The sequence below is a fragment of the Bubalus kerabau genome, chromosome X (assembly GCF_029407905.1).
Source record: "Bubalus kerabau isolate K-KA32 ecotype Philippines breed swamp buffalo chromosome X, PCC_UOA_SB_1v2, whole genome shotgun sequence".
NCBI classification, from domain to species: domain Eukaryota; kingdom Metazoa; phylum Chordata; class Mammalia; order Artiodactyla; family Bovidae; genus Bubalus; species Bubalus kerabau.
The window spans coordinates 163,634,252-163,874,558 of record NC_073647.1 but is presented as its reverse complement, the minus strand read 5'-3'; the positions used below and the strand labels follow the sequence as shown (position 1 = coordinate 163,874,558).

The 240,307-nt window shown below is 47.4% G+C and overlaps 1 protein-coding gene and 2 long non-coding RNA genes across 7 annotated transcripts; 1 reads left to right on the top strand and 2 right to left on the bottom strand.

The window, feature by feature from the left end:
- Positions 1–31,301: 31,301 nt before the first annotated feature.
- LOC129639803 (uncharacterized) lies at positions 31,302–41,044 on the bottom strand. Of its 2 annotated transcripts, none has more exons than XR_008708612.1 (5): positions 40,881–41,044; positions 38,230–38,464; positions 31,848–31,897; positions 31,509–31,582; positions 31,302–31,414 (listed from the first exon to the last, which is right to left on the bottom strand). It is a non-coding gene; the product is annotated as an uncharacterized LOC129639803 (long non-coding RNA). The 2 variants fall into 2 exon arrangements; XR_008708611.1 differs by having other exon boundaries at positions 38,230–38,461.
- Positions 41,045–47,133: 6,089 nt separating this feature from the next.
- Positions 47,134–152,672, bottom strand: PRKX (protein kinase cAMP-dependent X-linked catalytic subunit). 4 transcript variants are annotated; one of them, XR_008708610.1, is made up of 10 exons: positions 152,021–152,665; positions 129,702–129,870; positions 117,797–118,060; positions 109,880–109,999; positions 104,592–104,687; positions 102,729–102,786; positions 100,784–100,861; positions 98,740–98,888; positions 96,605–97,739; positions 47,134–47,401 (listed from the first exon to the last, which is right to left on the bottom strand). XR_008708610.1 is itself a non-coding variant. In XM_055565040.1 (9 exons), exons 1-8 carry the CDS (start codon positions 152,151–152,153, stop codon positions 98,763–98,765), a joined length of 1,044 nt encoding a protein of 347 aa, XP_055421015.1. In that variant the 5' UTR covers positions 152,154–152,667; the 3' UTR covers positions 92,586–97,735; positions 98,740–98,762. The 4 variants fall into 4 exon arrangements, 3 of the variants coding, with proteins under 3 accessions (XP_055421015.1, XP_055421014.1, XP_055421017.1); XM_055565040.1 differs by lacking the exon at positions 47,134–47,401 and having other exon boundaries at positions 92,586–97,735; positions 152,021–152,667; XM_055565039.1 differs by lacking the exon at positions 47,134–47,401 and having other exon boundaries at positions 92,586–97,739.
- Positions 49,099–68,042, top strand: LOC129639804 (uncharacterized). The gene is made up of 3 exons (XR_008708613.1): positions 49,099–49,297; positions 65,293–65,776; positions 65,948–68,042. It is a non-coding gene; the product is annotated as an uncharacterized LOC129639804 (long non-coding RNA).
- Positions 152,673–240,307: the final 87,635 nt, after the last annotated feature.

Genomic DNA, 240,307 nt, shown 5'->3' with positions numbered 1-240,307 from the left:
GGTGGGCTACAGTCCACAGGGTCACAGAGAGTCAGACACGACTGAGGCGACTTAGCGCAGCACATAGCATGTAAAAACAATTATACCTTTTCCCAAAGTAGAATGAGAATGTATAATAATCTCTATTCCTATACGGTCAAGTACAGACTTAACGAACCACCCACTTCATGACGCCAAGTGGAAATCTTACACATGGGCTTATTTCAGAGTAAAACCTGGGTCGTGTTTCATGAGAAAAAGGGACGGTCAAAGGCCCAGGTATCTGGAGAAGGAAATGGCAACCCACTCCAGTATTCTTGCCTGGAGAAATCCCATAGATGGAGGAGGAGCCTGGTGGGCTCCGGTCCGTGGGGTCACAAAGAGTAGGATACAACTTAGCAACAACCACAAAATACCAGCTACATAGCTTCTTCCCTTTCAGATCAGCTTCTTCCCGAGTTTTTGGAGTCTTGTGTAACTTGGGACTCGTTCCCTATTCCCCTGTCAAAACCAGACCTTGAGGTTTCCTCTCTGTTTAGAACGCCTACATTGCTGTCTCTTGGGTTGAAAACCATTTCTTACATTGTCTTCACAAGAAAGCTAATTGGTGTTGGGGGAGGAGGGAGTAGGAACCGTGGTTTATAATGTGACCCACTCCGGCAGTCACGATTTTAGCTTTCTGTAAGGTTCTAGGTTGAGCTTTCAGCGCTTTGCAAGACGTGGCCAGAAGCCACGTTCGATCCCAATTCCAGATCTCCGTGTTGGGTTCGTGATACCCATTGGGTCCGTTCCTCACATAAATCCCAGTAACCCCGGCAGCAACTAGAAGCGAAATGAGTACCTCTGCTGTGAACATTTTAGGAAAAGAAATTCCAACAGTTTTGTAAGTAAAAGCAAGCTGCAGGTTTGAGTATGGATATCAGCTTTACGGTCCACTTGGATTCTTAAGTGGTCAGCTTAAGATTCTTGACTGGTCAGCCTCCACATTAAGGAAAGTTGGCATAGTTATTGCAGAATAAAAAGAAACCAACTCTTTAAAAAAAAAAAACAAAAAAAGACAAGGGCATCAAACCCGGGTCTCCTGCCTTGCAGGCAGATGCTTCATGGTCTGAGCCACCAGGGAAGCCCTAAATGCCCCCTGGCCATCTGTTTTACGTGTTGTGATGTGTATGTTTGCACGCGGCTCTCTGTCTAATTCATCTTGCCCTCCCCTTACCCCTCTGGGTCCGCAAGTCCGTTCCCTATGTCTGCGTCTCCATCGCTGCCCTGCCAATAGGTTCTGTCTTATAAACGAGCGAGTGCTGTGGAACGACAACGAGTCCCCAAGTCCCTCAAAGCCTGGGACGGGAGATGCTAGGTGAAGTCTCTCGATGGGACGATAACCACAGGAAGAGACGCACCCCTGAGCCAGGACGAGTGACCGAGACCTGCCGTCACCCCAACTTTTCCCTCCGTGCCTCTCTTTCTCGGGACCCCCGGGAGACTCAAGGACATGCTCTTGGGAGGGACGTGCAGAGGATGAAAAAACCCGCGAGCACGGTTTCTGCTTCCTTTGGCAAGCGTCAAGCACATTCTTCTCCGGCCCCCGGAACGATTACCAGAGGGGAGGGTTGCATTCTTTGACGGGAGACGAGAATTGAAAAAGTGCTGACTTCAGTGGGTCTGTACAAACCCAAACTCCCCACGGAGACGGGTGGGTTGAACTGAGGTTTTGTGCCAAATTCCTGGGTTGAAATCCTGATTCCCGCCCCCCCGCCCCCGGGACCTAAGGATGTGAGTGTATTTGGAGATGGGGGTCTTTAAATGGGGGGGGGGGGAGGGGATGAAGGTCAAATGAGGTCACAGGGGTGAGTCCTGACCCCGTAGGGCTGGGGTCCTTATAAGAGGTGAGGAAACAGACACATGTAGGAACGAGCATATTGAGGACTCAGGCAGCAGACGGCCGTCTACACGCCCAGGAGAGAGTCCAGCCCTGCCCACACCTGGCTCTCGGAGTCCATATAGACGCATAAATATTTGATACTTCTTTTTTAATTGGAGGATAAGGACTTTACAACGTTGTGTTATCTGCAGCTCGACAGCAACACGAATCAGCTATGACTGTACATACATCCCCTCGCTCTCGAGACTTCCTCCCACCACCCCCCCGCCACCCCTCTAGCTCCCTGGGCTGGGGAGCGGCTTCCCACTTGCCGTCTATTTTACACAGAGTCATGTGTATTCGTCAGGGCTAGTCTCTGAATTTGCCCCTGACTCCTCGTTTTTTAAAAAACATATATTTTATTGGAGTAGAGTTGCTTTACCACGCTGGGTTAGTGTCTGCCGTACAGCCAAGTGAATCAGCTCCACGAATACACAAATCGCCTCTCATTTGGATTTCCTTTCTACTGAGCTTAGCACAAGGTCACCACACAGCACTGGGTAGAGCTCCCTGAGCTGGACTGTCGGTTCTCATTACTCATCTATTTTATCCACAGCATCCACAGCGTGTGTGTCCATTCCAATCCCCCAATGTACCCCACCCACCCCGTCCCACCCCTGGGCTCCGTATGTCTGTTCTCTCCGTCTATAGAGTGTCTCTATTTCTACTTTGAAGACAGGTTCATCTGTACCGTATTCATCGACAACTCTCATTTTCCACTCTTTTCTGTTTGGTTTTGTGTGAAGTGGTACCTCACTGTGCTTTTTTATCTGCATTTCTCTAGCGACCACTGGAGAAGGCAATGGCACCCGACTCCAGTACTCTTGCCTGGAAAATCCCATGGATGCAGGACCCTGGTAGGCTGCAGTCCATGGGGTCTCAAAGAGTCGACATGACTGAGCGACTTCACTTTCACTTTTCACTTTCATGCATTGGAGAAGGAAATGGCAACCCACTCCAGTGTTCTTGCCTGGAGAATCCCAGGGACCGGGCAGCCTGGTGGGCTGCCGTCTATGGGGTCGCAGAGTCGGACACGACTGAAGCGACTTAGCAGCAGCAGCAGCCACTGCTGCTGAACAATCTTATCATGTGTTTGGGGGCTTCCCTGGTGGTTCAGACAGTAAAGCATCTGCCTGCAATGCGGTACACCCGGGTTCCACCCCTGGGTCGGGAAGATCCCCTGGAGGAGGAAATGGCACCCCACTCCAGGACTCCTGCCTGGAGAATCCCGTGGATGCAGGAGCCTGGTGGGCTACAGTCCATGGGGGTCACAAAGAGTGGGACACGACTGAGCGAGTTCACTTGCACAGATTCATCGCCATTCATATACCTTTGCACAAACATAAGTCGGACGTACAACCAAAATAGCTTATATATTACTAGTACTATTTAATATATATAATATGGGCTTCTCTTGTGGCTCAGCTGGTGAAGAATCTGCCTGCAATGCAGGAGACTCCGATTTGATCCCTGGGTCGGGAAGATCCCCTGGAGAAGGGAATGCCTACCACTCCAGTATTCTTGCCTGGAGAATCCCAACGGAGAGAGGAGCCTGGCGGGATACAGTCCAGGGGGTTGCAAAGAGTCGGACACGACTGAGCAACTAACACATACCTAGCATTAGTTTCATAGCCAGGAAATTATCATTAAGTTTTTGAAAACGTTCCTTCTTCTTTTTTTTTTTAATGAAAGCTGACTGAACTGAACTGAACTGAATGTGTGAGTAACTGACTCATTGGAAAAGACCCTGATGCTGAGGAAAGACTGAAGGCAGGAGTAGAAGGGGGGAACAGAGGATGAGATGGTTGGATGGCATCACCGACTCAATGGACACGCATTTGAGTAAGCTTCAGGAGTTGGTGATGGACAGGGAGGCCTGGTGTGTTGAGGTCCATGGGGTTGCAAAGAGTCAGACTCGACTGAGCGACTGAACTGAACTGAGCTTAACGTGCTCCCAGGGTGGAAAATGTAAGCTCTGGTTGGATGTCTCTCTCCCCAGGAATCCCTGGGTCTCATCAACCGCCCAGACATCTAAGCACAGTTGCCCCTTCCTTAGCTGTGCTACAGCTCATCGCCAAGAAGACAGCGCTCCCCGGGACGCAACAAGACCCGCCGATTTTGGCCGATGTACAAGCGGTCACCCTAGACCCTTCCTTCACCTGCCGAGAAATGACTTGACAGGAGACCTTCTAACAATAGATCCACTGCACTTACCACCGGCCAAGCATGACAAATGTTCCCAGTGTCAGTCTGGGAAACTTCTCTGACTGTGTTTCTTTTTTTTTTTTTAATCTTTCCAAGTTTTTTCTTTTTCCAGAGAAAATAAGTAAGTCTGGACTGCCAGCGAGACCCTCTTTGTGACTCCAACACGTTATCTTAAAAGAGGATGATTTTGCAAAAACAACATTTTCCTACAGGCTACGTTTCCCCTCCCCGCCCCCAGGCCGGTGATATTTGGAGATTCTACAAGGACATGTGAACGCCCCCAGGGAGGGGTTTTGGCTACAAAGGCGGTAGATAAGAGCGATAAAGGGTATAAGATCTCCTCCCAACTTTCTGCAGATACCACAGGCTTTAGACTTAGCAGAACTCTGCTTGCCTTTTCCAGACCCAGTTACGTCACCTCCCCTGGAAGAGCTGGGACACAGCTGTCTGCCCAGAGGCGCAGAGCAGAGTGCAAACCTCCAAGATGATAAATCTCCAAGCTTACTGTGTCTGATACCTGAGCTGTCTGCCCGCACCATCCGTCCCAGGCAAGGACTCATTCCTGCCTCCTGACTTTCAGGGGCTGTGTTTCCGTGGAGACGGGGCGGGGAGTGGGGGGGAGGCGAGACTTAAAAAAGGTGAGAGTCGCAAGTTCAGTTTTTGCTGTTGGCCTCGTTCAGTCGCTCAGTCGTGTCCGACTCTTGCGACCCCATGGACTGCAACCCACCAGGCTCTTCTGTCCATGGGATTCTCCAGGCAAGAACACTGGAGTGGGTTGCCGTTTCCTTCTGCAGGGGATCCTCCCAACCCAGGAACTGAACCTGGGTCTCCTGCACAGCAGGCCGATTCCTTACTGACTGACACAGCAGGGAAGCCCTGATGCAAAGCTTTGTAAGCAGTGGGACAGAGCTGCCCATTGAGGACTTCACAAACAGTCACAATGTAAGAGTTGAGAGCTAGGCTTCATTTGGCGGGCATTTTTAGGACTTTAAGCCTGGGAGGCAGCACCTCAAACGGCCCTGAGAGCACTAGTCCAAGGAGGCAAGGGGAGGAATCAGATGATATAGAAGTTTTGCAAGAAAGGACAGGTAGTCTGAACATCAAACGATTATTCTTAACTGAAGGAAGATCAGATATCTCAAGTTAGGGAATTGCAGTGCCTTTCTGTTTACAGGAAGATGTAAGGGTCTAGGCTCGCTGAAATCATTGCTTCGACCTTACCACAGCTGCCGAGGAGCCTCCAGGTGGCTCAGTGGTAGAGGGTCCGGCTTCCAGTGCAGGAGACACAAGAGACGCAGGTTCGGTCCCTGCGTCCGGAAGATCCGCTGGAGGAGGAAACGGCAACCCACTCCAGTGTTCTTGCCTGGAGAATCCCATGGACGAAGGAGCCTGGAGGGCTACAGTCCATGGGGGTTGCAAAAGAGTCAGACAGGACTGAGCACACAGCTACGTGGGGCCTGTATCCTGTGTCTTTGAATCCTGAGCTTCCTCAGGGCTCACTGGCTCACCATCCATGGTGGTTGCAAGAGCTAATGACTCAGTTCAGTTCAGTCGCTCAGTCGCGTCTGACTCTGTGCAACCCCATGGACTGTAGCACGCCAAGCCTCCCTGTCCATCACCAACTCCCGGAGTCTACCCAAACTCATGTCCATTGAGTCGGTGATGCCATCCAACCATCTCATCCTCTGTCATCCCCTTCTCCTCCAGCCCTCAATCTTTCCCAGCATCAGGGTCTTTTTCAATGAGTCAGTTCTTCGCATCAGGTGGCCAAAGCACTGGAGTTTCGGCCTCAGCATCAGTCCTTCCGATGAATATTCAGGACTGATCTCCTTTAGGATGGACTGGTTGGATCTCCTTGTAGTCGAAGAGACTCTCAAGAGTCTTCTCCAGCACCACAGTTCAAACGCATCCGTTCTGATGAGTCTGACAGCCTTTCTTTAGAGATACGGCAGGAAATATTCCATTTCGCACCATGGATCTCCTGGCCCTGAGTTTAACCACATATTACGTTTGGAAGGGCACAGAATCTGTTCCTTATGTTTCTCAGAGGTCACCGTGAGCTATAGGAGGATGGTGGATAGAAGCGATGAATTTGGGCTTCAACACTCTCTATATCTGTGTGTGTTTATGAGACAGTGTTCATTTTAGACGAGATTAACCAGCGTACACATGGGATATCCAATGTTATCTAATTGCGCTGAAGAGAAACCCGTTGGCAATACGAATCTCATAATATTTATAGGTGACACCCATTGCTGCGGATGTGTTTACTGCCTGAAGTTTCAGATACGATCTCTAGGCACTGAAGTAAGTTTTCGTTTATCTGTCAGACATTTATCCGGGTAAACATTTTTTTTTTTTTTTTCCTCTTGGAACTATGTGTGAAGGTGTGGAGTAGCTCAGGATTTATTTTAACATAAACCTTTCACAGTCTCCTTTCAAAGGTGTCTGTTCTCAACGTAAAAAACAAATGCTGGTGAGATGTGCTTCACAAACGAGGGACATTTTAATGAGCTCATTCTTTTCCTTGTTATCTGGAAAGGCGGCATCTGGGGAGTGGAAAAGCATGCAGGATTAATGGAGGTGAGAAGGAGACTGCTTTTTGAAAACGTTTTGTCTCGTATTGGGGTAGAGCTGATTAACAATGCTTTGATGGTTTCAGGTGGGCAGTCAGGGGTCTAAGTTGTCCATATGCACGTATCCATCCTCCCCCAAACTCCCCTCCCAGCCAGGCTGCCACGTGACACTGAGCAGAGGTCCCTGTGCTGTCCAGCAGGTCCTTGCTGGTTCTCCGTGTTACATACAGCAGTGTGTCCATGTCCACCCCAGACTCCCTGACTATCCCTTCCCCATCCTCCCCCAGCAACCACCAGTTCACTGTCTAAGTCTGTGAGTCTATTTCTGCTTCGTAAGTAAGTTACTTTGCATCATGTCATGTTAGATTCCATGTAGAAGGGATGTCACACCATATTTCTCCTTCAGAAGACACGGCAGTGTTTTCGAGGATACACAGAGACAGGTAAAGGCACATATGTTCAAGGACAGATACGCGGATCAAGTCATGCCGTGACATGCGCATGGCTGCACCACAGCAGTTCATGTACAGACGTGCATTCATTCCAAACATGCAGAAACACACGCGCGTCTACAGATGCACACAAAAGCGTGTACACACACACACATACAAATGCATGCAGAAACACACACATGCAACCAGACACACTAAGGTGAAACACAGCACCCAGGTCAGAACCAGATGGCGGATGTGGCAGAAGGGGCCCGTGGCTGGCACCGCCTGGGACAAAGAACCAGGAGACAAGCAGGCTGCAGGCTGCAAAGCAGAAGACAGGGCTTCCATCCCTGGGTCGGGAAGATCCCCTGGAGGAGGGAACGACAACCCACTCCAGTGTTCTTGCCTGCAGAATCCCACGGACAGAGGAGTCTGGTGGGCTACAGTCCACAGCGGGGTCGCAGAGAGTCGGACAAGACCGAGTGACTAACACTTCACTTTTTACTGCCTTGGCAGGGAGGCTTTGCAGAGACTCTGAGCGTCCCTGATGTTTGGGGCGGGTTTCTGCCCCGCCCCCAGGAGCAAGGGAACGCTCCCAAGAACATGTGTAGGCTGTGTTTTATCATTCTTCAGCGTTTGCTTTTGCCCAGAGGACCAGCGAATGTGTGGGTGCTGGGGTGGGTGACGTTCTGTAATGAATTCCACCTGCCTAGACCCGGGCAGGCTTTGACCCGCTGCTCTCGCGGGTGTGAGCGCTGTGCTGTGTTCACGGTGGGAGGGGACCCTCTAATAAGATGCTCCCGGAATTGACATTTGAAAGATTAATGGTGCAAGAGACAGCGCCACAGAGAGAAACGCAGGGGCACTTTTGTGGCTGCCACGATGTGCTGGATTTTTAGTCCTGGACGAACGTAACCCTACGTATAACGGACCTGCTGAGACTTTGCATGAGCTTCGTGTTTTCACATTGCAAATTTTAATGAGCATGGCTTCAGTATATAATGCATGCGTGGCTCCAAAGGAACTAACACAACACCACGAGACAGACCTAGAAAAGTATTTTCTACCTATATCTATCGTTCTAAGTACCTACTTATCATACCTACCTACCTACCTACCTATCAATTTATCTACCTACCAATAATATCTACCTACCTACCTACCTACTGATCACATCTATCTACCTACATACTTACCTACGTATCAATCTATCTATCTACCAATAATATCTATCTACCTACCTACCTACTGATCACATCTATTTACCTAGGTCTTACTTACCTATCTACCTACCTACCTGTCATATCTATCTATCTATCTATCTATCCTTCTATTTACCTACCTACCTATGACATCTATCTACCTATCATAGGTACCTACCTATCACACCTATCTATCTAAGTATCTATCTTTGTACCTACGTACCTATGACATCTATCTATGTATGTACATGGAACAACAGACTGGATCCAAATCAGGAAAGGAGTACGTCAAGGCTGTCTATTGTCACCCTGCTTGTTTAACTTATATGCAGAGTACATCATGAGAAATGCCAGTCTGGATGAAACACAAGCTGGAATCAAGACTGCCTTGAGAAATATCAGTAACCTCAGATATGCAGATGACACCACCCTTATGGCAGAAAGTGAAGAGGAAATAAAAAGCCTCTTGATGAAAGTGAAAGTGGAGAGTGAAAAACCTGGCTTAAAACTCTACATTCAGGAAACTAAGATCATGGCATCCGGTCCCATCACTTCATGGCAAATAGATGGGCAAACAATGGAAACAGTGACAGACTTCATTTTCTTGGGCTCAAAAATCACTGCAGGTGGTGACTGCAGCCATGAAATTAAAAGATGCTTACTCTTTGGAAGAAAAGCTATGACCAACCTAGACAGCATATTCAAAAGCAGAGACATTACTTTGACAACAAAGGTTCATCTAGTCAAAGCTATGGTTTTTTGAGTAGTCATGTATGGATGTGAGAGTTGAACTATAAAGAAAGCTGAGCGCCGAAGAATTGATGCTTTTGAACTGTGGTGTTGGAGAAGACTCTAGAGAGTCCCTTGGACTGCAAGGAGATACAACCAGTCCATTCTAAAGGAGATCAGTCCTGAACATTCATTGGAAGAACTGATGCTGAAGCTGAAACTCCAATACTTTGGTCACGTGATGCAAAGAGCTGACTCATTGGAAAAGACCCTGATGCTGGGAAAGATTGAAGGCGGGAGGAGAAGGGGTCGACAGAGGATGAGATGGCTGGATGGCATCACCATCTTGATGGACATGACTTTGAGCAAGCTCTGGGAATTGGTCATGGACAGGGAGGCCTGGTGTGCTGCAGTCCATGGGGTCACAAAGAGTCGGACACGACTGAGCAACTGAACTGAACTGAACTGAAGTATCCATCCTTCTACCTACCTACCTATGACATCTATCTATGTCTATCGTTCTATCTACCTACCTACCTATTGTATCTATCTTTCCATCTACCTACCTGCCTATCACATCTATCTATGGATCTACCTACCTACCTATGACATCTATCCATCTCTGTATCTTTCTATCTACCTACCTATGACATCTATCTGTCTATGTGTCTGTCTTTCTATCTGCTTACCTACCTATCACGTCTACGTATCTATGGATGGATGGATAGATTACATGGACAGAGAGAGAAGATAGGTAAATAGATCAGGGTAGGTAGATACATACTTAGATGATGGACGGATAATAGATAAATGATGTATAGATATCTATCATCTAAGTGTCTGCCTAGCTACCTCGATCTATTTACCGATCTGCTGTCTCTCTCCATATAATCTATCCATTCATCCATCCATTAATTTGTTTTTCATCCATTTGTCTATCTGTGCATTCATCCATATCTACGTATCTGTATATCTATCCATCCTTCACCTCTCTTTCTCCACCCGTTCATATACCCATGTATTCATCTACCTATTCATCCATCGATCCATCAATACCTATCTATCTATTATCATCTATCTGCTTATCATCTCCATTATCTTTCTGTTTCTCTATTTAGCTATTCTGACATGTATGTATAAACTATATCTGTCTCTATTTTATCTATCATCTACCTATATCTATCATCTATTGGACTCATCTCACATGCTAGTAAAGTAATGCTCAAAATTCTCCAAGCCAGGCTTCAGCAATATGTGAACTGTGAAATTCCTGATGTTCAAGCTGGTTTTAGAAAAGGCAGAGGAACCACAGATCAAATTGCCAACATCCGCTGGATCATGGAAAAAGCAAGAGAGTTCCAGACAAACATCTATTTCTGCTTTATTGACTATGCCAAAGCCTTTGACTGTGTGGATCACAATAAACTGTGGAAAATTCTGAAAGAGATGGGAATACCAGACCACTTGACCTGCCTCTCGAGAAATCTGTATGCAGGTCAGGAAGCAACAGTTAGAACTGGACATGGAACAACAGACTGGTTCCAAATAGGAAAAGGAGTATGTCAAGGCCGTATATTATCACCCTGCTTATTTAACTTCTATGCAGAGTACATCATGAGAAACGCTGGGCTGGAAGAAGCACAAGCTGGAATCAAGATTGCTGGGAGAAATATCAATAACCTCAGATATGCAGATGACACCATCCTTATGGCAGAAAGTGAAGAGGAACTCAAAAGCCTCTTGATGAAAGTCAAAGAGGAGAGTGAAAAAGTTGGCTTAAAGCTCAACATTCAGAAAATGAAGATCATGGCATCTGGTCCCATCACTTCATGGCAGATAGGTGGGGAAACAGTGGAAACAGTGTCAGACTTTATTTTTCTGGGCTCCAAAATCACTGCAGATGGTGACTGCAGCCATGAAATTAAAAGACGCTTACTCCTTGGAAGGAAAGTTATGACCAACCTAGATAGCATATTCAAAAGCAGAAACATTACTTTGACAACAAAGGTCCGTCTAGTCAAGGCTATGGTTTTTCCAGTGGTCATGTATGGATGTGAGAGTTGGACTGTGAAGAAGGCTGAGCGCCGAAGAATTGATGCTTTTGAACTGTGGTGTTGGAGAACACTCTTGAGAGTCCCTTGGACTGCAAGGAGATCCAACCAGTCCATTCTGAAGGAGATCAGCCCTGGGATTTCTCTGGAGGGAATGATGCTAAAGCTGAAACTCCAATACTTTGGCCACCTCATGCGAAGAGTTGACTCATTGGAAAAGACTCTGAACTAGGAGGGCTTGGGGGCAGGAGGAGAAGGGGACGACAGAGGATGAGATGGCTGGACGGCATCACTGACTCGATGGACGTGAGTCTGAGTGAACTCCAGGAGTTTGTGATGGACAGGGAGGCCTGGCATGCTGTGATTCATGGGGTTGCAAAGAGTCGGACACGACTGAGTGACTGAACTGAACTGATATACTTATTTGTCCATCATCTGTCTCAGATATCACCTTTTCATTACTTATCATCTATTGAGGATTTATCATATATCTGGGCTTCCCTGCTAGGTCAGTTGGTAAAGAATTTGCCTGCAATGCAGGAGACCCTAGTTTAATTCCTGGGTCCTGAAGATCTGCTGGAGAAGGGATAGGCTACCCACTGCAGTATTCTTGGGCTTCCCTGGTGGCTCAGCTGGTAAAGAATCCGCCTGCAAGGCGGGAGACTTGGGTTTGATCCCTGGGTTGGGAAGATCCCCCAGAGAAGGGAAAGGCTACCCACTCCAGTGTTCTTGCCTGGAGAATCCCATGGACAGAGGAGCCTGGCAGACTACGGTGTCACAGAGAGTCAGATACAAGTGAGTGACTGAGCACAGCACAGGAAGGGGACTGGACACGCAAACCCACGGCCTTGCTTTTCTGAAGAGGGACACCCAATGGCTGTGATGCCCCCAACTGGATCTGTCCTACGACTCTGAAACTGCAGTGACCGTTGAACAACCTCATATCCTCATGAACCATCTGGTCATTGGTATGCATCAAGCTGAAGACCCCCCTGGTGCCTCAGTGGTAAAGGATCCAATGCCGATGCAGATGTGGGTTCGATCCCTGAGTCGGGAAGATCTCCTGGAGGAGGAAATGGCAACCCACTCCAGTATTCTTGCCTGGAGAATTCCATGGGTAGACGAGGCTGGTAGGCTACAGCCCGTGGGGTCGCAAAAGATCAGACACGACTTAGTGACCATACAACAAATGCATCAAGCTGACTACAAAGCAACATATATGATGAGTACACGCCTCCCTGAATCTCCAGCTGCTTTTTGTATTACATTTGTCTGTGACACACACCTGGAGCACCATTCAGGACCAAGGAGTCAGGAAAAGAATGACCTTCCCTGCGTGTGCAGGAAACGACCGCTTCCCATGCAGGAGGTGGCAAGCCTGTGATTTACATCTTCAAGCTACCACCATCTTTGGAACAAACAACTATATTTAAACCAATGTATGCGGGGGGAAGAAAAACATGTTAAAATATACATCTAAGAGTTATGGAGAAACAATACCTGATTGTCACGACTTCTGGTTCATACCCACCTAATGCAATTCTCTGACAATTGCAGGAAGGAAACTCAGCTTTAGAATTTCCCTGGGAGCACAGGAGTGACTTTAGAATAAAACTGCTTTAAAGTCCTCTGACAGGAGTGAGTTAAGAACCATGCTTTTTACTCTCTAGGAAAATAACTTTTGATTCAGGATACAAAAAAAGAGTACCTAGTTTGACTTTTGCGAATCACCATCTGAGTGCTTTCCTAACAGAAAGACTTCCAAGAAAACCGTACTTTTCTAATGTGCATTTTCTTTCCCTACGGGAAACTTTTCTAGGAAGTTCCTCATTGGACACTTTAGAATCTTTGAGTTGACACCGAGCTGGTAGGGTTTGTCTGGGGACCCTTGGACTTCCCATAAAAAGGGGTCTCCAGGCTTTCATGAATAAAGCGTTTCTGCCAGACCTTAACTGTGAGTCTACCCCCAATTTTGTCTTCTTATGGCATCACCGACTCAATGGACATGAGTTTGGGTAAACTCTGGGAGTTGGTGATGGACAGGGAAGCCTGGCGTGCTGCAGTCCATGGGGTCGCACAGAGTCAGACACAACTGAGCGACTGAGCTGAACTGCACTGAACTGATGTGATTTGGGGCAACTTGAGTAACTTCTGAATGTGAGATCGTCACATGTCTTATTTTATAATTTCTCCCTGACCAATTGCATCCAGAAAGTTGTGATGCACTTGGCTGCAGTTGAAAGTCAAATCTTCCACCTTTAGTGAAGTGATGTGGAGTGCTCAGTCGTGTCTGAATCTTTGCGACCCCGTAGACTATACAGTCCATGGAATCCTCCAGGCCAGGATACTGGAGTGGGTAGCTGTTCCCTTCTCCAGGGGGTCTTCCCTACCCAGGGATCGAACCCAGGTCTCCCAGATTGCAGGTGGATTCTTTAGCTGAGCCACCAGGGAAGCACACTTCACCTCTAGAGTGTTCCCTACAGGTGGAATACTAACTTTCATCAGACTCCCTATTTTTGTTTCTTTTCTCTGATGGTGTTGATAACAAGCAGAGAACAGACCCTTACTCAAAAATCGTAATGTTGGCTTCCCTGGTGGCTCCAGTAGATAGATAGCAAGATACGGGTGCGATCCCTGGTCCAGGAAGATCCCACCTGCCTCGGAGCAACTGAGTCCAAGCCCCACAACTGTTCAGCCTCTGCTCTGGGGCCTGGGAGTGGCAACTTGGACCTACAGTCCAAGCTCCGCAGCAAGAGAGACCACCGCGATGAGAAGCCTGCACAGCGAAACCAGAGAAAGCCCCCCCAAACGTAGCAGTGAAGTCCCAGCACAAACAAATAAATTAACTAAAATATTAAAAAAAAATCATACCGTGTAAAGTCTGCATGGGCAGAACCAAGGGGCTATCTGATCTACCACCTGACTTGTCATGCTCCCTGCAGGACTCTGTGTGCAAGAAATGAACCACTACCTCACCTTAGGGCTGTCTCCCTTTCCGAAGCAGAACATATCCTACTCTCAACATGGCTCAAGCATCCACGGAATGTTCCCGTTTCCTACAGAAGTGCTGTGTGTGCTCAGTCCTGTCCGACTCTGCAACCCCACAGACTGCGTGGCCCGCCAGGCTCCTCTGTCCAGGGCGTCTCCCACGCAACAACACTGGAGTGGGTTGTCACTCCCTTCTCCAGAGGGTCTTCCCGACCCAGGGATTGAAGAAGCTGTGTCTCTTGACTCTCTCTGCATTGGCAGGTGGGTTACCACTAACGCCATCTGGGAAGCCCTTGAGATCCCATTTCCATTTTTACTCAACTGCTGCCCACAAAAAGTACGTTGACCTGTATGCACGAGGTGATCAAGCAGTATTTCTGCAATTGATGTGCTGAATAAGCCCTGTCTTATCTGATGAATGAATCCATTTCACATTCACCTGAGGAGCTGACATCATAAACAGAGTTCTCAGTTTCATTTTTTTTTCCATCTTTTTTTTTCCCCCAGCCCTCCAAACTCAATGGAACAGCTGCTCATCATGGGAAAAACTGAAGGTAGGAAGAGAAGGGGATGACAGAGGATGAGATGGTTGGATGGCATCAACGACTCAACACACGTGAGTTTGAGCCAACTCCAAGAGATGGTGAAGGGCAGGGAAGCCTGGTGTGTGCTGCAGTCCGTGGGGTCGCAAAGAGTCGGACACGACTCAGCGATGGAACCATGACAAGGAGAAAGTTAACTTTATTTTCTTTGGACAACTTCTCTCTCTTATTTTCTTGGTTGTCAGTGGCCAACTTATTCTGTTCTCTGAAATATTCACAACTCCTTTCCCCTGTGGGAGCGGTGAAGGGCATGCACAGCTACGTTCCCAGGGTCACTGTTTCTCCTGTTTCAGCATCTTTTTTTTCGGTTCACAAATACCGCTTAGCAGTAGTGACAAGTTCGGTTCAACATTCCAATCTGTTTTAATAATCCTTTCTGACTTTTCTCAAGTAAGCGAGAGATGCTTAAGTGCTTCCAGACCTGGGAATGTGCTCTGCTGGGAATATCCTAGGAGAAATGTGGAATATTCTTGGGTTTTTCCCTGAAATCCAGCTCATGGTCTCCGGTGGAGGCTGAGTATGCTTACTGGAAAAGAATATTAGTCACATTCGGCCAGAGCAGCTTGCTCCCGGAGCTATTTCATCGTCATCTTTGGCAAAAGATCAAGCGATGCGTGTCAAGGTGACATCTAACTAGCCACTGGCAAGATCCAACCTCTCTAGTTCTTTTTTTGGGGACGCCCCCATTTTCCTGCCTTAAAACTTTGTAAATCAAGTGACACATGTATATACCCATGGCTGATTCAGTCAGTGTATGGCAAAAAACACTACCGTATTGTAAAGGAATTAGCCTCCAATTAAAATAAATTAAAAAACAAAAAACTTTGTAAATCAATTGAATTTTGCTCTTCTTTTCTGCTCTGTTTCTTTTCCTCATTCTGTAACCTTGCCCCCTTTTTGGGGGAAAAGTTCTTTTTTTTTTTCTCTCTCCAGCTTTCATTAATTGGGCTTAGACATAATAATAAAATTAAACCACATCCATTTTCTGCCAAGTATACCAAACAAGATTTTCTTCTTTCACGGTTGTACTCAACTGCCTCAAAGTTACACACATAATGTACAATTAGAAAACCACTGTAGTTGAGCAGAAGATGAAAACGCTCCAGGCTCCTTCTTTCAGCTAAAAACAAAAAATAACTCTTACGTAAAATATCTGCTGGTAAATTAAGACCAGGTTTCGTATTATTTTGGTTGAGTCTAAGTCAGAGGCCGTAAGTCAAACTCTGAAAACTTATATCCCTTCTCCGAAATTTCTGCTGACCTCTAAAATTCCTCATCCTACGTCTAAAAAGTTGTAAGAGAGTATGCAGAAAATTGCAACGCATCCATTTTGATTCCCAGCACAGAATACTTGAACAAACTGAATTTAACAGGTCAGAAGTTCCTCGTGTATTTTTCTAGTCTCTGAAATTCCATTTCCATATCACTTTTCTTAGAGACGCAAGTCAATGATTTACATTTCCTTGTAAGAAACATCTACTCCAATTAGCATTCCTTTCTTTCTTTTCGTTGGTTACACACAGCATGTGGGATCTTAGTTCCCTGACGAGGGGCTGAATCCATGTTCAATGCGGTGGAAGCCCAGAGTCCAAACCACTGGACCACCAAGGAAGTCCACATTCACCCTAATTAGCAGGACTGAGTGCAGCCATGAAATTAAAAGACACCTGCTCCTTGGAAGAAAAGCCGTGACCAACCTAGACAGCATATTAAAAAGCACAGACATCATTTTGCCGACAAAGGTCCGTCTAGTCAAAGTTATGGTTTTTTTCCAGTAGCCATGTATGGATGCGAGAGTTGGACCACAAAGAAGGCTCAGCGCTGAAGAACTGATGCTTTTGAACTGTGGTGTTGCAGAAGACTCTTGAGAGTCCCTTGGACTGCAAGGCAATCAAACCACTCAGTCCTAAAGGAAATCAATCCTGAATATTCATTGGAAGGACTGATGTTGAAGCTGAAGCCCCAGTACTTTGGCCACCTGATGCAGAGCCAACTCATCAGAAAAGCCTCTGATGTTGGGAAAGACTGAAGGTGGGAGGAGAAGGGGACGACAGAGAATGAGAAGGTTGGATGGCATCACCGACTTAATGATCATGAGTTTGAGCAAGCTCCGGGAGTTGGTGATGGACAGGAAGGCCTGGCATGCTGCAGTCCACAGGGTCACAAAGAGTTGGACACAACTGAGCAACTTAACAGCAACACCAGGAAGGACAAGTCAAAACCAATGAGCTTGCGGAATCCCTTACACATTTGTATTTCTACAGATTGATGTAACTTTTTTTTTGGCGGGGCGGTGGGGCAGCGTGCAGGGGGGTGTCCAGTAAGGCAATTGTTTTTACAAGAGCAGCGAGACTACAGTATCTGAAATAAAAGTGTCAAATGCAGAAAAGTCAAGGTCTTGTCGACTGGATGAAAAATCTGCACCGGCTGTGACCGTCCTAAACAGAGGGATTGATTGGTGGGGGCAGGAAATCCAGAAATTGCTTTTAGGTTACTGCCTGTAGCGCTGTTAATGAACAAGTACATGTTCACTGATTTGTTCCAGACGTGTCCTCGAACGTACCCTATAGTTCCGTCTCCAGCCCCCCAGCTGAGTCAGAACTCCGGGATCTCTCTATTTGTCCATCTAAGGATGCTGACCCCATACCAACGCAAGATCTCGCTGTGCAAAGGAATTTCCAGGAGGGTACACATCGCATCCATTTCAAAAGGAATTGAAAAGAAGGGGAAAAATGAACCCAGAGAGATCCTGGGAGCACCCACCATCTGGTTTCGATGCGGGGCTGTGTGTTTATTTTCGGCATGGAACTTGTCATTTTCCAAGTGGCTGGCGGGTGAAAGATTTTCATTCAGGCGATCCTTTTTGTAACAGGCAACATTCCAGCTATTGTTCCCAAGACCACGTCCCAGGGTTCCATGAAGATACACTGATGGTAGGAAACCTCTGTCTCCCAAGTTTCTTCGGAGCCTTGCAAAAATCCTTCTGAATGGATCCCACATGTTCTAGGGTGGCTAAGGTATATCATTTGAAAAGACCCTAATGATGGGAAAGATCGCAGGTGGGAGGAGAAGGGGACGACAGAGGATGAGATGGTTAGATGGCATCACCAACTCAATGGGCATGAGTTTGGGTAAAATCCGGGAGTTGGTGATGGATAGGGAGGCCTGGCGTGCTGTGGTTCACGGGGTCGCAAAGAGTCGGACACGACTGAGTGACCGAACTGAACTGAACTGAAGGTATATCAGGCTCTGGCAGGAGGGCGAGTGGGCTTGGAAGAATCCCATTTCCCCCTCGCCAAGCCCAGAGCCTTCTCAGTATTGTCAAGTCCCTTAGATTCCATGCAGTGGTCAAAAAGTCAATTAACTCAAAATAAAGATGAGCTTTTTTCACTTGATAATTGTGAAGTTAGTTGCTCAGTCGCACCCGACTCTTTGCAACCCCGTGGACTGCAGCCCACCAGGCTCCTCTGTCCATGGGATTCTCCAGGCAAGAGTACTGGGGTGGGTTGCCGTTTCCTCCTGCAGGGGATCTTCCCAATCCAGGGATCAGACCTGGGCCTCCTACATCTCCTGCTTTGACAAGTGGGTTCTTCACTGCTGAGCCACCTGGAAAGCCCACAAAACCACATCAACTTGGCAAAACAGCAAGTGACCTCCGAGTTTAACAACAAGAGGGAACCAACACAGGATACAGTTCATGATATTTTAAAACTGCTGCGGATGGACATCTTCTAATCTGTGCAGCTTTTCATTTCCACACAAACTCTGTTGCTCAGAATCAGCTGCTTTTTTTTAACACTTTCAGGGACTTGTTTCAGGAGTAACCCATCTGAGTGAGCAAGGAGAACTGTAGTTTCTTGAAAATTCCCATTTTTTAAAGCCTCATCTCTGTGCTGATAACTATTTTCTGCACGGCCCACCCCACCACCCAGCCACCTGCCTGATCGAGTGTGGGGTCTGCTCCTGTGTTACCCACTCCAACTTGTCATAAACTCTAAACTCCGATGTTTAAAACATAAGACATCAAAACATGACTCAAGATCTCAGAATCTAAATTTCATAAACGTTTTGCCCGTCCTCCTGTTGTCAGGCAACTGGGGACCTGAGCCTCAAATCTAAGGCGCTAATAAAGAACTGATTTTCCTGCCAATGATGTGCTGTGCTGTGCTAAGTCACTTCAGTCATGCCCGACTCTTTGCAACCCCATGGACTGCAGCCCGCCAGGCTCCTCTGTCCATGGGATGCTCCAGGCAAGAATACTGGAGTGGGTTGCCATGCCCTCCTCCAGGGGATCGTCCCAACCCAGCGATCGACCTTCCCAACCTTCATGTCTAAAGTCTCTTGCATTGGCAAGCAGGCTCTTTACCACCTGGGAAGCCCTACCAATGATGGGACCTTAACATAAAACAAACAAACAAACAAAAAAACCCACAACGTTTCTGGTTCTTCATTTTCTCTTCTGAGTCAGACCATCTCCAAAGCTTCTTTCAAGTCTAGAGACACATGAGTACCATTCTAACAGTGAAGAGTAGGACATGGACTTCTCTGGTGGTTCAGTGGATAAGAACCTGCCTGCCAGTGCAGGGGACACAGGTTCAATCCCTGGTCCGGGAAGACGGCATGCCACTCATGCCTCGTGGCAACTAAGCCCATGTGCCACAACCACTGAAGTCTGAGCTGTAGAGCCCGTGATCCTCACCGAGAGGAGGCACTACAATGAGAAATCCATGCATCACAACTGGAGAGGAGCCCCCGCTTCCTGTCGCTAGAGAAAGCTCATGTGAACACCCAGCACATCCAAAAAACAATCAGTTACAGAAAACAATTATCTTTGGCCACCTGATGCAAAGAACCAACTCATTGGAAAAGACCCTGATGCTGGGAAAGATTGAAGGCAGGAGGAGAAGGGGGCGACAGAGGATGAGATGGTTGGATGGCATCACCGACTCGATGGACATGAGTTTGAGTAAACTCCAGGAGTTGGTGATGGACAGGGAGGTCTGGCGTGCTGCAGTCCACGGGGTCGCAAAGAGTCGGACACAACTCACACACACACACACACACACACACACACACACTATGCATAAAGTAAATAAGCTACAAGGAAAGTTCAACACAGGGAACATAGCCAATATTTTACAATAACTATAAATGGACTATAATCTATAAAAATTTTGAATCATACCAGAAACTCATGTAAGTTGTAATCAGTGATACCTCAATAAAAAAAAATTTCTGGGTTTTCAAGTAGCCGGAGTTATGTAACATTGGTGGATGATACAAAAGATCTCTTTCAGTCTTCCTTCTCAAGCCCACCCTTAGAAGTGACCAGAATCGCTCACGAGAAAAGTATAAGTTCCTTTCTCAGCTACGCCCTCGTTGTCCCTCTCTAGGGAAAACAGAAATAAATTGGACACAGGGAACAAATCAAGGGGTTGATCTTGGCATGTGATACAGTTGGGTCCCCAAAATTCTCTCCAGTGAGTGACCAGCGAACAAACAGACCCCGGTCCGTGAAGGAGTGGGTAACACGGGAGTAACCAAACTTTGACAGAGACTCAGAGATGTAGTTCCCTATTTCTTACGATCCATCCTCCCTTTTTTCTGCTCATTTACAATATGTTCATACTTTAGACAGACAGAAGACATCACCACTTAACCTAAAGATGCACTTATTCTAAAGAGGCACAACCTATACCATCCTCCGACTTAACAACACAGTTAAGCAGCAATTTTACTGCTTAAAGATTTCCCATGCAAATACACTTGAGTGTTTTGTTCCTGTAACACTGTCTAGCGAATACACAGAAGCGTTACTTAGCGGGGAGAAAAAAATATCGACGCAGCTGGGAAAAACCCAGAAACAATGGCTTGTGTAAAATCTCACAGAAGCCAGCTTTAAACGCTTCCCAGTACCCCATTAATACGGGTAGCAGGCGTCCCGAAGCCAGTTCAAGAAGAAATCTAAGAAATATGATCTGAAGATTGTAAAAAGCCTGAAAAGCTTGTTTCCCAGAAAGCAATGTGGAACTTAAAATGCTGTCTGTATTTCTAGTAGCAAATTTACTAAGACACCAACCCAAATATTTAGCTTTGTATGGTACAGCGTTTGCTATATAAATACCTGTCTGGAGCGGCAAGAGAAAAAAAAAAAAAAGAAGGTTAGTTTTTGGAGAAATGATAAGTAAAGGAATTCACTGTTCTTTGCATTTACCATTTATTCTCACGGACCAAAAAGTCTGCTGGCAAACGCAAAATTGGTATTACTGAAAATGAGATCCAGAGCAACTTATCTTGGCGGTCAGAGTTAATGTGGGTTGTGCAAACCATAATTTCAAATTTTCTGAAGCAATCATTCATCTGTACGTTTTTCTACGATGGAAATTATTAAATGCTACGAAAAGCGGCAAAGACAAAAAAAAAAACCACCCCAGTGTTTATCTAAATGGTGTAGTCATTCCTTACTTTTCCATAGGTCATCTGCTCCTGAAATCGTAAATTCACACCCTCGACCGACCTGAGAGATTTCTCCAGAATTCAAGGTCAACTGAATTATCAGACGGATCGAGGAAAGCAAACCTGATTTTTTGAATATAGACAGCACGTTTAAGTTCCTAAAAGTAGGACGTTTATTCTATTTCCAGCAAACACTGGCCCAGATACATAGCAGACACACACGATCTGGGTACTGCATTGATTCTGCATGCCCATCTATTGGAGTATTTAGAACCGCCGTGATGTTTTAATAGCAATGAAGACAATTATGCTCATAATTTGAAAACAGAGCCTGAGGATCAAAACATAAGATTTGGGGAAAGCTTCCAGCCATGATCCTTTAACCTCCAGGCAACAGCAAGAGCACTATGCTCTATCTGCGCTTCACGCCCAACACTGGTACATTGGACAATGTTAACCGATCCTTAAGGTTTCTTTTTCCATTAAAAAGAAAAAAACCTCTTTATTGAATATTGCTTCTGCTTTATGGTTTTGTTTTTTGGACCAGAGGCATGTGAGATCTCACCTCCCTGCCTCCAAGGATGAACCCTGCACCCCACCGCACCCCCACATTGGAAGGGAAAGTCCCAACCACTGAAGCGCCGATGGTAACTGATTCTGACCGATGGCATTTGAGAAGACGACCTGTCTCATGAAAAACAAAAATCTGCCAACAGAAAAAAATCGTAACAAAATAAAAAGAAGTTTCCTGAGAGCAAAACCGCAGCCACATTCTATGAAAGCCTTATGTATTCATTTTTTTTTCTGCCCTAATACAGACACTGTTATTTCAATAGTCTTGCCACTTCCCCCTTTACATCTGCCAAAGTGAAAATGAAGGCAGATGGTGGTTTCTGAGTTTATCCTTGACGAGGCATCATGTTGAGCAAGTCCTAGGCTCCTTGTCTCTTTAAAAATATGATTTCCTTACCCGTGTACATCATTAACGGGAGTGTAAGTTGGTACAGCCACCATGGAGAGTGGGATTGAGGTTCTTTAGAAACTAGACACAGACATACCATTTGACGCAGCAATTCCACGACTGGGCATACACCCCGAGAAAACCATAACCAGAAAACATAACATCACCCCGACGTTCATGTAGCACTTTTTATTACGACAGCCGAGGCATGGAAGTGACCTAGATGTCCACTGACAGACAAACGGATAAAGAAGATGCGGTGCACACACACAGCGGAATGCTACTCAGCCATGAAAAAGAGTGAAATCGTGCCATTCGCAGAGATGTGGATGGATCCAGACACCCATCATAAGAGAAGTAAAGGCAAGAATCATACGCTATCAGTAATATGCGAAATCCAAACAATTATACAAATGAATTTACAGAACAGAAATACGCTCACACGTGTAGAAAACAAACTTATGCTTACCAAAGGGGAAGGGGAGGGAGGGATAAATTTGGAGGTTAGGATTAGCAGATACACACTAGTATATATAAAACAAAAACTAGGGACCATATATATACAGAACTACATCCAGGATCCTATAATATCGGAAAGGACATAAACATACATATATATGTAATATGTAACCACCTATAATGGAAAAGAATCTAAGCAAGAATATACAAGTTTGTGTGTATATATATTCAGTTAATATACATTCTTACACACACATATATATACTTTTCAGATTTTTTCCATTATACGTTATTACATATTACATATATATGTGTGTATATATATACATTGTTATGTATATATATTCTTAGATATGTATTCTTTCACACACACACACACACATATATATACACACTTTTTCAGATTTCTTTCCATTACGGGTTATTACACATTCTACATATATATGTGCATGTATATATATATATATATATATTCAGTTGCATGTATATTCTTATATATTCTGTTACAATATACATACTTTTCAGATTTTTCCCAATATACGTTATTACATGTTACATTTATGTCTCTCTCTATATATTCAGTTACATACATATTCTTATACATATATGTATACTTTTCCAGATTCTTTTCCATTATAGATTATTACATATACATGTGTGTACACATATATATATAGTTACATCAGTTCAGTCAGTTCAGTCACTCAGTCATGTCTGACTCTTTGCGACCCCATGAATCGCAGCACGCCAGGCCTCCCTGTCCATCACCAACTCCCAGGGTTCACTCAGACTCACGTCCATCGAGTCAGTGATGCCATCCAGCCATCTCATCCTCTGTCGTCCCCTTCTCCTCCTGCCCTCAATCCCTCCCAGCATCAGAGTCTTTTCCAATGAGTCAACTCTTCGCATGAGGTGGCCAAAGTACTGGAGTTTCAGTTTTAGCGTCTTTCCTTCCAAAGAACAGCCAGGGCTGATCTCCTTTAGAATGGACTGGTTGGATCTCCTTACAGTCCAAGGGACTCTCAAGAGTCTTCTCCAACACCACAGTTCAAAAGCATCAATTCTTCGGCGCTCAGCCTTCTTCACAGTCCAACTCTCACATCCATAAATGACCACAGGAAAAACCATAGCCTTGACTAGACGGACCTTTGTTGGCAAAGTAATGTCTCTGCTTTTGAATATGCTATCTAGGTTGGTCATAACTTTCCTTCCAAGGAGTAAGCGTCTTTTAATTTCATGGCTGCAGTCACCATCTGCAGTGATTTTGGAGCCCAGAAAAATAAAGTCTGACACTGTTTCCACTGTTTCCCCATCTATTCCCCATGAAGTGATGGGACTGGATGCCATGATATTCGTTTTCTGAATGTTGACTACATATTACATATACGTGTGTATATATATGCTCTGCTGCTAAGTCACTTCAGTCGTGTCTGACTCTGTGCAACCCCATAGATGGCAGCCCACCAGGCTCCCCCGTCCCTGGGATTCTCCAGGCAACAACACTGGAGTGGGTTGCCATTTCCTTCTCCAATGCATGAAAGTGAAAAGTGAAAGTGAAGTCCCTCAGTCGTGTCCAACTCTTCATGACCCCATGGACTGCAGCCCACCAGGCTCCTCTGTCCATGGGATTTTCCACGCAAGAGTACCGGAGTGGGGTGCCATTGCCTTCTCCAATATATATACTCAATAACATATATAAAGGATATAACTATATATACTTTCTTTTACATGTATAAGAATATATATATATAGTGTATATATGTTATATACATAACTGAATATTGTACACTTCTCAGGTTCTTTTTCATTATAGGTAGTTACAAGATACTGGATGCAGTTCAGTTATCTGTTAGGTCCTTCTTGTTTATTTTATAAACAATAGTAGAGTTGATTTACAATGTTTCAAGTGCAGAGCTCAGTGCTTCAGTTACATATATATCCTTTTATATATATATTCAGCTACATATATGTTCTTTTATATATATTCAGTAACATATATTCTTATATATATAGATCCAGCTACATATATATTTTTATACATATTCAGCACATGTTTTTATATATTTTTAGTTACTTAATATATTATTTGACATCCAGCTACATATTCTTTTATATATATATATTCAGCTTCATATAAATCCTTATATATATATTCAGTTCAATTCAGTTCAGTTCAGTTGCTCAGTCATGTCCAACTCTTTGCGACCCCATGGACTGCAGCATGGCAGGCCTGCCTCTCCATCACCAACTCCCGGAGTCCACCCAAACTCATGTCCATTGAGTCAGTGATGCCATCCAACCGTCTCATCCTCTGTCGTCCCCTCCTCCTCCCACCTTCAATCTTTCCCAGCATCAGGGTCTTTTCCAATGAGTCAGCTCTTCACATCAGGTGGCCAAAGGATTGGAGTTTCAGCTTCAACATCAGTCCTTTCAATGAATATAAACTGAATATATATATTCAGCTCCCCTGTTACATATATTAACGTATTAACATATATTAACTTATATTAACATATATTAACTTATATTACATACATTAAGTTATGTAATCACTTTATCACTTTGCTGTACACTGGAAACATTATAAATGAATAAAAAATAAAAATTAAAAACAATCACCACCAACGTGATCTCTTCCTATAGAAGGTCGATGAATGTAAACTCTGAGATCCATCGTGGCCACTTCACAAAGAATGCCCCATTCCAACAGCCCTCCCCTCCATTTAAACTGAAAGCAAGACACGGTCTCTTCTGCTCTCGGTCGGGAAAGCATTCTTCGACTGTCCTCCCAGGAAGGATTACGGGAGGAACGCATCTTTAATTGCTACCCACCAAAATTAACTTGTCAGCGGAAGACGTGGAAGAGAAAGTTTCATTTGCTGAGGATGGTGTGTGGGCTCCAAAGAGCGATGATTTATCTCTGACGTCTGGCAGCGCGCTTGAGAAGGTCAACTCTCTTGTTTACGTGCTTTGGAATTTGTGTGATCGTACAGTTCACAGAACAGCTGCTGCAGGGCCACGGAGATGTCCTTTGGAGCTTTCTCATCACCACGGACATTGGCGTAGGAGGCCCTGAGGAAGAGGAAGGGGCTCATTCAGAAAAAGCCACTCTGGCCTTGTTCCAGCAATGAAAGCTCTGGACCACCTGTGACGCACGGGTGCTTCTCACACTTCTTATGATACCGCTTCTCCTGGGCAGCGGCAAAATGAGGCGTGTCTGAAAGCTTGTGAATTGTCTGAGCTTATGCTTCTTATGTTGTCGTTCAGTCGCCAAGTCGTGTCCAACTCTGCGAGACCCTGTGGACTGCAGCACGCCAGGCCTCCCTGTCCGTCACCAACTCCCGGAGTTTGCTCAAACCCATGTCCATCGAGTCAGTGATGCCATCCAGCCATCTCATCCTCTGTCGTCCCCTTCTCCTCCTGCCCCCAATCCCTCCCAGCATCAGGGTCTTTTCCAATGAGTCAACTCTTCGCATGAGGTGGCCAAAGTACTGGAGTTTCAGCTTCAGCATCAGTCCTTCCAATGAATACCCAGGACTGGTCTCCTTTAGGATGGACTGGTTGGATCTCCTTGCAGTCCAAGGGACTCTCGAGAGTCTTTTCCAACACCACAGTTCAAAAGCATCCATTCTTCAGTGCTCAGCCTTCTTTACAGTCCAACTCTCACATCCATACACGACTCCTGGAAAAACCAAAGGTTTGACTAGACGGACCTACTAGCATTTTCCCACAGGTTCTGTTGTTAAGTGGCTCAGGCGTGTCCGACTCTTTGCGACCCCATGGACTGCAGCACACTGGGCCTCCCTGTCCATCACCAACTGCCGGAGTTTCCCCAAACTCATGTCCATCGAGTCGGTGATGCCATCCAGCCATCTCATCCTCTGTCGTCCCCTTTCCCTCCCGCCTTCAATCTTTCCCAGCATCAGGGGCTTTTCTAATGAGTCTGCTCTTTGCTTCAGGTGGTCAAAGTCTTGGCGCTTCAGCATCGGCCCTTCTGATAAATATTCCGGGTTGATTACCTTTAGGAAATCAGAAATAAGATTGGTTACCGAACTTTTGTAGGTAGAGCGAATCCACCTAGTTAGCCTCAAGCCTCATATTCAAGAAAGATCGCAAATGGTGTGCATCAAGTTTTGTTTAAGATTTAACTCTGGTCTTTGGTTAAGATTTAACTCAGGGAATGTTCCCTGCCGAGTTTTGAGACTGCTAAATGACACAAGCAGACGTAAAAGGCTGGTTGCCTAATATGAGAGAAGAGACATCTGTGATGATTCATGGACTGACCTATCTTGTTACAGGATTCTTACAAGGATAACAGTTCATTAGCTCTAATTAGGTGCTTATCAGTCAGCCCTGTGCATCCTCAGAGTTTCCATACAAAGAGGCAGTCCCTGCTGCTTGCTGTGGAATTCTCGCTGATAAGATCCTGGGTGACTCCGCAGGGCATCAAGTCTGCTGTGGTTGGAAATATAAGTCATGGAAGCTGCTGTGTCATACACAGACACAGGGGTGCTCAGGCATACATTAGAACCTGCTGCGATACGTGTGGGTGCAGTCGATCCTAAAAGAAATCAGTCCTGAATATTCACGGGAAGGACTGAAGCTGAAGCTGAAACTCCAGTCCTTTGGCCACCTGAGGCGAAGAACTGAGTCCCTGGAAAAGACCCTGATGCTGGGAAAGACTGAAGGTGGGAGGAGAAGGGGACGACAGAGAATGAGATGGTTGGATGGCATCACCGACTCGATGGACAGGAGTTTGAGCAAACTCTGGGAGATGGTGATGGACAGGGAAGCATGGCAAGCTGCAGGGCTTCCATGGGGTTGCAAAGAGTCGGACACGACTTAGTGACTGAACAGAACTGATACAATGTTTGGGGCTTCCCAGGTGGCTCAGTGGGTAAAGAATCCCCCAGCAATGCTAGAGACACAGGCTGACGTGGGTTCGATCCCTGGGTCGGGAGGATCCCCTGGAAGAAGGCATGGCAACCCACTCCAGTATTCTTGTCTGGGGAATCCCATGGACAGAGGAGCCAGGAGGGGCTATACAGTCCACAGGTTCGCAAAGAGTTGGACACGACCAGAGCAACTGAGCATGCACATACTGCTTAAAGATTCTAGGCGCTGTGCCTCTCTCCTCTGAATAGACTGCGATGACTATTTCTGGCAGCCTCTGCAAAAACGTGTTATCTGGACTTTTTAAATCTGGGCTTTACATACAATTACACACTGTCCATAACTTTGGGGTTCCGTGTACTGTGTCTGAGATGCAGAGGGTGCTTAAAACAGCTGCTTGACCAAACCAAACGAGACGACAGTCCTTCACACACATTGAGCTCGTGGCACTGAATTCTGAAGCCAGCGGTTTCAGTTCTGGTCAAGAAGCGAGGAATTCTCTTTTGCCTGAGGCAATCACCTGTGTCATTTTAAAATTCAGCTGAGTTTCAATCTGCAGAGTTTGAATTTTTTTTTCTTGTTTTACTGCTTAATTGAAGAACAGTTTGATGTAGTGTGTTGTGTTAGTTTCGGGAGTACAGCAAAGGGATTCAGTTATACATATATATGCATATTCGCTCTCATATTATTTTCCATCATAGGGGATTACGCGGTATTGATTATGGTTCCCTGTGTTATGCCGTAGGTCTGGCTGTTTATTTCATTGATATATATATAGTAGTGTGTATCTGCTAATTCGAAACTCCTAATTTATTCCCCTCCTTTTCTCATTTGGTAGCCATACATTTGTTTTCTGTGTCTGTGAGTCTGCTTCTGTTTTCTAAGTTGTTTTGTATTATTATTTTTTTAATTCCACATATAAGTGATATCACAATGCTGTTTGTCTTTCTCAGTCTGACTCACTTCACTTAGCAACGATCATCTCTAGGTCCATCCAGGTTGCTACAAATGATGCTATTTCATTCTCTTTGACAGCTGAGAAGCAACCTGAGTGTCCATCGATATGTGAATGGATTAAAAAAAAGAAAGTGTAGTACGTTTATACGGTGGAATATTCTCAGCCGTAACAAAGGAATGAAATAAGCCTCTGCATTCTTTACCTGAACTGGGAATGTTACAGGAAGGGGGACTCCCCTTCCAGGGTCCGAGAGTGGGATCTCGCCTGACGCTCGGAGAAGAATTGTCCAAGGAGACACACGAGCTGCCCAAGCAGGAGACTTGATTGGGAAGGGGTGCCCGGATGGAGAGTCGTGGGGCAAGAAACCCAGGGGAACGGCTGTGCCTCATGGCTCGCAGTCCCAGGTTTTAGGGTGATGGGATTAGTTTCTGGATTTTGTCTGCCCAGTCATTCTGACTCGGGGTCCTTCCAGGTGGTACATGCATCGGTCAGCCAAGAAGGGTGCCAGAGAGAAGGATTCTGGGAAAGGCTAAGACACGTGGTGTCCCTTCTGACCTTTCCCGAACTCTCCCGATAGGGGTATGGCTTGTCGGTTCTGAGCTCCCTCCCAGGAGGACCTCCTGTCATAAATTAACTCACGCACATGGTTACTATGGTGCCCGGCCAGGGTGAGCGGTCTCAGCCAATGTACGTCCCTGACACGGGAACACAGATGTTTATGAACCTCACAGCCTGGAGGGCTGCCAACGACCAGTTCCTCCAAATGCCATGACTCTAATGGGGAGACGAGGAAAGGTGTTGCTTCCTCAGCAGTGAATGCAGAAGAACGCAGGGAAACTTCCTGGGGCCCTTTAGGAATTTTCTGTGGCATCAAGGGTGTCTGCATTCTGTACTGTCTAGACAACTAGCTGCATTCTCTCGTTTTTTTCAGATCCTTCACTTAATCCGTATTTGGATGTTGCCAATGCTGTTTCAGGAAGACATTAGAATATTATTAGAGTACACAGATTTTGCAGTTAAAATTATATCTTTTATTTGGCTCAGTGCTTAACACAGTATAAGATGCACGCATGCACACACACACACACACACACACAGACATTATGAAGGTTAATTGATGGGCCCACAAAGTGCCCCAGATATTTGGTAAAACATGATTCTACATGTGTCTGGTATAGAGTGTTTCTGAATGAGAGTCACATTTTTTTTTTAATTTTTCACATTGAAGTGTCGTTTATTTATAATGTGGGCATCCCTGGTGGCTCAGACGGTGCAGAATCTGCCTGCAATGCAGGAGAGCTGGGTTCTATCCCTGGAGCAGGACGAGGGATCCCTGGAGGACGGAATGACACTCCCTCCTCCAGGCATTCTTGCCTGGAGAACTCCACGGACAGATGAGCCTGGCGGGGCTACAGTCCACGGGGTCGCAAAGCGTCGGACACGACTGAACGACCGACACGTGTATTTTCACTGCACTAACATGGCTGATTCACATCGTTGTGTTAGCTCCTAGCGTAAGCAAAGTGCTTCAGTGACACATACATGCTTTTTCAGACTCTTTTCCACTCACAGGTTATTACAGACTATTGAATGTAGTTTCCTGTGGTCTACAGTTGGGCCCTGTGGGACGAGATGAACATGTGAACCAGGACACTGAGCAAAGCGGACTGCCCTCCCCAGGGCGGGAGGACCCGGTCCAATCAGTCCATGGCCTGCTCCCACAGTGCCGATGAGCGACACGCTGCCGTTGACCTGGGGACTGGGGCAAAGGGGGATGTGACACAAGACGCCAGGGAGGGACCTCTAGTGTGCCTACCGCAGGGTTTGACCCCTGGTTTGGGAAAATTCCACATGCCATGCACCAACCTAGCTTATGCATCACAGCGACTGAGCCCAGGCACCCAGAGCCGGTGTTCCACAACCAGAGAAGCCACCGCAATGTGAAACCCACGCGCGGCAACTGAGAGCTGCTCCCGCTCGCCACAACCAGAGTCCCCCAAACAGCAGCAAAGACCCTCTGCAACCAAAACCAAAGAAACAGAAATTATAAAAGCAAAATAAAATAAAATCCACGAGGGCGCGGCTTGTATCCTGAGCCAACTCGCTTTACTTCTGTACAACATTCCATTGTGCGATCATTTCACACTCTGTATATCCCGCTCTCCTGCCCACAAACACGCAGGTTGATTGCAGGTTTCAACGTCAGAGACACGACTCCTGAGAACGGCTAACACATGGACACACAGGCAAGGGATTCTGCAGAGTTTCTACCCACGAGCGCCACTTCTGGGTCACCTTTGGCTTTTCAAGAGGGCGCCCAACAGACTTCCAAAGCAACTGTACCAATGTATAATCCTGGAGGCAAGGGAAGCGTGCTCTCAGTGTTCGCACAGGCATTAACAGATGGTTTTTACCCACGGGCAGAGCGCTTCCCTGGTGGCTCGGAGGGTAAAGAATGCACCTGTAATGCAGATGACCTGGGTTTGATCCCTGGGTTGGGAAGACCCCCATGGAGAAGGCAGCAGCTGCAAATTCCTGTATATTCTCGCCTGGAGAATCCCCCTGGACAGAGGAGCCTGATGGGCTACAGTCCATGAGATCACAAAGAGTCACACACCAATGAGCAACTGACACTTTCATTTTCACAGCAGCTACTCACTGATACCATACTCAGCGATAGCAGACTTAGATGCTCATCTCAGCTTGAGGACACATCCCAGCTGCTCTTAGCATTTGATGTGTCTCGTGTGGTGACGTTCCAGCCAGGGGAAGGATGAACACCATGGAAACCTCCCACGGGTAGTAAGCATGCATGCGTTTTAGCTCTTTCAGCTGGATGGCGTTCAAGCAACAGACACAAAAACAGCAACAGCAAAGAAGTGACCAATGCACACCTGAGGACCTTGGGAGGCAGGTGTTGCAGATGGCAGAGGACCAGGTTGGCAAGGATGCTGGGCCTGTCACTCACCACTTGGAAGAAATCTACCCAAGCAGGAACACCTGGAATGGATGAGTAATTGAAACGAGAAGTCAGCTGCGGCAAGTTGACAACATTCTGGGGCGTCTTTGTCAAGGCAGTTCGCATCGCTCTCACCAAGACAGCCCCTGACTTCTTAAGCGGTTCCATCTCTTGGATTTCCCTGGTGGCTCAGCTGGTAAAGAATCTGCCTGCAATGCAGGAGACACAGGTTTAGTCTCTGGGTTGGGAAGATTCCCTGGAGGAGGAAATGACAACCCACTCCAGTATTCTGGCCTGGAGAATCCCATGCATTGAGGAGCCTGGTGGGCTACAGTCCACGGGGTGGCAGAGAGTCGAACATGACTGAGTGACTCATGCTTTCTTTTCCTGCACCTCCCAAGATAGCAAGCTGCGTCCCAAAGTGAGTTTCTCATTTACAAACACGATTGGTTCACTTTTTAACGGGTTACTCACCTACGTGATTCCTCTTTTGGGAAGCCTGATTCTTCTTGTCTTTTGCTCACCTAGAAGATGTAAAATAAATGTAAGAAAACAGGAGAATATCACATTGTTGGTGTTGTTTGGTCTCTAAGTTGTGTCCCACTCTTTGCGACCCCATGGGCTGCAGCCCGCCAGGCTCCTCTGTCCGTGGGATTCTCCAGGCAAGGAGTGGGTTGCCATGCCCTCCTCCAGGGGATCTTCTCGACCCAGGGATCGCACCGGGGTCTCCTGTATGGCAGGCAGATTCTTTACCGTCTGACTCACCAGGGTATGTGCATATAAATATATTGTAGAGTTCTATAGCTATCCTATATAGCTGGTGTAGGATCAGGCGTACATAAACATCTTCAGGAATTTGGGGCAATTTTACAGGATTTAGCTCTTTCATTCCTGGGGTTTTTAGAACTTCTAGAGAGTATCATGTCTGGGATAAACGGATTTGTGCTCTGACTATGAAGAACATTAGACTGGTGTACAGAATTTTCTGTGGGTATCCATGTGCCTTTTCTCTTGATGATGTTGTTGGTCAGTCACTCACTCGAGTCTGACTCTTTGTGACCTCACAGACTCCAGCACGCCAGGCCTCCCTGTCCATCACCAACTCTCAGAGTTTACTCAAACTCATATCCATTGAGTCACTAGGGCCATCCAACCATCTCATCCTCTGTCGTCCTCTTCTCCTTCCTTCAATCTTTCCCAGCATCAGGGTCTTTTCCAACGAGTCAGCTCCTCGCATCAGGTGTCCAAAGCATTGGAGCTTCAGCATCAGTTCTTCCAGTGAATATTCAGGACCGATCTCCTTTAGGATGGACTGGTTGGATCTCCTTGCAGTCCAAAGGACTCTCAAGAGTCTTCTCCAACGCCCCTGGGAGCTTCGATTATCCTCGGAGACCCCTGGCTGGTGAGAAGAGGCAGCTTCCTTTCTCCGTCCAATGGGCATCTGTGAAACAGCTTGACTTGTAATGAATGCAAAACCATCTCAGCGAGAGGGAAAAAAAATAGAACCTTAAAAAAAAAACAAAACGGATTTCAGTTCCGTGGATGCTCTGATCTCCTGACCGTCTGAGACCTGATGTCATAGACTGATCATCCCACTCAGCGTCTGAGGTTTCGACGTCTCCTTAAAAAGTCACAGATCTTGAACTCCCAGTTCACAGACCGCAGGTATTAAGGATGTTTGCGCAAGATGGGGCTGCCAGAGAACTGGCGCACGTGTGCAGTGGGCTTGGCTCGGATGTGGGGAAAACAGGCTGTCTAGACACGGCCCCCTCACATGCTGCAGAGGGCCAACCGGTGCTGAAATAGTCCGAGTCCCTTCATGGAGGTCACGGGAAGTGTGTCTGCCGTGGAACCGCATGGGTTCTGGGTGCTGTGCTGTGCTGGGTTCTGTCCAAGCAGCCTGGGACACGGAGCAGTAGCTTTCAGTCCTCTCTTGTCCAGGTAGGCAAGTGGGAAGGGGGCTCCTGCCTGCAGGAGGCAGATGGCGGGATGTCTGGGCCTCCATAATCATGGGGGCCAACTACTCACAAGAGATTCCGTCTCTCTCTGTAGACAGATGGTTGGATAGATAGATATGATGGATGGATGGATGGATGGATAGATAGAAATGATGGATGGATGGATGGATAGATAGATATGATGGATGGATGGATGGATAGATAGATAAAAAGACAGCTAGATAGATGATAGGTACTGCAAAGTTGACAAGTTGTGTCCGAGTCTTCGCAGCCCCATGTACTGCAGCATGCCAGACCTCCCTGTCCTTCACCAACTCCCGGAGCTTGCTCAAACTCAGGCCCATCGAGTCAGTGATGACATCCAACCATCTCATTCTCTGTTGTCCCCTTTTCCTCCCGCCCTCAATCTTTCCCAGCATCAGGGTCTTTTCCAATCAGTTGGGTCTTGCCATCAGATGGCCAAAGTATTGGAGTTTCATCTTCCGCATCAGTCCTTCCAATGAATATTCAGGACTGATTTCCTTTAGGATGGACTGGTTGGATCTCCTTGCAGTCCAAGGGACTCTCAAGAGTCTTCTCCAACACCACAGATGGCTGATTCACGTCAACGTATGGCAAAAACACTACAACATTGTAAAGTAAGTAGGCTCCAATTAAAATAAATAAATTAAAACAAAAAACAAACAAAAAATAAATAAATTGTTTTAAAAATTAATTAATTTTTTTTAAAAAGCATCTATTCTTCGGTGCTCAGCTTTCTTTACAGTCCAACTCTCACATTTGTACATGACTACTGGAAAAACTATAGCTTGACTATAGAGACCTTTGTCTGCAAAGTGACATCCCAGCTTTTTAATACTCTGTCTAGGCTTGTCATAGCTTTCCTTCCAAGGAATTCAAGCAGAAACCTTAAGAAACAAGTGGCTGCTCCTTGTCTATGGCGTTGGAATGACACCTTTTTCTGCAGAAGTCTCGTATGGAAGACTCCACACACGTCATCTCCTGATATTTTTCCACCTTTGGGGACACCTCGTCTGCAGCGCTCACGCCACCCGACAGACCCCAGCTGTTGCCATGAACAGGCGTGTCCGTAAATAAATCCCTTTTTTCTGTATTAGTAGTGTTAGTCGCTCAGTTGTGTTTGACTCTTTGCGACACCATGGACTGTAGCCCGCCTGGGTTCCTCCGTCCGTGGGATTCTCCAGGCAAGAACACTGGAGCGGGTTGTCATGCCCTCCTCCAGGGGATCTTCCCGAACCAGGGACTTCTTCCCTGTAAGGAGCATCACACAGCCGTGCTCTGCACAGCTTTCATGGGTCTGAGTCACCTCCTTTTAGAAACCTCGGGCCATCCCTCTTTCTCCCGCAAAGTGTCCAGGCCGCCGCATCCTCTCCCTGCCAAGCTCCCACAAACGGAGATAATCCTAATTGCTAAATGGATTACTGTAAATACCCATTTTGCAAGAACTTAAACCCCGATGGCCGCCCTGAAGCCCTGGGCGCCTTCCAGAGGGATGGCGCTGCGGGTGATTTAGGAGGAGCATTAAGGAGGTGATTGATGGGGAAACATCTCCAGGAGGTGATTGATGGGGAAACATCTCCAAGAAGGGAGCTGAGAGGATGCAGGCGGGATCGTGGAAGCGGCCGTGGCATCAGGAATGAGACAAATATGGAGAGCAAGGGTCATCAGGGTTCGTGGAAGCAGCCATGGCGTCAGGAAGGAGATAAACATGGAGAGCAAGGGTCCTCTCTAGGGATCGTGGGCGTCTCAGGTCCCAGAGACGAGATATGTAGATATTAGATGATAGGTAGGTATCTGTCTACCTGTCTACCTGACAGATAGGTATCTTATCACCTGAAAACACAGATGATAAGACAGATGATAGGTAGATGGGCTTGGCCTGGAAGCTCAGCGGGGTAAAGAACCCGCCTGCAATGCAGGAGACCACGGTTCAATTCCTGGTTTGGGAAGATTCCCTGGAGAAGGGACAGGCTATCCACTGCAGTATTCTTGAGCCTCCCTGGTGGCTCAGCTGGAAAACAATCTGCCTGCCATGCGGGCAACCTGGGTTCCATCCCTGGGGTTGGGAAGATCTCCCCCCGTCAGAGGAGGGCATGGCAACCCACTCCAGTACTCTGTCCTGCAGAATCCCCATGGACGGAGGAGCCTGGCAGGCTACAGTGCATGGGGTCGCAGAGAGTCAGACACGACTAAGCGGCCAAGCACACACATACACAAAGGGAGATACACAGAGACAGAGATTAGATTAGACAGACAGACAGACAGAGAAGATACATGGTAGGTAAGATGATAGACAGATATGATAGGCAGGTAGATAGACAGAGCCACAGACAGATAGATAACATAAATAACAGTTAAGATGATAGACAGGTATGATACATGGGTGAAGCAAAGTAAAAGCCGCTCAATTGTGTCCGATCTTTGCGACCCCACGGACTATACAGTCCATGGAGTTCTCCAGGCCAGAAGACTGGAGTGGGTAGCTTTTCCCTTCTCCAGGGGATCTTCCCAGCCCAGGGAATCACACCCAGGTCTCCCGCATCGGTAAAGAAACCCAGGCAGATTCTTTACCAGCTGAGCCACACGGGAAGCCGGATACACAGGCAGGTAGGTATTAATAGGTAGACAGACGCACAGAGTCGGACACGACTGAAGCGACTTAGCAGCAGCAGACAAATAGATAGACGGATAGACAGATGCTAGAGAAGATGACAGATGGATACTGGTAGGTGGAGGGTTAGGTAGATAAGATAGACGGTAGATAAGACATACCATAGACAGATGGATACAATAGGTAGGTAGACAGACAGAGAAGACAGACAGACAGACTGAGACCAAGGAAGAAGCAGCCACACACACCAGAGCTCACATCCCCTCTTGGTCTAAGCAGGTGGCATCTCCTGCTAATAAGACAAGATGGGTTCTCCTCCCAGCATCTCAACAATGACAACATCACCTCCTAGGTGAAGGCAGCCGTTGGTAGTCATTCCAGATACAAGAGGGAGGGACTGGGGAAAAAGAATCTTCAATTTCCTACAACTCCTGTAAGTAAGTGAAGGTCGCTCAATCATGTCCAACTATCTGTGACCCCAGGGACTGAAGCCCCGCCAGGCTCCTCTGTCCATGGGATTCTCCAGGCAAGCACACTGGAGTGGGTTGCCATGCCCTCCTCCAGGGGAATCTTCCTGATCCAGGGATGGAACCCACGTCTCCTGCATCGACAGGTGGCTTCTCTACTCCTGAGCCACCGGGGGCATCTTGCATATCAAAACTTAGAAACCTGATGCTTTAGAAATTCTCACTTTGCTGGCACACCCGCTTCGGAAGAAGTGATGACGCCCCCTTCCTCCCCGACCACAACCATAAATAGAAATGACCTCTAAGCCCTCGTCCCTCTGAGTGAGGGGACTCCACACCACCTCCTATTGAGTCTTCCCATTTGCTCCTAGAAGAAAATGTCTCCAGGCTGTTAATAATGGAATTCTCAGCTTTCCGCACTGAAAGGATGATCTGGAGCTCCAATGCATTTGGAAAATCATTCTCAAGGCTGATCTCACCCGTCATCGACATCTTTTGGCAGAGGCTGTGTGTGCTTCCGTGCCCGGTCTGCTCGGCAGACACACCAGACGGACGTGGAACGCTGTGCTCTCCACCCACGCGGAGGAGCGCTGACCTGAATCTAAAGGTTGAGTGTTTCCAGTTTCTGCTGGTGACTCGCCTTTGATCCCTCAACATTTTCAGAGCCTCCGGGTTCCCAGGCAAGAGCCTGGGCAGAGCGGGGAGTCTGGATGGACAAGAACTTCCTGGAGGGTCAGAATGCAGGAATCAAGGACCAGAAGTTTCGGGTGACATCACAGCTCTGTTCTCAGAGCACGTTTGGAAAGGCCTCTCCCTGTTCATGCTCACCTCCATTCTCGCTTCCCAAACCTGGTGTGCATCCAGACACAAAGGAGGCACTGATTCGAAACAATAACATGCTCCTCAATGTTCACGGCAGCAATGGGTACGATAGTGAAAATGAGGAAGTGAAAACCTAAGTGTCCATCAGCAGGTGAATGGATAAGGAAGATGCGGTACATATATACGCAGTGGAATATTACGCAGCCACGAAAAAGGATGGAAGAATGCCATTTGCGGCAACGTGGATCAACCTAGAGAAGATCATACTCCGTGAAGTCAGACAGAGAACGACAAATAGTCTACGTTACCACTTACATGCAGAATCTAAAAAGGAAATAAAACAAATGAACGAATATACCAACACAGAAAAAGACCCACAGATATTACCAAAGGGGAGAGGGAAGGGGGAGGGTCAAGATAGAAGGCGGGGATACAAGGTACAGACCGCTGTGTATAAAATAGATGAGCTGGAAGGATACATTGTACTTGGAATAACACGCTAAGGGATACACTGTCCAGCACAGGGAAATAGAGCCAACATTTTATAATACCTTAAATGGAGTATGCTGCTGCTGCTAAGCCGCTTCAGTCGTGTCCGACTCTGTGAGACCCCATAGACGGCAGCCCACCAGGCTCCCCCGTCCCTGGGATTCTCCAGGCAACAACACTGGAGTGGGTTGCCATTTCCTTCTCCAATGCATGAAAGTGAAAAGTGAAAGTGAAGTCGCTCAGTCGTGTCTGACTCAGAGCGACCCCATGGAGTGCAGCCTACCAGGCTCCTCCATCCATGGGATTTTCCAGGCAAGAGTCCTGGAGTGGGGTGCCATCGCCTTCTCCGAGCATAATCTGCAACAATTACGAATCACTATGTCGTTCACCTTAAAGCAAGATAAGATGGCAAACCAACTATACCTCAATAAAAAATTAAATCATAAATACAGAAAAGCCAACAAAAAAATAATAAATAAAATTCTAACCTTGAATAGCTGGGATTTTCAGGCAGGGCTGAGCCCTGCAGGGACTTCTTCTCCAACAAACATCACATCCCCAGATTCTAGAGACCAGGACCTGATGTTTTCGGACATGGACTCGGGCCACGAGAGAAGCAAGCTGTCACAATTCTGAAGGGTTACGCTTTTTTAATGATTACCAGTCCCATCACGGTTTAGCGAAGATGGGCACGTGGCTGGATCGTGCCCGTCTGTTTCTCTGCTGGAACGGAAACAAAGCTGCGTTAGAATGAAAACGAACCTCAGGAGTTTGCCCTTCTGAGTCTACAGGCGTCTCTGAGAGGTCCCAGGGGGGACAAAGGACGACCAGTTGCTGCTGTTTAGTCTCTTAGTCGTGTCCAACCCTTTGCAACCCCGTGGACTGTAGCCCGCCAGGCTCCTCTGTCCAAGGGGATTCTCCGAGCAAGAAGACTGGAGTGGGTTGCCATTTCCTCCTCCAGGGGATCTTCCTGACCCAGGGATGGAGTCCACCTCTCTTGCACCTCCTGCATTGGGAGGCGGGTTCTTTACCAACTGTAACTCAGCATGCGTGCCATAACTATAGAAGCCCACGCGCCCCAGAGCTCTTGTTCCACAAGAAGAGAAAGCCCCTCAATGAGAAACCCACGCACCCCAACTGGAGAGTCGCCCCCAATCACTGCAACGGGAGAAAAGCCCACGCAGAGCAAATGAACACACAGCATAGCAACAATAAACAAAGAAACGCAAACGAATGTTAACGCTCCAGGTGAAAAAAGAAAACCTTTAACAGCCATTGAAAGATGGCAACACCTTCAGGATAACCAGCTTCTCTCAAAGTAGCAAATAAACACTGCTACAAAAGAAGCTGGAGGAGGAAATGGCAACCCACTCCAGTATTCCTGCCTGGAAAATCCCCCGGACGGAAAAGCCTGGCGGGCTATAGTCCATGGGGTCGCAAAGAGTTGGACACAGCTTAACACACAGGCAAGCAAAAGTAAGAAAGATGAACAAACCCTACAAGATTCTGACAGGATTCCAAGGGAAACACTCTTTTTTTAAACTTCGCACATCTGGAGCTTCCAGAATCTGTCCATTGAGCATATTTTAAAAATAATGGACGCATCTGCAGCCTCTCCATATGAATTCAAGATGCCCTGACGAGGTGCTGGAGGCTTTACTCTCGTGACTTGAGAGAAGACGGTTCTATTGAAGAGGATGGAACGTCTGATAGAAAGAGTGTAAGATCTCATCTTATGAACTTTTTATGCGTCTTTTCATAGCTCCAGATAATCCTCCCCAAAGAGACGGGTCAATATCATTATCATTTTTTAATAACAGTTTCGCGTACAGCCTTGGGTCTCTCGTAAAACTCCTTTGGTGCGGGGGAGGGAAACTTTCCATCATTAATAAAAAGCATACGGTGAGGCTGAGATGACATCAATCTGATTCCTGCGGGGCGACAGGACTTTGGGAATTCTGTGCAGATAAAAAAACAAGGAAGGAAAGGAAAAAGAGGAGAAGCCATAGAGCTTAGTTAGCACAGAGGGGGAGAAAAGCCAGCAACGCTTGTAATCATTATCAAGGCCAATGAGAATGGGGACCATTCTCAGCGAGGCTGTCATGTTTAGGACCTCAGCATCACTCAAGTTGCACCACGCCCGTCTTAGACCATGAGCTGCCAGCAGGTCTTCCTAAGTCCTACGTCCAGCGTTGAGCGGCCGGTCGTCCCTCCCAGACCCCAGGGTCCTCCTTCTTTCCGGGCTCCGCATCCGCCGACTTCATGACTCACGTCTTGACCACAGACGTCTCCTGCCCTGCACGTCACCACTATGCCACCCACTCCTCGCCGGGCGGGGCGTCTCCCCGACACCCTGCTCTGCCCTTTTCTCCTCCTGCGCTTCCATCAACAGCGTTACAATAAATACCAGATGTCGGATGGGGCTGGACTTGACAAAAAAAAGAAAATCTAAAAGAACATTGTCACAAACAGGTCTGCCATCAAAAGCCACCTCGTGGAGGGCGGTTGGTTCCATTCTTCCCAGACTGACCCTCTGTCAAAGATGGTCTCACAGCATGAAGATGCTATGGGGAGAGGTCTCTTCATCTTTGGCTTATTCTTTTCTTTTTCTTTTTTTTTTAAATTGGAAAGTGAGAGTGAAAGTCGCTCAGGCATGTCTGACTCCTTGCAATCCCATGGACTATACAGCCCATGGAATTCTCCAGGCACGAATACTGGAGTGGGTAGCCTTTCCCTTCTCCAGGGGATCTTACAGACCCAGGGATCGAACACAGGTCTCCCGCATTGCAGGCGGATTCGTTACCAGCTGAGCCATCAGGGAAGCCCTTAATCGGAGGAGATCTACCATATGACCCAGCAATCCCACTCCTGGGCATATAAACCCTGAGAAAACCATAATTCAGAAAGACACACCCACCCCAATGTTCGAGGCAGCACAATTTATGAGTCAAGACACGGAAAACCCTAAGTGTCCATCGACAGAGGAATAGATGAAAAAGATGTGGTACGTTTATACAATGGAGTGTTACTCAGCCCCGAAAAGGAATGCAACTGAGTAATCTGTAGAGATGTGGATGGACCTAGAGTCTGTCATACAGAGTAAAGTAAGTCAGAAAGGGAAAGAAAGTCGTGTACTAACATGCATTTGTGGAATCTGGAAAAACAGTCCAGATGAACCTTCTTCTTCTCAGTCTTTTTAAAAGCGCTTGGTAGGGGAGTTCCGTGGCGATCCAGTGGTGAGGACTCTCAACGTTGACTGTGGTCGCCTGCGTTCAATCCCTGGTTGGGGGACTAAGATTCTGCGAGCCTTGGGGTAGGCAAAAAAAAAATTTTTTTTAAATAAAAGTTGTGATAAATAATTCAACACGTGAGATAATTATAGAGCGCTCATTACGTAGAGAACTGGCGAGCCAGAAATACAACTGAAAAAAGTGCTCCTCTGAAGAGGCTTTTGAAAGATATCCAGAAGATTATGTTATAAAACTGTAGCAAGAATCCAAGGACCGCCCCAGAGAGAAGAGACAGAATGGACGAGAAGCAGAAAAGAGAACATCTGCACCGTTAACAGCTGAAAATTCCCCCCAAATTGAAAGAATTATATTAAAGGTTAAATTAAACCAACCCAAGCAGGTCTAAGCATCCTTAAATCTGATCGCTCAGTCGTGTCCGTCTCTTTGCGACCCCATGGACCGCAGCGCTCCAGGCTTCCTCCCATGTCCTTCACTATCTCCCAGAAGTTGCTCAAACTCACGTCCCCTGACTCAGTGGTACATGTAATCAAACCCTAACTGGAGGTTATCGAGTGAATATCATGCTGGTAGAAAGACAGCGTCGTGAAAGGAAGGCCCCTTTCTCACAGTACGCTCTTGAGATGCTCAGAACCCGGAGGAGTACTGCGTTCCGAGGTATGGACCAGACATGGGATGTTCAGAGCCCGGGGCACCTCATGTAAAAAAGTGGCCATCATAGTCAAGAATTCCAAGTTGGGTTGTGGGCTGGCCCTGGTAGTGCCCCAGTGGTAAAGAATCTGCCTGCCAGCGCAATGGACGCAGGTTTGCTTCCTGGTCCAGGAAGACCCCACATGCTGTGGAGCAACGAAGCCCGTGTGCTCTGTAACAAAAGCCACTGCACGCAGAAGCCTGCACACCCCAACTAGAGAAGAGGCCCTGCACGCCGCAACTACAGAAAGCCCTTGAGCAGCAACAAACACCCAACACAGCCAAAAATAAAATATAAAATCTTAAGGAAAAGGAGTGAGTTTTTGACACCCTCCCCCTCTGCAAAAAAAACCCCCAATGGGTCCAGAAAGACACAGGAAGGACTTTCTGGTGACCAGGACGTTGCACCTTGATCTGACCTGATCCTTGGGACAGAAATGAATTTACAACAAACCCTCAGAAGGTGACAGAGTTTGCAACAAGCCCAACCATCGTCCAACGCAAGAGCAGAATGTCTGGCCATCGAAATCATTACAACATCCGACGGGTTGCCTTGGAGACAAGCAATTCTGGAAATTTTTACACACAGCTGGTCAATCCTCACTCTGGCCCTTGGAAACTAACCACAGAAAGCTTGGACCATGAGCGGGTAGCCGTACGGAGGAAAGTCTCAGCGACCGGGTAAGGGGAGCCAGGCTTGTCTGCTAAGTCATTCATGAAGCTTGGATCAGCCCAAGCACTGTCAGATTTGCAACGTCTTTTCAAGTATTTCCTTTGAATGAATGATAGCCTATGCACTATTTCATTGCTTGAAAGGAATGAGAAAATGCAAACATGTTTAGGTAGGCAAGGAAAAAAAAAACACATTTTGGAAAGATAAATCCCAAATCCGGCATTATATGAGTAATCCACTTGAAAGAGGGCCAGTCAAATGGGGAATTAGGGATATTCTGAGATCATCTGAGGATAAAGCATGCTTGGCTTTTAAGATGTTCAGTTTGTTTTGAAAGAAGAGGGTTTTGTCGAAAGCATCCAGATATTGGCAGTTGGTCTGAAATTACCGTGTGTGATTTTGTTTATAGATGATAAAAGCATCTACTTTCTCCACGTGTATTGTCAAGCAGCCTCTAGTTTCTGGAAACCTCAGATCTATAAAGGAAGATAACCTCATGTCTCTAAAGATCTATAAACAGGTGGGCTTTGTTCACCTCCAAAGTAAAAGAAAAAATTCCCTTAGCAACTTGAACCAGAAACTCAACTTGGACCAATCATGGCTGACATGTTCTGCTCCTTAAATGGTATTTCTTCTGGCTTGATACTGCTATCAACCAACTTGTTTGGGATCTTAACAGCCAACACTAAAGGAAATCAACCCTGAATACTCATTGGAAGCACTGAGGCTGAAGCTGAAGCTCCAATCCTTTGGCCACCTGATGCGAAGAGCTGACTCACTGGAAAAGACCCTGATGCCAGGAGAGATTGAAGGTGGGATTAGAAGGGGACGGCAGACGATGAGATGGTTGGATGGCATCACCGACTTGATGGACGTGAGTTTCAGCAAGCTCCGGGAGTTGGTGATATATGGGGAAGCCTGGGGTGCTGCAGTCCATGGGGTCGCAGAGAGTCAGACACGACTTAGTGACTGAACAACAACAAATCTCAGTTCTAGAAGGTTGGAGGCAGTGTTCCTGTTCTCGGTACGTACAACTGGGATGAATGTATCAAGGTTTTAAATGCTTTTTTTTTGGTTGCAAACATAAATTTTATGGTGCATCTATACTGAGATTACATTCACCAAACAGGGAGGATATCCAAGGTTAAAATGCCCCAAGCTTGCTAACTCGCTCCTCTCTCCTGGTGTCAAGAGAGCCACATCTTTGACCTACGACCCAAGCATCCCGCTCCTGAGCCTATATTCAGAGAAAACCATGATTCGAAAAGACACATACAGCCCAACCTTCATAGAAGCACTGTTTATAATAGTTAAGACATGGAAGCACCCTAGGTGTCCCTCAGGAGGTGAGAGGATAAAGCTGACGTGGAGGTTGTTGTTCAGTCGCTCAGTCGTGTCCGACTCTTTGCAACCCCATGGACTGCAGCACGCCAGGCTCCCGTGTCCTCCACTATCTCCCCGAGTTTGCTCAGATTCATGTCGTACATGTATACAATCTTTGGGCACTGCCCTGGTGGCTCAGAGGGTAAAGCGTCCGCCTGCAATGCGGGAGACTTGGGTTCAACCCCTGGGTGAGGAAGATTCCATGGAGAAGGGAAATAGCAACCCACTCCAGTACTCTTGCCTGGAAAATCCCTTTGATGGAGAAACAGTCCATGGGGTCACAAAGAGTCGGACACGACGGGGCATCTTCACTTTCATACAATGTTTGAAACTACCTGAAGAAAGAGCCTGTGAAATGGACTCCAGGAGTTACACTGGATTCTTTCCTCCCGTTATCTTTCCTCCCTTCAAACCATCTTGTCCTCTCATGTTTCCCAGCTTTTAGGGGGCCCCCATGCATCGCACAGAGTCGGACACGACTGAAGCGACTTAGCAGCAGCAGCAGCAGCGTGCATGGATTCTCTCATGACCTCTTCATCCACCTTCAAAAGCAGGAGCACAGATTCTTCCCATCTATGTCTCTCAATGCGTCTCAGCCTCGATCTCTCTCCATGTCTACCCCTGTTACTTCTGTCCTCCCATCTCCTTCTGATACTTGACGCTCCTGCGACCCTCCTACAAGAACCCTGGCCATGACATAGGGGGGCCCGCTGAGTAAGCCCACTGGCAGCTCCCCCTCTCAACACCCTTAACTGAGTCACATCTGCAATGCCCCTTTTGACACGTAAGGTAACATATTCACGAGTTCCAAGTATTCGCGTGTGAACATTTGGGGACGGGAGGCGGGGAAGGATTTATTCAGTTATTCGGCCAACCACAACCCCTCGAGGATTCTGAACAAAATGACAGGAGCAGAATAGGTTTTCAGCCAATATCCAATAGATATCGGTGGTTTTGGTGGCTGTTGGGGGTCTTTGCTGGTGGCTCAGATGATAAACAGTGTGCCTGCCAATCGGGCAGACCTGGGTTTGATCCCTGGGTCAGGAAGATCCCCTGGAGAAGGTAATGGCAACCCCCTCCAGTATTCCTGCCTGGAGAATCCAATGGACAGAGGAGCCTGGCGGGCTACAGTCCACGGGGTCACAAAGAGTCGGACACGACTTGGCGACTAACGCTTTCACACTTTCGCTTGGTGACTGTTAATGAGTGTTTTGGGCTTCCCAGGTGGGGCTAGTGCTTAAAGAATCCGCCTCCCGATGCAGGACACGTAAGAGACTTGGGTTTGATCGCTGGGTTGGGAAGATCCCCTGGAGGAGGGCATGGCAACCCACTCCAGTATTCTTTCCTGGAGAATCCCACGGACAGAGGAGCCTGGCGGGCTACAGTCCATGGGGTCGCAGAGGCGGACACGAGTGAAGGGAATCAGCACGCACAGGGCTTTGCTGATGCCTTTTAAAGCACCGTTACATTTCAGGGTATTGGTTTTGTCCTCTGCCTGACACTGGAACGTGTGGAAACACATTGAGTGGACGATGTTTCAACATGCCGAGTGTGTAAAGAGCTCCCCCCTGTCATGGGCTGAAGTCATGATTTAGCATAGCTGGTGAGCACACATTTCAAAAAGAAAAAAAGAAATCATTATGTACCCCGCAGGAGAATATCCGCTGGACAAATGCGTCGCATTTCACTTCAAAGAGCCAACTCAAAAATGGGGAAGATTTGTTTCTGACATAAACAGGTGCTGGGTTTAGTAGAAGGAGTTGAGAAAGCTTGGACGTAAGCCAAGTGTTAGGTTGACTGTTCCTGTTCAGTCTCTCAGTCGAGTCTGACTCTTTGCCACCCTGTGGACTGTAGCCCTCCAGGGGCGTCTTGTCCATGGGATTCTCCAGGCCAGAATACTGGAGCGGGTTGCCATTTCCTCCTCCAGGGATCGTCCCGACCCCGGGATCGAACCTGGGTCTCCCGGGTCTCCTGCATTCCAGGCAGGTCCTTTACCTGCTGAAATGTATAAGTAAATCAGGTTGCTGTACACCTGAAATGAACACAACATTGTACATCAACTGTATACTTCAGTAAAGTTTGCAAAAACGGCAAGACTTTTCTCCACTGTGAATTTTGACCAAATCACACCTTCTTAGGTGAACAAGATGGCAGATTCTAAGATGCTGAGAGAGAGACAGACGAGACAGACAGACAGCAGCCACTGGCTCTTCCTACTACATAAAGACGCATCACTAACCTCTAAGAGACTGGGTATGCCGTGAAGTCACCTACATCCTGGGATGGGCTGGTACCGACATCCTGGGACGGGCTTGTACCATCTCCCGCTGATGCCTAAGGGGACAGAAGCACCGATATCAGCTAACGAGGCCAACTTTCCACAAGCAGTAAGTGCGGACATCCTTACGAGAACAGGTCTGCAATATGGCAAAGACAGTGGGGCACACCAGGTCCCTGTGGACCACCCCAGAGACTTCAGGGGAAAGAGACTTCTCTCTGTGCTTTTCTTAGTCTTACAGCTTTCATTCGCCTGCGTTTAAATTACCAGTGCAGTTTCCATCGGACCGTCTGTATGTCCAATAAACATCAGTGCGATTTCCACCAGACCGTCTGTATGTCCAATAAACGTCAGTGCGATTTCCATCGGACCGTCTCAATCTCCGGTGGACGTGGCGTTCAGGTCTGAGCGCCCGATAAAGTAACGCGCGTTTATTGCAATTGATATTCTTAGAAGGAAAATTATGGAAGACAGATGCCAACGAAACACAAATTGAGCACATGCGTGCTGAGTCGAGAGTATCCCGTTTTTGTGGGTTTTCTTTTTTATTATTTTTGCAGTAATGTAGCAATGCTCTCACACGCTCTGGATGACTCTGTCCATCTGTCTGGTACTTGATGAGCTCGGGCAAGGCGTCTTAAGCCGCCCACCTTCAATCCTACGCACGAGTGAACTGGAAAGACGTGGGCGTTTATTCTACTGGCAAAACGCTGCTTTCCTCTCCTGCTGAGGTCCGTGAGTCCCGGCCAACACAAGCGCATCCCAGGTGAGAGAAGAACCAGCTGCCGCCAAACGCCTAGACCCTCCCCCGGGGCACGTGTGCAAACACGGACAGGCTGATTCCGAGGAGGGCTGTTTCAAAATGTCACTTCACGTAAAAAGAACATGTTTTGAAGGTGGCAAAATGCAGCGGACATGCAAAGAAAGTCCAGCCCCATCCGTGACCCGGAGAATGTGATGAAAAGGGAATGCTAGTCGGGAACAATCACAGAAAAAAAAAATAAAATAGGGAACCTACACCGTTTTTATTCAAGAGCGAGAGTTTGGAAATGGTCTGAAACGCTGGGACCACCGCCTAAAATTTTCCACTTTCCTCAGCCAGACTAGAAACTGCATTAAATATTCAAAGAAAAAAAAATTTTTTTTTTGCACCAAGAAAAATACTTGCATCAGTTCATCGTAGCATCTCATGAAGTACAGGCAGAATGGAAAAATCAGAAGCCAGCCATGGCTTCTCAGTTGATGCCCAAATGCAAAGAAAATGAGCCGGGGTTGCAGGTGAGACATTAAGATTTCCAGGCAGCGTCAAAACTTCTGGTCCTTATTTCAGCCGGAAGGAAGGGACTGGCTACCTGGTCGGGTCTTTCCTCCGCAACAGCACCAAGTCTCTGAAAAACATTATTCCAAGCATCACTTTATCGCCAAATAAGCTAAGAAGCCATAAAGCGGTCAAATTCCTGGGGCCACAGAGACCATGCTTGGAGACGTTGCCAGACTTGTCATAATAAAGTACTCCAGATGAGGGGGGCTGAAACAACAACTATTTATGTCTCCCAAACGAGTCCACCCTAAAGGAAATCAGTCCTGAATATTCACTGGAAGGACTGATGCTGAAGCTCCAACACTCTGGCCACTTGATGCAAAGAGCCGACTCATTGGAAAAGCCCGATGCTGGGAAAGATTGAAGGCAGGAGGAGAAGGGGATGACGGAGGATGAGATGGTTGGATGGCATCACCGACTCGATGGACAGGAGTTTGAGCAGGCTCCAGGAGCTGGTGATGGACAGGGAGGCCTGGCGTGCTGCAGTCCACGGGGTCGCAAAGAGTTGCACAAAGCTGAGCGACTCAACAGCAACAACAAATTTATTTCTTTGGTTGTGCTTGGACTCAGCTGAGGTATTCAGGATTTTCGATCTTAGCGGTGGCATGTAGGATCTAGTTTGCTGAACCAGGGATTAAACCGAGCCCCCTGCATTGGGAGCAGGGTCTTAGCTGCTGGACCACCAGCGAAGGCCTAATAAGGAAGTGACTCTTAAAGACGATTGGCTGACATCTGCTGAACGCATAAAAACACCTCTCAAATCCCCCCGCCCCGGGCAAAGACTCATCTGCCCTCTCGTGGACATGATTTGAGCAAAAAAAAAAAATAGACCCTTCAGGCCTTTGACACCAAATAGTTTTCAATTGCGAATGGGTTGTTTCCTGCATAAAGAGAGAACTCTGCTTGTGTTTCTCGTTAATTTATATAGTTGTTTTAATCAGGCACAAAACCACAACGGGCTCCGTCAGCAGATTCTTTGTATACAGATGACTGATACGCTGGAAGTTCAAATGACTCTCGAGTAAACTATTTCTTTCTTTCTGCGGGGAGATTAGGCAATGATGATTTTTTTTTTTCTTTTTCTTTCAATGTGCAACTTGGCCATGTTTAAACCTGCTGGGTGTACTTATCTTTGCAGAGTTTTGTAAGATCACACAGCAGCTACACAATCCATCAAAAACCACAGAATCAGGCCTGGAGTTTGTGCGGAAGTTTTTTAACAATGAGTAGAAGTACCCTGAGAGGTGCAAAGACCCCTGAAGGCAACGGACAGAGGAGGGGCAGGGTTTTCCGTATCTACATTCTTCTGCTTGGTTGCTGCTGTTGTTCAGTCTGTAAGTCGCGACCGACTCTCTGCGACCCCATGGACTGCAGCCCGCCAGGCCTCCCTGTCCATCACCGACTCCCGGAGCTTCCTCAATCTCATGTCCATCGAGTCACAGATGCCATCCAACCATCTCATGCTCTGTTGCCCCCTTCTCCTCCTGCCTTCAATCTTTCCCAGCATCAGGGTCTTTTCCAGTGAGTCAGTTCTTCACATCAGGTGGCCAAAGGATTGGAGCTTCAGCATCAGTCCTCCCAGTGAATAATCAGGGTTGATTTATTATTAGTAGTATTATTCCTGGTTCCACAAACATTTCTCGGAACTGAAAAAGTGTTTCGTAATACTTCACCGCTGAATGTGAGCCCACTTGGAGAGCCAGGGACTTTCCGAAGTGTTGGAAAGGAACATTTCGTATGCAAGAAGTAGGAGAAAGAAGGTGCTGCTCTGTTTCGTCCTTTCTGGTCGCAGTGAGTGACAGGGAAGAGACAAAATGTATCATATTCTAAATGGACTTCACTGTGTTCGCCTTGACCCAGCGGTCCTTGAAGGAGATGAAGGAACCTCCAGGGGACATTTGGCAATGGATGCAGCTTCCCGGGTGGCTCGATGTTAAAGAACCTGCCTGCCAACTCAGATCACGTAAGAGACTCAGGTTTGTGTGTGTGTGTGTGTGTGTGTGTTAAGTTGCTTCAGTCGTGTCCGACTCTTTGCAACCCCGTGGTCTGTAGCCCGCCAGGCTCCTCTGTCCCGGGGATTCTCCGGGCAGGAATACCAGAGTGGGTTGCCGTGCCCTCCTCCAGGTCACTATGTCTCTACCGTTTATCTAACCTAACTCATCTGTTTCATACTGTATATCACGACTTATCTATTCTATTTAGCCTTGTCTATGATGCTGGGAGGGGTGGGGGGCAGGAGGAGAAGGGGACGACAGAGCATGAGATGGCATCACCGACTCGATGGACGTGAGTCTGGGTGAACTCCAGGAGTTGGTGATGGACAGGGAGGCCTGGCATGCTGCGATTCATGGGGTCGCAAAGAGTCGGACACGACTGAGTGACTGAACTGAAGTGACTGATTTTTGTATCAGATAGGTGAGACACATAGATGAATGGATAGACAGACAATTTGTAAAATGTACAAGTACTTGAAATGCAACACCTTTGTGGGGGGGACGGGGCAGTGAGTAACGCAGTAATGGTCAAAACGGCTCTGGAAGGACTCAGCCAGGGATGGATCTGGCTCCCTCTGGATTCCCTCTTGTGCCCGGAGCTGCCAGGCACCAGCAGGGGTGGGGGCGTCTCCAGGGCAGCATCCCCTGCTCCCTCTGCCCACCGTGCCAGGCCCCCATTCTCCCACCCACCCCCCGGCCAGCCTGGTTTTGCAGAACCGGCCACCTTCCCTGGCCCTTCAACACATCTGGCTCCACTGTTCATCACGTCTTCTCTGCTGGTTATACGTCCATCCTTCCCGAACCGCTGCTTCCCAACCCTCAGAGAGCTCCCAGACGCTCACAGGTCTTCCTCCATCAGCGTCCCCACAGCTGGGGACCAACGCCGGCAGTGACGACCGCTCTGCGAACATCCAGGCAAATGCTGTTACTCCTCAGTTCTCCTCACAGCTGCTATTGAAGGAGTCCTAGACGAGGGCGCTGACTCTGCACCCCTGAGAGCCATTCCGCAGCACGCAGGGAGTGTGTTTCTAGGTCCAGAGAAGAGCTGAGAAGGATGCTGAAGGCAGCCTAGTCCTCAAAGTCCCTTGAGCATAAAGACAGTGAAAGTGAAGTCGCTCGGTCGTGTCCAACTCTTTGCGACCCCATGGACTGTAGCCCACCAGGTTCCTCTGTCCATGGAATTCTCCAGGCAAGAATCCTAGAGAGGGTTGCCATTCCCTTCTCCAAGGGATTTTTTCAATTCAGGGATCGAACACAGGTCTCCCGCGTTGCAGGCATATGCTTTACCATCTGAGCCACCAGGGAAGCCCCCTTGAGCATAAAATGCAATAGAAGACAAGTCCTACAATGTTTTTTCAACCAGACCTTCCACCACAGCGAATCCACGGCATCTGGTTCTATTTCAGGGCAAAGGAAGTGAAGATAGTTTGTTGCAATGCTTCCTGGCATACGTGTGCAAGTACTGGGCTGTTTTGGGGGAATTTTCTGCTATTTTTTTCCACTAGTCATGTACGGATGGGAGAGGTGGACCATAAAGAAGGCTGAGCGCTGAAGAATTGATGCTTTTGAACTGCGGGGCTGGAGAAGACTCTTGAGAGTCCCTTGGACAGCAAGAGATCAAACCAGTCCATCCTAAAGGAAATCAACATTGAATATTCATTGGAAGGACTGATGCTGAAGCTGAAACTCCAATCCTTTGGCCACCTGATGCGAAGAACTGACTCATTAGAAAAGACCCTGATGGTGGGAAAGATTGAGGGCAGGAAAAGAAGGGGATGACAGAGGATGAGACGGTTGGATGGCATCACCGACTCAGCGGACATGAATTTGAGCAAGCTCCAGGACATAGTGAAGGATAAGGAAGGCTGGTGTGCCGCACTCAATGGGATTGCAAAAACTTGGACAGGACTGAGCCACTGAACAACAAAAAAAGTGGAAGGGGGGGAAAATTGTGTGCCTTTCCCACTGACATATGGGCAAAGAACTGGATGTGAAATTCCTTTTCCTATCTCTGCTTTTCCTCACTTGGTTCAATTTCTACTTTCTCACTGGAAGAAACATGATTCAATTTTTCTGAAACATCACCACCAGACTGAGATCCTATAGCTCTTTTTAAGTGTCTCCTCATGCCAGGAGAAAAAATGTTTAAAATCATCGAGGTTATTTACATATTTTTGACATGTTTTCACGAGGTTACACAGGATTTCATAAAAAAAAATCAATGCTTCGTGTAACAGAATCATATGTAGATTGAAAAAAACAAACGTGTGTACGTTTCGTGCGATGCCAAGGAACCCAAATCTGACATTCTCCTGAAATAAAAGGGACTCGAGAAATTCTTTTCTCCAAGTTTACAAACCATTCAAACTTGATGAGTTTGCTGTTTTGATCATAATTTAAATTTCTTCCAGATTTGTACCCTTGGGGGGGGAAAAATATGGCTTCATGCTTTTAACTAAGAAAGATCAAAATAGTATATTAAATGCTCTCAGAAGACTTTTTTGTACATAGAAAAAATATTCAGTGAGTTAATACAAATCAGAAACAGGCTGATTCTCCCTGAGATTACAGAAGCATTTCAGCGTTAAGAAAAGGAAGGGTAAAAAAAAAAAGATCAATGAAAAAATATCAGCTACCCAAAGAGCAACACCTTCTCATCTTTCATGGAGAAGATCAATGAAAACATATCAACTATGCAAAGAGAGAGACCTCAAAAGCTTTCATTATGGTTCAGATGCCCAACTTCCAAACAAAAACCAAGGTGGCCATGTCTCTGCTCCCTACACAAGGTGGAATCATAATCATGCATACATGGAGGGGAGGACTGGCTAGGTAAGCACGTTCGATTAAGCCACAGAGTCATCTGATGACTTTATCCAAGTCAAGTGATAAACAAAATCTCATCTGAAACACATACATTCCTTCCCCACGGTCCAGCGTCCCCTAGTCTAAAGGAAATCCCTCCAGAAATTCAAGCGGACCTTGGTTCGACTGTTCAACGTGGCCACTTTGGAGAGACAAGACCTCCCATGAACGTACCAGCTTCCACCTGCCAACAGGTTTCCCAGGGCCATCAGGACGTCCCTTCAAGACCAATGGCGACTGCTCATCCATGTTCGAATTAATTATAAACAGTACGTTAGCTGCTCAGTCGTGTTTGCCTCTTTGCGAGCCCATGGACTGTAGTCCCCCAGGCTCCTCTGTCCAAAGGATTCCCCAGGCAAAAATACTGAGGTGGGTGATCATGCCCTCCTTCAGGGGAGCTCCCCCACCCAAGGATCAAACCCACGTCTCTTTACATCTCCTGCGTTGGCAGGTGGGTTCTTAATCACAGCGCCACCTGGGAAGTCCAACTATACTCCGATACAAATAATTTTAAAAATTCTTTGAAGCTCCATTCTAGATCAAATGTCCTCCAAAAAAAGGAGGCATGAAAAACCAAAGCAGGTGATTCTTACAGTTTTTTCCATTAAAACGTGGACGGCACGTGCTTATCACACTAACTCTATTGGACTCATGATGCTCGTCCGCACGAAGGCAACGTGGCTCCCCGGGGAGGATTCGATTTTGCTCAAGGTACAGACGACGAACGCAGAGTCAAGTCTAGACTTTAGTCTTCCTTTTCTTGACCCTGAGATTCATGACGCAACCAGTAAGGGAGGAAACTCTCACAATTAAGTCTAACACAAAAACCAGAGGGCTCTTGAAAAAGAAACGAGAAGGAATGCTGAGTGTTTTGTGAATTATGTGCATGCTCGGTTCTGTCTGATTCTTTGCGACCCCATGGACTGTAGCCCGCAAGGCTCTTCTGTCCATGGGACTGTCCAGGCAAGAATACTGGAGTGGGTTGCCATGCCCTCCTCCAGGGGATCTTCCCAACCCCAGATCAAATATGCGTCTCCTGCACTGGCAGGGGGATTCTTTACCATGAAGCCACTGGAAGGGAAGCCCTTTGTCTAATACAGAGAAGGGATCTCTTTACAGGAGGTTAGACAGGAGCTGTCTTGAAAGAGCCTCCATGTGGCAGAGGGGAGTTGAACCAACAGGACCACAGCGGCCGCCGTGCTGGGCTCATGGCTTATGCGGATGTGCGTTATGTTTAATGGATTTAAGCCATCTCTCTAAGTGGCTGAACCCATGTTCTTGGCGACAGACAGGCTCCCCCTCCGTGGCAGCCATCTGAGTGTTCATTTCTGCCGTGGAAGCGAGATTTAAAAATGGAAGCTCAAGCTGCTGCATCTGGGTACCATGTGTCTGGAAGAACGTAGAGACGGGCTCTGACCTGGATGGTGTCCACTGGTGGGACTCTGGGGCTGTCCTGTTACCCATGAACATATGCAGGGTTCACAATCCACTGGACAAACGAGGTCCTAGAAGCTGGCAGGTAATAGCTGGGTGTGGGGTATATATATTAAAACCATGCACAGTGGGAAATGGGAATTGTCCAAGATGGGTACATGGAGGAACGGCTGTTCACACTCAAGTGTTGAAAGCTGGGTTTCATTGGTAGACAAGACCCAGAGAATCAGCAGTATGAGAAAAACTCATGCTGTGAATGAAGCAAGGCATGACATAACGTTTACGGAGAAGCAAAACCATCTAATTCAGGTGTCCCAGAGTGCAGGGTACTGCAATCATATGCTGTTCATACGACGAATGGATCAAGAAGAATACACAGACACAGTGGAATGTTACTCAGCCATGAAAAAGGACAAGGTAATGCCATATGCAGAGACACGGACAGACCTGCAGATTTTCACACTGAGTGAAGTCAGTCAGGCAGAGAAGGAGAAATGCCGTATGACATCGCTTATACGCGGAATCTAAAAAAGAAATGAGACAGAGGAAGGTGTTAGTGAGGTAACAGAATGACATTTTTGGCTGACCAAAATAAAAATCGCCAGCCACGGACGTCAGTTTCTGCAAAAATCCACTAGTCAATGATGAGTTAATGTGCCAATGTCTTCTCCAGATGTTACCTTCTTGAAAGACGTGAGAAAGACAGGGTGGTTGTAAACTCATTCACACGTTCTATCCATTTGTTGCTGTTTAGTCTCTATGTTCGACTCTGTTGCAACCCCATGGACTATAGTTCACCAGGCTCCTGTGCTCTCCACTATCTCCAGAGTTTGCTCAAATTCATGTCCATTGAGTTGGTGATGCCATCCAACCATCTCATCCTCTGTTGTCCCCTTCTCCTCCTGCCCTCAATCTTTCCCAGCAGCAGGGTCTTTTCAGATGCGTCAGCTCTTCGCATCAGGTGGCCAAAGGACTGGAGTTTCAGCTTCAGCATCCGCCCTTCCAATGAACATCCAGGGCTGATTTCCTTGAGGATGGACGGGTTAGATCTCCTTACAGCCCAAGGGACTTGCAAGAGTCTTCTCCAGCCCCACGGTTGCAAAGCATCAATTCTTCAGTGCTCAGCCTTCTTTACATTCCAGCTCTCACATCTGTACCTGACTATGGTTTCTTCAGTCTCTACCATGATCGATATGGGGTTGATCAAATCCTAGTCCAATCAGCCTCCTGAAATATTTCAGGAGATGCTATCTGGCCAAGGCAGCTCTCTCGCTCTGCAGACAGGGTTCCACATTCTTCCAGAGGGGAGGATCATTTGTGGTTTCCTGGGCAATCTGGAGCCTCACAGGACGTCGGATGAAGACAGTTGTGGGTTTCACGCCCGGATGTTACAGCTGATGGGGAAACACAGATGGCGGGACTCATGCCGTTGTTAGGAAAATAAAGTCACTGCAAACAGCACAAAAGGAAATCCGTGCTGTTTGCAATCAGGGTGAGATGCTGGGTCCTTCTCCTTACATATGGCCACTGACCTTTCCCCAGAGTGGTTTATAACAAAGTCAGCACGATGCCTTTTTCAGGACTGACCACACCTAACGTTTGCTAACTGGTGACTGGCTCGGCGGTCTGCAGAGGAGACAGCTGTTTGCTGTTAAAGGCAGCGCCCGCGTTTTCGGGGTGTCATCATGCTCCCTCAGGCTCCATTCCTGCAGCTCTTTTCCTCAAGTTTAGGGGCCAGCATGCAGCTTTCATGTCCCAGCACACAAAGGTCTCCCCGCTGGACACGCACAAAAAATTACATCTATACGGGATCAATTTGGAGAAAAGGATACTCTTTCCAAAAAAAAAAAAAAAAGCCCTATTTTTAGTTTTCCTCTTTTTAGCAAACTGTTGAAGTAATCTCCTTCATTAGAGAAAGTAATAAAACCGACACTTTTTTATTACCATCAGCATCTTTCTACACAGAAGGATTTCATCAAAAACATGCTGCATTTTGTCAAATACAAGGGTGAGGTGGGATATATTCCTGTTTGTTTGGTCCGCTGCTTACAAGGAAATCTGCCTTTTTGAAGCCGAATTAAGAGAGAAATAATAATATTTTTATCTCTTTTTAAAAAGTTTTATTTATTATATATTTTTATTTTATATATTTAAATACACATATTAGAAAATAACGGAGAAGGCAATGGCAACCCACTCCAGTACTCTTGCCTGGAAAATCCCATGGATGGAGGAGCCTGGTAGGCTGCAGTCCATGGGGTGGCGAAGAGTCGGACACAGCTGAGAGACTTCACTTTCACTTTTCACTTTCCTGCATTGGAGAAGGAAATGGCAACCCACTCCAGTGTTCTTGCCTGGAGAATCCCAGGGACGGGGGAGCCTGGTGGGCTGCCGTCTATGGGGTCGCACAGAGTCGGAAGTGACTGAAGTGACTTAGTATTATAAAATAAAAGTTTTATTTAAAAGTATAGTTGATTTCCAATACTGAGTTCCTTTCAGGTATATAGCAAAGTGAATTAATAACATATAGATGTATAGATATATATATCACTAATTCACTAAAAACAAATATATATATACACACGCACATTCTCTTTTAGATTCTTTTCCACATACGTCATTACAGAGTATTGAGTAGAGTTCTCTGTGCTCTACAGTAGTAGGTCCTTATTAGTTATCTGCTTTATATACTGTAGTCTGTACGTGTGTGCTCACTCAGTTGCGTCCAACTCTTTGCAACCCCATGGACTGTAGCCCCGCCAGGCTCCTCTGCCCATGGGATTCTCCAGGCAAGAACACTGGAGTGGGTTGTCATTTCCTCCTCCAGGGGATCTTCCCGACCCAGGAATTGAACCCAGGTCTCCTTCACTGCAGGCGGATTCTTAACCGACCGAGTTACGAGGGAATCCCCATGCTATACAGTAGGTCTTTATCAAATACTTTATCAATCTATTGACATATTATTAATTAATTAATATATAGTGTGTATGTCAACGCCAGTCTCCCAATTTATCCCTCCCCGCTTCCCCTCTTTGGCAACCTTAAGCTTGATTTCTACATCTGTGGTTCTATTTCTGTTTTGTAGATAAGTTCAAAGGACAAATAGTTATCAAGCCTTGCCTCATCTTGGGCACAGTGTGGAATAAAGATAAGAATGGAAATTCACATAATTTACAATGTGTGTGTGTGTGTGTGTGTGTGTGCGTGTGCACGCTTAGTCGCTCAGGGGTGTCTGACTCTGCAGCCCCATAGACTGTAGCTCTCCAGGCTCCTCTGTCCATGAGATTCTCCAGGCAAGGATACTGGAGTGGGTTGCCATGCCCTCCTCCAGAGGATCTTCCTGACCCAGGGATCAAACACTCATGTCTTTCACCTTCTGCATTGGCAGGGGCATTCTTTACCAAGAGAGCCACTTGGGAAGCCCAATTTGTAATATATATAGGGAGACAAGCGCTTTCCTGGTGGCTCAGCTGGTGAAGAATCTGCCTGCAATGTGGGAGACCTGGGTTCGATCCCTGGGCTGGGAAGATCACCTGGAGAAGGGAACAGCTACCCATTCCAGTATTCTGGCCTAGAGAACTCCACGGGCGGTATAGTCCATGGGGTCGCAGAGTCAGACACGACTGAGCGACTTTCACTTTCATAGGGAGACATTCCTAGGAAAGTATCAATCGACTTCTAGGTAAAATTTTAATAAGCACGAGTTAGGGTATACAAGCCTAAAGATCCTCAAAGGATCAAAGTGGGCAGAATGCAACAGGCTTATCTCCAAAATGCCAAAGAATTTACAGGGTTCAGAACTTGGCAGATAAAACTGTACAGAAGGTGGTTTGGAGAGGCTGCAAAAAAGAACCAAGCATGGGGTGAACACACAGACACCCGAAGGCTACAACAGTGGTATCTTCTCTTGTTGTTACACTGGGTCTTTTTCCTTTGAGCAGGCTTTCTCTAGTTGTGGCAAGCGGGGGCTACCCTTGAGTTGTGATGCTCAGGTTTCCCTTTGCAATGGCTTCTCTGGTTGTGGAGCACGGACTCCAGGCACACGGGCTTCAGTAGTTTTTGGACACGGGCTCAGGAGTTGCAGCTTGTGGGCGCTAGGGCATGGGCTCAGCAGCTGTGGTACACGGGCTTAGCTGCTCTGCAGCATGTGGAATCTTCCTCGACCAGGGATCGAACCCGTGTTCCATGCACTGGCAGATGGATTCTTATCCGCTGGACCACCGAGGAAGTCCCTAGAATAGTGGTATGTACTTTCTGGGTGAAGATAGCCCTAACAAAGCTCCCTTTGCAACCAATTCTGTAAACAGAGGAAGAAAAACAAACAAAAAAACACTCCCCATCCAAAGGAGAAGGGGTTGCTGAAGGACTTCAGAAGGTGAGAAGAATCGGTTACTTCTGGAACCCATCTACTGGAAAAGCATGAGAAATGTTCTGAGAATGGGATGGAGCACATGTATGCAGGCTAAGTTGCTTCAGTTGTGTCCAACTCTGCGCGACCCCATAGACGGCAGCCCACCAGGCTCCCCTGTCCACAGGATTCTCTAGGCAAGAATACCGCAGTGGGTTGCCACATGAAAACCCAGACGCACGAAAATGAATGACCGCGGAGTGGCACACATCTCAGATCACATCCTACAGAAAATCACCTCTGAGAGGCAGAAGACAAACTCAGATGGAAGTGCAGAACCCAGAGGAAATGTTTAATGCAGTGAAAATGGCAAGAGACTTGCTGTTGTTTTGTTTGAATATAGAGAAGAGATTGAGCTTCTCCATTTAAGAGGAATCACTCAAGAAGACAAGCCTATTCAACCAAAAGACAGTCCAGGAAGCATAATCTAAGAAAACCTTCCTGAGTTGGCAGACATGAACCCACAGACGAATGATGTTCCTGAGTTGGCAGACATGAACCCACAGAAGAAAGACGTCCACTGAATTTCAAAAAGTGAAAAATAAGTAATCCATCAATTCTGCCCCACATCAGAGAGCTGTCCAGCCCCAAAGGTCAGTAGTACTGAGGCTGAGAAAGCTTTACTGAGCATGAAGCCAAGATTTTATCTATCTAATCTATCCATCCATCCGTCTCTATTATGTATCCATTCATGCATCATCTATACATCCATCCATCCATCCATGTAGATACATCCATCTATCCATCATCTATCTCTAATATCTATCTATGTAGCTATCTGTACTGCATCATCTATACATCCATCCATCCATCCAGGTAGATACATCCATCTATCCATCATCTATCTCTAATATCTATCTATGTAGCTATCTGTACCATCAATCAATCTATCAGCTATCAATATACCTAGCTGTACTATCATCTATCAATCTATCATTTCTATCCACCCACCCACCCATCATGTATCTAACCATCCATCCACCCATGTCTACTATCCATGCATCATCGATCTCTACTATCTATCATCTACCAATCTCTACCACGTATCCATCATCTGTCTGTACTATCAATCAATCTACCATCTATCAAGCTATTTAGCTGTACTACCTATCATCATGCTATCATTTCCATCAATCCATCCACCCATCATCTATCCATCCACCCATGTCTACTATCTAACGTCTACCTCCATTATCATCTATGAATCCATCTCTATCTACCATCTATCGACCTACCATTTCTATGAATCCATCCACCCATAATCTATCTACACATTCAGTTATCCCGACTATCTACGTATCCGTTCACCCATCGTCACCTATCATCTCACATCAATCTATCTATACGTCCACAATCAACCTATCCATCTATCTGTGTGTACAACCTGCCAATCCATCATCTATCTCAACTATTTATCCACCGTCTATCTCTACTACCAACATACCATCTATCAATCGGTCTGTCTCTACCCTCTATCACCGACCAACCTATCTATCTGCACTATCACCTATCAATCTACCACTTCTATCTATCAATCCAGCCACCCATCAACTATCTATCCATACATCTATCCACCCATTCAACCATCATCTGTCTATAATGTCTATCTACCCACCCATTCAACCAGCATCTATCGTGTCTCTTTACCCACCCATTCAACCATTGTCTGTCTATCATGTCTATCTGCCCACACATTCAACCATCATCTATCATGTCTATCTACCCACCCATTCAACCACTGTCTGTCTATCAAGTCTGTCTGCCCACACATTCAACCATCATCTATCATGTCTATCTACCCACCGATTCAACCAGCATCTGTTTATCATGTCTATCTATCCAGCCATTCAATCATCATCTGTCTATCATGTGTATCTGCCCACCCATTCAACCATCATCTATCATGTCTATCTACCCACCGATTCAACCAGCATCTGTCTATCACGTCTATCTATCCACCCATTCAACCAGCATCTGTCTATCATGTCTATCTACCCACCCATTCAACCACTGTCTAGCATGTCTCTCTATCCATCCATCCGTCTCTAACACCTACCTATTTCTACTATCAATCTATGTAATTTATCACCTATCCATTTGCCTGTCTCTACTACCTATCTATCTATATGTCATCCACCTAATATATCAATCTATCTATGTAGCTCTCTATCATCTATCCGTGTGTCTACCTCTCCTATCTGTCTATCTTTATATCTATCTATGTGTCTATAGCTCTGGTTCTCAACTGGAGATGGCCATGCCCCTCAGAGGATGTATGACAAGGCATGGAGACATTTTTTACTGTCAGAACTAGGGCAGGGGTTTCCCCTGATACCTCGTGGGAGGAGCTCAGAGATGCTGCTCCACACTCCACAACACACAGGACAGACCTTCCTCCCCCTAAAGAATTATCCAGCCCCTAAACATTAGAGGTTCCAAGGTAGAAACACCCTGAACTAGATGTCTCATGCTATCTTAACCCTTTTCTGCCTCCATTCTGCGCTGACCTGTCTAAATGCCAGTTATGCATATATTTTTGTGGTTGCACCACAACAAATTACAAAGTTGGACCACAGTCTCAAGAGTTGAAAGTGAAAGTGAAGTTGCTCAGTCGTGTCTGACTCTTTGCGACCCCGTGGACTGTAGCCCACCAGGCTCCTCTGTCCATGGGATTTTCCAGGCAAGAGTACCGGAGTGGGTTGCCATTTCCTTCTCCAGGGGATCTTCCCAACCCAGGGATTGAACCCTGGTCTCCTGCATTGTAGACAGACGCTTTACCGTCTGACCCACCAGGGAAGCCAATAGTTGAATGATCCTTTAAATTTTCCACCACTCAGAATGGAGATTTCTCAAAAAGCTAGGAATAAAACTACCATATGAGTCAGCAATCTCACTACTGGGCATATACCCTGAGGAAACCATTAACAAAGACATATATAATCCAATGAAAAAGACACTGGATTGAAAAAAGACACATACAATGCAATGTTCACGGCAGCACCATTTACAATAGCTACCACAGGGAAGCAACCTAGATGTCCATGGACAGATGAGTGGGTAAATAAGATGTGGTACATATATACAATGGAATATTACTCAGCCATGAAAAGGGACACGTTTGAGTCAGCTCTAATGAGAGGGATGAATGCAGAGCTTATTCTAAAAAAGTGAAGTAAGCGAGAAAGAGAAAAACAATTACCGTATATTAACACATATATATGGGATCGAGAAAGATGGTACTGATGAATCTATGTGCAGGGCAGCGATGCAGATGCAGACAGAGAGAACAGACTTATGGACGTGCTGGGGGAAGGAGAGGGTGGGATGAATAGAGACTAGCAGGGAAAGAAGGACACACAGCATCTGTAAAACAGCCAGCCAGTGGGAAATTCCTGTATGATTCTGGGGACTCAAATCAGGGCTCTGTGACAACCTAGAGGGGTGGGATGGGGTGGGAGGTGGAAGGGGGGTTCAAGAGGGAAAGGACATGTGGATATCTGTGGCTGATTCATGTGGATGGATGGCAGGAACCAACACGGTTTTGTAAGGCAATTAATTACGATTCAAGTAAAAAAAAGTAGATTTTTAAAACGGCCACCACCCGTGGCAAGATCATTCCCTTGTTGACTTGTCTTCAACCTTCACCTGATTCCTGCCGTCAGCCCGCACAGCCTACATTTCCCTCCCCCCGCCTTGCAGCCTGCTTGACACATGTCTTCCACGATGCCTGTGGCTTGTCAACCCCATCACACTGCTCTGCGAGGATGTGCTTCTCATTTATATAAATAGGATGGTGCTGTAAATCTCAGTGTTTGCTAAATGTCTCTCACTCAGCAAAATGCTTTTAGGACCTCATCACAGCGCCGAGCCTCCATCTGCGGGGCTCAACATCCATCTGTAGCATCCGTCTAACACGCTCTGCGAGGGTCATGGGGTGAGGACCGCCCTCAGGCAGCCTGGAATTCCCTAAGCCATGGACAGACCTGAGATGTGTCTGTTAAACATTCCCGAACACACCTCTGTTAAGAATTCCTCTGTGCTTTACACCTACACGGGGTACGGCTGAGTCATGAGACAGTCCACTCGGGGAAAAATCTAAAGTCTGGCCAGAACGCTCTTCAGGAGAGCGGCTGCGGCGCTGACTGTCAGTCTCAGTGTGGGGGTGTTCTCACCTTCTCAGGCCCTTGAGAACATCAGGTGTGTTTCCATCGTTCACATCTTGCAACATCAAGGCGAACAAAAATCTCTCTCGCTGTTGCTTTCCTCTCCAATTCTCTGCTCATTAACTCATCATTGAATAGGGCTTATTCTTTTGTGCAATGGAAACAGTGACAGACATTATTTTCTTGGGCTCCAAAACCACTGTGGATGGTGACTGAAGTCATGGAATTCAAACACACTTGCTCCTTGGAAGAAAAGCTATGACCAACCTAGACAGTGTATTAAAAAGCACAGATATTACTTGGCCGACAAAGGTTCGTCTACTCAAGGCTATGGTTTTTCCAGGAGTCACGTATGGATCTGAGAGTTGGACTATAAAGAAAGTGAAAGTGAAGTTGCTCAGTCGTGTCTGACTCTTTGCGACCCCAAGGACTGTAGCCTACCAGGCTTCTCTGTCCATAGAATTTTCCAGGCAAGAGTACTGGATCGGGTTGCCATTTCCTTCTCCAGGGGATCTTCCCGACCCAGGGATCGAACGTGGGTCTCCCGCATTGAGGGGAGACACTTTACCATCTGAGCCACCTGGGAAGCTGAGCGCCAAAGAATTGATGCTTCTGAACTGTGGTGTTGGAGAAGACTCTTGAGAATCCCTTGGACTGCAAGGAGATCCAACCAGTCCATCCTAAAGGACATCAGTCCTGAATGTTCATTGGAAGGACTGATGCTAAGGCTGAAGCTTCAATCCTTTGGCCACCTCATGCGAAGAGCTGACTGACTAAAAAACACCCTGATGGTGGCAGAGATCGAAGGCAGTAGGAGAAGAGGACAACAGAGGATGAGATGGTTGGATGGCATCACTGACTCGATGGACATGAGTTTGAACAAACTCCAGGAGATGGTGAAGGACCAGGAAGCCTGGCGTGCTGCACTCCGTGGGGTCACAGAGTTGGACACGACCAAGCGACTAAACAACAACAATTCCTATACTTCACCTGTTTCTTTGTTTTCTAATAGAGCTTCCAGTGTTCTTTCCCCATTAATTTGCAGGAGTCTCACGTGTCTTCTAGATAAGAATCTCTTTTTTTGTTTTTATTTTTTGAGCTCATTTATTTATTTTTTATGGTGGTGCCATGCAGCCTTTGGGATCTTAGTTTCCTGACCAGGGATTGAACCCACATCCCCTGCAGGGGAAGCACAGTGTCCAAACCACCAGACCTGAAGGGAATCCTCCTTTTATATATTTGGATATCACAAATAACAGGTACCAACCACCCTCTCAACCAGCCACTAAACTTTGCTTATGATGCGCTTCACAGAAAGCCTTCATTTTAATTCAGTTCAGTTCAGTTCAGTCACTCAGCCGTGTCCATCTCTCTGCGACCCCATGGACTGCAGCACGCCAGGCCTCCCTGTCCATCACCAACTCCCGGAGCTTGCTCAAACTCAGTCCATCACGTCAGTGATGCCATCCAACCATCTCATCCTCTGTCGTCCCCTTCTCCTCCTGCCCTCAATCTTTCCCAGCATCAGGGTCCTTCCCAATGAGTCAGTTCTTCACATCAGGTGGCCAGAGTATTGGAGTTTCAGCCTCAGCATCAGTTCCAGTGAAGATTCAGGACTGATCTCCTTTAGGGTGGACTGGTTGGATCTCCTTGCAGTCCAAGGGACTCTCAAGAGTCTTCTCCAGCACCACAGTTCAAAAGCATAGCTTCTTTTTAACATGCTGTCTAGGTTGGTCATACCTTTTCTTCCAAGGAGCAAGCGTCTTTTGATTTCATGGCTGCAGTCACCATCTGCAGTGATTTTGGAGCCCCAAAATATAAAGTCAGCCACTGTTTCCCCTGTTTCCCCATCTATTTGCCATGAAGTGATGGGACCGGATACCATGATCTTAGTTTTCTGAATGTTGAGGTGGATTAAGTGAAATGCCTCTATTTTTTTTCTTTACTCATAACCTCTTTTTTATGATTTTGTTTATAAAATCCCACCAAGGGACTTCCCTGGTGGTTCAGAAAGACTCCAAGCTCGCAATGCAGGGGGCCAGGGATTCAATCCCTGGTCAGCAAACTAGACCTCAAATGCTACAGTTAAAGGGTCCTGCACATTATAACTGACCCAGCTCAGTGAAATAAGCAAATATATTAAAAAAAAAAAAAAGGAAATATTCGCCTACTCCTAGGTTAGAGATTTTGCTCCTTCAATTTTTCAAAACAAATTTTTCTACCAAAGTACAGTCGATTTAAAATGCTGTGTTAATTTCAGCTACACAGCAAAGTGAGTAAGTTATATAAATATATACGTGTATTTTCACATTGTTTTCCACTCTAGGTGATTTAACAGATACTGAGTGCAGTCCCCTGGGCTATACAGTATATCCTTGTGGCTTATTTTATACATTTGTTGTTTATTCTTTTTTAGCTGCTAAGTCATAGCTGACTCTTTGCGACCCCATGGACTATAGCCTCGCCAGGCTCCTCTGTCCATGGAATTCTCCAGGAAGAATACTGGAGTGGGTTGCCATTTCCTTTTCCAGGGGACCTTCCCAACTCACGGACAGAACCCACGTCTCCTGAATTGGCAAGTGGACTCTTTTCCCACTGAACCACCAGGAAAGCCCATTTCATATATGCTCCTGTTGTTCAGCTGCTAAGTCGTGTCCGACTCTTCGAGACCACACACACTGCAGCACACCAGGCTTCCCTGTCCTTCGCTATCTCGTTGATTTTATACAAATTTTATATATAGTGGTGTGTTTATGTTAACCCCAAATTCCTAATTTATTCTTCTCCCCATTCCCCTTCGGTAACCCAAAGTCTGGTTCCTATGTCTGTGAGGCTGTTTCTGTTTCGTCAGTAAGTTCATCTGTGTCATATTTTAGAGCCTGTTGTGGGACTCAGGACCACGACAGCAAATAAAGTACGGGGACATCATAAATCCTAGAAAACCCGGTGTCCTCTGGTTCGGAAATAGCAGGAATGTAAGGAAATTAACCGAAAGGCAGACGGATCCCATTACTGCAGGCCCAAGCTTGCTGTCTGTTCATTTAAACCATGTTTTTGGTGTTTGAGGCATGAAATCCCTGTGTCTCCCCAGCAGGGGATCTCCAAGACAAGAGAAGGGAGTCACACAGTCCAGTGCGGTCCCCAAGAAGGCAGTTCAGCGCGTGCCTGTCTACAGAAAAGCATCACGGGCGATGGTCATCTGTAAGGAGTTTCCGTGAATACAGAGCCTGGCTCCGGATGCAAAATTCTGAATCCTTCGACCCATGAACGGAAGTTCTCTCAGCGGTGGCACTAACTGCCCCCTTGGCACGTTCACCGTCCGCTTCCTTACGTTCATCCCACGAAATTCTGGATGTTTGTGAATCAAGACCGTCATGTTAACTAGACCATGAACTGTGTATGAGTATGTGTGTGTTAATTGCTCAGTCATGTCCAGCTCTTTGCGACCGCATGGACTATAGTGTCCCATGGCTCCTCTGTCCATGGGATTCTCCAGGCAAGAACACTGCAGTGGGTTGCCATTTCCTCCTCCAGGGGATCTTCCCCACCCAGCAACAGAACCTGCGTCTCCTGCATTTGTAAGTGGATTTTTTTTTTTTTAACCACTGTGTCACATGGGAAGCCCCAGACCCTGAATACCTCTCACCAATATTTATCTCCTTTCCATTCCTTTTATTAAGAGCAGGAAGGTGGGCAGACAGACAATAGGAAGGTGCATACTATTGTTTGGCTTCTTCCCCGTTTCCTAGAATCTCAATGAAAACTTGATTGTCTCCAGAGTCCTGTGGATACACACAGTTTTCTCCGTTGCAGTGATGCTGACTGCAAAGCAAACCAGAACAGGTAACGTACAAAATTTAGCAACCAGTATCTGGTGCATTTCTACTACGTTTGCAACAACGTAACAGCTGGGTCATTAAGAAGGTTGAACACCAAAGAATTGATGGCTTTTCAGACTGAGGTGCTGGAGAAGACTCTTGAGAGTCCCTTGGACTGCAAGGAGATCCAAGCAGCCCCATCCTAAAGGAAATCGCTCCTGAATATTCATTGGAAGGACTGATGCTGAAGCTGAAGCTCCAATCCTTTGGCCACCTGAGGCGAAGAGCCAACTCTTTGGAAAAGACCCTGATGCTGGGAGAGACTGAAGGCAGGAAGAGGAGGGGACGACAGAGGATGAGATGGTTGGATGGCATCACCGACTCGATGGACACGGAGTCTGAGCAAAGTCTGGGAGACGGTGAAGGACAGGGCAGCCTGGCTTGCTGCACTCTGTGGGGTCACAAAGTATCAAGAGATGACCTGTGTGCTTCTGGGTTTGCAGAGACGGTGCAAGGTGCTGGGGGTTTCGAGACAAAATGCTAAAACCGTGTGACTCAACATAGACTTTTGCTTTCTAGGCCGCTGCTTCATGAAAATAGAACATCTCAGAAGATGGAAAGCCTTCGCATGCGTTCATTCAAAATGTTTTCCTTTGCCTGCAGAAACAACTCCCAGCTGTGTAAATATTAGATGGCCAGGACACGACTGTTTACTTATCATTAAGAGAGTCTTCAGGACACCAGGAAGAAGAATGTTGCGTTTATTTTTCAACATGAAGTAACACTTGAAAGCCGCTGAGATGGCAGGATGAGACGAGAGAGTCTACGTGGATAGGAACAGTTACAAAATTGGTACCATAGCCCAGATGGATCATCTGGTATTCACTGTATATGATGTTGAAACCACTTATGGTTTCTCCTGGGTAGGACTGTGTCGGGCTCAGCGAACAGCCGGCCCCAACAGGAACTGAAGCCCAGCGAATTTTATTTTATTTTTTTGCTCTCCAGCATTCAGAGTGTTGCCGACCGGGGTAAACGCCAACTGACAGAAGAGAAGGAGATTGTCAGCCAAGAACCGCGAGGGTATCTTGGGTGGACCGACGATGTCATTTCTATTTTAAAGGACTCTTTCTTTCCCTGCCAGTCCCCTCTCTCGCAATGAATGGGAGCCTTGTTCTCTCACTTGTGAAGGTTTAAGGCAATCCTACTGAGACTTCCTTCCGAGTAAAAGCATCTGGGGACGGAGACATGATTATGCATCTTGTCACAGACGATCAGCAGCAGCAGCGCCCTTTACCGACGGCGGCTGGTTTCCCGTCCACGGGGGCGAGTCCGTCCCCGATACTGCATGTAGGACACAGCGGCACTTATCAGCGGTGGTGACCACCAGTTAAATTTGAAGAGGAGATAAAACAGTGAACGATTTTTTTTTTAAGCACGTATGTGAATCGGGGACAAACTTAGGATTTAAAAATTCATTCAAAGAGATACGGAGTTTGAGATGGACATGGACACACTGCTGTGTTTAACATGGAGAACCAGCAAGGACCTGCTGACCAGCACAGGGGACTCTGCTCAATACTCTGTGATAACCTTATCGTTCCCAGGGGGAAGGATGGGGGAAGAGATAGTTACGGGGTTTGGGAAGGACATGGACACACTGCTGTGTTTAACATGGAGAACCAGCAAGGACCTGCTGACCAGCACAGGGAACTCTGCTCAATACTCTGTAATAACCTTATGGTTCCCAGGGGGAAGGATGGGGGAAGAGATAGTTAGGGGGTTTGGGAAGGACATGGACACACTGCTGTGTTTAACATGGAGAACCAGCAAGGACCTGCTGGACAGCACAGGGAACTCTGCTCAGCGTCATGTCGCAGCCTGGATGGGAGGGGACTTTGGGGGAGAAGGGATACATGTGTAGGTATGGCTGAGTCCCTTCCTGTCTACCTGAAAACATCACAACATTGATAATCAGCTATACTCCAATACAAAGTAAAAAGTTTAAAAATAAATCACTCACCATTTACCCCAACTTGAAACGTAAGCCAGTTTCTTGTATTTTTATTGAGCTCCCGTACTTCTATGAACTGAAAAAATACCTTTTCCTTTTTCTGTTAAGAAGCAGATTTGTTGTTCAGTCGCTCAGCCGTGTCCACCTGTTCATGACCCCATGGAGTCCGGCAGGCCAGGAGCCTCTGTCCTTCACCATCTCCTGGAGTTTGTTCAGATTCATGTCCATTGAGTCGGTGATGCTACAGAACCATCTCATCTTCTATCAGCCCGCTCTCCTCCTGCCTTCAGTCTTCCCCATCATCAGGGTCTTTTCCAGTGAGTCGGTTCTTCGCATCAGGTGGCCAAAGTATTAGAGTTTCAGCTTCAGCATCAGTCCTTCCAGTGAGTAGTTAGGGTTGATCTCCTTTAGGATTGACTAGTTTGATCTCCTTGCACTCTAAGGGACTCTGCTGCTGCTAAGTCGCTTCAGTCGTGTACAACTCAGTGCGACCCCATAGACAGAAGCCCACGAGGCTCCCCCGTCCTTGGGACTCTGAGCTAGATTCAAGTACACACGTGGTGGGCCAGTGCCTAAGACTCCACGCTCCCAATGCAGGGGACCTGGGTTCCATCCCTAGTCAGGGAACTAGATCCCACACGCACATGCGTTAACTATGAGTTCATAAACCTACCTGCCAATGCAGTAGACGTGAGATCGATCCCTGGGTTGGGAAGATCCCCTGGAGAAGGAAACGGCAACCCACTCCAGTATTTTTGCCTGGAGAATCCCATGGACAGAGGAGCCTAGTGGGCTACAGTCCATGGGGTCACCAAGAGTTGGACACGGCTGAGCATTCAACACAAGACATGCTGGACCTAAAGATCTCACGAGCCATAACTGGGACCCAGCACGGCCAGATAAATAAATGAATTACCTTAAAATTAAAAACAAACACACACACACACATCTGATGACAGCCCCCACTGCAGAGGTTCCTGGAGGAGGTGAGGCGGCGATGGAAGTATAAAGAACTTGGAAGCTGCCTTGTCCCCTTGAACCTGGTTGCCATGGCAACCCATTCACAGCAGAGGGATAAAATCCGACCAAGGCTGGTTTGACGGGCACAAGAGTAAACAGACTCACGTCAGTTGATCTGCATTCTCTTCTTGGACCCAAACACATTAAATCACTTTGTCTGCTTCTGTGTATGGATGTGAGAGTGGGACTATAAAGAAAGCTGAGCGTCGATTAATGGATGCTTTTGAACGGTGGTGCTGGAGAAGACTCTTGAGAATCCCTTGGACTGCAAGGAGATCCAACCAGTCCATCCTAAAGGAGATCAGTCCTGGGAGTGCACTGGAAGGACTGATGCTAAAGCTGAAACTCCAATACTTTGGCCACCTGATGTGAAGAGCTGACTCATTGGCAAAGACTCTGATGCTGGGAAAGATTGAAGGTGGGAGGAGAAGGGGACAACAGAGGCTGAGATGGTTGGATGGCATCACTGACTCGACAGACATGAGTTTGAGTAAACTCTGGGAGTTGGTGATGGACAGGGAGGTCTGGCGCGCTGCAGTCCATGGGGTCGCAGACCACAGGACACGACTGAGCCGCTGAAATAAACTGGATGGTGGTAGATCACATAAATGGAACAGAGATACTTCTAATAAGCCTCTCATTCTTAAACGGGGAAACCCTGCTTTGGGCCTTCCAGGGGCAAGCTTTCTAGAATTGGATCTGATGACAAAGAGCAGATTTTTCGAATAAAACAGGGGAGAAATGAGGCTTTGGTTCCCGTCTTATATTGTTATATAACGACATGGGCGAGATGCTGGGTACATGCGCCCAGCCACCACCAGCTAATCATCCAGTCCTGAGTGGAAGAAAAACGCCTCGAGCCTTTTCTGGATTCCCAAAAGCCCTGGAAAAACCAGCATGTTGCCAACATTTATAAATAATGATAGGATATACTGGTGATGTTGAAATTATTTACTTACATGCTGCCCCTAGCAGCCTAGGGCAGTTCCTTCAATTCCTGGTCATGGCTAATCCTTTTGAAATTAGCTACACAGACCTCTTGGGATCAGCCCTGTCCATGAACCCCACAAATAGTCCACTGTTGTTTTATTTTTCAATAACTGTGATTCTGGTCTCTCTGACTGATGTTTGGTCTTTATTCTTTTTGGGGGGGGTGCTGTGCTGGGTTTTTGATGTTGTGCATGACTCGCTCTAGTTGTAGAGAGCGGAGGCTACTCTCAAGTTTCAGGAGCTACTCTCTAGGTGCAGGGCAGGGACCCCTCCTTGCAGTGGCTTCTCTTGCTCCAGAGCAGGGGCTCTAGGCGTGCGGACTTCCACAGTTGCAGCACACGGGCTCAGAAGTCGTGCACAGTCTTACTTGCTCCACAGCATGTGGAATCTTCCTGGACGAGGGATCGAACCCAAGTTCCTTCCACTGGCAGGAGAATTCTTATCCACTGGACTGCGGGGGAAGTCCAGTCTTTGTTTTTTTGTATCCAGTGTTTTCCAGTGAATGGGGCAGAAGAGAACTGTGGTTAGGAAGGTTCTTTTGCCCAATGAAAGATGATAAATTCAAATCATGGAAAGCTTTGCATATTCCTTTGGCTGGTAACGGCTCTCTGATGGCTCAGTTGGTAAAGAATCTGCCTGCAATGCAGGTGATTCGATTCCTGGGTTGGGAAGATCCCCTGGAGAAGGGATAGGCTACCCACTCCAATATTTTGGGCTTCCCTGGTGGCTCAGCTGGTAAAGAATCCGCCTTACAGTGCGGTTTGGTCCCTGGGTTGGGAAGATCTCCTGGAGAAGGGAAAGGCTACCCACTCCACTACTCTGGCCTAGACAATTCTGTTCATGGGTTCAGACACGACTGAGCGGCTTTCGCTTTCACTTGGCTGGTAAATATCCTTTTGAAGTTGTCTTCATTGTCTACTGACTGTTAAATTGCTCAGCCGGGCTTGGCCAAAAAATAAAGGCTTTTCACCGACAACAGCCAAGACAATCTAAATGTCCGCTGACAGAGGAATGGATAAAGAAGACATGGTAGATGTATACATCAGAGTATGACTCGACCATTAAAAAGAATGAAATAATGCCATTTGCAGCAACATGGATGGATCTAGAGGTTGTCATGTTGAGTGACATAAGTCAGAGAAAGGAGAAATATCGTGAGGTATCCCTTATATGCAGAATGGAAAAAGAAATGATACAAATGAACTTATTTACAAAACAGAAACACAGTCACAGACTTACAGAAAGAAATTTTGGTTGCCAGAGGAAAAGTACGGGAGGAAGTGATAGTCAGGGAGTCTGGGCTGGACGTGGACACACTGCTGGATTTAACATGGAGAACCAGCAAGGACCTGCTGGACAGCACAGGGAACTCTGCTCAGTACTCTGTAATAACCTTATGGTCACCAGGAGGAAGGATGGGGGAAGGGATAGTCAGGGAGTTTGGGATGGACATGGACACACTGCTGTATTTAACATGGAGAACCAGCAAGGACCTGCTGTCCAGCACAGGGAACTCTGCTCAGTGTCACGTGGCAGCCTGGATGGGAGGGGAGTTTGGGGGAGGATGGGTACACGTGTATGGATGGCTGAGTCCCTTTGCTGTTCACCTCAAACCATCACAGCATTGTTAAACGACTATACCCCAATACAAAATAAAACTTAAAATAATAATAATAATAATAATAAAGGCTTTTCTATCCAGTTCCCCAATGACAGATACCGTGGAGCAATTACATACTGATATGTGTAAATTTCAGTCCCTTTCTCCAGGTAATAGTAACTCAGAAAGTGATCTCACATATTTTGGTTTTTTTACACCTAAACCGTGTGTGCGCTCATCTGCAAAAAAGGGTGGAATTCGGAATACACTCAAGCCCAAGCCCAGATCAATTTTTCACTCACATCTCAGAGAGCTGGCTCAACCACTGCGAGGAGAAAACCACATCTTCCAACCACATGAGTGAAGACTTGAGATGCAGTCAAACGTATTTCAGAAATATACGATGCCTTGGCGTTCCAGAATTTTCAGAAATAAATTAAACCATGCGACGTGTCTCACATGCCACAGAGACCACACTGTAACCTCTAAACAGATCCTACAACGGTCTGGGCAAGAGGCATTTATGAAATAATGAGCAGACTTGAGATGTGATGGCCCCATAAAAAAAATTAGAAATCGTAAAAACCTATAATAATAATTCTCTTTCGTGAGCCAAAACTCAGAATGGAATCACTCCCCACCCCCCGACAATTTGTAATAAGCGGGTTGCAAACCGTCTCTTCTTACGTGGAATCTGTCATTATTTGGACTGAAATTTTTAATAATAGTCATTTTCCTATTATTGTGATTGAAGAGGGGTCCGATGCCTATTTTTAAGCATTGTAATTTATCCTCTTTTTTTTAAAATTTCTTTGCGCATGCATGATTATAATGCCTAACACATGTGCGTCTCTCAATCTTCACCCCCCACCCACCCCCCAAGAAGATGACAGGGTTGTAAAAAAAAAAAAAAAAAAAAGTAGGTGTTCAACTCAACTCTGCTAACACTGAACAAAACAAGTCATCAAAGTAAACGCACAGGGTATTTTTAGAACGCACAAGGGGTTCCCAGCACGAGGCAGGGGCCACACGGCTGAGAAGGAAGTGATATCTTCCAGGAATAAGCTTTCAGTCCGAGACAAAGAGCCCTCAATCCAACTCCGAGAGAGAGACAGAGAGAGAGAGAGAGAGAGAGGGTGCCCGTCAGGGTCGTGGTGAGGGAGCCGCTGAAGGCGAGGGGGGTATTTCAACACAAAGGGAGGCTTCATGGGAAAACGCGAGAAACTGGAAAGCAACTGGACTTCAAGAAGGAATCTGGAAAGTGGCACAGACGGACCTACTTGTGGGGCAGCCGTGGAGATGCAGATGTAGAGAACAGGACCTTCTGGGGGAAGGACAGGGTGGGACGAATCCAGAGAGCAGCACGGAAACGTACACGGGACAGTGTGCAAAAGAGACAGCCAGTGGGCATTTGCTGTCTGCCTCCAACCAGGGGGCTCTGTGAGCACCCAGAGGGCTGGGATGGGGAGGGAGGTGGGAGCGGGGCTCAAGAGGGTGGGGAGCTGTGCCCACCCGCAGCTGATGCTTGCTGATGCAAGGCAGAAGGCGACACCATATTACAAAGCAATTATCCTCCGATTAAAAACAAAGACGCTCAAATTAAAAGGCAAGGAAGACGCTGTACCAAGAAAGGTTATCTACTCTTGGGAGATGACCAGGCAGCAGCAGAGCGGCACGCTGGAATCCTACGTGCCAAGAGAAACGAATCCGCCAGAGAAAAACAGACGTGAAAACAGGCCCTTCGAAAATGCTACCACGGGCGGTATAAATTCTGGCGGGCGTATTTTAATGTGGGGTTTGCTTTCCAAACTCAAGCCACAGAGGCATAAAAGGGAATAAGCCAAGCATTTCTGTTTACGATCGCCTTCAATTTTCCCCTAGCTCCATGTGTATCCTGCTACATCTTCCCTACGGATCTGGGTCTACAGACACATTCTGCTGTTTCATTTCTAGTCGATAACTCGTGTCTGACTCTTTTGCGACTCCATGTACTGATGCAGCCCAAACGGCTCCTCTGTCCATGGGATGCTCCAAGCAAGGAGAGTGGAGTGGGTTGCCATGCCCTCCTCCAGGGGATCTCCCCCCACCCCCGGGATGGAACCCACGTCTTCTGCACTGCAGGCAGATTCTCCACCACTGAGCCACTCAGTCATGTCCAACCATCTTTGTGACGGCATGAGCCTCCAGGCAAGAATACTGAAGAGCGTAGCCTATCCCTTCACCAGGGGATCTCCCTGACCCAGGGATTGAACCAGAGTCTCCTGCTTTGCAGGTGAATTCTTTACCAACTAAGCTATCAGGGAAGCCCGAGCCACCAGAGAAGCCCTCCAGCCCCCATGAAGATGCTGAAAAATGTGTAGTTTCCAAACACATATCACTGTCAGCCCCAAACACTGTAGTTATTATTCTGCAAGTTGCCTTTTGACGTACCAACATGTCTTAGAAATCTTCCCTCAAAATACAGGGCTTCCAGCAACTTTTTTTTTTTAAACTCTTGAAGTTTATACTCTATATTGGTTACACTCTGATTTATTTTCAAATCCCATCCTAATTGTATGATTATTTCTCAGGCCACTTTTTTCTTCTTTTGGTTGCTAGTCTATTTCCCAGTATGCTTGATACAAGAGAGTCAAAGAGCTCAAGCTCTACAGCAACTGCATTACAGAGAAATTTTTGCTGCCGTTGTTAAAAATAAGTCATGTACGCCCATGGCAAGACAACTCCAGCTGTATGGAACCCCTTCCTTATCATATGTTTTGCATACGTCAATTATTAAGAAAAGATAATTAACGGAAAGAGCAGATGGCTTTCCACCGATTTTAAAAGCCACATGAACAAAATTATATGCTACAGATGGGCAGTGCGGTTCATCTAAAAACGTACGTCACGGAGGAGGAAATGGCAACCCACTGCAGTACTCTTGCCTGGAGAATCCCACGGACAGAGGAGCCTGGCAGGCTGTACAGTCAGTCCATGGGTTCACAAGAGAGTTAAGACGTGACTGAGCACACACACAGCAGAAGACAGGATCACAGAACGTGGGACAGAACGTCAGACGACATGGAAACTGAGTAAGATACGGAAACTGAGTAACAGATATCCGTAAGAATGGACAAACGGGAAAGACAATTCAGGAACACAGGGACAAATAAAAAAGACCGCCCCAACCTCCAATTAAAATAAATAAATTTATATTAAAAAAAAAAGACCTCCCCAAAACAAACAAAAGAAAGGACATCAATGAGTTGGAGGACACTGTGCTGAATGAAATGAGTCACAGACAAATGAGAGTCCCTTGGACTGCAAGGAGATCCAGCCAGTCCATCCTAAAGGAAATTAGTCCTGAATGTTCACTGGACGGACTGATGCTGAAGCTGAAACTCCAATGCTTTGGCCACCTGATGGGAAGAGTTGACTCACTGGAAAAGACCCTGACGCTGGGAAAGATTGAAGGCGGGAGAAGAAGGGGGATGAGATGGTTGGATGGCATCACCGACTCAACGGACATGAGTTTGAGTAAAGTCCAGGAGTTGGTGATGGACAGGGAGGCCTGGCATGCTGTGGTCCATGGGGGGTTGTAAAGAGTCGGAAACAACTGAGCGACTGAACTGACTGACCATGTATGTGTGGAATCTAAGAAACACAAGACATTCATGAACAGAAGAGAAAAGAAGCAGACTCAGAGATACAGAGCAGAAACCAGCAGTGACCAGGGAGGAGAAGGAAGGGGCAGGGGCAACATAGCAGGAAGGGGCTCGGAGGCACAAGTTACGATGTGTAAACTGCATAAGCTACAAGGATATACATTGCATATCACAGGAAATACAGGTGAGACACGTGCCTCACAGGAAACGTAGCCAATCTTCTGAAATAACTGTAAGTGGAGCATAACCTTGAAAAGTTGTATAAAATGTAAAAATTAAAATAGAAAGCACTTGAGAGAAAAATAAAAAATGGTTTTAAATGCCCATCAAGGGAATTTCCTGGTAGTCCAGTGGTTAGGACTCTTGTGATTTTGCTGACAAGAGCCCAGCTTCGATCTCTGGTTGCGGAATTTAGACCAATTCTGGAACTGAAGATTGTTATTGGTCCTCAGTCGTGTGCGACTCTTTGCGACCCCATGGACTGCAGCACGCCAGGATTCCCTGTCCATCACTGTCTCCCAGAGCTTGCTCAAACTCGCGTCCGTCGAGTCGGTGATGCCATCCAACCATCTCATCCTCTGTCATCCCCTTCTCCTCCCACCTTCAACCTTTCCCAGCATCGGGGTCTTTTCCAATGAGTCCGTTCTCTGCATCAGGTGGCCAAAGTATTAGAGCTTCAGCCTCAGTCCTTCCAATGAATATTCAGGGTTGATTTCATTTAGCATGGACTGGTTAGAGCCCCTTGCAGTCCAATGGACGCTCAAGAATCTTCCCCAAGACCACCGTTCAAAGGCAACAAGTCATGATTAACTGTACCTGAAACAATCAAGACGACGCTGGTCCAACCACCCATGACCAATTTCAGGATGACTGTCAGAGCTGACTCTGCTGTTTCTCCAAGGAGCCCCCTACCTCCGCTGGTGGCCCCCCTGAAACTCCCCTTCAAAAGTTCTTGTCCACTGCTGGGCAGAGTGGGAGATGGCTTTTGGACTTGAGTCCATTTTCTCCCCTAGGTGGCCAGCATGCAAAATAAAGCAAAGTTTCCTTCCAATGAACACATAGCTCTTGAGTACTGCATTTTGATCAGTGAGCCTGACTTCAGTAACACCCCTGCAGTAGGATCCTGTATTCTCGGTTCTCAAGAGAACCCAGAATACTTACATAGCGGGGGGAGTATTTATGGCATTCCTTGTGCCTGGAAAGCCACTACATGGTTTCCTAAATGTGATCAGGATGCGGCAGATGGTGGGGACTGATGGAAAAATAAATGAGGAACGAAACTCGCGGAAGGCTTCCAGGAAACACTCTTGAGTTTGTTGAAAGCTTCGGAAACCAAACCAGAAGACCCAAGACCTTCCCTGTAAATTCAGGAGGCAGCTGCCTCCCACGGGCAGCTTTCAGGTCAACAGAACACAGAAGAGTCAACTCAAGAACAGGAATAGTCTCAATATAGAACAGAATACACTGTGAGCTCCATTGTTTGGAACAATTGGCAGGAACAACGATACCATGTCTGAAAACATCTGCTAGCCGACTTTCACACATTATAGAAATATTTTAGACCTACGTCTGCTCACGTGTATTCAAACGCTGCTCGTGGACTGTAAAAAGCTTAAAGTGCGTGCTAGTAATAAAAAATAATGATAAAATTAATACAAGTTTTATGTGGCATTAACAACCTAAAATAACAAGAAAGCCCCCTTCCATGGGATTATTTGCCAAGTTCAGAAGTTGAAGAAACAGGGAAAAGTGACTTTTAATGATTTCTGTAAAAATTTTTTGCCCCAACGGAGAAGGAAATGGCAACCCACTCCAGGATTCTTGCCTGTAGAATTCCATGGACAGAGGGGCCTGGTGGGCTACACTCCACGGGATGGCAAATAATTGAACATGGCCGAGGCAGTTGCAGTTTCATTCATTAAATTGGTTTTTACTATAGTGACTTTCTTTTATGAGTAACACACTATCTCATGCTGCTGCTAAGTCGCTTCAGTCGTGTCCAACTCTGTGTGACCCCATAGACGCAGACCACCAGGCTCCCCGGTCCCTGGGGTTCTCCAGGCAAGAACACCGGAGTGGGTTGCCATTTCCATCTCCAATGCAGGAAAGTGGGTTGCCATTTCCATCTCCAATGCAGGAAAGTGGGTTGCCATTTCCATCTCCAATGCAGGAAAGTGAAAAGTGAAAGTGAAGTCGCTCAGTTGTGCCCGACTGTTAGCGACCCCATTGACTGCAGCCCACCAGGCTCCTCTGTCCACGGGATTTTCCAGGCAAGAGTACTGGAGTGGGGTGCCATTGCCTTCTCCAATACTATACTGACTTTCTTTTATCAATTACAGACTATCTCATCAGATCAGATCAGATCAGTTGCTCAGTCGTGTCCGACTCTTTGTGACCGCATGAATCGCAGCACGCCAGGCCTCCCTGTCCATCACCAACTCCTGGAGTTCACTCAGACTCACGTCCATCGAGTCAGTGATGCCATCTAGCCATCTCATCCTCTGTCGTCCCCTTCTCCTCCTGCCCCCAATCCCTCCCAGCATCAGAGTCTTTTCCAATGAGTCAACTCTTCCCATGAGGTGGCCAAAGTACTGGTGTACCCTAAATTGGTCAATACACATTTTCTTTACCCTTAAGGGAAAAAAAAAGATATATACTTACATTCAACCATATGAAAACACGGTTTTCTGTGTGTGAAATGTAGGCTATCTTTAAACTGACAGCAACCTATAAATCTTATGTTGAATAAACTTAAATGTAATTAAAAAAAAAAAATTTGCTCCAAAACAGGACTCCATTTGAGCGAAGAGAAATGAACTCTCAGATGTGTTAAGGGTACAGACTACCAACAGACTCATGGAAGCAAATACAGAGACTTAAATACTTTGGGAAACTATAATGTGGAAGAAGTTGGTTCCTTACACAACAGGGAAAAGAGGCACTATTTAGTAAGTGGATTGGGAAAATCCATCCATTAAAAAAAAAAAATCCCTACCATACTTCACCTATCAATAAATGACAAAGGCTTTAGCATTTTGATGTAAAAATAAATAAAACCAGAAAGCATGTTGAGCATTAAATAATTTGGATGAAACCCCAAGCAACGCCTGAGTGTGAGAAAAGATAAATTTGATGAAGTTAAATTTTTTAGAATTATATATGTTGTTACATGCATGCAGAGATACATAGATACATAAATATTTTGAGAAAAAGTATGTATATATATGTCATTGTTCAGTCGCTCAGTCGTCTCTGACTCTTTGAGATCCCATCAACTGTAGCCCGCCAGGCTCCTCTCTCCATGGGATTCTCCAGGCAAGAATACTGCAGTGGGTTGCCATGCCCTCCTCCAGGGGATCTTCCCCACCCAGGGATCGAACCCGTGGCCCATGCATTGGAAGGTGGATTCTTTATCACTTAGTACCACCTGAAGACAGAGAAGGCAATGGCACCCCACTCCAGTACTCTTGCCTGGAAAATCCCATGGACGGAGGAGCCTGGTGGGCTGCCGTCCATGGGGTCGTGAAGAGTCGGACACGACTGAGCGACTTCACTTTCACTTTTCACTTTCCTGCATTGGAGAAGGAAATGGCAACCCACTCCAGTGTTCTTGCCTGAAGAACCCCAGGGATGGGGGAGTCTGGTGGGCTGCCGTCCACGGGGTCGTGAAGAGTCGGACACGACTGAAGCGACTTAGCAGCAGCAGCAGCACCTGAAGAAGTGAAGTGAAAGTCGCTCAGTCATGTCCGACTCTTTGCAGGACCATGGGCTATACAGCCCATGGAATTCTCCAGACCAGAATACGGAAGGGGGTGGCCTTTCCCTTCTCCAGGGGATCTTCCCAACTCACGGATCGAACCCAGGTCTCCCTGCATTGCAGGCGGATTCTTTACCAGCTGAGCCACCAAGGAAGCCCAAGAAGACTGGAATGGGTAGCCTATCCCTTCTCTAGAGGATCTTCCCGACCCAGGAATCAAACCAGGGTCTCCTGAATTGCAGGCGGATTCTTTATGAACTAAGCTATCAGGGAAGCCTCGTACCACCTACTATGTATAAAATAAATAATTAATGAGAACCCACTGTTTAGCACAGAGAACTTGACGCAATGCTCTGTGATGACCTAAATGGGAAGGGAATCCAAAAAAGAGAGGGAACATATGAATATGTACAGCTGACTTGCTCTGCCGCAGAGCAGACACTAACACCGTCATAAAGCCACTATATACTCCAGTAAAAATTAATTAAAAAAAAAAATGAAAAGAGAACCCTCCCAGGCACGCAGCACTCCAAGGTCTGTAGAGATCTTCAGTGAGAGCTGGAGACCTCTCTTGGAGGGGCTGGCTGCCCCTTGGCTGTCCCCAGCCGCCAAGAGCTGACAAAGACCTTCCACCACCATAAGGAAGGCAAATCCATCCAACCGGTATCCCAGAGCGGGTCGTAAAACATTAACAGCCGCACGCTACAGCCCTGGCAATTTTGACCCAACGGTTGTAAAAGAAGGGAAAAAAAAAAAAGAAAAAACAGAACTAACCCCCCCACCCAAAAAAAAAAGAAAAGAAAACCAACCCTGGACCAACCTTTGGTCAAAGTACAAATGTTGAGAGACTGTGAATACAGGCTGGAGAAAACCATGACTCCCCACAAAGACAGCACAGTCATAAACATGCTCTAAAATGTACAGATGACTGGTGCGTGTCACGGTGAAGAATGGGAACGAAGAGAAGAAAAGGATCACGTTTTTAATGCACAGATGTGCTGGAAAAGAGACCCACGGTTCGCCTTCTGCGTGCGTGCTAAGCTGCCAAAATCGTGTCTGACTCTTCAGCAGCTCCATGAACTGTAGCCCGCCAGGCTCCTCCATCCGTGGGATTCGCCAGGCAAGAAATACTGGAGGGGGTTGCCATGCCCTCCTCCAGGGGATGTTCCTGACGCAGGGATCGAACCCGCGTCTCCTGTACTGGCAGGCGGGTTCTTGACCACCAGCGACCCGGCAAGCCCGCAGCGTTCTTCGAGGCCCTCCCAACCATTCGGTTCCTGGTGAAACTGGAAACGCAGAGCTTGGACTTTATGTGGGAAGAGAAAAAGATTTGGAGTAGTCACGTAGAGCATTGCCACAAACACAAACCAAGGTCCATGCCTGCGTCCGGAACGGTTCTGCCAAATGTGCCAAAGCGGTCTCTGACCGTGACCACAGTGAGAGATCTGGAAAGCACGAACTACGGGTTCTCTGATAAAGGGGCCGACAGAAAGAAGAGATGGTTGGATGGCATCACCGACTCGACGGACATGAGTCTGAGCAAGCTCCAGGAGTTGGTGATGGACAGGGAAGCCTGGCGTGCTGCAGTCCATGGGGTCACAAAGAGTCAGACACGACTGAGCGACTGAACTAACAAGAGCCCCGATTCTCTTTAAAATGACATTCTGAAAAACAGCCTAAAAGTCTCACTATTAGGATAGCAGAGGCCCCCTTCCTCAGGGGTAGCAGGAAAAGACAAGAAATTCCAAGAAAAAAAAAAAGCCAAGGAGCTAAACATCTGGCCACTGGGAAATGCAGAGCTCTTGGGTATCAGGATGTACTCTGCAAGAATTAAATCCTACCCTCCTACCTTTCAGGCATCTGGGCCGAGATTCTCCACGTGGACAAAAATAAGCACAGTGGACAAGAAGTGCCAGAATTCAGAACTCATTGGGCCAAATTATTCTTTGTTCCTCCCTCACTTACTGGAATGACATCATTTAAACAGCGCTGCCTTTTCTGGATTTCTTCCCCACCCCCCCCCCCACACCTTCCTCTAAGACACTGGTGTTTAAACAGCCTGCACACAGACTCTGATTCATGAGGAAGAATGATTGTTCAGCCAGTGGCTTTCCAAGACACGGCCCCCCCGCCCCCCACCTCCACCCCAGGGGAACCGTAAACGCTGAATTTGCAGCCGGCTCAAAGCCAGACCTTTGTAACCCAGATACCAAAAGCTGGAGTCTGTTCTCCGCGATGTTCTTGAGAACTGAAAAAGGTTTCTGGGGAAATGTGAAACCCAGCCCCAGTGGCAGCTGCCAGGGTCAGCGGGTAGAGAGGAAAGGAGGAGGGGGAGAGAACGGGTCACTCATATAAGGTTTCAGTTCTGAGTACAATGGATCCTCAAGAGCTGCTGGGGAACACACCGGTCTATGTAACAGGGAAGAGGCCAATCTGATTCCATATTAAATCTGTTCTTTTTTAACTTCTGTGTTTCCTCTGCTTTCTCCGGCTGTCTCTGCACCATATGTAAAAGAATTCTGTCTCTAGCCTGAAATATACATAGTAGCACATCCTCAAGGCTCTTGACTTTCAGAGTGTAACAGTGTTCCACTCCTAAAGAGAGAAAAAGCTGCAGAACAGACCACAACATTTGTCCATTGGAGGTTTACAGGAACTCAGTTGGGGGGGGCGGGGCCTGACCCACTGGACAGCCACAAGAACAAAGGATTCCGGCACCAAGACTTTTGTAACAAGTAATCACACTCTCCCTTCCTCCTGCCTTTAAAACTGCTTTGCTGACACCATTCCAGGCGCTAGGGGGATTTTTTTGACCACAAGCTACTGGTCTCCTTGCTCGGCCCCGCAATAAAACCCTTCTCAGCTCCAAAGTCTGACATTTTTTAGTTTGTTTCGCCTCACTACTCGTCGGGCACACAAACATGTGTTCAGTAACATCTATATGTAACAACTGTCCATGCTAAAGGAAACCAAACCCTGAACACCCACTGGAAGGGCTGATGCTGAAGCTCCAATACTTTGGCCACCTGATGTGAAGACCCAACTCATTAGAAAACACCATGATTAACACTGGGAAAGACTGAGGGCAGGAGAAGCAGCGGGTAACAGAGGACGAGATGCTTGGAAGGCATCACCGACTCAGCGGACATGAGTTTGAGTAAGCGCCGGGAGATAGTGAAGGGCAGGGAAGCCTGGCGTGCCGCAGTCCATGGGGTCGCAGAGATGGTCACAACTTACCAGCTGAACAACAACAAAATAGATAACACTCAACACTTTATTGAGGGTAGATCTCATGTGATGTGTTCCTTACCGATTCTTTCCTTAAATCGTAGGAACGTTTCAGGTAATTTTAACTAGAAATAAGCAAAAATGAAAAACGAGGACATATTCAGACAGAGATAGAAAAATATTGTAAACACTATGTGGAGTCTAAAAAGAAATTATACAAATGAACTTATTTACAAAACAGGAACAGACTCACAGACTTAGAGAAGAACTTACGCTTATCCGGGGGAAGAGATAGTTAGGGAGTCTGGGATGGACATGGACACACTGCTCTATTTAACATGGAGAACCAGCAAGGACCTGCTGTCCAGCACAGGGAACTCTGCTCAATACTCTGTAATAACCTTATGGTTCCCAGGGGGAAGGATGGGAGAAGAGATAGTTAGGGAGTCTGGGATGGACATGGACACACGGCTGTATTTAACATGGAGAACCAGCAAGGACCTGCTGGACAGCACAGGGAACTCTGCTCAATACTCTGTAATCACCTTATGGTCACCAGGGCGAAGGATGGGGAAAGGGACAGTCAGGGAGTTTGGGATGGGCATGGACACACTGCTGTATTTAACATGGAGAACCAGCAAGGACCTGCTGGACAGCACATGGAACTCTGCTCAGTGTCAGGTGGCAGCCTGGATGGGAGGGGAGTTTGGGGGAGCATGGATACATGTGTATGTCTGGCTGAGTCCCTTTGCTGTTCACCTAAAACTATCATAATATACTTAATTGGCTACACCTCAATTCCAGTTGAGCTATTTCAAATCCTGGAAGATGATGCTGTGAAAGTGCTGCACTCAATATGCCAGCAAACTTGGAAAACTCAGCAGTGGCCACAGGACTGGAAAAGGGCACTTTTCATTCCAGTCCCAAAGAAAGGCAATGCCAAAGAATGCTCAAACTACCGCACAACTGCACTCATCTCACATGTTAGTAAAGTAATGCTCAAAATTCTCCAAGCCAGGCTTCAGCAATACATGAACCGTGAACTTCCAGATGTTCAAGCTGGTTTTATAAAAGGCAAAGGAACCAGAGATCAAATTGCCAACATCCGCTGGATCATCAGAAAAGCAAGAAAATTCCAGAAAATCATCTATGTCTGCTGTATTGACTATGCCAAAGCCTTTGACTGTGTGGAAAATTCTAAAAGAGATGGGAATACCAAACCACCTGAGCTGCCTCTTGATAAACCTGTATGCAGGTCAGGAAGCAACAGTTAGAACTGGACATGGAACAACAGACTGGTTCCAAATAGTGAAAGGAGGATGTCAAGGCTGTATATTGTCACCCTGCTTATTTAACTTATATGCAGAGTACATCATGAGAAATGCTGGACTGGAGGAAGCACAAGCTGGAATCAAGATTGCCGGGAGAAATATCAATAACCTCAGATATGCAGATGACACCACCCTTATGGCAGAAAGTGAAGAGGAACTCAAAAGCCTCTTGATTAAGTGAAAGAGGAGAGTGAAAATGTTGGCTTAAAGCTCAACATTCAGAAAACTAAGATCATGGCATCCGGTCCCATCACTTCATGGGAAACAGATGAGGAAACAGTGGAAACCGTGTCAGACTTTATTTTTTTGCGGCTCCAAAATCACTGCAGATGGTGATTGCAGCCATGAACTTAAAAGACGCTTACTATTTGGAAGGAAAGTTATGACCAACCTAGACAGCATATTAAAAAACAGAGACATTACTTTGTCAGCAAAGGTCCGTCTAGTCAGGGCTATGGTTTTTCCAGTGGTCACGTATGGATGTGAGAGTTGGACCATAAAGAAAGCTGAGAGGCAAAGAATTGATGCTTTTGAACTGTGGTGTTGGAGAAGACTCTTGAGAGTCCCTTGGACTGCAAGGAGATCCAACCAATCCATTCTGAAGGAGATCAGCCCTGGGATTTCTTTGGAAGGAATGATGCTACTAAAGCTGGAACTCCAGTACTTTGGCCACCTCATGCAAAGAGTTGACTCATTGGAAAAGCCTCTGATGCTGGGAGGGATTGCGGGCAGGAGGAAAAGGCGACGACAGAGGATGAGATGGCTGGATAGCATCACTGACTGGATGGACGTGAGTCTGAGTAAACTCCAGGAGTTGGTGATGGACAGGGAGGCCTGGCGTGCTGTGATTCATGGGGTCGTAAAGAGTCGGACACGACTGAGCGACTGAACTGAACTGAACGACAGAAAATAAGAAGCTTAATTTAAAAAGTTTAATCATATACACATTACTATACATAAAACAGGCAATCAGGGTCTACTGTACTTAATACTCTGTAATGACCTATATGGAAAAAGAATTTTAAAGAGTGGATATATGTTGAACAAAACATAAATCCTAAAGTGTGGGCGGATGGAAAAATTGTGGGTGGAACACAAAACCCTGTTTCTGTCCTTACCACGCTCAATGACCCTCTTATTTTCACATCAAAAGCAGTACCCATTAAAGCTTGAAGTGTTAGGGAAGGGTTAAAACCATCATTGAAAATTTAAAGGAACAGGGGCTATTAATTCCCTCCAACAGTCCCTACAACACTCCTCTTTTGGCTGTAAAAGAGTCAATTGATAAATGGAGACTTGTTCAAGATTTACGAATAAGTAGGGTCTAATCTTTATACTATATTGTCTGAAATTCCTGAACGAGCCAAATATTTTTCAGTCGTTGATTTGAAGCTTGCTTTCTAGAGTTGAACCTATACTAAAATACCCTGTACCTATGACTTTTAAGACAATTGAGAGGTTTCTTGGGCATTATAGGCTATTGCTTCAATCCCCATGGAAAAGGAATGTCAAAAAGCAAAATGGCTGTCTGGGGAGGCCTTACAAATAGCTGTGAAAAGAAGAGAAGTGAAAAGCAAAGAAGAAAAGATTTCCCATTTGAATGCAGAGTTCCAAAGAACAGCAAGAAGATAAGCCTTCCTCAGCGAACAATGCAAAGAAATAGAGGAAAACAACAGAATGGGAAAGACTAGAGATCTCTTCAAGAAAATCAGAGATACCAAGGGAACATTTCATGCAAAGATGGGCTCGATAAAGGACAGAAATGGTATGGACCTAACAGAAGCAGAAGATATTAAGAAGAGGTGGCAAGAATACACAGAAGAACTGTACAAAAAAGATCTTCACGACCCAGATAATCACAATGGTGTGATCACTGACCTAGAGCCAGACATCCTGGAATGTGAAGTCAAGAGGGCCTTAGAAAGCATCACTACGAACAAAGCTAGTGGAGGTGATAGAATTCCGGTTGAGCTATTTCAAATCCTGAAAGATGATGCTGTGAAAGTGCTGCACTCAATATACCAGTAAATTTGGAAAACTCAGCAGTGGCCACAGGACTGGAAAAGGTCAGGTTTCTTTCTTTTTTTAATTTTATTTTTTAACTTTACAACATTGTATTGGTTTTGCCATATATCAAAATGAATCCGCCACAGGTATACATGTGTTCCCCATCCTGAACCATCCTCCCTCCTCCCTCCCCATACCATCCCTCTGGGTCATCCCAGTGCACCAGCCCCAAGCATCCAGTATCGTGCATCGAACCTGGACTGGTGACTCGACTCGTTTCATATATGATATTATATGTATTTCAATGCCATTCTCCCAAATCATCCCACCCTCTCCCTCTCCCACAGAGTCCAAAAGACTGTTCTATACATCAGTGTCTCTTTTGCTGTCTCGTACACAGGGTTATTGTTACCATCTTCCTAAATTCCATATATATGCGTTAGTGTACTGTATTGGTGTTTTTCTTTCTGGCTTACTTCACTCTGTATAATAGGCTCCAGTTTCATCCACCTCATTAGAACTGATTCAAATGTATTCTTTTTAATGGCTGAGTAATACTCCATTGTGTATATGTACCACTGCTTTCTTATCCATTCATCTGCTGATGGACATCTAGGTTGCTTCCATGTCCTGGCTATTATAAACAGTGCTGCGATGAACATTGGGGTACACGTGTCTCTTTCCCTTCTGGTTTCCTCAGTGTGTATGCCCAGCAGTGGGATTGCTGGATCATAAGGCAGTTCTATTTCCAGTTTTTTAAGGAATCTCCACACTGTTCTCCATAGTGGCTGTACTAGTTTGCATTCCCACCAACAGTGGAAGAGGGTTCCCTTTTCTCCACACCCTCTCCAGCATTTATTGCTTGTAGACTTTTGGATCGCAGCCATTCTGACTGGCGTGAAATGGTACCTCGTAGTGGTTTTGATTTGCATTTCTCTGATAATGAGTGATGTTGAGCATCTTTTCATGTGTTTGTTAGCCATCTGTATGTCTTCTTTGGAGAAATGTCTATTTAGTTCTTTGGCCCATTTTTTGATTGGGTCATTTATTTTTCTGGAATTGAGCTGTAGGAGTTGCTTGTATATTTTTGAGATTAGTTGTTTGTCAGTTGCTTCATTTGCTATTATTTTCTCCCATTCTAAAGGCTGTCTTTTCACCTTGCTTATAGTTTCCTTTGTTGTGCAGAAGCTTTTAAGTTTAATTAGGTCCCATTTGTTTATTTTTGCTTTTATTTCCAATATTCTGGGAGGTGGGTCATAGAGGATCCTGCTGTGATGTATGTCAGACAGTGTTTTGCCTATGTTCTCCTCTAGGAGTTTTATAGTTTCTGGTCTTACGTTTAGATCTTTAATCCATTTTGAGTTTATTTTTGTGTATGGTGTTAGAAAGTGCTCTAGTTTCATTCTTTTACAAGTGGTTGACCAGTTTTCCCAGCACCACTTGTTAAAGAGATTGTCTTTAATCCATTGTATATTCTTGCCTCCTTTGTCAAAGATAAGGTGTCCATATGTGCGTGGATTTATCTCTGGGCTTCTATTTTGTTCCATTGATCTATATTTCTGTCTTTGTGCCAGTACCATACAGTCTTGATGACTGTGGCTTTGTAGTAGAGCCTGAAGTCAGGCAGGTTGATTTCTCCGGTTCCATTCTTCTTTCTCAGGATAGCTTTGGCTATTCGAGGTTTTTTGTATTTCCATACAAATTGTGAAATTATTTGTTCTAGCTCTGTGAAGAATACCGTTGGTAGCTTGATAGGGATTGCATTGAATCTATAAATTGCTTTGGGTAGTATACTCATTTTCACTATATTGATTCTTCCAATCCATGAACATGGTATATTTCTCCATCTATTAGTGTCCTCTTTGATTTCTTTCACCAGAAAAAGGTCAGTTTTCATTCCAATCCCAAACAGAAGCAATGCCGAAGAATGCTCAAACTACCGCACAATTGCACTCATCTCACACGCTAGCAAAGTAATGCTCAAAATTCTCCAAGCAAGCCTTCAGCAATACGTGAACAGTGAACTTCCAGTCGTTCAAGCTGGTTTTAGAAAAGGCAGAGGAACCAGAGACCAAATTGCCAACATCCGGTGGACCATCGAAAAAGCAAGAGTTCCAGAAAAACATCTATTTCTGCTTCATTGACTATGCCAAAGCCTTGGACTGTGTGGATCACAATAAACTGTGGAAAATTCTGAAACAGATGGGAATACCAGACCACCTGACCTGCCTCTTGAGAAATCTGTATGCAGGTCAGGAAGCAACAGTTAGAACTGGACATGGAACAACAGACTGGTTCCAAATAGGAAAAGGAGTACGTCAAGGCTGTATATTGTCACATATACAGCCTGCTTATTTAACTTCTATGCAGAGTACATCATGAGAAATGCTGGGCTGGTAGAAGCACAAGTTGGAATCAAGATTGCCGGGAGAAATATCAATAACCTCAGATATGCAGATGACACCACCCTTATGGCAGAAAGTGAAGAGGAACTAAAGAGCCTCTTGATGAAGGTGAAAAGAGAGTGAAAAAGCTGGCTTAAAGCTCAACATTCAGAAAACGAAGATCATGGCATCTGATCCCATCACTTCATGGGAAATAGATGGGTAAACAGTGGAAACCGTGTCAGACTTTATTTTTCTGGGCTCCAAAATCACTGCAGATGGTGACTGCAGCCATGAACTTAAAAGTCGCTTACTCCTTGGAAGGAAAGTTATGACCAACCTAGAAAGCATATTAAAAAGCAGAGACATTACTTTGTCAACAAAGGTCCAATCTAGTCAGGGCTATGGTTTTTACAGTGGTCATGTATGGATGTGAGAGTTGGACTATAAGGAAAGCTGAGTGCTGAAGAATTGATGCTTTTGAACTGTGGTGTTGGAGAAGACTCTTGAGAGTCCCTTGGACTGCAAGGAGATCCAACCAGTCCATCCTAAAGGAGATCAGTCCTGGGTGTTCATTGGAAGGACTGATGTTGAAGCTGCAACTCCACTACTTTGGCTACCTGATGCAAATAACTGACTCATCTGAAAAGACCCTGATGCTGGGAAAGATTGAGGGCAGGAGGAGAAGGGGACGACAGAGGATGAGATGGCTGGATGGCATCACCAACTCAATGGACATGGGTTTGGGTGGATGCCAGGAGTTGGTGATGGACGGGGAAGCCTGGCGTGCTGCGGTTCACGGGGTCACAAAGAGTCAGATACGACTGAGCAACTGAACTGAACTGAAAGTTCCTAAGTTTACTAATGGGCAAAATCTTACCATACTGACTTCTCAAGATGGAAGTGGGATCTTAAACTCTCAAGTTCAGAGCAACAATGCTCCACCTTTAAAGCTACTGTAACTCAAGGGGTGTCAAAACCTGTAGGAATAGAATATCATTTACACTGTTCCTGGAGACCCCAATCTTCAGGAAAAGCTAAAAAGGCTGATCACATGATGAAGAGGCGTCTGCGTAAGCTAACTCGGGAAACGCAAGAAAGTTGCTTTCAAGTTTCACCAGTGGTTTTAACGAGGGCTCAAATTGTTCCTAAGAAGGGACTGTCTCTATGACAGAACGCTTTCGTGAGCAGATATTGTCACAGATCCTGAAGCCTTAAAATTAACTATGTGACTCAGCTTTCAGCTTTTCAACTACCCCATCAATTGAAGGCTTCCCATGGTGGGTTTCTGCGCCTCAAGTAAAGGACTTTCCTCAGCTCCGTGATGACATCTAACAATCCTAAGATAGTGTACCTTAACTATGGATATAATGTAACTTTTAATTTTGATTATGTTTTAACTTGGCTTCATGAGTACTCTGCCTTACATCTGTAACTGTATAACGTGGTTTGTTTGTAACTGTTTGAAAGCTTTGATGTCACAAGTGGTTGTCCAGGCTCCTTCCAGTGGCACAACCTCCTTCAACTTATCATCTTGGGGTCCCTGGATCAGAGACCCTCAACATGAGGGTCAGGAGAATATGTTGCCTCAACAATTTAGGGATGATGCCCCTCAACAGCAGGAAGCAGTTATGGAATTAAAAACGACACCCCTTTCCCTTGGCAACATAATTCTCTTAAAAGAAAAGGGGGGATTGAGCGAGTCAGTTCCTAGGCAGATTGATGTCTGGGGTCCCCGAGGAGGAGAAAGGTGTCGGGGGTCCCCAAGAAGGAGATGGGTCTGCGGCTTTCAAAGAGGAGACAGGGGTCTGGAATTCTCAGGGAGGAGGAAAGGACAAACGCCTTTTTTTTCCCCACATTCCTTTGTCTTAGTCACATAAAACTAAGCTGGGAAGTAATGGTTACAAAACAAACAACTCAGTTGAATTCTGCACTAAGGATTATATAAACCAGTGCATCCTGCTTGAGGACAGTTTCTCCTTCCTGAAAACCTTCTGACTAATCCTGATATCTCAGAATGTGTATGATGGGAGTGGGTCTGGTAAGATCTTCCTATTGATAAGTTCCAATCCTCCCATCTTAAAAGGTAAAGTGTGGGAGTGGGTCTGGTAAAATTTTTTTACAACCTTGAGACATTCTTTTGCTTTATTGTAATAACCAATTAAAAAAGTGTATAACTCCCTTGCTAACAGTAACAGGGAGGGGGGGTGGGCAACTCTCCATCCCCCTTCTGATGTCTATGGCAGAAGCTTTCTCAGCCGCTTTCATCCTTTAATAAAATTCTGCTACACACACACACACAGGCAAAAAGAGTGGATACATGTATAACTGATACAGTTCCCTGGAACTACCGCAACATTGTAACTCAACTATCAGATCAGATCAGTCGCTCAGTGGCGTCCGACTCTTTGCGACCCCATGAATCGCAGCTCGCCAGGCCTCCCTGTCCATCACCAACTCCCGGAGTTCACTCAGACTCACACTATACTCCAATTAAAAAAAATTTTTTTTTAAGTTTCTCTGAACTTGTAGCTTCACCAGGTTCTAAAACAGCCTCTGGTCTGTATTTTTGGAAGGTAATTTGCGGTAATAAATGTGACCCGGGTTGACAGACCCAGGTTCAAGCAGCTCAGGGCTTTTTGCCTTAAGGCAAACCAAAGCGTCCAATTCTCCGTATCAGTACGGTGACTGGGGGTCTTCGGCATCCAATGCTGAATACCGAGAACCTACTTTTTTGTTTCTCCATGTAGTATTTTTATTACTGAGATGTCGTGTGGTACAATGGAATGAGTGCGGATCAAATGGGAGTTTGAATCTCAGCTCCAAGATCTATTAACTATGAGACTCTGCGTGACTAACTTAAGTCTTTCTCAGCCTCCATTTCACTACCTTTAAAGGAGACAGGGAGAGGAGAAAATAAGTATTTGTTAAATGTTAAATCATAGCGTCCGCCCAGGAGTGGAATTGCTGGATCTCATGGTAGTTCTTGATTCCCCTGGAGAAGGAAATGCCAACCCACTCCAGTGTTCTTGCCTGGAGACTCCCAGGGACGGGGGAAGCCAACCCACTCCAGTGTTCTTGCCTGGAGAATCCTGGGGACAGAGGAGCCCGGGGGCTACAGTCGGTGGGGTCACAGAGAGTCGGATGTGACTGCGCACATCAACGATACTTCTACTTTTTACGTTTGAGGCCCCTCCATGCCGTTTTGCACCCTGGCTGCACCACTCTGCATTCCCACCCACGGCGCACGAGGGTTCCCTTTCCTCCACACGGTCACCAACATTTGTCACCTCTCGTCTTGCTGATAAAAGCCATTCTGACGGGTGTGAGTTAATACCTCACTGTGGGTTTGAGTTCCATTTGGAAAAAGAGATCTGGAGCCGCGTGTTCATTGCAGCATGACTCACGACAGCCTAGAGACGGAAACAATCTCAGTGTCTGTACACAGATGCATGGATGAAGAAGACGCGGTAGATACATGCCATGGAATATTACTCGGCCATAAAAAGGAAATCCTGCCATTTTTCCACCATGGAAATGGACCTGGAGGGCATTATTAACTGAAATAAGTTAGACAGACAAACAAACACTGTATGATCTCATTTATATGTGGAATCTAAAAAGGCTAATTAAAAAAAAAAAGAGTGAAATGGTGGTTATCAAGGGAATGCCTCAGTCACGTCCGACTCTTTGTGACCCCACAGACTGTAGCCCCACCAGACTCCTCTGTCCATGGGTTTCTCCAGGCAAGAATACTACAGTGGGATGCCATTCCCTTCTCCAGGAGATCTTACCAACAGAGATAAAACCCATGTTTCCTGCATCCCAGGCAGATTCTTTATGGTCTGAGCCATCAGAGAAGCCCTGTGAAATCTGATACTCAGCTGCAACAATGTGATTCAAGTGTTATAAATCACACAAGGGTTTGACTTACAGTGAAAAAAGCAGGATTTTTTTTTTTAAACCAAACTGCAAAGGTGACTTGGAAAGTTGGGTATCAAGCCATGCTACGCGAGTGAGTGAGGAGAAGGAAATTTTAAAATATTTTTGTAATGACAAAGATGAAGGAACACTTTGAACAAGCTGCAAAGGTGACTTAGTAAAGACACCACAGGCCACCAGATGAGAGGCTGGCAAACCCGGCCCCCCAGCCTCCGTTTATAAATAAAACTTTATTTCCACACAGCCACACCCCTTCATTTTACACACTGCCTGAGGCTGGTTTTGCACACTGCACAGAGAATGCCAAAAATACTGGCCATCTGCAGAAGAAAATACAGTGCTGTATCATATACCTGCAACTTGTTTTAAAGGAGTAGAAGGTGAAAGACCTCAGCACAAGAAAAACATTTTGTAACTGTGTAAGGGGATGGATGCTACCAAGATGTACTAGAGTCTTTTTTCTTTCTTTGTTTTGCTTTATATACACATATAGAATGACTTATGTTGTAAACCTGAAACACAGATAATTTTGTGGTCACTTACATCTCAGCAAAACATAAAAATGTAAAAAGAAAGACTGCCACTCGGGGCTAGATGAAAGCACAGAAGCCATAGCTTTTCCCATGACCAAAGAAACGAACCAGAGTCAGACTTTTATCTTAAAAGATACAAAGTTTTATTAAACAAACCTAGAATCAATGGTATCATTCCATAAATTAGACAGCAGTAAAATCTTCCCAGGGTGTGTGTGTGTGTGTGTGTGTGTGTATACATACACAAATCACAGTGTCTTTCATTGTGCAAGGAATGGAGAGGTGTAGAAACAGGCTTTTTTATTTTTCTTTCTTTTTTAAACCACGAGAAGCTGAGACGATCAGGGCGGGGCTCCCAGTATGACTCGGGCAGGAAGGTGGCACACCAGCCCCGGATGCTTCATCCCTTGAGAAAGAAGGAATTTCCGACCGCCCTGCAGAGCCGGAGAAAGCATCTCAGGGAGCCAGGAAAGGCGGCTGGTGAGCAGAAACACTTCTGATCCCAGTTGCCAAAAAACACACGTGCTGTGAGTTTTATTTAAATAACACAGGAGTCCACCATGGAACAGCAAAGAGAATATCCACACAAAATGTCTCCAGACACAATAACTTAGAGGGAATGGTTCCAGAATATTTCCTTTTTGATTATCAAGGATTGTGTGTGGTGGTAACCACACGGGGTCAGCAGGAACAAGCTCGGTATGAAAACATGATGCTTGGTGGAAGCATCGGCCCACCACTCGACCTCCACCAAGACACAGACACACACACACACAGACTCAAATATATTATTTAAGACAATCGTACACGTGCTTTTTCTCTTTGTTCTTGGTGAGTCAGCAACGCCCTCGCTAGTGAAACTGATTAGTCAGAAACAGATAAGAAAGGGTACGGTATACAAGATGTTTCAGGAGGTATAGAACACACGCCAAGCAGATGGACAACCGGAAAAAAAAAGAACATGGGCACCTCACTTCAAATCTCCACTGGGAGCGATCAAGAGACTTGCACGATGCTGTCAATTTGTGATGCAAAAAATCAGAGGACTGGGGACAAAAAAAAAAATTTCCAGCACCTGAAGCTACAGCGAGGATTCTGTTGTTACGACGGGGAGTGAGTGCAGTCTGCAGGGTTCACCCCAGGTGGGGTGGGCCTCGGTGCCTGCAGAGCAGGGCATCGGGGTCCTGCATGAACAGGATGGAGCCAAATCTCAGGGCTAAAAGTGGTTTCCCATCGAGAGGCAATGTGGCTCGTAGGCAGAAACGGCAAACTCAAGTCGAATGACTCAACTGCGGGGCGCTGCCGGTGACTCGGATGGTGGCAGGTTGCTCCTCAAATGCAGATGCAGAGAAGGAAACCAAACGTCGCCCGAGATGGTGAAAAACAAGGTGATGCCAGACCTGCCCGAGGAGCAAGAATGGGAGGAGTTTTAAAGCATCGTGATGGTGTGACGTGCATGCCGGTTATCGGGGTTTTTTCCTTTGCATATTTTGATAAATCGACAGCAGAAATCATGGTTTTTGTTTTTGTTGTTCCCCATTGCTGGCCAATGATACAGGTCTGCTGAGCGGGATATCCCAACGGCCACGATCACGAACAATATGCCGTTATGACCGGCTAGCATTTTATCTCCTTGTCCAGGCTGGCTTTATTCTTCCCTGAGGAAAACAAGACCCACCCCGATCCACCTCTTGAAATCAATGCATTTCCTAAAGACTTTACAAGATATTTTTTTTGGGGGGGGGGGGTTGGAATAGGACCATTTTTAAAGTCTTTACTGAATTTGTGACATTGCTTCTGTTTCGTTTTTTTGGCTTTTTGACAGTAAGGCTTGTGGCATCTGAGCTCCCCCAACCAGGGGTTAGACTCACACCACCTCCCCGCCAACACTTGAAGCTGAAGTCTTAGCCACTAGGCCACCAGGGCGGGGGGCGGTGGGGGAGTCCCAAGACTTTTTAGAGTATTGTCACTTAAGGAGATATTGCAGACTTGTCAAACGGCAGCAAACAAAAAACAGATCTCTCCTTTTCCGGTTCGGAATGTTGTCACGGCGGCCGTGAACTGTCTTCTAAACCTTGCACACCCTGATTCCTTTTGATCCGAGACTCGAACACCACAGAATGCCTCCAGGGAGTGAACGATTTTCTGGTTGTATGCGGCGAGCCGTCCGTGTGTTCAAGACTCATTTTGATCGCGCCCAGCACTGCATGACGCCAGACCGTTTAATCTACGGCCCAGCCAACAGCACATAATGCGTTCAATAACTACATAGGCGGCAGGGGTGTCAAAGGTGAGGTAAACCCCGCCTGGCAGTGCTGGAATTCCTCTTCCTTTGCAATTTGCTTTGCACGGCTGATGATCAACGACCATGCTTTTATGAAGAAGCGAGCCATCCGTGGTATCTGAACCTTTGTTTTCCCTGCATAGATCTTCAAAATTAAGGCAACACATGTGCGTTGTTGTGCTGTTTCATCTCATAAATTACTAGAGAGGAAGAAGGAAGCCAAAAAAATATGCATCAGGATCAACATGTGTATTTACAATTTTTGTATTGTGTTCAAGAAAGGTGTTTCATTTATTTTGTGTTTGCTCAAGCATAAGGCTCCAAATAATACTCATTTATTTTTATAGTCAGAGGACACAGGACTGAATGCGTTTCCTCGTGGAGTGTGTATCTCTGTGCAGGTTTGCACTGCTCATGTAACCTTCTAACATTCAGTGACGTAATAGTTCAGGAACGGCACGATAAAATTTTAGTCCCAGTTGGCTCACCGTTTAATCCAAAGAGCGTGTGGTGATGGAAAAGTTACAGACTCAAAATAACAGTTCTCTGGGAACATTTATCCAAGTGCACCCTTTGAAAGTAAATTTTTAATGAGCTGCCCATTGTAAGGTCTGTTTTAGTTAATCCTGGACTCACTCTCACCTCCGGAACGGACTGCTCTTTGAAGACGAGGTCATTTATGAGAAGGGGGTGATTTAGCGCCTTCGGCTCGAAGATTTATAGGTGTCATTTCTCTTCACATCTCCTTCAAGCACACACAGCCCTTGTCTTCTGATCCAGGAGTTGCTTTTTGTTCAGCTGCTCAGTTGTGCCTTTTTGTGACCCACAGAGCGCCACACGCCAGGTCTCCCTGTCCATCACCAACTCCCAGAGCTTGCTCAAACTCATATCCATTGAGTCGGTGATGCCATCCAACCATTTCATCCTCTGTCGTCCCCTTCTCCTTTCGCCTTCAATCTTTCCCAGCATCAGGGTCTTTTCCAACGAGTCAGCTCTTTGCATCAGGTGGACAAAGTACTGGAGCTTCATCTTCAGCATCAGTCCTTCCAATGAACACCCAGGAAAAACTTTCGATTGGACTGGTTGGATCTCCTTTAGAATGGACTGGTTGGATCTCCTTGCAGTCCAGGGGACCCTCAAGAGTCTTCTCCAACACCAGAGTTCAAAAGTACCCATTCTTCATGGTGCAAATAGTCAAATCTGATATATACATGTATGTCCTTGGACATTTGTGCTACGTTTAAAAAAAAAAAACCATATGGTTTTCCCAAACATCAGCTCTCCACACCCCTAGATGTGCCTGCAGAAGCGGGGGAAGCACAAAAGCTGGGCAAGACACACCTTTCTGGCCCAGCACAGGAACAAAACAGTGTCGGCAGCAAAGAACTCACCAGGTGACCCAAGAATACCTGAGTTGCAGAGACCTGAGAAGAGCTGAAAGCTGAGGGCGCACCCAAGCCTTTCTAGCAGCACGTCCCGAGGACACACTGCCTGCAGCCCTGAGGCCCAAGGAGCTGAACCTTTCTGGGCTGGAAAAGGGAGGATGAAGGGCTTGGGGGGAGGGAGAGGCCTGGGAGGTCTACTGACTGATCCCCCGCAGCCACTGAAGGCTCTAGAACCGACTGCTTAAATGCACAGACCTGCGCCGGGCAACGGCGTGGTTGGACCCTACGACCGGATTTTACACAACGGGTTTGAGCCACTCTTGCCTTTCCAGCTGAGTCCCGTTTAGCTTTTTTCCCACAGCAAAGGTTAGAATCAGAAAGCAGAAGAGAAAGAGGGTAAAAGAAGGCAATGAAGGAGGATGCCAAGCACCTCTGACCACGTCCTGCTTCTGGGAAGACCCAAACTTACACAGCAACACTTGCTCACGGCGACACACTCAACACCTGGCTTTTGCGATCGACAGGGTTCACGGTCCTCACCCAACCCTCAGGCCCAAAGGGAAAGCAAAGCTCACCCCAGGCTTGTCCGGCACAGGCCCGGCAGGTCTGTGAAACCAGAAGCATAGCGAACGCTGTTGAGGAGAAATAAAACCAAGCAGAAACAAGGAAGGTTCAAACGGTTCCATCGTGTCCCTTCCGTTCCTTGCTTTTCCCAAAACCAAAGGGGAAAAGAAAAACATGTGCGTTAAGTTCCCCGAACCAATGCTGAAAAGAGACTCTTCTGTATCGGGAGATGCATTTTTGGTCCAGGGATTGAACATGGAATATGAATAGCTAGCCATCTCCCTACAGAGTCTGAAATTTTTTTTAATGCCACAGACAAAATGCCTTGAGAAAAGCATTTGCGGTCAGCAGCTAGTCTTGGACTAAAATTCAAACTCACATCTCCTTCCTTTGCCTTCTGGTTTCAAGACCTCAGGCTACCAGACACAAAGCATTAAACATACTGGATACAGACTGTCATAGGATATACCCATAAAATGCATAGAAGATGATAAAAAATGCATACATCATAACTTTAAAAATGTTGTCCAGCAAGAGAACAGATTCATAAAAAAAAAAGAAAAGAAAAATCTGAAACATAAATATAATCTCTGGAAAGTAGGAACATGTACATCACAATTTCTGTGCTCCAAGCATACCGCCTTTTTTTATACACAGACACGAGCAAACGTACAGACACACACACCATTTGTGGTTATATCTGAACAAGTTGAGTTCAAACTTAAAAAGTCAAGTCTATAAGGGAAAAAAAAAACAAAAAAAAAACGAAACCCAAGATATTTCAGTAGGAACACACAAGACTAAAAAGAAGAAAACCTCCAACCAAACGAATGTTCAAAGTGTCCTACTGTGCAGCCGATTTCCAGTAGATTAAATAATTCCAGGGCCACGAAGGTCAACAGCTCTGCAGTCTCTTTATACACATCCAGGCGTATACACACGCGGAAGCATCCTTACTCCAAGAAGAAGACAGATGCCTCCTCGGGTCGGCATGGGGGCCACTGTGCATGCCAGGCAGGCTCAGATCACCCTGTGTCTGGCTTGAAATAAAACAGGATTCGGTTACTTTTCTAAATGTTTATTCTTCTTTATCTTTTGCTTGCGCTGTGTGGCACACGAGATCTTAGTTCCCCAAGCAAGGATTGAACCTGCATCATTGGAAGCATGGAGTCTTACCCAAGGGACTGCAGGGAAGTCTGGGTTTTGTTACGTTTTCAAAACACCTGGGCACCATTTGTCATCTTAAGAGTAACAACAACAACGGCCGGACAAAAGAAGCCAAAGATTCCTTTCACACTCTTATTGCAAAGACCCACAAGCCTGAATTCTATGGAGCGAGAATGCCGGATAAAGGAAATTGAAAGGATTTTTTTTAAAAGGTGGTGGGGTCTCCATGTTCCATAGAACTAGTCCAACCTCGTCTACAATTTGAAAAGAGATTCAGCCCAGAAAGAAGAGTGGGTCCCCGTTTCCTGGTACTCTGCCATAGGACCTCACCATGAGACAAAACATTTTATGATGAAGAAAAAACTACAGGGCCCACACTTGCAATCTAACTCTGCTTCTGTTTTGTTAATCAGTTCAATCCCCAAGGACCCACCACATAGCACAGGGAACTCTGCTCACTACTCTCTTATAACCTATATGGGAAAAGAATTTGAAAAAGAAGAAATACATGTATATGTAAAAATATATATACATATAAGAAATTTAAAAATAAACAGAATTCAACTGATACAGGGCTTGCCGGGTGACTCAGACGGTAAGGAACCCGCCTGCCAATGCAGGAGACCCGGGTTCCATTCCCTGGCTTGGGAAGATTCCCCTGGGGAAGGGCATGGCAACCCACTCCAGTATCCTTGCCTGGAGAATCCCATGGACAGAGGAGCCTGGTGGGCTACAGTCCACGGGATCACACAGTCAAGACACGACTCAGCGACTAACACTTTCACTTTCATATACTTTCAAGTGATATCATGAATGCATGAAATAAAGGGTGCCTTGATATTTCAAAAGTCAATACATAAAATAAAGATATACCTTCCAGGCGGGGAGTCCCGAGCTCAGAAATTCTTGAAGACATCCAGCTCTTTCTGTGACACGGGAGGGGCAGAAGTCCAGTCGTTCTCAGGATAGGCTTCGAAGTTGGAGGTATCGTCCTCACTGCACAGCTTGGGGACAATTGGGGGCTGAGGAACCAGCAGAGACACAGCACCGTGGTTACAGAGGAACAGTGTTCACCAGTAATCTTACATTGGTAAAGCCATGCTTCAGCTTTACTGCACTTTGCAGATACTGCGTTTGTTTTTTTAATAAATCAAAGCTTTGCAGAAACCTTGCCAGTCTGCACCAGGAAGTTGTTACATTCAGGCAAGCCCAGTTTTATCACATTTTTAACACTGTATTTGTTCTCTTTTTTTTTTTAAATCAAAGCTTTGCAGAAACCTTGGATGGAGCAAGTCTGTATCAGGAAGTTGTTACATTCAGGTACGCCTAGTTTTATTGCACTATACAGATAATTGTTTTGTTTTGTTTTTAAACCAAAGCTTTGCAGAAACCTTGGATGGAGCAAGTCTGCACCAGGAAGTTGTTACATTCAGGTACGCCTAGTTTTATTGCACCATACAGAAAATTATGTTTTGTTTTGTTTATAAATCAAAGCTTTGCAGAAACGTTGCAGGCAGCAGTCTGCACCAGGAAATTGTTACATTCAGGCACGCCTAGTTTTATTGCAATTTATAGCTCAGTTGGTAAAGAATCCGCCTGCAATGCAGGAGATGCCGGTTCCATTCCTGGGTTGGGAAGAACCCGTGGAGAAAGCATAGGTTATCCACTCCAGTGTTCTTGGGATTCCCTGGTGGTTCACACTGTAAAGAATCTGCCTGCAATGCAGGAGACCTGGGTTCCATACCTAGCTTGGGAAGATCCCCTGGAGGAGAGCATGGCAACTCACCCCAGAATTCTCGCCTGGAGAATCCCCATGGACAGAGGAGCCTGTGGGCTACAGTCCATGGGTTCGCAAAGAGTCGGACACAATGACTCAGTGACCAAGCGCACACACCATACATACCCTTTTTTTGTTTTTTGGGTTTTTTTTTTTATGTAATCAAAGTTTTGCAGAAACCCTGCATGGAGCAAGTCTGCCCCAGGAAGTCATTCCATTTAAGCATGCCTCAACCAGCCCTGGGATTTCTTTGGAAGGAATGATGCTAAAGCTGAAACTCCAGTACTTTAGCCACCTCATTCGAAGAGTTGACTCACTGGAAAAGACTCTGTTGCTGGGAGGGACTGGGGGCAGGAGGAGAAGGGGACGACAGAGGATGAGATGGCTGGATGGCATCACCGACTCGATGGACGTGAGTCTGAGTGAACTCCGGGAGTTGGTGATGGACAGGGAGGCCTGGCGTGCTGCGATTCATGGGGTCGCAAAGAGTCCGACACAACTGAGCGACTGAACTGAACTTTTAATTACACTTTGTACATACGGTGTTTTTTGCAAGTTGAAGCTTTGCAGAAACTGTACATCGAGCAAGTCTATCTGCGTCCTGCCTCAAACAACACTGCCAGACTTCTTGCTCTGCGTCACCTTCTGATAATTCTCACATTTCAAACTTTATCATTATACTTGTTGGGTTGATCTGGGACCACTGATCTTTGATGTAACCACTGACATTGGTATGTTTTGTTTTGTAATTTTTCAATTAAGGTATAGATGTTCTCGAAGACTCTTTGCCACACCATGGACTGCAGCACGCCAGGCTCCTCTGTCCATGGGATTCTCCAGGCAAGAATACCAGAGTGGTTTACCACTCCCTTCTCCAGGGGAATCTTCCTGACCCAGGGATCGAACTGGGGATGCCTGCATCGCAAGAGGTCTCTTTACCAACTGAGCCACCGGGGAAGCCCGACTCTTCAGCTCAGGTCTTCCCTCTCAACACTGTGAACTTCAGTTATTAACGATCTGAATCACTTCGTTAGGTACTCATCCTAAGGAACCGAGCCATAGACTCAGAGCCCACGTCTGTGTTCAGGAGAACTTGAGGCTGCCCGGGTGCGAGCCGGCAGACCGGACGTACGGCCGTACCTTCAGCTTCCTTTCGGGGACGGCGCCCCAGTCCACGACCCGGAACCACCGATGTTGTTTGACGTCCTCGGCTCCGTTCTGCAAAAAGGAACAGCCGTCGTCAGCGCAGAGAAGGCCGGCAGGACAGGAAAGCGCGTAGCCCAGAGAAGCTCCGGACGATTCCACACAGAGAGAAACAGGGGTTCGCTCTGACTCGAGCCTTTGTCCCCGGAGAAGACCACGAAGGAAGGCATGTGAGCATCATTATATGCTTTTGCTCATTATAGAAAGAAATGCAGTCATGGTGCTCAGGCTTCCCTGGTGGGTCAGGGGTAAAAGAACCTGCCCGCCAAGGCAGGACATGTGGGTTCCATCCCTGGGTTGGGGAAGATCCCCTGGAAGAGGGCATGGCAACCCCCTCCAGTGTTCCTGCCTGGAGAATCCCATGGACAGAGGAGCCTGGTGGGCTATACTCCATGGGGTTGCAGAGGGTCGGACACGACTCAGTGACTAAATAGCAACAACATGCTGTTCACGCGTATACTGCTCTGGACCACAAAGACCAAAGGGTGATTATGGTTCAGGCCCTCCCAACATAAAGTGGCATTTTCACCTTGGCAGGTTCCTTCCGCTGAAGCTGTGCTCATTGTGTGTGTGTGTGTGTGTGAGTGTGTTAGTCGCTCAGTCGTGCCCAACTCTTTGCGACCCTATGGACTGTAGCCCCGCCAGGCTCCTCTCCATGGGATTCTCCAGGCAAGAATACTGGAGTGGGTTGCCATTTCCTTCTCAAGGGGGTCTGCCCGACCCAGGGATAGAACCCGGGTCTCCTGCATTGCAGGCAGGAAGCTTTACCACCTGAGCTACTTTTACAAACGTATAAAAGGAGGTTCACAAAATGATGTCATTTGTTCACTTCGGCCCAGAGATTAAGTCACGCGACTACGATGCAAATCAAGGATGTCACACTTGAGAGATGGGTTTTGTTTTTTTTTAAAAGACTTTGCAGCGTGTGGGATTTTAATTCCCCAAGCCGGGATAAGAACCGCGTTGCCTGCAGTGGAAGCCTGGAGTCTTAAGCACTGGACCGCCAGGGAAGTCCAGAAACTTCAGAGAAGTGGTAGCTACAGGTTACTTGTTCTTTTGGAAGGAATGAGCCTGTTCTTTAAAACTGTGGTGACGAGTTCATCATTTTGCAAACATATCGCAAGCCATCCGACTGTCGGATTTAAGGGGGTTAACTGCATGACATGTGAATGACGAGAGGGAGGTTCAAGCGGGAGGGGACATGGGTATCCCTATGGCGGATTCGGGCTGATTCGTGGCATAAACCAACATAATACTGTAAAGCAATTATCCATCAGTGAAAATTTTAAAAAATATTCAGAAACAAAAAAAAATACATAAGTAAATAAAGAAAGCGATGATTAGTTAACTTATAGATCACTGCTGAGTCACCAACTTCTTTGGAGAGACGAGGAGACTCAATTCTGGGTGAATCAAATCTGAAATTTGGCCGATGAAACGGTAAGACTGTTCTGCCATTGTTGACACGTCTGAAGTCAAATGAGAGGCATTTAAAGCGAATACCACTTAATACGTGCCAAGACACTCAGTCGTGCCCGACTCCGCGACCCCTGTGAACTGTAGCCCTCCAGGCTCCTGTGTCCAGGGGGATTCTCCAGGCAAGAATACTGGAGTGGGTTGCCTTTCCCTTCTCCAGGGGATCTTCCCAACCCAGGGATTGAACTGAGGTCTCCCACACTGCGGGCGGATTCTTTACCAGCTGAGCCACCAGGGAAGCCCAAGAACACTGGAGTGCGTTGCCATGCCCTCCTCCAGGGGATCTTCCCGACCCAGGGATCGAACTCGAGTCTCTTACGTCCCCTGCACTGGCAGGTGGACTTTTTACCACAAACCTCACGTGGGAAGCTGCTACCGTTCCACATATAGGGATACAAACACTCACCTTCATATTTCCCAGTCTCCTTGTTCTGTCGGTAACAAGCAGCTTCCTGATGAGGTCTCTGTGTGGGCCGGGGGTGGGGCAAGGAGACAAAAACACAGACACGTTGATATGGACCCACGCAAACACAGCAGGTCAACAGCAATAAAATCCACACCACGGGACAAGGACACCCGCCCCGTGATTCAGTCTTCACGATGACTAAGCGTCTTCTAGCCTTTCTCACCACTGTTGAGTGCTAAGTCAGTGCCGTCCTGTCTGACTCTCTTCGACCCCATGGACTGCAGCCCACCAGGCTCGTCTGTTCATGGGATTCTCCAGGCAAGAATACTGGAGTGGGTTGCCATGCCCCCCTCCGGGGGATCTTCCCCGACCCAGGGATCGAACCCGCGACTCTTATGTCTCCTGAATTGGCAGGCGTGTTCTTCACAACCAGCTTCACCTGGGAAGGCCCTTTCTCACCATTATCTGTTCCTGAATAACCCAAACAATTTACACGATGCAGACTTGCAACCCAGCTAAGGCGCAGAGGTTGATCAGATCATCGTAGAGATGAACAGCCTTTGAACATGAGCAGGGGAAACCCTGTCTGCCCTGGGGATGTCTGACCTTCATTTAAAATACACCGGCCAGGCCAACCCCAGCCAGCTACATTACGTGTGATTCTATCAAAATCAGTCATCACGCTTTGCCCGGTGGGTCTGCTTATCTGGGGGAGTCTTGTCTGGACTCCTTGCCTTCCCGGAAGCAAGGCAAGTATTTTTGTGTGTGCTGGGTCACTGAGATTTCCCTTCTAAATAGCAGGCGGTGTCAAAATACTGACTCACTGGACAGCAACCCTGAATATTCAACAGAAGGACGGATGCTGAAGCTCCAAGACTTTGACCACCTGATGCAAAGAACTGACTCATCAGAAAAGACCCCGATGCTGGGAAAGACTGAAGTCAGGAGGAGAAGGGGACGACAGAGGATGAGATGGTTGGATGGCATCACGGACTCAACGGACATGAGTTTGAGTAAACTCTGGGAGATGGTGATGGACGGGGAGGCCTGGCATGTTGCAGTCCATGGGGTCGCAAAGAGTCAGACACGACTGAGCGACTGAATAACAATAAAAAAACCACAACACAGAAAGATAGAGAAGCCTGCATTCACACAGTAGATGAGGACTTGACACAATTACGTCAAAGCGCGTTTCAAGAAATCATTTCCTTTTATTTCCCACTTAAAAATTTTATTTAAGTAACGTAATCGCTCACAGTACTTACACATTATACAAGGGCTTCCCCGGTGGCTCAGCAGTAGAGAATCTGCCTGCCAACGCGGGAGATGCAGGAGACCCTGCTTTGATCCCTGGGTCGGGAAGACCCCCTGGAGGAGGGCATGGCAACCCACTCCAGTATTCTCGCCTGGAGAATCCCACGGACAGAGGAGCCTGGCGGGCTACAGTCCATGGGGTCGCCGAGAGTCGGACACAATTGCAGAGACTTAGCATGAAAAGTCATCGATGCCCACACCACCCACCAAACTAGCTGGGAAGAACAAGGGCCTTCTTCTCGAATAATAAAGCTGCTTCCTTATTCAATACGATGCCAAACAGCTTTTATTCGCTAAAGATAAATACACCCATTATCTCAAAAGATGTAAAACACGGCTGTGAGTCAGAAAGAGGTGAAGCGTTATCCCAGCAGTCATGAAAAGCTTTCTCCTTTTCGGGGGGAAAAGATGAGCCAGCCAAAGAGCGTCAGCTCAGCTCAGAGGTACAAACCAGGATGGGACCCAGCTTGGCAGGACGCCTCCACTGGGGGTTTGTCACGGGCTTTAGAAATAAACACCTCCGATGACCAGAGCAGACGGCTGACTTACTTGACACTGAACTCCAGGTGTCTGGGGAAGTCTATCTTGCCAGCGAGAATCTTCTGATAGATGCCAAAGGCATTGTCATCGAAAAACGGAGGAAACCTGTTAGAAACATACAAACGTCTATTTTTAGTGGCCAGTGCGGGGGAAAAAAAAAAAATACAAAAAAACACCCCCAGGCTTTATAAGGATGGATTCCTCCCACCTGCCATGGGCAGAAGAGAATCTTATTTTTCGGAGTGCACTTTCTCCTCTCACCCTGGAGTCACGGATGACTCAGGACCAGCTATGGAGGCACAGTTCCAAGAGGCCAAGCGTCAAGCACTTTGTCCCAGCTCCAGAGGACGGGCAAGTCTAGAAAAGGCCATGACCACGAGGCTATGTGACTAGCTAGACAACACACAGCCACTCGTTGTCTGTTGTTTAATCACTGAGTCGTGTCCGAGTCTTTGCGACCCCATGGACTGTAGCCCCACCAGGCTCCTCCGTCCATAGGATTCTCCGAGTCCAGAATACCGGAGTGGGTTGCCATTTCCTCCTCCAGGGGAATCTTTCCAAACCCCGGCATCCGACCTGCGTCTCCTATCTTGGCTGGCAAGTTCTTCACCCCTGAGCGTACCTGGGAAGCCCATTACGGTCTCAGAACTACAACTAACCCGGCCAGTTGTACTTTTAGAGGAACCAGCTTCCATGGATTGTGAACCTACCGTGACCAAGAGACACCCAGCCCTCGGCGAGTGTGAACGCCTTGGAGTGAATAAACCCCCGAGTCGGCCCTCCGCCCCTGAGCCAGAAGCCGGTTCCAACAGCAGCCGGGGGTTCGTATCCCTGCCTTGGGCGGTGGGTGTGAATGAGGATACGCCGCGGGACGGTTTCCATTCAGAAACGGGCCCGGGAGAAAACGCGTCATACAGAACACGGCATACGGAGCCCCGAGGAAGCTGGCCTGAGACGCCGCCGTCACGGGAAAGGTATGCCAGAAGTGGCTTTAACGAGCGGAAAAAAGTCATCACCAGGGAGTGCTCACAGATGGAGCCTGAGAGAAAAGCCAGACGGAACGCGCGTCCGAGTGGTCGGAGTGCGGAAAGCGGCCTAAGAGGGCGCCCGGATCTCACGTCTGTATTAGCTGCTCAGTCGTGTCTGAGTCTTTGCCACCCCGTGGAGTATATATACAGTCCACTATATATACAGTCCACGGGATTCCGCAGACCAAGAATACTGGCGTGGGTAGCCTTCCCCTTCTCAGGGGAATCTTCCCAACCCAGGCATCGAACCTAGGTCTCCCTCATTGCAGGCGGATTCTTTATCAACTGACCAATAGGGAAGCCCGCCCAGATTTGAAAGTTATCTTCAAGTGTCTTTTATTCAATGGAAACCTTCGAATAATTTTTATTGGCCGCATGGAACAGGATATGGGGTATTCCTTCCCTGACCAGGGACAGAAGGCACAATGCTCTCAGTGGAAACTCAGTCTTAACCACTGGACTTCCCGGGAAGCCTCCCTCCTTCTAAGCCTTTTTTTTTTTTTTTTTGACTAATTTAACTGAAGGATGACCAACCTAGACAGCATGTTAAAAAGCAGAGACATTACTTTGCCAACAAAGGTTCATCTAGTCAAGGCTATGGTTTTTCCAGTAGTCATGTATGGATGTGAGAGTTGGACTATAAAGAAAGCTGAGCGCCAAAGAAGTGATGCTTTTGAACTGTGGTGTTGGAGAAGACTCCTGAGAGTCCCTTGGACTGCAAGGAGATCCAACCATTCAATCCTAAAGGAGATCAGTCCTGGGTGTTCATTGGAAGGAATGATGCTAAAGCTGAAACTCCAATCCTTTGGCCACCTGATGTGAAGAGCTGACTCATTTGAAAAGACTCTGATGCAGGGAAAGACTGAACGCGGGAGGAGAAGGGGATGACAGAGTATGGGATGGTTGGATGGCATTACTGACTCGATGGGCATGAGTTTGAGGAAGCTCCGGGAGTTGGCGATGGACAGGGAGGCCTGGCGTGCTGCAGTCCATGGGGTCACAAAGAGTCAGACACGACTGAGCGACTGAACTGGAGGATAATTACTTGACAATATGGCGATAGTCCTAATAAAACAGGCAGTGAGTGTCATTCACACACGTGGGCACGACTTGCATCTTGACATCAGCCATGGTGAGCTGTAGACAGAAGGACCACCTGTACTGCCCCACGAAGGCAAACGCAAGAATTTCATCTTAAAAAATGCATGGCCGGGAACTTTTCTGGCGGTCCAGGGGTTGAGAATCCGCCTTACAACACGGACGACACCAGTTCCATCTCTGGTCGAGGAACTAAGACCGTGGAGCAAGTGAGCCCGATGTGCTGGGTCCACGGACTCCAAGCTACACAACGAGACTGTCTGCAGGCCGCCGTGAAAGAGCTGGCAGGCTACAACTGACAACCAACCCCCAACTCAGCCAAATAAGTGTTCTTTTTAAAAAATGCACATCAGGGCCTCCCCCGGTGGGTCAGTGATAAACAATCCGCCTGCCAATGCAGGAGACATGGGTTCAATCCCTGACCCGGGAAGATCCCACATGCCTCAGAGTATCTAACCCGAGCCCCCCCACCAAAAATATATATATATATATATATGCCAATTTTGCAATTTTTTTTTCCCCATCGCCTATCCGTGATCTTTTTTTTATAGACATCTTTGACCTACCTCAATGTTCCTGGTGGCTAAGAAGGTAAAGAATCTGCCTGTCAATGCAGAAGACCCGGGTTTGAACCCTGGGTCAGGAAGATCCCCTGCAGAAGGGCATGGCAACCCACTCCAGAATTCTTGCCTGGAGAATCCTGTGGACAGAGGAGCCTGGCGGGCTGCGGTCCATGGGGTTGCAGACTCAGACACGACTGAAGGTATACTTAGCAAACACGTAGCACACATCCTATTACGATACTGCCAGGATCAGTTCAGTTCAGTTCAGTTCAGTCGCTCAGTTGTGTCCGACTACTGGGATAGAGTGTATTAAAACACTAGACTCCTAATAATCATGTTTACATAATAACTGCAATAATCATTCTAATATATCCTAATATTGTATTCTAATTCTACTCTCTAGTATTTTAATAATTTCTATTGTAGTATATTTGAATACACTATAGAATACGTAGGTTCCCTTAGTAAAAGAACATAGCTGCTCAGTCGTGTCCTACGCTTTCTGACCCCGTGGACTGCAGCCCGCCAGGCTCCTCTGTCCATGGCATTCTCCAGGCAAGAACACTGGAGTGGGTCGCCATGCCCTTCTCCAGGGGATCCTGCCGACCCAGGGATCCAACCCAGGTCTCCTGCATTGCAAGCGGATTCATTACCGTCTGAGCCACCAGGGAAGCCCCGTATGTCCTAATAATATGCCATTATCTTCCAACAACATATCTTCCAATCGTATACTATATTCCAGCGTTATCTTTGCTATGATATTCCATATTATTCCATGAAATTACATTTTTTTTTTCCCCTGTAATAATACAGAAAAGAAACCAGAAGACACAAGAAGTCCATTCTAGCAAAACGTCTTCGGGGCAGCGGGATTCAATTCTCAAGCAATGCTGCCCTCTGCTGGTCAGAAACGCTCAGGAAGGAACGCAGCCACCCGTGGCTGGGACACGTGTGGAGCACTGATCAAACACAGGCGCAGAAAGATGCACGCTTCTCGCATTTCCTTTTACATTTTGCATTTCTGATACCGCAGGGAATGCATTTCCGTCCTGTGTTTCTGACCGGGACTTCCTGGGCTGGGGTGCACGGGAAGGGATTTTTTTTTTGGTCTATGGGATTGACTACAGAGGCGTGTGAGCAGAGACAGAGAGAACAGAAGAAGGGCAAGGGGGCGGAGGAGGGGCAGGCAGGGGCGCGGAGGAGTCCTTGGTGGAAAACACTCCCCCTCCCCTGCCCGCCGGCCAAGCACAGCACCCAACAGAAGAGCCCTGTGAGCACAGAACAGCCAGGAAGCAGCTGTTCCACGGACGTCTACGGGGAAGATGCTTGCTGCCTGCCCGGTGTGCGGAAACGAGGTGTGCGTGCGTGCTCAGTCGCTCAGTCGTATCCGACTCTTTTGTGACCCCGTGGACTGCAGCCCCGCCAGGCTCCTCTGTCCATGGGATTCTCCAGGCGAGGACACTGGAGTGGGTTGCTATTCTCCTTCTTCAGGGGAATCTCCCCAACCCAGGGATCGAACCCGCCTCTTTCCGCTCCTGCATTGTAGGCAGATTCTTTACCGCCTCACGGAATTCCTAGCAACACCTCACAAAAATGTCAGACTTGAGTGGTTAGTCACGCTGATACAGGGTGCATCTCTCCAGAATCTGGACCGGGGAGGTAAATGGAATTCCAAACATTCCCAGGCACGTCTGGGGTTTTCAGGAAAGAACGCACTCTTTCATTTCTGTAGCACTGTTCCTTCCGAATGTCCGAAAGAGCATTTCTTTATCCAACATGCCCGCTACCCAGCTCGGGGTTCCCTGGTGCCTGCAATGCAGGAGACTGGGTTCCACCCCTGGGTCGGGAAAATCCCCTAGGGGAGGGCATGGCAACCCACTCCAGTATTCTTGTCTGGGACAATTCCAGGGACACAGAAGCCCAGTGGGCTACAGTCCATGGGATCGCAAAGAGTTGGACACGACTCAATCACTAACATATACACCCAGCTCTGGGAATCACTCCGGAGTGATCGGTGTGTGATGAATCGTATATTCTTGGCAGACAGCGACACTCAGAGACAAAAGATCTCAAGAGACACACCCTGCTGGTCCTCCAAGCTCCTCCTGTTTCTTCTTTTGAAAGCAAGCCGAATGGTCAGTTCATACCATCATCACCAACAGTGGGAAACTTTCGGAAGACTCCACTCCAAGTATGTCCATCCCCTGACAATCCCTGCACCAAATCCTGGGGGCTGCGCACCCTGGGAACTGTGGGAGACCCCACTCCAAGTGTGTCCATCCCGACCCCCCGCACCAAATCCCAGGGGATGAGCACCCAGGGAACTGTGGGAAGACTCCACTCCAAGTGTGTGCATCCCTGACCCCCTGCACCAAATCCTAGGGGCTGAGCACCCTAGGGAACTGTGGGAGACCCCACTCCAAGCGTGTGCATCCCTGACCCCCTGCACCAAATCCTAGCGGCTGAGCACCCTAGGGAACTGTGGGAGACCCCACTCCAAGCGTGTGCATCCCTGACCCCCTGTACCAAATCCCAGGGGCTCAGCCCCCGAGAGCAAGCCAACAGGACAGGGAGCTGCAGGCATCTTCCTCAGAGAAGCGGTACTCACCCTGAGAGCATCTCGAATATCAGGATGCCAAGTGCCCACCAGTCTACCGCTCGGCCGTGGCCCTTGCTCTGAATGACCTCGGGGGCCAGGTACTCGGGGGTCCCGCAGAGGGTCCACGTCCTGTGGGAAAAGAAGAAGGAGGTGGGGTCCATGGAATCTCAGCTGTCATTGGCCGACGCATGCACCTCAGGAGCGGGGAGGCTACGTCACTGAATTAATCTACGCGGACCCTTAGACCCCAACCCCGTAGATAAACACGGCAACGCTGTCCTCTGTGACGTTTCTCCTTTTATAGACACTTTTTTTTCAATTTAAGGTGTTTAACTTTTACTCCGTATTAGCATATAGCCGATGAACAATGTTATGATGGTTTCAGGAGGACACTGGAGGGACTCAGCCACACATGTACATGGATCCCTTCTCCCCCAGACTCCCCTCCCATCCAGGCTGCCACGTGACACTGAGCAGAGTTCTCTGTGCTGTACACCAGGTCCTTGCTGGTTCTCCTTGTTAAATACAGCAGTGTGTCCATGTCCATCCCAAACTCCCAAACTATCCCTTCCCCATCCTTCCCCCTGGAACCATAAGGTTATTACAGAGTACTGAGCAGAATTCCCTGTGCTGGACAGCAGCAGGTCCTTGTCTTTATCCTACCCCATACATAAAGACAATAATCTTGTCTTCCCTGAGTTTCTTCCTTTTATGATCATGACGAAATGATGAAAGTCACTCAGTCACGGCCAATTCTTTGCAACCCCATGGACTGTGGCCCACCGGGCTCCTCTGGGATTCTCCAAGTAAGAATTCTTGGAGTAATTCTTCTCCAAGTAAGATTCTCTAAGTAAGAATACCAGATTGGGTTGCCATTTCCTCCTCCAGGGGATCTTCCTGGCCCAGGGATCAAACCTGAGTCTCCTGCATGGCAGCTAGATTCTTTATAGTCTGAGCCACCAGGGAAGCCCTGCTTCCTTTTATAAACACTCATTAAGCAAAACCGACTCGAAGTAACAGTCCTATTATCACGGCTATGTGTTGTTCTTGGCGTTTCTCTTTGCTGCTCAGAAGCAAAACCCCCACAGTCCTGTTTTCCAATAAAACAATATGAAAACAGATTCAAGCCACTGACTCGTGAAGCCTGCTGTACCTGGGAGTGACTATCAGGAGCCCATATGTCTGCTTTATAAATAAATGAACTGGTTCTCTTCTCCCAGAGGAAAAGCAAAACATCAGTGAAACATCTTTTCTGCCGTCTCTGCAAAAGGTCTGAAGTGTGTGCTGAGCTTTTGTGGGTTCACTGACACGTTAGTTTCAGCAGCGGCATTTAAAACTCTTGAGGTTAAGGGGCTCTGGGATGTCTGGGGTAGAAACAGGGCTGAGAACTTTGGAACTGATTTTCTCCCCCAGATGAGCTGAGACCTGCAGAAAAGTGAGCTTTTGGCCCCACCTAGAGGACAGCCGGGAAAAGACCCTGATGCTGGGAAAGAGTGAAGGCGGGAGAAGGGGGCGACAGAGGATGAGATGCTTGGATGGCATCACCGACTCGATGGACATGACTTTGAGCAAGCTCCGGGGGTTGGTGATGGACAGGGAGGCCTGGCGTGCTGCAGTCCATGGGGTTGCAAAGAGTCGAACGTGACAGAGCGACTGAACGACAACACAGCACATCAGGCTGAAAGCCGGAGATCCAACCAGCGAAGATGGACCCAGCAAAGAAACTGTCTCCCCTTAAGTCTCTTGCACCAGCAGGCGATTAAAAAAAACAAAAACAAAAACAAAAAAACCCACTATCACCACCTCATTGCTTTAGCTCACGAAATTCTTTAGTTCTGCTGGCCGATCCCATTAGAGCTGTGTTTCCAGCCTGGGGGCACATCCGAGGTTGCCTGAATACGGCTGGAAGCCAGGGCCTCAGCTGTGACGTCCAGACCAGCTGGAGGCGGTAGCAGGTAACTATATCCTTTGCCAGGGGTGGTGTCTCCGCTTACGCGCGGAAAGTTGAGTCTCTGTCTGGCTGCAACCTCAGGTGAGGAGCCCACACATCGAAGGCTGTATGACTTAGCAGTTTTCCAAGAAGACTCAGGTAGCCTGACACCTTTTTCTTTTTTTAGCTCTACCAGTTTATTGCTACCAACCCATCTCCCTCCAACCTCAGACACGCGTGCTCAGTCATGTAACCCCACGGACTGCAGGCCGCCAGGCTCCTCTGTCCATGGGCCTTTCCAGGCAAGAATACTGGAGTGGGTTGCCATGTCCTTCTCCATATCTTTTTGAAGCAAAAGCTTTTTCCAAAAAGACTCCACACTTCTTGGGAGCTAGAGAGGCATGAATTGCTAGAAAGAGCTTCAGAATAGAGCAAACCTTCTTAAAACTTTACATCTCAAAGCGGAATTGCAGTTCCATGAAACGTTGCAACAGAATTTCCATAAGCTGCGGAAATGTCAGTCCTCACTTAATATCTCTAAAGAAAACTGAAAGCTGGGAGCTGAACAGACTTGTGTACACCCACGTTCGTAGCAGACACTTACTGAAAAGCGGGAACAGTTGTCTTCTTCTTTTAAGAGAATTCTCTTTATACTTAAAAAATTTTCGTAATCCTCTTGGGCACAGAAGCATACATTGTTAGAAACAAGCTTCTGATTGCAGGAAATATGGAAAGACAAAGACATACAGCTGTTGATGCTGGTGGGAAAGTGCTGGTCCAGGCTGTGAATTATCAATGGTCTGGTGTTCTCTTTTTCACTCACTCAGTGTTATCATTTCCACTACAACACGGGGCTTCCTGGGTGGCTTAAAAAGTAAAGAATCCGCCTGCAGTGCGGGAGACCCGGGTTCAATCCCTGGGTCAGGAAGATCCCCTGGAGGAGGGCATGGCAACCCACTCCAGTATTCTTGCCTGGAGAGTTCCCCCGAACAGAAGAGCCTGGCGGGGCTACAGTCCATAGGGTGGCAAAGAGTCGGACACGACAGAGCGACTAACACTTTCAGCGGGTAGGAGGCTATTATCCAAGGAGAGAGAGGTTGGTCTGTAAAACAGATGTCCAGCTGGTGGTACGTTCATTTTCCCAAGTGCCTGCCATGGCATCCATGCTGGGTTGAGCTGTGTTCCACCCAAAAGTCCTAACGAAAGGCTGGTACCGGTGAATGTGATCTTGCTTAGAACAGGGTCTTGCAAGATGTAATCAAGAGAAGACTGGGACTAACCCAGCGTCCGTGTCAGAAGAGGGAGGCGGACAGAGATTTCTCTTTACCACGGGAGGACACGGTGAGAATGAGCCGGGAAGAGACGGTCATCAGGAACTCAGGTCAGCCAGCAGGCTGATCGTGGAGTTCCAGAAGTGGGGAGGGTAATAAATGCCTCACAGGGTCACACGTCCTGTAGTTCTAAGACCGCACTGCCATGACGTCCCCTGACCTTAATTTCCCTTGCAACAAGACTATCTCCAAACAAAGTCACAACGGGGGGTAGAGCTTTAAGACGCGGATTCTGGAGGAACATAAATGCAGTCCACAGCAAAGGAGGGTGATCACGATGCTGGTGCTGATGCTGCTGATGCTGGAAGTGGTGATGAAAGTGAAGGGGACAATTTTGGAGGTGACGTTGGTGCCACGAGGGTGGACGTGATAAACTCAGAAGCACTGACTGTCTACTCGACATGCACTACCTGATCGAACTGTTTTTAGGAAAGACTTTCCAATGACCAGATCCAGACATCCTTACCTGTCACCCTACAGGTAGGAACACCTCTCATTTCACAGATGAAATGAGCAACACAAGGAACACAGGGGTGACTACAACCTACGACACACGCAACCCGACCCTCTAGAAACGGGCAAACACACGAGTCCAACACAGACAAGCAGTGCCCACAGCAAGCCTTCATTCCTCATGCCCCTCCGAGGTGCTTCCCCTAACAGAGCCTCTGGGTAAGGGAAATAAACGTAACCTAAAACTCATAAAGCACTCTCGCTTGGCAACCGTGGGCATACGGGCAGACCGTCTCACCTCTCAGAACCACAGATTTCTCAGCTGGGAACTGGTGAAAGTCGGGCAAACTGATCACCCAGCAAATCTGTGAAGCATTTTACTGACGGTTTGTTGGAATCAGGCTTCCAAACAAAATGACTTTGGGAAAAAAAACGACTTTCATGTTGATGTTTGGTAGACACCAACATAATATTGGACAGCCATTGTCCTTCAACTAAAAATAAATAAATTTAAAACAATGAAATTCTGTAAAGCAGTTACCCTCCAATTAAAAAATAAATCACGGAGAAAGAAATGGCCACGCACTCCAGTATTCTTAGCTGGAAAAGTCCATGAACAGAGGAGCCTGGCGGGCTGCAGGCCACGGGGTTACATGACTCAGCACACAGGCATGAGGCTTCAGGGAGATGGGTGGGGAGCAACAGACTGGTAAAAGCAAAAATAAATAAATAAATAAATTTTTTAAAAATAAAATTAATTAATTAATTAATTAAAAAAACAAAAAACAAAAAACTGGCCTCCCCTGGAAGTTCAGAGATTAGGAATCCACCGCTGGGGGTGGTCACAGGTTCTCATCACCCCTGCTTCCTTGCTTTGTCCCCTGGGTCCCATCCCTGGTCCAGGAAGATTGCACATTACACAGGGCAGTGAAAAGCCCACGTGCCACCGTGACCGAGCCTGCTCTAGAGCCCGTCCTCCACAACGGGAGAAGCCCCTGCAATGAGAAGCCCGCGGATCACAACCGGAGAGGGGCCCCCTGCTCGCCACAACTAGACAAAAGCCTGTGTGCTCTGCTCAGTCGCTCAGTCGTCTCTGACTCTTTGCGACCCCATGGACTGTAGCCCGCCAGGCTCCTCTGTCCATGGGGATTCTCCAGGAAAGAACACTGGAGTGGGTTGCCATGCCCTCCTCCAGGGGACCTGCCTGATCCAGACATGGAACCCAGGTCTCCCAAATCGCAGGCAGATTCTTTACCATCTGAGCTACCAGGAAAGCCCAAGAACACTGCAGTGGGGAGCCTCTCCCTTCTCCAGGGGAAGTTCCTGATCCAGGAATTCAACCAGGGTGTCCTCCATTGCAGGCAGACTCTTTACCAGCTGAGCCACCTAAGTACAGCAAGGAAAACCCAGTACAGCCAAAAAGAACAATTTTTTTTTTTTTTAAAAAAAGGGTGGAGTTTATACCCAACACTGCCAATAGGTGGCAGCACCCCTATCATCGACTGAAACCGAGGTTTCAAGCTACCTACACTCTTTGGGACGGCGGAGCCTGGTGGGCTGCCGTCTATGGGGTCGTACAGAGTCGGACACGACTGAAGCGACTTAGCAGCAGCAGCAGCAGCACTCTCTCTACATAAACTGAAAGTCACTCAGTTGTGTCCAACACTTTGCGACCTCACATACTATACGGTCCATGCAATGCTCCAGGCCAGAATACTGGAGTGGGGAGTCTTTCCCTTCTCCAGGGGATCTTCCCAACCCAGGGATAGAACCCAGGTCTCCTGTATTGCAGGCGGATTCTTTTCCAGCTAAGACACAAAGCACCCCATTTTATTCTTAGCCATGTAAGTGATGAAATTCTATAGGGGAAAAGGATACTGACTTTAACCGCATCAGAGAAAGTAATCGCAGGATGGCCCCTGTCTAAAAGCCATCACACATGAGCTATTTAATGTTAAGTCAGTTCAGTTCAGCTGCTCAGTCGTGTCCAACTCTTTGCGACCCCATGAATCACAGCACGCCAGGCCTCCCTCCATCACCAACTCCTGGAGTGTACTCAAACTCATGTCCATTGAGTTGGTGATGCCATCCAACCATCTCATTCTCTGTCGTCCCCTTCTCCTTCTGCCCCCAATCCTTCCCAGCATCAGAGTCTTTTCCAATGAGTCAGCTCTTTGCATTAGGTGGCCAATTAGGATTGGAGTTTCAGCTTCAGCATCAGTCCTTCCAATGAATACCCATGACTGATTTCCAATGACTATTCAGGATTGACTTCCTCGAGGACTGACTTCCTTTAATGTAAAACTGCTCCCCAATTGTTTGCCATAAACAGATGTTTCTGCAACGTGAGGAACAGTACTCACGTGAACGAACCCCAACTCGTCACAGGAATGGACACCACGGGCGTTTGTTCCAGATCTAGCTTCTGATACGGGAGTCATCAGCTGCCCTTTCACTGCACAGACTGAAATTCTAACCCGTTTTAATTTGAATTTAAATGTAACAACCCACACTCAATGCACGGACTGAAAAATGCACGTGAATCTGCTTTCTTTCCAACCGTTTCAAGCGTCACAGGCAATAAACACAGATCTCGAGTATCTGATAGGAAATCAATTCACACCAAAGGAGAAACGGTGTTTGGAATTTCAAAACCTGAGTACCAAAGATTCATGGAGGACTTCCGTGGAGGTCCAGTGGTTCAGAACCCATGCTTCCAAAGCAGGCAGCACACAGGTTCCATCCTTGGCTGGGGAACTAAGATCCCACACGCCGTGAGGTGTGGACAAAAAATATTCATGGAGAGTCAGTCAATGCTGATATGGGCACTATGTTTAAATGGTCCCATCTGGGACATCCTGAATTAAATCAAGTTCTGAATGCAATCATTTACACCTGGTTTGACTTTTTGAAACAAGGCTCATTAAAAACGCGAAATAATACAGATCTGTGCTGAATTTGTTTTGGACAGCAATGCTCTCGATAGCAACGTCAGGAAGTTAAATTAGTAAAATCATGCAGAGGAAGGGAACACATATCTTTGTCCTGGGAAATACGGTACTGTATGCGCCTCTGTGTGCTAAGGTGGGTCCGACTCCTCGTGACCCCAGGCAGTGTCAGAAGGACTGGGCCCTGAGGCTGTCTGTAAGATTGTCCTGGGCTTGTGGGGGCAAAATAACACACCTGTACCTCTTAAAAGTTCATCATTCTTATTACAGACAATAGCCAAGGCGTGGAGACAACCTCATTGTCCGTCAGTAGAGGAAAGGATAAAGGAGATGGAGTACAGATATGAGATGGAATATTACTCAGCCATGAAAAGGAAAGAGAGCATGCCATTTGCAGCAACATGGATGGACCTACAGACGGGCATATTAAGTGAAGTCTGTCAGACAAAGACAAAAGCTACACAATATCAGTTATAAGGGTGAGTGGTAGTTGCTCAGTCATGGCTAACTCTCTGCCATGAATTGTAGTCTGCCAGGCTCCTCTGTCCATGGGATTCTCCAGGCAAGAATAGTGGAGTGGGTTGCCATTCCGTTCTCCAGGGGATCTTTCCGACTCATGGATCGACCCTGTGTCTCCTGCTTGGCAGGCGGAATGTCTACCACTGAGCCACCATGGAAACCCCATGTATATCTATATGTATATCGCTGTGTGTGTGTGCTCAGTCGTCTGCAACTCTTTGAGACCCCATGGACTACAGCCCTCCAGGCTCCGCGTCCATGGAATTCACCGGGCAAGAATACTGGAGTGGGTAGCATTTCCCTTCTCCAGGGGATCTTGCGAACCCAGGTCTCCCACATCGGAGACAGATTTTTTACTGTCTGAGCCACCAGGGAAGCCCAAGAATACTGGAGTGGACAGCCCTTCCTTTCTCCAGGGGGTCTTCCTGATACAGGGATCGAACCCAGGTCTCCCACATTGCAGGTGGATTCTTTACTATCTGAACCACTAGGGGAAGCCCAACAATACTAGAGTGGGTACCCTTTCTCTTCTCCAGCGGATCTTCCTGACCCAGGGTTCGAACCGAGGTCTCCCACATTATAGGCATATTCTTTACTGTCTCAGCCACCAGGGAAGCCACCCATCACTTCTTCTGAGATGCGGAATCTCAACAGAAAGGAACTCCCAGCACAGAAGATGGAGTGGAGGCTGCCAGAGGCAGAGGGAGAGGAAAAGGAGAACACGGGGAGAGCAACGGTCACTCACTTGTCCACCAGCTTCTTGGCGAAACCAAAGTCGGTGAGCTTGACATGGCCGTCCCTGTCCAGCAGGATGTTCTCCGGCTTCAGGTCCCTATAGACGATGTCCCGGGAGTGCAGGTACTCGATGGCACAGACGATCTCAGCAGCGTAGAACAGCCCGGTGTTGCTGGAGAAGCGGCCACGGTTCCGCAGGTAGCTGAAGAGCTCACCGCCCGGCACGAACTCCATCAGCATGTACAGGAAGCGGTCGTCATGGCCCGTCCAGAACCTGCACCAGGGAGGGCAGGGGGATCACAGTGAGACTGAGCGCTGCGCCTCGGCCGGACAGACAAGAGGCTGAGGTGGGGAGAGGACTGAGTTCATGGTACATGAACAGGTCACACGAAGATACATCTATAGGGGTGGTCCAGCAGTCACGTATGGATGTGAGAGCTGGACCAGACAGAAGGCTGAGCGTCTGAGAATTGATGCTTTCCAACTGTGGTGTTGGAGAAGACTCTTGAGAGCCCCTTGGACTGCAAGGAAACCCAACCAGTCCATCCTAAAGGAAATCAGTGCTGAATATTCATTGGAAGGACTGATGCTGAAGCTGAAGCTCCAATACTCTGGCCACCTGATGCGAAGAGCTGACTCATTGGAAAAGACCCTGATGCTGGGAAAGATTGAGGGCAGGAGGAGAAGGGGGCGACAGAGGATGAGATGGTTGGATGGCATCACGGACTCAATGGACATGAGTTTGAGCAAACTCCGGGAGAGTGTTAAGGACAGGGAAGCCTGGCGTGCTGCAGTCCATGGGGTCGCAAAGAGTCGGACTCGACTGAGCAACTGAACAACTTCCTTGGTTCCTCAAGTGCTGTATTCATTACATCGGAGGGTGACAGACTCTAAGCAGAGGTGAGAAAGGCGTTGCAAAAAGAGAGAGAAGAAAAGAACACACTGGTAGATTCAACAGCCAGCACAAGGCCCTCAGTCATGAGAAAACCAGCTGCTGCAGTCCCTGGGTGCACAAACCGCTGGACACGACTGACCAGCTGAACAACACACATGGTCACAGACACGTGTATGTGTCTATGTATACACGTCATGAAAAGTGAAGCCGCTCAGATGTGTCTGACTCTTTGCGACCCCATGGACTGTAGCCTGCCAGGCTCCTCCGTCCATGGGATTTTCCAGGCAAGAATACTGGAGTGGTTTGCCATTCCCTTCTCCATCTATTGGAATAAACACAATTGTATAAGATACGGCCCTGGAAAAGGTACCCATAAGAAAGAGATGGTCATACTAAGTGAAGCCAGACAGAATCACAGAAATACTTTATGATGTTACTTATACGCAGAATCTAAAAAAGAATGACAAAGTCCCCTAAACAAAACTTTCAGACGCACTGGGAAACCAAAAGCTTCTTGTGACTTGCTTTATGGCATTCTCTGCTTTACTGAGGTGCTCCGCCGCTGAATCCGCTGTCTCTCTGAGGTCTGCCTATATAGTAAACTGTTACCAATATATAGACAAAGCACTGGAGGAGATGGCTTGCAATGACCCAAAACGTAACTGGAAGGGAAATCAGAAAGAAGAAATCAAGTGCAGTGGTCTGGAAAGTACATGTGCATAGTTGCTCAATCATGTCTGACTCTTTGTGACCCCCTGGACTGTAGCCCACCAGGCTCCTCTGTCCATGGGATTCTCCAGGCAAGAATACTGGAGTGGGTTGCCGTGTCCTCCTCCAGGGGATCTTCCCGACCCCGGGATCAAACCCAGGTCTCCTGCACTGCAAGCAGATTCTTTATCGTGTGAGCAACAGGGAAGTTCCCAGGGAAGTATAAGTTTATGCAATAAAAAAAAGATGAGGGAATTCCCTGGTGGTCCAGCGGTGAGGACACTGTGCTTTCAGTTGTTGAGGGCGTGGGTTTTGATGCCTGGTGTGAGAACTAAGATCCCACAAGCTGCACAAGATGGCCAAATTAAAAAAAGAAAAAAGACGGGCTGCAGAGAGGAAAAACTTTTCCATGTCCAAGGAAAGCCTTTCAAAAAGAAAAAACAACATACTGTTCTCATGTTCAAATGAACGTCTATTTCGCTCATCCCCGCGGTTATCCGTTAGAGAAAAGTATGGGTCCTGCATACAAGAGGCTTTCTCTAAGTGTGCATTTAAATGTGAAGACTCTCTGAGGCTAGCCTCAGACGCATACTTAGTCACTCACTCCTGTCTTACTCTTGGCAACCCTATGGACTGTAGCCCTCTAGCTCCTCTCTCTCCATGGGACTTCCCAGGCAAGGAGACTGGACTGGATTGCAATTCCCTTCTGCAAGTGGATCTTCCCGATCCAGGGACTGAACCTGCATCTCCTGCATCAGCAAGCAGCATTCTTTACCATCTGGGCCACCTGGGGAGCCCGCTACGCTCAGATAAAGCTGCTGTTACCATAAACGCAAGCCCATCTGCCTGACACCCAGTGAGACCAAACAATACTAGAATACTGGAATTTGGAACACAGAAAAGTTTGTTACAGGGCCACACAAGGAGATGGGTGCATCAAGCCTTAAGAAACCCAAAGTTACTGGAAGCTTTCAGCAAAGCCCTTTTGTACGGAAGGTGAAGGATGGGCGTGGTTAGCTGTTGCCCACTTCTTGATGTCAGAGCCTTTATTCAGGCTTCCCAGGTGGCTCAGGGGTGAAGAATCCCCCTGCAATGCAGGAGACCTGGGTTCAATCCGCAGGTTGGGAAGATCCCCTGGAGAAGGAAATGGCAACCCACTCCAGTATTCTCACCTGGAGAATCCCACGGACAGAGGAGCCTGGCAGGGCTACAGTCCACGGGGCCGCAAAGAGTCAGACACGACTGAGCACATTCACAGGCACACACATCCTTTGCTCTTGAGGTCCCGTCACGGTCAATGGACAATGTTCCGCTAAATCTCTATCAGACATGTTACATTCTCTGTTCTGAAAAGAAAGGGCCAGGTCACCAGGCACAGGTTTCACCCTTCAGGGTCCCAGGCCTGGCTCAGAAGGGACAGAGCTCAGCGGGCAGCTCCCTGAGGGCCAAATCCCCAGACCCGCCCAGTTGTCAGCACTGAACTGACCCCCAGGCTTCTCAGGGTGCCCAGGCCGGGGGAGACGGGGCCCCATGGGGGGCCCTGACGGCAGGGTAGCCAGGACAGACGCCCACTGTAGTTAGATTGCAGACCCAAGGATGGGGGAGACCCCCAGGCTTCTCAGGGTGTCCAGATGGGGACACGAGGTCCCACGGGGGTCCCTGACGGCAGGGTAGCCAGGATAGACGCCCGCTCTAGTTAGATCACAGAACCCAAGACTGGGGGAGACGGTCACCGTGGCCTGAAGACCCGGGTCCAGACAGGGGGTGGCCCTTGCAAGCACCCTGGAGCCCCCCAAGCCATAAACCCCAGCTTGTTCCCAGGGCCCTCTGGGCTCTCCTGCTGGACCAAGGCTGGGTGAGCTGGAGGGCCCCCGGGGGTAAGGCCAGGACCCGTATCTGGACTCTGGGTCCACCCGATGACCATCAGTTCACACACCTTTGGATGAAAGCCCTCACTGTGGGGCACTGATTGGAGAAGGAAATGGCAACCCACTCCAGTGTTCTTGCCTGGAGAATACCAGGGACGGGGGAGCCTGGTGGGCTGCCGTCTATGGGGTCGCACAGAGTCGGACACGACTAAAGTGACGTAGGAGCAGCAGCAACAGGGGGCATTGAATGACAACTGGGGGCCTGTGGGCGGGGCCCGCTGCAGCGCCGTCCAAAGGCTCAGCAGCATCACTAAGCGCTGTTCATTGATGCTTGCTTGCCAGTGGGTGTGGCCCACTCGGTGACATCCAATGGCTGACCAGAACCACTAAGGGTCGCTCATTGACTGTTGGCTGCTCATGGGCGGGGCCCACTACAGCACCGTCCAATGACTAAGCAGCGTAACTAAGGGCTGTTGATGCTTGCTTGGCAGGCCACTGTGATGGCAACCAATGGCTAAGCAGGACCATTAAGGGTCGTTCACTGGCAGTTGGCTGCTTGTGGGTGGGACACACTGCAGAGCCGACCAATGGCTGAGTGGAAACACGAAGGGTGGTTCACTGACTGCAGCTTGTGGGTGGGGCCCACTGACGTGCCATCCAATGGCTGAGCAGGACCACTAAGGGTCGCTCATTGGAAGTTTGCTGCTTGTGGGCGGGTCCCATTGCAGAGACGACCAATGGTTGAGTGGCACCAAGAATGTTCCTCATTGACAGTTGGTTGCCTGGGGACCACTGTGGCGCTGCCTAACGACTGAGCAGGACCATCACCAGGACTTCATTGGGAGTTGGTTGCTTGTGGGTGGGGCCCACTGAGGTGCTGGCCACTGTGTGAGCAGGACCACTAAGGGTCGCTCATTGGCAGTTGGTTGCTTGTGGGCAGGGCCTTCTGAGGTGCCAACCAATGGAGGTGCGGTACCACTTACAGTCTCTCATTCATAGTTGGTTGCCAGCAGGCGGAGCTCACTGAGGCATCAACCCATGGCTGGGCAGGACCACTAAGGGTCACTTATTGACGATTGTTTCTGGGCAGGTCCTTCTGCAGCACTGAGTGGGACCACTCATGGGCGCTCATTCATAGTTGGTTGCCGGTGGGCTGAGCCCACTGAGGCCTCAACCCATGCCTGAGCAGGACCACTCAGGGTCTCTTATGGACAGTTGGTTGCATGTAGGCGGGACCCGCTGCAGAGCTGACCAATGGCTGAGCGGGACCTGTTGCCTAGTAACGGTGCAGAGTAGTGATGTACATTGAGCGCTGCATGCTAAGTGATGTACTTACCTCACTTTGTTACACTCCTATAAATGCCTTTCTTTCTGCATTCCTAGACTTCTGCCTCTTGCGGCCAGGGCTGCCCAGGGACCCCATCTTTAGGAGGCACAGTGGCAGCCACTTCTAGAGGTTTCTCTTTCCCCAGTTCCCATTCCCAGTCTCAAGGCTCGAGATCTGCAATGTTGAGATGTGACAGAAGATAGGAGGCAGGAAGAGGGCTTGGGGTGGGGGTGGTTTGTGGCTGTTGTTACTAGAAAAGGAACAAAACCTGCCCTCCCCCAGTATCTCTCTGGCATGCAGATTATCTCCAGCTGAAAACAAACAAGGTCCAGGAGACGCAAGGGAAAACTTGGACCTTCTCCCTGAACTGCCTAAAAGAACGTAGATAGAGGAGTTGCTCCTGGACTCTCTAGTTTCAGCAGAGATGTCTGCATAGGATATGGGCCCCTGTGTGGTGGGGCAAACAGAGCCTGGAGACCAAAGTCTCTATATCTCTCCTGGACCAGCAAACATTTATTTATACAACTTTTGTTTTTTTTCTGTCTCTATGTCAACTGCCCTTCCTCCTCTTTGATATCTCAAACCACTACCCCCAACATCCTGTTTTTGTCTTCAGCTGAAGAAGGTATTTAAGGGGAGTGTTAGGGCCACTTGGGGAGTCCCAGTTGGCTCAGGGGTAAAGAGTTCGCCTGCCGAAGCAGGAGACGCAGGAGTTCTATCCCTGGGTTGGGAAGATCCCCTGGAGGAGGAAATGGCAACCCATTCCAGTATTCCGGCCTGGAGAATCCCATGGATAGAGGAGCCTGGCGGGGCTACAGTCCATGGGGGTCCTGAAGAGCTGGGACACAACTGAGCATGCAGGCCACACGTTGGGCCATTTTCAGGAGTGACTCCATTTTCGTAGCTCTCTCCCATGTATACATGAGATTAAATTTTTGTGTGCTTTTTCTCCTGGTTCATCTGTCTTAGGTCCATTTCATTCTTAGACCAGCCAGAAGAGCCTGGAAGGATCAGGAACATGTCTTCCTCCCCGGCATCACTGTCTAGAGAAACCAGGTGACCAGACGCCCGTCTTTTTTCCATCATTTATAATTGAGACAAGTCTCTTTCTCTGGGCTGCACGCACTCCTTCTCTAGGTCACATCATGACATGTCTGGGTCTAGCTAGCCTGTTCCTTGCCGTGACGCTCAAAGAGAAGCACACAGAATCCCAAAGCTATGACAGCCTCACTGTTCTTTCTTGCGAGAGCTCAGCACCCAGCGAGTGCTTTTCTGATGGGAAAATAGCTTCTACAGTCCCAATGACACCTGACTGATGACCCTGCACAATGAACCTCTACAGAAACTCATGAGAAATGGAATCATTTCCAGCCATATCAGTAAACCAAGGATGTCACAGTCTTGAGTGATTGCAACCACGATGGATGGTGAGTCCATTAGCCCTGAAGGAACTCAGGAAACAACACTTGCCTTCTAGCAGCCACTCCCCATGGTGAGCCCTGAGGAAACTCACGAGGTGAACACACGGGACGCTGGCCCCAGGTAGCTGAGATGTAGAATAAAGGAATGACTTCAGTGAGTCCAGATTCTTGCATCTTCCTATACATCAGTTCAGTTCAGTTCAGTTGCTCAGTCGTGTCCAACTCTGCAACCCCATGGACTGCAGCATGCCAGGCCTCCCTGTCCATCACCAACTCCTGGAGCTTGTTCAGACTCATGTCCATAGAGTCGGTGATGCCATCCAACCATCTCATCCTCTGTTGTCCCCTTCTCCTCCCGCCCTCAATCTTTCCCAGCATCAGGGTCTTATCCAATGTGTCAGCTCTTTGCATGAGTTGCCCAAAGTATTGGAGTTTCAGCTTCAACATCAGTCCTTCCAATGAACACCCAGGACCAATTTCCTTTAGAATGGACTGGTTGGATGTCCTTGCAGTCCAAGGGACTCTCAAGGGTCTTCTCCAACACCACAGTTCAAAAGCATCAACTCTTCAGCACTCAGCTTTCTTTATGGTTCAACACTCACATCCATACATAGAAAAGCACTAAATTTCTTACATTCGGATATCTGATTTCCTTCATTAACAATCATCTTCTGATGCTCACACTACCTGCTCTCTGTTGCAAAACGTCTATATAACTTGGCTCCCTGCACCCCGTCCTGCTTCCTCAGAGCAATTCTCAGGGTTAATAGAGATGCCGCCTCCTGGGCTTAAGTCCTAAAAATGTCAGCGGTGCTGCGAACACCCGTCATGGTGCCACTCTTGAAAGAACAGAAAGTGTTAGCCGTTCAGCCGTGTCTGACTCTGTGACCCCATGGACTCTAGCCCACCAGGCTCCTCTGACCACTGGGATTCTCCAGGCAAGGATACTGGAGTGGGTTACCATTCCCTTCTCCAGGTCCCACTCTTGCTGCTGCTGCTGCTAAGTCACTTCAGTCGTGTCTGACTCTGTGCGGCCCCATAGACGGCAGCCCACCAGGCTCCTCCGTCCCTGGGATTCTCCAGGCAAGAACACTGGAGTGGGTTGCCATTTCCTTCTCCAATGCATGAAAGTGAAAAGTGAAAGTGAAGTTGCTCAGTCGTGTCCGACTCTTCGTGACCCCACGGACTGCGGCCTTCCAGGCTCCTCCGTCCATGGGATTCTCCAGGCAAGAGTACTGGAGTGGGGTGCCATCGCCTTCTCCGGGTCCCACTCTTAGATGCCAGCAATTTCTATACAGCAGAAAGGACAGGGAGCAGACACAGGGTTGCCTTCTTCAGACAGGACCGAAGCCGTCCTCCCCTGGGAAATCTTGACTGTGTCACAATCCTTCAACACCCTGGACGCTGAGTTACTCAGCTCTTCTAAAATTATCTCTCCACTGGCTGCACTGGCCTTTGGAATGGCTTTATCCCAGAACAGAAAAGTTTCGTCCGCTATCTATGTACCAAACCTCCTGGCTGGCTTTCAGAGCAATGCAAGCAGTAGCTCTTCAAATCCTGAACTTGCTGATAACACCCCTGGCGAACGCACCAAACTGTTCAAGCAGAAGTTCAGACTGGAATCTTTCTTCGGCGTGATCTTCTGTGCTCCACACAGCTTCATGTAAACGCAAGGAAAACCCACTCGGGGTTTCTGGACAGTGTTTCAAAAGGCAGATACTGGGAGAAAACTGCACAGCTGGGAGGATTCAACAGCTGCTCACCTCCTGGTTTTCTTCCCACTCAACTGCGTGCTTCACCCCGTGGCCGTGGGCGTCCCCCGCCGTCTGTTCCCAGGGCTGGTCACACAGATCCCTCTCCCCGCTGCTCTTTGTATGGGGACACATCCAAAGCCTGCTGGCCCTGGATCAACACAACCGCAGTTTTAAAACACAACCTGGTCTCTAAAGTGATAATGCACAGAAAAACATCCGAAACCTCAAGGACCTTATAACAACACTCTCATGGGCTAAAAGACATGCATTGAGCAAGTCAGTAAGTAGGTGTTCTGGCTGGATGGTCAAAGTGTCAGTCGCTAGGTCGTGTCCGACCCTTTGCAACCCCACGGACCATAGCCCGCTGGGCTCCTCTGTCCATGGGACTCTCCAGGCAAGAATACTGGGCTGGGTTGCCATTTCCTCCTCCAGGGGATCTTCCTGACCCAGGGACTGAACCCGCGTCTCCTGCCATTTCAGGCAGATTTATTTATATATAATGGTGTGTATATATATATATATACCATCTGCATCACCCCAAATCCATATATTGAACTGCTAACCCTCCAGGACCTAAGAATATGACTGTATTAGGAGATGGGTCTTCAAAGGGAGGATAAAGGTGAAATGAGGTCACTAGGGCGGGTCCTGATCCCAAAGGACTGGGGTCCATACAGAAAGAGGGGGTCAGGAGACAGGCACACACAGAGGCACAGCTGTGTAGACTAAATTACAAGGAAAAGTCCCATCTCCTTCTCCTGGGATTCTTCCCGACCTAGGCCTCTTGGTATAAGGCCACCCATCAAATTGGATAACCAACACATTTCTACCTCAACAACTTAATTCTACCTGCAATGCTCCAATTTCCAAACAAGGCACTTTCACAGCTACTTATGGCATATTTCTGGGCTTGGGTACTAGTTGCTCAGTCATGTGTGACTGACTCTTTGCAACCCCACGGACTGTAGCCTGCCAGGCTCCTCTGTCCATGAGGTTCTCCAGGCAAGAACATTGGAGTGGGTTGCTATTTCCTTCTCCAGGGGATCTTCCCGTCCCAGGGATCGAACCCAGGTCTTCTGCATTGCAGGCAGATTCTTTACCATCTGAGCCACCAGGGAAGACCCATCTTTTGGGGAGGCAGACACAATTAAACCCAGAACTAGGTGGGATATCCAGAGCTGGAAGCCCCCCAGCGCAAGACTCACAAGAGCATCACCCCAATGTTTCCTGAGTCCAGAGCACATGCAACGAGGTCAACTCAGCATCTCCTCTCTGCCACTCCCAGCCCTGAAAAGAGCTTCTCCCGCCGGCTTCTTGCCTCTTTTCCAAACTCTTGTCTTCTCAACAACAACATCTAGGACTTTTCCTATTCACCATCAAGTCTATCTGCTTCTCTTCCATGTAAGTGTTAGTCACTCAGTCATATCCGACTCTTTGCGACCACACAGACCATAGCCCACTGGGCTCCTATGTCCATGGGATTGTCGAGGCAAGAACACTGGAGTGGGCTGCCTTTCCTTCTCTTGCTCCCAGCCCAGGGACTGAACCCGAGTCTCCTGCATTGCAGGCAGATTCTCTAACCATCACATAAGCTACCACAGCAGCTCAACAGACCACTAGGTCTCCAGAACAAACAGGAATCCGGCCACCAGGAGGCCTGTCTTCCTGGGAAAACTGGGCCACGAAGCACCCTCGGGGACACACCCTGGGGTTCTGGTTTGAGGACTTCCTGTACTTGGTTTAAAAGCAAAAAAAAAAAAAAAAGGCTCAAGCCAGTTCTCCTAAATCACGTGAGAATGCCTTGGCCACAGACAGAGCAGTCCTCATCTCCTTTATAAAAGATTCATCAAAAACCACTGGGCAACAGGAGTGCCTTCTCAGAATCTCTGAGTTCACAGGAGAGACACCGTTAAGAAGCAGCTTTACTTTGTTGCAGAAGAAGACACACTCGCATTGGGTTGTCTACAAGTCTTCCTGTCAGCCATCTGGAGACTCAAACTTGACTGGGGTCAGGGGATTGACTCCGATGCACCAGCGACTTCTGTTCTGATGACTCAAAAGCATGAGACTCTAGTGACCCGTCCACACGGGCCCCACACTGCCCTTCGGCTCCGTAAAAGGAAAAGTCAGACACACGCACAAAAAAGCCAGCTGCTCCCTTCTGTCCCCCATCAAACACGCCTCTACTCATCTGGAGACAGTGTTCCGGTGGTTCTGAGTTTACGGGTGTTTTCGTCCGTGCGTGGGGGTACCGAGGGGGACACGCAAGATGCTCCGAGACCATAGTAAATGGTCCTGTGTCTGCTTGCCTGGGCGAGTGGATTGCAGAAGAAAGGCAGGTGTGGATGGCTGAGTTGGGAGGTGGTGAGGGGCAGGGCAAGGCAGAGGAGGCGAGCATTGCAGCGGAGGCATGATCCTGGGCTGACCACGTGGCTGGCACCCCGACCTTCCAGTGTGGTTACTGTGCTGGGATGATGGAGGGAAGGGCATCTCAAAAGGGTCACCGTGCCCGTGTGCTCAGTCGCTTCTGTCGTGTCCGACTCTCTGCAACCCCGTGGACTGCAGCCCCCCGCAGGCTCCTCTGTCCGTGGGGATTCTCCAGGCAAGAACACTGGAGTGGGTTGCCATGCCCTCCTCCAGGGGATCTCTGCAGAGCCGGGGATGGAACCCATGTCTCCTGCACTGGCGGCTGGGTTCTTTACCCACTGAGCCACGTGGGAAGCCCGAAAAACAGTCAAATCCAGGGACAAAGCCAGAGCCCGTGACCAGCCGTCTCGAGGACACAATTAAATAAAGCCCCTGGGGTCATTCTCTACGGACCTGCAAACACAGACGCAGATGGCCGGCAGGGTGTGGCGTGGGGTGCGTGGACCCCAACGGCTGCAGGGAAGCAAAGGGTGCCTTGAAAGCAGGCAAGTCGGGGAGACAAGGGGGGTTGAGAGGAATACAGTGGAGGCAGGAGGTGGGAGCCAGGAAAGAAGCTTCCCCTAGGGATGGGGACAGACAGCCTGCTGTGGACGCCTACACGTCTGGGTCGTGGGCCAGGGTTGTACCTTTCACTAGCAAAGAGCGTAGGAGAGCCGCTTTACTGGTAGCTCAGTGGGAAAGACTCCACCGGCCCGTGCAGGGCAGCGAGTGAGTGAAAGTCACTCCGTCGTGTCCGACTCTTTGAGACCCCGTGGACTGCAGCCCACCAGGGTCCTCTGTCCATGAGATTCTCCAGGCAAGAATACTGGAGTGGGTTGCCATTCACTTCTCCAGGGGATCCTCCCAGCCCATGCATCAAACCTGGGTTTCGTGCACTGCAGGCAGATTCTGTACCGTATGAGCCACCAGGGAAGCCCAAGAACACTGGAGTGGGTTGCCATGCCCTACTCAAGAGGATCTTCCCCACCCAGAGATCGAACCCATGTCTCTCGGATCTCCTGCATTGGCAGGAGGGTTCTTCACCACCAGCAACACCTGGGAAGCCCAATAATCATGCACTTCAGCCCCCAAATCATAAATCAACCAATAAAGCAAACTTCAAAGAGTGTGGGAGAGAGAGGCATGTATGCGCTGCATGCCGGGCACCATCAACTGGATGATGCCACAATACATCCACGTGACGACATTTGAGACTCCATGAGACACCCCAGAGGGGATGGGAGTGGGCAGAGGTGAGCGGGTGACTGACGTCCCAGGAAAACCCAGGAGATGAGAGCTCTGGCGACGGGAGGCGGGGAGCCCATGTGGATGTCTTGCTGGGGCAGACAGGCACTCCTCCCCGCCGACCCTGGGCAGACACTTGGTGGGAACTGCACCCTCTCTTGTGTAAGATGGGGAGCCTGAGGTGCGTCAGGACCCAGCGGGAACACGCTCCGGCCCCAGCACACACAGGAGGCTCCCATGTTGGGGGGTGCGGGCGGGCAGGCAGGCGGGGACCCAGAGCCAAGGACTCACAGTTTGACCAGGAAAGGGTGGTTGACTTCCTTCAGCACAGACTTCTCATTGTGGACATGCTGCTCCTGCTTCAGGCGGATGATGTCGGGGATGGTCATCACCTTCAGGGCGAAGAAATGCTTGCTTGTCTTCTCCTGGACGAGCTGCACGCGGCCGAACGTCCCTGTACCTGCATGCGGAGGGCACAGTGGGGGAGAGGCGTGCTCAGCGACCATGGCTCCCCCCACCCACCAGGAATATCAGACAACGTGGCAGGTCAGACGACTCCATTCCCTACCAGGCGACAGACACTCCTCTGCAATAGTCAAGTTAAATTCGTGCACACACACAGCATCACTTGACTACGAGAAAGCTACAAAGAGTCACAGCTGTGGTTCTTCCAGGAGCGACGCATGGATGTGAGAGCTGGACCATAAGGAAGGCTGAGCGCACTTAAGCACTGATGCTTTCGAACTGTGGGGCTGGAAAACACTTGAGAGTCCCTTGCAAGGAGATCCAACCAGTCCATCCTAAAGGAAATCAGTCCTGAATATTCACTGGAAGGACTGATTGATGCTGAAGCTGAAATTCCAATACCCTGGCCACCTGAACTGGCCAAAAAACTGACTCAGTGGAAAAGACCCTGCTGCTGGGAAAGATTGAAGGCAGGAGGAGAAGGGGACGACAGAGGATGAGATTGTTGGATGGCATCAATGACTCGATGGACATGAGTTTGGATAAAGTCTGGGAGTTGTGGATGGACAGGGAGGCCTGGCGTGCTGCAGTCCATGGGGTTGCAGAGAGACGGACACGAATCAGCGGCTGAAGGACAAGAAGCATAACCTGCCCCTGAATTGTCCTTTGATGAGAGTGACTGACCATCGTTTCTGGAAATGAGTCATCCCAGAGAAAACACACACGTAGTTAAAGGCAGAATGGGAAAGCACGACAAATACATTCCTTTGACGTGTCTTTTTCTTGCCACTTTTCTAAATCAGGACGAGACACAGAAAACAAACTTACGGCGACTGAAGGGGAAAGGGTTGGGGGAGGGTTAAATGAGGAGTTTGGGATGAACAGACACACACGACTATGTGGAAAATGGACAAGCAGGGAGCTACTGCTGGACAGCACAGGGAATTCTACTCCACATCTCGTAGTAACCGTGTATGGAAAGAGAATGTAAAAAAAGAACAGATACGTAACTGAGTCACTGTGCTCTACACCTGAAATGAAGCCAACACTGTAATTAACTCTCGCTGCCGTTTAGTCGCTCGGCAGTGACGAGCTGACTCTTTGCGACCCCATGGACTGTAGCCCGCCAGGCTCCTCTGTTCATGGGGATGCTCCAGGCAAGAATACTGGAGTGGGTTGCCATGCCCTCCTCCAGGGGATTTTCCGGACACAGGGATTGAACCCCGGTCTCCTGCATTGCAGGTAGATTCTTTACTGTCTGAGTCACCAGGGGTGGTCGTAAACCCAAGGACAGGGTCCTCATAAGACACAGAACAGGAGAGACAGAGACACAGAGGAGAAGCCACGTGGAGACGCAGACAGAGACGGGAGGGAGGCGGCCACCAGCCCAGGGACGGACGCCTGGAGCCCCCAGAAGCTGGAAGAGGTGGGAAGGACCCTGCCCTGGAGCCTCTGCAGGGAGCTCAGCCCTGGGACACCCTGACCTCAGACGTCTGGTCCCCAGGGTTCAGAGAAGATGAATGTCTACAGTTTCAAGCTTCCCAATTTGGTGGAAATTTGTTATGGCTGCACCAGGGGCTACGAATTCAACCAAACAAGGCTCAGGAATTGTCTGAGGATCCTTGTTGTTTAATCACTTAATACCACACGTTTATGTTTTTGCAGATAGAACCTAACACAGCTTTAATCTTCCTCCTGTTTGAGAACAGGTCTGGACATGGAAATGTACATGTTTCAAGTGCCCCAACGGAGCTCCGCTCAGGTCTCTGGACACGCTGACGTGGTCTGGGAAAATTTCAGGAAATTAAAGGCCAGCGGTGAGGATACCACGCTTAATTGTCTTTGTCCAGATTAACGCTGATGAGGAGAAATTTGCAAGAAAGACAATGAGAAATCATAAAAAGAGAAGCCAGCCTGTTCTGGAAAAGTGATGAACTTTGCAAAAGCTTATCAAAAGAATCATGCACAAACAGTGTGTCTGCTTCTGGCTAAGAATAGCAACATTTTCTTGGCAAAGGAAACGCTGCTGAGTTTTTGCTACCCGTGGGGTGAGCCCCTGGGCAGTCCTTACTGGGAACACACCCTGGCTAGAAAGGAGAATTACTCTCAGACTTCCTAAAAGAAGAAGTTTCTCCAAGAAGGCTGCCAAAATCCACGTTCCTTTTTATGAACTTCACTCGCACTGTACATTTTAATTAGTGGAAGGAAAGGATTCCTCAGGTTATAAGAAAATGTTTCTAAATGTATCTATGCATGGTATCTCATGCAGAAAATGGACACAGTAACACTTCTCTTAAGACATAAAGTCTTGCTTCCCAATAACTGTATTTTTTATCCTTGAGACTGCAGGAATCAAATATGTGATGAGACTGTATCTTTTTTTTATTTTTAGATACCTCTGACACAATTTGGAAGAAATCGCATTGGTTTTAATGGTTCCACATCATGGAGACCTTCAGGGGCATTTTCTTACATGCTGACACCTTGTGTTACATTTTTTATCCTTGACACTGCACGAATCAAATAAAGTATGTGATGCTTCTGTATCTTTTTCCAGATACCTCTGACACAATTTAACTTGGAAGAATCACACAGCTTTTATTGTTTTTAATACCAGTAGCATTTTCTTACATATTTCTCTCTTGTGTTTAAGAACGAAAAGACCCCATCCTGAAGGACATATTCACCCTTTCATGATGAAAGTATAATGAGACTAATGGAAGTGTTACTCGATCAGTCGTGTCCAGGTCTTTACCACCCCCACGGACTGTAGCTCACCAGGCTCCTCTGTCCATGGGATTCTCCAGGCAAGAATTGTGGAGTGGGCTGTCATGACCTTGATGATGAAAAGATTAGAAACAAACCATCTGAAGACACATTTAAAAAGAAACATTATTTCACACATAAAGGAAAAGACTAGTGAAACAACAGGACGATGGTAACAACCGGTGAGTTTAGAGTCCACATGGAAATCCCACCAAGGCAGAGGTTTACCAAAGCCTGGCTAAACGTACAAGAAGATCCTACACGGATGAATTTAATCTCCTGGGTTCTGCTGAAAAACAGGGAACTGGACTATGTCTTTCGCCTGATGAGAAATTACCTTTTCTTCCTGTTTCAGACATTCACAAGCACTGGGTGGACCAGAAAGTTCATCCTGTTTTGAGTAAAAGTGAAAAACATTTTTCATTTTCACCAAGAATTTTATAGAACAATCGGTTTGCTAGGCAAACGAACTTTTTTTGGCCAAACCCGGTAGCACTGCTTCCTTGAAAATGCCCGAGTTTGTGCTTTAAACGGGCTTCTCTGGTGGTTCAGACAGTCAAGGATCTGTCTTCAATGCTGGAGACCCAGGTTTGATCCCTGAGTTGGGAAGATCCCCCTGGAGAAGGAAATGGCACCCCACTCCAGTCTTCTTGGCTGGAGAAGCCCATGGACAGAGGAGCCTGGTGGGATACAGTCCATGGGGTCGCAAAGAGTCAGACAGGACTGAATGACGGAGCACACCCACACACACACGATGCAGAAAATAGAAAATGAACAAGGACCTACTATATAGCACAGGGAACTCTATTCAATACTCTGTAATGACCTATATGTGAAAGAATCTTTAAAAAGAGAGGAGATATATGTATAAATGATTCACTTTGCCATACACCTGAAGCTAAGACACCACTGCATATCAACAAGAGAAAAATGAACTTAACATACAAAACAGAAAGAGACGCACAAGACTTAGAAAAGAAACTCATGATTGCCAGGGGGAAGAGATAAGTTAAGGAGTGTGGGATGGACATGGACACACTGCTGTATGTAACATGGAGAACCAGCAAGGACCTGCTGTCCAGCACAGGGGACTCTGCTCAATACTCTGTAATAACCTTATGGTTCCCAGGGGGAAGGATGGGGAAAGGGATAGTCAGGGAGTCTGGGATGGACATGGACACACTGCTGTGTTTAACATGGAGAACCAGCAAGGACCTGCTGTCCAGCACAGGGGACTCTGCTCAATCCTCTGTAACAACCTTATGGTTCCCAGGGGGAAGGATGGGGAAAGGGATAGTCAGGGAGTCTGGGATGGACATGGACACACTGCTGTGTTTAACATGGAGAACCAGCAAGGACCTGCTGTCCAGCACAGGGAGCTCTGCTCAGTGTCACGCGGCAGCCTGGCTGGAGGGGAGTCTGGGGGAGAAGGGGTACATGTGTATGGATGGCTGAGCCCCTTTGCTGTTCACCTCAAACCATCACAGCATTGTTAATCGGCAATACTCCAGCATAAAATAAAAAAGATTAAGAAACACAGAATAAAAGTTGGCTTTTGGAAATTATGGCTGCAAACGAGTCCCAACTCCTGTTTCACTGGGGGTGGGGGAACCTTCAGGAGTTCTGTAAAAAATGTGTGCTAACTTTGATTAAACTTAAAATCACGGAACTGGACCCTTCCAACAGGTGAATTTTATTGATTTGGGAATTCTCTCTTAATAAGCAAAATCTACCCTCAAAAAAATGTGTGCTTTGGATAAAGTCATGAAGTTTTTTTTGTTTTTTTTTTTTTTGTTTTTAAGCTTGGAATCTTCAGCTTCAAAGATCAGCTGAATAAGCTGGACACAGTTCAGCTGGGCGCTGGGTGGGGCAGACCGCCCTTGTGAGTCCACTCGTCTAGACAGGCTTTCAAAAACAAAAACCAGTCATTCCCTCAAAATGCTGCGGAGTCAAGCCGCATTCCGTTCCACAGTCACCTCCTTTATTCTGTAAGATACTTATTTTTAAAAGATAAAAATAGAACAGATACTTCAGCACCCCCCCCCAATTCTTCTAGTCACAGGCTATTTAAGTTACTCTGTCTCCTATCAAAGATACAACGTGTACAATCACAAAAGAAAACCAGGAACAAGGGAAGCCTCCAGCCCAACTCCCACTGCTAACAAATGTTACAAAGGAGATGCCTCGAATTCCTGCTCTTGCACTGGGCTCCCTGACAGGAGATACGAGCTGCTCTGAACCTCGCCTGGTAACTCTTGACCCAGAGGCAAAGGTTGGTCTCTGTAATTTGATAACACGAGCTGGCCACTTTAAAAGTCGAAGCTGCATCCAGGGTGGGACGTGACAATGTCATGTGGTCCGTGCTTTGTCGTGTCCGACTCTTTACAACCCCATGGACTGCAGCCCACCAGGCTCCTCTGTCCATGGGATTCTCCAGCCAAGAATACTGGAGTGGGTTGCCATTTCCTCCTCCAGAGGAGCTCCCCGACCCAGGGATCAAACCCAGGTCTCTCGCATTGCAGGCAGATTCTTTATCGACTGAGTCACCAGGGAAGCCCTCACGGAGGCTAGACTTATATTTGGCTGTACTGTGCCTCAGTTTGAACACACAGTATATTTAGTCATGGCATGTGGGATGTAGTTAGCTGACCAGGGATGGAACCTCTGTCCCCCTGCACTGGGAGCGTGGAGTCTTTAACACCAAACCCCCAGGGAACTCCCAAGACACTGTCTTTGGAGGAAGCCAGTCCTAAAGGAAATCAGTCCTGAATATTCATTGGAAGGACTGATGCTGAAACTCCAATTCTTTGGCTGCCTGATGCAAAGAACGGACTCATTAGAAAAGACCCTGATGCTGGGAAAGATTGAAGGCGGGAGGAGAAGGGGACGAGATGGCTGGGTGGCGTCACCGACTAGATGGACATGAGTAAACTCCGGGAGTTGGTGATGGACAGGGAGGCCTGGTGTTCTGCAGTCCATGGGGTCGCAAAGAGTCGGACACGACTGAGCAACTGAAGTTTGCAGTGGAAACGGGAGGAGGGAGAAGACTGGAGCTTGCGGTCTAGTTGAAATGAACATTGGTGACAGCCACAGACAAGAGCTGAGATTCAAGGGGGCAGAGGAAACGGGGGCAGAGAAGGGCCGGCCTTTCGAAAGCCATCCACCAAGTTCTTTGGGAGAGGCAAGTTCCAGGAAGTCACGGGGCAGACAAAGGGGAAGTGGCCTAGCTCATCTGAGCTCTGGTGTGTTTTCAGTTTGTTTCAGAGATTTCCCTGTGGCCACAGAAGGCAGCGAGAAGAACCGAAAAAGAGGGGCTTGCAAACTCAAAGAGAAAATGCTGCTTGGGAATCGGCGGGGATGGGGCTGGCAGAGGGAGCCAAGGCAGGGAGGACGACAGGGGGTGGGTGAAGCATCTGAGAAGGTCCTGACGGTCCCCTCGCAGATAGGGGAACCCTGGTGGGTGTCCAGAGGGGTCTGCGGAGTTGCTTTGTTTGGGGGAGAAGCTGGCGACAAGTTCCGTGCTGGAGCCTCCGGACAAGCGGAGGGTGTGGGATACAGTGGCTGGAAGGTTGTTTGTGCCCGAAACAAGATTACCGTCCGCCTGCAACCCTTTTTTTTTTTTTTAAATATTTATTTATTTTAATTTGGCCCAGCTGGTAAAGAATCCGCCTGCCATGCGGGAGACCCAGGTTCAGTCCCTGTGTGGGGAAGATCCCCTGGAGGAGGGAAGGGCAACCCACTCCAGTATTCTTGCCTGGAGACTCCCATGGACAGAGGAGCCTGGTGGGGCTACAGCCCATGGGGTCCAGAGAGCAGAACATGATTGAGCGACTAGCACACACTCTTTTAATTTACTTGGCTGAAACTTGGTCACAGCTGCTGCATGTGGCAACTACTTCCCTGACCATGGTTCAAACCTAGGCCCCCCTGCGCTGGGAGCATGGAGTCTTAGCCCCTGGACCATCCAGGAAGTTCCCCCCCCTCCCCCGCCGCCAAACTTTAGAATGGGGAGTTACTTGGAAAGAAGGTATTTGCAGACGTGATGGAGTGAAGGGTCTGAGATGAGGTTCCTCTTGGATGGGGGTGGCCCTAAACCCAAGAACAGGCTCCTTATAAGACACAGAGGAGGAGAGAAACGGACACAGGAGAAGCCACGTGGAGACAGAGGCGGAGACGGGAGGGAGGCCGCCACCAGCCCAGGGACGGACGCCCGGAGCCCCCAAAAGCTGGAAGAGGCGAGGAGGACCCTCCCCTGGAGCCTCTGCAGGGAGCCCAGCCCTGGGACACCCTGACCTCAGACGTCTGGTCCCCAGGACTCAGGGTTTCTGGTCCCCGGGACTCGGGGTACAAGGGGGATGGATGTCTGTAGTTTCAAGCCCCAGGTTTCATCTGTTACTATAGACGCTGGAAGGTCACGCAGGTTCCAACAGCCCCAGGGACGGACGCCTGGAGCCCCCAGAAGCTGGAAGAGGTGGGAAGGACCCTCCCCTGGAGACTCTGCAGGGAGCTCAGTTCTCGGACACCTTGACCTCGGACGTCTGGTCTCCAGGACTGAGAAACGATGGATGGGTGTGGTTTTAAGCCACCTGGTTAGTAATGGTTTGTAACAACAGCTCCAGGAAGCCAACACAAGGGGACCCCTGGATGTTCACGGAGAGAGACGGACCCCCAGCAAGCACCGCCTTGGGGACACCCCCCCAAGCCCACAAGAGAAAGCTGTAGGTGAAAGCGGTGCCTTTGGGAGCCCTCAGCTCCATAACGAGAACAAAACTGACCATAATGAATAAGACCCTCCTCCTTTGTCATGTCCGTCCAGCCTGCCAAAAACCGACTGTGACTTATTGCCCCCTCCTGCTTTTGTTCAACACATTATCTTGTCAAACTGCTCTGAAAAGGGGACTCAAAGTGAGACTTGTTAAAAAAAATATTCCTCTCAGGTTCCCCTCTTGGTTTTTATCGTCTCTTAGGTTCCCTGAATTTTTCATCTGTTCTGGGATCTCAAGCCTTCTGCTATCTTGATGTCTCGGACAGTTGTCAACGTACCGATCACAGTTAGGTTGCTTGTCTTCTCCTGTTAAGGAGGCAAGAAAAAGGACTTCCCTGGTGTTTCAGCGGTTGAGATATCGCCTTCTAACACGCAGGTTTGATCCCTGGTCAGGGAACTGAGAGTGAAAAAGCTGGCTTAAAAGCCAACATTCAAAAAACTAAGATCACAGATTCCAGTCCCTTCGCTTCATGGCAAATAGAGGGGGAAACAATGCAAATAGTGGCTGATTTTATTTTCCTGGGGCCTGAAACCACTGTGGACGCTGACTGCACCCATGAAATTGAAAGACGCTTGCTCCTTGGAAGAAAAGCTATGACCAACCTAGACAACATATTCAAAAGCAGAGACATTACTTTGACAACAAAGGTCTGTCTAGTCAGAGCTGTGGTTTTTCCAGTAGTCATGTATGGATGTGAGAGTTGGACTATAAAGAAAGCTGAGTGCCGAAGAATTGATGGCTTTGAACTGTGGTGTTGGAAAAGACTCTTGAGATTCCCCTGGACTGCAATGAGATCCAACCAATCCATCCTAGAGGAAATCAGTCTTGGTGTTCATTGGAAGGACTGATGCTGAAGTTGAAACTCCAATGCTTTGGCCACCTCATGCGAAGAGTTGACTAACTGGAAAACACCCTGATGCTGGGAGGGATTGAGGGCAGGAGGAGAAGGGGATAACAGAGGACGAAATGGTTGGGTGGCGTCACCAACTCAATGGACACGAGTTTGAGCAAACTCTGGGAGATGGTGATGGACAGGGAAGCCTGGCGTGCTGCAGTCCATGGGGTCGCAAAGTGTCAGACGCTGGTTAGCAACTTAAACAACAATAACAGGGAACCAGATGCCATGTGACTAGGAGCTCGCATGCCAGAGCTAAGACCTGGTGCAGTCAGATAAATACATAAATGAGTAATTTTTTTTTAAAGATGCTGAAGCACATTAAACAAAAAAGTCCCCCATGACCCCGGACTAGGGTAAGCACCCAGCCTTCATTGTTGCCCGACACACGCAAACCGTGTTCTGGGCAAGCCCATGGGATCCGTACATCTATGAGGAAAAACAAACAGCAGTGTGTCTCCAAACGCCCCCGGCCGGAGCCAGAGAGCTCAGTCATCTCCCAGGACACACACAGTGTTCTGCAAGCCCAGGCACGGCGGGTCGGTGCAGAGTCTGGACACGCCAGAGATCCGTTTTCAAAGGGCGATGCCACGCCAAGCCACTTGGGAAAGTCAAGTTCAACACTGGCAACTAATAAAAAGCCACTGAAAGACGACATCTCCATTCCTCAAGTTAACCGAAAATGTGTGCTGGTTTGCTCAGTCGTGGCTGACTCCCTGCAACCCTGTGGACTGTAGCCCACCAGGCTCCTCTGTCCGTGGGATTCTCCAAGCAAGAATCCTGGAGTGGGTTGCCATGCCCTTCTTCAGGGGATCTTCCGAACCCAGGGATTGAGCCCAGGTCTCGTGCGTGGCAGGTGGATCTGTTACTCCTAGGACCACCCCAATCATTCCTCAAGAGTCCAAATAAAAGCTGGTCACTCCGTCTCCACAGCCCACCTGTCAATTTGCCTTCCTTCAAGAATTCACCCGCTCTCAGTGTGGCCGGGTGGTTCCTGGGCTGTCCTGACATCCTAATTTTACACTAATGCAGTCTTCTGCTCTCGTATCACTGCGAGATGTTTGAAACCATTCACTGGCGTCTTTTCTGGGCTACGAACGCAGCAGCCTAGAACCCTGATCCTCAGAGGTCACACTGCTTCCGAACTAAGATGTTTTAAAGGACAAATACAAACCACCTTCCGGGGCAGGTTTGGAACTGTCTACCTGGGAACTTGCCTGGTGGCTTAGGTGGTAAAGAATTCGCCTGCAATGCGGGAGACCTGGATTTGATCCCTGGGTTGGAAAGATCCCCCTGGAGAAGAGAAAGGCTACCCACTCCAGTATTATGGCCTGGAGAATTCCATGGACTGTACATTCCATGGGGCTGCAAAGAGTCAGACATGACGGGGTGACTTTCACACACACACACACACACACACACACCTGGGAACTACCTGCCCAGGTAGGCACTACATTCGAGCTGACTCAACAGTCAAGCCAGGCACTGAGTCCCAGAACAGAGGATGGGTTTCCCATCCTAAGAGGCAGCGGGCTTCAGGTTTCGTCCAGAGTTATTTGTCAACATGCAAAGAACTGTTAGGAAAGTTTGGGACTGTTCTCCACGCCGTCCCCCCCACCCTTGGCCAGAAACCTTCCTATGTATATGGGTGTGTGCTCCAATTCGTGCGGGCAGAAAGAAAAGCCCACAAAATCGCTGGACAATTAAAAGCAGCCGCTTTCTTCCTGCACAAAGGCAGACCTTACCCAGGAGGTCGAGAGCCAAGGCCACCCAACCACACACCCAACCGTGAAGAGCATCCCAGGTGCCAGACGGCGATCCTAAGGGTCATGTCGAAAGCAGTCGTCCCGGGCATTTTTACTTTTGCTTTTAAAGAAAGCCGTGCCAATTGTCCCGAAATGGACACCTCTTAGAAACAGGCTTCTGGGAGAACACTAAGAAGAGTCCTTAAAAAAAAAAAAAAAAAACTAGGAATACAATGAGTCAACACAACAAATACCCCAAAATCTGTTACCAAAAAAAAAGCTAACTAATCTTTTTGAGGATCAAGTAAATGAACATCTTTGTGACTAAAATCACATCCCAACAGTAACTATTTACATTCAAGCATCCACGTAATCCTCTGACTCCTTGGTGGGGTGTTTTTTTTTTTTTTTATAACAGGTAAATTTGCCTTTTTTTTTTTTTTTTATGAAGGTGTTAAGGATAAATGGAAACTGTCACTCAAGTAGAATTTCCAAAAAATGACACTGTAGTTTCCCATGTTAAATACAGCAGTGTGTCCATGTCCATCCCAGACTCCCTGACTATCCCTTCCCCCATCCTTCCCCCTGGCAACCATAAGGTTATTACAGAGTATCGAGCAGAGTTCCCTGTGCTGTCCAGCAGGTCCTTGCTGGTTCTCCATGTTAAATACAGCAGTGTGTCCATGTCCATCCCAGACTCCCTAACTATCCCTTCCCCATCCTTCCCCCTGGGAACCATAAGGTTATTACACAGTATTGAGCAGAGTTCCCTGAGGTGTCCAGAAGGTCCTTGCTGGTTCTCCACGTTAAATATAGCAGTGTGTCCATGTCCATCCCAGACTCCCTAACTGTCCCTTCCCCCATCCTTCCCACTGGCAACCATAAGGTTATTACACAGTATTGAGCAGAGTTCCCTGTGTTATACAATAGGTCCTGAGGCAAAGAGCTGACTCACTGGAAAACACCCTGATGCTGGGAAAGATTGAGGGCAGGAGGAGAAGGGGACGACAGAGGATGAGATGGCTGGACGGCATCACCGACTTGATGCACATGAGTTTGAGCAAGCTGCGGGAGTTGGTGAAGGACACGGAGGCCTGGCGTGCTGCAGTCCATGAGGCTGCACAGAGTTGGACATGACTAAGCGAGTAACACTTTAGTTTACTTTAGACTCCAAGCTTGAGTTTTCAACCTGAACTAAATAATTTTATTTTTTTGAGGGGGGGAAGGAATTGCTTCCAAACATAAGCCAGTTCACTGTCCACCTCTTCCCTGCTTCCTGCAAGCCTCAGGGCTAAGCGTGCGTGCGCACGCACGCGCACACACACACACACCGCTCAGGAATACAGAGCCCTGCTTCCATCTGTCCCTCCACACTCAGACTCCGGGCGCCCTCACCACTACAAAGGCCGGCTTTCTCTGCAGCTGGAGCCCCGCTGGCCACACCCAGCCTCAGATGCGCTGGCTCCTTTGTTCTGCGAAGAGGCTCCCAAGAGAAGGAACCAGCAGGGTGAAGCCATCCATTCAAGTCATCGTCCGCCTTTTCACAGGAACCCCAGGGAGGCTTCCCTCCAAACTCCTCCCCTGCGATGAGCTGCCTCATCAAGCAAGTGTCCACAAGAACCATCGGGAGAGAATTCAGAGACCAGCAGAAACCCAACTACGTTCAGCAACACGGAACTGAACCCCATTTCTCATACAAGGTTAAAAAGCACACTGTATTTCCTTCCTGACCACATGCCCAGTCCCCGGCTCTTGGAAAGAGACATGCTTGAACTGAATTATTTCATCTGATGGATGACTCGCAATTATGACTTTATTGCTACTTCTCTCTCGGGTATTCCTTCAGAAAAGGGGTGTCGACTCACGTATTCTAATGTATTGTTTACAGATTGTAAGATAAAGTCAAGCATAGTGTACCTGCTGATCATTCCTCACCTCACACTTAGAAATGTCTCTTCAGTTCAGTTCACTCACTCAAGTCGTGTCGGACTCTGGGACCCCATGGACTGCAGCACGCCAGGCCTCCCTGTCCATCACCAACTCCCGCAGCTTACTCAAACTCATGTCCATCGAGTCAGTGATGCCATCCAACCGTCTCATCCTCTGTCCTCCCCTTCTCCTCCAGCCTTCAATCTTTCCCAGCATCAGGGTCTTTTCCAATGAGTCAGCTCTTCACATCAGGTGGCTTAAGTATTGGCACTTCAGCCTCAGGAATTTAGCAAAAGACGCAGCATTCTGTCCACCCAATCCACCGTAGCATCGGAGATCCTAGCCCTGAAATGTGGGGAAGGCTATTTCTGCAATTAAGAGTAGCTTACAAGCATTCATTAATTTCCCTTGTGCCTCAGACCATAAAGAATCCGCCTGCAAAGGCAGGAGACTGGGGTTCGATCTTTGGGTCGGGAAGATCCCCTGGAGAAGGGAATGCCTGGAGAATCTCATGGACAGAGGAGCCTGGTGGGATACACTCCATGAGGTCGCAAAGAGTGAAACAGGACTGAGTCACTGACACAGAAGCACAGGAGTATCTGTAGTGTTGGTTTGGTTATTCTTCGAAGGGTAGCCTCAGAAAAATAAAAACGGCCTAAGTTTATTGATGGACATGAGTTTAAGTAAACTCGAGCAGACAGTCAAGGACCAGGAAGCCTGGAGTGCTTCAGTCCACGGGGTAATAAAGAGTCAGACAGGACTTCCCGACTGAACAAAGCTTATCAAAAAAAAGGGAAGTAAATGGACTCGTGATGTTCAATCAAGCGACACTCTAAAGGCTCCTTGCGAACAAGCCTCCCCTCTATCAGCCGCGTGTCCGCCACCCAGGTTGATACGGATACGAGCGTGGTTTCCGGGATTCCACGCAGCTGCCTGCCCGACGTCCCCACTCCAAGACCCGTGGCTCAGAGCTGCGTGTCTAAAGGCGCATCCCGGAGCCAGAAGCTCCTCCTCGAAGGGAAGGTTTTGCGTCTTATCCAGGAGCAGTCCTGGGGCTGGGGCCCTCCTGTAACATTCAGAACTGGTTCTACTTGTCCAGCACCAGGGAGGGGCCTGCCTGGTGGAGGTGGCAATTAGTGGACACTCCAGTACAGCCTGACAGCCTCAAGTGGTCATGAATACCTTCCCCACTGCACACACACACACACCTCCAGCCCCATCTTTTGGTCATCGTGTTTCCCATCTGTCGTAAGGAAGAGCTTTTCTTTTTTTTTTAAAGTATTTATTTATTTAGCTGTGACGGGTCTTAAATTGTCCCAAGGCTTTCCCTGGTGGCTCAGATGGTAAAAAAATCTGCCTGCAATGCGGGAGACTCAGGTTCCATTTCTAGGTCGGGAAGATCCACTGGGGTCGCAAAAGAGTTGGACACGACTCATCATCCTGGTGGGACGGTAAATGGAGATGAAATCTCTAAGGAGTAAGGATGTCCTTAGGGTGGAGCCCTAATCCAGGAGGGCCTGTCTACATGTCCTCAGAAGAGGAGACCCCAGAAATGACACTTCCTTCTTCTCTCTGTGTTTGTAGACACAGCATGAACACAGCTGTCTGCCAAACCAGGAGCCACATGCTCTCACGGCAAACTCCAATCAGCTCGCATCCTGAGCATCTGGGGAGGACACCCCGAAACGCCCTGGTCGCCTCCCTTTCCTCCCCGAGACTTCCGTGAAAATCCAGGGAGATGCTTGTGGCCTTCCATGGGACCGGAGCTCTCAAAAAGTGAACCTTGCTTTTTCCCGGTATTGACTGGTTCTTCCCAGCAAGGAAAAGCAGTTGCAGTTTCAGCAAAAAGAGGACAAAGGGAAACATTTTTGAATGGTCTGAGGGTGGTGACACGTGGGTGCCTAAAAAAAAAAAAAAACTTGGGGAAAATACCAGGAAAGCCCCACGGCGTGATGCCCAAAGCGAATGAGGAAGGTTTCCTGAGAATTGTGAATGCGGCTGTTTTTTCTTCTCTTCTCTCCCCAACAGGAAGGACAAGGTGGTTACAAGGGTCAAGTGACCCAGGGAGGGGATGGTCACGCCCGTGTCACATACTGTTCTGGCCCTTTCCTTAGAGACAGACGTGACCTCCTCAGTGGTACCCATCCCAGGAGCAAGGCTGACATCAGCATCACCCACCGTGTCCTGATGTACCGGATGACCCAGGAGGGGGTCAAGGAGGCTTTGTCCCCAGCCCCAAGGGGACAGGTGTCCTCCTGGGAGGGTTCTAGGACGTGGCAACGTGATGGTGCTGCTGGAGACGGCCACCTGCAGCCCCAAAGGCAGGTCAACCTTTGACCTCAAGGGAAGGTAGGTCAACACGCCAGGAGACGTCAACCCCGGTCTTATGGACTGAATGCGCATGTCCCTTCAAAACACTCAGGTGGAAGTCCAAACACCACACACACACCCCCACACCCCCACGGACACGTGATGGTGTCTTGAAGTGGCTCTCTGGGAGGGGATGAGGCTGAGAAGAATTCACGAGGATGGGATTACCATCCTTAGAAGAGCTTCCTGCTATCCAGCACCCTTGAGGACGCCGCTAGAAGTCAACCCAGGAGACATCTCGGAGCAAAATTCAACCACCCTGACTTTGAACTCCCAGCCCCCAGAACCATGAGAAGCTGATCTGTGTTGCTGATAAGATTCCCCATGGATGGTGTTCCTGGTGGGCCCATGCCCCACAAAGACACCAAGGTCGGCACGGATTCAAGATGGTACCCGCGGGCCTGACCACACGGGAAGCTGGTGGAGACTCTGCCCATGGAGCTCTGCCAAGCAGTGAATGAGGGGTGCCTCATCCTCTGAAGGGGCTTCCCCAGGTGGCACTAGCAGTAAAGAATCCACCTGGCCATGCAGGAGACGTCTGGGACGCGGGTTCGATCCCTGGGTCGGGAAGACCCCCCTGCAGAATCAACCCACTCCAGTGTTCTTGCCATGGAAAGAGGTAGCCTGGTGGGCTACAGTCCATGGGGTCCCAAAGAGCCGGACACGACTGAGTGACTGAGCAGGCACGCAGAGTCCTCTGAAATGAACACGTGGCTTTCTGGCTTCAGACACCTTCTGCGTGGGATAAGAATAACCTTGGAAAACACTCGTCTGACATGGAACCGGGGGTCCTCGACCTCCAAGGATTTAGGCTAACCCATTATTCACAGACCAAGCTCCAAAGTCACGTAGAAAGCTACTCTGCAGCCCTCTCTGGTAGTTGTATGAGCTTCCTGGGGCTCCTACAATGTGGGGGCTTAGCAACCACACACATCCACCCGGCCCCAGCCCTGGGGACCAGATGTCTGAGGTCGAGGGGTCCCAGGGCTGAGCTCCCTGCAGAGGCTGCAGGGGAGGGTCCTCCCCACCTCTTCCAGCTTCTGCAGGCTCCAGGCGTCCGTCCCTGGGCTGGTGGCCGCTTCCCTCCCGTCTCTGCCTCCGTCTCCATGTGGCTTCTCCTCTGCATCCATGTCTCTCCTCTTGTGTGTCTTATAAGAATCCTGTCACTGGGGTTTAGGGCCACCCCCATCCAGGAGGACCTCATCTCAGACCCCTCAGTCCATCACGTCTGCAGAGACCCTGTTTCAAAGTAAGGTTCCACTGTGAGGGGACATGATTTTTGTGTGTGTCCGTGGCCGAGGGTCTAGCCTACCCAGGACCACAGGTTTTGTGTGGCCATACCTGTGGGTTGTTAATTCATTCCTGTCTCCCTCTTTCCCCGAGTGAGAACGAGAATGCAACTGTTTTTCGTTGCACATTTCTACTCCTGGATGGTCCTCCCACTCCGGTATTTTTGTTTCCTCAGGCTAGTTTTCCCTTTCTTTCTCCCAAACAGGGAACCATCGCCTCTGCACCTCCCAAGCTTCTCTTGAAGCAAAGTGTCAGTCGCTCAGTCATGTCTGACTCTTGGCAACCCCACGGACTGTAGCCCACCGGGCTCCTCCGTCCATGGGATTCTCCAGGCAAGAATACTGGAGTGGGTTGCCATTTCCTTCTCCAGGGGAATCTTCCGGACCCAGGGGTCGAACCCGGGTCTCCTGCATCGACAGGTGGCTTCTTTATCCGCTGAGCTACAACGCTTGGAGATGAAAAGTTTACAAAGGCCTCGCCCCGCAGAGATGGAACCTGAGGAAACAGAGTCTGTGTGAAGATGACAACATGGAACAGGCAAAACCATGGAGACAGACAGCAGACAGGGGGTTCTCAACGGCTGGAAGAGCAAGAAATGGCTGGGGTGCGGGGCGGGGATGACTGGGAGAGAGTCTCCTTTGTGGGGGACAAAAATGTTCTGCAACCTCACAGAGGCGAGGGCCACGCAACTCTGAATATGCAAAAGGCCAGTGGACAGTTCTCTTGAAAACAGTTCCTTTCACGTCACATCAATGTCACTGCAGTCTTTAAAAAAAATGAGAAGAAACGGAGACTTCCCTGGTGGTCTAGGGGTCAAGACGCCATGCTTCCAACACAGGGGGTACAGGTTCGATCCCTGGTCAGGAAACTAAGATCTCACAAGCCACACAGCATGGCCAAAGAGTAAAAAAAAATTAATAAATCAACTTTTTTTTTTTTTTAATGAGGACAAAGAGCCTGCAGGACTTCTGTAAGAAGCAATATTCTTTTCTGGTCTGTTACCTAACTTGCGAAGTTGCCGTGATGCTCTCAGGATGAAACTATCATCCGCATCCACGCAAGGTGAGTTAAGATTAAAAGGGGCACACGAACAGTATCGTGGGACAAGAAACCACAATCCCTCCTAATGGCAACTCCTGTCAACACCTCCCGGACAAGGAGTCATTCACCAGCATGGGAGATCTCGCCCGGCAGGATTCCACCGGCCACGGAGGTTATGTTTGTGTTGTGGTTTGGGAGCAGGAGCTTGTCCACGTGGGAGGGAGAAAGATTACGGTCGATTCTGGGGAACCAAGAGGCGTAGCAGCTGAGAGGAAAACAATCGTAAGAGAGAAGAGTATGGGTTTAATTATTCACTATGGAAGGACTCCCAGATCGTAAGAACACACGGCTTTCTGACAGCGTGATGCTACGCTAAAACGAAAAAAAAAAAAAAGTCAGGTGTGAGCACACTCCCGTGGTCAGGGAATGAGTTTTGTGCCTTGATCTCGATCTCAGACATGGGAGGGGGCTGCCCAGACGGACACACAGGATAAAACTGCAGAGAACTACACACACACACACCCCCTCCTCACACACACACACACACCCTCCTCACACTCTCAAAAGAGCTTCCATGAAAAGTGGGCATAGTGATCGGGGCTATGCTCTCTCAACACGATATGGAACCCATTCCAACATCCTGGTTCATTTTCTAAAAAAAATAAAAGATAAAAAGCTTTATATTTTATACTGCAATATAGCCGATCAACAACATAGACAGCAAAGGGACTCAGGCATATATATACACGCATCCCTTCTCCCCCAAACTCCCCTCCCAGCCAGGCTGCCACATGACATGGAGCAGAGAGTTCCCTGTGCTGGACAGCAGGTCCTTGCTGGTTCTCCATGTTAAATACAGCAGTGTGTCCATGTCCATCCCAAACTCCCTGACTATCCCTTCCCCCCATCCTTCCCCCTGGTGACCATAAGATTATTACAGAGTCTTGAGCAGAGTTCCCTGTGCTGCCCAGCAGGTCCTTGTTGCTTTTCTACTTTAAATATAGCCGTATGTACAGCCAACATCCTGGTTTTGATATCGTATGATAGCTAAAGAAGATGTCCCAGGAGGGAAAGCTTTGTGATTGATACACGAGCCTAGGCGTGGGTTTTGGGTATCCCCTGCACGCCTCCTATTATTCCAAAACATTTCTTTTTAATACAACCACTGTTTGTGCTCATGGCAAGAAATCAAGCGTGGCTGCAAACCATTCCTGCTGTAACTGAGCCTGAGTTTCCCAATCAAGGAAATCAGTTTAGCCAAGATGGTACCCCACCCCACCCCCGCCGCTCCAAGCCCTTTAAAAAATGCCCTTCATGGACTTCCGTGGTGGTCCAGTGGATAAGACGCCGCACTCCCAATGCAGGGGGCCCAGGTTCACTCCCTGGTCGGGGGACTAGATCCCATGAGCCACAGCTAAGACCTGGTACCGCCAAATAAACATTTTTAAAATAAATAAAGAAAAATGCCCTTTGTGAGATTTTTCACCAATACAAGCTGAGCTTTCTTCCAAGCTGTTCCAATTCGTGGAGAGCTAGTCAACAATTCTGGACAGTTTCCCAGAGAGGGTTTATCCAGGAGCACAGAACTAGAGCATCTGATCACTGACTGTCCTCCTTAGTCAAGCTCTCCAAGATGTTGTGGACTCCCCAAGAACTGGGCCGTCTCCTGCCAGGTGGCTTCTGAGGTCACGGTCCCTCCGCCCAACACCGGGGAGGCTGGGGGGCCGAGGGGGGCGTCTCACCATCTGAGAAGCCCTGGCCCCCCCCTTTTTTTTTTTGCTATATCAGGATGAAGCACACCTGTGCCCACCTACCACGTTCCACCTGCGCTGAGAGATCAAACGTCCTCACAACCATCCCTGGGGGATGATGAGTCAGAAATTCAGTCCCACAGGTCACTCCCCCGGGGCTCAGCGCACAGGCGAAACGAAAGCATGGGAAAAAAAAAAACAATGTGTGTTGGTAAGAAAACAGAAGAGCTGACCCACTGGAGTGGACACGAGACCAGTTGAAAATGCCTCACTATGCAAGGCCTGGACGCTAATACACCCTTCAGGGTGGTGGCTCAGTTGGTAACGAATCTGCCTGCCAATGCAGGAGACCCGGGTTCAACCCCTGGGTCGGGAAGATCCCCCTGAAGAAGAGAGCGGCAACTCACTGCAGTATCCTTGCCTGGAGAATCCCCCCTGGACAGAGGAGCCTGGCGGGCTACAGTCCACGAGGTTGCAGAGAGTCGGACACAACACAGCGAGTGACACATTCAGGCTGGGGAACAGGTCCGGCCACCCTGACTCATTCTGGAAGTTTCCGAGGGGGTGGGGCCCGTGATAAAGGCTGAGAGGCTTGTGGGAGCGGTTAGTTTGTTTGGTGTTTTGTGTGTGGGTTCCTTTCATGGCATGCAGAAAGGCCTTCCTCAGCTGGAAGAGCGCGCACAGGCAGTTCATAGACACCAGGGGAGCCAGTTTGTGATGGGGGCTGGTGAGGCATGGGTCCGTGAGCACTGAAAAGGGAAATTGTACTTTCCCCAAGTGGAAACTTGGGATGAAGAGACAGCAGGCTAGTCTGGACTGCATTCTAACAGCAGGCAGCCTCGCACTTTTGTCCCGGACACCGTATGATATCAGGTTACTGGAACCTGTGACACGTCCGGAGGATTTAGGACTTTTTCAAGCTCATTCTGAGTTTCTTAGCATCTCAGGCAGTGCGTCTGCCTGACTTTTCTTTAATGTTAAAAGATTCTCTCACACGAATCTTTTTTAACATTAAAGAAAAAGGTCTTGGCCAAAGGTGATTTCAAAAGAAAAACTCAGCAGTATACCAGTAATGGCTGATTCATGTTGAGGTTTGACAGAAAACAACAAAATTCTGTCAAGCAATTATCCTTCAGTAAAAAAATAAATTAAAAAAAAAAAGTCAGCAAAGCTCCAAAGCGACACACACACACACACACCCTGGTTCCACACCTGAGCTAGTCCAACATCCTGAATATGGATGACCTGGCTCTCCCTTCATACCCTTGGAGCCCACAGGAAGTTATCCTTGAAGCATAAGCATCTTCTTCATTAAGATAGGCAAAGACAGCTCCTCTTACCCTACTTGGCTCCGCTCCGTCCCCAGAAGCAGTGGCGCTCTATTTTTAAGGACCAGATGACTCACCGGGGCTCCCCATGCCCACCAGGCAAGCGCCCAGAGTGTCCCCAGGGGGCTGCAGACACCAGGCTACGTCACAGCCCGCAGTCCACCCACCTGCCCCCAGGGGGCCCCGCCGGACGCCCTGGCATCTTTCTCGAGAGACTGGCTTCAGTGCCCCAAACAGATCCAATTGCCAGAGCTGTGTGCCAAGGGCCCGGTGGGGCCTCCACTAACTTTCCATTGCTGGTGTGTGTTTTAGCTAGAGGGGGCGGCGGGGGTGGGGGGGTGGCTGCCCCTCGATCTGGGGTTTCTCACCTCCTCTGCTGCCTGCAAATAAAAAAAAAACACAGGCAGCTTCTTAAATCAGCCCAGTGGAGTGCCCCAGAGAGAGGAAGAGAGAGAGAGAAGACAGAGAATGTGAGAGACACAGAGAGTAAAAACGGGAGAGAGATGAAATTGAGAAGGAGGGACAGAGACAGGAAAGGGAAGAGACAGGCAGAGACAGAGAAGATGGAAGGAGCAAGAGAAGAACCGGGCAGACAGGGAGAGGACGTGAACGGCAGGACAGAAGGAGGGTGACATCAATGCACTCTATCCCAAACCAGGCTTCCTGGGGACCCTTTCCTCACTGCTGACTACACATGGCCAAGAGGTTTCAGATGAAAGGGGAAGTTTCAAGGCCACTCTGGCTGTGCCCTTTGGTCTTGTGAAGCCTCAAGCATGACCCTGAACTCAGTGCTTCCTCCCTTGAAAAAGAGGGTGGTGATAGTGGTGGGTGTCGAGTTGCTAAGTCATGTCTGACTCTTGGGGGTGACCCCATGGACTGCAGCACACCAGGCTCCCCTGTCCTTCACTGGCCAACCACTCCAGTATTCTTGTCTCTCCACAACCCCACAACAATATGAAAAAAAGGCAAAAGAGGGACAGGTTGGCACAAGACCCTTAGCAACAAAGAGTTGTCAAGAAGTCCCAGGCTGGCTTGAGCCCCCGGGGCTGAATGAAGCGCTCTTGTGGGGTTGGGACATTCTAACCACTCGGGGGCGGACTCCAGAAACCAACATGTCTGGGGACCGAGGTGCCCTGGGACCAGGAAACGTTACCTATTCAGTTGCGTAGGAGTGGTCAGGTACAAAGGTGGAAAGTTAGTGTTGCAAAAAAAAAAAAAAAAGAAATGCCAAGTTTCAAAGGTACACAGGAAAAGTACCACGATGTTTCTGCTGTCATCTACTTCCAATGCCGTCCACTGCCCCCCAAAACTCCACGGGCCACCCCAGATGTTCAAATGCACACAGGAAAAGAACTGCGATGTAAGGAACCTCCCCCCAGAACGCCACGGAGGCACCCCAGAATTCTAAAGTCCAAGCGGGAGCATCCTGCTGCTGGACAGGGGAAGAGGAGACTAACCAAAGTGAAGTCGGCAGGTGTCTCCACAGAAGCTGCCTGTGTGCCCAAGAGTCCCGACCCGGGTGGGCAGCGGGGTGGGGAGGGCCCGCGCGAGACCACCAGTGTGAACTGATCCCCGGCAGGCTTTGTGACGTCGGGATGGGGGGGCGGGTGAGAGCGGCCAGACAAGGAGATGGTTGCTGGGGGGCACCGCGCGGTGTTGGGGCGGGGGGGCGGCAATCTCAATAAAGAGACTTTGAAAGATCGAGAGAGTGCGCCCGCAGGTGGGGAGACGAGATCTCAAGGGGCGGGGTTGGGGGGGAGCCTTCTAAATCTATGAGTGCTGGGGAGACAGTCCAGAGAAAGGAATGGTTGCTGGGGAGGTGGGGGGGACGGGTGTACCGGGCGGGAAATCGCAATAAAGAGACTTTGAAAAATCCTGAGAGAGTGCCCGCAGGTGGAGTGGCTCTTAATGACCAAGGTGGGTAGGCCTTCTAAACAGAGGAGCGCTCGGGAGGTAGGGGGACAGTCCAGACAACGGCAAGGCTGCTGGGGGGTGGGGGGTTCTGGGGGGTGGGGCGAGATGTAAATAAAGAGAGTTTGGACGATCGGGAGAGAGGGAAGGCTCTCCAGGACCAGGGGCGTCGGGGGGCGGGGAGAAGCCCTCCAAGTGTAGGGGCGCTCGGGGACCCCCGCGTAGGCAGGCGGGGAGGGACCGCGCCAGAAGGGCGCGCCCGGGGAGGCGGCGCTAGAGGGGCGAGCGCACGCGACGCTTTTGTGTGCCGGCCCGAGTCCCCCCCGGTGGCGGCGGCGGCGCACAGAACTCACCCACGGTGGCCCGCATGTGGAAGTCGTCCGGCCGGTAGGCGAGCGGCTCGGGCTCCGGGGCGCCCGCGGTGGGCTCCGCGGGTCCTTCTCGGGGGCCGGCGGCGTCCGCCTCGGCCAGCGCGCGCGCCTCCATGTGGGGCGCGCAGAGATCCCGGGGGTCGCGGGGCGCGGGGAGGGGTCCGCGCGGGGCCGGGCTCCTGCGGACGCAGCCTCGGAGGGCGGCGCGGAGGCGGCGGCATCAGCCGGGCCCCCCCATGCGCGTCCCAGGGGGCGGCCGAGCGCGCCGGGGACAAAGGCGCGGCGCGGCGCGGCGCTCAGTGCAGGGGCGGCTGGAGGGAGCAGCCCCCGGCCTCCAGGGGCGGCGGGGGCGCGGCCGGGGCGCGCGGCGGCGGCGGTGGCGAGGCGGGGTCCCGGAGGCCTCGGGAGCCGGGCTGCGAGTGCATTCCTCGGGGCACGCGAGCGCCGCCCCTAACGCCGGCCGCTGCGACCGCGCTACTCGGAGGGAGGGAAGAGCCGGCGGAAGAGGGCTGGGCGGGGCAGCGACCGCGCTCCCTGAGCCCGCCCCGGGCGCCGGCCCCGACCCTGCGCGCGCGGATCGGGCGTAGGCCCGCCTCGGCTGGCCGCGCCTCCGTTAGCCACGCCCCTTCCTACCCTATATTTGCCTGTGGCCCGGCTCCGCCACGCCCCGACTCCGCTAAGCCACACCCCTTCCTACTCTACGTTCGCCTATGGCCACGCCTCCCCTGGCAACGCCCTGCTAAGCCCCGCCCCCTCTGCGCTCGGTTTCGGCCGGTCTCTGCCAGCCCTGTCTCTGACGGCCACGCCTCCGCTGGCCACGCCTCCTATAAGCCCCGCCCCTTCGTACTGTACGCTCGGCTATGGCCCGCCTCCTCTAGCGTACGGCTACGCCCCGTCACCCTCCCCACCCCCACGTCGATCCGACCCTGCGCGCGCGGCTCGGGCGTAGCCCGCCTCCGCTAGCCACGCCCCCTCCTACTGTACGTTCGTCTTTGGCTCGCCTCCGCCGCGCCCCACCTCCGCTGGTTTCGCCTCTGCTAGCCACGCCCTCCAGAGCCGCCCTCCTCTGCGCTCGGTTACGGCCTGTCTCTGCTAGCCACGCCTCCGCTAGCCTCGCCCCTTCCTATTCTACGTTCGTCTGTAGCCTGCCTCCGCCCCGTCCCACCTCGGCTAGCCCCGCCTTCGCTAGCCCCTGTCCCCTGTCTGCGCTCGCCTATGGCCCGTCTCCGCCACGCCTCCGCTAAGCCACGCCTCTGCCTCGCTATGTCCCCCCTCGGCGCTCTGCTATGCTCCGCCTCCACCACGCCACGCCCCCTCCAGGCCACGCCTCCACTAAGCCCCGCCCTCTATGCGCCTCCACGACTCCTCGCCACCAAGTCTCCCCTAAACCCCGCCTCCGCCTCGCCCCTCTTCCTCCACGCCCGGTCCCCGGCGCTCTGCTAAGCCCCGCCTCCTCTGAGGCTCGCCTCAGCTAAGCCCCGCCTCTTCTACACCCCGCCTCCGCCCCGCCCAGACGCTGGGTACCACTCCCTCCTCCGCTGCCCACGCGACCCTCCACAGCAGTGGAAAGGCCGCTTACTAAGTCCGTGGACCTATGTTAGTCTCTCAGTCATGTCCGACTCTTTGCGACCCCGTGGACTGCAGCACGCCAGGCCTCACCAACTCCGGCAGTTTGCTCAAACTCATGTCCATCGAGTTGGTGATGCCATCCAAGCATCTCATCCTCTGTCGCCCCCTTCTCCTCCCGCATTCAGTCTTTCCCAGCATCAGGGTCTTTTCCAGTGATTCAGTTCTTCACATCAGGTGGCCAAAGCATTGGAGTTTCAGCTTCAGCATCAGTCCTTCCAATGAATAATCAGGACTGATTTCCTTTAGGAGGGACTGGTTGTATCTCCTTGCAGTCCAAAGGACTCTCAGGAGTCTTCTCCAGCACCACAACTCCAAAGCATGAATTGTTTGGTGCTCAGCCCTTTTTTATCGTCCAGCTCTCACATCTGTACATGACTACTGGAAACACCATAGCTTTGACTGTACGGACCTTTCCAGACAAAGTAACGTATCTGCTTTTGCCTACAAGTCTAGGTTTTGTCATTGCTTTTTTTCCAAGGAGCAAGCGAGAGCAGGTGCTCATAGGGGGAGGTGTGCACTTGGCCTCCACATCCCGGGGGACCCCAAGGGTGGAGTCCCTGCCAAGCTCCTCTGGGAGACTCGTGGGCGTGAGAGGTGTCACAGGCCCAGGAGTCTGAGGGTGTGGTTCAAAGTTTAAAAAAAATAACTTTTTTGAAGAGCTTCCCTGGTGGCTCCCTTGGCATTCCCTTATAGCTCAGTTGATAAAGAATCTGTCTGCAAGGCAGGAGACATTGGGTTTGATTCCTGCATGGAAAAGATCCCCTGGAGAAGGGAATGGCAACCCACTCCAGTATTCTTGCCTGGAGAAGTCCATGGACACAGAAGCCTAGTGGGCTACAGTCCAAGGGTTCGCAAAGAGTTGGACACGACTGAGCGACTATCACTTTACACTAAAAAATAAAACTGGAGTTGACCGGGTGCTCAGCTGACTACGCTATGCCCATTAGTCCGCAGCAGGCAGTAGACAGATCCAGCGAGTAATCAGCGGGACTGGGGTGACTTCCAGCCCAGCCTTGCCGGACAAAAGTGATGTTATAAAGATGTGCACAGTGGGGGAAGCGCAGAGCTGCACAGGGACCTCTCTTGAGGGTTTCTTGGCAGCTTCAGATCTTTTTTTTTTTTTTAATTTATTAGGCTGCTCCAGGTCCTCGTTGCCGCATATGGGATCTAGTTTCCTGACCAGGGGTCAAACCCTGGTCCCCTGCATTGGGAGCACAGCGTTTTAACCACTGGACCACCAGGGAAATCCCTGATAAATCTTTAATTATTTCAAGAGAAGTATTTTTAAAAATACCAAGAGGCAGATAATGGAACAAGCAAAAGCAGTGCATGGGAGCTGATGGGCTGCTGGTCTAAACACACCTGAGATGATTTGTGGAAAGAAATGCAAGATGATCAGATACATTAAAATTTCAGACACACAAGGATAGTTTTTGTTCTCTTTTCTTTTTCCCTAGTGGAAGTCTGTCTCAGGCCATCTGTGATTACAGCTATACCATTTATACCAGCCAGCCACTTTCTCTGGTTGTTACTCAGTCGCTCAGTCCTGTCCAACTCTTTGCAATCCCATGGACTGCAGCACACCAGGCCTCCCTGTCCATCACCAACTCCTGGAGTTTACTCAAACTCAAGTCCATTGAGTCAGTGATACTATCTAACCACCTCACTTCACCCTCTGCCGTACCCTTCTCCTCCCACCTTCAATCTCTCCCAGCATCAGGGTCTTTTCCGATAAGTCAGCTCTTCGTGTCAGGTGGCCAGAGTATTGGACTTTCAGCTTCAGCATCAGTGCTTCCAATGAACATCCAGGACTGATTTCCTTTAAGATGGACTGGTTGGATCTCCTTGCAGTCCAAGAGACTCTGAGGAGTCTTCTCCAGCTGCAGCTCGGCTGGCCCAACTAGAAACGCCTCGAATGAACCTTTCTGAGCCGTCCCCGCCGCACCCTCACCCCCAGGCCTCCGCCAACACGGCTCACCCGGCCGCAAACCCGCGGCCCACAATCTGAGCACCGTGCCAGCGTATAGTTTGGCGCAGTTCCAGCCCTTCCGCCCTAGGAAGGGAGTGTCCTGCCCCTGCGTCCTGGGGGTTGGGGTGGGGACCGCCTATCGCAGGGGTCGGGATGGGGACCGCCCATCGCAGCGGCAAGAACTTCAGAAAGGAGGCGTGGGCCCGCTGGGAGCGGGAGGCAGGAAATCAGAACCAACTCTGGGTGTGGCTTTTCTGCCGGCCTCACCTCAGCCCTGTTGTTCCCTTTGTGGGTGGCTTTTACCTCCGGGCGTGACGCCTGCTCTGGTCAGGTTGCCAGTCCTTGGGCTGGAATGCAAAGAATGAGCTCCAGGAGCGGGCGGGGCGAGGGGGAAGGGCTGCTCGCCCCCGCGGCTGGTTTAGACAAAGGCCGGTGCCCCGGAGCTCGGACCACCCGCCAGGTTCTGTCCCGCAGAGGGATCGCCTGGGGGTCTGACTGGCTGATGAATGTCGGTGGTCCAGGCTGGGGTTTTACACCCTGGGAAAGGCACTCCTTCCCCTTCTGAGTCCAAGCTTTCTCTGCTTAACGGCTGCTGCCGCCAAGTCGCTTCAGTCGTGTCGGACTCTGTTCGACCCCATAGAAGGCAGCCCGCCAGGTTCCTCTGTCCCTGGGATTCTCCAGGCAAGAATACTGGAGTGGGTTGCCATCTCCTTCTCCAGCTCAACGGCAGGACAGGCCAGTGAATCCGAGCGAGGAGGTGTTGAGGCAAGAAGCGACTTTAAATCTGGGAGCCGGGAGATCGAGAGGAGGGCAGGCTAGCGCCTCCAAATAAGCATCTTATTGGGGTCTGGATGCCAGCTTCTTTTGTAGATCCGAGAGAAAGAAGCAATCAGGAACTAAAGTCAGAAGGCAGCGCAGAGGGAGAGGCACTGGGGAAGTCAAGTGAAAGGGTCTTCAGTCTTGCAAAAACATCTCCAAGGGAGGGGTGTGTTAATCTCATCTATTGAGAGTCCCCAGGACTGCGAGGAGATCCAACCAGTCCATCCTAAAGGAAATCAGTCCTGAATATTCACTGGAAGGACTGATGCTGAAACTGAAACGCCAATACTTTGTGCACCTGATGCGAACAACTGAGTCCTTGGAAAAGACCCTGATGCTGGGAAAGACTGAAAGCGGGAGGAGGAGATGACAGAGGATGAGATGGTTGGATGGCATCACTGACTCAATGGACGTGAGTTTGAGTAAACTCCAGGAGTTGGTGGTGGACAGGGAGGCCTTGGCGTGCTGCAGTTCATGGGGTCACAAAGAGTCAGACATGACTGAGTGACTGAACTGACCTGAACTGAATCTCATGTATTCACAGGTGGGCAGAGACAAACCATGTCTCGCTGAGCTGAACAAAAGCACTTTACTTTCCAGTCCAGCAGAGGGGCAGGGTCCTCCAGGCAAGCTCCTGGGTATGATTATAATAATTAAAGCAAGTTAGACAAACAGGTTTCCAACCTGGAGTCAGAGTTGGCTTTCTCCCTGCAGCAATGATATCCCAGGAGGAAACTGTTAACAGAGACACTTTGAGGATTAAAGTCTGGGTTGCGGGTTGGATCTGACCCTTGCTCTCCGGTCCAGGGGAGTGATCACGGACCTACCTGTTGCTATAAATATCCTGGGCGGGTCTCATCACACCTTGAAAACAAAGCAGCTTTCATCTGCACGGTTCATAAAAATTCAGCAACCACAGCAAAAAGAGAGGGGGTGGGGGGGAAGCCTTTTAAGCAAGGCATTATACAGTCATAACCACCTTTGTGATGAGCTTGAGGTTGTGATCGGGGACAGGGAGCTACTGAGCTTTGTAATCAGGAAGGAATGACAGCCACCTCTACCAAGGATGAGGTGTCAATTCAACCCCATAACAGGGGTAGGCAGTGTTGAAGAGAGGAGAGAGACAAAGGGTGGTCTGGGAGTGCAGCTGGACACTTCTCTCAGGACGGCCTGCATGCTAAGCTGCTCAGTCTTGTCAGACACTTGGCAGCCCCATGAACTGCAGCCCCGAGACTGAGTGAGCTTCCCCGATGGCTCAAATGGTAAAGAATCTGCCTGCAGTGACTTGGGTTCAATCCCTGCCTTGGAAAGACCCCCTAGAGGAGGCAATGGCAACCCAGTCCAGTAGTCTTGCCTCGAGAATCCCACGAACAGAGGAGCCTGGCGGGCTACAGTCCATGGGGTCGCAAAGAGTCGGATACGACTGAAGCAACTTGGCAAGGACTGCAGCCCACCTGGCTGCTCTGTCCGTGGGATTCTCCAGGCAAGAATACTGGCATGGGTTCCCATTGCCTTCTCCGGGAGATCTTCCCAACCCAGGGATTGAACCCAGGTCTCCCACACTGCAGGCAGATTCTTTACTGTCTGAGCCACCAGGGAAGCTCATGAAGTATTATAGTCATCCACATTTTCTAACAGACTCTGATCGTCATTGTCTAACAAGATGACTCACCCACCCAAAAAGTAGGAAAATATCCAAAAAGTTTTATCTGGATTAGAAAAACCTTTACAGTAAATTTTCTATTGTGCAGATTATCTCATTCTGAGGACACAGGTTTTGGAATACACAAGATTTCACAGGAGATACAGATGGAAAATGCTTGGAAACCTGCTTTTTTATATATATTTTTAAATAGTGATGGATTAGAGTTATCTTCAGGTCTTATTCAGAAGCTGTGGTTCTGTAGTTTATCTTAACTTCCAGGAGGGACATCAAGAACATTTATTAATCCTTATCTGAGAAAGATTGTTGTCACTGGTCATCAGTACTTGATGGGTACAAAGAGGAAACTTGAAAACTCCTAAAGGATGTGAGGAAGATGTGACTAAGTAGAAACAGTCCCCAGACCTTGGAGAAAGACATCTGTGGCTAGAATTCTCCCTTCATGCGTGATTCAGGCCAATGCCACAGACCACCACAGTAATTCCCTCAGAGGTTTGGTGGTTAAATGAAAACGAAGAATCAGTTGCTCATTTGTGTCCAACTCTTGCAGACCCTGTGGACTGTAGCCCGCCAGGCTCCTGAGTCCATGGGATTCTCCCGGCAAGAAGGCTGGAGTGGGTTGCCATTCTCTCTTCTCCAGGGGATCTTCCTGACCCAGGGATCAAACCCGGATCTCCCGAATTGCAGGCAGATTCTTCCCCAACTGGGTCACCGGGGAAGTCCATGAAATTAAACTATTTCTTGCTGTATCGGTGAGCAAGAATGGTCACAGCCATGAGTGATTCCTGGCCTCCAAACGTGAATGAGGGCTCCCAAAACGCTACACAATGCCTTCGACCAAACGAATGCTGTCCCCCAGCCCTGCCCTCCCCAAGGTGACTGCTGATGACTGGTGGGGGGGGGGGGGGGAGGGGCGGCGGGGAGGGTGAGATGGAAGAAGCAGTCATCTGCCATCTCTGCCACTCCTTCAGGTGAACTAGAGGCTTCCTACTTGGTGCTAGTGGTAAAGAACCTGCCTGCCAATGCAGGAGACATAAGAGACTCCGGTTTCATCCCTGGGTTGGGAAGATCCCCTGGAGCAGGAAATGGCAACCCACTCCAGTATTCTTGCCTGGAGAATCCCATGGACAGAGGAGCTTTGCAGGCTGCAGTCCATGGGGTCACAAAAAATCAAACATGACTGAAGTGACTGAACACACATAACATACATAAAATATACAACTTATGCCTATACATATTATATGTTATACATACATTGCATATGTATAACTGAATCACAGATGTACAGCAGAAATACAACATTCTAAATCAATACACTTCAATTTAAAAAATAAAATATGAAGAAAGTTTTCATATTTCATATTTGAAATATAATATGTTCAAATTGCAGAGAAGGCAATGGCACCCCACTCCAGTACTCTTGCCTGGAAAATCCCATGGACGGAGGAGCCTGATGGGCTGCAGTCCATGGGTCATGAAGAGTCGGACACGACTGAGCAACTTCACTTTCACTTTCACTTTTCACTTTCATGCATTGGAGAAGGAAATGGCAACCCAGTCCAGCGTACTTGCCTGGACAATCCCAGGGACGGGAGAGCCTGGTGGGCTGCCGTCTATGGGGTCACACAGAGTTGGCCAAGACTGACGAGACTCAGCAGCAGCAGCAGCATGTTCAAATTGTGGTACTGGAGAAGACGCTTGAGAGTCCCTTGGACTGCAAGGAGATCAATCCAGTCCATCCTAATGGAAATCAGTCCTGAAGAATTGATGCTGAAGCTGAAGCTCCAATATTTTGGCCACCTGATGGGAAGAACTGACTCATTGGAAAAGACCCAGATGCTGGGACAGATTGAAGGCAGGAGGAGAAGGGGACGACAGAGGATGAGATGGTTGGATGGCATCACCAACTCGATGGACATGAGTTTGAGCAAACTCCGGGAGATGGTGAAGGACAGGGAAGCCTGGCATACTGCTGTCCATGGGGTCTCAAAGAGCTGAACAGGACTTAGCAACTGAAGAAGAGCAAGAAAACTACATCCAGACCCATAATTAGGACAATTTGTGTTGTTCCTACGATTTGGTCTGTATTTATGAATTAGATGGAGGCAAAAAAACAAAAAACACCTAAAATAAAGACAGGGTATAAAACCACCTAGTCCATACTGGATGCATTTAATGATCTTGTGGCTCTAATTTTTTATTTTTTATTATTTCTCCTGTATAATTAGGCCAACCCACTTGAGACCCAAAATGATGGGCTACAAAAAATCATGCCACTAATTGCTGTTTATTTATTTTTTTAATTTATAAGCACAGCACATAAGATGCCTTGAGATGGAGGATGGGAGAGAAGACACTCACAGAGAAATAAGTAAACTGGGGGCTCTTCATGTTTTTCTAAGGAATATATGTGGCTGGTTTTTAAGGTAATACCCAGCTCTGCACTTGGGAAAGAGAGTCAAGAACTGAACCCTTTGCGCCATTTCTGGGATGTGGAACTGAACCGAGAAGATCTTGGGAAACTTTTGAAGGTATCCAGTGTTTGTTCCATTAGAACAGGGCTTTGCTGGTTTCTGGAAGCTGCCAGATAAGAGATGTGTGTGTTAGTCACTCAGTCGTGTCCAGCTCTTTGCGACCCCCTGGACTGTAGCCCCCCAGGCTGCTCTGTCCATGGGATTCTCCAGGCAAGAAGACTGGAGTGGGTTGCCGTTTCCTTCCCCAAGGCATCTTCCCTACCCAGGGATCGAACCTGGGTCTCCTGCATTGTAGACAGATTCTTTCCCATCTGAGCCACCAGGGAAGCCAGATAAGAGATAGAAATGGGATTCTGGAACTCTCTGTGAAAGGAGAAGTCTTGGCTTTTGCTTCTGGTTGTTTGCTTGTTTGCGGCCAAACTGCAAACAAAGCACATGGGATCTTAGTTCTCAGACCAGGGATTGAACCCATGTACTCTGCATTGAGTCCCTGGTGGCTCAGAGGTTAAAGCGTCTGCCTGGAATGTGGGAGACCTGGGTTCAATCCCTGGGTAAGGAAGATCCCCTGGAGAAGGAAAATGGCAACCCACTCCAGTACTCTTGCCATGGACGGAGGAGCCTGCTGGGCTATGGTCCATGGGATCACAAAGAGTTGGACACAACCGAGCGACTTCACTTTCACTTTGCATTGCAATGCTAAGTCACTAAGTCACGTCTGACCCTTAGCAAGCCCGTGGACTGTAGCCCGCCAGGCTCCTCTGTCCATGGGATTCTCCAGGCAAGAATACCAGAGTGAGTTGCCATGCCCTCCTCCAGGGGAATCTTCCCGACTCAGGGATCGAACCGAGGTCTCCCGCACTGCACGTGGATTCTTTACCATCTGACCCACCAGAGAAGCCCAGAAAATGTGCATAGACTTGAATAAAAACAGGTAATGTACTCCAAAAGAAACATTCAGACATCATATCCCATAATGCGGAGGAACAGAGAGAGTCTTTGATCAGTTCAGTTCAGTCACTCAGTCCTGTCTGACTCTATGTGACCCCATGGACTGCAGCACGCCAGGCTTCCCTGTCCATTACCAACTCCTGGAGCTTGCTCCAACTCATGTCCACTGAGTCGGTGATGCCATCCAACCATCTCATCCTCTGTTGTCCACTTCTCCTCCTGCCTTTGATCTTTCCCAGCATCACGGCCTTTTCCAATGAGTCAGCTCATTGCATCAGGTGGCCAAAGGATTGGAGCTTCAGCTTCAGAATCAGTCCTTCCAATGAATAATCAGGACTGACTCTACATGTCTCCAGAAATCAAGAATGCCAGCAACACCTGATGCCTGGAGTTAACATGAAAGATCTGTGTGCCGGATAAAAGACACCCCAGGTCATATCCATCACGCATAGATGGGGTCTGTCTGGGGCCACCGTCCCCAGCACAACCACTGCACAACGAAGTCTATAATGAACCATGGAACTTTATGACAAAACAACAGTTTGGTTTCCAGTGTTTAGAATTTTGCTTATTTGGTGGCTGCCCTCTCAGAGAAGACTCTTGGATAGCAAGGAGAACAAACCAGGCCATCCTCAAGGAAATCAGCCCTGAATATTCATTGTAAGGACGGATGCTGAAGCTGAAACTCCAATCCTTTGGCCACCTCATGCGAAGAGTTGACTCATTGGAAAAGACCCTGATGCTGGGAAAGATTGAAGGCGGGAGGAGAAGGGGACGACAGAGGAGGAGATGCTTGGATGGCATCACCCACTGGATGGACATGAGTTTGAGCAAGCTCCGGGACTTGGTGAAGAACAGGGAAGCCTGACATGCTGCAGTCCATGGGGTCGCAAAGAGTCGGACACGACTGAGCAACTGAACCTGAACTCTCAGTTGAACACAGAGATGATGCAAGTGTGGCTGATAAGCCTGAGGGTAAATACGGAGAGAAAATGACCTTCGTGGGATAGGGACCTCGAGTGGTGTGGAAGCCTTGAGGGACACAGAACCGACAACAAGTTAGAAATGAATCTGATGTGCTGTGTTGACTTAGGCTGACCTGGAGTTCACTGAATTTCAGACATAGCGCTTTAGCTTTATATATATATATATATATATATATAAATTTATTAATTTATTAGTTTAAGGATAATCACTTTGCAGAATTTTGCTGTTTTCTGTCAAACATCAACATGCATTAGCCATGGGTATACATCTGTCCCCTCTATCTTGAACCTCCCTCCCTTTTGAACCTCCTTCTCAAGCTCTTTAGGTTTTAAAAGTGAGGACTAGATGTGTGGGCTTGTCCAGAGGTGGAGCAAAGAGTTTCACATTTCCAAAAGAAACTATATTCTATGGCCTGGGATAAGCCATAACCGGAAAGAACACATATATACATTCTGGGCTATATATATGTATATATTGGCCTTCTCTGGTGGCTCACATGGTAAAGAATCCATCTGCAATGCTGGAGACGTGGGTTTGATCCCTGGGTTGGGAAGACCTCCTGGAGGAGGGCATGGCAACCCACTCTAGTATCCTTGCCTGGAGAATCCATGGACAGAGGAGACCTGTGGGCTACAGTCCACGGGGTTGTAAGGAGTTGGACACGACTGAGCGACTAAGCGTTTCACTTTTTTCTTGGAGGCGTGGGGAGATAAAAACAGGAGCACAGGGGGTGTCAGGTCACCTCTGGAGCACGCAAACCACTGCAGACCTCAATCATGGGTGTTTCTCAGGGACCGTGGAGAAAGATGAGGTTGTCTGTTGGAAGGACTCCACTGAGATGCATTGCGTCGGCCAGGATATACCAGGGAAGCCACAGCGTGCATCTGATACCCTTTGCTTCTTCATAGCATCTTCGTCACCTGTCAGACCACTCGGACCAGCCACACCCAGCCCCGCCCCTGACATTCCCTGCTTTGGTTTGCAGCCAAAAGCTATCGGGATGTTTTTCTAAATCTGCATGTGTCAACAGTGTGTGCTCTGAAGTTGGAGGGGTTCAGGAGGGGCTTTTGAAAAAAATGTTTTGTTGCCATTAAAAAAAGAAAAAAGGAAGAGCAACATTTTGCCATTTGCAACAACATGGATGGACCTGGAGGGGATGAGAGTGAGTGAAACAAATCAGAGAAAAGACTGAGGGTATCCCTCAGGGGATACTGAAAGGTATCCCCTATATGTAGAATCTAAAAAAAAAAAAAAATACCACAAACTAGTGACTATAACAAGAAAAGAAGCTGAGTCACAGGGGATGTTCCTGAGCCAGGAATCAAACCTAGGTCTCCTGCATTGTAGGCAGATTCTTTACCACTGAGCCACCAGGGAAGCCCAAGAAACAAAGAACAAAGTAGTGGGGACCAGGGGGGAGAGGGGAGGTGGAAGAGGCCCCTGTGGGAGGGGAGGAAGACGTACAAAGTGTTATCTTTGTAATAAATAAGCTACAAGGATGTGTGGTGCAGCACAGGAGCACAGGAAGTATAGCCAATATTTTATAATAACTATAAATGGAGTATCAGTTTTAAAAACCTGTGAATCACCATGTTGTACAGCTGAAACTAATGCAATATTGTACGGCAGCTATACCTCAATTTTGCTCTTGTTCAGTCACTCAGTCATGTCCAACTCTTTGCAACCCCGTGGACTGCAGCACGCCAGGCCTCTGTCCATCACCAACTCCTGGAGCTTGCTCAAACTCATGTCCATTGAGTCGGTGATGCCATCCAACCATCTCATCCTCTGTCGTCCCCTTCTCCTCCCACCTTCAATCTTTCCCAGCATCTGGGTCTTTTCGAGTGACTCAGTTCTTCCCATCAGGTGGCCAGAGTATTGGAGTTTCAGCTTCAGCATCAGTCCTTCCAGTGAATATTCAGGACTGATTTCCTTTAGGATGGACTGGTTGGATCTCCTTGCAGTCCAAGGGACTCTCAAGAGTCTTCTCCAACGCCACAGTTCAAAAGCATCAATTCTTCAGCGCTCAGCTTTCTTTGTGGTCCAACTCTCACATCCATATGTGACTAGTGGAAAAACCACAGATTTAACTGTACGGACCTTTGTTGGGAAAGGAGGAGCCTTTGTTGACAGAGGAGCCTGGCGGGCTACAGTCCATGGGGTCGCAAAGAGTTGGACACGACTGAAGTGAGTTAGCACATGCAAGAACCTTCCATCTATCATCATGGACAGGGCGGGGTACAGTTCCTGGGGTCACAAAGAGTCGGACACGACTGAGCAACTAACGCTTTCACATTCCCTTCAAGTGAACAGCTTAAAATGAGTTTGAAGCCAGATCATGATGACTGTTAGAAAATACTTAGACACTGGTACTGACTTTTGAGGCATTTTAAAATGTTTCCGGGACTTCCCTGCAAGGTCAGTGGTCAGAACTTCACCTTCCAAGGCAATGGGTGCAGGTTCGATTGCCGGGTAGGGCAGCTGAGACTCCCCCATGTCTCGAGGCCAAAATACGAAAACTTAAAGGAGCTGACCACCCCTAAGGCATCCGTAGACACGCCCAAAGTCTTTTGGTTCGTGGTGTTTGGTTTAAATGGAGCCACAGGGACTTAGAGGGAAAAAGGGTGCTCCGTCTATGGAATTCTAATCTTATCTGTCTGACGAGTCTCTGCCTTTCCTGGGGGTTGAGAGGGTTTATGTCAGCTGACCTTACTGTTCCTGACATTAGGGCTAAACTTCACAGTGACTCAGAAGGGAAAATCTAGGATCAGGAGTCTGACTCACAGGTTGTTGATTGACCTGGAGGTCCTTTTAACAATGGAAAAAAAAAAAAATGGAGAAAGTCCAGTTGTATGAACAGAGAGATGCTGCCGTATTCATTTAATATGAATGCATTTAATCTTTTATTAACAGTAAATATTCTAATGAATATTAAATTAATTTAATATTCATTTAACTTAAATGTTCATTAAAGATCCGCTGGAGAAGGGTTAGGCTACCCACTCCAGTTTTCTTGGGCTTCTCTGGTGGCTCAGCTGGTAAAGAATCTGCCTGCAATGTGGGAGACCTGGGTTCGATCCCTGGATTGGGAAGATGCCCTGGAGAAGGGAAAGGCTACCCACTCCAGTATTCTGGCCTGGAGAATTCCATGGACTGTATCATCTTTCGGACTCTTTGCACTCTATCTGACTCTATGGACTGTAGCCCTGCCAGGCTCCTCTGTCCATGGGGATTCTCCAGGCAAGAATACTGCAGTGGGTTGCCATGCCCTCCTCCAGGGGATCTTCTCAACACAGGGATCGAACTGGGGTCTCCTGAATTGCAGGAGGAATCTTTACTGTCTGAACCACAAGGGAAAAATGCCACTAGCTTTCTCTTATACACCGTGATGTGTATAGTTTTTAAAAGGAAGAGGAATCAGCTATGTTACATTGATTGTTTTCATAAAGGGTTTTTAAAAACATGAGACAATGTGTCAGTACATCTGTACTATTTAAGTGGAATTTTATGAAGACACAGGTGAGCTGGATGTTTTCCTAACCATTGTCGTTACTCTTGTTCAGTTGCTCAGTTGTGTCCGACTCTTTGCGACCCCATGGACTGCAGCACACCAGGCTTTCTTGTCCATCACCAACTCCCGGAGCTTGCTCAGACTCATGTCCAGGGAGTCAGTGATGCCATCAACCATCTCATCCTCTGTCTTCCCCTTCTCCTCCTGCCTTCAACCTTTCCCAGCATCATGGTCTTTTGCACTGAGTCGGTTCTTTGCATCAGGTGGCCAAAGTAGAATTAGCAGCTAAAATGAAACCTCCTTTATTGATTTAAGTTGGAATTGAAATATGCTGTCGTTTCAGTGCTGAGCTTAGCTTTCATCCTCTCAATTTTCCTGAGATACCTGAGCCTGCTGTGTTTATTCCATAGTGTCGAATAGCCTCTGATTCTCCTAAGAGGTCTGATCTGCTATTTTTACCTACAGAAATACAATCATGAGCTCTACTTCCGAGGCACTTACCTGTATTACAAAAACACACTGGCAAACCCAAATGCATTTCCTAAAATACTGTGGTGTTGGAGAAGACTCTTGAGAGTCCCTTGGACTGCAAGGAGAGCCAACCAATCCATTCTGAAGGAGATCAGCCCTGGGATTTCTTTGGAAGGAATGATGCTAAAGCTGAAACTCCAGTACTTTGGCCACCTCATGCGAAGAGTTGACTCATTGGAAAAGACTCTGATGCTGGAAGGGACTGGGGGCAGGAGGAGAAGGGGATGACAGAGGATGAGATGGCTGGATGGCATCACTGACTCAATGGACGTGAGTCTCAGTGAACTCTGGGAGATGGTGATGGACAGGGAGGCCTGGCGTGCTGCGATTCATGGGGTCGCAAAGAGTCGGACACGACTGAGCAACTGAACTGAACTGAAAATATAGTTTGGATATTGGAGTGGAATAAAATGCTTCAAACAAATGAAGCCAAAAATAATTTTAAAAGGTCTAAAGTGTAAAGGACAGGCAAGCCTGCAGTCCACAGGGTCGCAAAGAATCAGACGCGACTGAGCGACTGAACTGAACTGAACTGGAAGGATACATCCTTAAGAACTGAAATGTGAAGTATGCTTGTATGGTCCATTTGAAAGGTGTTTTAGGATTCCGTGTTTGTTCTCTGGCAAGCAATAGAGAAAATTTCGCAAACATTTTATTTCTGGACAAGAAGATCTAAAACAGAGTGCTTGCTTAAGAGATGAGACGTGAGCGCAGAGAAACTGCATGTGGCTCATTCCCCCCGCCCCCAAACCAAAATACACTGATGTGACCGCGTGTGAAATCACTCTTCCCTAACCTCAGCCTCTCTGACGTCTGGGGCTGGATGAGTCTCTGCTGTGGGGCGTCCGTGGGCCCTGTGGGGTGTGGAGGAGCATCCATGGCCTCCACTTGCCACGTGTCAGGAGCACCCCCTCCCCCAGTTTTGGCAGCTAAAAATGCCTCGGATATCGTCATATGTCCCCTCGGGGCAAAGTCGTCCCTGGTTGAGAACCACAGCCATAGCAGATAAATGGATGGGTGAATGGATGGATACATAGATGGATGGATAGATATAGATAGATAGACAGATAGATAGACTCAGTGGATAGATAACTAGATACTCTCTTAGGCTAGTTCAGGACTTCTCAACCTCACTGTGATGGATGGATGGATAAATGGATGGGTAGAATAAGTAGATAGATAATGAGACAGTCTCTTATGCTAACTCCAGATTTCTCAACTTCATTCTGATGGATGGATAGATGGATGGATGGGTGGATGGATAGATGGATGGATAAATGGAAGGATGGATGGATGCAGGTATGGATGGATGAATAGATGGATGGATAGATAGATAGATGGATAGATGGATGGATAGAATAAATGCTGTGCTTACTTGCTCAGTCATGTTTGATTCTTTGCAACCCCAATGGACAGTAGCCCGCCAGGCTCCTCTGTCCAGGGGATTCTCCAGGCTTGAATACTGGAGTGGGTTGCTATGCACTTCTCCAGGGGATGTTCCCAACCCAGGCATCGAACCCAGGTCTCCCACATTGCAGGTGGATTCTTTACCATCTGAGTCACCAGAATAACTAGATAGACAATTCGACAGTCTCTCATGCTATGTCGGGGTTTTTCAGCCTCACTCTGAAGGATGGATGGATAAATGGATGGAAGGATATGGATAAATGGAGTTGGGTGTGACTTAGTGACGGAACAACAACATGCTTTACCAAGAAAGGGAACTCTGAGCTATATTTCAATTCTTTGTACATAGCTATTGTTTTTTTGTTGTTGTTGTTGTTTTCAGAAACAACCATGCTTGAAAAGGACTTTTTAAGGACATGGGGGAGAATTGATTTAACATCTTTGCTTTTCAAGGAACATCGGCTCTGCGTTGTATCACCCAGCCCCACCAAGCAATTACATGGTTTTGATATAGACTGAACCGGTTGCTATAATTATGCTAACCATCTAATCCAATGCATAATAAAAGTGGCATTACAAGCCTAATTACTATATAGTTAAGTATAATCTGAAGGTTTCCAGCTAATGGGACCACATTCTTTGCAAGGAAAGGAATGTGTGTGTGTGTGTGTGTGTGTGTTTGCATTAGTAATTATAGCGGTATTACAGTGGTTTGGAAAAAAGAAGGTGGTTTTGTTGTACTTTGCGTGTGTGCTAAGTTGCTTCAGCTGTGTCCAACTCTTTGTGACCCTGTGGACTGTAGCCCGCCAGGTTCCTCTGTCCATGGTATTCTCCAGGCAAGAATACTGGAGTGGGTTGCCGTGCCCTCCTCCAGGGGATCTTCCTGACCCAGGGACCAAACTTGTGTCTCTTATGTCTCTTGCATTCACACGCAGGTTCTTTACCACTATTGCCACCTGGAAAGCACTTTTTTTGACTTTAGGTACCTTTTATTAACTGGTGCTAGGTGTAAAGAACTTGACTGCCGGTGCAGGAGACATAAGAGACAGGGGTTAGCTCCCTAGGTCGGGAAGATCCCCTGGAGGAGGGCACGGCAATCCGCTCCAGTATTCTTGCCTGGAGAATCCCATGGACAGAGGAGCCTGGCAAGCTAGAGCCCATGGGGTCACAAAAGACTTGGACACAACTTAGCGACTTTCTCGTCACCTCATCTTGTACGTCAGGGAGTTAGATTGTACGGCAACTATTTTGTTGTTGTTGTTCAGTCACTCAGTTGTGTCTGATTCTTTGCGACCCCATGGACTGCAGCACGCCAGGCTTCCCTGTCCTTCATCATCTCCCTGAGTTTGCCCAAGTTTGTGTCCATTGAATCCGCCATCCAACGTGAACTATACCTATTAACTATACCTCGATTAAAATATATATATATATATATATACACACATATATATATTTAAAGACAAGACAAGACGCAAGGGGGCTTGGGCAGGGAGGTACACTGTCTCCATCACCCTCCCTCTTCAAAATCAGCACAAACAAGCCGCCATCTCTTCCACCCAGAAGATGCTCAGAAGCTTGTAGCATCTTTCATGAATCATGCCATCGACGTGCAAAGACACAGGCGTGAAAATGAATTCCCTTTTGTGCTTTCCCTCTGGGTCTTGTTTGTGCTATTTTGGGTCACCTAGTCACACGGTGCTTTTAGCAAGGGCAAAAGGAAGGGAGATCTGCCTGCCTGCTTCTTTTGTTCAAAAAATACAGGTCTCCCCTAAGGGGCTCAGGGAATGTTGTCGATTCAAAGTGTGGTGCTGGAGAAGACTCTTGAGAGTCCCTCGGACTGCAAGAAGATCAAGCCAGTCAATCCGAAAGGAAATCAGTCCTGAATGCTCATGGGAAGGACTGAGGCTGAAGCTGAAGCTCCAATACTCTGGCCACCTGATGCAAAGAGTCGACTCATTGGAAAACACCCTGATGCTGGGAAAGATTGAAGGCGGGAGGAGAAGGGGACGACAGAGGATGAGATGGTTGGATGGCATCACTGACTCAACGGACATGAGTTTGAGCAAACTCTGGGAGATAGTGAATGACCAGGAAGCCTGGTGTGCTGCAGTCCACGGGGTCGCAGAGTCGGAACAAGACTGAGCAAATGAACAACCACACGTCTCTTATAGTGATGCCTTTCTATTATAGAAATGAAAAAAAGTATCTGTTCTTTCCAAACTTACTGCGGAGAAGAGAGAAGAGAGTGACCTTCACGTGGGGCAAATGTTTGTCCTTGGAACTCAACTGCGCCCATCTCTTTCGCGGGACAATCTCGTTTTCCTGAGAAAACATCTGGGAGTTCTGTTTTCGGCTACTTGGTGCCCATGTGAATGGTTTAGAAGCCTTGGGACGCACACAGGTCCCATGGAAAGGTCCAGGCTTTGTGTCAGGAAGGGAGAACTGGCGTCAGAAAGAAGAAAAGAGAAGAGTCTGACCTGTGAGGTTGCAAAGAGTAAAACAGAACACGCATCCTGGGAACAGAAAGGAAAGTAAACAGCAGTGTACATTATGTTAAAAAATAATAAAATAAGACCAAGGGGAGGAAGCAGAGGGTGGGACTGAAGGAGAGAGGAACTTGAAAGTGTATACTTTGCCACAGGTGAAATGGATAACCAATGGGAATTTGCTGTTTGACACAGGGATCTCAAGCAGGAGCTCTGTAACCACCTAGAGGGTGGGATGGGGTGGGAGGTGGGAGGCAGGTTCAAGAGACAGAAGACACACGTATAGCTGTGGCTGACTCATCCCGACGTATGTCAGAGACCAACAGAACATTGGGGAGCAATTATTCTTCAATAAAGAATAAGTAAATTTAAAAAATAATCAGACAAATGATCCTTGTGGTCAACATTAAAAGCCTTTAAAATTTTTTACTAAAATCCACTGAAAGTGAACATTGAATTTTACTAAAATTACTGTTATTTAAGAATGCACTTGTAACACATTCGTTTAAAGTTTTATCTGTTTATATATTATTTTGGTGGTACCATAGGACTTGCAAGATCTCAATTCCCCAAAAAAGGATTCAACCCAAGACCCCTGCATTGGAAGCACACAGTCCCAACCACTGGGCTACTAGAGAAGTCCCTCCAATAAAATTAAAAAATAATAATAGTAAAGGCAATGTCAGATGAGGCAGATCAATAAATGAAACAGGCACATGTATCTTAAAGTCAGCATGATCTGTTCTTTCTTATTACTTCCTTGTAGAAGACCGGGGCCTAGAGTAAGGATCACAAAAATAACAAGTGAATTCATTTCTACCGCACGCCCCCACCATTCAAGCTGGTAGTTCCCTTTTCTCAATATTAAAAAAAAATAAATGCACATTTCCGTTCAATCCTGCCGGGTCCTAAAGGGGACGTTATCTGTGCCTTTGTTCTCTTTTTTCGGAACGTGGGTCATCGCCACATCCTGTTGACTGTGGTCTTATCAGGTCCTTCAGATGGAAACCTTTCTCCCCTAATCTCCGCCATCAGCCTCCCAGCTGGGACTGCGAGGGGCCCATACCTGTGTGCCGGCCACAGCCATTCTCTGGGGTTCTCTTTGGACTGTCACACACCCTGATGAAACAGACTGAATGATTTTTCTTAGATAGTGCTATTCCATCCATGGATGGATAGATGCTCATCCATCCATCCACCAACCCATGCATCTATCCATCCAACAGCTCATCCATCCACCTATCCATCCATCCATCCACCCATTCATCCATCCACTTATCTGTCCATCTATCCATCCATCCACCAACTCATCCATCCATCTATCCATTCATCCACCAGCCCATCCATCCATCCACCCACCTATCCACTCATCCACCCATCCATGCATCCATCTATCCATTCATCTACCAACCCATCCATCATCCATCCATCTACCCATCCATCCAGCCATCTACCCATCCATTTATCCACCCACCCATCCATCCATCCACCAACCCATCCATCATCCATCCATTGATTCATCCACCCAGCCATCCATCCATCTACTCATCCATCCATCCATCATCCATCCATTCATTCATCCATCCATCTTCCCACCTATCCATCTAGCAACCCATCCATTGATCCATCCACCTATCCATCCATCTACTAACCTATCCATCCATCCATCCACCTATCTACTCACCCATCCATCCATCCACCCATCATCCACCCATTCACCCATCCATCCATCCACCCATCCACTCACCCATCCATATATCCACCAACCCATCCATCCATCCATCCATCCATCACTCATTCACCCACCCATCCATCCATCTATCCATTCATCTATCCAATTTTTATTCTCTGTTTGTCTTTGTGTATCTTGAAGCCAAAACTGAATTTAATGCTCCTTTCTTTTCTGCTGACCAGGGAAGGTGGAGATAGTTTACGATGGAGAAATGCACTTTTTCTCCCAGGTAAAAGTTCCTGTTTGTAAACATATCCTCTGGCTTCCTGAAAGTTCTTCTCCTTTTCCACTGATTCTGCAAATTTACACTGCTCTTCCCAAGGCACATATCCAGTCCCTCATAAGGCCCAGAATAATATCAAGATTTCTGTTTAGGGAGAGTCCCTCTTCTTTGACCACCCAATGCAAAGAGCTGACTCATTAGAAAAGACCCTGATGCTGGGAAAGATTGAAGGTGGGAGGAGAAGGGGATGGCAGAGGATGAGATGGTTGGATGGCATCACCGACTCAGTGCGCATGAGTTTGAGTGACCCCCAGGAGTTGGTGATGGACAGGAGAGCCTGGCGTGATGCAGTCCATGGGGTCACAAAGAGTCAGACGTGACTGAGCGACTGAACAAAAACAACCTCTTAAAATAGGTGTAGTTATAAATGCACGTGTGTGTGCTTACTCAGTTGTGTCCTACTCTTGGCGGCCCCATGGACTGTAGCCCTCCAGGCTCCTCTGTCCATGGGATTCTCCAGACAAGATACTGAAGTGGGTTGCCATTTCCTTCTCCAGCAGATCTTCTTGACGCAGGCATCGAACTCAGGATAAATAGCAGCATTTTTTTTTTTTTTTAATCTTTTGACATGCAGGATCTTAGTTTCCTGAGCAGAGATCGAACCTGTGGCCCGTATATTGACAGCTCAGAGTCTTAAACCATTGGACTGTCAGGGAAGTCCCAAATAGCAGCATGTTTTACATTGAATGTGTATGTTTTTATCAGACTGTCAAGGCTAAGAAAACTGGCCTTCAAGCCCAACCACCCTGACGTTGCTTCCTGGCTACAAACTCATATGATGCAAACAGAACAAGATATTTCCTGTAAAGAGCTTATGATAACGTCTGACGTGTAGTGAGTAACCAGAAATAAACATTGCTTAACAATAACGATAATAATCTGTTTTGTGGTGCTTTGCACACTGAATAATAATAATAATACTTACAAATTTCATGTTTGGTACACTGCTTGATGGGCTTCCCTTGTGGCTCAGTGGAAAAGAATCCGGCTGCCAATGCAGGAGAGGCGGGTTTGATCCCTGGGTTCGGGAAGATTCCCCTGGAGGAGGAAATGACAAGTCACTCCAGTATTCTTGCCCGGAGAATCCCATGGACAGAGGAGCCAGGCGGGCTAGAGTCCATGGGGTCAAAAAAGAGTCGGACACGACAGAGCGACTGAACAACATCATGGGGTTAAAGATGCCTGGCAAAGAGACTTATCTGCTCGGGGTGATCATCGTAGAAAGGGAGCAGGCAGTGGCTCGTTTGGTTCTGCAGACCTTGATGGTTAAGGTCCAGGGTTCTAGAACGCAGGGCTGTAAGAGCAGCCAAGAGATGGTGCAGGGAAGAGTCGCCCTGGTTTGCAGAGTGACGAAGTTCAAGGAGAAAGAGAGTGGGTTTCATCTGGAGGGTTCTGACCCGCTGGCAGAACCAGGCAGTGGGTGGGCTGGGCTGATGACTTGCTTTCAGCACAAGCCAGAAAGAAGGGCATCACGGATGATTCCTTAAAGAGAGCTAAGATGAGTTGTCCATTTGTGCATTTGAAATTTTTTCCTCTTATCCTGGCTTTAAAGCTCTGTCTGGAATCCAAAACTGATTTTTTCCTTTTTTTTTTTTAAGACATCCTTCCGTAGTGGCTTTGTTATAGGAAAAAAGAAAGACAGAGAGAGACTGAGGCAAATCAGACTGGAAGAATCAGACAGTTTTATCTCGGAGTTTCCTAGAGGCTGTTTAGCTGAGACCTCTGTGTTGGTTCCCTGGTGGCTCAGACAGTAAAGAATCTCTGCAGTGCAGGACATGCGGGTTCCATCCCTGGGTCGGGAAGATCCCCTGGAGGAGGAAATGGCAACCCACTCCAGTGTTCTTGCCTGGAGAATCCCATGGACAGAGGAGCCTGGAGGGCTGCAGTCCACAGGGTCACAAGGTCTCATACTACTGAGCAGCTAAGCTCTCACACACACTGCATTGATTCAGACTGTGTATGCGTTTTTTTTTAGTTTAATTTTTATTTCATATTGGAGCAGAGATGGATGTACAGTGTTTTGTTAGTTTCAGCTGTACAGCAAAGTGAATCAGTTATACATATACCTATATTCATTCTTTCTGTATGGATTTTCAGAAGCAGAGTCCCAGGCGGTCTTCCCAGGAGGTGCAGTGGTTAAGACTGCTCCTTCCCAAGCAGGTGGGTGGGGCTTTGATCCCTGGTCCGGGAATAAGATCCCACAGGCATTGCAGTCAAAACATCAAAATCTAAAAGAGAAGCAATATTGCAACAAATGCAGTAAATGGTGGTGGTTTAGTCGCCAAGTCCTGTCGGACTCTTGCAGCCCCCTGGACTAGCCCTCCAGGCTCCTCTGTCCATGGGATTTCCCAGGCAAGGATACCGGAGTGGGTTGCCATTCCCTTCTCCAGGGGATCTTACCAACCCAGGGATTGAACCCAGATCTCTTGTATTGCAGGCAGATTCTTTACCATCTGAGCCACCTGGGAAGCCCCAAGAAATTCAATAAAGATTTCAAAAAAAAAAAAAAAACCACTCCACATCTTAAACAAACAAAAAAAATATTGGAAGCATACCTGAGCACAGTCAAGTTCCCTTCGACAGGTTTTACTTTAATTGCTCAGTACAAAAAGCTTAGAGCTGGAAAGTTCAGTTGCTGGTGATGATCGGGGCGTTGTCTTGGAAGGCTTCTGTGGTTAGTAATGCAGAAGGCAAAGAGAACAGCAAAGTGCTTCCTTGAGAATCTCCAGACTTTTCCATATTAAGAATTTAAATGGGTTTGTCATCAAGCTCTGGTGTGAGGCAGAGATTCGTACTTTGAAAATAAAATGGAAAATGTAACTGAGTGGGAAATAGATGATCTACATGAAGTTCACATATCAGCTGTAAGCTCTCAGTAAACTCTTAGGAGTGGTTGCATTGCTCTAGGTCAAGCGTCTGCAGGCTATGAACCGTGGGCCAAGTCCGGCCCTCCGTCTGCTTTTATAAATAAAGTTTTATTGGGACACAGCTGCATACATTCATTTGTATATGGGTATGCAATAACCTGTGGCTATTTCCTGTTACAATGACTGAGTTGGATATTTTTGAAGGAGATGGTATGTTCCACAAAGCCCAAAGCGTTTATCGCCCCCCCCCCCCGCCTTTTTTTTTTTTTGCTGTTCATTTTGTTGTTGCAGAAAACATCTGCTGGCACTTCCTTGGGGGTCTACTAGCTGAGAACTCACCTTCCGAAGCAGGGGGTATGCGTTTGATCCCCAGTCAGGGAACTAAGATCCCACCTTCCTCACTGCCCAAAAACCCAGAACATAAACAACTGAAGCGATATTGTAACAAGCTCAGTAAAGACTTAAAAGAACAGCAACAACAACAAAAAGAAAACATTTCTCTATTTGATCTAACTTCACTGCCGTTCAGACAGAACCCTCTGTGTCCACGGCTTTGGAGGTAAAAACGAGCACTTGGGAAATCTTCCCTTTCTGTGTGTAAAGCTTGGACGGATACATTCACCTTCCCCACTCCACTCCCAATATTTCCCACACCTACTTGGCTGCAATGAGACGCTGTTAAAATGCAATGGTTAAATGCCATGAGACATGGAAAGTGGAACTGAAGGACTGAGTCGTTTCAGTGGTTCATTCCAGATGCAAATACCTGAAATAGCCATTAATTTTTGCCAACATGCAAGGCTTCCTTTCCCAAATTGGCCTCTTTACATAGCAGCTTTCCTACTAAAGGACGTTAAGGAGTCGACATCCTTGGGATGCTTCAGTTTGCACCAATTTCTCCAGTCTGAAATATCTCATGATACAGCGAGAGTTCTCCTAGGTGCCCTCAGCTTGGTTCCAAAATTTCCAGTCCTGGGACTTCCCTGGTGGTTCTGTAGCTAAGACTTTGCTTTCCAATGCAGTGGGGTGTGGGTTTGATCCCTGGTCAGGGAGCTAAGATTCCACATTCCTTGCCGCCAAAAAAACAAAACATAGCCTTGAACCAATGTTGCAACAAATTCAATAAAGACTTTAAAAATGATCCACATAAAAAAAAAAAATCTTAAAAAAAAAAAAAAGAAAGTTGCGACTCCCTGCCTGTGACCCATTGGTCTTAAAAATCAAAGTAAATTACAAGAGCATGACTGTAGAAATTGTTCTTTATTCCCTGCAGTGAAGGATTGTACTATCAATTCTATTCATAATGACAGGTTTCACACAGCATGTAAATAACGCACGGGGCTGTCCGCGTCCATCAGACCTTAAGTCCTTTTCTCGTCGAGAGTCTCCCGTCAGTCATCCGAAATCCACTCTTCAAACACCATCTCAAATCACCTAACGGCGTTTCTGCGGTCGTTGAGATAATCAGAAAGAAACCGCAGTCAACAGGCTCACCCGCAAACGGGGCAGAAAATGAACATGTAGACAGCGAGCGGGTTTCACATTTCGGGGTTACGGTCCCGTAGAGCAGTCGACGTCTAAACACGGAAGCCAGCCAACAAGTTTGCTTCCAAACGTGGGGGACACTTAAGCGGGTGGTTCCGGGTGGGAATATACGGGAGCCTTGAGTTTTGCGATCTGAGGATGACTTGTAAACAGGAAACTCATTTGAAAAGTCTGGGAAACACACAGGCAAGAGCGCACGAGACTTCCCTGCTGGTCCTGCGGTTACGAATCTGCCTTGCAACGCAGCGGACGCGAGTTCAATCCCCGGTCGGAGAGTTAAGATCCCACATGCTCTGGAACAGCGAAGCCTGTGTATCACAGCTTGAGGGCTACGTGCCATAAGCAAAGATTCCCGCCTGTGATGAATGAAGGCTCCACGAGGTGCAAATAAGACCCGGAAAGCCAAATAAATTTTTAAAAAAGGAGTCACAGTAAAAGGAAGGAGTGGCGTAGATGATCCAATCTGAATGTAGCTTTGACATGAGTTATGAGACCTGTCGTGGACTTCCCTGGTGGCTGAGACGGTAAAGCGTCTGCCTACAATGTGAGAGACCCGGGTTCGATCCCTGGGTCAGGAAGATCCCCTGGAGAAGGAAATGGCAACCCACTCCAGTGTTCTTGCCTGGAGAATCCCATGGATAGAGGAGCCTGGTGGGCTGCAGTTCATGGGGTCGTAAAGAGTCGGGCACGACTGAGCAACTTCACTTTCATTTTCATGACACCTGTCAAAGAAAAAGGTAAATGTATATCAGGGAATAACCAACTATTAAAAAAAAAAGAATGCCAAATTTGCGTCACGAAGGACTTTGTCTTCCTGGGAGGAAGAAGGGTTCCCAGAACCTGGAGGCTTAGAGGGCTGTGTGGTCAGCACCGGCTAACCCCCCACAATCTGCTCTCACCTTCCTCTCTGCTGCTGGGAAACCCCTCCTTTCTGATTCACTGGAAACCAGAGGGCAGGAAATCGCGCCAAGTTATTCACCCAGCTCACTCTCTGTTGTTTCTGTTCAATGGCTCAGTCGTGTCCGACTGTCTGGAACCCCATGGACCGCCAGACCTCCCTGTCCATCACCAACTCCCAGAATCTACTCAAACTCATGTCCATCGAGTTGGTGATGCCATCCAACCATCTCATCCTCTGCCGTCCCCTTCTCCTCCTGCCTTCAATCTTTCCCAGCATCTGGGTCTTTTCCAATGAGTCAGTTCTTTGCATCGGGTGGCCAAAGGATTGGAGCTTCAGCTTCAGTATCAGTCCTCGCAGTGAATACTCAGGGTTGACTTCCTTTGGGAGTAAACTGGTTTGATCTGCTTGCTGTCCAAGTGATTGTCATTCTTTAGGGCCTTGGTGGACAAAGGTGAACTGGTTCATGGTGCATCAGGAGGGCAGGAGATACCCAACAAAGGAGGTCACGTCCCTTTTTACATGGATATTTGCCTTCTTTTTGTCGATAACACCATTATCATTTGCTGGGCACGGGGAAGGGCCTGAAATCTACTCTTAGCCGGTTCAGTGTATAATATAGTATGGTACCTGCCGGCTCAGCGGTAAAGAATCTGCCTTGCAATGCAGAAGTCACAGGTTCGATCCCTGGGTAGGGAAGATCCCCTGGAAGAGGAAATGGCACCCACTCCAGCATTCTGGCCTGGAGAATCCCATGGACAGAGGAGCCTGGTGGGCTACAGTCCAGGGGGTCACAGAGTCAGACATGACTGAGTGACTAAATAATAGCAACAGTATTACTAGAGTGACTATGCTATCCTTTAAATCCTCCTATCGATTAGAACTTCTTCATGCGATGTAACCAGTTCCCCCAATCCCTCAGCCCCTGACAACTAGAATTCTGCTGTCTGCTTCTATGCATTTGACTTTATTAGGTTTCACATGTGAGTAGAATCATGCAGTGGGTGACATCTGTGTCTTCAGTTCAGTTCACTTGCTCAGTCGTGTCTGACTCTTTGTGACCCCATGGACTGCAGCACGCCAGGCCTCCCTGTCCATCACCAACTCCTGGAGTCCACCCAAACCCATGTTCATTGAGTCGGTGATGCCATCCAACCATCTCATCCTCTGTCGTCCCCTTCTCCTCCTGCCCTCAATCTTTCCCAGCATCAGAGTCTTTTCAACTGAGTCAGCTCTTCACATCAGGTGGCCAAAGGATTGGAGTTTCAGCTTCAGCATCAGTCCTTCCAACGAATACCCAGGACTGATCTCCTTTAGGATGGACTGGTTGGATCTCCTTGCAATCCAAGGGACTCTCAAGAGTCTTATCCAACACCACAGTTCAAAAGCATCAATTCTTTGGTGCTCAGCTTTCTTTATAGTCCAACTCTCACATCCGTACATGACTAGTGGAAAAGCCATAGCTTTGACTAGACGGACCTTTGTCAGCAAAGTAATGTCTCTGCTTTTTCATATGCTGTCTAAGTTGGTCATAAGTTCACTTCATGTAGCATACTGTCCTCCAGGTTCATTCTAGTTGTTGGAAATGTCTGAACTTTCTTCTTTTTTAAGGCTGAATAATACTGCATTGCATATATACACATACATACATACACCAAAATTTCTTTATTGATTCATCCATCAGTGGACACTTAGATTGTTCCATGTGTTAATGACTCATGTTAATAATGCAATGGGGACTTCCCTGCTGGGACAGTGGATAAGAATCTGCCTGCCAATGCAGGGGATACGAGTTCGATCCCTGGTCCGGGAAGATTCCACCTGCCATGGAACAGCTAAGCCTGAGAGCCACAGCTCATGCCCTAGAGCCTGTGATCTGCAGCAAGAAAAGCCTATGCAAGAAAAAGCTAGAGAAACTAGAAAACTAGAGAGAGCCTAAGGGCAGCAAGGAAGACCCAGGGCAGCCAAAAATAAACAAAGAGATGATGCTGAAGCGGATATCAGAATGCAGAAATCTCTTTGAGACACACGTTTCATTTTCCCTGGGGGTGTGCGGGTGTGTGTTAGGCGCTCAGTCGTGTCCGACTCTTTGCGACCCTATACTGTAGCCTGCCAGGCTCCTCTGTCCTCGGAATTCTCCAGGCAAGAAGACTGGAGTGGGTTGCTGTTTCCATCTCCAGGGGGTCTTCCTGACCCAGGTATGGAACCCAGGTCTCCTGTATTAGCAGGCAGATTCTTTACCGCCTGAGCCACCAGGGAAGCCCTTCCTTGGGGACACGTGCATTTTATTCATTTAAAATGAGGGACGGTCACCCACGTCAAGTTAGGATAACCACACCAGGTGAGGTCTGACGGTTAGCACCCAGGGAGAAAACGGTATAAACGAGGTTGTATCCATGACCGTACCTGATAACCCTCCACCCTCCAAATCCCCTCATAGGCAAGTTCAAGGCAAACCTGTCATGTTCAAGATGATGCTCCGTACCAGAAAGGCAATTTCTCTTGTCTCAGGATTAGAGACAAGCTCATCCATCTTTGCCTAAACATGCTGGCTCCCTGCTGGCAGTCTGGGTTTTGTTTTGTTGTTTTTTTTTTCCTTCATCTCATTAGACACACAGACGTCTCAGCCATTATCTCCAGAATGGTTTCTGCTCATTGTGGTTTTGGCTGTATTGGAACAGTAATGTGATTCCGGAAACCAGACCCCAAAATATGATATGAACCTACTTACGAGAAAGGGACGCCTGACGCGGTGGTTCTCGAACATCAGGGTGGTTCAGAAAGACGCAGGACGTGTGAAAAGCTTTTTTTTAAGTCATTTTAATTACTTATTTCTGGCTTGTTTGTTTGGTTTTGGCTGCGCTGTGCCTTGGTTGCCGGGTACAAGCTTTTCTCTAGTTGCGATGAGCTGCGGTTCATTGTTGTGGGTTCATTGCTCATAGCTGTGTTTCCTCATCGCAGTGGCTACTGTTGCTGGAGAGCACAGACTCTAGGCCACACCAGATTCAGCAGTTGTGACTCCCAGGCTCTACACCATGGGCTCAATAACCGTGGCATACGGACTGAGTTACTCCAAGGCATGTGGGATCTTTCCCGCCCAGGGATGGAACCTGTGTCTCCTGCGTTGCTAGGCAGATTCTTTACCACTGAGCCACCAGGGAAACCCTGAAAACAGGTTTTGTTTCAGTGGGTCTTGTGGGGTGGTTTGTATTTGGCTTGAAGACTTGAATTTGGATCAAGTTCCTTGGTTGCGTTGATGCTCTTGGTACAAGAACCGGCTTTGAAAACTACGGTCGTAGACACGTTTGTGAGTCTTATTTAAGCACTATGATGGGATTATTCAGTGAGCTCATGATTGGGTGGGTTTTGCTGTTGCTGTTCCTTGGCTCAGTCGAGTCTGACTCTGAGACCTAATGGACTGCAGCACGCCAGGCCTCCCTGTCCTTCACCATCTCCCGGAGCTTGCTCAAACTCATGTCCATCAAGTCAGTGATTCCATCCAGCCATCTCGCCCTCTGTTGTCCCTTTCTCCTCCCGCCCTCCATCTTTCCCAGAATCAGGGTCTTATCCAATGAGTCAGCTCTCCACATCAGGTGGCCAAAGGAATGGAGCTTCAGTTTTAGCATCAGTCCTTCCAGTGAATATTCAGGGTTGATTTTCTTTAGGATAGACTGTGGTGGGTTTTGATTCTCACCATAATGAAAATACACCCAATCTGTGACAGCAAGTTTTCCCAAACAACAGTGTTTGATGGTACTGATATCGTGTTTCCCTTCTGGTCTGTCCTCTACAGTGCTGAATTTAGAATCAGCATTTATTTATCTTTACCAATAATATTTCATTGTTTTTTCATAGACATCTTATGTATCTGTTTGTAATTATTCCCATGAATGTAATTGTTTTGGATGCTATTTTATTTTTTATTTCTTTAAAATTTATCTGGCCGTATTGCATAGCATGTGGGATCTTAGTTCCCTGGCAAGGGATTGAACCCACTGCCCCCTCCATTGGAAACACAAAGCTCTAACCACTGGACCACCAAGGGAGTTCCACTGATGCTATTTTAAATTGCAATTTTTTTTTCTTTTTGTAATTATTATTTTTTTGCTAAATAGATACCAGGTCTTCTGTTGGCTTTATTCTGAGAAGCTCAGCCCTGTCAACTCTGGTGACGTTTAGAAAACGTTTCTCTTTTTATGCACTCTTTGTTCACTTTTAACATTTTTTCTTTATGGGAGTGTATGTGATTCAGTGTTCCGCTGTGAACATTTGGGTGAGATAAAAAGATTTCTCAGGGACTTTCCTTGGTGGTCCAGGGGTTAGACTCTGTGCTTCCAATGCAGGTGTGGAGTCCATCCCTTGTCAGGGAGCTAAGATCAAACTTGGCTTGCTGCTAAAAAGCCAAAAATGTAATAGAGAAGCAATATCGTAACAAATTCAGTGAAGACTGCAGATGGTCCACATCAAAAAAAAAAAATCTTAAAAAAAAGAGAGATTTCTCAACAACTCATACTGCTGTGTAGACACCAAGGAAGGTAGACATCACATGTTTCCCTGTGAAGTTGCAGGTGAATTAAAATGGTTTTGGAGGGACTTGCCTGGTGGTCCAGTGGTTAAGACTTCAGCGTCTCATGCCAGGGGTGTGGGTCCGACCCCTGGTCAGGGACCTAAGATCCCACACGCCTTGAGAACAAAGAACCAAAACATAAAACAGAATCAGTATTGTTACAAATTCAATAAAGACTTTAGAAATGGTCCACATTAAAAATCTTAAAAAAAAAAAAAAAAGAACAAATTTCTCAGCAACTCATACTGGTCTGTAGATATCAAAGAATGCAAAACAGAGAATGCCCCCTGTGGGCACATTTCATTGAGGAGCTGATGGCTGTTTGAGGATGTTCTTGTTGTAAGCAGTTGAAAGCTTGCCTGAACCGACGAATGACTTGCCTCGAAGAGATTAAAGAAGACTTGGAGAGGACTTCCCTGGCTGTCCAGGGGTTAAGATTCTGATTTCCACTGCAGAAAGAACGTGAAGAAGACCAATTTGAAAGAAGCTTTCAAATTGTGGTGTTGGAGAAGACTCTTGAGAGTCCCTTGGGCTGCAAGGAGATCCAACCACTCAGTCCTAAAGGAAATGATTCCTAAAGATTCCTAAAGGAATCTTACCTCTGGTGGGGAAGGTAAGACGGCAATGCCTCGTTTCGTGTTTTTCAGTCACTCAGTCGTGCCCAACTCTTGGTGACCTCATGGACTGCAGCATGCCAGGCTTCCCTGTCCTTCACTATTTCCCAGAGCTTGCTTAAGCTCATGTCCATCAAGTCGGTGATGCCATCCAACCATCTCATCCTCTGTCATCCCCTTCTCCTCCTGCCTTCAATCTTTCCCAGCATCAGGGTCTTTGCCAATGAGTCGGCCCTTCCCATCATGTGGCCAAAGTTTTGGAGCTTCAGCTTCAGCATCAGTCCTTCCAATGAACATTCAGGACTGATTTCCTTTAGGACTGAGTGGTTGGATCTCCTTGCAGCCCAAGGGACTCTCAAGAGTCTTCTCCAACACCACAATTTGAAAGCATCAATTCTTTGGTCCCAGTCTTCTTTATGGTCCAACTCTCACATCCATACATGACTACTGGAAAAACCATAGCTTTGATTAGATGGACCTTTGTTGGCAAAGTACTGTCTCTGCTTCTTAATACAGTCTGCTGCTGCTGCTAAGTCGCTTCAGTCGTGTCCAACTCTGTGCGACCCCATAGACGGCAGCCCACCAGGCTCCCCCCGCCGTCCCTGGGATTCTCCAGGCAAGAACACTGGAGTGGATTGCCATGGCCTTCTCCAATGCATGGACGGGAAAAGGGAAAGGGAAGTCACTCAGTCGTGTCCGACTCTTCGAGACCCCATGGACTGCAGCCCACCAGGCTCCTCCGTCCATGGGATTTTCCAGGCAAGAGTACTGGAGTGGGGTGCCATTGCCTTCTCCTAATACAGTCTAGGTTTATCATAAAAAAAAAAAGAAAAGAAAAAAATCTACTGATTAAAAAAATGAAGAGTAGCAACATCATGTACAGAAGACATGAAGGGTGCTTTAATCTCTCACTCATGATTCTCCAAGGTTACAATTCTCAGTAGGAAAAAGGCAGAACCGCCCAGGGAGCATTTATGAAACGATGTTTGCCACAAACGTCTTCCTCTTCCATTTGGTTCAGAGTATGTTCCCCCACAGCACAATACATACAAAAATCAATAAAGTGCTCCTGTGAAGGAAATCTTAATTATCATCTGCTTCCTGTGGAGGACGCTCCTTGCCTCCACAATTCTTCCCTGGTGCCCAGGGTGGCTGGACTCTACTAAAGCGATGAAAGAGAATTTCTCTTGACATGTGCTCTGAAAAACACAGGAGAAATTAAATTTCTCTCTAGAAGAAGCAGGGATAGATCAAACCGGCCCTCAACTCTATGCATCTCTGTAATTGCCAGGAAACAGCTGTCGCTATGAAAGTGTATTATGAGTACGTAATCATCTGGGTTTCTTCACTGTTCCAATTATAAAGAGAGCGGCATTTGTATGAACCGGAAGGTATGCCGTAGACGCCGATTTTCAGTGAAAGTTTGAAAATGTGCGTTGTTCTCATTTAGGATTTCTCACCAAGGTAATTGGTCCTGATTCTCTATGTCTCCTTTCCTTGACTACAAGAAGCCAAGCAAGGGTCCCAGGGACAGAGAGACCTTCATTTGGGGTTTGGGTTTCAATGAAAACAAGAGGGAAACAACGAAATAGATTCAAGTTACACCTGAGGCTGGGCTTCCCAGGTGGGACTCATGGTAAAGGACTTGCCTGCTAATGCAGGAGATATAAGAGATGTGGGTTCAATCCCTGGGTCGAGAAGATTCCTTGGAGGAGGGCATGGCAACCTACTCCAGTATTCTTCCTGGGGAATCCCATGGACAGAGGAGCCTGGCAGGTTACAGTCCATGGGGTCACAAAGGGTCCGACACGACTGAGCGACTGAGCACATACACACAGGGAACTGTATCTGATATCCTATGTAAAGCATCACGGGAAAGAATGTGAAGAAGCATATGTGCATATAAAAGTGAATCGCTCAGCTGTAAATCAGCCAGACGTCAATAAAATAAATACAAACTTAGAGCAAACGAGCAAACAAACAAAAACGGAAAAAAACGAGACGCTGGAGACGGAAGACCAAAGGGACTCTAGGGTCAGGTTTCGTGGACTAGTCTCCCCACAAATTCTGTTCACACACCATCAGAGACCCTACAGTACAGCCAGAGACCATGGGTCTTAGTCTCTAAGCAAGGAAGATGGCCACCTAAGGTATATTTAGGCTTCAGATAATAAAATATTCATTGGAAGGACTGAAACTATGAAGCTAAAGCTTCAGTACTCTGGCCACCTGATGAGAAGAACCGACTCATCGGAAAAGACCCTGATGCTGCGAAAGATTGAAGGCAGGAGGAGAAGGGGACGACAGAGGATGGGACGGTTGGATGGCATCACCGATTCAATGGACATCAATTTGAGCAAATTCCAGGAGATAGTGAAGGACCCTGTCTTGTTTGGGGTCGCAAAGAGTCAGATACGACTGAGCGACCAAACACAAAGTCTCCACTAGCCTCCTCCAGCATGTCCTGGGTTAGGTCTTCCAGGGCCATGAAGTGAATTCAACATTGTTCTTTCCCCAAAGAGACAAGATGCTCAATCCATGACCACTGTCACTCAATGACTGCTTCAAATGCCATTGTCTTGAGGCTTGCTAATTTTTTTTTTTTAAAGCTACCATTGAACCCACGTGATTATATTTTGAATAAGGGAGGGAGTCAGGGTGCTTATCCATTTGGGGATCTTGTTTCCTGCTCTTGGGGGTAGGTGTTTCAGCTCTTAACAGTTTTCTGAGGTCTTTTTTTTTTTTTTTTTTCTTCAATTCTTAGAAATGATCTGGGGCAGAGATAATAGGGCTTATCTCTGGACAAAGAATGACTTAGGGACTGCATGGGTCTGCTTTTAACATCTGGGCAAAATGACAGGAAAAAAGGCTGGTTTCTGTTGGATTGCAATTAATTGAAGAGTTTGCATTTAAGGTACACACAGTCAGTCAGTTCAGTCGCCCAGTCGTGTCGGACTCTTTGCGACCCCATGGACCACAGCACGCCAGGCTGCCCTGTCCATCAGCAGCATGCTCAAATTCATGCCCATCGAGTCAGTGATGCCATCCCAACCATCTCATCCTCTGTTGTCCCCTTCTCCTCCTGCCCTCAGTCTCTCCCAACATCAGGGTCTTTTCCAATGAGTCAGTTTTTCCCATCAGGAGGCCAAAGTATTGGAGAGTCAGTTTTAGCATAAGTCCTTCCAGTGAATATTCAGGGTTGATTTCCTTTAGGATAGTCTGGTATGATCTCCTTGCTAGTCCAAGGGAGTCTCAAGAGTCTTCTCCAACACCACAGTTTGACTGCATCAATTCTTTGGCACTCAGCCTTCCTTATGGTCCAACTCTAACATCTATACATGACTACTGAAAAAAGACCTTGACTTCTTTGTACGGACCTCTGTTGGCAAAGTGATGTCTCTGCTTTTTAATACGCTGTCTAGATACGGCAGGAAATGTTCCATTTCTCAAATCCCATTTCAAGCTTAACATGAAACAAAACCTTTTATGCAGGATTGATGTCCCGTGACAAAGCCAATTTTAAATACGGGAGCCATTTGAAAGACACTTTAGAACCGGCCAGGAAAGCACTTTCTGGTGTGTGCAATTGATGATGAGCTTGACTTTTTTTCCCCCCTCTCCTCCCCTCTCGCCATGTCCATAAGTGTATTCTCTACATCTGTTTGTCCATTGCTGCCCTGCAAATAAACTCTCCAGTCCCATTATAAACGGAATCTAGAAAAACGGTACTGAACTAGACGTTGACGTTACCAGTAGGAAGGGTGAGTGAACAGAAGAGGAAGCACCAGGGACCAGAGTAGCTTCGTCCCCTTGGCGACGTCTCTTTGTACGCTGGAAAGCTTACTTAATTTGCAAAGAGGGACGTGGGTGTGAATCGCGCCCGGAATGACCCCTGGGCGAGCTGAGTGCTTCGCTGGAGGAATTTTCCACACGCGTTGGCCTGTTTCCCATCGTAGGAGATAAACAGATATGAGAAAGGAACTTCAGGGTTAGCTCAGATCTCAGGTCTGATGCTCGGAGCAGCTCAGGAGTGAGCGGTCCCATCGGCCCCACACTCGGGGGGGTGGGGCGTGGCCGGTTTTGCCTTTCCTTTCCGCCCCGTTTCAGGAGATGAAAGGGGAAGACACAACAGCCTGAGCTCCTGATTTCCCTTAAGTGTTTTTTCACCTTCTCTTTCTCGCCAGCGCTCTGTAAATTGATGCCACGGTGGCGCCTCCCTTGGAGACCACTCCAAAGGCCTGAAAAAAAAAAAAAAGAGAGACGGGAGGGACTGTGGGAGAGACCTGGTTTCTCTAAGCCCCTTAGGAGTTCTCCCAACAAAGCTGGGGCGCCCTGGATGGAATCCAACCCCACAGGGGTCCTGAAAAAGAGGACCTGTGACCCCCACCCTTCCCCCGCCCCACTCAAGCCCCCCTTGCCAACCTTTCAGGCTGATCCTTTTGAAGCCTGACTCCAGTGCATCTGTCTGCTAAAGGCTCCCAGATGGAGCCGCAGGAGGTTTGCAGACAGGCGTCCTCCCACCGCCCCCATCCCTGCGCCCCAGGGCTGTGAAGAGAAGAATGACCCTCCTCTGGCAGGGGATGGGGTCGGGGCCAGCTCCCCTCCCCCGCTCGCTCACCCTCACCCACCACTCCCCCCACCCCCGAAGCACTTGTAAGGTGAGTTTTCTTTGGCTCTGAGCCACGGCTGTAAGGGGTTCTTTTTTTCAGGTGGATTTTCTTGTAGTGGAGAAAAGGGGCAGTTTGGGGGCAATTTGGGCTTCCCTGGTGGCTCAGCGGTACAGAACCTGCCTGCCAATTCAGGAGACAAAGTAGACTCGGGGTCAATCCCTGGGTTGGGGAGATCCCCTGGAGGAGAAAGCGGCAACCCACTCCAGTATTCTTGCCTGGAGACTTCTATGGACAGAGGAGCCTGGTGGGCTACAGTCCATGGGGCTGCAAAGAGTCAGACAGGACTGAGCAGCTGAGCATGGGGTTGGGGGGAAGCATAAGGCAGGGAGCTGTGGACTGAAAAAGTGTTCTCAACCTAAAAGCTGAGAGTTATGTGTTTTATATATATATAATATATATATGCATATTATATATATATATATATACATACATACACACACTTTAGGGATAGTTGACTCACGATGTTTCAGTTGCACAGCAAGCTAATATTCAATTATACATATGGTGGTGGTGTGGTCACTAAGTCATGTCCGATTCTTGCAACCACATGGACTGTGGCCCGCCAGGCTCCTCTGTCCATGGGATTCTCCGGGCAAGAATACTGGAGTGGGTTGCCATTTCCTCCTCCAGGGAATCTTCCCTCCCCAGAGATCAAACCCAGGTCTCATGTATTGCAGGCAGATTCTTTACCTCTGAGCCACCAGGGAAGTCCCAATCGTACATATAGACAAAAATTACTTTTCAGATTATTTTCCTTTTGCAGGTTATTACAAGGTATTGAGTATAGTTCCCTGTGCTATACAGTAAACTTTTGTAGCTTGATGTGCATTTATTTTTTTAAATTAGATATCTAGCATTCTATTCATACTAAGCCAAACAAGTGGAATCAAAGGGTCATAAATTTTTTTAGCTAGGTAAAAAATCAAAACTTTTCAAAAACTCAAAAATTTTCAAAAATTCATGTATTACGCACACTATTTATATGGGATTTCCAGCCAAAAAAAAAAAAAATGTCTGTGGAATCTCCAAGTGTCCCCATGGGGGCAGAGCCACTTCTGGTTGAGGACAGGTGCTAGACCACAGAGTTTGAGCAGATTTACGAAATGCCCTATAAGTTAAGGGTTTCACAATCATTAACCTGCAAAGGGATCTCTTGCAGATTGTATTCAAGTGCAGAGGCGGAGTTCAGAAGTCTGGGTGGGAGGTTTCTTGTCCTAACCAGCTCGTGGCTGATGCTGGTAGCTTCAGAAGCTTGGCCTGCGGTCAGATTTCATGCTGTGTGAAATGTGATAAACAGAGAGGTAGGTTAGAGGCAGGGCCGAGCTAGAATCACGGGCTGTTTCCCTTCCCCCTCCTTTAGAAAGAGGACATCAAATGCCTGCTTGTTCCCAAATGTCATATTCTTTTGGGCAGGGGAATTCCTTGGCTGCTCAATGCAAGTCCTTGGGTGACTTCATATTTTCATCAGGAACCCCTCTCTCCAGTACAGCACAGCTAAGCTCATGTTCTTCTCCAAAAGGCAGTTTTCTTGTTGAAAGAAAGGGTGAAGGGTGAAAGTGTTTGTCGCTCAGTCGTGTCCTGACTCTCTGCCATGGACTGCAGCCCACCAGGCTTCCCTGCCTATGGAAGTCTCGAGGCAAGAACACCGGAATGGGTTGCCATGTTCTTCCCCAGGGGGTTTTCCTTTTCCGACCCAGGGATCAAACCCGAATCTCCTGTATTGCAGGCAGCTTCCTTACCGTTTGAGCCACCAGGAAAGAAAGGGGGGCCCCAAAGGTTGAACTTGCATCAGCCCTTCTTAGCTTGTTTCCAGCATCATCCAGACTGCCTTTCTCTGGACAAGCTAGCAGAAGAGAATGAAAATTTCCTTATGCCGAGTGGGTGCATCCTAAAAGAATCTAATCATTTAACCCTTGAAGTGTTGGTTTCTTAAGTGGCTTCTGGTCACTTTTGAAAAGTACTGGGGTGCCAAGTTTTCAGTCTCTCCACGTGGACATGTGTTTCTGATCACCCTTGAAGCATTAGCTGCTGCTCAGTCGCTCAGTCGTGTCTGACTCTTTGCAACCCCATGGACTGCAGCACGCCAGGCTCCTCTGTCCTTCACCGTCTCCTGGAGTTTTCTCAGACTCATGTCCATTGAGTTGGTGATGCCATCCAACCATGCCATTGACCTCTGTCGCCCCCTTCTTCTCCTGCCTTCAATCTTTCCCAGCATCAAGGTCTTTTCCAATGAGTTGGCTCTTCACCTGGAGGGCCATATTTTAAAGTTTTCTGCACAGTGGTTGGTTTCTGATCACCCTTGAGGTATTGGACTGACATATTTTAAATCTTCCCACATGGTCACAGGTCTCTGATCACTCTTGAAATATTGTGGTGCTGTTTTTTAAAGCTCTCTGCATGGAGACAGGTTCTGATATGGGAACTGTGTTTATTTCATATGTAGAGTCGGACACGACTGAAGCGACTTAGCAGCAGCAGCAGCAGCTGAGGCTAATCGAGAGGTTTGCCTGGGAGCCCTGAGGGATTAAGAAGGAAAATCACACCTGTTTCATCGTCCTGGTGGTGAGAGAATATCCCCACTCCCAGGAGAGACCCTCTCCTTGGAGACTCAATTATCAGACCGACCGATGATGTAGTATCAGCCATGTGAGTCCTGGGGTTTTGCTAGTATTGGAGCTGCCAGATACTAGCTCCTTTTGGCCCAAGAAGGCTTTCCACCCAGTTTCAGATAGAAGCAGTTCCTTCCAGTCACCAGAGAAACGGACTTGTATGGTCTTGCTCCAGAAGACAGCTTCCTGGTTAACAAGAAGGGATGGTTGAGGCAAAAAAATAATTATTTAAGCGGTTTGGTGGAAGAAGCCAAATAACATGAAGGAGGCGTGTATCACACAGCTTGTGATGGGATCGGGGCATTGCAGCGGGGGGAGGTGATAAGACAATTTCCCGGGAATGCCTGAAGTCGGAGGTCAAGGATAAATCCAGCTCTGCGAGTTACGTGTGTTTTAATTGAGTTAAGATACACTTGACAAAAACTTCCACGTCAGCCCTTTTTTGCTGCACAGTTTGGAGGAGGCATTAAGCATATTTACATGGTGGTGGAACCATGAGCACCATCATGTCCAGAACTTTCTCATCTTCACAACTAGAAGAGCTGTGTGCTCAGTTGCTCAGTCGTGTCCGACTCTTTGCGACCCCGCGGACTGTAGCCCACCAGGCTCCTCCGTCCATGGGATTGTCCAGGCAAGAACACTGCAGTGGGTTGCCATTTCCTTCTCCACGGGCTCTTCCCGAGCCAGGGATCCAACCCACATGTTCTGCACCTGGGAAGCCAACTCTGTCTGCGTGAAACACCAACTCCCCTTCCCCTCTTCCCCCACTCCGCCCCCAGCCTCTGGGAACCAGACTTCTACTTTCTATGTCTATGAAGCTCCCTATTCCAGGAAGCTCCTGAGTTGATTTGCTTTAGACCTGTTGTTTGCAAATACGATGCTAACATCTGCCGGGCATTTATCATGAGGATGGTGGCGATCGTGAAATGATGGTTCCAACCTTGATAATGGTAACAATAACGATGGCGAGGACGGTGGTGGTCACGGTACTGATGAGAAGATTATGCGCACGGTGATGGAGCCGATGACAGAAGATGCTTCTCTGCTCTCTGCTCTGGGACCTGTGTGTGTGCACACAGCCGAGTCTGCATTTCCCTGAGGCACCATCTGGCTGCTGCGTGGGAGAGGAACACTGTTGGGCTTTCTGCTTTTCCTGTGTAGGATTCATCATGCGCTCTTTACATTCATAAAAATCCTTCGGTCATCTCATCTCAAACATTGGCTTCATTCTCCTTTCTGAGAAAACAATAAGGGTTTTGACTACCAAAGAAGTCCTAAGACTGCAAGAAAACAAAGTCTTTAATCAGCTGCCCTCTCCACAATCGAGGAGAAAGCAATAATGTGACAATACCCCTTGGATGCCCCACACACGACCACTTCGCTTGGTCAACATGTTTTAACTACAGAAGCATAATTAACACAAAAGCAACAGATTTTCCCAAGGAGGGCTTCCTGGGTAGCTCAGACAGTAAAGAATCTCCTTGCAAGGCAGGAGACCCGGATTCAATCCCTGGATCCGGAAGATGCCCTGGAGAAGGGAACGGCTACCCACTCCAGTATCTTTGCCTGGAGAATCCCATGGACAGAGGAGCCTGGCGGGCTACAGTCCATGGGGTCACAAAGAGTTGGACATGACTGAGTGACTAACCCTTTCACTTCCTTCTTCATACTTTCCCAAGGAGAAAGATCCAAATGTTTTGTCTGTATGCAAGAAAGGTTGCATCCCACCCGTATGCAAAGAGATCCGACCAGTCCATCCTAAAGGAAATCAGTCCTGAATATTCACTGGAAGGTGCGATGCTGAAGCTGAAACGCCAATCCTTTGGCCACATGATGCAAAGAACTGACTCATTTGAAAAGCCCCTGATGCTGGGAAAGATTGAAGGCGGGAGGAGAAGGGGATGACAGAGGATGAGATGGTTGGATGGCATCACTGACTCAATGGACATGAGTTTGAATAAATGGACAGAGAGGCCTGGCTTGCTGTGCGGTTCATGGGGTCACAAAGAGTCGGACTCGACTGAGCGACTGAACTGAACTGAACTGACTGAAGAAAGGTCCATCCACTTGAGGACATGGAAGGGAATGCAACTTGGCAGAATTAATTTGGCACTGTGCTTAGTCACTCAGTCACTCAGCCTCTCTGTGACCTCATGGACTGTAGCCTGCCAGGCTTCTCAGCCCATGAGATTCTCTAGGCAAGAACACTGGAGTGGGTTGCCATGCCCTCCTGGGATCTTCCCAACCCAGGAATCCAGCCCGGGTCTTCTGCTTTGCAGGCAGATTCTTTATTGACTGAGCTACAAGGGAAGCCCATATTGTCTCTAAATGCCCCCATTTCCACAACTGCCCTCACGATGAGATTTCTAAGGAATTTCTAAGGTTTTGATGCTTACCCCTTGATTCTGAATGCTCTTTGACTTTGTAATTTATTTTTTTTTCTATCCCTGATTTGGTATTCTCTGTGCAGAGGCTGCTGATGACAAAGAGTCTCCAGAAACTCAGGAAGCTCTGTTTCGTCTCAGTGGGGGTGTTGCTGCCAATCAGAATTAAATGTTAGTTAATGGAAACACAGAGCGAAATGCTATCAACACAATTGAATTTGTGAACTCCTCACGGCGTCCGGGGCTGTTTAGGAACAATGACATCACCAGCCCATGTAGCCGTCAATTTCCTGAAGGGCCAGGGGAGAGAAATCTATGACAAAGCGGATGTTCAGGGTCTGACCCTGCTGATAAGGAAAGGACTGACTGAAAGGTGTCATATCCTTGTAGGCTGAGAAGGGTGCTCACGGAGACCCGGGCTCATCTCTAGGGCGCTCTCTCGAGACCATCAGTGTAAAGAGTCCTTTGCTGTTCAGTCGTGTCCGACTCTTTGCGACCCCATGGACCGCAGCACGACAGGCCTTCCTGTCCATCGCCAACTCCAGGAGTTTACTCAAACTCACGTCCATCGAGTCAGTGATGCCATCCAACCATCTCATCCTTGTCGTCCACTTCTCCTCCTGCCCTCAGTCTTTCTAAGCATCAGGGCCTTTTCCAATGAGTTGGCTATTCACATCAGGTGGCCAAAGTATCGGAGCTTCAGTATTAGTCCTTCCAATGAATATTCCTTTAGGATGGACTGGTTGGATCTCCTTGCAGTCCAAGGGACTCTCAAGACTCTTCTCCAACACCACAGTTTCAAAAGCATCAATTCTTTTGGCGCTCAGCCTTCCTTATGGTCCAACTCTCACATCCATATGTGACTATTGGAGACTAGGTGTGATTTCAGTTAAAAAAAAAAAAAAAAAAGACCAATCTGAGTTGTTGTTCAGTCTCTTAAGTCGTGTCTGAGTCTGCAAACCCACGGACTGCAGCACTCCAGGCTTCCCTATCTGTCCTTCACTGATTCCTGGAGTTTGCTCAGACTCATGTCCATCGAGTTGGTGATGCCATTCAACCATCTCATCCTGAATTACTGACTGACTTAGTTTCAATTTTTTTCTGCATGGACTATCATACCTGGAACATGGCTCTGCAGAGTGGTTATAGTTCCGTGGCTGTCACTCTCTGCATTGTGGGCGCTCTTGCTCTGGTTAGAGAAGTTTTATCAGAATTGTTTTGGTCCACAGTCCAGGGATTCCTTTTGAAACTGTCTACCTCAGATTGGAATGAGATGAGATAGTTAGCATCACCGACTCAACGGACATGAGTTTGAGTAAACTCCAGGAGTTGGTGATGGACAGGGGAGCCTGGCACGGTGCAGTCCATGGGGTTGCAAAGAGTGGGACACAACTGAGTGACTGGAGTGAACTGAAAGAAAGGATGTTGCCACTCGAAGCCCCTGCGGTCACATTCAAACGTGCACCCTTAGGGCACTCTGGATGACAAAGAACAGGAAACTGGTCCCAGACAGCTGAAGTGCATATCAAAGGAACGAGTTCAGTGCGCAAAGACTTCCCATCTTTCCAAATGTGTTCAGTGGCTCAGTCCTTTCTGTCTCTTTCCAACCCCATGGACTGTAGCACATTAGGCTTCTTTGTCTCTCACCATCTCCCGGAATTTGCTGAAATGCACCTGATACTATCTAGCCATCTCATCCTCTGCCGCCCCCTTCTCCTCGTGCCTTCAATCTTTCCCAGCATCAAGGTCTTTTCCAGTGAGTCAGCTCTTCGCATCAGGGGGCCAAAGGCTGGAGTTTCAGCTTCAACATCAGTCCTTCCAATGAATACTCAGGATTGATTTTCTTTAGGATGGACTGGTTGGATCTCCTTGCAGTTCAAGGGACTCTCAAGTGTCTTCTCCAACACCACAGTTCAAAAGCATCAATTCTTCTGCAGTCAGCTTTCTTCATGGTCCAACTCTCACATCTATACATGACCACTGGAAAAACCATACCCTTGACTAGACAGACCTTTGTCGGCAGAGTAACGTCTCTGCTTTTTAATATCCTGTCTAGGTTTGTCATAGCTCTTCTTCTCAAACTTTGAAAAGCACTAAATCCATTAACGTGAGATGCCTGGTTTCCTTTAAGAATAATCTACTGATGTTCCGACTACCTGTTTGATGTTGCAAAAACTGCTGTTCATCCTGTCTCCTCCCTTTTCTGTTAGGAGCGGTCCAGCGCTCTCTGAGAGGCTGCCTCCTGGGCTTGAGTTTGAGTCCTCAGAAGGCTTGCAGAATAAAGCAAAATTCTCCACTTTTAGGCCGTGCACTTTTCTAAGTGGACACTATTAAAGCAGATATTATTTTAATTAGAAAAAATGCTAGTCTCCACATTTCGAGTACGGGTTCCACAATTATTTCTGGGAAAAAAAAAAAAAATCGATTCTGTGTTTCACTGATTTTGAAACAGTTCCTTGCAGCTTCCCCGGGTGGTAAAGTGGTTAAGACTTTGCCTTCTGCTGCAGGGGGTTGTGGGTTCGATGCTTGGTCGAGGAGTTAAGATCTTACATGCCTCGAAGCCAAAATAAAAAAAAACCCAAAAACGTAAAATGGAAGCAATATTGTAAGAAGTTCAATGAAGATTTTAAAAAATGTTCCTGCTGCTGCTGCTAAGTCGCTTGTCGTGTCCGACTCTGTGCGACCCCATAGATTGCAGTCCACCACGCTCTGCCGTCCCTGGGATTCTCCAGGCAAGAGCACTGGAGTGGGTTGCCATTTCCTTCTCCAATGCATGAAAGTGAAAAGTGAAAGGATGGTACACGTCAGGAAAAAAAACAACAACAAAACACCCTTAAAATTTTTTTTTTTCTTGCTTTCCTTCTGTTAATGGTCAGGAAATAGTTAAGTGGCGTCATAGCAAAACGCTCCCGCTAGGTGGCGTCAAACACCACCATAAATTTTTTGTATTTGACTCAGAAACATTATTTTAGACACATCTTCAGAGTTTTTAAAGGCTCGTTGGAGACAGCAGGTAGGTGGAAACGTGAATTGGTAATAGTTTGGAATGGGAAGCTCCACCTGGTCCATGGACCCCCAGCTACGGCATGTTTATCATTACATTAGGAGTCCCCCAGGTGTGGTTAGAATATGAGAATAAACAGCCTTAACATCTCCGAGTGAGGTCAAGCAAAGGGTGAGTAAAGGCTGTATTATCGCCTGGCGGGGGCGATTCTGTGCAGCAAAGGCAGGAGGAAGGTGGAAAGCTGGAAGGCACAGGTGTAACGGGACTTCCCAGGTAAACACTAGCGATCGAGAGCCCGTCTGCCAATGCAGGAGACGCGAGTGCGATCCCTGGGTCGGGAAGGTGCCCTGGAGAAGGGAGTGGCAACCCATTCCAGTACTCTTGCCTGGAGAATCCCATGGACAGAGGAGCCTGACGGGCTACAGTCCTCGTGATTGGCGAGTCGGACACGAGAATGAGTTAGCACGCATGCACAGCTGTAATCAGAATGTATTCCTTTCTATGTTTTTGTGGGGGACGTCCATGGTGGTCCAGTGGCTAAGACTTTGCCTTCCAATGCAGGGGTTCAGTCCCTGGTTGGGGAGCTAAGATCTCAGGTGCCGTGCATCAAAAAAAAAAAAAAAGTACAACTTCAAACAGAAGCAATATTGTCATAAACTTAATAAAGACTCGAAAACATCCAACAAACAAATTAAAAAAAATTTTTTTTTGGTGATGTTTGCGCTGACCATAGTTTCTATAGCCAATTTATGTGTTTGGGTATTATGCATGAAAGTGAAAGTGTTGGTTGCTCAGTCATGTCCTGAATCTTTGTGACCCTCTGGACTGTAGCCCACCAGGCTGCTCTGTCCATGGGATGCTCCAGGCAAGAATACTGGAGTGGGTTGCCATGCCCTTCTCCAGGGGATCTTCCCGACCCAGGGACTAAGCATGAAACTGCAATAACATTAATATGAAATCTTTTTTTTATATTAAAAAAATTCCTTTTTTTTCTCCAGCCATTTTTTTTTCTTGGTTCCATACTTATGAGTGAAATTTCTGGTTCATAGGCCAGACTGCTATTTTTCATAAGTAGTATCATTTAATATCCCACCCAGGAAGGCATGAGAATTCCACCGGGTCCACACGCATTGCTCGTTATTGTCAGGCTTTTAAATTTTGTCTATTCTAGTGTTTGGGTGGTGGTATCTCACTGTCATTTTGTCTTAGTTATTTTTTATTTTATTTTAAATTGAAGTAATATTATGTCCAATATCACATAAGGTACCAGAGTATGATACAGTGATTCACAAGTTGTAAAGGTTATATTCCGTCTGTAGTTATTTGAAAATACTGGCTACATTTCCTGTGCTGTACAAGATATCCCTGTAGCTATTTCATGGGCTTCCCAGGTGGCTTGGTGGTAAAGAATTTGTCTGCCAATGCAGTAGATACGAGAGACTCGGTTCCCATTGCTGGGTTGAGCCTTGGAGGAGGAAATGGCAACCCACTCCAGTATTCTTGCTTGGAGAATCCCATGGACACAGGAGCCTGGCGGGCTGCGGTCCGTGGAGTCACAGAGTCAGACACGACTGAGTGACTCAGCACACAAATCACAGCTGCCTTATATCTGAAAATTGTATATCTCACTTTCATTTTAATTTGCTTCACTCCAATGACTAACGATGTCGAAAATCTTTGTATGTCTATTGGCTCCATGTATACACGTAAGCTCCAATCCTTTGGCCACCTGATGCGAAGAGCTGACTCCTTGGAAAAGACCCTGATGCTGGGAAAGATTGAAGGCAGGAGGAGAAGAGGATGACAGAGGATGAGATGGTTGGATGGCATCACCGACTCGATGGACATGAGTTTGAGTAAACTCCAGGAGTTAGTGATGGACAGGGAAGCCTGGTGTGCTGCAGACCATGGGGTCGCAGAGAGTTGGACACGAATGAAGCGACTTAGCACGCATGCAGGAGCTTACTGTACAGACATCTCAAGAAGCAAATTAATTCGGAGCTCTTAGACAATACAAGGCGTTCAATGAACCCAGCCATGTGTGACCTCTTAAAGATCCCACGGAGGCAAAACAGAATTAAAAAAAAAAAAAAAGTTCAGTTCCCAGGCAATCATCTCGGGAACGTGTGACTAGACATTGAGACTGCGAGATGCAAAGTAGGAAATGAGATGTTCTCAACAGGGAACGCTTGTCGATCAGGAAGAAGCTTTCATGGACAGCATTTGGTTTGTGATGGAAGCCAGGTAAGCACTCTAAACAGATGTTCAGGGACCTTCCTCGTTCACAGAAGGTGACCTGAGACCCAAGATTAGGGCTCCCAGCTGTGCTTCCCCGCCCCCCTGCTGTCTACACTGTATCTGTCTCCTTCCTTCCTCTCTCCCTCTTTCTCTCTCTCTCTTCTTCCATCCCTCCCTCTCTCTTCCTCCTTTCTTGTTTCTTTCTGACCCATTCCCCTCCCTCCCCATCCCACCACACCCCATCACCTCTTTCTGGTAACCATCAATCTGCCTTCTGCGTCTATGTATTTGGTGGTTGCTTCTAGATTCCACACACAAGTGGTACCATATCAGTTCAGTTCAGTTCAGTCGCTCAGCCGTATCCGACTCTTTTCGACCCCATGGACAGCAGCAAGCCAGACGTCCCTGTCCATCACCAAGGTGATGCCATCCAAATATCTCATCCTCTGTCGTCTCCTTCTCCTCCTGCCTTCAATCTTTCCCAGCATCAGGCTCTTTTCCAATGAGTCACTTCTTCGCATCAGATGGCCAAAGGATTGGAGTTTCAGCTTCTGCATCAGTCCTTCCAATGAATATTTAGGGTTGATCTCCTTTAGGATTGACTCATTTGATCCCCTTGCAGTCTAAGGCACTCTCAAGAGTCTTCTCCAACACCACAGTTCAAAAGCATGAATTCTTCAGCACTCAGTTTTCTTTATAGTCCACCTCTCACATCCGTACATGACTCCTGGAAAAACCATAGCTTTGTATTTGTCTTTCTCTGCCTCACAGTTCTTAGCCTAAGCCCCTCAAGTCCACCCGTGTTGTTGCAAATGCAGGATGTCCTTCTGGTTATGGCTCAATGATATCCCATTACACACACACACACACCTCTCAGGCAACGTCAGGGCCCTCTTCATAAGGCCGCACCTGATTAGACCAGGCCCACCCTAGTTCGTGTCTCTGTTTCATTAGCTTCCAGTGAGCAGATCAGTGACCTTAATTAAAATTGTTAAGATTTCCTTTCCCCCTTGGCATATGCTGGCTAGGCACACTCCGTCGTATACAACTCTGCAACTCCATGGACTGCAGTCCAGCCAGCCTCTTTGGTCTGTGAGATTCTCCAGGCAAGAATACTGGAGTGGGTTGCCATGCTCTCCTCCAGGGCACCTTCCCGACCCAGGGTTTGAACTCGAGTCTCCTGCATTGGCAGGTGGGTTCTTTACAACTGAGCCACCAGGGAAGCCCCCTCTCCCCTCCTACCCTGGCATATAATGTAACCCAATTAAGAGACTAACTCATTAAATACGCAAAGGGCATTCATATTATACATCAATAATTATAAAGATGATCTTAAAAAGCCTGTTTCTAGGGACTTCCCTGGTGGTCCAGTGGCTAAGGTGGTCCAGCTCCCAGTGTAGGGGGCTTGGGTTCAATTCCTGATCGGGGAACTAGACTCCACATGACTCAACCAAAGAGCCCGCGTGCTGCAATGAAGATTGAAAATGCTGGATGCTGCAGCTGAACCCGATGCAGCCAAATAAGTAACTAAATAAATACTAAAGTGGTAATACATAATGGAAAAATAAATATTAGAAAATAAACATTAGATAAATAAATATCAGGAAAAAAAAAGGCTCTCAGGAGGCAGAATAAATAATAGCACAAGGAGTGCCATTTAAACCAAGTTCTCAATAATGCAGAAACGATGAAATTGTTTCATCTTAGGATATGATACTATTTTAATAGATGCTAATAAAATTATAATATATGCAACATATCAAGGAGAAGGAAAGATGCCATTTGAGACTGGATATTTTTGAAGCATCAGAAACGTCAGGACTGAGACAGTCTCCAGGTTGCTCATTGGTTAAGAATCCCGCTGCAATGCGGGAGCCCCAGGTTCAATCCCTGGGTCAGGAAGATGCCCTGGAGGAGGAAAGGGCAACCCACTCCAGTATTCTTGCCTGGAGAATCCCACAGACGGAGGAGCCTGGCGGGCTACAGTCCACGGGGCTACAGAGAGTCGGACGCAACTTCGCAACCGCACAAGAACAACATAAGAAAATGCAGTTTCAATGTCTCTTGGGCTGGGGGCATTAAAATCTTTGATACAGAAGAAAATGCTACAGAGGACGTGACACTGAAACTCGCCCACCCTCTCTGCAGCCTGGCCCATCTGATCGGATTTGTCTGTGCCTTTTCAAGGTCCCAAGAAGCAAGCGAAGCTGTCCTTGGACAGGTTGGGGACCATTCCTTCTCTTTCCTTCACGTGGAAAAACATCGCAACGGTAGGGGGAGCTGTGTTTCCATGGAGCTCGGACAGCTCTCCTTTCTCACTTAAACAAAGAAATGCAAGCGAAAAGCAAGCAGGACCTGAAGCCAGGAAGAGCTACGACTGTTCTCGGAGACGTGATGAGCAGGTTCTGCGATGCTGGGCCGTCGGGAGGGTTCCGAGGCTCTACCGCCCTGAAGGCACACCCTGCTTGTAAATGTCGAAGACGGAACTGCTCCGGGAGAGTCTCAGAGGCTTGCCGTGTGTAGCTTCCAGCTCCTTCATTAGCTGCCACGGGAAATTCAGACTCCGTTCTTGCTGAGGCCACAGCGTGCGCGGAGGGCTTCCCTGGGGGCGGGGGGTGTCTAGTAAAGAACCCGCCCTACGGGACAGGAGTTGCAGGTTCGCTCCCCGGTCCGGGAAGATTGCACACGTCTTGGAGCAACGAAGCTCCGTCCCCCACAACGACCGAGCCTGTCCTCTCGAGCCTGGGGGCCGCAACGACTGAGCCCGTGGGCTGCAGCTCCCGAAACCCCAGCACCCTAGAGCCGGTGCTCTGCGACAAGAGAAGGCACCGCAATCAGAAGCCCGCGTAGCAAAGCTCGCGGGTGTCCCCTGCTTGCTGCAGCCAGACAAAGCTCATACAGCAATGAAGACCCAGCACGGCCAAAAATCAATTAAAAAAATATTAAAAAAGAAATAAACGTCCTGGCTAGCTACAGGGTCCCAGGCTGGCACCAGTAAGGATGTGCTGGTTTTGTGTAGCAGCTCAACAAAAACAGAGCATCTAAGAGAGTTTTTTTTTTTTCTCCTTCATGGCCCCTTTGCCATTCCAGCTGCGTAGATTCAGAACTCAAAAGACTTTTTGTCTCCCCACGAGGCATTTATCTTCCTTTTAAGACGTTTCGTGACCTCGGATGGGGAGAGGGCTGTCGAAGGCATGGGTGGACGCTGTCGGCTTTCAAACAAAGTGGCTTTCGGTTTGTTGGAGACGTGGTGTTGACGTGTGTCCTTCGGTATCAAAGAAACCCAGGGTAACATTCAAAGCACCATAGCAGGGCTCCTTTATCTACTGTAGAAAGCCAGACCCCACGGCTTGAGCAAAGATGATTCAGGAGAAAAATAGGAATTTGAGGCACCCCAGGTGAACATAAAGGTGGGACCCGTCCGTGTCTTTATATTTTTCAAATAGGAAAAGGCCTTTATCCATTGAAGATATTGAATCTAATTTAAAGTGTTACCAAGGACAGTTGGCTTTTTGTTGTTGCTCTTCAGTCACGAAGTGATGTTTCACCGTTTGTGATCCCGTGGACTGCAGCACGCCAGGCCTCCCTGTCCATCACCATCTCCCGGAGCTAGCTCAAACTCATGTCCATTGAGTGAGTGATGCCATCCGACCATCTCATCCTCTGTCGTCCCCTTCTCCTCTTGCCTTCAATCTTTCCCAGCATCAGGGTCTTTTCAAATGAGTCAGCTCTTTGCATCAGGTGGCCAAAGTATCGGAGCTTCAGCACCAGTCCTTCCAATAAACATTCAAGACTGACATTTACTAGTGGTTTTTACAAAACCATTAGGAAGAAGAAGTAACGTCAATATTACACACTTTTCCAGAAAACAGAAATAGGACATTTTTCCAACTCATTATATGAAGGCAGTGTACATGCTTAATAATAATCTGAGAAGGACCTTATAAGAATAAAATTACAGGCTAATTGTTATCATGAACATTGGAGAAAAATTCTAAAGGTTGCATTATCAGATTAAACTATTATGAGTTTGGTTGGGGAAGAATACATACATGTTTATGTATGGCTGAGTCCCATTGATGTTTACCTGAAACTATCATGACATTGTTAATTGGCTATACCCCACTACAAAACAACAAGTTTAAAAGAATTATGTATTGGAGAAAAGGAAATTTTGTTCATAATTGACATGCTTGTATATACATAAAATTTGAAATAATCTGTAAACCCTTAAAAGTTATAAGTGAAAGAAGCATAGTTACTGACGACAAGGACTGGGTAAAAATCTGTTTCTTTTTTAAATTTTTACTTATTTATTTATCTATTCTTTTTGTTGAACTACATTTAACATTATATTCATTTCAAGTGTGCAACCTCAGTGATTCAACATTTGTATACATAAAAATCTTAATATAGATTTGCATATCAATAGAAAATGCAATAAAATACCAATTGCAATAGCGTCAACAAGGTTGGTTTAAAATTTTAGCAAAAATGGCAAAAGGATTCTACACTGGGGACTATAAAGCACTGAGAAAAATAACGGACGATTTCAAAAACTAGAAGAATATAAACGTGTTCATAATTGAAATTTTCATAATTTAAAGATGCCATTTTTGCTTAACTTTGTCTTTAATTGATAAGCATGTGGTTCTATTCATAGTCATAAAAGAAAAATAAACAATAAATGCAGATTTATCATATGAATCCAAGCAAGGTCAGGTGTAGCATGTTTCCATAAGAAACATTCCGTGAATTCTTTCTGACACTATATATATGAAAAAAAAGTGGTTCCTTACGCACAAGAGACCATGAAAAGTGAACGTGTCAGTCACTCAGTCATGTCTGACTCTTTGCGACCACATGGACTGTAGCCTGCCAGGCTCCTCTGTCCATGGGATTCTCCAGGCAAGAATCCTGGAGTGGGTTACCATGCCTTCCTCCAGGGGATCTTCCCGACCCAGAGATCAAAACCAGGTCTGCTGCATTGGAAACAAATTCTTTACCATCTGAGCCACGAGGAAAGCCCCTCTTCCCTCTTTATGGGTTTAAGAATTGTTAGCTTAGACACTTATCGTTTAACCAAAAAGGTCTGGCAGAGTGTTTAGCAAATTTTCATCATCTAAAGTGGGTGATCCCTCTAAGCAACACCTTGATCATACTGAGTAGACCTCCTCTCTTCTTGCTGACATACTTTCTTGTTCCTTATTTGGAACCGTGATAGAAAATCTTGGCCAGGCAGTGACAAGGTAGAACATCTTTGTCGGAGAAGGGTGTACAGGATGTGTGTTTGAGTCCCGGGCAGGGCAGGGTGTCTGCCTGAAAATTCTGATTGCAGAGTTCAGGAAGCATTTTAATCCCCACGTGACGAGTCACAGAACTTCTCACGTACATGACGAGGGGCTTGAAAAAGATGGTATCAGAAAAAGCTCTTCCAAAACTTTGCTTTGCATTATTTCACATAGCTCAGTTGGTAAAGAATCTGCTTGCAATGCAGGAGACCCTGGTTCAATTCCTGGATTTGGGAAGATCCCCTGGAGAAGGGATAGGCTACCCACTCCAATATTCTTGGGCTTCCCTGGTGGCTCTGTTGCTAAAGAATCTGCCTGCAATGTGGGAGACCTGGGTTCGATTCCTGGATTTGGGAAGATCCCCTGGAGAAGGGAAAGGCTACCCAGTCTAGTATTCTGGCCGGGAGAGTTCCATGGACTGTATAGTCAATCGGGTCGAAAAGAGTTGGACATGACTGAGCGACTTTCACTTTTCATCAACGCGTGGTCCTCAGAACTTCATTAGGGCTATGATGAATATTCCCCTTTCAAGTTGGGGAATATTCTGGGCTGCTTCCCCACCTGGTCTGTATGAGGGGGTTGGGGCTGCCAGTACCTGCTGTCAGGGTGATTGGCTGGAAGATGATTCCCCCAACTTTGTTCTTGGCCTTATCAGTGTCTAAGGAGGGGTAGGCGTCTCTTCCCCAAGGTGTCAAAAAGGACAGATGTTCAGGACTTTCTGCTGTCTTTAATCAGTCGCGTCTGACGCCCCTTTAATCAAATGCGTGATCTCAAGCATATTTTTGTTGGCTTGGTACTCCCTAGCTGGGAGTACTCCCAGGTGGGCTCACGCAGCACAAAATAAAGTAATTAACGTTTCCTACTGAAAACGTTCAAACTCCCTATTCCAGACAGGAATGCAAATCAGATAGAGTGTCTGCTCCGTGGAGTTGAAAACCCCAAACGACGGCTACAAAAGTGACTGGTGAGTGAGACGTCATCACGTTGAGTGAGGGTCTGAAGTGGAAAGACCACAGAGTCGTGACATTCAGTGATGAACACAGAATGATATGTATACACCGATGGCTGATTCATGTTGACGTTTGGTGGAAACCAGCACGATTCTGTAAAGCAATTGTCCTTCAATTAAAAAAGATTTAACAAAGAAAAAAGAAACCAAAACCATATCCATCGTCTATAAGTTGATGGATACGACCACACCGTCCCCTATCCAGCGCACGTGTTGGCTGCTATGTTACTTAAGATGACCCTTGGCAACTGGTTTTACAATAAGCGTTCCGGAGCAATCTATTTTTTTTTTTTCCCCCAAGGGCAGGTTTTCCAGTTTCCGGGCCTGGACTGTTGTCAAGGGCTTCAAAGGCGAGCATACTCAACAGGATATTTTTGGAAAGAAGGGACAAGACGCGGGACCCGACCCATGAGAAAGAGAGCTTTGAGTTTCTTACGGACTGAGCGTGCGTGCGTGGTGATGCTCGCGCATGCGCCCGGGGAGGCGCCTCTACACCTACATCCCGGAAGCCTGGCTGGACCACTCTTGGGGTGGGATGCTTCCAGAGTGCACGCCTCTCTTTGCTGCTCTTGTTGGAACTGACTTTGCTTTGGTGTTTAAAGTTCTTGGGTGACTCTCATAAGGACGGAAGAGTCAGGGAGGTCCCTATTGTTGAGTATGTCGTTCAATCATGTCTGACTCTTTGCAATGTGGTGGACTGTAGCCCACCAGGTTCCTCTGTCCATGGGATTCTCCAGGCAAGAATAACGGAGCGGGTTGCCATTCCCTTCTCCAGGGGATCTTCCAGATCCGGAGATCGAACCCAGGTCTCCCGCACCGCAGGCAGAGTCTTCACCGTCTGAGCCACCAGGGAGGCCCTTGGCTATTTCCAAAACTCTCATTTCAGAAGGGCACGGTGTGCACACGGCCCCACACCTCCTTTATGAGAAAAGGGGTCTTGAATGCATCTCTGGGCTGCAGTGTGAGAAGGCAGAAAGAAAGGCATTGTTGGGGGGATTTCATTGCTTGATAGTACGTGTTCTTGCTTAAAAATACATATTAAAATATTCTAACTTACGTATTCGTCACTCTAAGTATATTACTTATGTAGTAAGTGTAATTTATGTAAACTGCATGCTTGTGTGCTAAGTCGCTTCAGTTTGTCAGACTCTTTGCGACCCGCTGATCTGCAGCCCGACAGGTTCCTCTGTCCATGGGATGCTCTGGGCAAGAATACTGGAGAGGGTTGCCATGCCCTTCTCATGTAGATTATATTTGTATTTTATTATATATATTTATATAAGTAAAACATTTACTATTGCTATATTTATAGAGTACTATATGGGAGAAGGCAATGGCACCCCACTCCAGTACTTTTGCCTGGAAAATCCCATGGACGGCAGAGCATAGTAGGCTGCAGTCCATGGGGTCGCGAAGAGTCGGACATGACTGAGTGACTTCACTTTAACTTTTCACTTTCTTACATTGGAGAAGGAAATGGCAACCCATTCCAGTATTCTTGCCTGAAGAATCCCAGGGACAGGGGAGCCTGGTGGGCTGCCGTCTATGGGGTCGCACAGAGTCGGACACGACTGAAGCGACTTAGCAGCAGCAGCAGCAGCAGAGTACTATATATATATACTACTATATAGTATATATATATATAGAGTACTATAGAGTGCATACATTATTATATGTATATTATATGCATATATTATTACATGTATAATAATGTACATGTAAAAGATATATGTAAAGATATTATATCGTATGCCCATATCACATGTATAATTACGCATTTAGTTCAGTTCAGTCGCTCAGTCATATCCGACTCTTTGCGACCCCATGAATCGCAGCACGCCAGGCCTCCCTGTCCATCACAAACTCCTGGAGTCCACTCAAACTCATGTCCATCAAGTCGGTGATGCCATCCAGCCATCTCATCCTCTGTCATCTCCTTCTCCTCCTGCCCCGAGTCCCTCCCAGCATCAAGGTCTTTTCCAGTGAATCAGCTCTTCGCATGAGGTGGCCAAAGTATTGGAGTTTCAGCTTCAGCATCAGTCCTTCCAATGAACACCCAGGACTGGTCTCCTTTAGGATGGACTGGTTGGATCTCCTTGCAGTCCAAGGGACTCCCAAGAGTCTTCTTCAACACCACAGTTCAAAAGCATCAATTCTTCGGCGCTCAGCTTTCTTCACAGTCCAACTCTCACATCCATACATGACCACTGGAAAAACCATAGCCTTGACTAGACGAACCTTTGTTGGCAAAGTAATGTCTCTGCTTTTCAATATGCTATCTAGGTTGGTCATAACTTTCCTTCCAAGGAGAAAGTGTCTTAATTTCATGGCTGCAGTCACCATCTGCAGTGATTTTGGAGCCCAATAAATAAAGTCTGACACTGTTTCCACTGTTTCCCCATCTATTTGCCATGAAGTGATGGGACCAGATGCCATGATCTTCGTTTTCTGAATGTTGAGCTTTAAGCCAACTTTTTCGCTCTCCTCTTTTACTTTCATCAAGAGGCTTTTGAGTTCCTCTTCACGTTCTGCCATAAGGGTGGTGTCATCTGCATATCTGAGGTTATTGATATTTCTCCCGGCAATCTTGATTCCAGCTTGTGCTTCTTCCAGCCCAGTGTTTCTCATGATGAACTCTGCATATAAGTTAAATAAGCAGGGTGACAATATACAGCCTTGACGTACTCCTTTTCCTGTTTGGAACCAGTCTGTTGTTCCATGTCCAGTTCTAACTGTTGCTTCCTGACATGCATATAGGTTTCTCAAGAGGAAGGTCAGGTGGTCTGGTACTCCCATCTCTTTCAGAATTTTCCACAGTTTATTGTGATCCACACAGTCAAAGGCTTTGGCGTAGTCAATAAAGCAGAAATAGATGTTTTTCTGGAACTCTCTTGCTTTTTTGATGATCCAGTGGATGTTGGCAATTTCATCTCTGGTTCCTCTGCCTTTTCTAAAACCAGCTTGAACATCTGGAAGTTCACGGTTCACATATTGCTGAAGCCTGGCTTGGAGAATTTTGAGCATTACTTTACTAGGGTGTGAGATGAGTGCAATTGTGCAGTAGTTTGAGCATTCTTTGGCATTGCCTTTCTTTGGGATTGGAATGAAAACTGACCTTTTCCAGTCCTGTGGCCACTGCTGAGTTTTCCAAATTTGCTGGCATATTGAGTGCAGCACTTTCCCAGCATCATCTTTCAGGATTTGAAATAGCTCAGCTGGAATTCCATCACCTCCACTAGCTTTGTTCGTAGTGATGCTTCCTAAGGTCCACTTGACTTCACATTCCAGGATGTCTGGCTCTAGGTCAGTGATCACACCATAGTGATTATCTGGGTGTGAAGATCTTTTTCTGTACAGTTCTTCTGTGTATTCTTGCCACTTCTTCTTAATATCTTCTGCTTCTGTTAGGTCCATACCATTTCTGTCCTTTATGGAGCTCATCTTTGCATAAAATGTTCCCTTGGTATCTCTAATTTTCTTGAAGGGAAATGTGTAATTACACATTACACACAATATAATACAATTTAAGTTATAGTTGTATCAATGTTTGTATTTATATTAATATAGTTTTGAATAGATGAATATCGCATTGTATCACATACGTGGAAACTAAAAATATGATACCAATGAACTTACTCCTAAAACAGAAACAGGTTCGTAGACATAGAAAGCTAACTTACGGTTACTAAAGAGGAAAGCTGAGGAGGGATGCATTAAGAGTTTGGGATTAGCATACACACACTACTCTGTATAAAATAGATTAGAAAAAGGTCCTAGTATATAGCAGAAGGAACCGTATTCGACATCTTTTAATATCTACAATGGAAAAGAATATGAAAGATGGATGGACCTCGAGATTGTCATACTGACTGACAGTAAGTCAAACACAGAAATGCAAATATCATATAATGTCCCTTACACCTGAAATCTCAAAGATGGTGCAAGTGAACTTATCTACGAAGTAGAAATAGACTCACAGACGGAGAGCAGGCTTGTTGCCAAGGGGATGCAGGGTGGGGAGGGAAGGCATGGGAGTTTGGGATGAGAAGATGTAGACTATTACATACTTAAGCGGGGAAATCTGGCTTCAAGTTCTTTTGTCTGAAGGATTTCAATAGCGGATGTTATTTTTTTTGAAGATTTTCAAATACAGATGTTGAAGCGACTGAAAGTAACTAAATAAGCCACACAGGCTTCAGGACATGTGACAGTGAAAGGGATTCACGATACACAGCAGGCTTTCTGTTTCAATGAGATTGAAGAGAAATGCAAGAGTGAGTCCTCAGCGATGCATTTGTTAAACAAAATGCCTTAAAGAGGCTCCAGTTGTTTTTTTTTTAACCGATAGTTCCCTGAATTAACCCTTCATCCTTCTGTAGGTGAGATTTGACTCCATGAACAGTATTTAATGAATCACAATGGGACAAGAGAGTGGAACAAATTGACTGCCTAACAATCTCGTGTTACCTGGTTGTAAACATCTTACAGAAACAAAGAAACACAATCACAAACACAGGAGTGTAATTCTGAAAACACTCTTTGTGAATGATGTTTATAACTTGGCTTGCTCCTATGCAAACTCATTCATTTGGGCGATACTCATGCACAAGGACTGAGTTGATTTTTATAAATGAAATTGAAAATGTTAGTCGCTCAGTTGTGTCCAAGTCTTTGTGACCCAATGGACTATAGCCAGCCAGGCTTCTCTGTCTGTGGGATTATCCAGGCAAGAGTAGTGGAGTGGGTTGCCATTCCCTTCTCCAGGGGATCTTCCTAACCCAGGGATGGAACCTGGATCTCCTGCATTGCAGGAAGATTCTTTACCATCTGAGCCACCAGGGAGCCCAAAGCAATCAAACACCGTCACTCTAGGACTTCCCTGAAGGTCCAGTGACTAAGACTCCTTGCTCCCAATACGGGGTACCCAGGTTCGATCCCTGGTCAAGTGGCTAGACCCCATATGCCAAAACTTAAGGGTTTACATACCTCGACTGAGACCCGATGAAGCCAAATAAGTACAGAAATATTTAAACACACACACGCACAATAACTCCTGTTGTGAACACAGAAATACAACACCTAGGTTCCTCCTCATAAAAGAACTCGCTGTCCAGGGTCCTGATTTTCTTCCCGGAGGAAGTCTGTGTCCAGTGATGGAATCTAGGCTCTAAAGGATTGGCCACTATGGCTCGGCTCGGATGTGGGGGGCTTGCTGTAGAAATCAGTGCTACCCTGGCAAAGCTAGGTTGGACCTGTCCCATCATTCTTGCTCTCACGAACACTTTGCGCTACCCCCCGCCCCCCGCCAAATACATCTCAGTGTCCAGTTTCGCAGAGGTCCAGCTGGAAAAATTGGTACCTGGAGAGGTCTGAGAGAAGACGCTCTTAGGAAGCTACTGTTTAGGGAGGGAGGTTCAAGAGGGAGGAGACAAATGTATACCTATGGCTGACTCATGTTGATGGATGGCAGAAACCAACATCATATCGGAAAGAAATTATTCTCTAATTAAAAATAAATTAAGTTAAAAGATAAATATATATATATGTATAGTTTAATTAATGAATTACACCTCAGCATAGCTGGGGGGGAAATGTTGAGGATCCTAAAGAACTTTTGTTTACTTAAATTGTGTCTATCAATGTTTCAGTTCAGTTCAGTCGCTCAGTCGTATCCGGCTCTTTGCGACCCCATGAACTGCAGCATGCCAGGCCTCCGTGTCCATCACCAGCTCCTGGAGACCACCCAAACTCATGTCCATTGAGTCAGATATGCCATCTAACCATCTCATCCTCTGTCATCCCCTTCTTCTCCTGCCTTCAATCTTTCCCAGCATCACACTGTTTTGAAATGGGTCAGCTCTTCGAATCAGGTGGCCAAAGTATTGGCGTTTCAGCTTCAACATCATTCCTTCCAATAAACACCCAGGACTGGTCTCCTTTAGGATGGACTGGTTGGATCTCCTTGCAGCCCAAGGGACTCTCAAGAGTCTTCTCCAACACCACAGTTCAAAAGCATCAATTCTTCTGCGCTCAGCTATTAATGTTTACCAGGGAAGAAATGGAAATGGATATATGTTTCAGTATTTACATGCTGCGTGAATGATAATTTCCTTCAGTCGTGACCGACTCTTTGTGACCCTAGGGACCGTAGCCCAATGGGCTCATGTCTCCTTGGGATTCTCTAGGAAAGAAGACTGGAGTGGGTTGCCGTGCCCTCTTCCAGGGGATCTTCCCGACCCAGGGGTTGAACTCACATCACTTACATCTCCTGCATTGGCAGGTGGATTCTTGACCACTAAGCCACCTGGGAACTGCATTTATGTGTTAATTCATCTTAAAATAACAATAAAATTATTACATGTTAATATAGATAATGCTATGTTATAATATTGTCTGTCTATACATAGATAATTTTATGAAAAACAACTCTATTTCCCAAAATAAAAGAATTCATGAGAAGAAGAAAAAAAAGAAGATACTGTTTAGAAGGTGAACTGTCCACCACCTGTGAGCATGGTGGGTGGCCATGTCCTTCTCAGTCTCCAGAAAAGAGGCTCAGGTGAAATCTGAGCCAATAATAGATATTTGTTCCAGGATGGATTTACAAATTGCTGTATATGGCATACATGGAAGAAGGGAAGGGTTAAAAAGTTTTGTTCATCCAGTAGAAATTTTTTAATTGATAAAAAGTGCCACTCTTTTAAAAATATACATATATATTATTTTTTCTATGTATTCATTTGTTTGGCTGTGCCAGATCTTAATTGCAGCAAGCCAAATCTTTAGTCTTCCTTGGAGCATGCAAACTCTTAATTGTGTTGTGTGGGATATAGTTCACCGTCCAGGTATGGAACCCAGACCCCCTGCCTTGGGAGCTCAGAGTCTTAGCCACTGGACCACCAGGGAAGTCTGTCATCCGGCAGCAATTTGTATCACTTCATGAATTCTGTGTGTTGCTTAGATACAAGGGCTTTCCACGTGGGGCTAGTGGTAAGCAACCTGCCTGCCAAGGCAGAAGACACAAGAGAGGTGGGTTTGATCCCTGGGTCGGGAAGATCCCCTGGAGGAAGTCATGGCCACCCACTGCAGTGTTCTTGCCTGGAGAATCCCATGGACAGAGGAGCCTGGTGGGCTGCAGTCCGTAGGGTTGCAGACTCCAGCAAGACTGGAGTGACTTAGCACTCACAACGCAGTGTAGATACAGGGTCCTATCTTTCACTCTCAACAGCAGTGGAGAGGCACGTTTGCTTCATTCAACACTTTCCTGTTCTCTATTCTGTCCTTCCAGGGCAGGAATTTGTCTTCAGCTTTTATTCCGCATTATCTACACCTTTCAGCCTTTTTTATTGATGACCGCTGAGACCATTAGGCTCCAGTGACATCCATCGGGGGCTGTCACGACCAGTCCGCTGCCTTTTCTGCCTCACTTATTCTCCGAGGCGCTTCTCAGCAGATTAATGGATCCGAACCCTCATTTCAATTATTTTTATTATGCCCGGCTACTGCTCGCTCCTATTAAAAATGAGAGTGTACAGTTCATTTAAGGATTCAATATCCCTGTGAAGCGGTAACTCAATGTCGGTTTCTCCATTACCCCGCCACCCACTCGAGGGACCAGATTTATTGAAGTGGCCCCCTTGTTGGAAGAACCTCGACGCCGTCCACTGAACACGGTTCATATCAAGGGAAGTTTACCTCGAAAGGCTTAAATAATTACTAATGAAGTTCTCTGCAAGTTTATTCAGCTGCATCCACCGTGGTGATCAGAGCGAACTCAAGGCAAAACTATAAAGCTTTCTGCATTTCTAGGAGATGGGGTGATTTTGTGCTCAAGACAAACAGGGTTACCAAAGGTTGGGAGGGATAAATCAGGAATTTGGGATTCACGGGTACACATTACTAGATATAAAAAGTGGGAAAGCGGTGGAAAGAACCTAGTCGCCAATGCAGGAGATGCAGGTTCAATCCCTGGGTCCCGAAGATCCCCTAGAGGAGGCAATGGCAACCCACTCCAGTATTCTTGCCTGGAGAATTCCATGGACAGAGGAGCCTGGTCAGCTACCGTCCACGGGGTCGCACAGAGTCGGACGTGACTGAGCACACACACACACATATAAAATAGATAACCAACCAGGATCTAGTGTATCACACAAGGCAATATATTCAATATCTTGTAATAACATATATGGAAAAAAATCTGAAAAAGTATACATATTTACATATATGCGTGCTCAGGTCCATCTGACTATTTGCAGCCCTGTGGACGTAGCCCACCGGGCCCTGCCCTCCGTGGGATTCTCTGGGCAAGAATACTGCAGTGGGTTGCCATTTCCTCCTCCTCCAGGGGATCTTCCCACAACCCAGGGGTCAAACCTGCGTCTCCTGCATTGGCAGGTGGATTTTTTTCCCACTGAGCCACCTGGGGAAGCCCCATATTTACACATATATATATTTATATGTATAATTGAATAGCTTTGTTCCACACCTGAAACCAACTCAACATTGTAAATTGAATATATTCCAATAAAAAGATAATGTACATTTTTGTGTGTGTTTTTGTTTTGAGTTTTTGTGTTGTTTTTTTTTGTGTGTGTGTGTGTTTTATGTGTTTCTTTTACGAACAAGCCACTTGCAATGAAAATATTTTCAGGGCATCAATTAATATGCAGAGGGCATTGTAATTAATAATCCATTAGCAGGAAATTGTGTGACACAGTTGGAGGTCTGGAGCAGAGACCAGAGCCGCTATTTATTTTGAATTAACATTTTGATGGTGTCTCCCTGTTTCTTTGTAAATTATGCGCCAAACAGGGTTGCAAATATTCTGCTACCAAGAAAGTACTGTGGAAAAGCATAAATTTCCAGGAGGCTTTGCTAATGTTATTTTTGCCTCTTGAATTTTCTTTTTTTTTTGCCAGATTGAATAATGGGGGCTATCATATCTCACCACCGTGTTCCACTAGAGTTAGGGCTTTGGTGAGCTATAAAAATAGAGGAAATTATTATTACATCATGCAGATATTGTCCCTAAGGCATTCAGCCATCTATCAATGAAATGTTCTTGAGTTGTGATGGTAAAGCTTATCACTATCAGTGACAGGAATTAAAGGGAAGTCTGTGAAAAATTGGCTAATAACAACCATGAGATAAGATCTCTTTTGTATTCTGCCCTTTCCTACATTCTTCCTTCCATCCATCCACCCTTTCTCCCTGCTTCCTTCTCCCCTTCCTTCATTTTGCGTTTCCAAGACTCACTGTGTAATGACCTCAGCTTGACACCAAGGAGGAAGCAAGATGAATAAAAAACCATTCCTAGCTTTAAGGAAGAGGCAGAAATGTACTCTGAGAATGCAAAGTAGAGACAGAAACTTTGTTAGCCTGACTGCAATATTAGTATACATAAAGCTAATACTTTACTGGTATAAATAAAGCTTGTACTTTAATAGTATAAATAAAGCTGAGCATGGAAGAATTGATGCTTTTGAACTGTGGTGTTGGAGAAGACTCTTGAGAGTCCCCTGGACTGCAAGGAAATTCAACCAGTCCATCCTAAAGGAAATCAGTCCTGAATATTCATTGGAAGGACTAATGCTGAAGCTGAAACTCCAATGCTTTGGCCACCTGATGCAAAGAACCGACTCATTGGAAAAGACTCTGATGCTGGGAAAGATTGAGGGCAGGAGGAGAAGGGGACAGCAAAGGATGAGATGGTTGGATGGCATCACCGACTCAATGGACAGGACTTTGAACAAGCTCTGGGAGATGGTGATGGACAGAGAAGCCTGGCATGCTGCCCCGTCCATGGGGTCGCAAAGATATGGACACAACTGAGCGACTGAACTGAACTGAATATTGGTTGGTTGTTGCTGTCTGTCATGTCCGATGGACTGTAACCCCTCCAGGCTCCTCTGTCCATGGGATTCTCCAGGCAAGAATACTGGAGTGGGTTGCCATGCCGTCCTCCAGGGCATCTTCTTGACCCAGGGATCAAATCCAAGAGTCTGCTGCTTGGCAAGCAGATTCTTCACAGCTGAGGCACCAATACTGGATCATAGACTTGCAAGTTGCCAAGACAGTACCTCTTAAATGTTGTTACAACAGCAAGAGAACGGTAACTATGGGAGCTTACAGCATTAACCTTAGGTGGGTGATTAGTTTGCAACATATCCATGTATCAAATCATCACAGATGCACAGCCTTAAATGTACAGAATCTTACATGTCAGTTACCTCTCGATAAAATCCGGAAGAATGATGCTTGATCTCATCAAACTTTCATTCGTTTGGACCGTGGTCCCCAGGCTTCAGGATCTAATGTGTGATTTGAATTTGGAGCTGATAATAGAAACACACTGCACCATCTTCCCGAGTGACTCAGTGGGACAGAACCCGCCTGCCAATGCAGGAGACGCAGGAGACACGGGTTCGATCCCTGGGTCAGGAAGATTCCCCTGGAGGAGGAAATGGCAACTCGCTCCGCTATTCTTGCCTGGAGAATCCCATGGACAGAGGAGCCTTGTGGGCTTCCATCCATGGGGTCTCAAAGAGTCGGACACGATCGAGGGCCTGAGGAGGCAGGCAGGCAGTGAACAACCATTCCGGAAACCATGCCCCCAAGCCGTGCCCTCGATCAGTGCAAAACCTGTCTTCCAAGACCCGGGTTTCATGTGCCGAAAAGGTTGGGGACCGCTTCCGTAGGACATTCAGGTGAGAGGGTGTGTTTTATAGGGTGGGCAATCTAGTTGAATAGAAGCGCCTGTATCATTCTGCAGGTAGAATGATATTCAGATACGGGGGTGGGGGGCATGTTCCAATGTTGATAGTTTCCGATACAGACCCGGGGTCCAGCTGAACACAGAGCTCAGAAGGGTGAATTCCTGCCGGGCAAGCCATGTCTTCTCTCAGGAGCATGAGCTTCTGCCTTCTCTGGGTTTAAATAACTCTGGTCCGCAGGCGACCCCTCCACATTTCATCACTGAGCTACTTGAGCAGTATTCTGAGAGGTGAAGAATAAGGGACGACCCGGTCTTTGAGATAACAACTCCAAGAAAGGTCAGAGCAAAAACAACTCTGTGTGAAAAACAATTTGCATAGCAAATGATGCATTAAATGATGATTCGGCTTCGCCGTGATCGCAATTACGATGCTAACAGGGACACTCTCCACAAGGGTGATTGCTGGGAGCATGGAGGTAGCACGTTCGTAGCTCAAGACCTCAGGCAATACTTGCAGGAATCATCCCTTTAGACTCATTTAGAGGTCTGTTTGGGGGCTTTTCCTGCTGGCTCAGATGGTAAAGAATCTGCCTGCAATGCAGGAGACCTCTGGGTCAGGAAGATCCTCTGGAGGAGGGCATGGCAACCCACTCCAGTATTCTTGCCTGGAGAATCCCACAGACAGAGGACCCTGGGGGGGCTACAGTCCACGGGGGTCACAAAAGAATTGACTGAGCAACTAAACCATATTCTGTCGTGTGGAAGGGCCACACTGCATTTATCCATTTTATTCGCTGAGGGACTCTTGAATGGCTTTCATCTTTCAGTAAGCGTCTGCTGTGTATATGGCTATACAAATGTTACAGTCCCTGCTGTCCATTCTTTGGGGGTATTAACCAAGGACTGACATTTCTGGGACGGGTGATAACTCTGTTTCACTTTTTAGGGGAATGTAATACTGTTTTAAATTTAAGGTTTTTTTTTTTCTTTTTAAACTTTCTATTTTGTATGGTGGTATATATATATATGCATATGTGGGCTTCCCTGGTGGCTCAGCTGGTAAAGAATCCTCCTGCAATGCAGGAGACTTGGGTTCGATCCCTAGGTGGGGAAGATCCCCTGCAGAAGGGAATGGCATCCCACTCCAGTGTTCTTGCCTGGATAATCCTGTGGACAGAGGAGCCTGGCGGGCTACATTGCATTGGGGTCGCAAAGAGTCGGACGGGACTGAAGAACTAAACACAGCATATATATATATATGTATATTTAAAATAGACTATGCTGCTTCTGCTAAGTCGATTCAGTTGTGTCCGACTCTGTGCCACCCCATAGACGGTAGCCCACCAGGCTCCCCCGTCCCTGGGATTCTCCAGGCAAGAACACTGGAGTGGGTTGCCATTTCCTTCTCCAATGCATGAAAGTGAAAAGTCAAAGTGAAGTCGCTCAGTCGTCTCCGACTCTTAGAGACCTCATGGACTGCAGCCCACCAGGCTCCTCGGTCCATGGGATTTTCCAGGCAAGAGTACTGGAGTGGGGTGTCATTGCCTTCAAGATGTGTATATATAGAGTAGATATACATGAGTATCTAGTTTATAGATATATTCTATGTAATATATAAATCATATTTTTATATCCCCTTCCATTATAGATTATTACAAGATACTGAGTAGAGTCCCCTGTGCTGAAGAGTAGGTTTGTGTTGCTGTGTTCTTACAAGCTCAGGATTGTGCTCCTCTTTTGTGACTCCATGGACTGTAGCCCGCCAGGCTTCTCTGTCCATGGGATTCTCCAGGCCAGAATACTGGAGTGGGTTGTCATTGCCTTCTGCAGGGGATCTTCCCGACCCAGAGATCAAACCTGTGTCTCCTGCGTTGGCAGGCGGATTCCTGACTATCTGAGCCACCAGAGAAGCCCATATTGGTTATATATTTAATATATAGTTGTTTGAGTCTGCTAATCCTGAGGTCATAATTTATCTCTCCCTCTCTTTTCCTTTGGTAACCATCAGTCTGTTTTCTATGTCTGTGAGTCTATTTCTGTTCTGCCAATGAAGTCATTCATTCTCCAAGATTTCATATGTAAGTGATATCGTACGGTATTTGTCTTTCTGTGTCTGACTTACTCCGCTTAGTTTGATAACCTCTAGGTTATCTAGAGGTCCATCTATGTTGCTGCAAATGGCAATATTTCATTCATTCTTTTTTATGGCTGAGTAACATTCCATTGTGTGTACCACAGATTCTTGCCTAACAAGTGGCAAGAATGGACCTTTGTAGAATCAATTAACAAATGTGGAATTCTTTAAATAGCACCATAATGCTGTGACTTTGCTGTGATAAAAGGTTCCTGAAACAGAAAACTGAAGTAGGTGAAAAAATGGAACCAATAATCTTTAATAAGATTATTAAAGAGATCAAACCAGTCAATGGTAAAGGAAATCACTCCTGAATATTCATTGGAAGGGCTGATGCTGAAGCTGAAGCTCCAATCCTTTGGCCACCCGATGCGAAGAATGTACTCATTGGAAAAGACCCTGATGCTGGGAAAGATTGAAGGCGGGAGGAGAAGGGGACGACAGAGGAAGAGATGGTTGGGTGGCATCACTGACTCGATGGACACGAGTCTGGGTGAACTCTGGGAGTTGGTGAAGGACAGGGAGGCCTGGCCTGCTGCAGTCCATGGGGTCCCAGAGTCAGACACGACTGAGAGACTGAACTGAATCTTTAATAATCATGGAAAGAGAATGAACATATGTATAACTGAGTCATCTTGCTACACACCTGAAACTAACAGCATTGTAAATCAACTCTCCTGCAATATAAAATAAAAACTAATTTTTTTAAAAAAGAAAAGTAACATAAAACTCATTATGAAAAAGCTTCCTAAAATCATGAAGATGCCCATCAACATTTCCTGTGTGTAGGGAGCCCCCTGCTGGTCCAGTGGTCCAGTAGTTAAGATTTCCACTGCAGGGAATGTAGGTTTGATCCTTGGTTAGGGAACTAAGATCCTACATGCTATGTATGTCGTGTGGCAGAAGAATAAGAAACAAAGAAACAATACATTTCCTATTATCTAGATACACCCACCATTCCGTTGGTTGTTCTCTATTAGGCGACCATTTAGCATCTGTTATGGTTATTGCTATTTTTCAGTCACCTTAGTGACTCTAAGTGACTCCAGTCTGACTCTTTGCCACCCCATGGACTGCAGCACGCCAGGCCTCCCTGTCCATCACCAACTCCCAGAGTTTGCTCAAACTCATGTCCATTGAGTCAGTGATGCCCTCCAACCATCCCATCCTCTGTCGTCCCCTTCTCCTCCTGCCCTCAATCTTTCCCAGCATCAGGCTCTTTTCCAATGAGTCAGTTCTTCGCATCAGAAGGCCAAAGGATTGAATCTTTAGCTTCAGCATCAGTCCTTCCAATGAATATTCAGGGTTGATTTCCTTTAGGATGGACTGGTTTGATCTTCTTGCAGTCCAAGGGCTTCTCAAGAGTCTTCGCCAGCACCACAGTTCGAAAGCATCAATTCTTCAGTGCCCAGCCTTCTTTCCCGTCTGTCTGAGCATTAAAAACCCGGATTAACTCAACCGGCTTTGTTCTGAGGCTCAAGGCTGCATCTGTTAGCAAAGATTGGCCTTTCTCCACTGAGAGCCTGCCTGAAAAAATAGTCTATCCAGTGGAGACTTCACGAAGCCGGGCCTGAAACAATACCCTCACTCTATTTGCTGACATCTCAAGCATTAAATTAATGTTCTCGAGGCCGATTCATCAGCCTCCTAACCAGTCATTGGGATTCAATGCATGCGGACGGTTGGAGCGCAGAGCAGCCGGTCCGTGGAAAAAAGCGACTTTTCATTTTGCATCCAATCACGGAAACGAACAGCGTCACGCAGCCGCCCGGAGGCTGGTGGGGGCTGAGACTCTAACGATGGAAGCAGGGAGCAGCAGAATTTTGCAACAAACACAGAAGACGCCTTTGTAACCTGCGAACCCCCTCCATACCTCATGTTTTCAAATTTATCTTTTATTTTTCTTACCATCCTTAATTTTTATAGACCACACATAGACCCCTCAAATTTATCTCTAATCTTTTAACCATCCTTAATGTTTATCACATGGGCTTCCCTGGTGAAGGTAGCTCAGTCGTGTCTGAGTCTTTTCGACCCCATGGACTGTAGCCCCGCCAGGCTCCTCTGTCTGTGGAATTCTCCAGGCAAGAATACTGGAGTGGGTTGCCATGCCCTCCTCCAGGAAATCTTCCTGACCCAGGGATTAAACCTGGGTCTCCTACATTGCAGGCAAAAATCTTAACCGTTTGAGCCACCAGGGAAGTCCAAGAACACTGGAGTTGGTTACCATTTCCTTTTCCAGGGGATCTTCCTGACCCAGGGATCAAACCCATGTCTCTTGCATTGCAGGCGGATTCTTTCCCACCTGAGCTACCAAGAAGGCATCCTAAATGTTTATCATATGGGCTTCCCTGGTGACTTAGTGGTAAAGAATCCGCCTGCAATGCGGGAGACACAGGTTCGATCCCTGGGTCGGGAAGATCCCCTGGAGAAGGGAATGGCAATCCACTCCAGTATTCTTGCCTGGAAAATCCCATGGACAGAGAAGCCTGGCGGGGCTACAGTCCATGGGGTCACAAAAGAGTCGGAGACAACCTAGCAACTAAATAACAACAATTCGGGCAAAGCAATGCAAAGTAGGCAGCCTTTGTTTCCAGCCTGGATGCATGCAGAAAATGACAGCTAGCCTGTTTCAGAGTTGACACTGCAGATTCCAGAAAGGCTAGAGGCTCGTTACAATATTTGAGATCGCTGACGCCTCTGTTCAGGTGTATCAATGAGTTCATGCTTAAGAGAGCCTAGTGTTGGAGAGACTTTCTTGAGGTCATTATGTAAGAGAGAGCTGCAAAAGAAGGTCCTTCGGGAGGAAGGCAAAATTTACTCCAGAAAGCGTGGTAGAGCTTTATGAAAATCACAGGGGATGATCTAGTCCAGAGTGTTAATGCAGTCCAGCTATTCTTCCCCATTGGCTGGGGTATGTGTGTGTGTGTTTGTGTGTGTGTGTGTGAATTGCCCCAAACCACAGAGCTTCATTAATGGGCTCTTTTTCTTTTTTTGGCTGCTGCGTGCAGAATCTTACCTCCCCAACTAGGGATTGAACCCTTCTCCCTCTGTTGGAGTCTTAACCACTGGACCATCAGGGATGTCCTTGGCTCTTTTTTTTTTTTTTTCAAATCAAAGTATAGTTGATTTACAATATCATGATAGTTTAGGGTGTGCAGCAAAGTTATAACTTCAGCAAAGTTATTCAGCAGCAAGCCTGGGGTGCTGCAGTCCATGTGGTCATAAAGAGTAGGACACAACTGAGCAACTGAACTGATCGTACATATATACAAAGAGGTGCTTCCTTGGTGGCTCAGCTGGTAAAGAATCTGCCTGCAATGCCGGAGATCCTGGTTGAATTCCTGGGTCAGGAAGATCCCCTGGAGAAGGGATAGGCTACCCACTCCAGTATTCTTGGGCTTCCCTCATGGCTCTGGTGGGAAAGAATCCACCTGCAATGCCAGAGACCTGGGTCTGATCCCTGGGTTGGGAAGGTCCCCTGGAGGAGGGAATGGGTACGCACTCCAGTATTCTGGCCTGGACAATTCCATGGATAGAGGAATACAGTCCATGGCAAGTTACAGTCCATGGGGTTGCGAGGAATTGGACACGATTCAGCAAGTAACTAAGCACAGCACACACACACATTCGTTTTGCGATTCTTTTCCTTTATATTATTGCAAAATGTTGAGTAGAGTTGCCTGGGCTATATAGTTCAGTCCTTATTTATTTTAACTATAATAGTGTGTATGCATACGTACCAGTCTCCTATGTATCCCTGTGTGTGTGCGTAATCAGGGCTGTTGTTCACTTGCTCAGCTGTGTCCAACTCTTCCCAACCCCATGGACTGTGGCCCTCCAGGCTCCTCTGTCCATGGGATTCTCCAGGCAAGAATACTGGAGTGGGTTGCCATGCCCTCCTCTAGGGCATCTTCCGGACCCAGAGATCAAACTCACGTCTCCGGCGTTCCAGGCGGATTCTCCACCACTCTGCCACCATTCATGCCTAAATCCCGACTCCCAACTAACATCCTTCTCAGCAGTGAAAAGCTAGAAGCATCTCCTCTAAGATCAAAGAGCAAGACAGGGATGCCCACTCTCGCTGTTTCTACTCAGCATAGCTTTGGAAACCCTCACTAGGGCAATCAGAGAAGAGAAAAAAAAAGGGGTGTGCTCTTTAAGACACTCTTTGTTGGATCAAATTAAAGCAAGCTGGCTAAACGGTTCTAATAGTTCTTAGAGAAGCATCCAGTCGCCGTGGATGGTTTTCCTTTTGGAAATATTTGTCTAGGGATTTCAGAACAGCCGGAACTGTGGCGGAATAAATCGGTTCTAAAACAAAGCCTCGGTCCATTGTCTATAATCCGTGCTAATGCCTTTCCCGGGCATTTGCAGCTTTGCTGGAGAGAGACACAAGAGCCCATGATATGTGGCTGCAGGCCAGGGTCTTACTTTATGAATGTCAGTTCGGGTTTTAGAAAGCAAGGCAGGCAAGGATACCCTGAACCTTGCAAGGCTGGAAGCTGATACATGGTCTGGCATCCTCCTGTGTTTGAACTCCTAATAGTCACCCAGGATTCCCTGGGAGCTCAGTAGTTTAAAAAAATCCTCCTGCCAATGCAGGAGATTCGGGTTCAATCCCTGGTTTAGGAAGATCCCCTGGAGAAGGAAATGGCAACCCACTCCGGTATCCTTGCCTGGGGAATCCCAGGGACAGAGGAGCCTGGTGGGCTACAGTCCATGGGGTCGCAAAGACCCGCACACGACTGAGCCACTGAACGATAACAAATATTCTCACATCTCTGCTTTGGAGCTTCTGCCTCCTTTACAAAGAGAGTTTTCAAATCCTCTAACCTCTCGAGCTGTTTGAATAACTTAAATAAGCGCACAGGCGGTTGTAGTCAGAGGATCGACACTTTAATATTTCTGAGAGCGAGTAAGGGCCAGAAGTTACACAAACAGCGTTCTTTGCAGGAGGAGAGCAAGAAGGTTTGCAGCTTGTTTTTCCTCTGAATAAATAACACGGTCAGGGAGGCTTATGAATTAAAAAAAAAAAAAGAAAAAGAAACTTTAAAGTCACCGAGAAAGCGGACAGGCCAATAAAAGAGATGCATGATTTAAGAAGCCTGGAGCATCAAAGAAAGAGACAGTTGATGTTTTATTTGTACAGTTGTGGAGGGAGGTGGCAGACGGATGTCTGAAGTGACAGGCAAAGGGGATACGCGTCAGTGGGTTTGAGACATTTATTTTCATAAATATCGAAAACGTAGAGAGCTTCTCCCTTATCGCTTTTAAGTACCTTCCCGTTTCCTGGCATTAAAATAAAGTTGCATGCGGATAGGAAATTTCTACCAAAGCAACTGGCTGAGAGGTGCGTTTCTGGGAAAGACAAAAAAAAAGCTTCAGCATTTAGCAAGCTTCAGCATTTAAATGCAAGCCCAAGGGTGTTGCAGGAAAAAAAACAAACAGGAAACTCCCCAAGCACAGGCTTTAAAAATAATGAGATTACTTTGTGTTGACTTCACGCTTATCTGTCATCTCCAAGCAGTTTGCTGCTGAGGCTGCTATGTCGCTTCAGTCGTGTCCGACTCTGTGCGACCCCATAGACGGGGTTGACAAATAACACACAGCGTTAGTCTTGTATCAGGTAAGTAATGAAACGGTAAGGAATCCACCTGCCAACACAGGAGACGTGGGTTCGATCCCCGGAGGAGGGCATGGCAACCCCTCTCCAGTATGCTTGCCTGGAGGATCTCACGGACAGAAGCGATCCCAGTCCAAGGGGATTGCCAAGAGTCAGACAGGACTGGAGAGACTAAGCACAACAAACGGTGTGTTTTCAATCCCAAGAGGGAAGAGGCAATGAACTTTGGGCAAGGACCACAAAAGATACCTTGAAACGCCAGCTGCACTGTCCCCCAACCCCTCAGGACCCCATCTGCTCAACCTGGGTGTTTTCAATCCTCCCGCCAACCCCCTCTGGTTTAAAGCTCCAGGACTGCAACCAACGCAGAGCCTGATGCTTCTGAGTTTAAATTGAGAACTCCCCTGATGCATGGAAAACAGCTCCTGCCCCAAATCTCTCGTAAAATGGCTTGGAAAGGGGTTTCCACGCGCTGTCTCAAATCCTCCCTGAGCTTGGGCTTGGAAATCCCTAAAGCTCCTTTGGACTAGGACCCAGGAGGTTAGATTTACTCTGATTCCAAAGGAGCTGAGCTAAGGATGTTCAGAGTGGTCCTGGCAGGGTATTGCAAGCAGTCCTTGTCTCTTGCGTAGCAGATGGCACGATTTTCCCGATGAAAAAGGGGGTAACGCCCAGCACTGGGCCTCCATTTCCACAGGGACTGAAATTCTGAACCAGCTCATGCAACCTCACTCTGGGTAAACCCCGCCTCTTCCTTCTTATCAGTCCTCCAAGAACATTAAAAGGAATTTTAATTCGGGTTTTGCAAATAGGGAGAAGGTACAGATTCTGTGAATATATATTTCATACGGTTGGATATTAATACCTCCGTGGGGCCTTCAGTTTCCATTTTTCAAAAAAAGGCAGAGAACTCGAGAAAATAATAGGACTCCCAAGGATGCTTCAACCCACGTCTCTACTTGGCTTCAGGGGGTGAAGGGGACCTACCCACTGAGACACTGTCCCCCAGAGAATCTGACTCTAACTTCTGCACCCTTTCCACTGTTCTGGGTGTGTAACTGGTTCCTTGCCTTTGCTCCATTCAAATTGCCTAAGTAGGGGCTTCCCTGGTGGTCTAGTGACCTTGACTCCACACTTTCACTCTAGGGATCGTGGGTTCAATGGACGGTCCCGTAACTAGAATCCCACACACAGGGTTGACCAAAAAAAACGCCAATACCATCATATTTTAAGAAGCAGAAACTTCAGTACTTTGGCCACTTGATGCGAAGAACTGATTCATTGGCAAAGACCCTGAAGCTGGGAAAGATTGGGGGCAGGAGGAGAACGGGAGGACAGAGGACGAGATGGTTGGATGGCATCTCTGACTCGATGGACATGAATCTGAGCAAACTCCCCGGGAGATGGTGAAGGACAGGGCAGCCTGGAATATTGCAGCCCACAGGGTCACAAAGAGTCGGCCACGACTGAGCGAATGAACAAAAAAACAACAAACTTTACTTATGGGGTCTCCGAGAGATTCTTCTCCAAGAGCTGGGAGAATTAAAAGCAGGAAAAAAGAAACCTGAGTTCAGATGTCGGCCTTAGGAACATGCTGTCTCTTTATGCCAGTGAATTGAGAAAGAAGAGGTTCTGGAGATTTTCCGTCTCATAAGGAGCTTGTGTCTGTTTATTAACATTATGCCTGAGTCCATCCCGTTATTCCAGGACCTAGGGCCAAACTACAGACTCTGATGGACATTGTGTCAGTGATAGCTTGGACAGATATATTGAGAAATGACCAGAAAGGCTAATTTCTAAAAGTTTTATAGGTGAGAAACAGCATAAGATCTGACTTTTTCCGGAGGCTGAAGCCCTGTACAAAATCATGGTCTCTAAATAGCAAAAAAAAAATTGGCAATCTGTACTCCCTTTACTGGAATTTAGACACTTAAATATCAGAAGTGTTTTCTTTTCTTTTTTCCAAAGGCAACCTGGACACTGTAGAAAATAAGACAGCATGATTTGATGTATTTAAAATGCCTAGTGTCTTCTGAAGGTAGGAGCTGGTTTTGGAATTATAATTTTTAATGTCTTAAAGTGCTCTTTGAGGCTTTCCCTGGAAATTCTTTCTAAAAGCATTTCCATGAAAAAAAAAATTTTTTTAATTATCTCCATTTGGAAAAAAGGGACTTGGCCATGCAGTATATTATTTGGTGTATATTAAAAACCAAATCATGTGTGGATGTGAGAGTTGGACCATAAAGAAGGCTGAGCACCAAAAAGAATTGATGCTTTTGAACCGTGGTGCTGGAGAAGACTCTTGAGAGCCCCTTGGACAGCAAGTAGATGGAACCAGTCCATCCTTAAGGAGATCAACCCTGAATATTCATTGGAAGGACTGATGCTGAAGCTGAAGCTCCAATTGTTTGACCTCCTGATGTGAAGAACTGACTCATTGGGAAAGACCCTGATGCTGGGAAAGATTGAAGGCAGGAGGAGAAGGGGACGACAGAGGATGAGATGGTTGGATGGCATCACCGACTCAATGGACATGAGTTTGAGTAAGCTTCGGCAGTTGGTGATGGACAAGGAGGCCTGGTGTGCTGCAGTCCATGGGTTCACAAAGAGCCATGACTTAGCAATTAAAAGACCAAAACCAAGTGGGCTTACTAGGAGGCACTAGTGGTAAAGTACCTGCCCACCATTGCAGGAGACATAAGAGATATGTGTTCGATCCCTGAGTCAGGAAGATCCCCTGGAGAAGGGCGTGGCAACCCTCTCTAGTATTCTTGCCTGGAGAATCCCATGGACAGAGGAGCGCCCATGGGGTCCGGAAAGAGTCAGATAAGACTGAAGCGACTTAGCAAGCACACACTAAGACTAAAAGCGTACCATGCAGGCCTTGTAACTTTATCTGGATTAAAAAGGTTGCTTCTACTCACAGAATTGAAAGAAGGGGTTGGGGCGGGGGGAAAGATCAGAAAGCTGTTTCACATGGGGACAAAAGAAATTAGAACACGGAACCTTGGGGAAATTAGAAATGTCTATGTAAAATGATTTCTGTTTAAACGGTTGTAATGAAAACATAATGAAACTTCTCTCTTTAGGAGAACAATGTTTATTGTTAATTGCCATTTTAATAGAGCTCTGTTCATTGTCCCATCTCCTTTTCTGAAATACTGAATTGCCCAGGTGCATATGGCCAATTTTAAGAGCCGAAGTCTGTGCTCACATACCCTGATATTCTTGAGCGCTAAATCTCTGTGCTTCTTTAACAAGTCTTCCTTAACGTTGAAACTGACTCATTGGAAAAGACTCTGATGCTGGGAAAGATTGAAGGCAGGAGGAGAAGGGGGTGACAGAGGATGAGATGGCTGGATGGCATCACCGACTCAATGGACATGAGTTTGAGCAAGCTCCAGGGGTTGGTGATGGACAGGAAAGCTTGGCGTGCTGCAGTCCATGGGGTCACAAAGAGTCGGGCACGACTGAGCGACCGAACTGAACTGAAAGTTGAAACAGGAAGACACCATGGCGGGTAAATTTTAAAGCACTGGTTGGCTTGTTGGGGGAAAGATGCTCAGAGAATTCTCAGTCCTTGGCATATGCCATGTTCTTAGATGTCAAAGCATTCCACCACCAGTGGGCATTCCCCATCAGCAAAATGTACGGAACCTTAGATAAGGTGGACGTCTCTGAGTTTTTCCATTGAGGGTGTCACTGTCTGTCTGCACATAAATTTAAAGTTATGAACAGAACTGCAAGAACGGAAGAGGGGAGTCCTATATGTTTCTATGGATATTTAGCGATTATCTGCGTTAGTGCTGATTTGGTTGCTGTTGCTTCTCGGGCTATTGTCTGCTTAGGATGAGGTGGGGAGCTATTCTCTAGTTGTGCTCAGCTTTTGTGTTCCCCTGGCTTCTCTTGTTGCAGAGCACAGGCTCTAGGCAACACCAGAATCTTCCCAGAGCGGGGATCGAACCTGTGTCTCCCGGATTGCCAGGCAGATTCTTTACCAACCGGGCCACCAGGGAAGCACAAGGCAGATGCTGTTATATTTTGATAACAATTTTTGTTCATCTCTTTTCATTCTATCTGATCCAGCTTGTACTCCCCTCCCCCTCTTTGTTATACATGATAATCCTGGAACAATTACCCAGCCAAACATCTTTGTCCTGATTTCTGAATATTTAGTTTAATGAAGATTTCGGCCCTGTGGCTCAGATTATCAAACCCTTTTAGGCTCTCCCAGTAATTAAAAAAAAAAATTGTCTCACTCATCTTGAGAATTCTACAAATGTTGAATGAATAAGATATTTGTTTGAATATCATTTCTTTGAGGGTGAATCAACTTAAATGTTTTGAGACACTTTGGCTGGTGGCTCAGATGGTAAAGAATCTGCTTGCAAAGGATCAGACTCCAGAGACCTGGGTTCAGTCTCTGGGTTGGGAAGATCCCCTGGAGAAGGAAATGGCAACCCACTCCAGTGTTCTTGCCTGGAGAATCCCATGGACGGAGGAGCCTGGTGGGCTACAGTCCATGGGGTTGCCAGAGTCGGACACAACTTCGTTACTACACAATTACACCCACACAATTACCACTTTCTGATAAATAATAATAATAATAATAATAAACATGTGTGATGAGGAATGTAAGGTTTTGAAAAGAGGGATTTCCCCCATGGTCCAGTGGTCAAGATTTAACCCTCCAGCGCAGGGGGCGTTGGCTTGATCTGTGTTCGGTGATCTCTGGTCCCATATTCCTTGTGACCAAAAAGGCACAGCATAAAACAGAAGTGATATTGTCACAAATTTTCAAAGGCTTTAAAAAAAATCATCTAAACAAAGAATTTTGAAAACATAGTTTATCATGGAAGAAATGGAGACGATGATTAATGGAAGAATGAAGTAGACCCTTTTGTGATCGTAAGGAATAGTTTATTTATGCAAACAGACAGAAAGTTTGACTGTAGACATTTAGCAGAATGAGAAATGGAACTATAGATTTTTCCAAGTCTGAAATTTCATAATGAACGGGCTGAGTTAATTTCCCATGGGAATGTTGGCGATTGAGTCACAGAGCATGCACGATGCTTGCTAGCTTGACAGAGGGCTAGACTTTGAATATTGGGAGAGTCTGCTATCTTAATGATTATTTTTCAGACCTCATTGCCATTGGCTTAGAATTCCAAGTTCTGTAGTGAGTTTTGCTACACCTCATTAATCACTGATGGAATAAGAGTTTGGTTCTTTGTTTCAAAAAGTGTAGAGGGTACATATAAGCTTTACTTAAATTTCTGAACAACTTGACATATATTTGCGTCCCAGTTTAACGATGCAGTGAAGAGAAAGTGAGCGTTAGTCGCTCTGTCCTGTCCGACTCTTTGCGACCCCATGGACTGTAGCCCCGCCACAGGCTCCTCTGTCCATGGGATTCTCCAGGCAAGAATACTGGAGTGGGTTGCTATTTCCTCCTCCAGGGGATCTTCCCAACCCAGGGATCAAACCTGAGTCTCCAGCATCTCCTGCATTGGCAGGCTGATTCTTTACCACTATTTCACCTGGGAAGCCCACGTATGTGTAACTGTGTGTGTATGTGTGTGTGTGTGTGTGTGTGTGTGTGACTTCTCCACCATATTTATATGTATGACTTCCCCAATGGTTTAAGCAGTAAACAATCTGTGTGCAATCCAGGAGACTCCCCTGGAGGAGGGCATGGCAACCCACTCCAGTGTTCTTGCCTGGAGAATACCCATGGACAGAGGAGCCTGGCGGGTCCCATACTATGAGAACATTATTTATGATAGCAATTATATACAATACTAAGGATATATAATAGTAAGGTTTATGCTTATGGCATGTATTGATTGAAATGTATACTGTAGGACATTGTTTATAATAGTAACCATACATATGCAAAGATATAACAGTACGACTTTATAATAGTAACGTTCATTAATTGATAATAAAAATGTTTGTTTCTTTACAATAATAACATTTGTAAGACACAGAAGGAAATGGCCATCCAGTCCAGTACTCTTGCCTGGAAAATTCCATGGATGGGGGACCCTGGTAGGCTACAGATCTTGGTGCCAGTTGCAAAGAGTTGGACACAATTAAGCAACTAACACAGACACACACAAGACAAAGAAGAGGAGAGAGACAGACTCCCTGCCCCATACACTCCCAGATGTCAGAGCTGGTCTGCCCTGAGCCAGCTACCCTGGGTCTCTGGTGTCTAGACACGGTCTCTGCCCTGAGAAGAGAGAGCTCAGCTCCTGCTACCAAAGGACATCGTTTCTCTGGTCTTCCTCCCAGACCATCCCAGGAAACTGCCACGCTATTTTCTGTAAACTGCTTCCAACTATGATACTGGAAACAGATGTCGTCCTCCCTGCGGCAGAATAAACCCCCTCCTTCCCCCGGCTCGGAGAGAGATGCATTTCTTATTTATCCTTTGGGCCCCGGCTCCAGGTGCAGAGACGTGACCCCCCGCTCACCCGGAGGGGAGGGGAGCCTTGTCTTTGGAGAGGACAAACATGTCCTGGGCTCTCCTCAGCCTTGATTATGCAGTCTTCAAAAGGTTTTTTTTTTTTGAGTCTGGTTTCAAAAGAATGCAGATTAGCGTGCTGTCTTTCATCTCCCGGTCCCTGGGAGCCTCAGGTAAATTCCACTTTTGTATTGACTTAATTGTTCCTGTCAGCCCCAGACTGGATGGTGTCAGATTTCCTAAACTATTATTTTTATGAGCAGGCACTGGGCATTCTGGCTCATTTGAGCCGTTCGTCTCTGCTGTTTAGCTTCTTTCGCGATGTGGAAATTCTACCGATGTTTCAGCCGGCTGTTCCTGTTGTCCATTGCTCAGTCGTGTCCGACCCTTTGCCACCCCGTGGACTGCAGCATGCCAGGCCTCCCTGTCCATCACCAACTCCCGGAGCTTGCTCAAACTCATGTCCATCGAGCTGGTGATGCCATCCAGCCATCTCATCCTCTGTCGTCCCCTTCTCCTCCTGCCCTCAATCCTTCCCAGCATCAGGGTCTCTTCCAATGAGTCAGCTCTTTGCATCAGGTGGGCAAAGTATTGGAGTTTCAGCTTCAGCATCAGTCTTTCCAATGAACACCCAGGACTGATCTCCTTTAGGATGGACAGGTTGGATCTCCTTGCAGTCCAAGGGACTCTCAAGAGTCTTCTCCAACACCACAGTTCAAAAGTATCAATTCTTCTGTGCTCAGCTTTCTTAATAGTCTAGCTCTCACATCCATACCTGACTACTGGAAAAACCATAGCTTTGACTAGACGGACCTTTGTCGGCAAACTAATGTCTCTGCTTTTTAATACACTGTCTAGGTTGGTCATAGCTTTTCTTCCAAGGAGCAAGTGTCTTTTAATTCCATGGCTGCAGTCATCAGGCTGTGATTGCCCTAAAATGTGATGAGAGTTGAAAAACACCATCTAAGACCCTGTGTTAGTTCCTCAGTTGTGTCCCACTCTCGTGTGACCCCAGGGACCATAGCCCTAACTGACTCTTTGTGACCTCATGGACTGTAGCCCACCAGGCTCCTCTGTCTGTGGGATTCTCCAGGCAAGAGTACTGGAGTTGGTTGCCATGCCCTCCTCCAGGCGGTCTTCCCAACCCAGGGATCAGACCAAGGTCTCCTGCATTGCAAGCAGATTCCTTATCGTCTGAGCCACCAGGGAAGCCCTATCTAAGACAGGGTGGTGATACATACTTCACACTCTTATTTGTGGTACAAGGTCCAACATGATTTCTATCTGGTAGGAAAACTGAGTCATCGAGAGATTAAAAAAAAAAAACAAAAACAAATCTCCCTGGAGCCTACATCTAGTCAGACACTGAATCAGAATACATTGGAATTAGGCTTCCAGTTTTTGATGAGTTTGCAAAGCTGCCATTCAACTTTATATCCATTGATATACAGATCGGAGCAGTGTTTGTACTCCAGGAATGAGCATGGCTGTCCAGGCAAAGGTGGTTTTATTGGTTTTGTTTCATTTGCTCAAAGGCTTCCGTGGATCACCTTGCTGGTTTGAGTCTGAAACATTTTTCTTTTCTCGAAAGCACAGATCAAGACCTGATCAAGGTAGCATACCTCTTGCCCAGGGAGATCATTAGAGTCATCTTGCATGCGTGGTCAGTCGTGTCTGACTCTCTGTGACCCCGTGGACTGTAGCCCGCCAGCTTCCTCTGTCTGTGGGATTCTCCAGGCAAGAATACTGGAGTGGGTTGCCGTTTCCTCCTCCAGGGGATCTTCCTGACCCAGGGATTGAACCCCTGTTTCCTTGAGTCTCCTGCCTTGCAGCCGGGGATTCTTCAACATTGAGTCACCAGGGAAGGTCTACCATTTGTAATATTCTTTTTTTTTTTTTTTAATTTATTCATTTATTTATTTTTGGCTGTGCTGGGTCTTCATTCCTGTGTGGGCTTTTTCTCTAGTTTCGGTGAGCGGGAGTACTCTATTTGTGGTCTTGGGGCTTCTCCTGTTGCAGGGCAAGAACTCCAGGGTCCACAAGCTTTAGCTGTTGCGGCGAAAACGGGCTTAGTTATTCCATGCCACGTGGGATCTTCCCAGTTCAGGGATCGAACCTGCGTCCCCTGCATCAGCAGGCGGATTCTTTACCACTAGATCACCAGGGAAGCCCCTGTCATGCATGTTTCAACTCTGGCTTGATAGACTGCTGACCACGTGAAAAATCAAAGAAGCCAGGCATGGGAATGCTCAGTCAAAAGGTCAGGAAGGGTCTGAGACGAAGAAGAAGCTCAAGAGGGTTGTCCATTTGGATGCAGAACGACTCACGTGTTTACTGGGAGGAATTTGTTACGACTGCAACAAGCTGCGGCTGGCGTGCACTAAAAATGGGGCTTTGACTCGTGCATTGGAAAATTACTGTAGAGCTTTACCATTTCAAGTGTTTCAGAACATCGTTAATGTTTCTGCTCCATCTTCCTGCAGGAATAATTACACGGTTGCTAGGGAGGGTAATTAAAGCTGCAGGTACAACCGTGACATTTTAGGTGAAGGCCTTTCTATGATCCATGGATGCCTTCTGTACCAAGTGGTCTTGATTCTTTGCATTTCTCTCTCTCTCTCTGTGTGAATTTTTATTAAACCGATTCTCTTTTCATATAAGAAAAGAAACGTTTCTCAGAAATGCAGTGTATAAACCAATGCCCCCTGCATTGGAAGTGCAGAGGCTGAACAGTGTGGAGATTCCTGAAAAAACCTGAAAAATTACCATGCGTGTATGCATGAGGGCATGCGTGCGTGCATGTGGGCATGTGTGGCGCATACGTGCTAAGTTGCTTCAGTCATGTCCAACTCTGTGCGACCCCACGGACTGTAGCCCACCGGGGCTCCTCTGTCCAGGGGATTTTCCAGACAAGAATACTGGAGTCGGTTGCCATGCCCTCCTCCAGGGGATCTTCCCAACCCAGGGATCAAACCTGAGTCTCTCATGTCTCCTGCGATGGCAGGTGGGTTCTTTACCCCTGGCACCACTTGGGAAGCCCTAAAACTACCATATGACCCAGGAATCCCACTCCTGGGGCTCTACCCTGAGAAAGTCATAATTCAAAAAGATACATGCGCCCGCAATGTTCATTGCAGCACACTATTTACAAGAGCCAAGACATGGAAGCTACCACAGGACATATTAATTCCAACATTGGAAGTCACCAGAATTTCCAATAAAAGTTACTGAAGCCTGGTCTTTATTTATAATTCATTTTTTCCAAATTTGTACTCTTGAATTTCCTGTAGTCCGAAGAGACCGCTTACTCCCCAGTTCATGGCATATAACATGGACAGAGCTTTTCGCATAATTTTCTCTTTCAGACAATTAGAAGACAAGTTCCCTATTAAGGAAGAGAAATCTCATGCCCGTCGGGAAGAGTTACTGGACAGGGTGTGTAATTAAGGACAGACGTTGGCTTTCTCAGTCCCATGTATTGGGTGGCAAGTACCATAAATTGGATTCAACAGATTGTTAATAGGAACTGTACTGAGGGAAAAAAAAAAAAAAAAGGGACAGAGTCTTTGAACAAATGAGTTTGGGACCCAAACGGTCTGACGAAGTCACCTGACTGCAGTGAGTTCCTTGCTGAACTGTCTCAAAAATGCTCCTCCTTCCAAACGTGTGACGACTGAGACTATCTCAGAAATGCTCAAGGAGAGGAACTGGTGTGAACAGATTTCAAGTTAAACTGAAGAAAAGGAGTGTTTGACAAGGGAGGGGGAAGCCTGGGGCTATAATGTTCTGATGCACATCCTCTTGGAAATGACTTTCGAATGAGTTGATGTGATTTATCTACCCATATACGAGGAGCACGCAGCCAAAGGCATGTGTAGAAATGCTCGTCGAAGTGCTATTCACAACAGAGAAAAGGTGGGGGAGAGATAAATTAGGACATTGGGTTTGATCTGCACACACTGCTATATATAAAATAGATTACCGATAAGGACCTACTATATAACTCAGGGAATGTCACTCAACGCTCTGTAATAACCTAAATGGGAAGAGAATCCCCACAATAGTGGGTATATGTATATGTATAACTGAGTTACTTTGCTACATACCTGAATCCAGCAGAATATTGTAAATCAGCTATACTGTGATAAAGCTTTTTTTAAAAAGACATATTCCAGGATGAATTAAAAAAGAAAGGAAAAAATGGTGGAAACATTGTAGGTGTTTACCATGGAATAATGGACAAATAAACTGTGCTGTATGCATACAATGAAATATTTTCGTTCAGTCCCTAAGTCGTGTCTGACTCTTTGTGACCCCATGGACTGCAGCACACCAGGCCTCCCTGTCCTTCACCAACTCCCGGAGCTTGCTCAATCTCATGTCCATAGAGTCGGTGATGCCATCCAACCATCTCATCCTCTGTCGTCCCCTTCTCCTCCTGCCTTCAATCTTTCCCAGCATCAGGGTCTTTTCCAGTGAGTCAGTTCTTCTCATCAGGTGGCCGAAGTACTGGAGTTTCAGCTTCAGCATCAGTCCTTGCAATGAATATTCAGGGCTGATCTCCTTTAGGATGGACTGGTTGGATCCCTTTGCATTCCAAAGAACTCTCAAGAGTCTTCTCTAGGACCACAATTGGAAAACAATCCATTTTTCAGTGCTCAGCCTTGCCTGTGTTCCAACTCTCACATGGGTACATGATTACTGGGAAAACCATAACTTGGCTATATGGACTTTTGTCAGCAGAGTGATGTCTCTGCTTTTCAAGATGCTGTCTAGGTTTGTCATAGTTTTCCTTCCAAGGAGCAAGCGTCTTTTAATTTCATGGCTGCAGTCACCATCCACAATGATTTTGGAGCCCAAGTTTATAAATGTCCGTATTGGGCTTCCTTGCTGGTTCAGATGGTAAAGAATCTGCCTGCAGTGCAGGAGATCCCGGGTTTAATCCCTGGATCGGGAAGATCCCCTGGAGGAGGGCATGGCAACCCCCTCCAATGTTCTTGCCTGGAGAATCCCGTGGACAGAGGAGCCTGACGGGCTACAGTCCACGGGGTCACAAAGAGTCGGACAAGGCTGAATGACGAACAGTAACTATTGCGGCTGGATAGTTCCTTTTTTGGGGGGGGAATAGTTATAGCAATTATTTATTAAGTACTTACGCTAAAGACAATACGGTACTTTAAGTTGTCATTGATAGCTCTTTTGCTTTTTAACTTTAAAAAAGAACTGTATTGATGAATAGTTGGTGGGAACAAGTTACCACGAGTTTACACCTGAAGAGGTCAAAGTGAGGGATTGTATCACGCTGAAATCAGGAGACCGAGACCGAAATCGCAGAAAGAGAAGGACACAGTCACGTGTTCAGAGTCAGCTGGAGGGGAGAAAACCATGTACCTCTCCTCAGAGACGCAGGGGTAGGCAGGGCAGAGGTCACTGCAGGTCAAAGCAAGGAGATCTTGGGACGCTGAGTCTGTGATGTGTTGGGTCAGCCTCAGACGACATCAGCAGTTGATGAACGCGATTATCGGATAAAAGGCACTTACTTTAAAAGGTCTTGGCAATTAGTGAGGGCCATTATCTTGCAGTTTCGGATCTCTTCCTTCCTCTCCCAGTTAAATCTATTCCCTGCAGGACCCACGCACCTTATGTCTGCCCTGTAAAAGGGACAGGTGCGTCTTCATAAAACTGCATCCTGGCTGCTCCTGGAGCTGCGGATCATTTAATTATTTAGTTTTTATAGGACCGCAGGCTCTTGTCAGCTTAATTAAAGCTCTGATTTCCTCTGGGAGATGTAGATGAACTTGTTAGGCAAGGACTAAAAAATCTCCAGCGGGCGAGTTTGGAGAAAGTAAACAGGTGAAAAGGAAAGACAAGAGACTCTGCAGAGTTATGGGAATCCGAGTTGCAAAGAAATGTACGCTGGAGGAGGGCAACAGCAACCCACCCCAGTATCCTTCCCTGGAAAAGTCCATGGACAGAGGAGCCTGGCGGGCTGCAGTTCGTGGGGTTACAAGACTGAGCACAGGGGCATGAGGTCGGAGGGAGACGGGTTGGTAGCAATAAACTGGTAGAACTAAATAAGAAAAAGAAATATACTCAATAAAAGGAAGAAAAGAATATGTCTTGCTACAAAATTTGGAGAGACCTTAAAATTTAGAGAGACCTTAAATTCCACTTTTACTAGCTCTATGAACTCAATTTGGTACCATCGTAATATCCATTTAATTCCATCTCTTCCTCTCTGTTCTATTATTTGGGCTCCTGCTCCTCCTTTGTCTCTCTCTTTTTTAAAATTATTTATTTACGGCTGTGTTAGGTCTTCACTGCTGAGTGCAGGCTTTCTCTATAGTTATCGTGAGCAGGGGCTGTTCCTTAGTTGTGGTGAGCGGGCTTCTCGTTACGACGGATGGCTTCTCTTGCTGTGGAGCACCATTTCTGGAGCACGACGGCTCAGTACTCAGTACCGCACGGCCTGAATGACTCTGTGGCATGTGGGCTCTTCCTGGGCCAGGGATCGAACCCGGGTCCCCTGCATTGCAAGGCAGATTCTTCACCCCTGGACCACCAGGGACGTCCCCCTCCTTTCTCACTCTCTCCTTTTTTTTTTTTTTTTTCTGGCCATGGAAGAAGCATTAACCATGAAAATATGGGTATAGATATGCAAATCCTAACAAAATTTCCAGGGCATTTTCAGGAGGATGGCCATTAGAAACCCACAAACGGCAGTAACATTCTCTTCCTTAAACCAAAAACAGCGGCCCAACACAAAGCAAAGAAACACACACACACAGTAAAAATGTATCAGCTGTTGTCTCTAGAGTTTCCCAAATGCACACAAGCTCGGCAACTGGCTGGAAAAATAATACATAGCATTATTGTTATGTATCCCCATAATGTTACAAGAACAGCTTTCTTGTTGTTGAATTGCTCAGTCTTGTCTGACTCTTTGCGACCCCATGGACTGCAGCACGCCAGGCCTCCCTGTCCATCACCAACTACCAGAGCTTGCTCAAACTCATCTCCACTGAGTCCGTGATGCCATCCAACCATCTCATACTCTGTCGTCCCTTTCTCCTCCCGCCTTCAAGCTTTCCCAGCATCAGGGTCTTTTCCAGCGAGTCGGCAGTTTGCATCAGGTGGCCAAAGTATTGGAGCAGCTAAGACTTCTTAAAGTCAGTGCGACATGTAAGAAGAAGAGCAAGGGAGAGATCTACATTGGTTAAGACTACAGAGGTCCAATGCACACTTTTCTTGTCTTTGCTCTCTGATGATAACAGACATGGGTTTTCTGTTTATCACCAGCTGCAAACTCCAGGGTTATATTCCAGAGTCCCTGCCAAGCAAAGGTCCCTTGAACCAGGGAGCTGGTCACACAGACACATATGTACCCCGTGATCATCCATCATTCTCCTCCAGGCCTGGAAGCCCACAGAATGAATTTTCATGGTTGGTTTCATGATGCTGATAGCTTGGTTTATCTTATCCCTAGCCTCACCCACAGAGAATCGAATCTTACCTACTAACTGTCGACTTAAAAAAAAAAAAACACACACACCACGAGAGTTGTGTGAGTGTGTGCTCAGTCATGTATGACTCTTTGCGACCCCGTGGACTGTACCCCACCAGGCTCCTCCGTCCATGGGATGCTCCAGGCAAGAACACTGGAGTGGGTTGCCATTTCCACCTCCAGGGGATCTTCGAGGCCCAGAGATTGAGTCCAAGTCTGTTGCTTCTTCTGCATTGGCAGACAGATTTTTTTTTTTAGCCCCTGAGGCACCTGCAAGTCAAGTTTTATTTGGGGGCTAAATGAGGACTTCAGCCTGGGAGACAGCACCTTGGAGAGTTCTGAGAAGTTGCTCCAAAGAGGCAGGGAGAAAGTCAGTATATACTTGCTTTTGGTGAAGGGGGAGTTTATGCATCAAACACACACACACACACACACACACACATATATATATATATATATATATTTTTTTTTTTGCAGATGGTTTCTGCTAGTGACGAGGAACAGAAGTCACCGTGAAGATTTTTAGGGCTTTTCTTGATAGGAGGAGATGCAAGATTTTGGCTTGGAAAATCAGCTGCTAAAGATACCTAACCATCTGAAGACCTGTGCTGCCAGTCCTTCCCAGAGCACAGATGCCTCCTGTCTGCTCTCCACCCTGAGCCCCTTCCAGGGGGTGTTGAAGGTCAGCAGATGCAGCAACACCCAATTGAACTCTTGGAGAGGTGGTGGGCAAGTGTCCACGGCAATGCCGAGGTGTAGCTGACATAACCAGATGAGCTTAGTTTGAAGAGTTTGACCAAGACGTGTCTAAGAGCAAGGGGGGAAAACAGATTTTCTGCATGCTGTTACTTTGTAAGCATCCATGGAGGAGAAAAAAGCACCATCACATGGTTCTAAGAGGCTTCACTTTTTCAAGGAAATCATATATGCATCACAGAAGATATTCAGGAAAAACATAGAGGAAAAAAAAAAAAAAAAGTCAAGTGAAGCAGTTTTGCTGAGTATAGCAAATTGCCCCAAATGTAAAAACTAGATGTTTAGATAATGATCTGAAAACAACATTTCTGTCAGTGAGTTAAGAAACCCAGAAGAGAGAAAAAAAACCCCAAACAACCTAAGGCAAAAGTTACTTTTCTATCCTGTGAATGCTGCAATTCAAATAAATGCTTACCATCTTTTTTTTTTTTCCCATGTGTTTTGTGTCTAGACAGGTGTCTTGACAAAACATAGTGAAATCAGACAGACCAGAATAACTAGGGCTTTCTGGAATCCATTTTCAAGTTGAGGATGAAAAAAAAAATCAAAAATTAAGGAAAAACAAAAGAAAAATACACATCTCCTCTACCTTTCATTGGGAGCTGAGATGGTAAAGAATCTGCCTGCAATGCGGGAGAACTGGGTTTGATCCCTGGGTCGGGAAGATCCCCTGGAGGAGGAAGTAAGAACCCAATTCCAGTGTTCCTGCCTGGAGAATCCCATGGACAGAGGATGGGCTACAGTCCATGGGGTTGCAAAGAGTTGGGCTTGACTGAAGTGACTGGGTGGGCATGCATGCATGGGCATAAACACTGCCCAACAGCTAAGGACCTTGGATGATCTATGCATTTCCTAGATAAGAGAAGAGGTGCTGGACTACAGCGATTTTATACCATGCAAGATTGGGGTGGAGCACCCAGGCTCTTGATGTTATAGGAGGTCATTTTTAGAAAACAATTATTTTTTATTGAAGCATTGTTGGGCTTCCCTGGTGGCTCAGCTGGTAAAGAATCCGCCTGCAGTACAGGAGACCTGGGTTCAGTCTCTGGGTTGGGAAGATCCCCTGGAGAGGGGAAAGGCTACCCACTTCAGTGATCTTGCCTGGAGAATCCCATGGACAGAGGAGCCTGGTGGGCTGCAGTCCACGGGGTTGCAAAGAGTCAGACACGACTGAGCGACTAAACCATGACCAGCATTGTCTACATATATGTGGATAGATGATTATAGCAAGATAGATTCTTCTTCATATTCTTTTCTGCAGTGGTTTATCACAGAATGTTGCACACGGTTCCTTATACTGCACAGTAAGATCTTGTCGTTTATCCACCCTACATGGAATAGCTTACATTTGCTAACCCCAAATTCCCAACCCATCCCTCCCTCCCTCAACCCGCCTTTGGGAACCACAAATCTGTTCTCTACGTCTGTAATCTGTTTCTGTTTTGTAGGCATGCTCTTTTGTGTCTAGATTCCACATACAAGCGAAATCTCACTATATGTGTCTTTCTCTGGCTTCATCACCTCTGGGTCCATCCGTGTTGCTGCAGATCGCATTCTTTTTTCATGCTCACATAGTATTCCATCGCATATATATGCACCACAGGTTTCTTCCATGTTCTGGCTATTGTAAATAGTGTTGCGGTGAACTCTGCATGAATCATTTCAATTTAGAGTTTTCTCCTGCTATATGCCCAGGAGTGGGATTGCTGGATTATAATATGGTTACTCTATTTTTTCTGTTTTTGTTTTTTCGGGACCCTCTGTACCGTTCTCCATAGCGACACCAGTTTACATTCCCACCAACAGTGCAGGAGGGCTCCCTCTAGAAACAGGTCTCGAGCGCAAGAATCACAGATCTTGCAAGACACTTTCTCAGTGGTTTTCGGTGTCTCCCCCTATGTGACATCGTCTGCCAGGCACAACCCGAGTCTCATGGTGTACGCGCGGTATGACTTCCTGAAACGGAGGAAGCACCCCAGCTTCCTCAGGGGCTTCAGGAATATTCTGTAAAATATTTGAAATCACAAGGCTTTTGTTTCTCCCTTCACAGCAACCAGGAAAACGCTGCAGTGAGTAAATGGGTCTTTGTGTTACAGATTGGCTGTTGGGGACTGTTACCGTTCATCTAAAGCGAGTGAAGTGAAAAGATGAAAAAAAAAAGAGCCATAAACGCTGAGTTGTCTCAGTGACTTTAATGAAAACATTTGTCATGTTTGAGACTAATTAGCAAATACATGAGAAGTTTATGATGTCATGCCAAGGAAACGCTACTTTTCAGTTTCACTGCAAATTTGAGCCTCAAGTAAATAAGTCAGAATTAATGACTTCATAAATTATGTAGCCACAGGATTACTTTAATGAACTTATATTCGTTAATAAATGTGTCAAGGTCTTCTTTTCTCCAGTATTAAAAATGAATATTGGTTCATAGCTAATTGAATGCAAGCGTATAATACACAATGCATTCAGATGGATGAAATGTGTTCTGTTTAAAGACACTGGGTTATTTAAAAGCTGTATGATTTTTTTAATTGGGGTAGAGTTGCCTTGCAATGTTGTCCTTGTTTCTGCTGTACAACAAAGTGAATTACTTATCAGTTCCATTCAGTCGCTCAGTCATGTCCAAGTCTTTGCAACCCCGTGGACTGCAGCATGCCAGGCCTCCCTTTCCATCACCAACTCTCGGAGCTTGCTCAAACTCATGTCCGTCGAGTCGCAGATGACGAATCATAGCATCTGTATGTCAGCGATATGTATATATATATCCTGTCTTTCTTGTACTTCCCTCCCAGCCCTCTCTCCCACCCATCTAGGTTGTGAAAGCTAAGTCCAAAAATTAACATAAGCAGAGCATTCTGTACGCTTAATTTAGGAGAGGAAATTGTAGCATATTTTGGAATCTCAGTATACGTGACAATATGTGAATAT

Bases quoted from the DNA above. Each gene is read 5' to 3' on its own strand.
- PRKX (XM_055565040.1), bottom strand. From the start codon at position 152,153: ATGGAGGCGCGCGCGCTGGCCGAGGCGGACGCCGCCGGCCCCCGAGAA. The intron at 104,688-109,879 runs GTGAGTACCGCT...TGTTTCTAACAG, and splicing joins ATATTCGAGATGCTCTCAGG to GTTTCCTCCGTTTTTCGATG. The intron at 102,787-104,591 runs GTAAGTCAGCCG...CGGCCCACACAG, and splicing joins CACCTGGAGTTCAGTGTCAA to AGACCTCATCAGGAAGCTGC.